Source organism: Strix uralensis, chromosome 1 (genome assembly GCF_047716275.1).
Source record: "Strix uralensis isolate ZFMK-TIS-50842 chromosome 1, bStrUra1, whole genome shotgun sequence".
Taxonomy (NCBI): Eukaryota; Metazoa; Chordata; class Aves; order Strigiformes; family Strigidae; genus Strix; species Strix uralensis.
This window is the reverse complement of record NC_133972.1, coordinates 126973272-127261629: the sequence shown is the minus strand read 5'-3', so window position 1 is coordinate 127261629 and position 288358 is coordinate 126973272. Positions and strand designations below refer to the sequence as shown.

General features: G+C 41.4%; 3 protein-coding genes and 2 long non-coding RNA genes across 12 annotated transcripts; 3 read left to right on the top strand and 2 right to left on the bottom strand.

Annotated features, from left to right (window-relative positions):
• Nucleotides 1–27150: 27150 nt before the first annotated feature.
• Nucleotides 27151–29596, bottom strand: LOC141948200 (uncharacterized). Its single transcript, XR_012630390.1, has 2 exons — nt 28812–29596; nt 27151–27285 (listed from the first exon to the last, which is right to left on the bottom strand). It is a non-coding gene; the product is annotated as an uncharacterized LOC141948200 (long non-coding RNA).
• On the top strand, nt 28466–92658 carry KLHL14 (kelch like family member 14). Of its 2 annotated transcripts, none has more exons than XM_074880304.1 (9): nt 28466–28608; nt 29648–30630; nt 46999–47120; nt 75826–75915; nt 80401–80479; nt 86877–87067; nt 87219–87377; nt 89309–89466; nt 89920–92658. In XM_074880304.1, the coding sequence occupies exons 2-9, from the start codon at nt 29693–29695 to the stop codon at nt 90058–90060; spliced, it is 1878 nt and encodes a 625-aa protein (XP_074736405.1). In that variant the 5' UTR covers nt 28466–28608; nt 29648–29692; the 3' UTR covers nt 90061–92658. The 2 variants fall into 2 exon arrangements, with proteins under 2 accessions (XP_074736405.1, XP_074736395.1); XM_074880294.1 differs by lacking the exon at nt 28466–28608 and adding an exon at nt 29135–29172.
• A 31149-nt stretch (nt 92659–123807) lies between these two features.
• Nucleotides 123808–162797, top strand: LOC141948171 (ras-related protein Rab-10-like). 6 transcript variants are annotated; one of them, XM_074880330.1, is made up of 7 exons: nt 123808–124002; nt 130030–130090; nt 131178–131316; nt 141338–141427; nt 147333–147434; nt 156464–156509; nt 161647–162797. In XM_074880330.1, the coding sequence occupies exons 1-7, from the start codon at nt 123840–123842 to the stop codon at nt 161745–161747; spliced, it is 702 nt and encodes a 233-aa protein (XP_074736431.1). In that variant the 5' UTR covers nt 123808–123839; the 3' UTR covers nt 161748–162797. The 6 variants fall into 6 exon arrangements, with proteins under 6 accessions (XP_074736431.1, XP_074736435.1, XP_074736451.1 ...); XM_074880334.1 differs by lacking the exon at nt 161647–162797 and adding an exon at nt 157510–157854; XM_074880358.1 differs by lacking the exons at nt 156464–156509; nt 161647–162797 and adding exons at nt 125745–125863; nt 147784–148262 and having other exon boundaries at nt 123815–124002.
• A 689-nt stretch (nt 162798–163486) lies between these two features.
• On the top strand, nt 163487–268087 carry GAREM1 (GRB2 associated regulator of MAPK1 subtype 1). 2 transcript variants are annotated; one of them, XM_074880281.1, is made up of 6 exons: nt 163487–164055; nt 187205–187345; nt 242266–242396; nt 252406–253584; nt 258629–258795; nt 262033–268087. In XM_074880281.1, the coding sequence occupies exons 1-6, from the start codon at nt 163935–163937 to the stop codon at nt 262940–262942; spliced, it is 2649 nt and encodes an 882-aa protein (XP_074736382.1). In that variant the 5' UTR covers nt 163487–163934; the 3' UTR covers nt 262943–268087. The 2 variants fall into 2 exon arrangements, with proteins under 2 accessions (XP_074736382.1, XP_074736373.1); XM_074880272.1 differs by having other exon boundaries at nt 262030–268087.
• Nucleotides 235964–242188, bottom strand: LOC141948207 (uncharacterized). Its single transcript, XR_012630391.1, has 2 exons — nt 242076–242188; nt 235964–236174 (listed from the first exon to the last, which is right to left on the bottom strand). It is a non-coding gene; the product is annotated as an uncharacterized LOC141948207 (long non-coding RNA).
• Nucleotides 268088–288358: the final 20271 nt, after the last annotated feature.

The window sequence follows — 288358 nt, the reverse complement described above, 5'->3', positions numbered from 1 at the left end:
TTTTAAGGCCAGTCCTGGTTACGGAGAGTCAGCCCAACAGGCAGCATTGAAAGATCACAGGAGTACTGAATGCAGAATAATTCCTGAAGGAGTCTTTTGTATTTCACATGTCATAGTAGTCTTCAGAATTTCATAGTGCTTTACACCCAGTAATAGTATGTTATATATGTGTGGCATTCTACATTTTTCGCTTGTTTCTTAGAAAGTCCTCTCTGTCCCTCTCCACTTGTTTACTCGAGGGCAAGAAACTGCAATTACATATCCCTTGCACTCATCAATCAAGAGAACAAATTATTGCCTGCACCTCTTTCTGGTTACCTATGGAGCAAGGAGAACAAAACAAGTATAGTGCCAGGCATGGCTTGAGAGGAGAATCCCCCTCTTTAGAGTCATGGCCAAGTTACTTGTCATGAGAGACAATAATAATGCTAAAGATGAAACAGACAATGTGATGACAACTTTGGTTCCTTACAAAGGGATAATGGATTTTAAAAGATTCTAAAATAATTTCCAAATAAAACACTTTGCCCATGACAGAAATATGGTAATTGGTGTGGCAGGACACCACAGCTGGGGAATAACACCTCACCACTTCACTCCAGTGTCTGGAAAGGACCTGTGACCATCCGATCCCATTTCAGCAAATCATCTTCTATGCAAAACTTGTGTCTATTTGTTTTTTTCTTTTTTAACAGCAGAAGAGAAGCTTCTGAATATGCACATCTGCCCCACACTAATATTTTTTAAAGACTTTAAGGTTTCTGCCCGACATCTTCTCTGCATGAAGTCCCTTTCTTCAGACAACTCAAGAATACTTTGCAAATATTTTTATTGTAATTCTGGTGGCCACAGCATAGGGAGCATTCAGAATGACGCAGCTCACTGGACTGAAGCGATGGGGAGGATGGAATTCAGCCCCCCGCATGCTTCACCAGGCTGTGCCCTGCCAAGCTTTCTTCTGCCTTGCATCCTTGGAGCTGCCCTGCACTTGTGAATTAAAAGAAAACTGCAGCCACATTACAGAGGCCAGCAGCATGAAAGTACAGTGTGAGAAGCACTTGTCACCATGAATAAACAGTGAAATGCATTTTTTTTAAAGTTGCTAATTCCACTTGGCATTTCTGAGCCCAGCATTGGAAACATCCATCTTGTTAAAAAGTGATGTCATTTGTGACACTAGTAGTATTAGAAGAGACTGCAAACGAGTTTTCAACCTGCTTTAATAATGATTTAACAACCAGGAAAGTAATCAATATTTTAGGGATAAATTTTCCACTGTGCCTTTAGCAGACTCCATTTCTGCCCATACAGAACTGTGTCTACAGATCTGCAGGTGAAAATACCTGAGTGCACGTGTCAAAAATGTACATGTGAAATATTACACCTGCAACACTTACTGCCCAACACCGAGTTTATATTGTGAATGTATAAAGTGAATTAAAAATCCCTTTGTCTTTCCCCAGTCTCTGATAAAACCAATCCCACCTATCTCTCTGACGAATCTATAAATAAATCTTTATGCTTGTTTTCTCTTACATATTTTTGTGTTTAAAAACAACAAAAAATGCTGGGGAGTTTTTGATATAGTGCAATATCTAGCACAGGGCACTATAATGTCATTTACTGATAGAATTGGATGACATTTGGATTTCACATCCTGGTCACAAAATGAGATTATGGCATTCTAAACTGCTTGGGTAATTGATGTGCAGATGTTTTTTCAAAAAAGTGGATAATCCAAACTGATCGGTTTACAAAGGAAAAAAAAAAAAAAAAAAAAGGAAAGGAGCTCAGGTTTCTTCCTTTTTTTAATGCTGATTCATTCCATGGCTATGCTATTGAAAATAGAAGTCTTTCAAATGGCTTTGGGGTTTTGGTTTTTTGTATGTTTTTGCTGAGTGAATTGTTCTTATGCAATTTCACTTCTACATAAGAAATATTCTTATAAGATTTTTTAATCATAGGCAAAGTTCCTGAAAATATCACAGGTAAGTGTGAAATCTATGTCCTCCCTCCTTGGGAGAAATAGACACTGAACTTTCCAAACCTGAGTCACTCAGAAGCACTACTACCCTGAAAAAATCTTGGTCCTGCAGCAAAATGCTATATATGACCTCATTTCCCTAAAGGTCTTTTTAATATATCACCAAGTTAGATAACTTGACTTTAGGCTCCAAAATACTCATGATAGTAAGTCATACTAATGCTAATAGTAATATAATGAACTTTGGTTGCTTTATGAGAAGTTTAAAAAAAAAAAAAAAAAAAGATTATATTAGATAATCTTTTAGATAATTAGAGAATAATTAGACAAAGTATATCCAAAGGGCCAATTTCTGAGGGCCTTGAATGTACGTTCAATTCATTAAGTCACATTCCCAGTTTGAAGTTAATGGCAGTCTCTTTACCTATAGCAGTGTAGGACTTGACCCAAGATTGTGGACACCACAATATTGATGAATAATTTTGCCAGCTCTTTTCTCACAATTAAAATCCTTCTGGGTATTATGCCAGCAAATGTCTCATGGTGGTAATGTTAAAAATGTCATTTATGTCTAGTGAGAATAATAGCTACATTTTCATTTTAGAGCACATGTGATAAACATGCCTTCAGAAACTGATGCTTAGCTCACCCAGAGCTGGATTAGTGACTATTATTAGTGGCAAGACAATTGGCTTATATCACTCAGGAGCTGCTCTGAACTTTAGCTCAAAACTTGATGTCATATACAATAAAGTGTAAAAAGAACCAATTGACCTTTTGCTTCTCTTTTACTTCAGACCTTCTCAGTATGGAGGTGGACCAGGTGTCATAAAACAGCCAAGACTGCACAGATGAGTTTATGATGGGGAAGCTGGGAGGGAAGGGAGGGGATGGCAGAGCTGCTGGGGAGCTGCTGGAGTGCCCACCTTGGGACACTGGGCAGAAAGGTTGGTCCAGACCGCAAGCCACAGGTGGGCACTGCTGGGCCAGGTGTGGTGGAAAGCTTCATGCATGACAGGAAAGAGATGTGCACTCGGGGTGGGCACTGTGTGCCTCTCTGTCACTGCGTGGCAGTCAGCTTTGTGAGGTTAGGTGGAAGGAGAAGGGGTCCCTCGCCAACAGGACACGCATCAGGTGGAGTAGCATTTCCTAGCAAGTGGCAGAAATGAATAGGGAGGTGGTGACCAGCTGTGGATAAAGCACAACACGAAATGGAGTCAGACTGCAAGTGACAAGCGAAAACTAGGAAATCCTGACACTGGGATTTTGCTTAAATGGTATGCTACGGTAAAAGCTAGCTCGGGTGGGGATCTGAGGTGGAAGTTGACAGTAGGAGTCCCAGAAAGCTAAATGTATTTTTTTCTCTAGTCTATACTCTAAATTTATCTCAGATTTCATTTGAAACCAGAACAGTATGGAAAGTAATATCCTTTTTCTGACTATCTTTCACTAACTCTTAGAAAAAAACAGCTATGACCCTACTAGTCATTCAAGATATTGTTGACTTGGAGGATTCGTGTGCCCATATATCTGTGTGCATGTGTGTAAGCAGGTATGTGAGATAGTCTGTACTCCCATCCCTATCACAAAACAAGAGCCTGATATTTCTAACCTGACAAATTTGGAAATCTGTGAAGTAGAGAAAATGTTTTCTTGTGCGTGGTACAGAGACCCTTTTGGGAAGTAGAAAGGTTTTAGCAGGATGTCATAGGTATGAAGACAAATGTTTCAGTCATCCTTCTGAGCCTATTTCCAGTTATTTAAGTGTCTACTTGTACTCTTGCAAAGAAAAACCTTCAAAACTTGAAGCAGGCAATGGCACTTGCTCCTGGCAGAGAGGCTGATGCAGCTGCTAGGAGGTACAAATGGTCCATGGTGCAGGCTGCAGCATGGTGCCAATTTGTCCTACCACTATTCCAGGCCCAGCAGCCAAACAGAAGGGCCCAGTCCACACTTGGATGGGAGATGACTTTGGAATCCTTGGTGCCCTGTGATGCTGAGGAAGCTCCAGCTTCCCACTGAATGGGAGACCAATGCCAGGCGCAGGGTGCCCTGCTGATCTATGCAAGTCACACACTAAAAGGGAATTAAAACATATCTTGTATCTCCACACTGGGTTGGCGGGACTGTCCAGTCAACCTGACACTGCAGTATGATGTTGCAGTTCGATGGCAATGGTGGAGTCTTATTTGTCCCCTGAAGAGCCCTGGAAGAAGTTATATTGAAATGAACCTGATCAGAACATCTGCCAGAACAGGTTTCCACTGGAATATATTACTTCCATGACTCGGTACCTTCCTTCAAAGAATGCCTCAGAGGTCTTCACTAGCTTTCCCACTTTATTTTCTGAAAGTGTGAACCCACAGCCTCTGAAAGCCCATGTTCTCTCAGTCTACCAAGAAAAACATCTGCAAAGCACTTTGCTAAATTAGAACTTTTAAAATTTTTTTCTTCTGTAAGAAATGAAACAATGCAATCCTACAGCCCAGCAAGCACCCCAGTTTGGAAATTTTCATTTTTATTTGGAAGAAGAACTATTTTGAATATGTAAGTAATCCCAACATGACTGTTGCCAACTTGGAGACAAATAAGGATATTTCAGATGTCACTATTCTTAATATTCCTATCATGCGTCTGTCGTAGAAGGGAGGAGTGGGTATGACGAGGGGTATCATGTCACAGGTCTAGGGGTTCACTGAAGGGCAGAGAACACTGCAGAGAGGAGACAGCCATGGGACTATACAAACATAGACCATCAGTTACAGGCTGCAAGGTTCATGATGGGCTTCCTGTCATCTGATTTTGTTGAAGGTGTGCTTGGCCTTTGAAAGCCTGAGAAGTACAGGAGCAAGGGGTGACAAATGGTTTAATGATTACAGGATGGTACACCACATCATATGTTCTTGGTCCTTGGCCTGACCCAACTCCTGACCTGTTACACAACTGTAAGCAAATTCTTTTACTGTTCCAGTCCAAATCCTGCAGTCTGCATCCAGGCAAAACAGTCACTGCAATAAAAGTCTGTCTTGCTGAATGTTTTATGGCTAACCACAATAACACTGTTGCCTTCCTCTTGCCCACAGCAAGATCTTCTGGTTCCATAGTCCCCTGAGGGACAAGGCTAAATGTGGCACGATTTGGCGACAGGCTGTGATCAAATCTGAATGCCAGTGTATAGCAGTAGTGACCCACTTTCACTCTTTATTTCCTACTCTCATCTGTGGTTCTCGAAAATCACTTGCCTCTAGCACTGTCACTTCTTTAACTCCCAGCCTAGAAGATCTGCTGTGCCAGAGCACCCCATGACTCAGAGAGATCCAAAAAGCCTGAGCTTAGCAGCATGCCTACTGAACTGAGACAAATAAGATGAGCAGGTCAGTCTGACGAGCTAATCAGAACTCTCCTCTAGGAAAGATTATGCTTCCAGGACATACTCCACATATTGCAGAAAGCATGTGGAATAGAGCCAAGGCAGAGAGATACCAACTCCAGCATAACCCATGTTCCCTCAGTCTTGCACATCCTCAAGGGCAGTTTGTCTTTTGACCTAATGCTCAGAACCTTTATAAGTACAAAATCTCTTCCCTTCCTTCTCAGTGGGGGAGTGTTTCTTATGCCACCCCTTTCTCTGGTCCCAATACTGGGATTCTGCAGCTACTGAAAAAATGTCTCCAAGTGCCCAAGACAGAGTAGGTACAAGACAGACCCTCTGATATTCCTTATGTGAGGAATCCTGTGATGTGAGACCTTAAGGCCTGTATTTGTGACCCTAGTAAGTCTTGGAAGATTATTTAGCTATGGCAATAGGACTGAAGTTATAACTTTACTTTTCTGTCTCAGGCAGGAAGAGCACATGCTGTGACAGAAGAGCTGTAGACGGTACCTGTTGAGTCTACACAGCTTCATGAATGCCACTTCAGCTTCAATTCCAGTAATGCTGCTGAAGCAAACATCCTCAAGTCTGAAACTCATCATCCCTCTAATATTTTTTTTTCTTAGACACCCTACAGCATATTTCTCAGTCTTGAAAGCACTCTGTTGAAGAAACAAATAAGCTTTTGACTTACATTCCCATATTTTCTAACCTGATCTCCTCTTACCTGGGCAGCCATACCAACACTTACTGTTTATCAGTAGTCTTGTTCAAATATAAAAAATATAGTATATTGGCTAAATGGCACTCTGGGACTGACGCACCGTTCAGACCTAGCAGCACTCATATCCATTGTACTGTTTGGCCTTCCATGGCTTTGGAAGAATGACAGATAACTGATGAACAGCAGCCCCTCTCTGCCACGGTGCATACTGGCCCACATAGGTCCAGCTAACACGTTTGTGAACCCCTTTGGAAAACAAAAATCACACAGCCCTTCTAAGAAAAGCCATTAAATGAAGTGGCAAGATTTTGTTTTGCTTTGTTTCCCTTATGTTTTACTTTGGAGAATTAGTGCTAAGTCTCCGTTTCAGAATTTCAAAGATTGCTATTTTGCTTTGGGTCACAAATGAAACTGCCTTTTTTAGTTCCATTCTTCTTTACAATTTTTGCATTGGACAGGAATAGTAAGACTTTGCAGATCGATACACACATGCTAAGGAAAGATCTGTATGAAAAATAATGCCGTTCTTATCTGCAATATGCCTTTTTAATAAGACTCACCTACCACTGTTCTTCAGTCGTTGTAGCACCAAATTCATATGCAGGTCTAACACTGAAAATAAATAAGCAGTGACTTGTGTGTGTGTGTGGTGTGTACAGTATAGCAGATACTGGGGCAGATCGTCAGCTGGTGTAAATCAGCCTAGGTCCATTGACTTTAATGGAAACTTGCCAACTTACCCCAGCTGAGAATCTGATTATTGTTTTGCAAGTTCTTGCATTAAAGATAAGCATTCACATTCTGCTCTGTTACACTGGTGTAAGTGGGAGTAACTTCACTGAAGTCTCTGGATTCTTGCTAGATGTACCTTACCTGGAAAGCAGAATTCAGTTCAAAATCTTAATGACAGTTAAAGCAGTTTTTACCTCTACTATATTTCATCTTTTCCCCTTTCCTTAAAAAAAAAAAAAACCAAACAAAAAACAAAAAACCAAAACCCAAACAAACATGAAAAAGGAAGAAATATCAGGCTGTCATGGAAATTCTCAACTAAATCTTTTTTCTCTGACTCTCATTTCCAGGCTTTGTGCAAATAGTTTATTTGATTTGACACCTACTGCACAAAAGGTTGCCCCTTCTGTTCTATCAAGGCTGGTATCAAGAAAAGAGAGAGAAAAATCGCACAGCTGGTAATACAGAGAACCCAAAAATATACAAAGACGTACCAGAGGGAATAGTCATCAACATAAAGTGAACAAGCACCCAGACTATTGATTACATGCTGCTCACAGAACACTAGGCATTTCTGCCAACTTCCTTCCACTCTTACACTGAGCTGCAGACAGCATGTTGTACTTTGCATCATCAGTTTTGATGAATAATGCACTGATAAACACTGCAGCCAATATTCTGGAGGAGCTGAGAAGCCAGATGTCATCTGGACCTCCAATAGTTTTAACCCTGGGTCTCTGACAGACACTGAAATAAACACTAGACATGCACCGCAGAATGGGTGATGCCCAAATGCAAGGTTAGGTACAATATTAAGCTGGCAGGCATATGAAAAATGAAGGGGCATTGTAATCCTTTCATGAACAATTTCCAGAGGTGCTGAGATAGTGAGAAAGCAGCATCCTGGCATGAGCTGCTCACTGGAAACACCTGCCAGGTGCAGCATCCTTGTGTAAGTGGGGTGCCCAGAGAAAAGAAACACTGTTAGCTGTGTCAGCTTGGCCCTGCAAGCTGCTGCCCGGCTCCATTTGAAGGGAGCGAGTGAAGGGCTCAGCGAACTCAGCCCCTTGGGGAGGTGGGATCCCCATTCAGGGGAGTGGATGCGTTCTTCTCAAGGCTGTGGGCTGGACATGTTAGGATGGCAATCAGGTGGGCATCTTAGCGATACACCAGAACCTTTCTGCTCATGGGCAGCAATGTGTAGCAAGGTTTCTCAAGCCCTTAAACCTCACTTGGTATTTATCCTACATGTATCCTCACCAGTTATACATGAGGCCCGTTACTTTTAAGCAACCTCTGGGCTCCCTCAGTCTACCCACTGATAAAGTCAGTGCTCAGGGGACCTCAAGGCCTGTGAAGGTTTCATTTCAATGAGTCTCAGCAGCACGAGGTACCCTTTAAAATCTCACATGGTTTAGCAATATAATCAGTGAGATTATGCCGTTTTGGAAGCAACTATTCTACCCACCCATCTCAATAATCCAAGATCTCAGCATGCCATGTAAGAGTAAAACTTACTTTTTTTAATAAACGAGGGGAAAGGCTCTACCTTTCCCAGAATTACAGTGTAAAGGGCTCATTGCTAACTCAAAATTCTGTTTAAGGAAGATCTGCTTATATAAAAAGCCAAATTAGGCTCTCAAAGGCTGAGCGTATGCCTAAGCAATGGAAGAGTAGTTTCTCTCTGCTGGCACTGCAACACTGCTAGGGTCAGGAAGCCCCCTCATGGTTTGCTCACCAGGAGGAGGGTTGTATTATTTGAAGCATCCTAAATGTTCTGCTTTATTTTACACCAGAATTTCCCAAGAAAAACTGCACATAGAAAAGAATATATATGGTTTAAACTTGGAGGGGGAGTGTTTTCCCTCTATTTACTGTCTCCACTTTCTTTTGCACCCAAGTAACCATTCCTGGCATAGTTGGCAAATGCTCTAAGACATGCCCTACTCCCACATCAAGGGGAAATCCAAAAATAAGTAACATGGTCCTTATAATGCTATTTCTTTTCCATTCAGCTTGTCAAATAGCTGACAAATGTGAAGCATGAATAAGGACCTCTTAAAGGTATGAAACAATCCAAGAAGAAAACTGGCATGCACCTGGGAAGTGGTTAAAACAAAGTAGTAGATCAGGAAACGCTTACATAGATAAGGGGTAAGCTGTAAAAAGGCAGAGGCAGTGACTATAGTGGAATTTCAATTATACTGACATTGATGGGCATAGCAGTAGTGGAGTCATTAAGGATGGATGCGTGTTTCTGAGTGCGGTACCAAACTGTTTTTTCGGTTTGAGGAGCAATCAACAAGACCAGGGGCTATTTTGGACTTAGTCCAAGGAAATGAAACTAGGTGAAATGAATAATATAGAAGATAATAAACCCTTAGGGCTAGGTTATAATATCATCAAATTGGAAACACTTTTGAAAATATTTGTGAATGGTTATAAAAGTACAATAATTTTGAGGACGGAATGAGTTGAAGAAAGTTGATTGGAATCAACTGTTTGTGGACAATAATGGAAAAGCATACAGTATTTAAGAAATGGAGAGACTGCTATTTCTATTCAGTTTATTAGAATCAAAGTCAAAATGATAGCAAAAACAAGCAAATGTGGCCTCAAAAAATGTAATAAAGGTATCAAAATGCTTTCCTTATTTAAAAGGCCAGGCATCCTTGAAAAATGGGAAGGTTTGGCTGTTTTAAAATGAATGAGAACAACATCGAGAGAATACCAACAATGAATAATATCCATTAAATATTTCAATCAAGACTGAAGCCAAGTTGCTCAAGTGTATGCATGCAATGTAAATGGTAAAAAAGAAGAAGAAAAAAAAAAAGAAAGATGATAATGAAACATGGAGCACTTGTTCGTATCTATTTCCACAAATAAAAGGACCAGTGCTCAGTCTTTCATCCAGAGCACAGTTTCCGTGGCTGCAGCAGAGTGAGAATACTAGTTAGGGCTAGTCAGGGAGTGGGCCCTTAAGGAAGCTGACGGCAGCTGGAAACCATGATAACAACTCCCATGCAGAAGGGTCTGATGCCACTCTTGCGGTGCTGAAGACCAGTTAGAAGTGGCTGCATAAGAGTTGGTGCAGGGTCTACCCTTGCGACACTGGTTATTCTCACTTGCTATGACAACCTGGAAGATTCAAGAGGAAGGAGTACATCTTGATCCATACAAATTACTCCAAGGGCATGTCAAATGATCATAAAGGTTGTTCAAGCACACATATTTCATTTCGCAGAGATGCAGTCGGGTACTCTGCCTCTCCTGGAACGGCCACAGCTTCCATGTGAGGGGGACAGTAACCTCTCCCAGTAAGCTAACTCAGTCCTTCCCAGTTTACCTATGTTTTCAGCTGTCATTTCTAAGCAAACTGTCTGCATATTCTCCCAAATGCTACAGTATGTCACACCAGAGAGGTCCCCTTTCATTCTGCTCAACTAGCAATGCGAGGGCCAGTCTCACCTGGCTAAATCTTACTCTGGGAAGGAACCTGAAGACATTGCCTAGTAAGAGTTTCAGCAGAGAGACAGACAGATGGCAGAAGCTTGTGAAAACAAGAGGCTGTGCGGTGGGTAAGGGGAATGTGCTGAGGGAGGTACTTTGCCTCTTCCTGGGGAGAAACAGGATGTCCTTGGTGAGAGCGTGCTGCAGTCAGCAGAGAGCCTGGCCAGGCAGACACGGGGCTGGCCATGCCTGACTGAGCAGCACTTCATGCCCCTGTAGGGTTGTGTTGTTCAGCTGGCAGCATCTCCTGCTGCTGTACAGAGACTGTGACAGGGATTGCTTCTTCTCCCAGGGAAAGAGGTGTCAGAGGCTTCCTCCTTCCTTCCCCACAGCCATGTATTTCTCAGCCCTCATCACCAGCCAGTCACGCCATGAAGTTGAATGCCAACCTTCTCCAGTATCCATAAAGGCTGGAATTACTTATTTCAGTTCAACCTCACAAAGTGGAGAGCTCAAGATGCCAGAATGCTTTTATATCCCAGATTTCAAAGCAGGCCTCATGTCTAACACCCAAGCTCCAAGACAACTCTTCTGATTTTCCAGCGTGCTTAAGCTGAGGCCAAAATGGTGACTTTTCCTGTGCTGAACTGATGACTCACAAACAGCCTCAGAATCTAGAAGAGGACCAATTTAAGTGGTTTTTAATTCAGTTACAAATTTTGTACTTCATTCTCACCAGGTACCTTCAGAACACAAGACCGTTGATAACAGAAAAAGGGCTTTTGGGGAGACACCAGATCTCTCATGAGTGAACTTCCTTGTAAAATGCTGAAACCATGTGCGGATGAATCCTGAAGACAGATAGTTTCTGGTTTTCATGGTTTGAAGGACCCCCATGGCTGAATCGCACAGTAAGCCCCATGCCCAGATTTCCATGATGAAAGCCAAAGGTGAAAACGGACTGAGGAGGATCATGAATGGTTTCTGGACCATGCTGCAATGGTTCAGTGGGAATTAGGAACAATATTATATCTGACAGAGTTTTACACAGAAGCAGATGAGGTACAGGAGAGAGAGGAATCAGGCACTTAACCCACAGACTGACAGAAATTGTGGTTTTGACTTCAAAGATAAAGATGAAAAGCAGTTGATTTTGTCTGGTTACATCTCGTGGAAATGAACCCAGCCCAAATTAAGCTTACCAAGTCCCCAAGATGGTGACCTTGCAGTTTTGGGTTGGGGTGTGAAGGTGTCCAAATATGAGCAAGACCAATCCTTTATGTGGCACCCTTCACCCATCAGTGAGATTCCTTGGAGAGAGAGGATGGCCCTGAGTGAAACTGGAGTTTATTGCATGAATCCTCTCCCCTCAAACACTTTGGTATCTATCAAGAACTGAGCGTCCTCCATCTCTCCCAGCAGCCTCCTCTCCCTGCGGCTGCTGCACCACTGATTCATATGCCCCACCAGAGCTTGCAGGACCCCTACTAGCCTCTACTGTAAGCTGGCCTGAGGAGATGGCTCACATTGTGCTCACAGAACCCACAAAACTCGGTGGAAATTTCAGCCCTGCGATAATGATCCAAATTTCCATGAGCCCATAAAGTGCTCTAAAAAATTAGCAAGGAGAGTGCAAGATCATGCATACCTGTGCAGAATTACTTGTCGCCTAGGCAGGGAAGCAGAGAGGAGGATGTAAAAGGAGCAGAAGCAAGTCCAACAGCAGGGCTACATCTTTCTCTCTCAAAAATTCAGAACGGCAGAGGTGCAAACAACTGTTCCCAAAGAAAATGGATACTTTTTTTTAAAGCAAAGTCTGGAGAAAACAAGACTGATGGTGATCCATAAAACCCTGAGAAACTCAAATCAGGGTGTCGTCCTTTTCTCCAAGCATCCATATAAAGTGAGGAACAAAGAAAGGATTGCACAAGTGTAGAAACCAGAGTAAATTTTTATTTTATTTTTTTTAAATCCTACCACACATCCTGGCCGCAAAGAAGAGCAAGCCCCAGCCTTTGTGGCGGTAGAACCTGCCACATATTTGCCCTGGGTAATGAGCTCAGAGGAGGAGATTTGAAAGAAGACTTTGCATTGTTCGAGGAGGCTCTGGAGCAGAGGGAGGGTGGAATTCCATCTGTTCACTTCCGCGCGGTTCAGTGAGCTGCTTCACTTTTAATGGTTCACTAGGCTGTGACACTTAGCAGAAATTACGGTAAATGTTTTTTAAAACCTTTACATTATCATTTAAGAAGCCACATGACAAGATCACTGAAAAGCTAACCCTTTGATCTCTGTCTCTTGTGAGGTTTTTTTGTTTGATAATGGAGACAATGTACCATGTGCCATTGAGGCTGGATAATGTGTTGGTGTGCTTACGTTCACTTTTCTCCCTGTCTTAATGGCATTCTCTATGGTGTTCTTTTCACACCATCACAAAAAAAAAGCAGATTATTGCCCTTAAAATCTATAGTCACCTCAGCAGTTCCAATAGCTCTTCGGAGAGCTGACAAACAGCTTGCACTCCAGCTCAGATAGGAAGTACCCTATGTTACCGATCAGGTGGAATTCCACTTTACCTGCTTGAGTGACCCTGTGAACAATGTAAATCATTAAGTAAGTCTTTGCAATGGTGCAGAAAGGTGATGGGGGAAGGGAGCTCTGTATCTGGTGCTCGTTCAATGCAATTTGACAGGAAGACTCTTTATTTTCCATAAAACTTTGAAGAAGACCAAGTCATAGTCAACAAGTTCAGTTTGACTTGAAGACAGGGACGGGAAGTCATTGTAAACTGTTGTGCACTTCTGTGTTTAATCAGCATTTAGGACATTTTTTTCCTCTCTACATTTTCTCCTTTCCATCAGTTTTCATCCCTTTCTTGTATAAATCGGTCTTTTCCATCTGGAGAAAAGTCTATGAAGTATCTGGAAGATCTGGAGCAAGCATTTGGATGCCTTCACTGCTGTAGAAATTGGCCATTTAAGTACCAAGAGAAAATCTTTATCTTTTTGCAATCATTATCTTTTTTGCAAAGAACAGAAACACATACAGATGAAGTCAGACTCCCCATAGATCCATGGTTCGCAAAGCTTTCTGCTGCCTTTTCTCTAGTCAGAAGAAATGGTTTACAGCTTCTTTAGACAGACCACACTCCCCCATCAACTACACTGCACAGGTGGCATGTCTTAGAAAAAAAACAAATGGAGGCTACAGATTCCAGACCCTAAAGATCATTCTTACCTTCTCTGACCTTCAAGAATTAAATACTAAAGCCTGTTTTGGTGTTAGGGGACAACAATGTGCAGAGTCAGAACCATTTTTTTCCTTTTACCAGTCATGTCTGATCCAGGCCATGGGCACGAGTTCACAGCATGAGTTCAAGCCCTCCGCTATGTGAAGACATGCCATAGGAAACAGATATCTCAAAGATATAGATTCTGAACTGGAATGGTGTCCATAGCACTGGCTTCATTGTGCTCACATTTTACCAAGGACCATGGTCAGCATGCTTTACAAATAGGATTTTAGCCATCATGAAGGAAAATTCTGAAGTAAAATGTAGTTAAATAAATCTGGTGAGTTCTTGCTATAGCTCTGCCACTGTGTTGGCCCTCTTGATGAAAAATGTCCATTTTCCTCCTACAAGGTGGAATCTACCAGAAGACCAAAATGACGCTCAGACCATTTATGAGAAGGCTGATAAATAGTCGCTGAGAATAGACGGAGAGAGGTCACCAGAGAGGGAGAGACAGAAGGAAGCAAGGACTGCAGCTGAATTTCAGGTGGAAGAATATGATACTTTGGACAAGCCAGTAGTAATCAAAAGGAGGGAAGTAGATGGCCTGGTTGGGATTTCAGCTGCGAGTAGCTTCATATTTTCCCCTCTAGCTGCTGATTTGAGTAAGGCACTACTGACTTTGAAAATTTGTCTGACATCTAAACCAGCACAAATAAATTAAACAAAAGCAAGCAGCTAAATATTGACACCAGAGGTCTGTTTTGTACTGCTCTCTGAGTCATCTTCATGCTGCGCTTTGCCCATGATCCCAGATCACCCACACAGCTCAGGAGCATCCAGGCTGGGGAAGCCCTCACATCACACTGCTTATATGCTGGTTGCCTCTGGCTGTCTCGGATTTGTCTCAAACAGGTACAGAGACAAAAAGACACCCTCCTCTTCCTGCCCTCAACTCTGCTGAAATGTAAGTCCAAATATTTCTTTTCAAGTAGTGCCCAAGTCTTTTTCTTCTTCCCCTCTTGGGTGTTTGCAAAAGCTCATTTGAACTCAAGTGTCCCTGTACTGGTGCAGCGGCCAGTGAATGCTTTATGTTAGAGGGACATGCTACCTCTCAATCTAAAAGTGGAATCCTTCCTCCAGAAATATCCATATCTCATGAAGCTGGAAAAGCATGGCCAATATAGAGCAAATAAATCTATCTGCATGTGGACTTTGACTGGTATCAAACTGGCTCATTTATTGCCACAACTCTTTGCTGGGAGATTTTTGTTCTGCTGTAGAGCTGCTAAATTCCCCTTGAGTACTATTAGTGTTGCTGCTTTTTATGTCTCTCTCCATGACACTACTCAATGCAAGTTATAATTAACTCAGAGGAAGTAGAAGGGGATGGACTCTGCCTGTTTAGGGGGAGACGGGTACAAACATGAAAAAGCACCAAATAACCTTTGGGCTTTCTAGTATTCCCTGAACACTTGGGCCTTGGTTATTTTTAGACCTCACCTTTCTACTGAGAGGCAGCCCAAAGCCTGTTGTCAGCCACAAACTTCAGCAATCAGGACTAATTTTTCAGGGCTGAGGGAGGACTTGAATAACTTGACTTGTAAGACCTTTGTACTGGCCTTTTGTACAAGACTGGTTTTTAGCCTTGGAGAGCTACAGAAGCCACCCCTGGCTGAGATCCTAGTATCAGAGATGAAAATGTGTCTGCGTCCCAGCAACACTGGACAAGCCAGAGAACAATTTATTGCTTAACTATTAAAGATTTAAATGTCAAACAGAGAACCTATCCTGCCTCCCATAGATCCCCCCCCACATTTGTGCATGCACACACAAGCTGGATGGCTGGTATGCAGCTGAGGCATACAAAGGCAGGCTGAGAGAGGGTAGCACAGCACTTCTGAAGGTACGTGCACTTAAACAGGATCCTGGCGAGGTTTCTTACATTTTTTAAAAAGTACTGCATTGTGGAAGAAGAAAAGGGCAGAAAAACTAGCAAACTAGTGATCATGTTGCATGTGCTTTGGACACAGAAATTATTCCCCTAGCAGCAAACAGTGAATGCTAATAGGATCTTAGCGATCAGCTCACAGAAACCTTGGAAGTTGACAAGAAAAAATAAAGTGTCCTTACTGACTTTGACAACTCTCCTGCAGGTACATACAGCCATAAGTATACAACTGAGTAAACCTACCGAGTTCAGCAGGACCACTCTTATATGCACATTACTCACCTGGGTCTCAGTAATGTATGTTCACAGTCTAAATAGTTCATACTTTTGAACTATTCAAAAAGTGAGTTTCTGAACCAAGAAGCTATTTGAATAACTAGTGTGCTATTTTGATCTGCATTCTAATTTGAAAACTCATCATTATTTACATGATAAACATAAATGGTGCATTTGGAGTTGTTATAGTCCATCATGTAAATCCGTATTTAAGCATTATGAAAAAGAGGATTTGTGACTCAGTAGATCATATTAGCTGTAGAGCAGATATTCCTGTTGATCAAATCTATTTTCTTACTGCCCAATGTGCATCAAGTCCATGCGATAAAAAATCCTTATGACATATTTACTGCTGTGTGAAATGATGTGGTCATTTTTAATTTCTTTGTATTTTTCCTATAATATTCTAAGCAGTTTGGCATTCTCTGAGGAGAACAGCAGTCTTATTCTAGGTGGCCCTGCTTTGATCTCAGCTAGATGACTGTGAGTGATGAGCTCCTACAAGTTTAACAAAGGTTCCCAGAAATATTTTCCCCCTCTCTCAGTGATGCCTGTGATGTTCTGTGGACATGTCCTCAACAAAAAAACATGCCAACTCCATATACTCCTTTCCCAGCCAGAAAACATCAGCTCCATACTCCCATTTCCCCTGTTTTGAGCCATTATCCCACTGATGCATCTCACTTGCTCATCCCAATAACCTGGTAGTATTTAGAGCTGGTCTCCTTCCCCGGCAACTGTTTCGCAAAGCCGATTCAGTAGGAATGAGCTTGACGGTCTCTTGTCACCCCTGCTCCCTGGGGCACTTAGTTTCTCCTGCCATCACTAACCCTACAGTGGTGGTTCAGATAACCACTGGGTCTGCCCTGCCACAGGAATAGATAGTCAAGAGGCAGACTAATTTTTCCTTCCGTTCCTCAGGTTGACAGTCCAATGCAGACAGAAGAGGTATCTCCCAAATGCCAGAAAGATCTCTACAGCTGGTGCTGAAGGGGAGAGGCAATAGGTCTTCTGTCTTGTGCATGGCAGTACACGCTTTTCTTGCCTCATACTGGGCCAAAAAGACCAATTTCAATCTTCTTGCTGCTGCTGTCAATGCTGCATCAAATACATGTGCATTCAGACAGGGCTTTAAATGTAAACTAGAGAGACCAGCCGTAGCATTTGGCCATGAGCTGGAAATTCTCCTTCTTATTTCCACCCCAGGTGCAACCAGAAGATATCTTCAATTACTGTGACTTTATTTATATGGCACAAAAATATTAGGGACTGTTAATGAGCTAATGTTTTTAGGGTACTCTTAATGCCACCACTTTGTGTACATTGTCCATGTGTGCTTGGAGGTGAGACAGAGGCAGATTTTTGTCCCCTCAGCCTCCTGTAGCAGAAGTATTCTCTATTCTTTCCACTCTCTCCACTTAGGTCACATTTTGAAGGCTTGTTTGGCCAACTAAGGGGAAACAAACTTCAGTTCAAATCAACAAAGATTTCTAGAAACCAATGTATTTAAGAAAGCCAGTGCTTTCTTATTAAACCTGAGATTGTCTTTACAAAGCCCCAACGGTTGTTGCCACTAGCCAAAGCTTGTAGAAGACCCCCACAAATCCTGTTTCCAACTCCAATGAGGACAGCAAACAGCAGGGTCCCACCCCATAGGCTGCTGTGCTTTTTGACCTTCTTGGGTGAAATCTATCAGAGTCTGAAACTGGAAGATGACTCAGAGAGAACTGAATGAACAAGGAAAAGGTAAGACAAATGAAATGGCAAAATAAGGGCAACATTCTGCCTAGCAGATGTTCTGTATTCCTACAGTCTCGTTACCTTTGTTTAAATGTTTGAATCAATGCTCTTAGTTTAATAAACAAAACAGATGCAAAATTTGCAGCTAAGTGTTAGGAGTGAATGTCAAGGCACAGCGAGCAGTCTGCATGTCCCCTGGGACTGTGCTTTTTGGTCCAGGATGGGAAACCTGTTGTTAGAATTGTTCCCAGATTATATCCCACTGGCCCTGATTACCTTGATGTTGGGGAAATGTCTCGAGGGACGTAAATTGCCTAGAATCATTTGCAACAGCTGCCAGCAACTGCGATTCTATGTTATTACAAAAGCAATCTCCCTTTCTGGGAATTTGATTTGCAAAAATAGAAGAATTAATAGAAATAGAAAGCAAGGTTTTAAAATAAGATCTGTTTCCAAAAACCAGGCACCCTTTTTGACACAAGGATCCCTTATGCTCTCAAATGGGAATAATTACAGAAGTGACTGTCACAAGATGGTACCTGCTTATGAAAAATAAATCTCTCCCTTGAATTTAGGCAGGCTCAAGTCAATATTTCTTGCAGAAGAAATCTCTCCTTTAAGCTCAGTATATTTTCTGGAACAATGGATATTGAATTGTGTCTGTTAATATAATCACTTGACATCTACCGTTTTGTATATTTCGTGTTCCAGTGAAACCTTCTCTGTATTGCTAATGAAATAATTTTTTTATGTTCTCAATAATCATTATTCTCTTTAATGAAAAGTTAGGGCAGATCTTTCAGTCCTTACATGTGGGAATAATTTCTACCCTCACATTACTTTCTTGAGTAACTTAAGCTGACTTGAGTGAATTAAAGTTTTGTAGGGATGGCTTGTTCATAACTTAAGTGCTAATTGACATCTATTTCAGAACATGACATTCCGGAATAAACCCTACTTTAAGACATTAATGCAATTACAGTTTTTATAACAATGAGTATAATTATGTTTTGGGTAATAACTAATAAGTCATTGTAGTGGAATGTAAGATAATGTCTCCTGCCAGCTGCCTTCAAAAATCCTGTCAGAGACAGTGAGAAAGATCTGTCCTGAGTCACATAATGCATCTCCCACAAACATGATGAAATAAAAGAATAGGAGACACAATACTCCTGTCTTTTAATTTTGAGGCATGACTAATTCTAGTGCTTGGAAATTTTTGAGTTCTAGTATGATGAATGAAACAAATTGTTTCATTTCAATGCCTTTTCACCAGAAAAAGAGTCAGGTCCAGATACAGTGGTCAGTCTAATAAGTGATTAATAGCTAAAGTGAGCCGCTGGTACTTTATTTCCTATCCCCTGCTCTGCCTCCTCTTTAACACTCAGGTAACTGTCAGAAAGGGACCTGGCTATTACAGATGACAAGGGGTAAATGCCTTCATGTTGTCCTCCAAAGGTTAAGGTTTACCAACCTCAGTTGGAAGCCACAATCTCCAATAACCATTAATCCACTAAACTCCAGTACGAGTGAACATATTTATGGCTGCAGTCACTAAAGGGTGAAATAAAGATTAGTTTTTAGTTAGGAACGCAAAGCTTTTTAGATCAATACAGACTCAGTGCTGAAATCAATCTAAAGTTTGGAATTTTTAAGTAAAGATTTACTGGGCTTCCTTGTACAGTTAATTTTCCAAAGGGGGAATAGTCTCAGCAATGTTACATAGTAATCAAATTGAGTAAACACTAGTCAGTTCGTAAACTGACCTCAGTTATGCGCATAGCAAATGAGTGTACAGCTATAAAAATACCCATAATGTGGATAGTAAATTTGCCAATAAACAGGTAAAGCCAAAATGCACATATAGACTAACATGGTAAAATATTAGTAGCTACATTTGCCTATTTGAAAACATAAATAATCAATAGACATTAATAATGAAGTTGTTCGTGCGTTTCTTTATTACTGTGCATATTAAGTGTTTCAATTATTTCTACTTAGTTTGATAGATAAATGTATATGCACATTTTATGCCTTGAAAAGAATATAGGATTACTCTTCAAAACAAAAGCTACTGTTTAGATGAAAGAACAAGTGGACTGGAAATACACAGCTTGTTATACCCCTCTGCTGTTCATGTTTGATGCATGTATACAATTTATTATGCAATTTCTTGAGATTTGACAAAGTAATTGTCTGGCAAACCATAGCTTTAATGATGGTTTTTCTGCTTCATACAAAAGGTCTGAAGGTAGTGTAGGAAAATGACTTAATAGATCAGTGTCTATAAATGCTGTTAATGCGTATTATATATGTGTGTGTGTGATGGTAACCCAAGTTATTTTCTGAGTTACCGCACAATATGTTGTGAGATTCCATGTGGTAAATTCGTTTTTTGTCATCAGAGCTACTGCGTGAAATCTTATATGTTGAGCTGTAACTTCCAAAATAACTCGGGTCACTGCCCCACCTTTAGTCTTGGTGTCTGTCACTGGGAGTTCTTGACGGTGGACCAAGGGCTGTGAAGAAGCCTGGATGTTATAATATCACCATGGTAGCTGGAAAAAGCCAGAATTTCCATTGTTAATCCCGTTTTAAAGGGCTTGTCGCTTGGCAGTTAAAATCCATTCAGGTCTGAAACCAAAGTCAAGGTGCAATATATAAATTTCCTTTTAATCATATTCGTTTTAAATCATTGCGGCTATTCTTGAGATAAGGAGCGCAAAAATCCTAAAGTTTTATTATTTTGAACATTTTTGCAGTCTTTTGTAACTAAAATATGTCTAATTTTAAAAAATGAAATTTCTCAGCAGAGGGATGTTCTTCATTTTGCCTGTCTCCCTGTTTTATCATCGGTAAAAGACTATTGGCCAGATTCATAGCTTGTGTGAGCGAGTACTGGGTCCACCAGGACTGTCCCTTTACATCAGCAATGAACCTTTGTCTGCTGATGAGCTGTACTTGAATGAAGTTAAAACGGAAACCTTTTTCATTTTTCTCTGGTGTCATTTCTCAGACCTAGGGTATCTGGGATGTTTATGTTTATTTATATCTTGGTGTAAATGAATATGAGGCATTGGGCAGACAGGAAGATTTTATCTTGTGAGCAATAGGTACCTGAAAATCACGCAGGCAACTTGAGCCAAAGAAGAAAAAAAAGAGATGAAGTTCTGGTGACTGGGCTTTGACATTAAGTATTGCTTTATTCTATTTCATCTCCATTTTTTAGAATTAATGGTATCTACCCTCATACCTGCTTTTTGCCTCCCATATACTGCTTGTGAATGAGTTTGTTGAGAAGAGGGAAGACTAAAGTCTCCTCTTAAACCTCTGGTACAACAGAAATAGAGCTACTATTGATTTTCTCACATTCCCCATTTGGCACCATGGAAATATTCAAAAAGGTGAGGGGGAACAATTTCCAGGTTGGCATACCCTTCACACCAAAGCAGACCACAGATGATGTGTTCGTATTCCAAGGCAATGTCACTCAGAGCCAAATACAAGGACATTTTTATTATGTGAACTAGATGCTGGCCTGAAACAGCTGGCTGGTGACACATAGAGCCCTGCCAGCCATTCGGTGATGACTTTTTTTTGGATTCTACTGTCTGGGCCAGATTCGAACCAGGAAGTTGGACACAACTGTCCACTTTGCTGAAAAGCAGAGAAACACTTCAGCAAAGCAAAGGGACTATTTTCCTGTTCTCATTTTCTCCCCATTCGGAGTATCTGCTACCAAAGTTATATTTTCCCTGATGAAAAAGTGTATTTTTTACAATTCTACACCAACCTCAGGTTGCTATTTTGCAGTTGGACCTAATGGAGAAAAAACAGAGGTCCTTGTTTATCTGGGTAGCTATTTGGGCTGTCAAAGCCAGTACTGGGTTTCACCAAAATCACCCTCACCAACTAGTGTGGGTCAACATCAGTTAGGGGAATAATGCTTGACCTTCACTGCCTGCATAAAGTTAAAGATTACCTGGTTTTAATCTAATGAAACCCTGTCTCCATGCTTTGTGTTTGGGTTTTTTTCTCTCAGCAAACTAGCTAACTTGAGCTAGCAGGTTCTGACTTTAAAAATACAGTTTGGAATATGGGGGAGAAGCAGCACATTGACTATTTCACAATGGTGAATAGGTCTGGTTACTGAGAAAGTGATGATACATGATCTCTGTAGAGAGATCACCTTCTTCCCCTCTGCAACAGAACAAGATTGTACTAGGTAAGCACAGCCCGACTATTTAAGCAGCCAGGTCAGAAGGTGCTCTGTGTTATCACAGAAAGATGGAGTAAAGCAAGGGGAGACCATGAACCTTAACTTGCACTTCTTTTGCTCTTCTATACTATACTTCTATACTATATATGTTTAACTTATGCCCCCAAAATTATGTTAATGAATAAGTATCTTGGTAGTCAATGTTAGCGCCACATTTTATTTTAAATCATTATTTCCTTATGAGGGAGTCAACATCTGATGAGTCCTCTCTGCTACATCCAAAGGAGGAGACAGTCTTGGGGCTGTTGAAATGGAGCACTACAGGAAATAATTCTGTCCCCAAAGCATTTAGATGTGATGGAGAACAAAAGTCTTTGTCAGCAGACTTTGCTTGAAAGAGAATTAAAAAAATTTTCGCAACTGTTCTCTCCCTTAAAAACTGTTAGTGCTCCCTTGGGGCTTGTGAGAGCCACGTTAAACCTATGGATTATGTATTACTTCAGTACAGAAATGTACTCTAAATCTAGCCACTGCAATCCAGCTCGTTCCTGTTGCTCTGAAGTTTGCCCTTTCCCCTGTGTGTCTCAAAATGCTGCCTCAAGAAACCAAGCAACTGGGATGGAGCCCTCTCCCACTTGGGGATGGCTCCTTACAAAGCTTGACCATGACTTTAGAGCAATCGTAGTGTCACTTGCCCACCAACATATCCTCCTCCTAGTTTTGCAATGAATCCTGTGTGCACCAGGCTGGGAAAATTCAGCCAAACTGAATGGCGAATGCAAACATGTCTCACGTCAGGAAAGCATTCCCTTTCAAGAGAGCACTTAAGAATATGCTTTAAGAAATGCTTAAATGCTTTCCTGAACAGAAATGGACTTAAGCACAAGAAAGTATCCCTTAATTGGGAGTACAGTGCAGACACAATCACTAAAGCTCGTATTATGTGCCTGAAAACCGAGTCCCAGAGCGTAAGCTTTTCCGAGTGATGGTTAGAAGGTTCCTAGGTTGTAGCATGGTTCTGTACAGAAGGATTTGCTTAATCCACCTTGCTTTTAGATTGCAATTTCCCCAAGCTTAGCTGCTTCTTTTAACAGTTCTGAGTTCTGCCCCCCCAAAGTTATTTTAATAACTCTTTCAGAGGCAATACCTTATATTTTGATTTTTCAGAAGCTACTGGTTTTCTACAAACTTTATTCATGTCACCTTCATTGCACAGCATTGCATTGAATGACTTTTTTATTTTTTATGTAGTTTACCCTATTGCCTTTTTGGGGACTGCAAGAGGAGGAAGAACAGTTTGTCTTTTGGCGCTCTTAGGATCACTCATTTAGGGTCCTGTTTAGCAGCTCCCAGTCCACCCCCACCAGAGCTTTGGGTAAGCAGGGCAAAAGTCTGAATACTTAATGATATTATGACTCTTTGTTACAGAAAAATTTCTGTTCTGTATACAGTCAGACACAGAAAAAATACTTCATGATAAGTCTGTGTGTTTAAATAAAATCATTCAGTATTCCTGAAGGAATCTCAAAGCATTAGGCAAGCATGGATTAACCAGGACAGAACACAGGTGATCAGGATGCCTGTGACACCTCTGGGGCCAGTTGTGCCAGTCTCTAGAGTCACACAGCTGTGGCAGCCCCTAGCATAGCAATCATAATAGTAAACTTTCAGAAATACCCAGCTGGGGCTGGAGCTGGGCAGATGTGCTCAGCAGGGCCAATGGACCACAAGCTGGGAGAGCCTTGGACTGCACTAATGAAAACCCTTTTTAGCATTTGTTAACTGAAGCAGAGAGACATTAAAGGATGCACCTGGGTCAAGGTTGTTACATCTATATTATTAGACCCAAGAAAACTTTTGATTTCAGATCTCTCTCCCTCCCAGCTCCTTGCAATGGCTCACATCTCCTCAGTTTCCAGGGTAAAGGCCTCCTCAGGGAACAACAAGGCACCTGTGAGCTTTGGATGGTTCCCAGGCCCTAACCCCAAAGAGTGCAAGCCAGTGTAGGTACAGTCACTGTGTGCCAGTGGTGGGAATCCAGACGTCCAGCCTCGTGGGCCCTGGTTCTAACAACCACCACCGCAATCTCCTGAAATCTTCCACTCCTGCCCTACTTCTAAACTGACACTACCTGTCAATGGATGAAGTAGTTCATCTGTACTCCAGGAAGAGTGCGGCTGTGATGCCAGGTCTACCTTCAGAAGTGTGAGCTTACAAACTTCCACATCAAAAACTTCAGGGTGGATTATACAACAATGTTCAGCATGAGTAGCAATGTTATTGGTAACAGCCAATACTGTTGTTGCTCATCTATTTGTATAGTGCTTGTACTACAAAAAGGACCTGTGTGCTCAGATCTGTCCAAACAAGTAGTACGGCATGTTGCCCAACAAAAACGATCCAGCTTACCTATAGCCTTTACCTCTCTGGAAGGCCTCCGAGAGATCTTTCTTTTCCTGAGGTGAGAGATCCCATGCACATACAGGTGGCTCTGGTGAGTGCTATCATCTCTGTTCTACCATTTGAAATGCAACAATGGCAGAAATGCAAACTGTTGAGAGAGTTCAGCAGGCCAGATGACATGCTCAAAAGGCAATTTATGTGCCCCAAACAGGAGGGCCAGCTGAAGATAAGTTTCTGACTGCAGTCTCAATGACAAATGTGTTTAGTATTCATACTTATTTTTGTTGTTAATAATTAAGACACTGTGCATGTAACTTGATTTCTGAGCTGTGCCAGGATATCAGTGTATATTGCAACAACAAAATCTGTAAAAAATCCCCCATAAAACATCAGCTGTTCACAGGTATGTTTCATGTTACAAGCACACATAATAAAGGAGTTCTAAATTTCTCTTTTTTATATAATTACCCCTACTGAAAAGTATTTACCTTGCCTGTTTACCAAGTTGGTTCCCTCGGATTTTAATGACAACACCTTATACTGTCATGATGAAGGCCTCCTCTGCATGAGGAATTCTTCCTTTAATTGCAAGATGTGATTTGGTTCCTTGTGCAGTATTGACCTCCCTACTACAAGCCTCTGCAATGAGGCTTCAGTAAGCTGAGGAGTCTGCATGGATGGAAAGAGATGAGCTAAAGGAAGACAAGTATAAGCACAACATCTACGAACCTCTGGCTTTGAAAAGATAAAAGCATGGGGCACTACCCACTGTTCTTTGGACATTCTGCTTAGGGATAGAGCCCTATGATAGGGAAGGCTCTGGAGTTAGTATGTGTTCAGTGCCTCGGGGGAGATGCTCTTTGCTCCTAGAGGTTTCCCTGAAGTATGTGATGGTTTTAGGCTTATAAACTAGAGTCATGAAGTCCCTGCTTCAACCAAGTGGCAAGTACATCTAGTTTTAATCCAAAGGAAAAAATGGATAATTTTACATGGTGCAGGTCTGGGAGTAACTGCGGAAGAAAGGAAACACACGGTATTTTCTGCAGACAGATGCCATCTGTAAAAGATGAACTCTAATTTTCTACTTTGCAGATAAAATGTGTAAAATTTTGAAAAGCATCCAAGTGAGTTAGAAACTTTGAAGTCTCCCTTCAAAAGCATTGAAGCCCATTTAGAAAATACCATACCCAGGACTTTTGGAAATGTTTGTCCAATGTAATTCATAAGTGACCACAAATCAGGTACATAAGTAAGACTAAACTTTATTTCAACTTGAGTTAGTGTAACAAAGTTAAATAAAAATTAACCAGGTCTTTTCACTAATGAGCAAAACATAGCCGTATGCTAGTCCCAGAAACTTGCTGCACATTGGCATAGACGTATTTTGGCTGCTTACAATGGTATAAGAGTGTGTGACACATCAGTCGGTGAAAACTGATACAAAACCCCATGGGGATTATTTACAGCCATTACAGCAGTAAAGTTCAGCAGCACGAGCATGATGTAAAAATTGTTCTTCCCATCTACTACAGTTGGGAGACAACTCGCATCACTGAAGACACCAGCTACTATCGAAATGAAGGCGTCTTACAATTCGTGTTTCTCTTCGCCTAAACAGGGTCAAAATCTGGGTGGCCAACAGGGTACAGCTGAGAGGAAGGGGAGGCACAATGGGAGCAAAGCAATGAAAATTGGTTCAGAAGCAGCATATGATGGTGTCATTATTCTTTTGGGAAGAATACCATGCCCTAAAACACCAGCTGCCTAATTTCTCTTGGAAATTTCTTGCAGAAATAATTGATGTCCAAGGGAGAAGGAAGGGAGCTATCTGGTGAGGAAAAATAGAAAGGTATGGCAGAACTTCTTTTTTAAGGTCACCAGAAAATAAATAAAGGCAAAAACTGCCTTGATGCCTTTCAGTTCCAGTCCTTTGCATTCCTGAGCAATCTGACTCCAGCTCTGTAAATGCATTGGCATCCTTAGTCAAAGAGAAAGACCATGAGACCCGGCATTCAAAGTCTCACTCCTGGTGTGTATTTTAATTAACGGGAGCCTAGGTATTATCTGGGAAAGGGGATGGGGCTCGTGGCTTTCACACCAGGTAAAACTTTCTGTAAGTGCTCGCTCCAGTCTCCTTTCATGCGCATTTCATTCAAGGGCATACATTCCACCTTTTTTTCTTTTTTTTCTTTTTTTTTTTTTTTTTGACAATTGGAGGTTTGACAACAGAAGAACAGAGCTATAAATGTGAGGGTGCAATATATCATGAGATAAAGTGTGGAGAACATGTCCTCTACCAAAATGCCCCTTGGTGGAAAGGAAAAGCCCAAAATGCCTACAAGAATTCCCTCTGCTTCTTACAACAATAAAGGAGCAAAAACCAAAACAAAGCCCCAACCCATGGGCTGTGCTGTGCATGTTTCTAGGGTATCAGCTCTGGCAGAAAGTTGAAAGGTTACATTTGTGAAATAGCAGCTGCTTTCCTGCCATTTGATTCAGGCTTCTGCATTGCAAAGTCTAGAAACCGAAAGACAAATCTGACAATATGCTAATCTTACAATAAAAAAAAAAAATGTGACTTCTGAACCCTTATCTGTTGAAGAGCTGACAGTGAAGTTCAGAGACGGTTGTCTAACCAGACAAAACGATAGAGAAAATATGCCTTCAAACAAGATCATAAATCTTGAACAGTGCAGGGGAACAAATGTAAAGGGAACGTTTTACCACTAACACCATTTAGTAGCCTCACTTTCTTTCTCTCCCCTCCACCCCTCCAGCCTCATCATACTTGCAAGGAAGGAGGATGTATCCTATCAAAGCAATAAGATAAATATAAGGGGGGTGGGGTGGGGGTGACAATATATGGGGTACTGAAATCAGACATTATTTCCATCAGATCCAGAGTGCGGGGGGAGAGCAGAGACACAAAACAAATGCTGTGCAACCTGAATACAACAGACTTATACCCCCCCCCCCGGCAACACACACACACTCACACACACAAAAAGTTTGCATATTGCACAGGGCGCTTGAAGATCATAAATCTATGCATGAGAAAGATGTAGTGGAAATTTTTGGGGGGATTAGAGTTTATTTTTGTCATCTCTGTGAGACAGCTACTCATTCATCCAGATCACAGCTAAGAAAAAAGCTGGTCACAGAAATTAGCAGTTTCAGCTCAGCAGCAAAGTCGCCAGCCTGTGAAGGCAGAGAGAAATTGACTAATTAGCAATGCGCACTAAAACTTGACGGTTCTTTATAGAGAGAGAGAAGAGAGAGGGAGAGCGAGAGGGAGGGAGGCAGAGGGGGGGGGCCCTCGCTTTTTCCCCTTCTTTCTTCCAAAGATGTTTGAAATCGCAGTCATTTACGCTCGACAATTTTTACAATAGCCTTGAGCCATAATTTTGCGAGTCTCTCCAGCATCCATCCCCCTGTATGGTCTCTCTCCACTGGCCATGCACGACCGTTTCTCTCCCCAACCGTGGATTTCCTATTACTCTCGTTACGACTCACTGAGCCCCAGGCCCAAGGATAATGATGTGTTGTTTCTTGGTAGCATAATTTGTCACACGTACATTTTTTCTTCTTCTTCTCTTGCAGAAAGCTCTGCGCTCTCTCTCTCTCCCTCTCTTTCTCTCTCTCTCCTTCTCTCTCTCGTACATTTTCTTGCTGTTGCTAATTCATGGTGATCAAATGATGTACGACAAAATAAATTGTAAAGAGTGACTGCTCCGAGTTGGGAACCAGAAGGTTTTTTTTTTTCTTTCTTTCTTTTCTCTCCCTCTTTTTTTTTTTTTTTTTTTTTGGAAGGAGCAAGCAAACCTTTAAAAAGGAAGGACAATTGATTTTTTGGGGGGGGAGCTTAAGTGAACCTTTACTTTGGCAGCTGGTTGTGGAGCAGGTAAGTTTCTGGCCTTGTGTCTAACCGTCTCTGTGCATTTTCTTGTGTCTCCTGATTTGTTTGTTGTTGGGGGAGAGGAAAGGGGTGTCTGTGTGTGCGGGTGTGTGTGCTGGAAGTGTGTGCGGGGGGGCGGGGGGGGGGCAGTTGTGTAACGAACGCGTTTGCAGAATAAACTCCGATTGCAAGAAATGGGCAAAACGAGGAAGAAAGAAGGGGAGGGAGAAAGAGGAGGAGTGTGTGTGTGTGTATGTGTGTGTGTGCATGTATGTATGTGTGTGTGTGCGGTGGGGAGGGGGGGGATTGACCGGGTCCACTTAAAGGGAGAGGCTCCGGGAGGTTTCTGTAGCCGGCGGCGGGGCGCGGAGCGGGGCTGAGCGGCGGCGGGGCAGGGGAAGCGGCTGGAGGGAGCCCCTCGCTGTGCCGATAAATGGGGCGGGGGGGAGGGGGGTGAAGGGAGGTAGAGGAAGCCCAGCGCTGCCGAGGAGCGACTGAGCGCGCTGCAATGGCAGGAGCAGGTCTCGGCGGGATCCCGCTGAGGAGGAGGAGGAGGAAGAGCGGCGGCGGTGCTCCGCGGGGCGGGATGCGGCCAGCGCGGGTCGGTGACTGCGCAGCCCCCGCAGGTGCGGGCGCAGCTCGGGGGGGGGGGCTGACCCCCCGACACCTCCCCCCCCCTCCCCAGCTTGCCGGGCCGGGTCGGTGTGGGGGGGGCGCGGAAGGGCCCGGCCGGTCCGAAGGGCCGCCGGGCAGGGCCCTGCTCCCCGCCGCCCCCCCCCCCCCCCGCCCCCGCCGCGTCCTTCCCCCAACTTGAACTTCACGTAGTTACCGGAGTTACGGCAGCGGCGCCGTCTGCTGCGAGGAGAAGCGAGCCGGGCAGGACAGCAGCGGGCGGCCCCTCGCCGGGCCCGGGGCTGCCGCCTCCCCCCCCCCTGCTCTTCCTCCGGGGTGCGAAGTATTGCAAACCCTCCCCCCACCCACCGCTGGAGCGGAGAAAGGGCAGGGGGGGCTCAACTTCAGTGCCGGCCGGCGCCGGGGCCACCGCCCCGGGCACGCCGCCGCCCCGGCCCCGGGGACGACGCGGGTCCCGGCGCCGCCGAGTTACCAAAGCGGACGGGGGGGGGGGCGGGGGCTGGCGGCGGGCAGGGCGGCAGGGCTGCTCGCCTTCCCGGCAGAGTTTCAGACACTTGGTAGTTTCTCTCGGCATCGCGGAGTTGCGGGGGGGGGGGGGGGGGGGAGCTTATATTGTGTGTGATTGATTGCTTGGGTGGTTGTTTTTTATTTTTTTGGGGGGGGGGGGCTCAGCTTTGAAAACGTCCCCGGCTTCCTCGCTCCTCCCCTAGAGAGCAGCCTGGTTTGCACCGAGGAGGAAGGGGTGGTGGGTGTGCGTGTGTATGAGGGGGGGGAAGAGGAGAGGGGGGAGGCCAAAAAAATCAACCTCCTCCAGCCCTCCCAAGTTGCGGCCCCTCCGAGCGAGCCGGTCCGTGGCCGGGGCGGGGGGGCGGCTCGGCGGGCAGAGGGGAGCCCGTCCCCCGGCTGCTCCCCCCGCCAGCCGTGCGCACACGGCCGGGATGCGCCCTCCGGGCCTCTAAAGCTCTGTGTTTATTGTTGTGTCGTCCCGTGTGTCCCCCCCCACCCCGCTCTCCTCCCCACCCCTCTGCCCAGGTTGGAGGAGGGTTTAAAAGGCAGGTGTGTCGGAGGCCGCTCGCCATGTCCAGATCCGGGGACAGGACCTCCACCTTCGACCCCAGCCACAGCGACAACCTGCTGCACGGCCTCAACCTGCTGTGGAGGAAGCAGCTCTTCTGCGACGTGACCCTGACGGCTCAGGGCCAGCAGTTCCACTGCCACAAGGCCGTGCTGGCCTCCTGCTCCCAGTACTTCCGATCCCTCTTCTCCAGCGGCGGCGGGAGCGGCGGGCACCCCCACGCCCTGGGGCTGGGGCCCGGCGCCCAGGACGGGCTGGGGGGGCCGCCGAAGGAGCCGCCGCCACCGCAGCCGCAGGAGGAGCCCGGCACCCCGTCTTCCTCCCCGGAGGACAAGCTGCTGGCCAGCCCGCGGGCCATCAACAACCTGGTGCTGCAGGGCTGCTCGTCCATCGGGCTGCGGCTGGTGCTGGAGTACCTGTACACGGCCAACGTGACCCTCTCGCTGGACACGGTGGAGGAGGTGCTGTCGGTCAGCAAGATCCTGCACATCCCGCAGGTCACCAAGCTGTGCGTGCAGTTCCTCAACGACCAGATCTCGGTGCAGAACTACAAGCAGGTGTGCAAGATCGCCGCCCTGCACGGCCTGGAGGAGACCAAGAAGCTGGCCAACAAGTACCTGGTGGAGGACGTGCTGCTGCTCAACTTCGAGGAGATGCGCGCCCTGCTCGACTCGCTGCCCCCCCCCGTCGAGTCGGAGCTGGCGCTCTTCCAGATGTCCGTGCTCTGGCTGGAGCACGACCGGGAGACCCGCATGCAGTACGCCCCGGACCTGATGAAGCGCCTCCGCTTCGCCCTCATCCCGGCGCCGGAGCTGGTGGAGCGGGTCCAGTCGGTGGATTTCATGCGCACCGACCCCGTCTGCCAGAAGCTGCTGCTGGACGCCATGAACTACCACCTGATGCCCTTCAGGCAGCACTGCCGGCAGAGCCTGGCCAGCAGGTGAGGGAGGCGGAGGGGGGGGGGTGCTGCCCTTACGGTCGGCCCCTCGGCCGAGGCAGCGGGCAGACCCCGCGGGGCGCGGGGCCGAGGCGGCGGGCGGGGACCCCGCGGGGGCCGGGCCGGGCTCCCTCCGGCGGGGCGGGGGGCGGCGCGGCGGCCGCGGCCCGGGCGGCGGCTGAAGGGCGGCGGCGGGGCCGAGCCGCCCGCCCCCGGCACCGCCAAACTTTCCGTCCCCTCCCCTCCCCTCCCCTCGGCCCGGCCGCTGCGGCCGGGGGCGGGCGGTTGGCGCCCGGCAGCGCCCCTCCGGCCGGAGCCCCGGCGGGGCGGCGGCGGGGCGGAGGCCGCGGCCGAGGGCGGGAGGCCTCCCCGGGGCGGTCGGCGGGGCGAGCGGCCGCGGGTCCCGCCCGCGGCAGGCGTCGGTCCCGCGGCCGTGGCCCTGCGCGGAGACGGTGCCCGCCCCGCTCCCGGCCTCCCCGGCGTGTCGGCGGCGGTCGCGGCTCCCGCAGCCGTCGTACGCGGTCCGTGGGGCCGGCGGGTGAACGTGAGGCTTCGCCGTGCGAGTGGGAGCCCGCGCCTCGGGAACCTGTTGTAATTATTTATTACAGGCCATCTTTATTTATTCCACACCCCCCCCTCCCCCCCGACATGTTACTCCTTAACGAGGAGTTGCATCTTCGGGGCGTTTTAAGCTCTAATAGCCAAGTCCTAAGGCTAATCAATTATTTTCATAAATAACCGCATTATTCCTGTGCACCCTGGTATTGCTGGTGTCCAGGCGGTGTCCGTGTTGTGCGTGGAAACTTGTGACTTCATAGTCCTTACGTCTATGACATGTCAGTTATTTTCATTTAATAAGGTAATGAATCATGATGTCAGAGATTGACAATATGAGGTTGGTGTTAGGAACTGAAGGCACAGCATGTAGTTTAATGAGCAGTAAATATACCCAAAATGAAGGAGTTGTTTATCCTTCTAAAATATGTTTATACTTGATCTCACTCAAAAATGGAAAGATAATACCATCTTTTAAGTACAGTGGCACAGTAGCGCAGAAATCAAAGCACACTTTGTATTATTCGGCTTTTTAACTAATAGGTGAATATCATTAATGACTTAGCAGCAAGAAAAACTAGTACATTGTTAAATATTTTAGATAATACACTCCGTTAGCATTAACGCAGAGGATTCTTTATATCTTCATGTAATAGGTACCCCAATGATTTAACTTTGGAAATGCTGTGCCTTCTTTTATTATTTCTGGCTAGCTTGCTCTGTTAGTGTTTTGTCGTGCTTATCACCTTGCTGTCTAACTGATTCTCACTCCGAAATCCTACAGTAAAAAACAAATACCAGCATTTTGCAGCGTAAAGTACTTTTGAGACGCCGCTGTTGTTGCTGGTGCATACCCTTTGCATTTCAATATTCAAAACTGTTGACTTTCAAAAATGCAAAACCCACCACCTCCTCCTCAGTCGAGATTCTGCACGCCGCCTGGGGCATGCCAGGGCTCGTGTCCTGGTGGATTGCTGAGATACCAGCCGGCTTGGTTCAGTGAAGATACCTTCCAGCTTCACTGGTCCATGTCATTTGAAGGATATGTAGCGGTGTTCTGACCACTGAATGCTTACAAGTGTCATGGATGCTGCAAGAATCTGATACTCCTGGTGCTGGAAGCTGGCTTTCCCTGTAAACAGGAGCGTACACAAAAGGATCGCACTTTAAGTAGACCTAGATTAGATTCTAAATTGCGCTTAGTTAATGACTTGTGGGGGACTCCAAATATGACAAATACCATGTGTTTTGTTTGTAGTAGGTCTGCACGTCTGTGCAGACAGTGGTATTTCAGAGACCCTTAACCGTAGCGGGTGGAAACGTACCGTCACCTTCTCAACTTTATCGTGTGTTTAATGACAGCATTTGGGTTCTTTGGTGGCGGTGAAATCGGAGCAAAAGCATTTAGATTTCTCTTATTTGTAAACAGGCATTAGAACTTACTCAAAACATTATAATGCTGGAGATGTTGAAACGCTCTGTGATACAGAATGCAATTGGTATATTTTCATTTTTGGTCTTGGATAATATTCCTGGGAATTCATAAAGGTCACGAAGGCCCATCTTTGAATCTTAATCACTTTAAGATTTCATCAGTCTGCCTAAGTGTACAAATGCCATCTTAAACATGAATGAAGAAACAAAAGAAACGTGCCCAAGACTATAGACATTTCCAGATTTGTCCTTCCTGTTAGTCACAGTTTCTCTAAAGTTGCAATTTTAACAGGTCTGGCATTCATTCAGTAGAATTTTTTTAAAGGAGAAAATCTGCAAAGTGTTCCTTAAGTTACTAATTTGCAGAAGGGAATCTTAAAAGTAACTAGCAGTGAAGTATGTGTGCAAATAGATAAAAATTATTACACAGAAAAGGACTTTAAAACTTTGATTACCTTTTCTGTGAGCAGTGGTGACCTCAGTAATTTGGAATTTAAAGTTTAATGAAAGGTCATTCACAACAGGTTCATACGTCTTTAGAAAGAGATTAACTGTTCCTCTTGTGCAATATAATACAAACTGCACAGTACTGTATGGGTTGGTGAGAAATACAAGCAGCACAGTGCCATAGCCACCTTCTTACTGCATACTGAAGAAGCTAGGAGAATTGCACTCAGAATTAGCACTTGCCAATAACTTTTCTGCATTTTTAAAAGAACATATTTTTTTTGTAACACGCTACTTAAAAAAAAAAAGGTGTGTACACATATGTACGTACATATCCATATGCACACTAGCACTTTGGAATTGGGGATACTTATATTTCTTAAACAAAGCGATTCTAATGGGATGCTCGAAATGTGGTGATTCTCCTGTGAAATGTAACTGTTAAAATAACACCGGTTGTTTCTTTAAGCTTGTTCTTTATGTGGTAAGTCACAGGTGCTCGCTTTTTGGACAAATGTAAGTTTTTGCTGTTGTCAGGGCTGGAGGAAAGCATTTTTGGATCATGAGAGCCAGTCTGTGCACTATGAGCAGAGTTATTTATAAAGTTTGTGCTACAAATGCAGATCCTGCAGCACAGGTGATTCTTGGGCTAGTAGGTACCTGGCTTGTCTTTTGTGCTGCAGTAAAAAACACTGCTTACCTGCAGGGAGAGCAAACTTTTTTTTTTCATGAAATTTCCTGAGAGAAGGTAACACTTGAATGCCCTCATGCATTTTTGTAAAATGATTTTTCAAAGTATAGCAACTAAATGATCATCATTTAAAAAATGGAGGAATGACGTTCCTGACTTGTAAACCTGCTGTGCACTCTGAGGCTTAGGACTTTACCACAGGGGGTGGGTGTTTTGGCTCTGATCTGGCATTTAATCAGGCGCTCAACTAAGCAAAGTTAATAATTCTGTTGACTTCGATCTCCCTTTTCCAGGTTAATGCTGGAGCTTTCTGGCCTCTGTGATCCCCACCTACAGTTGGGCTTCAGCACACAAGCCGCTATTAAAGACTCTTGAGGCACAGTCAGTTTTGACATCAGTAGGAAAAATCCAAGTTGATTTCAGCATGGAGCGGGTTGAGCCTGTTATGGTGACCCGGAATGTTAGGCTTAAATGATGTTTGTTTGTCCCTGAGAGACACAGGTAAATCTGTGCTGTGTCATGTTTTCTGTAGTTCTGGGAAGAAAATGCATTTGGATAGAGGAATGTTTGTCTTCCCATTATTTATTTGACTCTCAGGACTTCACTTAAAATATTGAATTGACTAAAATGTCTCTGTGCTTTATTATGTGATACAATATATTTTATAATACACAGTGTGTGTTTTCAATTTTTAAAAAGTTCTGGGTTAGAGCATTTCCATGTTGCTGGCAAGAATTTCGCTTTTAAAGATGAGTGAGCTAGTGAGAATTACTATTGCTTCCATGTTTACTTGCAACAATGAAAATGGTTAAAAACACATCACAGCTATGAAACACCTAGCTTTTAACTTTAATTTTGCTCATGCACAATATAGCTGTAGATAGAGAATGGAGCATTATAGAAAAAACATTTAAATATTTAAATTATGGGGCTTATTATTAAATGTTTTATCAAAATATTGTCGCCTTTTTATAGAAGATTGCCATGATTTTGTGGTCTCACTTGCCTGTAACTATTTACAGTGACTTCTGTTCCAGACAGACGTGAGAAGGTAGGCTGGGTGGGAAACGGCCTGAGAGTTGTTTGTCGGCTGCAGGACACACGCAGCTTCTCTCGACATCAGTGGGCGTTTGGGCTGGTCAGCTCCTTCCCAGATTTGCAGGCAGAGTAGTGGTTAGATGTCTCTGCAGCTACATCAGGTACCTGAAGGCAGAGGGGAGTGAGGAGAGTAAAGCTGGGAAAGAGGGCAAAAAACACAGAAAAAGAAGGGAATTGAGATACCCCAGGGGAGAAACAGGACATAGGCAGCGGAAGCAAGGAAGTACAAATGAGTGAAAAGGGGACAGAACAACAGTTTTGGAGGGAGAAAAGTGAAAGAGTAGGATACCAGACAGAAAAGGAGACAAGCAAAACAAAAAAGACCCCGACAGATAAAAAGAAGAGAGGGAATGAAACAAAAGGAAAAAATCTAATTCTTGGCAGAAACAGCATCTGTTGTCAATAACAACTGAGTATTTCAGTTTCTGGAAAAGCTATTTCAGATGTGGGGGAGGAAAAATGGACAGGGATCAACCAACTGACCTGAGATGGGAAAAGTCATCGGCAGGAAATACGGAACTGAAGAGTAAAAGAGAAAGGAGGAAAATAAAAAGACAAAGAGATAAGAAGGCTAAGCCTGACTGTGCTGTTTTCTGGGCTCAACAAAGTCCCAGCATGTACAGACCCAGCTGTTTTTCTATACTTTTGTTCCCTGGACTGTTAGACCTTGGGGAGATTAGAAGTGCTAATTCTGGTCCTGCTGAAGCTAATTGTAGAGGTTTTTATTTATGTTTAATTTCAGCAGGGAGAGGGTGTCATCCACACTGTTTGGTGTTAGTTAATACTAGTGAAAGTGACAGCAAATTAAACAGTGACAGGTGATGAAGATTATATGACCAGTTTCACTCAGTAGGAAGGTGGTGACTGTTGATGAAGAAGGAAAATGAGATGCTAGTATTTATGTGGAAGACATACATACCTCGTCTGTTTTACTTTCTACAGAGGAGATTAAAAACTTGATGAAACTGCTTGCATCCCTTGGCAATTAAATAATTTCCTTCTTGAATACACTATTTGTCTACAAGTCTCACAGACTGTAGTTCAATTTGACTTCTTTTTCTACTAAGATTTTTGTAGGATCTCAGTAGGGCATGCTTGGTGGTTGTAAAAAAATTGCTTGTTTTTTCACTGAAATACCTTGTTGTGTGTTCTAGTAACAGCCACCTGCCTGTCCCTTTGTGATCCTGACACCAGTATTTGGATTTTTAACTAACATTCATACTCATGGTTAATGATAAACAAGAAATATTTCAGACCCCAAATTAATGTCCAGATAAAAAACATACCTTAGAATGTATGTGAATTACTAACATTTGCATTACAGTGTGGGTGAAGTGAATGTGAGGCTCCGGTTTATTTTAGTGGGTTTTGGATCAGGTCTTATGTGCCTGAATTAATATCAGGAAATTGTGCTTGTGCCAGGACTCTCTCAGCTGAGCTGCAGAAGGGAGACTGACACATTAGAGGCTGTGGGGAAGTGAACCAGAGACCTGTAGTCAGTTTAATCCTAGTTAGTCTCACCTACTTGCCTTACTTGCCTTATGTGCGTTCATTTGCCTTTGGAGACAGGCTAGTGCTGAAGCATAAGTGGAGAGATGTCGAGTGTGCAAGAGGGAGGGAGGCCTGGAGCTCACTTTACAGTCAGAGGCAACACCCTTGTCCTAAAAGGACTGCTGTGGGTCAGGACCGTCCTTGGGAGCTTTCCTAAAGACACGTATGTCCTGGCTGGTAAAATCCTTGAAAGCTGTGGTGGCATAGGTAGTAGCCAGTTTCTTGGCCCAGGTATAGTACTCATTAGGAGAAACATGATTTATGAAGAGCATTTAATGGCCTTTCTTATGGGTAACTGTCCTTCCAACAGCTGTAGATGAGGAAAGGCTGCCAAATACCATGTGCAGGTATTGCCCCCCCTGCCAGCCAGTGTCCTGGTCAGAGGATACCAGTGTTGGGATAGTCTCCTTTGTGAACTGCCAGCCCCTCCTGATTTATGTCCTTAGGTGACACGTAGTCCCAATACCTCCAGCTCCTTCCCCACCTCCTACCCTCTCTTGTTTCAGAACTTCATTTTCTCAAAATCCCCTACTTCAAAGCCTTTTGAACATCCAAACTACTCATTCTCCCTTACCAGTCTGCCTCATAGGCTCCTCCTTGCTCCCAGGCCACAGCCAAATAGGGCTCTTCCCCAGATCCAACCTACCTGGAGCTTCACTTCCGCCTGTCCCTTCTCTTGGATCCTCTGCTGCCATGGCCCCTGTCCCCTCAGTGCCCTTTCCACCAGACTCCCTGCCGCTCACACACCAGTGCCAACTGCTCCAGACCTCTCAGCTTGGATCTCCAGGGCTGCTGCAGCTGGTTGGGCTGTGCTGCTCCTTGGCTTTCCATCACCCTGCCCCTTTTAACACTTGAAGCAGCTTCAAGTATCTGCATCTTCAAACTCTTTTTCCAAGGGGGGAAATCCTCCCCTGGATTTCAAGCCATCTTGTTCTAGAGGGAAAATTAAGTTAAAAAACCCAACCTTACTAAGCCACTCACACTGAGGGCAAGGTGCCTGGGGAAATAGGAATTTCTTCCTCAAATGCTGTACTTGAGAGAAAATGCCCCTTTCTACCACCTGCAACAGTCTTTACAAATCCAACAGGATTTTCGAATCCTGTAGGTCCCTAAAAGAATGGACCTGTCTCCCATGAGGTCCTGTGCTGTTCTTGTCCATGCTTTGGCAACACAATCCAGGACTGTCCTGTCAGGGACAATCTAAGTCACAGGTGGTGCAGAGCCTCCTACATCAGGAAGTTCCCTCTCAAACAAAGTCCTCCTGGTGTGATTGCTACTTCGGGTCTACCTGGAGTGCTGTAGGATCATGGTGAGCATCAAACACACCTGTCCTGACTGCTTGTGTGTCCTATCCAAGGCTTTTCTCTTCACTCTTTACCTGATGTGCATCCTCTTCACATGGAGAGAGGAGATAGAAAGGAGAGGGTCTTTGAAGGCACATTGTGGCCTGGGGACACTATAGTTTTTTCCTTATAGCAGAAGAATAAGGAGGTTCTGAGTCTGTAACTGCTGAGCAGTAAATGGAACAGAGCTGCGACGGTGTAATTGCTTGGATTTGTACTTGAAGAGAAAGTACAGTGAGCCTTGGGGGCAAGGGGAGCGAGAAGAGCAAGTGTAGAACACAAAATAAACAGAAAATAGTTTGCCAGGAAAAAAGCTTTGGTTCTGTTAAACACCCGTTACGGAAAAAATCCTCATAATCTGTAAAAACACTGTTTTATCTTTTCAAACAACTCCTGTGTTTCAAAAATCAGAGCAGTTTTATAAATCAGAGCAAGTTTGTTATTATCCTTTGCAAAGTATGGCCTGAAAAGATTGAACAGGGAAGTTAATAGGAATCCTGAATGAAAGTTTTGAGACGGACTTCACTGCTCTGTAAACATCTCTGATGTTGATTTTGTTGAAGCGGATCCTGTCTGGTATTACAGGTTTACCAAAGGACCATCTAAAGAAATTAAAGAATATGGGAAGTTGAAATCCATTACTAGATACTTCCTGGCATAATTTTTCATATTTGCTGCCTCCCTGAAATTTTCTTTAAAGACTGTCATGCCTTGTACTTAGTAGTCAACACTTCTTGCTGTGTTCTTGGAAAGCAGACAATAAACTTTGAGCAAATATTATCAGCTGCCAAGTTCAATGGAAGCAGACAGTTTGCAATGAAGCTGGAAGTAAATAGAAGTTGATGCCACAGTTGCTTCTTCCTGCCTTCCCTGACTGCCACCTCCTTTCAGAAAAAAAAAAAAAAAAAACCAAAACAGTGGAAAAGGTAACCAGTCATAGCTTCGGTGAAACAACAGCATGTTGTGTTTCTTCTTCTTGGCTTCCTAAGGAAAAGGAGCCTCAGCTGGGGAGAACACAGCCTCTGATGCAGAGACCTCCTGTCAGCATGGACATCTGATATAGAATCAAACAAAAAAAGGACCTTCTTGACTTTTCAGTCTGAAAATCAAAAAGAAGAGTTGATTGACATTTCCTAGGGGAAAAAGGAGGATTTGACCACTCTGAAGCATTCTATAGCATTCTATAAACATTTCCATTTTACCACCTCCGTCTAAAACAACAACAAGAAAAAATGAGGTGGGGGAGGGAAAGCAAATTGCAAAAGCATCTAATCTTGACATTTTCTTTAATTTTATTTTTAAAAGTGTTCAGGATCAAGATATTTCTTTAAGGCTTTTCAGAACAGTATGGAAAACCAGTTATTTGCATAGTTTTGCCAATAAGATTCATGACATGAGGTTTTGTGATTCATTGATCAATATAAACTGCCTAGTAAAATTCCTTTGATTCACATCCCTTACAGTGCTTCAGATAAACACTGTGTGGCTTGTAAGGATATCTTTAGCATGCAGATCTCACTGAATGTGAAGACTTGTATTCAAATTATCTATTTTTGTAGATATTGTCACTATAGAAGTACTGTTTATGATCTCGCATAGGCAACACATCTACTAAAGCCTGTGTCAAGTTATAAGGAACAACAGTGTTGTGTACGAATACAGCAACCTTGGCAGGACTCTGTATGGGAAAGCTACTGAGCGTCTTTCTGGGGAACTGTACCAGTCTTGTGTCAACATGAAGAATAAGCTGGTAATACAGGGAGACAAAGATGAGAAGGACATTCCTGTGTGTTCCTCCCAGAGGAACACTGGTGGTAGATGTCACTCTTTCAGGATAGTTGCCCACACCTAAGCTACATATTAGTTCAGAGCCCCTTATCCCAAAATGAGGGGACATTCACTTTAAAAATCTTCCAGCTAAAAAAATACTCTAGCTCTTCAAGATTTACTTAGAGACCATTCTAAACTGGTAATGGCAGTGGGATTGGATTCATAAAGAAAAATTGGGTATTCAGAGCTCCAAACAGACTCTTAAGTTATTTTAATACAGAGGATGGAAAATTATCTGGCAACTGTAGAAATAAAGGAAACTTTAACTTGTCAGGTAACTTTGCAACAGCTAAGTGTAGACTGTCAGACAAGAGATTCACTTACAGTTCGACTTCTGCTTTTTAGATAGACACAAAAAGAAAAGATTGTTGTTGGAGCAAACAGTGACTCTCCTTTCTTCTATGCATTTATTTTTAAAAAATGCATTGAACAAAAATAAAAATAAATTCTAGTAGATTCAGCGGACAACACCAACAATCAGTGTCTGCAGCAAATCATTCCCAACTTAGTATTTATGTTCCTAAACTTCAGTCTGTCAGTGGTCAGCAACATGTATTAAATGAGCAGGAGGCCAGGTGTCTCTTGGGCATCACCAAACCTCTTCAGTGAATGGTGAGCTCTGCTGCAATGAGGACTTGTACTCAGGGCCTTCTGCTAAGCATGCCCACATTGAGAATGAAAAGATGAAAACAAAAATCTTCATGGTGCTAAAGTGAGTGATAAGGCTGGTGTTCAGGTACAGTATTAACAGAAAGTTTTTTACGTTCTTTCAAGTGTGCCTTGGAAGAGTCAGAAAAATCCATTAATAAAGCAACATTCATGCATTCAGCATAATTTTGAACATATTTTGAACCTAAGAACTAAATAATTTCTTGGTTTTAATTTGCAAGAGACCTCAGCATGCTTTAGGTTTTGATAAAATTGAGATACTCTTTTAGGTCTGTACTTTGGCCATAAGGAGAAAGATATTCATGGTGGGTCAGAGGTCCAGCAGAAGTCTGATCTGCAGGACTTGGTCTGGCAGCTGTGAGAGCTCAGGTCCTTCCCCTGGCAGTGCCATAGGGTTAGGAAGAGATTCTGGATACCTAGGTTGTGATGGTCATTAATTCATCTTATGTGATAACAAAACGTCACAAAATTTCTCCATCCAAAATAAATTTTACATTGTATCTTATGTTTTTAGGAAATAAAGATATTAGGAGTTTCTTCACAGATTTGACTCACAGAATCATCTAGGTTGGAAAAAACCTTGAAGATCATCCAGTTCAACCATTAACCTAACACTGACAGTTCCCAACTACACCATATCCCTCAGCGCCATGTCAACCCGACTCTTAAACACCTCCAGGGATGGGGACTCCACCACCTCCCTGGGCAGCCCATTGCAACGCCTAACAACCCATTCTGTAACGAAATGCTTCCTAATATCCAGTCTAAACCTTCCCTGGTGCAACTTGAGGCCATTACCTCTTGTCCTATCACTTGTTACTTCGTTAAAGAGGCTCATCCCCATCTCTCTGCAACCTCCTTTCAGGTAGTTGTAGAGGGCGATGAGGTCTCCCCTCAGCCTCCTTTTCTCCAGACTAAACAACCCCAGTTCCCTCAGCCGCTCCTCATACGACATGTGCTCCAGACCCTTCACCAGCTTCGTTGCCCTTCTCTGGACACGCTTGAGTAATTCAATGTCCTTTTTGTAGTGAGGGGCCCAAAACTGAACACAGTAATCAAGGTGTGGCCTCACCAGTGCTGAGTACAAGGGTAAGATCACTTCCCTGTCCCTGCTGGCCATGCTATTTCTGATACAAGCCAGGATGCCATTGGCCTTCTTGGCCACCTGGGCACACTGCTGGCTCATGTTCAGCCGGCTATCAGTCAACACCCCCAGGTCCCTCTCTGACTGGCAGCTCTCCAGCCACTCCTCCCCAAGCCTGTAGCGCTGCTGGGGGTTGTTGTGGCCCAAGTGCAGCACCGGCATTTGGCCTTATTGAAGCTCATACAGTTGGCCGTAGCCCATCGCTCCAGCCTGTCCAGATCCCTCTCTGCAGAGCCTCCCTGCCCTCGAGCAGATCAACACTCCCACCCAACTTGGTGTCATCTGCAAACTTACTGAGGGTGCACTTGATCCCCTCGTCTAGAACATCAATAAAGATGTTAAACAGATGTTAAACATCAATAAAGATGTTAAACTTTTCATCAAGTTCATAGTTGAACTCCTGGATAATGATATTTTCTCTCTGTTAAACGTGTTGCTAATCATGGCTATCTTTGCAGTCAACCGCGGAAGCCAAAATTCATTGAAATAAGCAGTTTTCATATGACACTTTTGTTGCACTGAAACACCTATTCCAGGAGCCGGGAAGGTAATTGTCAAAGATGTCATCACATGTTCTATGATGGCAAAACAGTTTCTTCAGTCACAGGCAAATGGATGCCTGCAGCATCAGTTCAGATTTGCAGACTGCAACTAGATTCTCCATTACATTTTTGTTGGACACAACACTCCTTCAGATGCCTTCTTAGAAGAAAAAGGTTGCTAAGGACCGTCCTGGTTTCTAAAGATTAAAGTAAGTCTTTAGTGTTAACAGACAAAAGGTCTGCAACTGAAATGCTGATTGGGACAGTGTCTTTATCTTTGTCTATTACCTTGAGGTTGGTATTTAAACCTCACTGCAGTATGTTGTTTCTGCTGCATGTTAATACAGCCACTTTTTCTGAGATTCTTGCTACTTGGTGTTTTGACAGTACCACCATGTGTTGGCGTCCAGTTTCTCAAATCTTTTAATGTAATGAGATTTGTGGATGTCAGTAAAATTCACCACCCATTCACCTGCTCTTGCTGGATCTGGGCTGGTCTTCTGGCTGTTTTTGTTTGCACCTGAGTTCAGTGAGTGAAAACCTGAAGTTCAGATTGGCTCTGCTGTGTTTAAGGTCAGCACTCAAGCAGGAGTGAGGCATCCCATGTCTGTGAGGTCCCTGGTCTGAAGAGCCACCTGGCTCGCTCCATACTCAAAGCCACGGTGATAGCCTATATTAAAAGAGAATTAATGATCCAGGGTTTTTGTTTTTTTATAGTCCTGAGTTAAGAGCAAAGTATAGTTGGATAGTCTTTTTTTTTTTTTTTTCATTGATTACCATGATCACTTGTATGTCTAAGATGCAGTTTTCTTTCTGATGTGCAACACTACACCAAATGCATGAAGAACCACAGGATTGCTGCTTCATCGTTGTATTCTTTCCCTTTCTTTGCATTCACTAATGTAGAGAGGGGAGCCTTACTGCATTGTTTAAAAACTGGAAGAGTCTGGAGCAAACCTGTTGTTGTTGTTGGGGCTTGTTTTCTTGCCAGCCTTGGTAGAATGAACTTCTAACTGCCCAGATAAGGAAAACCCATCAGTGCAAGATTGATGGATATGCTAATAAAGAAAAACAATGTACAGAAGAGTATTTCCCATTCATGTGTTTTCCATTAACATGAGGCTATCAAGGTTGCAGAAGAACTTTGTGTGGGAGTGGTTGTCAGGAATATTGAGATCTGTTACTGTCTTTACTGATTCCTTCTGAGTTGATGAACTTGGGCTCAGCATTTTGCCCTGTGTATTCACGGTTAGTTTGGACTATGGGCTAGTGACCTGAGTTTCAGAGCTGATGCACATCTGCTGCTACCTTTGAAGTGAGTAGGATTTAGGTATGTTGATGGGTTTTCAACATCCCTGAAAATGAAGGCACATGAGTTCTCAAATTCCTATGTTTGTGTGCCTGAAAGGATGCAAGTTTGGAAATGTTGACTTTAAAATATACTTTCGTTTTCAGTCTTGTAAGTAGACAAAATAAATTTCACACCACGTGGGGTACCCAGGAACTTAATTAAGGTGAATTAAGTGTTTTAAAATCCTTGCAGAACAGAAGCTGCAAAGTGTGTGCGGAATAATAACAATATGTGTATATTCATCAATGAGAGCTAGAGTTTTGGATTCTATATATAAGAAATGCTTTCAGGATAAGATACGGGTAAGTTTTATCTCAGCTCTTTGCCATGACATCAGCCTGCCTGGTCACATTATTTTAGCCTTCTCTGACCAGGACTCGCTACTGTTAATTGAACACAAGATGATCATAATAGCCTTGCTAGGGACACTGTAAACCCCAGTATGTAATGGAATAGTATATTACACTGTGAAATGAGGACTAGGAAGAGAGAGTGTTTTGGATACAATGCAGAGCATTTCACATGGTAATCTTGAGTTATCCAAATAGCAAACATGTAATATTGCAAGAAAGGGAGAAACTTTATCTTGCTAAGGTATTACACATTTTTTTAAATCCTGCCATCATCATAGTGTTTCACTGAATTACATTTTTATTAATATTTGGAAAAGTCTCCTGCACATAAGCAATGATCATTTCTATGTCTTTCATGTTTTAGAATGTATTTTAAGATTTTAACAGTACTGCTCAGTGCAATAGGAAACACAAATATAATGTAAGAAGGGTTTTTTTTCAAAACCTAAAATACAGTGATTCACACCAAAACTTAAAAAGCAGAATTGGCTCCATGAAAACACATCAGTTTAAAACATGCATATCTTTAGTCACTGCATTATCTTTACTTGCTTCACTGGAAGAGCTCTCAATCTAGATGAATTAGATACTTTTGAGTAAAAGAACCATCTTTTCTTTGCCACGTGAGAGTTCCCTGTGCTTTTAGTAGAGACTGTGCTGGCTATTAAGTTCTTATTAAACTTTTATTAAGGGCTTCTGTTCATGCTACTTCCCGTTTTAAATATGTAAAAATACTAAATATTTTCTAAACATTCCCATGTAGCAGTACTGCTCTTTCTCAAGAAACAGTAGCTGCTCAGGTTGTTTAGCTGAAAAAGTAATGTTAAGGATAGTTGCAGCTGCCAAAGTCTGGAAACTCAGAGTTATATCTGACATTTCATTCTTCACCTTAACTATTGAGCCTTGGCCATTCGTTGGTTTTTCACAGTGCTTTGGAGTTAGAAGGGAGTTTTACAGATGAAAGATGAAAATCAAAATAAACTCCTTTATCAAGTAAACCTTGCAAGGGCATTCTGAATTTTACAATACACAGGGAGTTGATTGTGATATAACATACAACACAAGAGGGTTGGAATAAACAATTTATTCTCTATCGTTAGGGATGGCCATGCATAACTGACTTATGGCTCTGGTTTGCTCTGCCACTTGTTACGTGTGCAGTCATCCCTAACTCATACCAAAAATAGTTTATCATAGTCCTTTGTTGCATAGTTTTTATCAAATGTTCTCTCATTAAAAACTTTACTGGGGAGATTGAACGTTTCAAGACTCTGGCAATGCTTATGAAAGCTTTGCCCAGAGCTTGGTCTCACTGAGTGGAGTCTGTGCTGACAGTGATCATGAGATGGTTCCTGATACTCTACATAGATCAGTTTAACAGTCATATTTTGACAGTATATAGCATGTTCCGTTGCAGAGGTCGAAGGCTGGCTTGTCAGAAAGACTGAAGGAGAGTGGGGGCTCCCCCCAAGTTGGGAGCGAAGCAAGGGGGTAGGACAGCATGGGACAGTGTCACTGTCCCTGTGTTGTAGCTCCTGCCCCTGGAGTGTGAGGGTTTTGTTTTCTCCACTGTCAATTCAGGACCTTCCCTGAGCCCTAAATCCATTTAAAAACAAACAAGGCCATCTGCCAGATAGTTCCCTGGCCATCCTTGTGATAGATGTTTCTGCAGTCTGTAGTTGTCTTTTGGGTAGCCATTTGAAAGGTTTTATTCCTCAGCATCATGTGGATCAAGCCTGCAGCTGTGTGCTCCCTTCCTGAAGGAGGTTTCTTTCAGGTAGAGTGTGTCTACAGCACAGCCTAGTTCATTTTGCCCAGTCTTCTCAAGAGAGGATGCTGTCCTGATACAAACATAAATTGGTGGGCCTCCACAACACTCATTCTAGGTTGTAGTTGGAACTAAGCCACTGGTATGCCTCAGTAGTAAAGCCCCCGCTGCCGGAGTGCACGGCTGAGATTGGAGCTCCTGGGTGTCAGTTTGACACCGCCATGTGCAGTTGTGGTGGTGGGCTTTGGTTCGTGCCATTCTGTACCCTTCTTGGCCAGGAGTGTTTGCTGCAGACTGACACACAGATTGCTACAGTGATGTTGTCGTGCTTGGAAAAATGTTGATGTTTGGCAAGGGTGCTTTCCATCAATGGCATGGACCCCCTGCACATTCATTCGTATGATGCATTTTTTCCAGGCTACGTCACCTTCCATACTTCACAGGAACGTTTTGAGTGTGGACCTTTATTTCAGCGTTATCACACCCAAGCTTAGTATAACTGATGAAAGTTCAATTATATGCGAAGTGACTATTAAAGCATCAGGGCTCATCTGGGGGTCTGGGCCTCCCCTCCCCTTTTCACTTACAATTGTGCTAAATCCCTTAATGTTGCAAAGAAATCGTGCATTCATCAGGTGGAGCATTGGAGGCCAGGGTGCAGATAACCGCTTTTACTGCATATGAGACATTGCAGTCCTGTTCTTAAGAACTGCCAGGCAGATTGGGAATCACGGTCACGGTTAATAGCAGCGAATTGCCAGCTCTTGATGGGTGGGTAGTCACTCCTTTCAGTGGTTGCCCCCTGGGGGAGAAGGTAGAAAAACAGAGGGAGGGAATTAGAGTGACTTTGCACAGTTGAGCAGGTTCATGCCGCTGGATCAGTGGCAAGCATTGGCAGGGCTCCACTCTGGGGAGGCTCACAACAACATCACAGTCTCATTTTTACCAATTGGTGTTGCTATAGCCAGTGGTGCACAGGGGGAGAGCAAAGAGAAGGGGGGCAGCCGGGGGGGAGAGTGAAAGCAAGAGTCTGGACTAAATTAAACAAACAAAAGTGCTTGTAAGTAGCATTTAACCCATAACCATTAGCCCAGTGCTGCTAATTGTACTAAACTATATATCTGAAGTTCAGTGTGTGATTAAAGAGTTGGCTCACAAACTCTCTGCATAACCTTAATTTTTTCAAGGTTCTTTGAGTGTAGAATGGCTTATAATAATGATTTTGACTAATACGATTTTTGACATGCAACTTTAATGCTTAACCTTAGTACAACTCCAGAGCATTTCATGTGTATTCAGCTGTAAAGAGTGATGATTTAAAGGGATAATATAAGAAAAAGGTCGTTCTAGAATGAACCTCTAACAAATTGCATAAAGGAAGCTTATTATTCCATGAGTAGAGAGATATGCAGCTTTTCTGATCATTTTTCTGCTTGGTTCAAAAAATTGTTGAGACATGATTGGGAAAAGAAACACAAAAAATGAAATAGAAAACTGCAAGCAGTGAACATTCTTTTGATGGTTATGATTTTGTTGCCACTAAAAATACTCCTCAGTAATGTGGTTGTTCATCTTTCCTCTTGTTTTGGGTGAAGAATTCGTTCCAATAAGAAAATGCTGTTATTGGTTGGAGGATTGCCTCCCGGACCTGACCGGCTACCCAGCAATTTGGTTCAGTATTATGATGATGAAAAGAAGACATGGAAAATACTGACAAGTAAGTGGTTTACTTTTGTACAGTTGTCTTGATGAATTTAAAAACATGGTTAATCAAATTAGACACTTTATTGATTTGTTTCTCTTCAGAGATTTGTTTATGTATCACAAGGGGCTTCACAATGGAGCAATAAATTGAGATTGCAGAAGATGCTAATTTTATAATAGGATAGGCCTAAATTAACATTGGCTTAAAATCATTCCAGTAAGTTTTTTAAGTAAACTTGCAAGTCTCTCATACTGCAACATGAATACATGCATATTTTTATACATATGAATAAAATCTGGTTTAGGGAAAAAAAAGGCAACGTTCAAGACAGTTTTCTCAGAGTCAGATCCCTGGTAAGCCATAGTATTAGAGCACACCTTTGATTCTCTTTTGCATTTTCATTTCCTTCTTCCAGCTTTATCTGTTGTCCACAATCATTAAAGAAAGGTTTCCTCTGTACTGCTCTGCGTCCATTGCTGACAGAAGCATTGGTGGAATATATCAGCTACAATAAACAGTGCACGGAGGCTCCTATCACAAAATTCTTTCCCACCTTCTTTTAAAGGTTGATTGTGTTTTAGAGTAAGTATTTTGCCTCGAGCATCGAGATTTGGAACTTATTGTTATGTTGGTTGCGATTCCCAGTCTGACTTGGTCATGGAATCAAATCATAGCTTCTTGAGTGCAGCAGGCTGTGTGTGCATTAGTCCCCTTGTGGCTAAACTGGCTGCATTGGTCAATAAAACTAAATTTTAACTGTCAAAATTGCCCAAAGCAGTATAGATAAAATAATAAATGAGCAATTTTGATCCATAAATCAAAGCCATACTTCTAAAACTGGACAACTGGTAAAACCTGGATTTCCTAATAGACCTGCTTTTTTTCCCCAGTAAAACAGTTTTTACAGGATTCTGTTCTTCATCCCTTATCCAAAGTCCAGGATACATCCACGTTAATATTACATTCACAGGTTAGGATGAAAAAGAATTAAAAAGGCTTCTATGATGCAGGAGTTGAAATTATGCCTTTACAAATTGTTTTCTTCCATTGAAAATTTAGGCATCTTTGTCAAAATGCTGCAACATAAAGACTGCTTAAGATATAGATGCCCTGGACTAATAGTTGAGGGTCTTCTATAAGAATGGCAATTACAAAAGGTTGTGTGAACTGTACATTACAGAAGTCTACAGCATCCATATTAGGGAACATACTATGCTTCACATTTTTCAGAATAATGAGATATGATGCTCACCTCTGTACACTACTTTTAAGAAAATTCTGAAGATGGTAAGTCAGTGAAAAATCAATGATATTACATAAGGCAGAAGAGTTCAGATTTCTTGAAATTGTTGTGTCTAATCCAGTGACTCACCAGGAGAGGCAGAAGAACTGGATTTCTTGCTTCAAGGTCTGAACTCTTCACTGAATTAAAGTAAAAAACTTTATTCTGAATCTTACCTATCTGTAGATATGTCAGATTTTGTAAGAATAAAATTTACGCAGTTCTTGGTTACTTACATTGTGATGCTGTCTCCAAGACTGTGGGAAACTGGATCCAGAGGCATGATACCTAAATGCTCTGGTTAAAAGTCCATCGCTAGTATTTGAATAGCAACACCATCTATGTTGGTGTTGAGAGACGTTTCTGAATAATTTTATGTAATTTTATCAGAAGAATGTAGTCTTTTCTGTGCTACCTCTAACAAACAGTGAACAAAAAATCACTTTCCATTCTGGTTAATGCACCTAGACTTCTGTGCTGTGATTAAAAGATAATACAGTCCTAATACAGTTTTCTCATGTTCAAGCACTTGGTGCTCAGTACTGGAAGTCCTGAAGGTCCCAGGATCTGTCTCAGTGTCGGCTGAGACAATAGCTGTCAAATACACAACCCTCTCATGACACAAGTAATCCTGTTCTTACAAAACCTGCTAGAAAAGGATGCCCTCTTGGCCCAGACTACTGTTTGAGGAACACAGAGGAGAATGCTTGTCTTTTCACACTGAAAAAGACTAAATGTTAACAAGCATGATTTCTTAGCAAATATTATTACTACTCATCAAATGGTAGCAATATTTTTTTTATAAGAGTTGAAATAAGAGTTTCAAGTATCCCCTGCTTTATTTTCTAACTTAATATAAGACAGGATGGGATCTGGAGACAAATTGGAGTAGAACTTTTGTCGTGTCATTTCTGTACAACGTTGAAGGATTCTACAGCATAGGTGTGCAGGGACTTGAAGAACTGTGAGCAGTTTCAGGGAAGACCACAAACTAACCACCTTATAACATGGTGGTAGTTCAGTGCAGTCATGGTGTTGTATCAATGTACTGTGACATTTACAGTGTGTGGGAATTTAATGACATTGTTCTATCTTTATTTTTCATGTACTTTTTGCAACTTAGGAATTACATTTATTCCCTTCCTTTACTCTTTTACCTTTCTCCCAGGTCACAGTTTTGGAAAATAATTGGTCTGTTTATTCTTATCAGAGATGTGTAACCAGCAGCAGAGGAGGAAGTGTTTTTTTCTGTTTCTTTTTCACCTGTTTAGACAGTGCTGTCAGTCCTGAGGTTGCAGTTCACCCCCAACTCATCAGTGCAAATGAGGATTTTCCTCCCTAGAGAATGGGGACAGACCAAAAGCCATGTCCTGCTCATGAGGTTCTGTGATATGAAGAATCTCAGTCCTTGTAGTCTGGTATTTAAGGGTATTCTATCTTATTATTGCCTTACGTGTATTTGATTTCTTCCTGTATTAGCAAATGTTTGCAAAGTCTTTTTTTTAACCTTCTACCCTCCAGTAGTCTCACACACACACCAACAAAAAGGCAGTTTTTTCACTTAGAGGCTTACTGATCCAATGTAAATGCACACAGAGATTTCCCTTTCCCTCCATCATCCCATCTACATTACTCATTTTTTTGCTGTCTCTGCCAGTGGCATTTGGAGGTAGGGAGGGTGGGAAAGAAGCTTGCAAACACTGGGTGCAGTGGCAGGGCCATTGAGAAGGAGATGGATGGGAGGAGACCGAACCTCCGTTTGTCATCCTCCACTGAGAGGAGAAAAGTTACTCAGCAGGGCCTGCAAACCTGTTTGAGAGGGAGCTACTTTCCTATTGCCTTTTTGCTTCTCAGCATGGAGAGTGGCTGTTGCAACCACTCAGTTGTTTAGGGCTCTGTGTCCTGCCTTGTGTGATGCATAAGGAACACGAGAAGATCAACCATCAGAAACTACAGACTACATGTAAGCTGTGGCACTGCAGTTGGAGCTATGAAGACAGTTGCAGGTGGAACAGCACAAGCTATCGAGTATGACAGCTCAGCAGAGTAGCAATCTCATTTTGTTCCCGCGACAAGACTAGATCTATTGGCAGGGGATACTGCCCACCTCTCTCTGCCTGGCTACCCAAAGCACCAAATGCATCAGTACTAATGGGAGTAATTCTAAAGGTATCAGGAAAACAACTTGCCTTGTTCATAGATCCAGAAGAGGAGGGGAAGCATGCACTCATTTCCAATTTTTAATGTCATCATCTATAGGCAAGAATGCTATGGCTCAAGGGATCGGTAGATTTTTCACAGTCTGGTATTACTGTGTATTTTTCCTGTCTGGTATTTCTTGGAGAGTTATTTTTTCTATGTTGGCAACAAAGAATAGAGACAAAATAAGGAAAAAAAGGGAGAAAGTAAGTGGCATTTTACAAACATTTTCAGCCACCTAATTTTACTTGATGCGGGCACAATCCTAATCTGAGATTCATAATGTGCATGTTACTGTTTAATTTGAAACACTACTTATTACATGGTTGTGCCTGAGCAAAGTAGAGGTTTTTATAGACTGTATGGCAAAGTACAGCAAATGGATCTTCGCTGCGTGGTTTCTTTTCAGGCTTGCCTACATGTGCACAAACACCAGTTCATTTTTTAACTGGGTACTACCTATGTCACGTAGCAGCAACAGGCTACCCCTGGCCAGTGACACAAACTGAACAGCTGATGGGTGTTTGACAGTCCTTAATAACAGCAAAAGTTCTGCTCTATTATTGGGGTTTCATTATTCCATGACATTTCGCAGTCTTCATAACTACTTACTGGATGTGGGGCAGCGGGGGGGGTCTCTGTGTCACCACCTCATGCCTCACTGCTCAGAACCAGCCACTGCTACTTCAGTTTTAATTACCAGCTACAGTCCTGCCAGGAGTCCCTGTTTAATTGTAGAACTCCTTTGCTTGTTTGTTTTAACTGCAGCATTTAAGATTAATTAAACTTTAAGGAAGTGACACAGTGTTTTGTTTGTTAGAATTATTCTATAATAATTGCAAGTTTCAAAATCCAGAGCCTATAAAGATTTTTTGTGTTCAGAATTGCATAGCTCTCCCAAAAACCCTACTGCTAAGGCAATGATGTATTACTTTCACTTTCATTATATGTTTTTAATCAGAGCGTGACTTCACACTAGACAAAGCGATGCTTTATGCATGGTCTCCCTTGTTTTTTGCTAAAATCTTTTGACATGATTAATTTTACTTTAATGCTTTTGTCTTGTTGTAATGGTAAGGATGATGGGTATAAACCAGGGCAAAAAATACATGCTTTGCTGTCATAATGCCTCTAAGCATTTAAAAAATATATTAAATGAAGGAAAAAAATATCACAAGAGACTGATCCAACTGGAATTAAATTTCCTGCTACGTGAACAGAGAATGCAAGAAATAAATAAAAATGATGCAGTCATTGTTTTAGTTTTATTTTTTGTATTTTTTCCATAGCAATGTATCCATCTGTCTGATTAAAAGCGATGAGTAGGAGAGAAACTGTGTCTTACAGAATTCTAGGTGTACAGCAAATCCTCCTTTTAATGCAAAATTCCTTTTTCTTTAAAGCACAAAAGGGTAAAATGTTGGAAGCGTTACTGAACTTTTACATGACACATGTGAAGCTGCAGCTGCAGCAGATCTTTCTTTCCTATGGTACTTTGTTTTTCAATAAGTTTCTAATTGTAACATTCCTTAACCTCCCTAGTTAACCACATCATCTGGGTAAAGCACAGAGAGGATTCAGTGTGCATCAAAGTAGTGGCAAATACGCATATGGGCAATAAAGCATTTATGCTTAAGGATTGTACTAGGTTTGGATTTTAATCCAATGTAAAAGCCAACGTCATTGTTCAATGAGAAGTATGACACAGGTGATATATTTGGGTAGGAAAGAGAGGGAAATGTCCAGAAGGTTGCCAGACTGGTGAATTTAGTCAGGATGACCATCACCTCATTTCTGGTTACTTCTTCTCCTAGTTACCCCTTAGTCTTATTTTAGTTATCTTGACCTTCCTACACTTTGCTAGGTATATTTAAGTCTGCTGTGTTTGGTCAACGTGTAAGGACAAACAATGAATCAGGCACTTCGATTTACTTCTCCATCCCTCTCCTTCATGTCAGCAGCAATCACACAATATCAAGGAGTTGTCATTTATTTGTCTTCCTCTTACTCACTGATCGTAACAAGCAGACGGTAATCTTTTCATCCTCGATGCTCTGATAAAGGCGGTCCGCCTTCTCCTTCCTTCCCCAGGTTGGCTGTGCTTCCATTTTTACATGAGGCAATGTCCACTGCAGGTAGTCTGGTCTGACTACAACATCTTTTTATTTCTGTCATTTTGACTTTTTAAATTTCGCTTGAATATGTTCTGTGACAGTACAGCCTCCTGTACATCAGCCCTCCATCTTCAGTAACAACATTTTGAATGTCAGCCAACACTTAGGCATACTGGTGGTTCTCAAACCCTTTCAGCATCATTATTTATGCATCTAATTCATAGGAAAGTCAAGTAAAAGGAAGGTAGAATGTTTTGCTTCACGCTGTAGTCAGCATCAGAGAACCTGGGTCACTCCACTCCCCAGCCTACATAATTTCTGCTGGAATAGGTTATATTTCTTTCTTGTCCGTTTTCTTTGGCAATTCTGTGGTGCTCAGTTGTATCAGCCTTTCCTATACAGAATGATGCTTTGTCCTTCCTGGGCAAATTAATAACAAAACTGTTCCTCTGTTTTTCTGAAATGGCTTTGGAGTCACTAAGAGCTTCTCAGTCCTTCATGTGGTGGAGTGCTTTATCCAGTTTTCTCTTTTCCAAGTTGGTTACTTACAAGACAAGCAGTATGATTTATATGCTCACGTCAGAGGTTCTTGGGAGAAATTTTCAAAGGCATAAATGTCGGTTTAAGGACCACTAGATGCCTAGCACATATTGTGCCTTTGGAAATGTTACATCTTTTAAGTAAATAAATTTATCCACTGTAGAGCTTTTACATTTTAGAAGAGTGATAGTGTGTTAGAAGTAAAGGTTTCCTCCCTCAGTTTGCCACCAATGAATTGGTAAATGAATAAGAAGTGGTGTTTGCAAAAAGTGAGTCGAGTCAGATGGGCAGGTTAAATCTCTTGACATATGCCAGTTATAATTTCTTCCCCCTTTTTTTGTCACTTGTGAGAATAGTGCACACTTATGTTAATCAAAAATCTGTCTTGATGAACACTTCTTGGCAGCCCTGATAAATTTCATCTCTCTTACTCCATTTATCCAGCAGTCGGGGATGCTGCAGCTACTGCTTCAGTGCTGTGTCGAGGATGGTTTCAGCACTGCATTGAAAAGCTTGAGCAAGCATTAGCATATTGCTAAGGAAGAAGTCTTGATATTATCCACTAGACAGATTTAATAAATGTGGTAGGTGGATGCAGAAGTTGTACAAGTACGTGTACACATATGTGCATGCTCATATGTATCCTCCTTCTTAAATAAACACTCTGATTGCATTAAAAGCTAATTTTAAACAGAAATTCCATCTATATTTTCCATTCTTACATTTAGCCCCTTTTAAAAGGTTCAAAACCAGGAAAATACAGTCACAAAATAAAAGAGATTCATACACAGAAAAGTTGACAGATCAGTACAACTATCCAACTTTAAGCCTGGATTTAGGAGATTTATTCAATGTGGTCAGACACATTGCCAGTAAGCCACATGCTTTACACATACGGTGAAGTGAGAATATAGAAGTGAGAAACAGAAATACAGTGAAGAGTATTTTTTAACATGTGACATACTAGAGGTTAGCCACAACTCCCATTCTGAGGATGATGCATGGGAATTCAACCATGCAGGTGCCATTAATGGTGCACGCCTGCGCAAAGAGCAAGAGCTCTAAGAATGAGTGAAAATGTGGCGTGTTCTCACAATGAATGCTGTATATGTGCCTTAAATATTGTTTGCTTCTGCACTACCATTTGAGATAACTTTCAAGAAATGTCAGCTCTCTTTCTGTGCATTTTTCTTTTTCATTACAATATTGTTAGTTTCTGCTTTTACACAGGTGTTACTTGACTGTGTGTATCTTTTGTGATAACCTCTGTACTCTGTGCCTGGCTTGACCAAGCAACCTGTTCACTTCACTTCAGAGAATGAAGGGCTAGTGTAAGTAAATGATTCACTACTTTTTTTTTTTCATTTCAGTTGAGACTTTCTGCTTATTTATAAAGCAGACTCTTCTGCATATTCCCCTCTTACTTATAAGTGCAATGTATTATAGATTCTGGATAGCTTTCTCTTCCTTTACTCCTAGTCACTTTATATCTTGCTATGCTGTGTCTTTGAAATGGCCAATCTTATCACTGCATTCAGTCTGTTTGTGCTGAAGCCCTCAATAGTCTTTCAGCTTCTCTTGGATACTTTCTGCCCTTTGTTATGAATTTGTGAACACCCACCTCTCTGGAAACCAGGCTGTTCATTTTCTTCCACATATGCAAAGATGCCTGAATCTACTCAGCTTCATCCTCAGAAACTCCACTGGCAAAGGTAGAGTCCAGAAGTGTTACCCAAATGTCCTGTTCCTTGCCTGTGCTCAGCCAGGACTGTTGGTGGTTGAAAACTGGAGTGGGACAAGAGAACAAGGCACAGCTCTGTTCTAAGACATCCTTAGACAGGGCACTGAGACAGTGCCGAGCTGAGCTGTGGGTGGCCCCAAGTAAGAAGGTATCAGGTGTAAGACAGGTGAGTTATTGGGTGATATGTGCCATTTCCACAGCAGATGCTGATGTCAGGCTTCTGCGGAGACGTCTTAAAAGAAAGCTGCTGGTTCCTGGAGATGCCACGCACTGCTATATCCTTGAAAGTACATCAAAACCTTTGACTCAAAAACCTCCTCCTGGATCACAGAACTTACCTTTTTCTACCTCATCTTTCAACTTGAGTTACGCATCTTTACAGATGGCTTGAGGATGACTGTTCCATTTTGCAGCAACCTCTACAGCTTTATTTCAAGGCAAAATGAGAACAAATTCCTTCAAATGTTTTTGGAAAACCAGTGTTGCATCAGAATGTCCCTTCTCATCTCAACAACTCTTGTGGGGTGTGGAAGAGGCAGGCAGCTGAGGTTCGAGTCCCTGCTTTGCTCAAATCAGAGTACAATTTTTAAACTTATGAATCCCTCATGTGTATCCCAAGGGGTATTTCACAGCCCCACCAAAGACAGTTTTGTCCAGTGTTGCAAAGCTAACTGCAAACCAGAAACTGTGTAGCTACAAATAGCAAGTTGCCATGACTTCAAGGGTAAACCCCGGTGAGCAACAGAGCATAGATACTTGGGCTTAATGCAGTCCTAAAGGATCTGCAACATTTCGAGTCATCTCAGTCTGTGGGCATTGTGTGTCTGCTATGAACACATATATCCTGGTGCTGTAGGAACTGGGAGCTGCATTGTCCTGTTTTTTGTCCAAAGCAAGTGTCTCACCTGGCTAGATACGGATTTCAGTAAAGTCACATAATTTCTAGTGAAAGGAAATATTGTCAAAAATGTTCTCACAGGATCTGTTTGTGTAGGTCCCTCAATACTGTTTGGTCACTGTCTCTAAAATAACTTCCACACAAAATTATGTGGCATTGTGTGAATTTAGTGCTTGCTGCAAACATGGCTTTCTGTTTCTTAGGTGATTTCAGGTAAAATTTATGTGTTTATTCTTATCTGGTTGCTCCGGGATTTATGTAGCATTAATGGGAGCTAGGCATGTATGGAGATAAAAATGAACTCTGGTGTGTTTCTAGTTGCTTACTTTAGAAAGCATTCCCTTTTTTCAGTTTCTAATGTGACATTTTATTTATGTACAAATGGGTTGCAAACAGGATGGCAAAGCACTGGTAGCTGGGCAAAATGTAATCATAAAAAATTCTCATAGAAATCCTCAGACTTTTTTGATAAATTGATACATGGTTTATAAATTTTCTCCTCTCAAATGTTGCTAAAACAAAAGGCAGTTTCCTTCCAAGAAGTGTTTTGTACACAATTATTTGCAACACAGATTTCAGAAGCCTGCCTTCACTTTCTCAGTTTTGTAAGTGCTATTAATGGCAAGATGTGCACATTTTGCATACTCAACTTTATTTGCTATTGTATGTCCTTACTGTGTTGTGGTGGCTCATTGTTTGTAGTTAAGTCCTTCTCTGTTCAATTCTCCTCTGTTTTCTCACAGCTTGATTAAGTTCCTTTCTCTCTTTCTTTCCCCATCCCTTCCCCCTTTCCTACCCACCCCCCTACTTCTGTACCTTCCCTCTGTTTAAGACAGAAATAAAATTTATTATGGACTTGAGAGGGGTTTTTTTTCTAAGCTTTCTGTCTAATACCAGGTGTTGAAAGCTACTGCTTTCAACATGAAAATGAAAGCTACTGCTTTCATTTAACTGAACGCTGGAGTAAGTATCTGCAGAAACAGACTAACAGATCTTTACGGGGATGGTTTTTGGTATGTTGTTTTGTCATATTTATCTATTGTGATTCTACTCCCAAATGGGGACTGTGCTACTATAGGGTATGCAACTGCAGAATGACTGTTCACACCGAGAAAAAAAGTGTTAACAAATTGAATAGTAATGAATTAACCTGCAGAAAAAGCATTTTGCCCTAGTACACAGAAACCCTGCATAACTAGAGCATATAATTTTAAATGAAGCAGACTCTAGGAATGCCTCAATGGGTGTGATGTCGACAGTAGCTCATAATTCATGGATATGAATTATGGCTGAATATCAGGAAAAAACTTCCTGACATTGAGATCTATTAGGTTGTGGAATAATCTCCCATGGGAAATGGTGGAAATCCCATTGCTTAAGATCAGACTGAGCACTAGGAAAGGTACAAATCCTGGCCTGGCCTCAATCTTTTAGGGCAAATGAATTAATTGCTTTAACATATGCCTTCCCATCTATCTAGATGAGTGATGTCCTCTAGTATCTGCTGGGCAGGAGCAACAAAGGCAGCTGTAGTACAAGCTACCCTGTCTTGCCCCATGACTCTGCCCTCTCTGCTTGTGAGTAGATCACCCTCAATGGCAAAAAAAAAGTGGGTGACTTTGAGCCCCTCGAGAGCTGCCCTGGAGAATCACTGTGCTAGCTTCATGGGGGCCTTGGCTTGGGACCTGGGGCTCCCAGCTCAGCTTGCAGCTCTGCTGTCAGGGGCCTGATCCCCACCCTCCACACGTGGTGCGGGATGTCTCCGGTCCTCCCTCTGGGTCTCCTCCAGTGCTGCTCTAAGACTCCTACTGCTCATGAGTGACCTTAAGTTAAGGTTTATGAAGGGGTGGGAGGTGCTGTCACAGTCTCCCAGAGCAGTCTCTTTATAACAGGAGACCAAGGCAGGGTGTCCAATGCAATAAGTCATGTCACAAGAGTGTTTGAGGGTGCAAGGCCTAAGCAGGTGGTGTCGGTGGACTGGGGCGAGTGGCTGTAGCCCAGTATGGGATTGTCTTATCTGTAGTGCCTGCAGGGAGTGGTGTGTGAAATAATCCAGGCTGTATTTTTGGCACGGAGAGGGCAACTGGTTTCTAGCTGAGGTGCCCTGAGCTAACCTGTGTCCATGGGCTGAGGCGTGGGCGCCTGGCACCCCAGCCATTTATCATGACAGACCCCCACTCGGGCTTCTTGGGAGCTGGTGAGAGGGTCAGTGAAAGAGAATTGGGATCTTTTCCACTCTCTCTTATCCATGAACCCGGGTAAACCTACCCGGATGCTCACTGAGCTCAGCAAACACCCAGAGCTTCTAGCAGCTGATATGAGCCTGTCGTTTTCAGTAACAAATTATCTGTGACTGAATCATTTTAAAATTTCCCATTTTATTACAAGTAGATAACGTATTTAATGCACACGATTTAGCTTTAATTTAGGGGGAAAAAAGTCTTCAACTCTGAGGTGGCTACAGCTACAACTATTAAATCGTACTTGTTTCCTTGTGAGTAAAAACTAGATAAATGCAAATGGAGTAGCAGTTTTGCAGTGATGGCAATAACCAACACCTTAATGTATATGGGTAGGCCAATGCTTTGAGTTCTAATTACTTAAAAAAAATAAAATAAAAAAAAAAGTTTGACTCCAAAATTTGAAACTAGGAGATGGTAAACACTCCTCCCTGGGTTAAGCAGGAAAGAAAAATTGAGAGATGTACTTTCATCACTTTCAGGTGTGGAGGCTTGGCAAATTGTGTTATTAGAAATCATTAAAATAGATTTAAGTAGAATTATGATGATAAGTGATGCAAGAGCCATGTTTCTTCTCTTCCCTTCTCCCCCCTCCCCCCCCTTCCCCCCAAGTTTTACATGCAGGAGAGCAGAGTGTATGGCTCTGATCTGTACTCACCAGCGGCTGCTTGCTTGCTGGTCAAGAATTACAGCTGCTGTATGTGCACAGCCTTAACAAACATACATACCATATGTAAAAGATACTTTTTTGATTGAAATGACATGAAAGGAATGTCAAGGAGCTGCCAGATGAGAAAGAAAGAACCAGATGATTTTTTTTTTCCTTGACGAATCATTAAAGACTAACAAAAAAGAAGTCCAATTAAAGGTCATGGAACAGTCTTCTGCCCTCATGCATGTGAAAGGCATTGTGCAGGCATAACTAAGGCAGAATTTGACTCCCAAATTAACTCATTTGCTGAATGCAAAACTGAAAGAAAATCCTTATGACCAGCTTGTAAGTGTATATAATGAAAAATTACAACAGCAGAAAAATGTATTCATATCATATCTCTAATTCAGCATAGTATTAATCACACTGATGTTCAGCAGTGTGTTTAAATACATGCTTAAGTACTTTACTAAGTACTGCCTGTAAACAACTCTATATGACGGTGCATTAACATAGGACAGAGTTTATCTATATACTCTCTCCAGAGAACTACAATTATTTTAAGCACTTTTAAGTACTGTGGCAGCCAGTAGCACAGAGCTGGCTGATCTGTGGTGTCCAAATCCCAGCCTTCTGGCTAGTCCCCATGCAGTCCTTGTCTCCCAGCTGCATTACCACTAATGTCTGCACAAGCTCGTTTAAGCTTTGTTTTATTCAGCAGAATCACAACTGCTGGAATCAGCTGGGCATTTACTGGCTCCCATTAACTTCAGCTCCAGGAAAGAAAGATGCATCCAGGGCAGAGGTGTCCCATGTAAAGGCTTATGCAGAGCTCAAGCCTCCAACTTAACATGGAGGGTGTTTCAGGGGCTTTCTGCACTGGGGCACATTTCACCCAGCAAGGTTTGAGCCACTGTCCTCCTGTCAGCTCTCAGGCTGTCTCCAGTGCAGCTCCAAGAAATGATCATTTCAGCGCTCAGAAGTTTGATTTTTCTTAACTGCAAAGATTTACAACAGCAATAAAGCCTTGACATAGCATCTCTTTTCATGAAGCCATGATTTGGCCTCATTCCAGCTGCTTGATTTTAACAGCCTGGCCTCCTCCCAGAGATGCTGTGGAAAGGGGTTTCCCCCCAGGTAAAGCAGTGCTGGTAGCCACCTGAAGCAGTTGCAGTCACTTGAGGGCTTTCCTTTGAAACTTCCAATATTGGAAAATAATTCATTGTCCTCAGAGAAAATAACTGATTCTTTAGAGAAAAGTCCTCTGGCTTTACATGGCACAAAACAGTAGTGTTCAACAGGAATGAAGATACATCTTTAAATAATAGAAAAATTTGTTTGAGTAATGATAAACTCGCTGTTTCAGGAGAAAATTATTTTATACAGAAAACTTCTATTGATCTATCACCTTCTATTGATTTTCACAAAAAAATAAATTTTCTAAGGCTAGCAATTTAACCATACGATACCACAGTTATTTGCCTCTGCTTCTGAAGTCACTAATTACCTTTTTGCAGTATGCAAAAAGTGTTCTTGAGAGCTCCGTGTTTCCCCTGACGCTCAGAGGCTTTGTGCAGTGCTGCAGGGTTACATAGCAGAGGGGTGCTGGAGCTGCCCGCGGGTGCAGAGCCGGGGACGGAAAGCCTCTTTGTCTTCACAGAAGCAAGGCTGTAGAGGTAGCACCAAAGTACTGGGAGACTAACAATTCTGGGTGTGAGGAACCCCATGGAGGGTGCAGGCAGAGTGAAGGAGTGGCTGGTTTTGGTTGGTTGGGTTTGCTGGTGATTGCATAGCTGGACAAGGAGGGCTGCCCACTGGGTCCACAGCAGGAATTTGTCCTGGATGGGCTCCAGAGGCTGGTACAAACATGTCATGCAAGTGTCATGGGAAAAAACCACAAGCAAAGAAGAGTCTGAGCTGTTAGAGGTAATAAAAGTGAACTATGTGGACCAAATTCATACCATTCCATAAAATCTATGGATGAAATCTACTACAAATTTAATGTCCGTTCTACTTAAAAATGATTTGCAGTTGTCCACTGGAGCAACCTACAGACAGATACTAAAAATCTGAAAAGAAGTATTTGATTTACCCATTTGCTGATCATTTCTATATGCCTTTTTAATGTCTTGTTTCCTGCCACCAGTAGATACAGCACCTGCTGAGCTCTGGCCCCGGAACAACTGGGACCTTCAAAACAAAAAGAGAACCTGAGAGTACACCAGTTGGGGCTAAGTCAGTAGCATGAAGTTAGTTCAGGTATCGCTATACCATACTGTAACAATTTCGGTACTCACAGTTCTATCCTGGGGCTGTCCCCTTAGAGCGCGACAACAATACTGCCCTTTGTCATGTGTCTAAATAAAGCCTGAGTACCTAATTCTGATTACTTCAGGGAAGTTGCTGCAGAGTTACATTAGCAGTGTTGCCAACAATTTTATCTCTGATGTTGCACATTTAGTATATTAAGACAAAGCTTTGTGATTCAACTGATTATTTTTTAAATGGGAGGTTTTGATCTTATGGTTGAAAATTAAAAGTAAATTGAAAGTAAATTGAAGAAAGTAAATTGAAGGGGCATCAAGCATATGTAGTGTCTTGGATTTAGTGTACTAGATTGTAATTTTTGAAAATGTTTTGGGTTATCAGCACTTGTACTATAGAGTAGGGAGCAAATAACTAAGCCCACAAGATTTGTAATGTGATTTGAAGACAAGATTTTTGCAAAAATGCTTAGTATTTATGTTTATCAAAACTATGTTTATGCACCCTGGTACTGCAATAGGAATGAACATATTTGTGAACCTCCAGTGACACGGATCTCAGCAAGTGTCCCAAACAGGTTTTTATAATCTCTCAGAAGTTCTACATACTTCAGAACACCAAAAAGTACTTTTTTATGCCAGAAAACAAAGTAAGTCAGAGGACTTATCATTTGAAAGCCTGCATACAGCTGATTACATGGAGCTGTCTTTGCAGACTCAATGTCTAAAGTTTGTCTTTAAGTACTCTACAGAATTTTAACAAAGGTATTTCTCTAATAAAAACACCGCACTGCTTCTTGGATTATGTATAGACAGTGCAAGATTTCAGTGGGTTTGTACTGTGTAAATAGGGTACACTGGCATAAGGAGTAGGCTGATTTCACCAGCTCATTTTGCAGTTAGTTGCTATTGTTTGTCACCTGTGGAAGTTTTTTGAGTCTAAATCTTTTGTAATTTTGTTATGGTCAAAGGATAGCAAGAGATCCAGCTCATCTACTTTTCTCCAAGGTAGCACCCACTACCTTGGAGTCACAATGCCTGCTAGTGCTCAGGTTCCTAGGTGGTTACAAGTGCGAGGTAAAATGTGCTCTTTTAAACAATGTAATCAGTGCTTTAAGGTAATTTAAACTAGTGGCTTTTTCTAATTGTAAGAGACTAGAAGCAATTACTGCAGCCCAGCTGGTAAGTGGTGACTTTCACAAGCACAGTGCTAAACAAAGTGATTTGCATTGATCATCTGTTTGTATGAATCAAAACTGTATCAAGTGGTAACCTAATTGGTGTAAAAACACATTTATTTTAGCCAGATGTGGATCAGCAGTGTCCATATAAATATATATGATCAAATGCACTGCATTTGGGATTATATTCTGTCTTTATTAATTTATAGGAAGACTGCAAACTGTTCAGACAGGATCAGTCTGTATTAATGTCTGGTAATGATGCACACTGCATTTTGTCAATGTTTTTGCAGTGAATTAAAAAAAGGATTCAAGTGCACTTCTAAATTTCATTTCCTTTGTGTTTCTTTTTCTGCCACAGTTTTTTCATGTTTCTCTTTGTGAAAATCCAAATTCATCGTGAATGAAGGTTGAGTTGAGTTTCCACCTGCAGGGTATGTGACAGGACATACTGATGGGCAGAACAAGTCTGTCTACCTGTGCTCATCTCCCGGTTCACAGATGAGATGTAATCCTGCTTGATCAAGTGCTGCATTGCCACTTGGGTGTACCCCTGTATGTGGCTCTTTCAAGATGACTTTTGAGACACTAGCAGGGATATAAGCCTGTGCAGCGCTGGCTGTGACAGGCTGCAAAATGCAAGTTATCCCATTGCTGGGATAAAGAGGAGAACTGAGGGTGTGCTTACCCCTGTCAGTACTGCTGCCCTGTGTTAGGAGCGTCCCCAGCAGCTGCCCTCAGGTAGTCTTCCTCTGCAGAGTGGGAGGACTTTCTCTACCCACACCAGGAAGGAAAAATAAAAGACTGACCTCAAAACAATCCTGGCTTTTTGCTCTCCTTCTCTTGGCCATGAAGAAGAAGAGGAGTCTGCAGGAGCTTGCAGGGCCGGGCTAGGTCATGAGAAGGTGCTGTATAGAGGATCCAGGACATCTGTGCTTTTGTAGGAGGCTGGAAGGAGCTGGATGTTGGGAAGGAGTGCTCGGCTGTATTTTATATACAGGTTTAATAATAAGTAGTGTTATGAGATGGATGATGCCTTGAGAGGGACAGTTCTTGTAAGCAGTTGGGAAAGAGTGAGAGAACATATAATTCAGCAGCAGTGCATATGCAGGTAAATACCAGTCGCTTCCCACATTCCCGATGGAATAGGCACATTTCAACTTCTGCATGCCTTCCCAAAAAAATTGTTCTTTAGGGAGGTAAGAAGAGAGCTGTAATCTGGCCACCTTTCGTGCAGTTCAGTTTGGGATTAACCTTGAGTAAAGCACTGTGTTTCCAGTGGAAAGGAGTGACTATTTTAGAAAGGATTCTTTTTTTTTTCCTTTAATTCTGTAGGTCATTTTTTTGCATCATGGTTTCCTCATGTCTTCTTTCCCCTTCCTTACCCCTGTAATGAGGGAGCACGCTCTTTGTCAAAAGCAAGCATGTTGTTTTACCCAGCTTCCAGATCATTATTAGAGAGAGGGAGAGAGATTTGGCGGCGTATTGGTGGGGAAGGGAACTGTGCCTGCTATATTTCACTGGGACTGGCGCGTGGAGTAGAAAAGCAGATGTGTGTGGACTGCCAGAGAAATCGCTGACTGATCCTCGTGCAGTCTGGGTTCGGGGAGCTGAGACAAGACGAGGCAAAGCAGGTATGACTGATAACTGTGCCAAAGCCTGAGCACCCGCCGTGCCCATTGCAGGCAGTGGGAGCGGGGGGGGCTCCGCATCCACCAGGATTGATGCGCCGAGCGTTCGCTGGTGTTTGCGTACTCCGTTTGATTTCTTCCCTTTCACGCCGAACACGAGGAACAAGCAGAAGTTAACTGCTTGGGAGGAAGCTGGCTGTGTCTTTTTTTGTGCTGCGTTTCACCTCTTTGTTTTTTGGTTGGCTGCAAAACCTGAAGCCAAAAGATGATTGAAATGCCTCTGCCGAGGGAGGGGGGAGCCGAGCACACCGCACCCCATCTAGTGGCTTTGCCTCAAACTGCCAGGGAGAAGGAAATGCGGCAGCAGCAGGAGGAGGAGGAGGAGGAGGGCTCCTCCAAGTCCTGCCATGGGCTCGGTAGACTTCGGACTCCAGAGCACCTACGTGGGTGATTCAGAGATGCTGAAGCAGCTGCAGGCTAAGGAAGGCGTTAGCTGTCTGGCATACCTGGGGTGGATCACACACAAGGGACTTGAACCAAGCTTGAAAAGAGCGTTAGACAGACGGCAATACCAAGCCCTCCGGAGTTAGGAAATGTGAGAATTAAGCTGCTTCTGCAACCTTAATTCGGCCTCTGTTTGCATAAGCATTAAGATACAATCTCTAACGATATCACACACTATTCTTTGTCACATGTCAGTGCACAGGAGGGGCCGTGCTGAATTTCTGCTCACAGTATTTCTTCTCTGTTGTTCAGCAAGTAGATCCTGTCTGTCACACGCTACTGAAATCTTCTTCTGAAGACAGAATTTTTTCACAAGGTTTTCTTCACAGACTTCACAACAACAGGGGCCAACTGCTTCACTGGCATTCGCTGTGGTATTTTTGCACCATCCTCTTTATGAGGAGCATGGTCTGTCATTGTTCCCATTCTGCAGATGAGGAACAGAGGTGCAATGAGGTTAAAGTCAAAGGTATCCTTCATTTTGGGGTGCCCATTTCAAGACCCCTCAGGCCATGCTTTCCAGACTGCCTCTCCCACCTGCTTAAGTTACAGCAGTGAGCACAGAGCGCTCCTGCATATCAGACACAGGGATCAGATCAGGCTCTCTGAAAATGAAGCACACATAATTAGTGTTCTCAGAAGAGGGGACACAGGTAGCTGTGAAAAAAATTAGCTTAAGGCACTTGTCTAGCACCACAGTAAAATCGTGCAGCAAAGGCAGGGACAGAATCCCAGCCTCCAGGTCAGGGCACAGGTGCCTTAAGTGTGAGAAATTCCATCTGCTCCTGCAGCTCCCAGCATCTCCCTACACACCTTCCATAAGTGAAGCAACATCTTGCGCTCAGGTGTCTTGTTCACTGTTACATGCTTCATTCATAGGGTGGCTTCATCCCCTCCATGGAGGCTGTGGCCATATGGTAGGTGAAGCTGTTGTTGTTTCAAGATCCTTTCCATTCAAACCCCATCCCATGGTCTTGTCTCCTCCTTCATGTCAGCGCTGGAACTCAATTGACTCCTGGGTAAGCCCCATTTCAGCTCAGGCCTCTTGTTTTCTGGGTTATTTTTCCACCAGATTATTGCTTTGAAATGGCTCACTGAGGGGTGCCGAGGAGAGAATGTGCTGGCACGAATAGGGACCTAGGTTGCCTGGGCTGTGATAGGGACAGGGCCAGAGCAACGCTGAGTTAGACCCATTTAAATGGTTTGGTACTGTGTGCTGAGGTTGTAGTTTCACAACCATGATAAGCTGATGCAAGCTGGCACTGCTGCTGATACATCAGTCCTTCCCTTCTTCTCATGGCCTCGCTCTCCTGCTCATTCCAATTTGTGAGGCCAAGCAGGGAAGCTTAATGGGGAACAGATCTGGGGTAAATTCAATGCACCTTAAAAAAAAGTGTAGTTTCTTGCTTGTTTTTTGCTTGACTGCATACATGCATCAGCCATCACATGGAGTGATGGGACCTGGGACAAGAAAGGGCAGAAGTGTGTCTTGCAATGGCAGCTTCTGCAGGTCTCTGGTGTTCATGGACTGAACCTTCAGCAAGATGAGCAGTTGGGAAGTATCACGGTCAGCTGTTTAAGGACCATACCAGCATAAATAAACAGAGGTGCCAGAGGAGACGTGCACTGCAGCCTCCTCATAATGGCAGTCCATAACTTCTGAATGCCCCACATCTCCTCAGCATTTTCATAGACTTTGAGGTGAAACTGCCTTTCCAGGGTATGTTGAGAAACAGTGCATCATGTAGGCTGGCTTTGTAGATCTGCTGTACACATCTCTGCTTTATGAATTCAGGCGGTTGCTGGTGACAGTGGAGGATATGCATCCTGGGAACTAGGGGGTGTGAACTGCGCAGGTTTCCACCCAGATGTGCTGACAACAGAGGCGTGTGAAGAGTGCAGGACTTGGGGCTCTGGATCAGTATGTGCTGCTGTGTTTGCAGATTTTGCCATCTCTTCCTCCAGTCCTGGTCCTTTCTGCCACGTCCACCCTGACCTGACCCATCCCTGTCTTTTCATTTCAGTTTCATTCCCTTCTTGAATTCAGCCTCTACCCAGAACCTGGTCCAAGCCACGGTTACTAGCACAGCGAGGCCCAGTTTTGTTCATGCAGACTATGTCTCAGTTCTCTCTTCCATTCATCTGACTAACTGAAAATGATACTTTAATGAACAATACTGTTTGCAAAATCAACTTCTTCAACACAAAATGCAGGCCAGTTGAGGATATTTAGTTATGTATATTTTAAGTATTTGAGATTGATGACAGCTTTCATTTACTCTACTGTACATGTCGAATCCTGCAGTCCCAGCATGGTCACTGATTTAAATTAACCTGACCTTTTCATCCTGTTTGTCAGCAGTCCATGTCCATGCACTAGTGTGTGATTTGTGAATTATTTGCAATTCTTTGTGAACATCGTTCAGCCCATGAATTTTTGACACCGCTTGATTTAAATAGCAGCTGCTTGTGCTATGATACTCAGCTCGGTATTCAGCTTTGAGAAACGTGGTTTTGCTTCTATTTCCTGATGGGATGCTTGCTAAATCCACAGAAAGTTTTTGAGTAGACAGAACAAAATTTCTGGTATAAGCGCTTATACGGAGTGAATTTTTCTGATCATTATGATTAGGCATCACAACACAGTCTTCATAGCAGTTTTTCTGCAAATATTAAACAGTACTGTTATTATAGAAAGCAGAAGAAAATTCACATAAATTTAGTCCAAGTTTATTAATGGATTTTTTTTCAGATGTACATTCTCATTTCACCTTCTGTGTATAGATATACAAAGTAAGTGATGTGTGCCAATTTTACATAAGTATGTGGTTTTGCTGCCCAGGTGAAATTTCCTTCCCTAAATTTGAAAATTGTCGTGGGTCTGCCATTTCCCTTCCCTGGGAGCCCATCTCTGGGGAGAGGTCTAGGAGAGCAACATTTCTGCCTGGTTTCTCTTGGAGAAACCAGTCTTTTGTTTTACCTAATTTATGTAGATTGATTCCTGTGTTTCCTGCTGTATTTGTTTGCCTAGTGGTTAGTACATTTTAGAGTGGGCTTTTATTGTCCTTCCCGAGCAGAGAGAATATTATAAATTATGTTTAATTCTGTCCATCATGGAAGAAGTGTCAACACTTTTTGCGTTGTATTGATATTCACTAAATAATACATAAGACACTTGTTTCCTGGTACTTGGAATGACCATTTTGGTGGTGATAAGAACGTTAAGCTGTTGGGGCACCCCCAAATGCCTTTTTTCTCAGGGTGCTGGTAGGGATGTGCAGAGTGGGGGTAAAGTCTGGGCTTCAGTACTTGCTCAGACAGCCAATGGGTATGTGTCAGGGCATGGTGGGGCTGGTGGCTCCATGAGAACAGGCCTCAACATGGGTCCAAAGTCCATTCAGGAGACAAGCCCAAAGACAGGACTGGAGATGCACTATAGTGTACCTACCTGGGGTCCATCCGGGCCAGGTCTGAGTGCCTAGGCCCATGCGCAAGTGGTGTTGGAGAAGACCCCAGGCTGGTCAGGGCCACTGGGTCCTGTTGGTGCCCCCAGCACCCTGACAGTATGTTGTCTGAGTGGCTGGTCCATTAAAGATTAAGTCAGAGCCTTCTTGGGGACCCTGGCAGGGACTTCTGAGCTTTCTTTAGGCAGCCTAGGTAGATTAACGTAATACTACATGGATATTCCTGCTTCTGCATGCTGTACTTGGGCATGCTGGAAGTTAGGCATGTTGGGGTTTCAGAATTTTTTTCAGATACGCATACAAAGTATATGTCTTCTGGGAAAGAAATAATTTTTTAAGCTTTTCTCCTGGTGGTATGCACTGGACAGATTCTTTCACCCTCTTCTGTTTTATGTCTAATGCTTCAGGTATGTGCTGGACTCTCTGTAAACAAAGCCTTTTGTTTGCGAATACTGAAGTATTTAAAAGGAAAAGTCAAAAAATCCATAGCAGTGAAGGTTTCAATTTATCTATTATGAGTGAACTTAAGTGTATTGAAACCGCTGGTTTAATGTGGTGACGTATGGGCACATCCCTCCTCCATTTAGTTTTCCAAATGGAAAATCGTATTTTTCTTCTTCTTCTGGAATGACTTCAAGACTTAGTAGGAAGAAAAAAGCTTTTGGTTGCTCTAAAATAACATTAGTCAAGAGTGGAGAGCAGGATAGGGAGTACTGAGACTGAGAGATAAAACAGTGAAAGATTCAACTTTTGGGGCTGTGGGGGCCAAGTAAGATCTTGCTGCATGTGATGAATTCTTCTAAAGACATGGGTCCCTGAGCAGCACACCAGAATCCAGCCAGAAAAATGCAAGGAGTGGTTGTGATTGTCCTGGGCTTGAAAGGTTACCTTCACAGGAGATCAGGAGAATGTGTGAACCTCAAGGTCAGGTAGAAATTGAGCCACAAATGGATGCAACTGGTCAGAAGCAGTTGGGCACCACGCCTGGTCGGGGTCTTCTGTCCAGTGGCACCATTAGAAAAGGGAATGCACGTCCTTGAGCTGACATCTTGGAGGATCTGAAAGCCTCTAGTGGGACAAAACAGTATTTATTTCTGGAGCTTTCTGGCAACTCTGCTGTGGTTTTCTCCCATCAGGGACTATTTCTTCAATGAGGAGATTTTGTTGTGCAAAATGTCACACATGAATGTTTCATCATGAGACTGTTACAATGTGAGATGTCATTCCTCAGTAATATATGTTGGGCTCTACTATAGAGACCATAAATCCAGGCCTGAGTAGGTACACAGCATATTCTACTGGGAAGCAACCATCACTGAGGTAACATTGCATAACTCACGGTGGTGGACAACAAGTGTCTCCTGATAAACAATCTGTGGGAATTGGTGGGGCATCTGGGTGGCTGGGGGCAGCCTTCAGCAGGTTGGTGAGTAAGTAGGGGATAACAAGTGGAATTGTCGCTTTGAACCTTCCCACAGGACTGTGCATTACATCCCCCTGCTCCGCATCATGCCAAGACATTTGGTGTATTCACTGACACGTGCTTCTCAGAAGCTGTATCGGCAGTTCAGCAGCACGGCGGCATTTCCATGGGGAAGGCGGCAGGGGTACACAGCAGAGTGTGCATAGGTTTGCTATACACTGCACGGGGAGTATTGTGTCAGGATTTTGGTACAGGAACATCAGTTTTTAAGGTGGGAATGCAGTATTTTCCTACTTTATTCAGACACTGTTGATCCAAATAGGCAGCTTTATTTTATTATTCAAATGAAATCCAAGTGGGTGCTTGCAGTTTTGAAAATATATGTGAGTAAAATTTGTTCTTGCAAACAGCCAAATGTATGTGTTGCTGAAAACCCAATAGAACAGCCTGCCATGGGGTGAATTTCACCCATGGAAGCAGACAGGTCTGTACTCAGAACTTGCATCCAAATAACTTCAAAACAATTTATTTAAGGGGGGGAGCTGAGCATGGCAGCTATTTCTGATGTTATGTTTGCCTGATCTGGTGCGTCAGCATGAATTTAAGTGTCTTATTTTAGATGCTTACATATGAAAAATTTAGCCCATTAAAACAATTAAACTGAGAACCCCTCTGAAAAAGCCTGGCTGATGTTATTCCAGAGAATGTATCAAAAGAGTAATTCCTGACATTTGAATGAAAAAATTGATATTTTCATTAATAAGAAATATCTTCATAATGTGAAATAATTAATGTGAAATAATTATATGAAATACCATTCACTATGTTGCGAATGATTCCAAGGACTTTATTCTGCTTGGATTGAATTGAGGGTAGGTTTGGGGCATTTTGCCTTTGCTTACTTGCAGCCTCAGTTGAAGTAGGGGCTGTGTCCTAGATGAGCTCAGCTGCCCTGTGCCCATCCTACCTGTGATGGCTTGAACAGAGTTGCCACAAAACTGGCACAGAGATGAAGAGGCTGTGAAGTTTCAAGATGAGCTGATGGACTTCTCTGCGGTGCAGCTGGACCAGAGCTATACCCGCTATTTGTTCTCAAAGGTGACTTTGAGGCACAGTGCTTCATCTGAGGATTTTCTGCTTATGGTGACTGCTGTTGAATTGTCCCAGGCTTCCCCCACTGGGTTGAGCTCAGACTCACGATTAGCATTGGTGTGTTACTAGAAAAATTACTTCACATGTATTTGCTTGAATTTGAGGTGTCAGGGTGCAGTTTGGCCATAGGAATGTTAACAGAGATACTTTACATCTTCTGTTGATTATTCTCCTCTTTTAACTTTGTTTCATTATATTTTGAGCAGAAAATACCAGTGGTTGAAAACCTGATGCCTTTAAAGTCAATGGCAAAACTCCCACCATGTTCACCGAGGCTAGAATTTCATACTTATTGTGGTCAGTTTTTCCCCACAGTTATTAAATAGCAAACAATTGAAGTGAACAATTCACAGAGGAATCCTAGCGTTTATTTATATAACCTCCTTGGTGAGAAATAACAAGTAACATTCAGTAATAAATGCATAGTCTTCCTGCAAATGATGTATGAACCCAAGAAAGGTGAACAGTATCTGATATTCTGTTCTCAAGAAATAATTGGACCAGTTGTGGTCTGGCCAGCATTTTGCGGAAAGGGTTGGGAATGAAATTAATATTGTGTCTCTGCCGTAAGCAAATCACAGCCCCTAAAGTGAGTTTGTAGGTGCCTTCTGTACTGGAAAGAGACATCTTTTCAGGTTACTCTGTCCTCTGGAGAGCCATGGAAATAACCAGTTTTCAAGTAGCAGTACTTGAATATTATGTAGCTAACAGGTTAGGCTATTTAATATTGTGGGAGGTCATTATTGACTCCATATGTCCTCTGGTAATGACATCCTGGTTCTGGAAACAGTCTTCTCTTGTGTCATCTGCACAGGTCATTAGAGATGATAAGCATGACTTCTTGGTGTGTACTGAGTCTTGAAGGGGCTATGCTCAAGCTGTGCAGTAGCTGAGGAAGAGATTTCTTGGCTTTCTTCATGGTACCTCCTGTATCCCAAGCAGCTGAACGGTTCAGGGCAGTGAAAAAATCTATGGATTTTTTTTTTTTTTCCTTAAACTTTGAGTAGAAGAATCAAGTGCAGTTTCTGAAAGGAGTTTTTAGCAGAGCAGGGGAATGCCTATGGGCTCTATCACAGTTTTCAGATCTCCTGGGACCAGAGGTCATCCCTTCTCTTGAGAAATGCCATTTCTGTTCTCCTTTCTTCCCTGCTAGTTAGTGTTGAAGTGATGATAGACAGGGGATGGTATAAAGAGAAGGAGGAACTGATGACCCTTTGATTAATGTATGGAGAACAACCAGATGCTGTTTCCTAAATGTGCAATTGTTGGCAGAAGCTAAGTAAAACTGGGTAAGATGAACAGCACACATTATTGTTTGTTAGGTGAGTGAGGTTCATCACTGTCACCCCCCATACAAAAATTGGAGGTACTTTTGGAGCATCATTGCACCCGGCTGACCTCATAGGCATTATGGTTGAGAGTGTGTGGTTTCATGAGTGTTCAGTTATAAGCTGTAGACTCTGTTTCTGAAAGTAGGTCGCAGAACATTATCTGGTGCCTTTCATTAACTGAAGTTTGGCATATGTGAGGAGTTTTTGCCTGGGACAGCTATCTTTATGTGCAGAGTGCTGCTGTGTCTTCCACCTGGGTCTGTGTCCAGAGAATGTCCATGAGTGTCACCTCCTGCACAATGACACTGATGTCTGTGAAGTATTTCTTAGCAAACACCACTGCAGTCTTGGACTCCACTGCCTTCCAGATCATTCTCAAGTATAAATCACACATTTGGTTTGGGTGAAAAATCACCTAGAAAGCTCTGCATGTTACATATATGTGCCTGAGAAATTGCCTCCCACCTTACCAATCATACATAAATTGCATGGGAAGGGGGCTGGTAGGGGTGTTGTCTTCTGTACGGCTGCTTGGACTCGTTTGTGCTCTTGTTCCAGGAAAGCACAAGTTTCCAAGCTTTGGGAAGTATATGTGAGGGGCACGGGCTTCGAAGAGGTGGATTCTGCCTGCTCCGACTAATCTGTTATTATCTGTCCATCTCACATAATTCTCTGGCACCTATCGCCTTGGTAGCTAAACATGTTTCTCAGATGACCATGGCTTTTTTTCATCTTCTCCTCTTTTTAATAGTTTTTTCTCCTTCCTTTTAAATCGGTCTTTAATAAAGTTGAGAATTCTTGCACAGGGTTTTATAAACATGTGTTATTAAATTTTAAATCTGTTTTGAAAGTGCCTCTATCCTACTCCCTCCTAGTAAAGTGACCTTTTTAAATGGAGGGAAGTGGGTTTAGATGACAGTCATGATAAATGCGGTCATGTTCACTCAATAAAATAAGGCCCAGTGCATTTGAGGATAAATCAGTGAAATGTACAGCCCCACCTGTCTGTCTCCATCATTCATTTCCACTGTCACTTTCACAGTGGCTGATGGATCACAGTTGCTGTAAAATTAGACAGCCTTTAATCTCATTTCATCCTGATTAGCTTCTCCTTACCCTTTCCCTCTAACTCACTGACTGACACGCTAAAAACTCACACCGGGCTGTGTTTGAGCGTGGCATACAAACTTCTCTTCAAATACCCTTTTTGTGGGGCAGGCAGGTGTTCCACTGAGTTGAAATCGAAAAATGAGAAGATGGGATTTTCACATTATTAAAGCAAAACAGCAGACAAAGGCTCATATAAAATTAATGAAAGCAGCAGCCTGGCCAGACTGTGTGATGGGCCAAATTCTTCTTGTTACACCCTGGCAAGCCCAGTGAGTTTGAGAAGATTGTTCCTACTAGAGGCTGAATTTAGCATGCTCATTGCCATCTAATTTTGACTGTATCTATGAAAAGTTAGGTCCTATATGGTTGTGTCCTCGTAAGGAATTATGGTTTACAGCACAAGTTTTCTGGTGCTTTCAAGGAGCATTTTATTGTGGTAAAAAAAAAAAAAAAAAAAAATATTCATTCCCATAGGTTTGATTTCTGTGTATAACTCATGATTCTGAGGGACCCTGAAAATGGTCAGGGAGAAAGACTGCGATGTTGGCAATTTCACAATTTCAGTGCTAAAACTCCCTCCCTCTTAGATGTCCACAGTGTTGCTCCATCCTCCCTGTTTTGTTCAGACCCCTCCAGCCCCATGGACAGATTCGTGAGACCAAGAACAGAGTTCTCCCTAAAGCTCTGTGACAAACAAAGGTCATAGTAAAGGTCTGCAGTGTTGTATTGTAGTCACCTTTCCTTCTGAAGCCCAAATACTACCCTTCTTTCTAAGGCAAGCTTCCCTTTAGCTTTCTCGTGAGTTACGGATGGTAGTTTGGGTCATTTGGGCCCAATCCCGTATCAGTGGGAATGTTGCCATCAAGTTAAGTAGGAGCCAGGATTAAGCCCTTAGTTTTCAAGGTTTAATTATCATCATAAGTGTGGGAGTCTTATTGCATAGTTTATATGCATGGGAACAGCAGAAAAGCTTAAAATATAATTTCTTCCTCTACTGGCCCTGTTTGTGTCAATATGGAGGATAAATAAACAGAAGTGTTTGCAAAAATGAAAACAACATGTGAAAAATGTGCATGTGTGCTGCCTGCAGACAGTTCTTTTGATAAATGCTAGATCTCTCTAGATGACCAACGCAAGAGCCTGGTTGAGGGTACAACCACTGGCTTGGCCCTAATTGGAAACCGTAATAGAGCATTGGATTAGGTAAGAATTGAAGCCCCTGCAGACTCATCCTGGGGAGTGTCTTCTTGAGAGGAGGGATCCCTAAAAGCATCTAAAGAAGACGGCAAATTTCCTGTGGGAGACCCAAATTCATTATGTAGTACAAGCATCCACAAAATCAAGGAAAATGCTGGGGTTTTGAGAAAGAAGATTTTAAAATAGGAAAATGCCTGAGATTAAAGAGTGAGATAAATATGATATGAGAGCTAAGGAGATAACAAAAATCTTTTTCATTCTTTCATCCCACTGTAGGAATTTCTAGGTAGTATAAAATCTTATGCAGTGCCTAGTATAGGATTACTTCCCAGTTATGTAAAGCATACTAGTAACAAATAACCTTAATTAATGAACTTTCACTGTACCTGGCTGCCCAATTTAAGAACTGCTTCACTTATATGACTTGTAAGAGCACAGACTATGAAAATGATATTCGACCTTTACTAGAAACTAAAAACATACCTTACTTATTCATCATTGCCTTGGCAAAAACTTCAGTAAGAAGCTTAAATGAGCCCACTTGATCTTTAAGAAAATGTGTCCTAAATAACAAAGCTGTGCGTATTTCTTCTTATTATTATTTGCATATGCTATACTGCACAACTGCATTCTGAGAAAAATAAAAGATAATAAAACAAATGAAATGAGAGATATATCACCCAAAATAATCCAAGTGTGAGATAAGCTGCCTCTTTTTTTTTTTTTTTGGCATTGGCAAAAGAGCACAAAGTAAGAGCTGGCCCTGAGTCATATTGATTTCCCACTGCACTGGTTTCCTAAGTGCTCTGTTGATCCGTGTCAAGCAATAAGTTCCCTGCCTGTACATGCACATCACCTCCCCATTTGTCCTCACCTAGATTTAAGGTGCCCATATGATGAGCTGAACAAGGACATCATTTTTCCTACTGGTGTCACTGGGCCAAAACTACTCTATGTGGTATGATAACTAATGCTGTGTAAGTTTACATTTACCATATAATATCACAATAGTGCTGTATGGCACACATCAATAATATGTGCATATTATAAGTTCTTATTTTTGTGTCTTAGACTTTGCAGTGGAAAATGTAAATTTTAAAAAAGATTCTTGTGACTGTGGTTGGTCCATAGTAATCACGACACCTCCAAAAAAAAGGGATATTGCCAACCTAATGCCACAGTTTTGATCTTTGTTAACAAAGGGCTTCCTGATTAGATGAATGGAAAATGTGTGATTGTGCTGCTAATGACATTGTACAGGAAATTAAGCGTATACATTTGGAAAAGGCATTAAATCAGCAGGACCTTAATTTAAAAACTTAAAACTGTATGGAAATGCAGCTTGTTCATTGCTGTGTAATAGAAAGCTACTGAACACACTGACTCTTCTTGTGGAAACATTACCAGCAGAACAAAGCTGGGCTGAGGTTTTTTTAATGTTTCCTAGCATACAAGGATTCCTAGCATCTGCTTGTTTTCAAGGAAATATCAGGCAACTTCCCCCCTTTTTACAAGTTGTTTTTAGAGCAGCATATATGGCACTTGGGCAGGTGGGGGAGTGCTGAGAGACCAGAATTCCAGCTTTTTTTTCTCAATTATTTGCAAGCTTGAATAGCATACAGTTACTAATAAGTGGCTTAATCTGCTGCTAAGTCAGTGGACATACATGCTTGGGGTGATGTATTCCTTTATTACTTCATACAGATATAATCTCAGTGTTGTATTTTGTACCTTTGGAAATATTTGATGGAATCAGTATCCTGAGCTGACAAAGAATTCTTGCTTTACTTGCAGTTATGCCATATAACAGTGCCCATCACTGTGTCGTGGAAGTGGAAAACTTCTTGTTTGTTCTGGGAGGAGAAGACCAATGGAACCCTAATGGTATGTATAGAATATTAAAAGGCACAGGCAGCATCTGCCTTCCTGTGTCTGTCTGTCTATCTGTCAGGTCAGCTGATGTAGTCATTAGCAAGGGATTCTGAGGACCCTCAGCCTAATTGTTGAACCTAGTAAAGGCTACTTTTAGATATTGATGTAATAAATATCTCATACTTTAGCATTAGCATCTCTGTCATTCATCAGCTCCCACATCCCTTGAGAAATGCCACAGGCAGCAGAACAGACTCTTTCAAGTGCATGCACCAGGCAGCAGCTGTTAAGAATTTTAACCTTCATTTCCAGTCTCCTTCCAGTCATAATATAATAATGCAATTGCAGTAGATGAATGCTTCTTTTCTATTGTCAAACAAGATACTCGCAGCTAAAGTTGTTAATGTGTTAATTATCTAGACTCTGAGATTCTTAAACTGGTCCTTTTTTTAGTCTTGTGCAAGAGCTTCTCATATAGATTATCTGCTGCTACCTTCTTTGATTTGATTACTTCATAAATTTACCGCAAAGAGAAATTAAACAATTTAACAGGCTTCTGAGCAAAGCAAAAGGAGAATACCATGCCTTGCAAAATTCACAAAATTGTCAAGACATTGTTAAAAAGCTTGCACACGAAGAAAGAGTTGTAGTTGTAGCAGTCTGTGTAACAGAGATAATTATGACTGAGAAACCATAAAACAGCTTGCAGGTACACATTTTTACTTTAAAACACCAGAGGATCCAGCTGAAATTACATATACTGCATATATTTTATTGTGAATGCCCCATTTCAGCATCTGCACTAAACCAAATTATAGAAAATTGTTACATCTGTTCACTTCCTAAAACCTGAGACAAACAATCTAGTCCACCCTGTAAGTATATTTCCGGTGTAGTTAAAAATACCACTAAATGTCTTAGGAGAAGAGCGCTTTAGTTCTGTTGTTGAATCTCCTTTATATTAAATAGGAGATAGCATAGTATCATTAATGACAATTATTATTAGGACCATCAGCCACGTCCAACAACTGAGGGCCCCTGTTGTGCTTGGTAGCAGGCATATGGATAATAAGAGGCAGACCTTGTTCCAGACAGTTTGTAATTAAATGGCCATGTCACATGAAGGATAAAAGAAAAGATGTATAATTACCCACAATTTAAAGATGTGGAAACTGAGTCGAAAGGTGATGGAGAGATGTTAGAAGGGGTACATACCCTGTATCTGAGGTGGGCGTCAAGCACAACTGTCGTGAGATGGATAGTACCTTAGGTCTAAGGTCACCTAGATCAACTCCTGAGCTGAAGATGGTGTTGAAGACATCTAACAGCTTCCTCGTTCTGTGAATACCAGTGCTGTGATTTCTGTATAGAGAATATAAGAATAAAGGAGGTAGGAGCATTGCTGAAACTGATCTCTTTACAAATTTACCCCTAGAGAAGTGGATCTGACTTGTCACAAAAAGTAGACCTGAAATCATAAACTACATCCTGTGCTGTGCTTTGACTAGTTCTTTCTTGGAACTGATTTGCTCTAAATGTGCAGCTGTGTGGGAACTGCCCACCCGTACCCACTTGAATTTATGTAACGGCCATTGTCTGCTATACTCATAGCACAGATTGGGCTTAAGATGGGCCTAGCTGAAACTGTCTTGCCAGAGCATTACAGGACTTTCAATTTGAATGAGAATGTGTTTTTCCAGTGGAAACAATTACCCTTGAGATAGGGGCAATGGAAGGAGCACCATACATTTCTTTAGCCATCAGACGAGGAGATTCTTGAGAAGCTGGGTGGACCGTGAGGAGCGCCCATGCCTCCACCATGCTGCTCCTGTGACTTTCTGACAACCTAGAGAGCATGAGAAACGTTTTTTCTCACTTTTTTACATCCTCCTATGGCTATGCCTTTCCAGTTACAAGGGATCCCTGCACAAATAAATGCTGATGAGAGCACATTGCAGAACACAGGCATGGATTTAAGACCAACTTTCATAACCTTCAGAGCCCTTCACTTTTTAGCGTGCCTACAGAGACCTTCCTGTAGAGAGCAGAGAGCAGCATCTGCCTCCTTTTGTCCCATCATCCTGATTTGCTAATCCTGATTTCTGGTCACTTGACACAGTTTCTATGTTCTGACAGGTGCTTCCTAATGTGTAGCCTCCTGACTGATGAGCTAATAGATAGAGTTCTCTTTCAAACTGAAGTCCAAAATTAAACTGGAGTCAAACCAGTTACACCCGGCAGCTTAAGTAGGTCATCAAGTCCTTTTCCTGCTGTCACAGGCACCATATAGTCCCATTTTGTAAATTTTCTAAGCAACATTCAAAAAGCAGTTGGATTTTTAGCCCCCACTACTCCTGTTGGAAAGCTGTTATAGAATCCAGTTGCTCTAAATGACTAGGAGCCTTATTCTAATTTCCAGTAAAATGTATTCTTTGACTGTCTAAATCACCTTGTTCTCATGCCAAAGCTGGCCTTTAGCTTAATAGTTTTTCCCCTCCTGGAGATTTGTTCCTCTGATGTATTACAGGCAGCGCTCCTATCCCCTTTCAGCTTTTGTTTTCTGAGGTGCAACAAGCCAAGTTCTTTGTCTCCTTTCATAAGGTAAACTTTCTGTTCCTCCTGTCACCATAGTAGCTCTCTGTGCCTGTTCTAGCTAGATTTCATCTCTCTTCCTGTGAAGTGACCAGATTTGTATCCTGTATTCACACTCTAGGCTCAGTAAACGCTTCTCCTTCTACCCTGCACTATACAATCTTCTACATACATGGTATTTGTTATGAATATGTGTATGACTCGTTATGTTAGGAAGCCAGGAAATATACCCACGTCATAGGTTTATATGACAATTAAAAAGCTGCTATATAACCAGTGACCACTGAAGTCCCCAGTAACTCTGAATACAGCAGCATTAAAACCTGCTATGAGAAGTTCAAATTTAGGATCAACACTTGTATTGTTTTGAAATCCTGCTTTTTGAAATAGAAATAAATTAATAGATGTCCTAAATAGTGAGACCTAGATCCAGTTAGATGCCTGCTGTTACTGTTTTACTGTTTGTTGAATCTATAACTCTCAAGACCTCTTTTTCTAAATTGTCTGTACAGACTAAAGGAATTCAGGTAGGGACCAAGAGCAAAGCTTCACTTCTCTAAACACAGTGACAAAATGTCCAGTTGCCCTGGGCGTATGGGTATCTCCCCTATGTCTTGAGATGTGTTTGAGTGGTGCTCAGCATAAAGGGCTTTGGTCCTCATTAGGCACCACACTGGATTGGAAGGGAAATGCTGCATTATTCACCAGTCTTCCGCTTTACTCTTATCATATAGAACATGGTTATAACATAGCGAGGGAATGAGTTTGCTTCCAGATGAAGTGGTCAACATGGTTTCTTTCTCTGTTTTCTTGTAGAACATGATCTTAAATTATTACGAACATAAATTCTAGCTTCTCTACAATCTTGATGGTCTATTTACACATGCTGAAGTAAGTGTGGAATGAAACAAGCAAAGCGAGCCAATCCTACAGAGGCTTGTCCGATGCAAAAATATTCATCTTGTAGAATACCCAGTGACCATTTATAGAACTGTGACATGTGCAGTGGGGTTATTCTGCTGGCCTGTGAAGCCTCTAATTCAATTTTTTAGTCACACATACATAAACAAAGGTTTCTGTTTCTGAGATCCTCATCTGTTGAAGTCTCAGGTGTTACGGGAAATTGCCATACACTCTCTTGCTTCAGTTTTCTTGCTTTGATGTCAATCTGCATGTAAAATAAGGTGAAATCTTAATATCGTGAAGACATGAATACAGCTTTTGGGCTTGACAGCAGGGATAAGCTAGTTAGCTGGTGTCTGTTGCTCATGTTTCATATTTTAGCTAACACACTTGGAATAAAACTCTAAGAGTGTATTCCCCCTTCGATGCACATGTGTAATTCCTTCTAACTTACACTGAAAGTACATGGTACAATAAACTATCTAGTGCAAACACTGCATACCCCATGCTGATGGCTTATGCAGCTCCTGGTTATTTGCACAAGGGTTTTTTTACCATGTTCCTCATAGAGATGATGTGAGGAGAAAGAAAAGCACATATTCTCCATTTGATTTTTTTACCTGACACAAAATACTCTAGTCATAAAAATACAATGTGGATGCCCTCTTTTGGGCAGTAATTTTGTTTAGTGCTGTGATATATTGTGGCTGTGAAAGTACCACAGCATCTATAAGTAAATTTAAATACACATTTTCAAGATCTTATTACAGAGAGCAAGAATAATCTCTATCTGCTTTTACTGCTAGCAATTGCTAATTCAAACCTTGCAGTGCCCCATTTGTTGAATTATTACTGTACACATAGTGTAATCATACATTGTTGTAAAAGGGGGAACCCTTCATAAAAGCTGTCAACTTGTGAAGTATATGTAATATATATTACAATCATGATGTTAAATACATGAAACAAACAGCTGAGTGTCAAAATAATCTATCTTTACAGGGAAACACAGTACAAACTTTGTTAGCCGATACGATCCCAGGTTTAACAGCTGGATACAACTTCCACCCATGCAAGAGAGGTAAAAACCTGCTATGTGTTTTTCAGTGTATGTTTTATCATCCTAGGAGCAGTTGGCTTAGTTCTGGGAGTAAGGAGGCCTGCAGAAGCATTGAAAATATTGAGATAAAACTGCAGCATGCAGTTGCATCCCATTTGTCTCCTAATTTTTTTAAACTTTCCAAATTCAGAACTCCAGATGCCAAATCCTGCAGTGCTAACTCATGCAAAATAACCATGGACTTTGTGCAATTACTGATTGCCTGAGCAGGCAGAAAGATCTGAAGGATTTTTCTGAAGTCTCCATAGTGTCCTGTCATGTTCCCTGACTGAAGTGTCATGATGAGTTTGCAGTAAACAAGCATTAATTATAGTCAGATACCTTGTAGGGAAATTAAACCTTCACATGTTGACTCCATCCTGTTTCACCATGCCAGCCATGAGAAGCTCTTCTGAAAATGTCTGCCCTTGTTCAGAGGACTCTTAATCCTAGGTGTTCTTTGAGCGAGGTTGCTGTCAGCTAATGAGTATTAGAGTAGCATGTTTTAATCTTACTGTGTACCAAAGAGCACAGCTGCATGTGGACTTGGAGCAATCACCCGTAAAGATGACGTAAACTTAATTCTGGATCCCAAATCTTACCCTGGCAGGAAAAAAGTCCCCCAAACCTGAACTGAATGATATATGTTTTCTAAGAATAATCTCAAAGGCAGAAGATCCAAAGTTGTGTTTTATGAAAAAGCATTCAATGTCCATCCTTCAGTTTAACACCCGTCTTCTCATGCATCCTATGTACAAGAGACCTCACAGTGTCTTCCTAAGACACTTTCCTTATTCCATGTGCTGTCAGTATTATAGCTCTTTTTCTGTTGGTTGTTCACAGTGTTCAGATGTCTGGCAGTCATAAATACATTGAACTCAGTGTAAGTTTGTGATTCAAAGCATGTATTATGAGATGCATGGAAATATGGCTGTCTTTTCAAATTTCCAGAGGTAAAATGTCAGTCTGTAGAGTTTCTGAAGGGCCCTTCTTCAGAATTCAGTTTGACTGACCTAAGTCCATATGCAGACACATGTGCGATGCTTGTCACCAAAAAAAGACTGCATTATACCAGTGCATGAAAAAGCACAAGTGGAACAAATCTGAGTAGGTTCCCTGTTGGAGTTGAGTGAACTGATAAAATTAGCCATATAAATAAAGATAAAGAAGAGCATCACAGTTCATTATAGTTTCTGGCTTTATTAATAACATCATCCTTTACCTTAAAAGCCCTTTACTAAAATTCCTTTTTCATTTTTAGTTGTTAATAGACCTAATTCAGCAGCAGGCTTTAGCTAAAGAGGTGACCCTGATTTAGCAGCCCCCAATCTTCTCCTCACTCCTGGCAGCACTGTGGAAGAACCCCACAACTGGGTTATTAACCTTAAAACAAAGGGATGCTTTCCCCTCTGGTTCAGCTCCCCAGACTGAGTCACCCACCGCCAGCTCAGGTGTCGGTGTGGAGGAGACAGAAGGTGTCTGTGAGATTGCACATGGCCGTGCAGGTCATCCTCAGTGAACCAGGAGGCTGACTAGTGTTTGTACAGAGCCTGAAGCTCTTCTGTGGAGCCTAATCGGTGTCCTAATTAGGCCCTCTGGGTATCTGCAAGCAAAACTCCGGAGGGGCACATGCAGCTGGCTGAATTGGTTTATTTCAGTTGGGTTTATTTGGCTGACAAAGCTCATAAGGCAGAAGTAGGTATTTGAGTGTTGGAGAAAGCAGACAGTAGGACTTTTTCCACCTCCACAGTGGCCAGTTATGTTTCGCTAGAAAACCAGTTTATAATCACAGGTGCAGAGTATGTCTTGCCCTGTGCTCTGGTGGAAGCTGCTGCCTTCAACCAAGAGTCAGAAACTCTGCTGTGCATTGTGATTGCTCAGCAGCTGCCCCTTAATAAACTGTAATGTGTTAGCATCTCAGCTTCTTACAGTGTTATTTAAATGTAATGGTCCACTCATACATAGTTCCTTCTGCAAGGGGCTTTACTATGACAACAGTAATTGTCACCTCTTTTGTTCAGGATACATTAATTTATAGGCTTGCCCATTATTTTTCTTTTAAAGGCTCCTAAGCATTTCGGCTATTGCTGGAAAACAGGGATTTTCAAACCACTTTCTAAAATGTTTTTAATGGTTTGTTTGCTCATCCCTAATGACTTCCTCAGAGTTGTTGCAGCCTTTAGAGGTAGGGTCTGGCCCAGTTTTTAGAAGATCATACAAACAAGAGAGAGCTTTTATGCAGTTTCCTTTCCCAGCTCCTTTAGTCAGATAAAGTTCCCATTAAAGTCAACAGGCTATTTTTTCCCCCCTAGGAGTACAGGGTCACGCCCTGTCTCTGCTGGCATAATGCAGGCACCATTGACAAGACAGACTGTTTAATGGGTTTTTCTGAGTCATTATGGTCCATCAAGTCAAAACCTACTTAGGAATTTTAGTCTGAGAATAATTGGCTGGATAGACTATAATAGCTCCTTTGAAATGACTGCCAGGTAAATGTGGGTCTCATTCACAGGCAGTATATTCTCAAGTTGAAAATCTGTATGAAATATTTGATGAGTGAAGTTTTATCTCATATGCTAAAATCTATATCTGATTGATTTTACTGTATGAGCTATAAAGAAAAGTCTAACCCTGTTATGGATTCAGGGCCGTCAGTGTATTTTCTTTAAAGCCAAGTTTGGTTTCTTTTCATTTGAAGAACTTCTCAAAAATACATGCTTTTGAGAAGTATGTACTATTTTCAGGCATGTGTTGTTGAGAGAAGCAGCAAATGACTCAAGCTTTTGAAATACACATCTGCCTGATGATGCAGTAACAACGGGATGCTTTTTGGAGAGCAGTTCCGTCAGACTAACATGCCTACTGAAGGAGTGGTCTTTGTAGCAGACATATCTGAACTTGTATCGTGAGCCTCAGCTGGACACCTCAGTCAGTACTGTTGCATCTTGCCAGCTCAGCCTAGAGCTGGAGAAGGTGCGTGGAACATAGTAACATTTAAAACATCTTTTTTCTTACATTTGGAGTAAAAAGTTTTTGTTTAAAGACCAGCAAAAAGCACAGCACTGTGCCAGGGCCTGAAGAAGCACAAGTGGAAGTGAGCAGGTCAGTGTCCTCACTGGGGCCAAGCGAACTGAGAAAAGAAGCTGCAGAAAAAGAGATAAAACAATTTCACATTTTGTGTTAGTCTTTGACTTTAATAGTAGTAATGTTAACCCTTACTAAGATTACTTCAGTTTTAAAAACCAAAGCATACACTCTAAAAGTGACTCTGAAATCAGGTCCAGATATTGTGATGATCAGTAATAGCATTGGTAGTTTTAAACCTCAAACTGGTAGTTGTATTTCTTGTTTCAGGGCATAAATTCATCATCTGTGTAAATCAGAAATAAATTCTTCCCTTTTATGTGTGTGTACTTAGGAGAAGTTAGTTGAGTTGATTATTGAGTGAAGGGTGTGAAGGAAAAGCATTTCAGAGACCAGTGTATGTCAAGTGCTTGCAAGTCCTGAAGACAACCACAAAATAATTGTCTTATTGTCCATATTCAGATCTTGATGCGCATTCCAGTTATCTGATTAGAATGGATAATGTCTTCCCAGTTTTGTGGGGAGAGTTGTCATGCAAAGATTGCTGTATTATATTTTAATCTGAATCATATTTTACAGCAGTTTAAAAAGTCATCACTTACCATCATGCTCCTTACACACTGTATCATTGAAAAGTAAAAAGCCAAAAAGCTTAAAATATTTGTGACAGGAGCTAGTGAGTGAATATTCACATCCAAGCAGAAGAGTGAAGCGTGCTGACGCTTTCATTTTTGCTCCTTATAGTGACACTGTGTGGATGAAACCAGGAGTACACGTACAGAATAATGTCACTGAAATCCTAGTTAAGAGAATAAAGCCTGCCAGTTGTACCTACCTCTGTTTATTAAACCCGAACTAAAAAAAAACACGCTGAGAGCAGTTCGTTAACAGCTTCATCAGAGCAGGTATGTGAGGATGGATGAGCAGATGCGTGAGCACCCTGAGCATCGATGACAGGCACCCTGTGGGTTTGTGCCTTGTAGCTGCCGGACACAGGAGGGTTGGAGAACACGTGCCTGCACATGCAGACTCTCTGATGTCTAATAGGATGTGACCTCTGCAGCTTTTCCTACTTTTGGGGGCTCTATGGGCTGTCTTGCCTCTGGCCTGTCACATACTGTCAGGAAGCGTATAGGCAGTTGATTGCCTGTAACACCTATACCCTCTGTCAAATTAGAGTAAAATCAGCCAGCAGGATTTTGTTGAGGAGACAATACTCAGGCAGACATGGGTACACGTACAGTGTAATCAAATAAGCTTTGTTTCCATAGAAAATCAGGCTAAAAACATAGATGCACAATTTGCTGCCCGACCATGCAGAGCAATATATGCCATCAGCTTCTATCTGCCCATTGACAGATAAATTAAATGGTCTTATTTAATTCCTCAGTTGAGCTGGAGACACTTAGCAGTATTCCTGTCCTCCTGTTTGCATCTTTTTTTTCAGTAGCCTTATCCCGATGGTGGTGTTCCCACTCAACAAGGGGTGCTGTCCCGCACCATCCAAGTTGCCCATGTACAAGCAAGGTGAAAGCAAAGAGGTAGACAGGAGGTGCTCAGTGACCCTCACTGGTGAGGAGCCCTGTCAGGTGTGCACCAAATCCAAAAAGTAAGGCCAGAAACAGACAGCGTTGCATCAGATCTGCTCCCTGAATGCTCGGTCACCCCTGCTGTTTCCATGGCTGTACCTTTGTGTCTGCCTGACCTCTCCTCCAACTTGCAAACTACCAGCCAGTCTCAGCCACATTTAACAAAGAGGGAAATTTCTCCAAAATGTTAAAGCATACTGCAAATTTTGTGAAAATAGGCAGGTGTGTAAAGGAGAGAGATCTTATTCCTGCCTTCACTGAAGGAAATACTCCTGAATGCGTGCCTGGCTAGATGGCAGGTTGGAGACATGGCACACCAGGCTTTGCTAGCTCACCTGGTCATGGGATGACTATAGGGAAGCCTGGGGAGGAGTTGGGACATGCAAGAGCGGTTCACTGCAGGGTGTTGTGCTCTGTATGTGGACCACCACTCATCCCGAATGCTTCGCAGCAGTCTGCAGGATCGAGCCCTTGATGGTGCAGGTGACCATCAAGCACCCAAGATTGACCATGTGCAATATGCAGCTGCTCCCAGTTTCAAATTCAGGTGCCTGGTCAGGAACCGAAGCGCATTGTGTCAGCCACGGAGCAGGGTTTGGCAAGCTGTGGCCACGCTCCAGTGTGCCTGCTTTGCAAGACCTGTCAGAGCTAGACCTTGTTGTGCCTGACTTGCCTCCTTGCCTCTGGGCTCCCATGCCACTCCAGTTTCACCCAGGAGAAAATTTTAGGTTTGGGACTGACAATTCTTCATTCAGTATTTTGTACAGGTCTTCATCCTAGCTTAGCTGTGCTCTCTTGCAGTTTTCTTTCTTATATCATTGCAGCTTAAAATTAAAAGGCCTCTACCCTAGCCAGCCTTCCCACTGCTGAATAATCCAGGGAGCTTTCCCTGAAAGTGGATTACACCAAACAGGATCTCTCAAAGTCGTCTACTGTTCTATTTTCACTTCAGCAACAGACACTCACTGTTAATTTTGGAGGCACGAGGAAGATGAACCAATATACGCCTAGCAGTCCTGGCCAGAAAAATTAATTATTTTCCTACATAGCTGAGTTGCATGTGAAAGCAGACAGGTGGCTAAAACTTTTCTCAGAGTTAGTTGGATGGAGACAGCCCTCTTTCGAGTTAAAGGGTGAAAATGTAATACTGTGTCTAGTGTAAGGAAAGTTGTTCTATTTGCAGTACTGCAGAAAGAAGAAAAAAATGATAATTGAAGAAAAATTTTGATGATGTGGTTCTCTTAGTAAATTGGGAACAATGACCCTTGAAGGACCATAAAGAAAGTGAATGTCAAGATAATTCATTATTGTTACATTATCTACCTCATTTTTCACTTTGTCTTACTGAGTTGTTATATCCCTTACAAGGTAATGCCCCAAACATTAATGAGCACCTTTTTATCTTTCACGGGTGTGAAAAAGCAACAAACAGCTTTGAAAAGGGGTATTTTCTGACAGGTTTCTGTGTGCTTAATTGTTTTGACACCAAAATGAAGTATTTATTTGATGTGGAGCATGTATTTGGTTAGCAAAGCAGCCACAGCTGTAAGCGTGTGAAGCTCCTGGACACTTCTCTCTGAAGTAGCATTTGAAGAAGCAGCTATCTTAGTGCAGGGAGTCAGCTGGAGAGGAGAAAAAAAAAAAGGTTGACGTGGCTAATTGGTTTGTTGTTGGCTTGTTTTGTTTTGTTCTGCCCTGTCCTCCAGGAGAGCCAGTTTCTATGCCTGTCGCCTTGACAAGAACTTGTACGTAATCGGTGGAAGAAACGAAACTGGCTACTTGTCCAGTGTGGAGTGCTACAATCTGGAGACAAATGAGTGGCGTTACGTGTCTTCACTACCACAACCTTTGGCAGCCCATGCAGGAGCCGTTCACAATGGCAAGATATATATTTCAGGCCAGTGTCTTTTATAATTACTGCGATATGACAAAAAAACAACCCCAAACTACCATCAGCAACAAAAACTCAGAACCCCAAAACAGAGCTAACCTGCTGCAGCACAATGTCTTTATTTATATTAATTAACAGAAGTATGTTTACTTTGCAGGAGGTGTTCACAACGGAGAATATGTCCCCTGGCTGTACTGCTATGACCCTGTGATGGACGTCTGGGCCCGAAAACAGGACATGAACACAAAGCGAGCAATCCACACTTTGGCTGTAATGAATGATCGACTGTATGCAATTGGAGGAAACCATTTGAAAGGTCACATTTTTAATAGCAAAAAAGCATTCCAGTGTCCCCCATCTCCTGATAAAGAATATTTTTGTTAGACAGTCATTGTTAAATACATTAAAAACCAGGCAACACAATTTAACAGGACACTTGAGCCAGCAATTTTAAAAACATTTTATGCAAATTATTTTAAAATTATAACAGTACATTAAATATATGAGTAATGAATGCTTTAGATAATAAAAATGGGAGCTTCCATTACTCAAAGGCATGGACAATTTGTCATTACCAAGAATTCAATGAAACAAACAGATTATTCTTTGACCCGAAAGTACTAGCAATATTTTCCTCTGTAAATCATTTTCCAAAATGTGCAGTTAGGGAGAGCTTTATTCAGAGCAACACACAAAAACAAGCTCCTGATTTAATGAAGAGGAAAAAAAAACCCAAACAAAACTCCAGCCATTAAATATTAGGACTAGGCTCTTTAGATCCCTTTTTTAGTATTAAATGTAGCTTGTTAATTATAAATCTTTTTAGAGGTCTCTTGTTTTCATCTTTGAAAAGGTCTCATATTAAAATAACTACTGCTTAGGCATCTGGTATTTTTGTCTTAATACCTACATGCCTCTGCTTTTACTGCTAAAGAGATTCTGCTTAATCCAGCCACTTAGACAAAAAGCACAGCTCCTGCTCCTTTGTCCCGTGACAATATTTGACAGTTTATGTTCACATTTTTTCTTCTTTCTCCTTTCTTGCCTAAAAAAAAAATAAAAGCCTCACAACAACAAAAGAGAAAATTGTAATGCAAAAGAAAGAGTGATATTAACTGCCAGTAACACCAGGCCATGTGCCTGGATGGCTCTGGCACCAGAGTCCCCATGAGACTCTGAAGCCACGTGCTGCTTTTGAAGATCTGAGTGTCTGTGGAGCATGTAGGGGACAGAGTCTCAGATGTAAATTTTCCCTGGTAACTAGTACTCGTGCATAAACCCCTGCAGTCCGGTGTAAGGCTGCTGTGCCTCTACTCCCCACCCTCAGTGTGATGGGTGTTCCTGATCTGGACCTTACAGGGTGAAGGAGGTAAAAGCTGCCTGCACACATGCACTTGAAAATTTTGTAGAGGTTGCAGAGGTCCACAGTGTTGGCTTTTTCTCCTATGAAAGTGAAAGTTAACATGTCACAGCTCTTCTATAGCTAAAGCATGTGCTTTGGTTAGCATAGGCCTGAATTGCTTCCATCCTGCCTTCTTTTTTTTCACCCAGTTTCACCTACCATCCTCTGGGAAAGAAGGAACTTCTAATAAACATTGCATTTTTGGCTCTACAACTGTTGCCCTAGGTGTCTTTGTTATGTATGAATCACTCGCTGTTGTGTGAGGTATTTACCATTCAGGCTTCTGGAAAGCCAGCTGCCTGGTAGAAAGGCTTTTTGGAAAACTGGTTTCTTCTGTACAGTGAAACAAAAGGAGGAACTGAAAGGAAAGGGGGGAGGTAAGAGACTGAAGTGTGGATGAAATGGTACAAATTCTCGACCGGAGGGGACTAGCAGGGCTCCATGGCAAAGTCCTCTTTTGTGAGCCTGCCAGGACAGTCTTTTCCTGCATGTTCAAACTCATGTTAGCACTGGTAGATGAGGAGGAATATTGCTTGAATCTGCTTCCATCATTGATAGGTTATTACTGAGTGTTCAGGTTTTATATGTACTTGTGATTTGTAGAAGGACTGTAGAACTAATGGTAAAAGCTTTCAACAGATTTATTTGAACTGAAATAATGAGACATTAACGTTACAGAAGATGGCTTAAATGTATATGGTAGTATTTTCTAGAAGAAAGTTTAATAATGATGTTATAATTGTAATGATATAATTGAAACTGTAATTTAATAAATTTAACAGTAAAACAGATAATAAAGCCATATGTCATAACGCACGTTCTTTTTTCTAAATGCCCTCATCCAGGTTTCTCCCATCTTGATGTAATGCTTGTGGAATGCTACGATCCAAAAGGTGACCAGTGGAATATCCTCCAGACTCCTATTCTGGAGGGTCGCAGTGGCCCTGGCTGCGCAGTCCTTGACGACAGCATTTACCTTGTAGGAGGCTACAGCTGGAGTATGGTGTGTACCTGCTTTCTGCAATGCCCCTTCCATTCCTTCTGAGTTCCTGTGGCCAGTCTGTATGTTACGCAGATGGGACAGAGAGGATATGAGGGATGAAGTAGCTGCAGGGGCAGTTTTTGGTTTGGTTTTCAACTTGTGGAGAACATGGAGTATTTTTTCACCTTCATGCTTTTCTATTTAGATGAATTATTACCAGACTGTATTCACTGATATGGAGTAATATAGAAATCAGATTCACGGGACTATATCCTTATAGCTCTGCTTATAAGGCACTTGTAAAGGAGCCTAATTTGTAGAGTCTCAGCCCATATGAAAACCAGACCTCTGGAAGGACTCCTAAATTAGAGCTCAAAACCACTTTTGAACTCACTTTTGAAGATCTTTAAAGCTGATGTGTGACTTGCATTTTACCAAACCCACATTTAATAATGACTTTCTTTTCTACTACAGGGAGCCTACAAATCTTCTACTATTTGCTATAGTCCTGAGAAAGGGACTTGGACAGAACTAGAAGGAGATGTTGCTGAGCCACTTGCAGGACCTGCTTGTTCAACTGTCATATTGCCAGCCTGCGTGCCATACAACAAATGATAGTCAAGGAGCACTGACATGAACACTGATTGCATTGGGGAAAAATAATGATGGGTGACGTAAATATTTTATTAGAACAGAATTCCTGTTAAAACAAAGCTACCATAATTGACCCCTTATTCCATATTTATGCTTTAGGAGCAACCTAAAAGAAAAAAAAGGAGTGTTGTCCCATCTCAGATAGATGCCGGTGTCTTATGAAGCAAGTAGCTAAAACACACCGAACATTACATGCTGACAGACTGCCATTTCAGACTGATTTTAACTTTTTCCTGCTGCAGAGATATTCCTCACGTCAAATTTAACTTTAAAAAAAATGAAGGCTAACTGTTCAAATACAGCCTGAAGAGACAAGATCAGTATTGTGCATTGTATCTACCTGCATGTGATCTGTGTTGAAGTCATGAGGATGTTGTTTTCATGAATGCTTCAGAATTCAGATAGTGAAAAGCTCACACTGCATTGCAGGATTGTCTCCTCCTCTGTAATCCTAACCTACAGCTACTTCACATGCTCTGCAAGCAACACAGCATCAGAAGATTATAAAAGGTAAAGAAATATCATTCAGTTTTTGCACAGCTTGGCAAGTAATACACTCTGCCTTCAAAGTCTCCATGTGTAAGTGCAGTGGAAAGCAGACTACAATGAAGGCCATGCTTTACAGAGCACTTCTTGCAATAGCAGTTTAGGGATTAGGATCAAATTCTTCTAATCACACTTGTGTAAAGTCAGAGTCATCTCACTGAAATTGCATGGAATGACTGTTTTTACATTAGTATAATAGAAATTTGGTCCTACACCTTAAATTCTGGGTTTGTGAAGTAAGTTATTTTTATGACCATTTAGCAAAGCACCAGAACCCTTACTTACATTTTCAGTAACCTGTTAGATAGGAGCATCCATGCTAGTTGCTTCCAAAGACAAGAAGACTGCATTTAACTATAAAAGTATTACTTTGGACTCTTAAATGATTATGCATGATTTTGGAGAGACACTGGTAAGTAGTTGAAATACTCCTGTGTGGGTTGATCTAAACATCTGAAACTCTGAAAGATTTTTACTATTGATCCAAAGTAATATGAGGCTGGACTTTCCACTGCCTTATAGCCTGTGTAATTATTTACACATTGCAAAACGAGTTCAGAATGCTACCACATGGGACCAGCAGCATTTAGGACTCGCTTCATGAACTCATAGTTGCTTGCACAAATCAGGCTGTCTATGTTTTAAGCTTATGTCTTTCTGTCCTGGCTTTGCAAAAGCAGTGACAAAATCTGAGCCTGATTCTTTACCATCTTGCAGTTAACATAATCATCTACACCTCAAGTAAAGTGTATGCATAATTCTTCCATTGTGGTTTACTGGTGCTGCATCCATTACCCTCAGGACCATCCTCTTTGCTGGTATAAACTGACATTGCTCCATCGAAGCCAATGGAAGTACTTTTTTATATCAGCTAAGAATCTGACCTTTAATTTGCCTAGTTGTAACTGGCTGCGCCAGATAACGGGCAAAGTAAACTCAGATCCTGTGTTTTCAAGCCTGCATATATCTTTCACGATAGGTCTTAATGCTAGTGCATTAAGCAAGGAGCAGACAACTACTGGAGGTTGGTTGCTGCTGCAGAGGCAATAGATGGGAGAAAGAATTCATTATTTGCTTAGCAAAATAGAAAGAGGGCAAATGTACACAGAAATTACACTATATATTGATGCTTGAGAACAATATAAATAATGGAGAGCAAATATCATGGGACTGTTTCTCTCTGGCATCAGTCCAGTTTTATTGCAGTGCAACTCCCTTGCTTGCAGCAGAATTACACAGTTGTAAAATTGGAGTAATGCAGTAAAAACTGATACCATACAAATGCAATAACCCAATTGATGAGGTAGCTGCACGCTTGGAAAAAAAATGTTTAAACAAAATAATTATCTGAAGATGCTAATATTTGAATGTGCCGTTGGGGAGTTTTCCAGTGAGCATCACTAAGGAACTCATAAAGGTGGAGTGTATATCCTGAAATCTTAATCCATTTCTACTATATAGTGCAATCTTAGTTGGTTTTGTATTTATTTATATTGTTCAGATCCAAGGGATCCCTTGTAAAATACATTTGGTGCAATCATGACTTTTTTTTTTCCTTTCCTGTTGAAAGTATATAAATATAAATATATATAAAAAGGAAGCTGTTAAGATACTAAATGAGGAAACCTTGAATGACATTTAAGATCAGGATAAGGTCTGCCATTAAACACTGACTGTCACCTGTCTCTACTAAAATGTACCATTTTTAAAGGATATTTGTTGTCCTTTTAAGTGGTTCTTTTTTTTACTAAGATAATTTAAAGATTTATGAGGACTGTATGTAAATCTTTCTATCTTTCAGGAAGGCATGACCAAGGAAAGTGCTAACTGAATAAGTCACACAAAGAATGTAAATTTTGTACAGTACTAGACTGTGTAAATGAAGCTTGCTTGTAGGGGGGAAACTTTAAATAAAACTTTATGTACTAATTCAACTGTCTGCCATATTCCTACTTATAAAGTGTATGTATAAATAATATCTACATTAAATTCTTTGGAACTTTTTTTATCATGTAGATGCGTAAACTTCTTTTTATTTTGTGGCCGACATAACAGCCTCATTGTTCTCCAAGTGTCATTACTCAGTGCTTGTAAGTGCAACGACGCAGGAAAATGTAGCGAGTCAGAGTCTTCCCCTGAGCACACGTGCCTGGCCTGCGCTTCCAGCAGGAAACGCCCCTCCTGTGTGCCCACGTGCAGGGTCTCTCCCCAGAAGCCTACGGGTGCGATCGGACACCTGTGAAGTGCCTCTGCCTTGGTGCTGCTCTGCCTGTCCCTCTGTCCCATGGTAAGCTAAGTGAGAAGGACAACACTCCGTTAAATGCTTTGGGGAGTTTAATGCTACTTGTGGCAATTTCTTCCCTCTTCAAAATGTCCCTCCTGTGGGTATTTCCGTTCTTGGAGGGGAAGTGCTGGCATGGATGAGCAGTAGAGCTGTTGGGACAAGAGGTATTGCCAGGCTGGGAAGACAAGGTAAAGCTGGGGGTTTTACCAGGAAGCAGAATCATTATCAATACCAGTTACTATACTATAGGTATTATTTATTCATGCCTACCAACCTTTGTCATGGACCAGAACCTTCCTATGCAAACCAAGTGGGTGCACTGAGCACACAAAAAGGCAGTTCCTGACCCCCATGCTTATAGTAAGTGTGAGCTGTGCTGGGGGTGGCTGAGGGTGCAATGAAAGAGTCTGCTGTAACGAGAGGGGATTGGTCCTGTTCAGATCTTTTATCAGGAAGGGAAAGGCGAGCCAGCAGCAACTATGGTCAGATAGCACAATGAATAGGACTGTTTCATTTATGAGTTTATTTCAGAAGAGAAAGGAAGGAAGAGAGATTTATGCATATTTTTGTAAAGTAATGTAGGAGAAGAAGCAAGAAGAGAAGCTGGAAGCAGTGGGCAGATATATGATTTAGAAGCGAAGGGAACAAAGTGAGAAAGAAGGGGTAATGAAAGGAAAAAATAGAAAACGAGAGCCCGCAAGAGGAGAAAGTGGGAAGTTCTTGTGGATCAAGGGCACAGAGAAAGTAAGGGCCAGCGTAATGAGGAAGGTAAAGATGGTTTCTGAGAAGCACTCATCAGAGCAAGCCTGGAAAGACATGACAGGAGAGGCAATATAAAGTGCAGAAGAGAAACAGGAGAAATTGCAATAAAACAGAACATGAAATAAACATGAAACTAAATAAGCACTTGGTGATGGTGCTGCTCCTGTTTTCTTCAGCTAATAATTTACAGTGGTCTAGCTGTCAAGCAAAAGGATCAAATCTGAAGAGTACTTCAGTGTTGCAGTGTTCACGCTTTCAATGCATGGACTTCAGCACAACAAAAATCATGAGAGAGATGCCGAGCCATGCAGCTCTGCGGTGCCTGGGCTGTGGCAAGCACCCAGCTACAGCCAGCGCCTGTGGCAAGGGAGGAGACCTGCCGCTGGTGGTGAGGAGCAGATGTATAGCCAGTCCCGGCCGCGCTGGGCTGGAGGGAAGCATTCTTTCCATTTCTGATCCTCAGACGAGAGTCGTCTTTGGGAGTTGGATGCCTGGACTGCTCCTCCCTTCTCTGCTGTCCCTCCCACCAAACATTAATCTTCTCCTCTTTGCCCTCAGCATGACAAATTTGTCTAGATACTTTTGCAGAGCTGGGCCTGGAAAAAAACAGAGCAATGAATGGAGCTATTTCCCTGGCCCTGTGCTATGGTCCTGTCCGCTGCCCAGGTAGCGTGAGAAGGCTGGGTTGCTGCAGACCTGCAACCCATACACATGCCCTTGAGGGGGGGCAAAGATGGCATTTCAGAAATACGCTTTTTACTGATTATAGCACTGTCTTCAAAGGTACTGTGCACCTACCTCCCAAAAGCTGGTATTGCTTTCCTTCATGTGTTTTTCCCCCTTCCCACTTTTAATACAAAGATTTACTCTGCTAGCTGCACCTGTGAGCCAATTTCTGAGAAAAATCCATGCCAAACCTCATTATATATACCAGTTTGTATTGTATTGTAATCACTCACCAATATAGTACTCTAGCTCTCTTGCTCTTAAGGGACAGACCATGTTTCAATTTAAATGGAGCTTTTCAGGTACAGACAAAGGAGACAGAAATCCCAAACAGTGCTAAAGAGGCCAAGGCACTAATTGCTAACACACAGACTCCTGAGCAGTTCAAGATACACATTCTCAATTCTGTTGTTAGTGCGGCAGTGGAAAAGAGTCAGTGTTTGAGCCTCTCGGGTCCAGACGAAGGAAGCAGCAATGGCAGTGCTGGAGGTCAGAGTGGTTAGCGGGAAGGGAAAGTACGCTAATGAATTCTGGAGGGCTTGTAATGCCATAAAAGATTCAGTTAATCTGCAGCATAGATGTTGATCAGCGAAACTGAACCTAACTCTCTGGACCTTGTCAGATGTATTCTGTGCATGTCAGTGTTCCACACCAATTACAGATTTTAGAAGATGCTCTCATGCAAAACTATGTGCCCTAATATATAAGCCAGCTCAGATGTAACTAAAATTAAAATCTGACTGTGGCAAATCTCTGTGATCCTGATATATGAAAATCCAAATAAATGATTTGTTTCCAGAAATGAAAAATAACTTCAGCAGGAAATTTCAAAATTACTTATGCAGGATTAATCCAGTTCAATGAATGCATCTTGCGTTGATTAATAAAGCAATCCTGAATTGCAAAGTAAAACGAGAGGAGACTTTTGGTGTTGATATATTTGTGTATTTCTGAAGCTAGAGAGAAATGTGCACTTGCAAGAGATGTGGTCAACCAGTGTAAACAGATATTGAATACAAATGGTGATTTTCTAATTGTCCATTTTCTCCCTGCAGCAGAAAACTACCTTTGTGTCATTGATCCTTTCTTGAAGAACACAGGTACTATGTTACCTGCCACAATACTGAATGAGAACAGGGCATCTAACACGACTGTACAATGACTCCAGTTAGCATCCAGATGACATCTGCAGTCTTACCTAGCAAAGAAAAGCAAAACTTGAGCTACTTTCTGCTGATTTTCTTACCACACAGTGTAGAAATTTTGGTCAAGTAGCATCAGCTTTTGTGATCTGCTGCCCTTGAATTTAATTGGGCTTAGAGGTGAACAGATACAGGGAACCTATTTAGAAAGCAAGAACAAAGGAAAGAGATTTAAACAAATGTAGCATTTCCCCAAATTTTTCTTCAGCATCCACACACACAAAAAAATCAATTGAATTTATTCAAAGTGGTCTCATCACTTAATCTAAAAACTTCTCGTTCAGCTTGGAGAACTACCTTCAATCATTGCAGTGTTTTCAAAGGGAATATTTCTTGAGGTATTTTGCAAAATATTGGTTGAGGTATTTTGCAAAATACTTTTAAAATCCTTATGATTTTATCTTTAAAAAATGGTTTCTATATAACCCTTAAACATCTTCCAGAAAAACATACTGGAAGGATGGTATTTGTAAAGCTTGCTTAGGAACTATCTTGGTATCTTGTGTGGTATTCAGTTCCTGATTCTTTGCAAACTTGTTTCCATTTTTGTAACCATTTATGAAAAACAATTAAATTTTCAGAAAACTTCGACTGATCAAGAATATTTTGTATAACTGGAGTAAGTTCATACTTCACTGTGAATAGGGAATACCAAGACTGATGATCCACTGCATAAACAGTAACAGAAAAATTGTTGCTTCCTGTGTATTTAGGGGTTTTGAGAAAGGTGTACAAATACACACATACACAGTTGCACCCAAAATATGTCAAGTTCATAGGCCGTAACAAGGACTGCTGTGCCGTTGTTTTTGCTAAAACTGTAAACTCGGTAACAGCACTGAAACTCGGATGTTTTTCTTTAAAAACCACCTCTTTAACTGCAAAGATGCCATTAGTCACAGCAGGGAGCATAACAGAAGGAGGATGTCTGTAACTATAGCAAGAGAGCACATTAAACTGTAGGTCAAAATCACGACTGACTGATTACCTTCAGGGTGAGAGTAAATCTTCAGACTTTGCCAGAGTGATAGGAAACAGGACTGACTGGGGTTTGCCGAGGTCATCTCCTGGCTCCCCCACGCCACGGCGGGGTCAGCGATGCCCAGCGCACTCCCAGCAGACGTTTGCTGACTCGCCTAACCTTTGTAGCCATGTGTGACGGGATGCAGTCATCGTCATCATTAGAAAATGTTTCCTAATGTCTAACTTAAATGTCTCATTAGTTTAAAGACATAGCTCCAGGAAGAACCTAAAAGAGAAAACAAATATTTTCCAAAAATTTAAGTCCACAATTAAATCATCTAAAACTGTCGCAAATGACAGAACTTTCAAAGCTGCTTTTCCTTCTACCCTCAGTGAATAAGGAGAACTGGTTTTTGCCACACCTTTTGCAGCAGCTTTTTTTTTTTGCAAACCCAGAGACTACTAGTCTTCACTTTTCTCTAGGCCTGTGACTCAGTCTCTTCTCTCTGACTGTGGATTTTGCATCTACCAGCAGTCTGATTTTTCCCTTTTTATCTGATCTTCAGCTGGCTCACATCTTCAGCTTGCGCATTGACCAGTGCAGAGAAGACCAGAAGATTTCCGTCTAACTTGCAGTAATGCAGTCCAAGATTGCAATGAACTGAAGCTTTGCAATGAGGTCTTTCTATACCTAGCAAGCCTGCCTATAACTTGCCTAGATTGGAGTTGATCAGGCTGGTATTTTGGCACTATTCAAGATGAAACATCCTCTTTTTAACAGTACTTCCACTGAAGGTGAAGATGAAAGCCATAATCTGGCTGTGCAGGGTTCAGGTACAGAGTCCAATCCAACAAGCTTTAGTGAATGGAGTTTACATACAGGACTGCATAAAGATTAATTAACCCGCTGTAGGAAAGTGTGGCACTTTTATCTGTGGCTGGGCACTCAAAAAAAATTACTGTTGTCTTTTAAGCTCTTTTGCTTCTTTTAGTGGAATAAAATGAAAGACATTTGTGAAGAATTATGTCTGGCACACCACCACCTCTTGTGAATTATTCTCCAAGCATTCACTTTTGCCATGATATATTCCACTGCTACTGAGCACTGCTAGTACCTGAAATGAAAAGATACAATATTTGTCCAGCGGTCTATTTTGACTAGCACGAGGGTGTCACGCTCTGGATTCCCTCCTCTTCTTCTTAGATGGTGGCTCGAGGCAGAACAATTTTCATAGCTATATGTATTCATGATTCCGATCGCAAAAACACCAGCTCTCCTGTTTCTCCTGTGAAAAATGTCATTTGACATCAACTTCAGATGATTCCAGTATGGTTACTTATTCTGAGCATATTTACCATTTCCATGTCTGTCCCTGGCCCTGTAGTTCAGAGTTTAATTAGAATACATTTTGTTGCAATCCTTAGCAATACTGGAGGTGGTTACTGAGTCTTTGCATTCAGGGTTGCAATAACACTGGCCATTCTTCTTACAGTGGGGGAAAAAAAAAAAAAAAAAGGAAAAAGTTATAGCCTTGGCCTGCAAAGTGAACTGTAGATTAGATTCCATGTCTAGTCCAGCCTGAAACATTGATGAGTGAAACCTCAGACTAGCCTACACCCGGTCAGTATAGACCTTGCATTTCTATGCTAGCCCATCAGGCAGGCCATGGGCTGTGTGGCTTCACTCCCTGCTCTCTCCTTCATTCCCTGGAAACATGCAACGACTCATCCAAGTGCCCCCCGAGGTGCCTTCCCTGGCACAAGGTATTCCCTGGGCTATGCCCAGCCCTTGCCTTCCCAGGGGCCCATTGTTCACGGCTGGGCAGCAGCACTGCCACTGGCCATGTGGCAGGGACTATCACTGTGCCCTGACACTGGCCTTGTTTCAGATGAAGTGATTAAACTACGCTGTTTTAGGGAATTAACAGTACACATATTTTAGGACCCAGCCTCAGAACAGAACCAACACCCTCATACTCCACCAGAGGATACTTATTGATAGCTATCGGGAAGACTCACAAAATCATTTTTTAGACCTGGAACAATGCTTAATAGATGAGAAAAAGAGTCTTCATTCTGTACTCATTGGTTCCAATTAGAGGATGAACTGTCCTCTATTTTCCAAAGCATGTTTAATTTTGAATGGGTTTCTCATGGACGGTGGGCTACCATAGGCGAATCTCATTTTGACAAGTACTAATTATGGACAACGCAGTGGCAGACTGTAATCTCTGTCATGAGAGCTATCAACAGGGATGCAGCGAAGGCTTTAACAGTGGGTGGCAGTACTCTGGGTCAAATTAATCACCACCATAATGACAATGAAATCAGTAGAGCTTTGGGATGTTAAGTTTGATAAAAGAAGCCATTCTGTTCTCTGTCTGGCTATTTACACTGCAGCCTGGCCTCAGCTTGAGCTAATCCTTTGTCACAGCATTCAGGACTGGCTTTTTTTGGCAGGGGGAGAGAGAACAAAGAGCAGCCCCCCCCTTGCAGAAGCAATGTTTTCATGTCCAGATCTGAGTTGCTGCAAGTGGATTACCTAAGTGTGAAGCAGACGGCCCCAGATTTGCATGGGCTGCTGTTTTGAGGCACATGAAAGGCCTCAAAAAGGTAAGTGGAATTTTTGGGGGATGCAACCTCAGAAGTGCTGATGTGCATGAAGTCACCTCTGTTTGGCTCTGGGTTTTGTCAAAGAGCTTTAGGAAAGCCTGTTCTGCTTCCTTTGCCTCCTTTCGCCATGGCCACAGGGCTTGAGGTCTGAGCAAGTACCCCATTAGAGCATGATGTAGGCAACTGCCAGAGAAGAGACATGTAGTGCATGCAGACACAGCTAAAAAAAAGAAGTTTCTAGGAATAACCAGGTGAGCTGATTCTGCATGTAATGATGCTACACTAAAGTGTTAAATTTTAGCCTAAGTCAGCCTTGCCCTACAGCTATGGGCTTGCTCACCAAGATGCTTCATACTGCTTTATTCTGCTTTAGCTACATTTTTCATGCGCTGTTGCTAATGGTTGTTTCTATAATACTGATCCTTGGAACATTTCTCAGCACCCATACCAATGTGCAAGCCCCCTCTGGACCCCCAGAAAGGACATGTGTAGGGGTGGGACAGGAGCTGCCACCTTCCTAACAGCTCTTCAGGCTGCACACCCAAGGCAGCAGGGCCCAAGGCATCATCCAGCGCAATCCAACAGGTTCATGTGGACACAGACACAGCAATAGGCTGTGCAGCTTGTGTACCACTGTGGAACAAACACGAAACGTCTCCTCATTTTGCCACGCAGGCCTCCCCCACCCCCTGTCCTACCCCACTCGGGTTTATGTCCCCATGTCCTCTGCATCTTCTGACAACTTATCAAATGCTGCTTTGATGAGAGTGATGTAGACTGGCTTTTTGTCTGGGGCTACAATGGAGAATTTTCATTCCTACATCCACAGTCCCATATAACAGGAAGAATAAAATGTAAAACAATGTCTTTCCATTCACCTGTTTAGTACCAGACTGGTCACAAAATTATATAACTACCCTATAAAATCCAAATAAACTGCCAACCGTCTGTTTTGGATCCATTTTGTAACTATGCAGAATAATCTATTCTTTTATTAGAGCGGTTAAAGGAGATTTAGAGGGAGGAAAGAGCATGGTGACTTCCAAGGGAAGAGTGAGTGATTCAGTGCAAAAAGGGTAAATTTCATCTGCACATTCTTAACTACGAGGACATTCTGCACATCTCAGGAGTGCACTAAGTGGTGCAGTAAACCAGTAAATTAGAAGAATGTAAATTCTTTAGTAGGAATTGCACGCAAGGGAAAAATGCTTCCTCATGCTCATATTTGTTTTCATGAAAATAATGTACACTCTTCCTAAAATCATACTGGTACAGAACTGAGTAAGACATCAAAACCAGTAATAGATATTACACTGGACTAAGAAATGGCAATGACACAATTATCTTCTGTGTTTCTGATGATCACTGCGATAAAGTGAGGAGCTGGCGTATTTAGAGCCTGGCACCAAGTAGGGAGCCTTGTAGCTCCCTTCCCCTCTCACTCTGTCTGTCTTATTTATCTCTCATTAAACTAAATTGTATTCTTATTGGCTGACTGACCTCTGATATTGTTATTAATTGATTTATATAGTGCCTTTTGCAAGCCTCAAGGCACTTGAGAGAATAGCAAATATATATATATATTGGGATCACTTCACCAGTCATGTAAGTGCAGCCACCTTTGGGGTGGAAACTGGTGGCCATCACAGTGGCACTGGAAAGACTTTGGGTTAGAAAAGAAGGCAGACTAGTGGAGCCAGAACTTCTAGCAGTTCTACTGCCAAGCAGCTGCCTTGAAATCAGACTGGAAGGGTCGGAAATTTTGAAGAAAAAAGACTAGTTCTGGCAAATGATGAGTTGACAGAGCATGTCGAAAAACCAAGCATGAGGCAGAATATTTTCATGGTAAATTCAGTGCCCAAGTGTAGTCATGGTAAGGCCTGTATTTTTACACAAGGTCCTGATGACCACAGAACCCACCCTGGGCATCATTCCCTTGAAGTTTCTGCCCAGCGCTCACTCGCCTCACAGCGCTGCCTGACCTCCCCACTGGGTTTTGTCCCCAGCAGCATCCATCTGCAAGCCCCACAGTTTCCAAAGGACTGCTGGAAGAGCTGGCACAAGCAAACACCATGCACAGGTGTGATCACTGAACAGTTACGAGGAGCCAGTAATGATGGTCCTACTCTCACCCATGGCACTTGGAAAGCTGACAGGGATTTCAGACTGGAGACTGGGGTCTGAGCCGTGTTTATCTCAGGACCCAAAGTATCCCAGACAGTGCGTGATGGCTGCTAGCGCCACTTTTTCATTTCCTTAATGACTACGCCGTTATGAGTGATGAAGAGAAAAAGGTTAAAAATAGGCTAACACGCACATAGCAGGTCACCACCAAGAAAGGAAGGGATCACACACACCAAAAAATGGTGTAGATCTCCACAGAAGGGCACCTGGCCTTCCTTTCCTTACCCTCGGAGGTGACTCCCAGCACCACAGCAGGACCACATATGTGGTCCCTGTGAGCGTTGATGCTGACTTCTCAAATATGGGGAGACTGTAGCTTTTCAGTATAAGAGTTTGAACATTCACAATAAACATTTTTAATACTTTCCCATCAATTATAGATGAGAGGGCTTTGTGTTTTTTCAGAATATTATAGTTTTGTCTTCATTTGAAACATCTGAATGCCTCTAATTAAAAAAAAAAAAAGTCTTTCTGAAGGTGCAAACGTAGCAGAGAATATCAGAAATATCTTTGTTATGTTAGGTCATTAAAGATACTTAGACCTCAGTGAAATGCATTGTATAGATCTGAAGGTTTTGAACCCTTCCCCATTAAAACGAACCCTGAATATGAAAAAGTGCACCCCTTTCCAAAGTAGAATTCATTTCACTGGCTCCATTAACAAGCAGGTCTGCTCTCGTCTTATCTTTCAAGAATTCTATGCCTGATTGCATTTATGTTCTCATTTAGCATCTCAAAATGGGCACTTTCTTTCAAGAAGGGTTAGTGCATGACTCACCCGCTTAGTTAATCTGACTAATTAGCATACTGTCGCCCATTAACAGCATTAGAACAACAACTGTAGCTCTCACTCCCTCGCTGTCTGGAAAACAGACCTCTTCTAGTTTGCAAGGACATTGGTTGCTCCCCGTCTTTTGGTAACCGTGGGGTTATTTATCACACTAGCACAGGATTTGCAGATATCTCTGGAAGGGGCGATATAATTCTTAATATCCTGCAAAAACCTTCAGCCCATAATCTTTCCTGGTGACTTATTAGAAATTATTCTAAAATTAAGTCCTTAACTCTGCAAGAAACCTCTCTGGCATCCGAGCTGCTCCCGTGCACCTCTTCAAACTTCATTGAAAGAAACTGATGGTGGAAATTAAAGAAGTTTTTCTTACATATGATAAGTCATAATAAGTGTATTGGTATTAAAATCTTTCATACTTCAACCAGCCATGGCGGACTTGGTCTTATTTCTCACAGCTACTCTAGGTGTATCAAGCTATGCTCAGACAGATGTAAGATTTGTGGATCCTTAGAAGAGTAATTTTCTGGAAAGCATCCCTTGCAAACCAGGAACATTTTTATTCATGGAGGTGATGCTGGGAACAGCAGGTTAAAAGACTGAAGTAGGGAGGCCAAGCCAGTGACTGCCAGAGCTCCTTAAGTCAGCTGCAGAGTGCCCAAGGTGCTCAAGGAGATTTACACACCTCATTTCAGCCTGCCCCAAATAGGCTGAAAAGCTGTAGGACCCAGATAGGTGTGAATTTCTATTATTTATCTCAAAAGGCTGTTCACAGGAAGCCTAATTATGGTCACTTAAATGCCAGGACAGTTAATCATTTCACCGCTGCTCACCATACCAGAAATACCTATCATCTAACAGGCTTCCTCTGTGTCACCAGCCTGCAGGTGAAAGCCACCAGTGCCATGCACCTTCACACTGCACTCCTGAGGAATAAACCTGCAGCCTGCGGAGGCCAGCGCTGCCTGCACAGCCCTCAGACGGTCCTTAAAGCAGGATGAGAAGTATCTCATCTCCCTTGCTGTTAGCACAGAGCTGTTGGACGCTGGTGTTTGGCTGGGTTGTTCAAGTGGCACTGGCTTCGTTGGGTGCCTTGGTGCCAGCGCTGGTGCCTGCACGGTGTGCCTGGAGGTTTTGTAAGTAGGGCTCCTCACCTCCCTCAGCCGGCAGTGAGAATCAGCAGATGTAATAGTTAAAAACATGGGTTTTCAGCAGATGTAACAATTGAAAACATGAGTTTTCAACATAATATCACAGGTATTAGAAATCTGAAATGTTTAGTGGACCTGCAGGTTTTACCTCATGGGAATGTCACTGTTTGATGACAGCAAATCCATTCACTAGGGAGGCTCACGTTGGACAATGCCAGAGCTCATGGTGAGTGAAGTTTCCATCTGCTTTGAGTAAAAGCTGATCAACAGATCCCCTACCCAAGAATCCCTCACAGAGCGCTGGTCGCTGCAGGAGGTGATGGTGCTCATACACCCCTCCCGCTGCGCAGTCATGCCACCGCCACTTGTAATGACTGTCCCTGCTACAGCTGACGCTGAAAAGCGAGAGTTCGTCGCACAGATGGAACAACACCAACACGTCTCAGGAATCTGAGTCTTGGACTCAAAGTGCCCCTGATGGTACCGACAATGATTTTGTCCAACTCACATTAGCAGCTAAACTAGTTTCAGGACCAGTGGAGGGCAATATTGCTTTGGCTTCCTAGAATAAAGGGACCTAGGCACCAGCTAGGGCACAGAGCTGGTGTGCACAAGGCAAAGCCCTTAGTCTGGGCACAGGATGACTCTTTTTGCTCCACAAAAAACAGTCCCCAGGGCATATGGCCACTGGAGCACCGTCATTGCCTCGTGAAATGCCTCATTCCCTGAACACCAGCTTGCAGTAGAAATCAATGCTTTTGTACAGACACCGTGACCCCAGACCAGTGCACAGGGAAAGACAGAAACAGCTCCAGGGTGAAACAGATTGTCTGCATGCACCAGTCCTCTTATGACTTTTGCTATCTTCCTCATTATGAGCTTGACTCAGCATTTAAAAATTTCCCAGTTCCTCATTTAGCACAAGTCTAAGTAAATATATAAAGGAGATCAAAAAAGGGGTACTTAGGCCATATTTACTGGAAATACTGTCTAGTTAATGCAGGACCTGAAGTACTTCTGGACTTGAGCAAACTGTTCAGAAGGTGAAGTCACCAAGTGTGTAAAAGTAGCAGGTGACTTAAAATCTTTGCCCTTTTTTAAATAGTTCTTTAGACTCCTTTCATAATATTACATTCCTTATTTTAACATTAAGAAGGAATGTTCACATTTTGTGTTGCCTCTCAGCACTTTTGAACTGATCTTGCAGTGATATGATTTATTCTGCTATACTTTGTCTCTCCTGTTTGAGACTGATTCATTAAGCATTTCTCTGGAAAGAAGAGCTTTGTACTTGGGCTCAGTGAAGAGCTGTGGCACTTCTCCTTTTCTATCTTTGGCTTCTGTGGCAAAAGATGGCTGCTAATCAATATCCATGGAGCAGGTGGCTGCTGGGTGACCCGCTGCTGCCGGGGTGGTGAGTGGGCTTGACAGAAAGATGCAAGAAAAAGAACGGGATTGAAGGCTGGTTGGACAGAGATGTCAGGGACGTTGTCTGAACTAGGGCCAAAGTTGGGGTGCATGAGGGCTGAGGGAAAATTAAAGCCGATGAGGGTTGCAGGGTACAGGTGGGCTTTGTGGGGGCAAATGGTGAGGTTTTTCCCCTCCTCATCACACTCACCTCCTGCTGCCACATCCCTGCTTTGTCCTGATTCCGCCACGTCTGGGGGAACCGCAGTCTCCATGAAGGCTTCCACAGCAGGCGCCGGTGCAGCCCCAGCACACACCACCAGCAAGCACTGATGAGTCCTGCCATACAGGCTGCAGTGGGGCAAATCTGTCAGGAGAGATGGTATCTTTGGTTAAACCCGCTGATGTGGCTGTAAAAACACAGACAAGCTTTCTAGCTTTTTCTATCTGCAGAGAAGCTTGTGCCTGAAAACTTGGCTATTTTTCCAACTGTATCAGTTGCTCCAAGAAAAAAATAAAAGGTATCATTTCTTCCTGCAGTCTGTGTCTGTCATATCTGTAGACCATCACAGCTACAACACGATTAGGAATTTAGCACATGCCTTTCAGTGTGGGCTGCAGATCTGTGCCTGCTGAAATGCTGTCCAAGAGCCAGAAGCGTGCACCACAGACCATTTTTGAATTGCGACCTGTATGTGTTCAACCTTGCCTTTACAGGGAGCAGAATTTATTTACACAGCACAGAAAGTGATAGAAGATTGGAACTGAAGCCTGGAGAGCCTTAACATGCCATTGGGGTTCCTTTTTGCATGAGAGAAGCATCTATATTATTTATATATAATTATTACTGATAGGATAACAGCAAAGATAAGTGACTCAGTGAAGGCTAAGTCATTTCTCAAAAGCCATGGATTGACAGAAAATATGTCCACTTCATCTTTAACATGTGAGTGAAAAGAACACGTTGTCAATGCAAAAATTATTCCTCTTATTGATCCATTGTACATCCATCTTTCTGAGAGAGTTTTGATGCTAGAAATATTATCGAAAGCTTTAGTGAAGACCTGAAATCTTTAATCACCAAATAGGTCCTTCAAAAACCTGAAATCACTTTGGGCTTTGAATTTTTTATCTTGTGATTCCACCATGGGCCCAGTGGAACCATGAAGGTTCAGATGCTTTTTTACCCCTTGCTGTGATAATTCTGTCCCAAGCAGTCCTATATTATTGCATTATATGTATCATGTTTCTGGCTCCAGAAGCAGGAGGGAACTCTGTTGAAAAGCCTCCACTTTTAATGACAAGAGGTGCTCAATGCCCAATGATCCTAGACTTCAAGAAAGAAGTTTACTGTACTTACAAAGACTTGCACCTCTGCATATCCACAACTCTGATCAACATGGGGGAATGCAAAGAGACTGTACTGTTATATGACTATTGGCACATCACATGGCATGAGAACGTGTTGGTTTTACTGTACTGATGATACCAGTTAGTGTCTGTTGTAAATCCATGTCTGTCCATCTGCTTAAATTCACATGCTTGCCAACAGCCCTGCTGAAGTCAGGCTAAGCATGCAGGCAGGAGTTTGCAGGGTTAGTCTAACTTGTCTGTGAAAAGATGAGAAAGAATACATTCTTCTCTTCTATTACATTTAGTGTTACATTACCAAAAATATTGAATTAGAACTTTATTTAGATAGAATTATTAATTGTCACACGGGTCTTTAGCTCATTATATCAGTGCATCCAATTATCTTCAATTCACAATCCAGTTGGCTTATAACACATGATTACAGGGAAGGACTTCAGACATCCTCAGATTCTCTTCTGAGATGTCTGTATTCCCCAGACAAAGATGACTTTAGTGAAAGAATTGCTAAAATTTTGGCTGTTGAGAAAATCACAGAGTGAAAGTTTATTAGGAATGGTATCTCCCACTTCTGCAAGGCTGGCACAGGCTTCTCAACAGGGTGAGAAACATCAAAGCATATTTCTACTTCTGCCTTGGGAAAAGCAAAAGGAAAGGACAGTGCCGGATTGGAGCCAAGGTGTTGGTACACCCTCTTCTTTCAGAGGATAGAGATGATGCTCCTGGGAAGGGTCCTTCACCCCAGCATGAGCTCAGTCTATCTACCTGGCCCTCCCCAGAATGACTTCCTGGGCTCTGGAATAAGCAGCAAAAAGAGCAGGACTGTGCTGCTTTGCTGGGCTCAGTGATCTGATAGTTTACACTGCCTATGTAAAGGGTCAGTTCCCACTCTACTTTGCTGAGGACAGGAAATTACAACATTGATGTTTTGATACTGAAATCCTATTATCACGTCCAGTGGCTGAAGACTGTTTTGAGTTTCTTTTATTATGCTGATATTTAATCCATCACATGCATAGAGTCATCATAAACAGGAAGGGACTTGGAAGGACCATCTATGCACTCATCAGCTACACCTAATCTTTCCTGAGCAATGTTTGCTAACCAGATACTAAGCCTAACAATGAAGATGCCAGCATCTGCCTAAATAACCCATAATAGTGCCTCATTGCTGTTGCTTTTAGACATTTCCTGATACCTAAATTAAATTTCTCCTGGTACAATGTAGACTCCTTACTGCTGGTTGACAGGTTATAGTTGTCCTCTTTCAGGTTATTCCTGCCCTCTTTGCCATTTATGTTTTTGAAGATGGTTAATCTGTCTGCTTTGATTTCCCTCTTCTTTAGATCAAACAAGCCTGGTTCCTTTAATGTTGCCAAAGAGTTTAGAGAAGAATAAAGAAAATGGCCAGATCCACCTTACTTCACCTGCATTTTTCTTTAAGTGCTCCAAGTGTTCAAAACTGGACACTGTTGTACAGCTGAACACTACACCTGCACTGAGAAGAGGAAGAAAACTTCATATATGTTGCAGACAAAGTGCCTTTTTTCATACAGCCCAGTACAATGTGTACCTTTTTGCCATATCATTAACTCATATTCACTACAACTTTCAGATCTTCTCCAGCATGTTTATGCTGTTTCAGCTATTCCCAGTTTAGTGGGTTTTGGAGTGCAGATTTTCCTTGCTGAGTGTAGGGTTTTCCTTATGAACTCACACACTATTTTGTTCTCATTGCCTTCTCCAAGATACCAGGTATAGTCTGGATCCTAATTATGACTTTCAAAGTGTTTGCAGCTCTCTCATCTTGGTGTCTTCTGCAAATTTAACAAATATGCTCCTTGTTTCATCAGCAATGTTGTTACTGAAATTTACTCTGAATGAATATTCAACAGTCAGTATTACCAGGTCCATGACAGATCTCTGGGACATTCCCTCTTGAAACATGCTCCAGTGTGACAGTGATCTACTAATTATTCCCTTTAGTTTTTGACGTGGTTTTGGACTCATGTATCCAGACTGTATTTCCCTTACTTGCTCACGGGGATTCCACATGTAACCGTGACAAAAGTCTCCCCAAAGTCATGATTTATTAACTCTTATTCATTCTTCCCTAATGCACAAGGCCTGTTATCCTGTCATAGAAGAAAATTAGGCTGGTTTAATACAATTTGTACTTGACAAATCCAATTTGTTCTTGCAGCTAGTTTGATTATTTGTTCCATGAGTCTCTGGCTCTTCCTTTCCCTGCTTTCTGAAGATAAGCATTAGGTTTATCATTTTCCAAGCTTGTCCCATTTAACTTATCTGCCACACATTTCATTACTTGTTTTCATCTCTAGCTTCTTCTGAAGGTGAGATTTGGTCAACTTCACTGGTCATCAAGCAGCACTCTTTTAAGCTGACACACTCCTATGCGTTTTGTAATGTGCGTGATCAATGGCTCCAGAAGAGCTTTGGAGCACTCCCTCAGTGTTAACTATCCTTATTTCAGAGAAAATATCAATGCTTACACTTGTGGATAAACTACAGCCACAGTTGCCTCAGTCTCCACAACCACAGCACCACCGTTGGCTTGTCAGCTCTGCTTTGGTTAGCCACAGCCTGCAGTAGTCTGAAGTAATTTTGTTCCTCAACCTAAACAACCACAAACTCCAAATTTCAACAAAGTCATCTTTGAGGCAGGTCACTTCTCAGATCCTTATTTAATTTAAGAAAAGTCATGCCCCAAGTATAGCAAACAGTTGTAGTCTGTAAAGGACAGAAGAGTCAAGTTTCAGTCTGCTTCAATCTTCTCTCTAACAACTCATCAACCCTCGTGTCCCCTATACCGGCTTCTCTCACCACTTTGGTGCTCCCATTACACCAGGTCCTACCTATACCTCATGAAGCACAATGTTGGAGAGATAAGCAAGGTGGAAACCCTAGGAAGGGTGTAGGAGATGACAGATGAGGCAGCTGTGAAAACAGGGTAAGCAGAGTTGTACAGAGTATCCTATGGGGAAAATGGGAGCTGTGCATGTGACTGGGCAGCACATCATCAGCTCTCTCAGCCATACTCCTTTAAAAAGTCCTAGCAGTGACTTCAAAATTTCTGGTACAAAATTTCTGGTAGATATAACCAGAGAATGTTAACAAAAATAATATTGAGTAGAATGGTGTTCCCTTAGAAAGCGCCAATTTCACACTGTTGGATTGTTCTGTGGCAATATTAAAAGTTTCCAGGCAAACTGCAAAAAGACATATTTTAGAAATGCAAAATTAATTATTTACTTTCTGTTGGAAGGGGAAGCAAGTTTGTCACACAGGCATACAACCTGTGTGTCCCTCTTCAGGAGTCTGTTTCACTAAACAAGGCACGTGGGCCTTCCTCAACATTTTTTTACCATCTCTCCAAATGACATTCAATTGCTTGATCAATATTTCAAATGATGTGCCCAATCCCTCTTTCACCTTTGTATATATGTGTGGACCTGGATGGAAATTTGATTTGTTTTAACTGTAAATCAAAGAAAATGTTCTTGATTTAAAACAGAGCTTTTATTTAAGGGAGGCATGTCTTCAAGAGGATTAGGCTTAGAACTGAGCATTGATCATTTCATACCTTTGAGGCACAACTGCATCCTCTGTTACGTCCCTCTTCAGTGGGTACTAAACATTCATGTTCATATAGCTTTCCTCCCCTCCACACTGCCCCCAAGATTTCTTTACTTTTTTTTTAGAGGGGAAGGGAAAGATATCATCCATGTTGCTTGGGAAGTTGTTGAGGCCAAAAGACAGTTTATGTATTCCTGCTTGTTCTACAGTTACTGTTCTAATAGCTCATCAGAGGGTGTGATCTACTGGCCGGAGCGATGGGCTAAGGCCAACTGTAGGAGCTTCAATAAGGCCAAATGCTGGGTGCTGCACTTGGGTCACAACAACCCCCAGCAGCGCTACAGGCTTGGGGAGGAGTGGCTGGAGAGCTGCCAGTCAGAGAGGGACCTGGGGGTGTTGATTGACAGCCGGCTGAACATGAGCCAGCAGTGTGCCCAGGTGGCCAAGAAGGCCAATGGCATCCTGGCTTGTATCAGAAATAGCATGGCCAGCAGGGACAGGGAAGTGATCTTACCCCTGTACTCAGCACTGGTGAGGCTGCACCTCGACTACATGTTCAGTTTTGGGCCCCTCACTACAAAAAGGACATTGAATTACTCGAGCGTGTCCAAAGAAGGGCAACGAAGCTGGTGAAGGGTCTGGAGGACAGGTCTTATGAGGAGCAGCTGAGGGAACTGGGGTTGTTTAGTCTGGAGAAGAGGAGGCTGAGGGGAGACCTCATCGCCCTCTACAACTACCTGAAAGGAGGTTGCAGAGAGATGGGGATGAGTCTCTTTAACAAGTGATAGGACAAGAGGTAATGGCCTCAAGTTTCACCAGGGAAGGTTTAGACTGGATATTAGGAAGTATTTCTTTACAGAACCGGTTGTTAGGCATTGGAATGGGCTGCCCAGGGCAGTGGTGGAGTCCCCATCCCTGGAGGTGTTTAAGAGTCGGGTTGACATAGCGCTGAGGGATATGGTGTAGTTGGGAACTGTCAATGTTAGGTTAATGGTTGGACTAGATGATCTTCAAGGTCTTTTCCAACCTAGATGATTCTGTGATTCCGTAATTATATTTCACCTTCATAAAGTGTTTTATTTCAAAGAATAATATGAGAATGCTAATCCCCGAAGTAAGGTCAACCAGCCTGTGAATCAATGATGTCAGCAAAAATTAAAACATGGGATAAACTATCAAATTTTCTCAGGTATATTCTACCCTAAAGGCACATTTCAGGCACTCTTGCTCCAGATTCCCAAGGAGCAGTAACCAAACTGATGGCAGGTATGAGACGCTTTGCCTCAACGGGCAGCCTGCCAGTGCTGAGGGCCAGGGCTCGTCTGTGCTCTCCCTCTCCAGTGTCCAGACCACTTGTGCAAGCTGCCTTAGTTCATGTTAAACATCTTAACCTGTATCCAAATTAGCTTGGAAAAACAATCAAAATGAAAATGTTTTCTGTGGATGCATGTGGGCAAAAATATTTTCTTTCACCAGGGCAAGATGGAAGCCATCTACCATTCCAGGCTCCAACACCAGTTAACCTACAGCTGCATAAGTGGGAGCAAGCAGAAAAGGTGCTGTGACAACAGTGACCCTCTCAGCCCTTACAGGACCACCATATGGGCTCAGCAGTTTGTGACCAGATCCGGGTCCCAAGGCCTTTGATCCTCACAGAAATCCCAAACACAAGGAAACCCCCTACACTTTCATTGCTCACTTGAGGCAGTACATCACTATCCAAGACACAGAAAGCTACACTAAATTGTTTTAAACTCTCAGTTTATTTAAATTACTTTTAAAAACTTGTAACCTTAAGCAATATCATAAATTTTAAAAGTTCTAAAGCAATAGCTTAACACTTTGAAATTATTATTAAACATTTTACAACTTTGAAAAGCTTGAATACTGTGATTTAGTGAATAGTTTTATCTGCTTTCAAAGGTAGCCTTAAATAAAAACTACATAAGAACTGAACAATAACTTAAAAATCACTAATGTCTCCTTGACAAATACTTATGACTCAAAGTTGTTTCAGTGGAAATATTATTATATAAGAAATAAATAGATTGCATTTGTTCAAACTAACAAGACATTGTCTCAGAAACACTAGTCCAAATGGTGCAGGCAGTGATAACAGGAAAAAGAGAACTTCCAACAGTCAGACTAAGCCAAAAGCAACTAGGAAGGAAAGGAGACAATAGCAAAATGAAAACTAGAGAAAGAGATAAGGAATGAAATATAACCCACAAAAATCCTGTGTTTCAAGGGCTGAAGTTCTCATATCTAGAATCTCTGCTTCAGAGCAGTGAGGAACAACTGAGGGATATAAGAGGGGGGCTGCAGCAGAGTTAATTTCTGTCTTTCTAGCAGATTATAATTTCATTTTTACAGAACTGTCAAGTTCTTCAACTTCTTCTGTGTTGACAAAATACATCTCCGTTCAGCTGAATCATGCAGTACAATCCCGATATGTCTTCTTCCCAGGGCTGCTTTCTGCAGCCAGTGCTTTTATGGGACTTAGATGAGTTTTTGGTGATTCATAGTACTTAAACTACTCAAGAGCACTTTTTCAATTGGAAAATTCACTTGAAGTAAATGCATCATCAGCATGATTGTCCATGCATGAAAGAGCTACAAGCAAAACAATGAGCACCATTTTTTAAAACCTACACTTAAGCCAAGAAAAACAGTTATCATGAACTATTAAAAGACCTTATTTTTCAGTTTCCATGAATCTCTCATGGAAAACATGGGTTATCCTTGTCTCTTCATCTCTTATTCTGAGAATCCCAAATTGCAAATGAAAAAAAATATAATGTGCACATTGTTTTAGGGTCATTAACATGATATATAGCAACATAAATTATATTATCTACAACAGATTAAGCTACTACAGATTTAGCCTTATTCTTGTAGCAGTCTTTTTCAGAAAGAAGCCTATAAGATCTAGGCATCAAATACTCCTATTATTCTCTTTTGTGCTTTCAGAATGCTAAATATAAATAAATTGCTATTTAAATCTTTTAAGGATTAATGGAAGATGCTCTGGTGTCTGCCAAGCGCACTGTGGATTTGAAGAATATGTCAGATACTTAAATGAAAATGGATGCCTGCATTTTTGACATTTATCTGAAGGAAAACATACTATCCATGGGTTACGTGTGCATGTGCCTATATGGCATTTTCACAGATGATTTGATAGTGGTACTTCCAAAATATTTCTACTCCTAATAGCATCAATGCAATCTTTCACTCTTACTGCACTGTGGCAGTGTTTATTTATTTATTCACTTAAATAGATTTATATGATACTTAAAAAAGGTCTATCCACAACTCTGCATGGTTTTGATATATAGGAAAATATAGTCAGACTGGTGAAAACAAGTATAAAACCAGCAACCTCCATTAAATCAGAAAACAGTCACTGTAAAATAAATTTAAAAGTACTCCTTGCTCCAGACAGTCATTCAGATAACCTGCACTAACCAAGACCATGAGGGCAATTTGGGAAAGTGACTTCAAATTGTAAGAGCCTTTGAAAACAGGGGCCCACCAAGTCCCCAGCTCTGAGTGCACACAGCCCAGTCCCGGCTTTGTGCCCCATGAGCAGCGGGGACTGGAGATGAGTACAGCAAATCTGAAGGTCAGAGGAACCAGGTGATTTCACAGTGGAATGGTACAGTCCAAATGGGAGAGATCCTCACCAGGAGCTCCCTGTCAGCATTGTTTGTTCCTGATGAAAAACAAGAGGATGCATGCTCCTGTTACCCTTTGTGTAGGGTTTAGGTGCTCTTGGACATGTAAGAAGAGTCCTGCCCTGGAAAGTTCACCTGCCTGGGGAGTTGCCAGATGCTACAGTTTGCTAATCAAGGCTGAGAGGATTAAATGCCACCACCAGCAGATACCGGTGTCTCTCCTCCAAAAACAATGCTCCACTTCAAGCAGCAGGGCTATGGCCTCGACTCCACCTGTGATGGGGTGACAGCCACCTCGAGGTTGGAGTGGCAATTCCAGATGTGGAGAAGAAGCATCTGGCATGGGAGCTAGCAGAACTGGCTGCAGCAGGACACATGGAGACGGGAGCAAGACAGTGACAGCCAGGTGAGGTGAGCTAACATTACAGGGTAGATAGAGCATCTCCACTGGCTTACTTCTCCAGCAGCTTTGCTTGGTGAACTTGAATTGAAATATGAGTATTTCTACTAAAGATGATACAGATGTAGCTTGGGTGTTCTCAGGCTCATCTACAAGCAGACTGCTTGCATGGTTTCCTCTTTATTTCCATTACTAGGTAAAAAAGTAGTGTGAAGAGTATGTAAAAGCTTCCCATCAAAGCTGTCTGTCCTGGCCACTAGGCCTTTAGTATGTGACCTCTCTAAGCTACATACTGCATTCTGATCTTCTGAAAGTGCTGTAGGAAATCATTCCCATAAACTGTGCCTACAGGCCCTGGTGAGGATGAATTTAGTTCTTCATCTCTATTATCTGCTCTAATTTTCTACTCCCTGTCCCCCTGATTTGGAGATCAATCAGCCCCCTTAGTCTACACTGCTCCTGACATTACAGGTGCTAAGAAAAATCAGAATAAGCATGGGTACTTAGTATCCTTCTCATAGTTCTTATATCTTGTTGATAATGTATCTTTCCACCTTCTCTTCCTATTCCAGGGTTCTTTTTGTGATGTGAAGATGCTTCCCAATTGGGTTTTTTTTTCAAATAATATAGATTCCTGCAATGAAGTCCCCTGCAGACGTGTTTTCCACAAGAAAATAACAGGGTAGGCAATTAGATGGCTGCTGTTTTTCAGGTGCACGAGTAAGGGCATTTTCAGATTTTGCTTCTCATAGATAGTGTTACCTGCAAGTCACACATATGACACTTGGCTCTAAAAACAGGGGAGCGAACAGCAAGATAGGCAGGGATGTCGTTTACCAGGATACCTTCTGTATTGTGTTTGTGTGGCCAGGTTTTGGTAGTGGGGGGCTACAGGGGTGGCTTCTGTGAGAAGCTGCTAGAAGCTTCCCCCATGTCTGATAGAGCCAATGCCAGTTGGATCCAAGATGGACTTGCCAGAAGGCTGAGCCCATCAGCGACGGTGGTAGTGCCTCTGTGATAACATATTTAAGAAGGGGGAAAAGAAAACTGCAGAACTCCAGCTGGAGAGAGGAGTGAGAATATGTGAGAGGAACAACTCTGCAGACACCAAGGTCAGTGAAGAAGGAGGGGGAGGAGGTGCTCCAGGCGCTGGAGCAGAGATTCCCCTGCAGCCCCTGGTGCAGACCATGGTGGGACAGGCTGTGCCCCTGCACCCATGGAGGTGAACGGTGGAGCAGAATCCACCTGCAGCCCATGGAGGATCTCACGCCGGAGCAGGTGGATGTGCCCAAAGGAGGCTGTGACCCTGTGGGAAGCCCATGCTGGAGCAGGCTCCTGGCAGGACCTGTGGACCCATGGAGAGAGGAGCCCACACTGGAGCAGGTTTGCTGGCAGGATTTGTGACCCCATGGGGGACCCACGTTGGAGCAGCCTGTTCCTGAAGGACTACAGCCTGTGGGAAGGACCCATGCTGGAGCAGTGCATGAAGAACTGAAGCCCATGGGAAGGACTCATGTTGGAGAAGTTCATGGATGACTGTCTCCTGTGGGAGGGACCCCACACTTGAGCAGGGGAAGAGTGTGAGGAGTCCTCCCCCTGAGGAGGAAGGAGCAGTAGAGACAACATGTGATGAACTGACCAAAACCTCCATTCCCTGTCCCCCTGTGCCACTCAGGGGGAGGAGACAGAGAAATGGGGAGTGAAGTTGTGCTCATGAAAGGAGGGGTCGACGGAAGGTGTTTTGAGATTTGGTTTTATTTCTCATTAACCTACTCTGATTTGATTGGCAATAAATTAAATTTATTTCCCTAAGCTGAGTCTGTTTTATCATGACGGTAATTGCTGAGTGATCCCCCTGTCCTTATCTCAACCCACAAGCCTTTCATTATATTTCTTCTGCCCTGTCCAGCTGAGGAGGGAAAGTGATAGAGCGGCTTTGGTGGGCACCTGGCATCCAGCCAGAGTCAACCCACCACACATTCACTTCAGGAGATATGGGAGGTACACATGGGAGATAACTTGCATTGTTATGAAAAAAAAACCCACCATGATTTTAACTGTAAATTATCTTTTATAATACACACACATCAGCATAAACTCTACTAGAAAAAAAGTTGAATTCTGCCATAGTTGTCTGAGTCCATGGCTATGGATGACTCATACTATACCTTAAGCTCACTTTGAAATGCCCATGAAGCCCAACTAGAGCAACCTAAGGCCATAAAAATCTCAGTACAGAGATGAATGTCATGATGTGTATAACAAATGTATAAAACGACTTTTTTCCCACTTTTTTTTTCTGTGTCTGATGATGCTGCAAATGCAATACCTTTTTAACTCCTGTGATGTAGTACCTTTATTGGTGCAGAAGAAGCCAAGGCAGGCAAAGAAGGAAAGAGGAGAGGGAAGGAAGAGTGAAGAAGATCAGGAAGTCACTGAAAAGTCTGGTTTGCATGAATATTGGCTGCCTCTCCCTTTTGTACATCTGTCTTCTCAAACTATCAATATATCTGAGAAATAAACAAATGATAGTTCTTTCTCTGTAACGTATCAGAATCAATCTTTCCTAGTTGTCTTTGTAACTAAAATATTTCTGCCTTAAATGCCTTTCACTCTGGTTACGGAAATCCTCCCATCTTTCATTTACCCATCTTCTGTTCAATCAGCTGAAATTACCTGTTACTGTGACCACTGAGCTGCTTCTTTCAAACATATTAAGAACTTGCTTTCCCCAGTTTATCAGCTTTGATTTCTTGACTTTGCTATGGCAGACCCAGTTGGTGTCTCTCACCTACCCTGTTCTCACAGCCCTTCCCACCACCTCTAGTACTACTTTCTGCATAAAATATTCTCCTTTCTTCAGGTCATTAAGCCGCCGACCTACCAAACCTCCCCTAAAATAATCACTGCTTTCGCTATGGCCAAAGAGGCACGTTAATAGCACATGGATCTTTTAATACCACTTGCCGGTCCCTCTGAACTAACCCAGGGCAAACAGCCCTCACTTCCTCCTGCCCTGCTGAGTTCCCCTCTCCCAGCATCCTTCCCGCTGCTGTGGGCCAGGATGCAGCCACTGTGCTTTGCTGGGTGCTGACCTGCACCGCTCTCCCGCACCATGTGCAGTGTGCATACACACCATGCGGTTGTGTCTCCTGTACACCATGGCCCCTTGACTCTGCCTCTCAGCCTGTAAACTAAATCCCAAGAAGTGTTTATTTATTTTTCTTGTCGAGCTGAGAGCATTCCCAACACAAAGGAAATAATATCAATGTGCACTGTGTGCCTTTTGCAGAGCCAGCTTGAATTCCCTGCACTAAACTGTTTTATCTACTCAGATGCATTTGCCTTCAAAATAAATAATATTTTTTAAAGTCTTGCAGCAATGTTTCTGCTAGGAATATAGTGCCTGGTCTTTCCCTAGTTTTGAGCCAATATAATTTATTTAACCATCTAATAAAATCGGTATAATAAAGAAGCAGGACTCTGACACTCCCATACATGTTCAGTTAAAACCTTAATCCCTTTTTTCTCAATTTATCATGGTAACACACAGTTTTATCAGTAATAGTTAAATAATTGTCTTTCAGCTTTCTCTTACAGTAGTTTCCTTATTTGAATAATAACATTCAAGATGAATATAATCCTGGAAATACACATAAAAGCCTTGCATCAAAAATATCATTTTAGCATTTTTCCTCTGAAAAGATGCTTTCTCCCACCAAACTAACACTCATGTAATTTTTAAGGTCTGGTTGTTCCAAATGAATCCTATTCTTATTATAATATGTTTCAAGTATTGTTGCAGAGAGTCACAAAATGCTTATTTGGTAATTCATAACAAAAGAATTTTTTAAAAATTTAGAGAAGAGGCTGCAGGCCATAGGAGGGACAACCAGATGAACTTCCTGGAAACCTATTAAAAACAGAAGCTGCTCACTTGTATCCCACAGATGGGCAAAGCATTTATCTAAAAAAGGCTAAGAGTCAAATTACGAAATTATAGACAAGTGGACTGCTGTCAACACTCAGAAGAACTGGGATAAGTACTTTTTTAGTAAACTCACAGAGGTGAAAACCTAGTCTTGATGAAGATGAATCATATCAAACATAATCTCCTCTTCTCCCAGATCAACTGCCTGCTTAGATGGGAGGCACCTTAGATTACGCTATCTGCATTTTTTGTGTTTTTATGTGCATTCTGATGATTTTTGAATGGTAAAAAATGCAAATATAATATAAATAAGAGTTACACGTACTGCTTGAGACACCTGAAACACTTCTGAGTGGTGTGGAAACTCCCAAGCGTGCAGTTGGAGGTGTTCACCTGGGCTGCACCGCGCCTGCTGCAGGAGTTCACTCCCCATGGTCCGTAACTGACTGCCCAAAAACATCCTCTCGGTGCTCCCCTCCACACAGATAATTACTGGCAATCTAGTGCGTAGAATATTTCAAACATTTCTATCTGATAAAAACACATTAGAGTAATCTTTATGAAATATCTGGAGGGTAAACACATCTTTTAAAGAATTAGCTTCTAATATCTTATTTTCTAAAGCTGTATGTAGGCAACAAAATTAATTACTAAATTTCTGAGGGTCCAGCAGTTTCCATTTAGCATTCGTGCAGCTAGATAACTTTTTAAATTCCTGTATATTAATTTAGAAATGTAAAACTGAATAACGATTTTGAAAATCTTGACCAGATAATTAAGCAGCAACCCGAAGAAAGCACAGTTTTGAGTAATGGGGAAGTCAAAACAACTCTGGGAGGAGTGTATGCATTTAAAGCTCGTACTTCTCAGGCTGTTCAGTGAGCAAAGCTGACAGTGGCTAACTGACAGCAGTAGATCACTCAGATACTAGAACTGGTCAAAAGTTTGGTTTTACAGAAGTTTCAGTTTTCATTTACAGTGTACTGGTACTTCAGTAGTAGAGATGAGGCAGGCTCAGGCTAAGGGAAAAAATGACATTTGTGACCATGCCATTGATGTTGTGAATTTTTCTGAGCAAACTTCAGGTATAATCAGGATTTTATTAACTATGCAGATGACAATTAGTATGGTTTCTTAAAACAGCTATTTCTTCTGCTGCTCCAGATTCAGAAAAAAAATAATACTTTGCAAAAAGAGCTGCAGAAGAAAGGCTACCTTTTCTGATATGGGAACTTTAATATTAACAAAGTGTTCTTAAAGTTGTTGAGTGACAATTTTACTAGCAAATTATTAAATATTCATAGTTAGCAACTTCTGTGGATCCAAGAGTAATGATGTTGAGACAGGGCTGAGGGTAACACTTGCTTGGTCTCCTTGTTGGTCTTGATTCTAAGTTTTTGAAGGGGTCAGTACCCCTGATGTAAGGCTTGGATTACTTAATTTTGTTCTGCTAATATTTGTCTTCCTAATCAGTAGGTCAAAAATGTGACTTTGAATCCAGAGGCATCAAGGAATACTCTAACTGAAGATAATAAACTAATCCAGTAAGTAATGATGACCTCTGTTATTAAAGCAAATAAAATTAAAAGCCCCTACAACTCCAAACCAGGTCATGAGCAGCTATAAACAATAGGTACCTCATTGCAATATCTTTTCAACAGTTTTCATCAGTAAACCCAAATTTGATTCATTCTGACACAGAGAGGTGCCCTGTTCGCTGATGAAAACTTAAAAATTACATTCCAATTTAACAGTGAATCCTGTCTCTTAAATAACTAAAATACTAAAATACTTTACAGTTGCCCCAGAAATTTAATTTAAGGATTAGTGAACCCTGTTTTGCCTATCATGAGTAATTTAACTCACTTTTGTCCACTCAGAAGTAGTTTTATCTTAACACTAATGAAAGCAAAGAGTTTCACTTAGGTCACTTAACAGAATCTATTCAGTGAGCAATCTTGACATGAGCAGTGCGTTAGTACTGAGGATTTTAAAGCCAAATTAAACCTCGTTCTTTCTGCTCATTAACATTTTTAGCTTATACCTTCAGCTCAGGAAAACTTGCATGAATATGCTGCTAATGTTTGTAATTGCATTAGTATTCTAATATTCCATCAAAATAATTTCAAATGGAAATACATTGAACCTCTTTCCAACATTCTGCAAGCTTTATTTCGTTAAGGAGGCTGTGGCATCTGTAACGGTATCATTATGTTTCAGAAACAGGGCTGTACTTGAACGTTATTACTTTATCCTTTGTCTCCTTAACTGTTTTTTTTTTATAATGATTGCTTGCAAGAATGTCCAAAGCAGGCTTAGTGACAAGATTATGCTGGATGTTTTGCATGAAATATGCTGCTGAAGAATCTCTCTGGTTCCTTCCTGCATTCAGAGTAATTTACGGTCCTTTCTGTAACTGTGGTGAAGAGTTAGCCCACCTTTTGCAGGGGTTTGGCTATATGAAAAATCAGCTGCTGTAAAAATTCACTGACTCATCAGGAGACATTGGAGTAATACACCACACTAAAGCAAACTAGAAGGTGAATCCCCAAACTTGTGTGAACGTTTTAGGAATTAAAAAATATGGCATTATCTTCTTTGCCCAAAGTTCTCCAGTACTCTGAGTAAACTGAGCAGTTATTCCTAAACTGAACAATTCAGATAAGAAGCAAGAATGTATCATATCTATAAAAGTGACACTAATCATTTACAAGTATTCAATGAAAATGAATGTGATGTTGTAATAAACCAATATTTTATAAAATTAAATCCTAATAATTCTAGTTATTTTCTGTGTGAAAATGAAAAGGTGTCCCGCTAAAATGCTATTAAAAATCATGTTGTTATTATTATTACTATTTATCACATTATTGGAAACATAGAGTCAAAGAAATGGAAGTGAGCAAAAAAGCTAAATGAGAGGCAAAGACATCCTTTTCCAAGGATATTTCAATGAACATCATGGAAACTTTGTTTTGTGCTTTGCACTGATTGTCTCGTAGCCACACAGTCATTATTTTCAAGCCATTAGCTTCATTAAACTAACTTTACTTATGATCAACTCTGTAAATACAGTAATATCATATAGTTTACAAAGATCCGGAACTTTTTTATAAAGCATGAAACGTGTATTTTAAAGAAAAATTAAATTTCATTCATTGAATGGTAGTTTTTCAAGGAGCTAACTTTTAAATGGTTGTAGTCAGTGGTAAGAGATGGAAAGACTGTCCCCTTGTGGATAGGAATATGAGGAAAGTGATACTGTAACACTGATAGCAGCCGTAACCCTGGGCATTTGGAGTTTCATTAAGAAATTAGCTAGAAACCTGCCTTGCACATTGCTCATAAATCAACACTTGAATGTACAAGATACTATGAAGAGCCTTTTAATTTAAATTGGTTGGCCTGACAAACAACAGAGGGTAAAGACTGAGTTAATGTAGCATCATTGTTAACACCATCAGTCCAGGCTACCACCTAAATCTAACTGCTGCAGGCAGCTGCAGCGTTGCCAGCATTTGAAGAAAGCTATTCCGTGAAGAACAGCTTCAGCACAGAGAGCAGGAGAAGGCTCCACAATAAACACAAAGTCTTATGGCATATCTATCAACCAACGTGCTGCCCACATGCATGCGTCTGCCAAACCCACGCTAGAGCATCCATCTACAGGACAAAGCACCAGCCTTGTCCTCGCTCCTGCAGTCACACTGACGGAGGGACCAGAGCAGGATTGATGCACAGCTGGCTGCAGACACCTGTCTGTTGCTGCAGATGTTAGATTATCCGCAAGTGTTACAGATTCCCCATACACATCGTCACCTCTGATTCACAAGAACTACCAGAAGATGCTAGCACCCAGTCATCACTCCAATCTCGGATGATCAATGGGAGCTTCAAATTTCTGCACGGGGAAGCAGAACTTCACGGGGCTGCTGAATAGCAGGGGATGTTTCTCATAGGAAGTGTTCTGGTTCATGAAGTCCAGTCCTTCCCTATTGCAGGTGGTTACAGCCTCCCTAACAAAAGCATCTTGTTCTGTCTTTATTAAGATTTTTCTCCTGATAACCTAAATGGCGAGAATTTTCTGAAATATTAGAAAACTCACAATTTTTAGCTCAGCCATATTAATGATCAGTGTTTACCTATTCACTCTATTATCCTTTTGTTGAAGCAGCTTTTTTTACCTCCTTATCATTTAATCCCTGTCAGAGAGCAATCATATCCTCTCCTAGCCTTTGTTTTGTTAAACTAAGCAAGTCACATGCCTGCAGCTTTATTGTACAGGACAGGCTTCCCAAATGCTTTCATAATATGATGTGTCAGCTGAAAGTGTCTTGTAGGGCCAGCTTCTTCCACCAACAGTCATTCAAGAATGTATTCAGTCTCATCAATACACAGACTTTCTCTGTCCCTACTGGAAATGTTTTGACTGATGCCTTCTTTGGCAATATTGGGTTTTTTACGCAGTCACATCTCAGAGGTCACTCCCATAAAGACCAGCTAAGTCAGTAGTTGATTTTATCAGTCATTTTGTACTGATTATTTCCCAGCTTGTAGCAGAAATTCTCATTCTTCCAGCAATGAAGGAAACTGCACTTATCGAGAAACAAGTTGCTGCCACTCTTTGAAGATCTCCTGCCACAAAGTCCTAAAGGTTTGTTGCTAACCAGTGTGATACTGGCAAGTTGAGGTGCAGGTTGGTGTGTGGTTCTGAGTGGGGTGATGGGGAAATTAGCCTGAAATAATACTTGGCCTTTGATAAGAGGACGCCCCCAACTGTGCTAGGTGGAACTCACCAAATCATAATTTGTCCCCCACAAAAAGCAAGTATGTTGCATCTACTGCTCTGTGATACCTGAATTGGTTGGGGAGTTTCCTCAAGGGTTGATGAAAATGCCAAAACCTGTGAGGAGTCATTACAGGCCTAGATAGAAGCAAATATTTGTAAATATCTATTAGCACTTTATAAATATAAATGGGATATAAATATATCCCATTCCTAAATTTATGACACTGGACGAGTTTGGTGTGCACATCAGCAAATGGCCAAGGGCCTTATAATTTGGACAGTGTGGGATTCTGATAAAAACATCCAGACACACATGCAGCAAGTCTACACTGTAGATACACATTTTTGGTATATTGCAAGTCACTTTGACTGTCAGATGAGAACAAACCAAAAGTGAAAAATGGGAAATTCTTAAAACCTATTTCCTCTGTCTCTAACGCTAGGAAGTAATGAGAAACCAGACTATTTATTTCTGTACTTCACGGGGGAAGTGTTATGGGGGTTATGAAAGTTCCGTTTCCTCCCTGGTGACAAATCTTCATGAAAAAAGCACATCTTTGCATAATTTCATAATCCTAATTCACGGCAGCGGTTGAAGCGCAGCATCTAGAAGTCCGCACAGGATCCCTAAGAGGCCTCGCATGGCCCGGCTGCACAGCCCAGCGTGACGATGGGCGCAAGCATGTGGCTGTCACCTGAAGTGGCTGTCACCGAAGTGGCTGTCACCCCAGCGCGGTCGGTCGGTCGGTGGCCACTGAGGGAGTCTGCAGACGGTGGGCGAGCGAAGTCCCGGTGCAGCCGCACAACGGACCCGGCCGCGGTGACAGCTCTGGGGCCCCTGCGGGCCGCAGCATCGCCTTACAGCCCGGCGTTACCTCGCCTCAACCATTTTGGTCTCAGTTTCTATCATTCTAGCAGTCATAGGAACTAATCTAGAGCTTGCCCGGTTTAGTATTTTCTATAGCACGTGCGCAGAATTTTGGCTGGTGTAACGACGGCAACGTTCAGTCAGATTGCAAAAAAAAAAAAAAAAAAAAAAAAAAAAAAAGATAAAAGCCAGGTTGTTGCTTTATTCTTCAAAACCGTTTTAAAAAAGCCCACCTGGGTCCCGCGCAGCCCCTCGCCGCGCTCCCCCGCCCGCCACAGCAGCATCCGGGGCTCCCCCCGGCCCGGCCCGGCCCAGCCCACCTATGCGGGGCGGCGGGCGGCGGCCCCGCGGCGGAGATGGCGCCCGGCCCCGGCCCCGGCCCCGCCGCCGGGCCTCCCCACCCGGAGGGCGGGGGCGGCCCCCGCCCCGCCCCGCCCCGGCCTGCCCCGGCCCGGCCCGGCCGGCACTGGGCGCCCGCCATGGCGGGGCTGGGGCAGGGTGGTGCGGGGAAGCCGCCACTGCTGGTGAAAATCGTGATGGCCGGGGAGTCCTGCGTGGGGAAGACCTCCATCGTGCGGAGGTACACGGAACCCGGCTCGCCGCCCGCCGGCGCTCCCACCTCCTCCTACTTGGCCACGATCGGTGAGTGACAGCGGGCCGGGGGCGGCCCCAGGCAGCCGGTCCGCTCCCGCAGCCGCCGGGCTGGCAGCAGCCCGCGTGCCCCGGGTGCCCCCGCCGGCCTGCCGTCCCTCAGGGCCCCGAGGCCCCGCGCACGCCCCGAGGGACGGCGGCCGGGGCGCCCGCTGCCCCCCCTCTGCTCATCCTCTCCCGCCCGGTCGCGCCTCACGCCCGCAGGCCGCGGGTGCAGGGCCGCGTCGGGCAGAGGACAGGCACTGCCGGCCGCGGCGATGTCGCAGCTCCCTCTCTTTCACTGATGCGAGTGTCCAGCCACCTCTGGCAACTTGAACCTTAGCAGAGGTTTGCCAGGGTGTCCGGAAACATGTCAGCCTGGCTCCAGAGCCACTTGCTGCCGGCTCCTACACTGGTCTTGCTATTTGTCTGTGGCACTCGGAACCTAGTCCTTTGTTAAATTTATGACGGCAACTTGTTTCTTACTGTTTCTTATTGCCCACGACTCCAGGCAGAGGCCCTGTTGCTGTGCACCACCGTGGGTGCAGAGAAAAAGATGCCTACCTCAAAGAGTTGTCAGACATCAGTAAAATGCCCAGTTCCTCCATCTTCCATGCTAGAAAGGGATTTGACTTCATGCTAATAATTTTAACGGAATAAAGTCAAGATATGATAGGTAGCTGCGTGTGCGATTATTGAAGCAGAGCCATTGCTGCGATGGAAATAATCAGCGCTGCCAGACCAAGGCAGTTTTGTTGCTGCGCTGCCATGCTGCCTTCCCCGACACCTCTGCAGGTGCAGGGTGATGGGGAACCCCCCGCTGCCTGGCAGGACAGCCCCTCGGAGTCCCGGGGAATGGCAAGTTGCCTGGCCACATGCTGATAGCTGCGTCATCAGCATGAAATCGTGTAATGTGGGTGTGGTGGTTTGGCTTGCTGTGGAGATTTTCCCAATTTCTGATTGGGAAATTTTCAGTTTTAAAAGTTTGAGTGTGTGTAAGATTTTTTTCTTGTTTTCTGTGCTCTTGAAGAGAAAGTATGCACAAGAAGTTGTGTGTTCCTGCATTTGGAATACGCATAGCTCTTTTATACATTTTTCAGTGTGGGAGGGGTTGGCTTAGGTGAATAAATAACAGGTAGTAGGTGTGGTAGCAGTTGGTCCAGGGAATGCTTAATGTACGTGAGGTAACTTGACCTGCCAGCATGAGAACAGCTGAACTGAAAACAGTTTTTATTTTCTTGACCATTCTTGCAAAGCAGCTTCTGAAACCCACATGAACAGAAAGGGAAGAATGCAACTAGCAGTAAAGTCATAAAATTGATCCTTGTAACAGGAAACTTGTTACCAGGCTTAGCAAGCAGTCCAAAGAAAATAAACATCAGCTTTATTGATGTGTGTTATATTGGAACATAGGTTCCTGACTGAGGTTATTATTTTGAGACACAATTTCTTTTAATTCAGTCCACTGCAGAGTCAAAAACTCTTGTGTGGTGATGATATTAAGAAAATATTTTCTAAGTTGTGGGTTGAAATGTTTAAGGAATAGTTAAGATAAAAGAGTTTTGTGACAGTCATGGGCTGAGGTTAAGCTTATTAGTTTTATTATTGTGAAACCTATTCTTAAGAGATTTAAAAACTTTTAAAACACATGTTTATCTGAAATGTAAGTGAATCATCCAGATGTGGTATTTGTTACCTGAATGTGATTTTAAAGTTATTTCTAAAATACTGTGTTCCATTTAATTCCATTTTAGGAGGTGTGTTAGAGTTTAGACTTTTAAAACAAATGGCACTGTGAGTGATGGCTTCTCAAAGAGTAATGTTGGAGGTGGAGGTTTCTTCATGAAGACAGCTACAACCAAGAGCATGGCCTGTAAGTCGTAGCCTGTAACGGTGTAAGGGAAGAAGACACAACGCAGTGGTTTTTCTGTTCATGATGTCTTCTCCCTCTTTGTTGACACCATCAAAAGAAATAACTGTTTTCATCCAGATATGCCTGTTTCATACAAGCTCAGTCAAATGATCCCTACCTGTCATGCAGCCTATTGAATGCCCATCTGATGTTAATTGATTTTTCACCCGACCTGTCCACCTGGAATGGTGATTCAAGTAGTGGGAAGATTATCCAGGCTGTGCAGTCTCTCAGCCATCCGAGTTCCCTGACAAAATCATGTGCCACCACCTTCATTAGTGGCAAAGGGTCATAGGCACAGAATTAAAAGGTTGTTGAAAGTCCCATTTTTGTGTCATCATGAATCACAGGTTTGTGTTACTAGGAAAAATTCTAGTGTTACTGCAGGGGAAGAAGAAACCAAATGAAACATTCTGTAGTAGGCTCCAGTAATAGTGAACTTTTCTAAAACTATGTATTTTATGAAAAAAAAAAAATTATATCCACAGTAAGTTTTCATTGAAAGCTTTTTATGTAGCACTTAAACACTCAAGGCTGTGTGCCCTTCCTCCTCTTCAGTTATGCAGTTTGGGTAAATTATAAGCAGTTATAGTTTTCTAATTAAACTTATACGCATCATAAGACAGACGCATTGTATTATGAATAGACTATAAAGAATAAATGTTTTTGTTTAAACAATGGCATTGCATATAAAGCCATAGAGAAAGTTTATGAACAAAAAAACCCCCTTGTATACAAGTTAACAGGATTGTGATCTCACAGGCTGTGAGGTTGTTATTTTGCTGTATTATGGTGGCTGTGGTCCTGCAGCACACGTTTTCTGTGAGAAACGTTTCTGTAGAGGTCTGAGTCCTCCCAAATCTGTCATAGTTGAAAGTGGCACAACTCCTACTTCAGGGTTAAACAAAAAAAGATAATTTTATTTTGACTTTTTCCTCAAAAGGAAACTTTTGCTTTCTAATGCTTATATTTAAGAAAAAAAAAGATTTATTAAGAGCGAAGTTGCAAATTCAAGTGATTTGCACATTTCTTTCTAATGTGCAATGAATAAGAGAACCAGGTCTGAAGTCTCTGTAGATTCCTTGATAATCACTTTTAGGAGAAAATAGAGCTAATCAACAAAAATGAACCATACTGAAGGTAAACATGTCCTGTGTTAACAACACTAGTAGTAATCTGCACCTTAATTATTTTTTCTTTTTTTTTGTCACTCTCCTTTTCCTAAAATAAAATCTTATCCCATGCGTTGCTTTTCTTACCCAAACAGTAATTATCAGTACTTGTGAGCACTCAGATACCACTCTGCTTCAGATATTCTTTGACATGTACAGGAAAAGAGTCTGATTCAAGTAATGGATCAACAGGTAGTAAGGATTAAGCGTGTGTAGGAGTAACATGGTGGAAACTCAACCCACAACATCTCGCTGGGCGCTTGCCCAGCTTGGGCACCAGAGTTGATACCAACTGCTTCCCTGTTTCCAGAGTTGAAGATGCTGTATGACAGTAAGTGGGATAGGTAGAACCTGCACCTGGGCATGTACCACCTTCTGTCTGTGCTGTCACTGTTGCGTCCTGCTAAGCTACTCAAACTCACATTTCCTCTGGATAGACCTGGTTTTTTGAGCCTTTTCTATTGGGAACATGCCAGCTCTACTGGGGTGAAAAGTGTGTTGTAATTTTCTAGGCCAGCTGCAAAAGACCTCTTTGAAGAGGACTTTTGCAGATGGCCAAAGACTATTTTATAAGTACTGAGGGAAGAGAGTACTGAAGGAAGTGGCTGACTATTCTGATGCTTTTTAGACCTAAGGTACCTCAGTCCTAACATGGGCATATTTGGAATATAAAGAAAATAAATTAATCTCATGGTTATAAAACTTGGAAATATCAAGTAGAATTTGAACTTGTACTCAGCATACCCCTTCTTGGTTTTATTTGACAACTTAAAAGAAGCAAGTACAAGCTGTTGCATTCAAATAACATTTATCTCAAGAGTGGTAATCAATGCTCACTTTGTTATGTTGATCATGTTGTATAATACATGGGCCTAAAAGCATTTGAAATCTGTGAGCTGTCTTTGGCATTGTATTTCTCATTTTTCTTTTCTGTCTTTCCAATTTGCTAAGTTTGCTGGAAATTTCATATAAAGACATGAGCAATTCATGCATACAGAACATATTGACTTCTGTTTTTCACTAACATTCATTGACCTTTTAGGTCAATAAATTTTGAAGTTGATTTAAGAAGTCAATAAGGCTTATTTTAATTTAGATTAAGTTTTAGTCTGATTCAGCACTCTGCTTCCCTTTTTATAAAAAAAAAAAAAAGCTCATAGCAATTTATTATTAAAATGGATGTCATCTAAGAACTGTTTCCTATAGGTCTGGGAATCCCTGGCTGGATTATAATTTTCTGCTGTATTCCCAATGCACCATGTGAAAGTGACATTCCAGCCTCCCAGTGTGTACTCTGTCCCTCTCAACTGCTTTAACATCAATTGTAGAAAGTGATACAGATAATTAAACAAAACCATGTGAATTTCAGGAGCAAATGTTTTCCATCACATTGGAATTTCACCTTACATGAGCAAATTTGACTTAAATTATATTTCCACCTGACATTATTAATTCCATCAAGGAAGCTTTGTGTAATATTAATTACAGATACCAATTATATTATTTCATCTTTCCTTTCCATTGGAGCTTCAATAAAAATTCATCAAGTGAAGGACATGATTATCATAATAATTTTAAAAATCCACCTAAACTCTTTTACCACATACACACAAAAATGTTAATAGCATTGGAATCATGCATGTGAGAGTGTACTTGTCAAAGTTTTGTGCACAATACATCTGTCAGTAAAAAGGAAGGGAGCAGTTTCTCTACTGCATTTTTGGTTTATTGCCATGAGTGCTTTCCTTTGATAAAGTAATTTGGCAGACAGGTTCTTACAGAAATCAGTGCAACGGTATTAACTTAAAATTTTTGTGCTTTTTCAATCTGTTTAGTTCTTTCAAATGACATTTCTACTTGTGAAAAGCCACTCTGAATTTAAGTAGCCATATTTTGACTTTACGGAATTTTGATCATGCAGTATGGCCAGCTATCACAATGTCACCTTAACTTCACTCTATATAATTGACAAAAATAGCCTTACTGTTTTTCAGTGGAAAAAAAAAAATGAGCAGAGAAACTATCAAACGGTGTTTCAAATCTCAGCAATAAAGTACTTGGAAAAAAAATGGTTAACTGTGAGGAAGTGCATTACTCTAAAGTAGCAGCTGATAGCTGGCAGATTCTAATATTAATAGATTGGAGCTTCAACAATGCATAAATCCAGGTATTATCTACCACATTTGGAGTACTAAATTGATAATATAATAAAGGAAAACACTAGAAATTATAGGGAAAGTATCTCTGAGGAAAGATCTGTAGTGTGCGTAGAGACAACATTCTGCACTGATTTCAAGTGCTAATGCTTGATTTTGCATTAGCGCTATGGATCTGGGATGCACAGTGATTAAGGCTATAGAGACAATCCTCTTCATTTTGAAGGAAATCCAGTGTATGTTTGTGTTTAACTATTACAGCTAATTCTTATTCCTGTTCATGTAACCCTGGATATTTTTTTCTAGGGGTTTGGAAGCAAAGACAGAAAAATGGCAGTGTGCACGTAACAGCTTTGTAAGCATTTCTACCTCCCCATTCATAGCTGCCACACTGTTGTGATGAAACCGGAAACAACTGAAATCACCAATAAATTTGCCAAGTATTATTGTGCATAGGCCATGAAACTGCTGTCATGTCACTTGCCTATTCATGGAAATACCTACATGTAGTTTCAGAGTATGCACGCCTTTTCTTTGACCTGCCCCTCCATTGCTTCATATTGGCATTGCTTTGTATTGTATTTGTGTAATGTATTGGCACATAGCTGTGTTCACCACTGAATAATTCCCTTTTACAACTTCCATTTTGAATATATGTGGTTGGCTAGTTATTCTTTGTTTGATATAGTTCCTTTTCACTTTCTGTTCAAAATTGCATGATAACTAGAGCTAAGAAACAATCTTCAAAAGGAATCCATGTTATTATGAGAAATGTTACAGACTTTCTTCTTTCTTCTAGGCATTGATTTTAAAGTGAAGCCAGTAACATTTAACGGTACAAGAGTTAAACTTCAAATATGGTAAGTTTTAATTTATATCACAAAGGAGAGCCAACTAAATTACATTACAGCATGAAAAATCTCATCTGTTTTTAATTGCCTGTCTTCCTACAGTGCAATTGTTCCTACTAGGTCATTTTAAAATGTGAATTTGGCCTAGGGGAGCGTATTTTTTGCAGCAACTAATGGAAGTTAAGAAGAGGGTTGTCACTAGGTTGCTTTAACAATAAAACTTTGCTATTGCAGCATACAAACAATGCAGCTCTACCATCCATATTAAGTATATTTAATTCTGCAGGAACATTGAGGGAAGTGACAAAGCAAGAAAATTTTACATTTCATTACCCATCAAATGCATGTTCAAAAGGGTCACCAAGAGAAAGCTAGTGGGGTGAATCTTCGGGAACGTACACTCTGTTTTTTGTTTTTTGAGGTTTTTCTAAAGGCTCTGTAGGGCTACTGACAGCCATCTCTCCAGGCATCTAGTATATTTACCAGTATTTAACTTCTCAAAAAGTAACTCTGTATATGATATATCCAGTATTAGACCTGCAGTTACTCCAACTCAGGTTTTAGTACAGAAGTCTTGGAGGCTTGTTTACAGCTTTCTTAAGGCACAATTATGTGTAGAAGTCTCTGCATCCCTGTATTTTATGGCTTTTTCCCAAAACCTACATTCAATCTAAACCAGCTTACTGACTGTGTCACAGTTTACAAAGGGCTTGTCAGAATATGGGATGTCATCTGACTCCTGCAGTACTTGTATTCCAGATTTTTTTTTTTTTTAATTGCCTAAGCTGTACTGATCTTAACGATTATTTATAAAGAAGCAGTGGTCAGCTTGAAGTTACACTCAAACTTCAGCCACTGGTTTAGTTTCCCTAGTAGGGCTGTCTTATTCAGAATAAATTTCCAGTGTATTTCTTTCACTGCTCTATCTGGCATCCAGATTTTCTCTTATCTTTTCTTGTTCCTTTCATGTTAAGAGTACACCATTCAAAATTTGGACAATACTTTTTAAAATAAAGTGATTTTTTTCTTGGGGGTTCTGCAGTTTGATCATCTTCTGTTTGTTTGTGTGTGTGTGATTGCTTATCATCTTTTTTAGGGATACTGCTGGCCAGGAACGATTCCATACACTCAGTACTAGCTATTTTCGTGGTGCACAAGGCTTTATTCTTGTATATGACATCACAAATCTGGACAGTTTTCAAAGTATAACAACCTGGATGAAAGACATACATGAGGTAAATATATCCAACAGTGGTTGATCTCTTAAGGAAGGTAGCTAATGAGTTACTGCAGTTAATGTTTTAAATGACTACATGAGATTTCTTCTTGTTCCTTGAGCTGTATGTTTCTAACCAGAATTTCTTAAATTTAACTCAGGACACAGTATGATAGTTGGATTACTGTTATCTGAAACTGGAATACAGTGTAGATTATCCAGGACAAGCCCATGGTGATGCAGGAGTATTTTCTGAAGTACTTCTAAAACATAGCTTCCAATCTAGTTTTGCACATGCTGAGTTATGATGCTTTTGTGACTGGTGTGGCTGCGCACAAGCCAGTCTCCATGAGCTCATCCCAGAATTTTAATTGGCTTCCATGTCAAAATTCCTTATCACAACCAGGGATATTCCCTTCCTAATTTCATTACTTTAGTGAGTTACCTCATCCCAAGAATCCAAAGAAACAAATCAAATGAAACATCTTCTTCGTCCTTGCTGGATATTCCCTTTGAGAGATTGGTTTCAAGAATCACAGAATCATTTAGATTGGAAAAGACCCTTAAGATCATGAAGTCCAACCGTAAACCTAACTGCCAAGTCCACCGCTAAACCCTGTCCTTAAGTGCCACATCTACATGCCTTTTAAATACCTCCAGGGGTGGTGACTCAACCACTTCCCCGGGCAGCCTGTTCCAATGCTTGACAACCATTTCCGTGAAGAAATTTTTCCTAATATCCAATCTAAACCTCCCCTGGCACAACTTGAGGCCATTTCCTCTCATCCTGTAACTTGTTACATGGGAAAAGAGACCAAGACCCATCTCACTACAATCTCCTTTCAGGTAGTAGTGATAAGGGCTCCCCTCAGCCTCCTTTTCTCCAGGCTAAACGACCCCAGTTCCCTCGGCTGCTCCTCATAAGACTTGTTCTCTAGACCCTTCACCAGCTTCGTTGCCCTTCTTTGGACATACTCCAGCACCTCAATGTCTTTCCTGTAGTGAGGGGCCGAAAACAGTATTTATTCAAGGTGTGGCCTCGCTAGTGCTGAGTACAGGGGGACGATTGCTTCCCTAATCCTGCTGGCCACATTATTTCTGACATGAGCCAGGATGCCACTGGCCTTCTTGGCCACCTGGGCACACTGCTGGCTCATGTTCAGCCAGCTGTTGACCAACACCCCCTGGTCCTTCTCTGCTGGGCAGCTTTCCAGCCACTCTTCCCCAAGCCTGTAGCATTGCATGGGGTTGTGTCCTGGTTTAGCTAGGATAGGGTTAAGTTTCCCCAGCAGTGGGGGGAAGCTCTAGCTGGGTTATTCAGTACCACGCTGATGTCACCTCCGGGCGCCCAAGCGCGGGAGAATCGGTGAATGCGCGTGTTGGGCAGTCGCTCTCCTCACTGCTGTATCGGTACATTTTTTGTTCTGTTTATTGTTATTACTGTTATTTCTATTGTTACTGTTCTTCTTGTTGTCGGTTTGTTGCTGTTGCACTGTTGTATTAAACCTCTCCTTATCTCAGCCCCGGGGTTTGTATTTAACTCTGCCCCATCCAATCAGAGGGTGGGGGAGGGGCAGCGGCAGCGTGGTCTCGGACCCTGGCAGGGCCTAAACCACCACAGGTTGTTGTGACCCAAGTGCAGGACCCATCACTTAGCTTTCTTGAACCTCCCATAATTGGCCTCAGCTCATCAATCCAGCCTGTCTAGATCCCTCTGCAGAGCCTCCCTACCCTCGAGCAGATCAACACTCCCTCCCAGCTCGGTGTCATCTGCAAACTTACTGAGGGTGCACTCGATCCCCTCGTCCAGATCACTGATAAAGATATTGAAGAGAACTGGCCCAGTACTGAGCCCTGGGGAACACCACTTGTGACTGGTTGCCATCTGGATTGAGCTCCATTCACCACAACTCTTTGGGCCTGGCCATCCAGACAGTTTTTTACCCAGCAAAAAGTATGCCCATCCAAGCCATAAGCAGCCAATTTCTCCAGTAGAATACTGTAGGAGGAACTGGGGGAGGAAAGGAGAATCCCTTTTTGGTGGCAGTGAGCTGTCAGTCAGCTCAGCTGCTTGTGGTACTGCAGCCAGAAGCATGTGTTTTCATGGGACCTAGGAAGTGATTCAACAGCACATGGCTGCCAGGCAAGGAGTGTGTTCCCACCTCCCTTCCTGCTTCTGAATGCTGGCTCCCACTGCTGCTTCAGGAGCTTGTCAGAGCTCTCTGAGGTTCACTCTGACTTTCTAACATGATAGAAAACCAACAGAGCAAAAACAGCTGTATGGTTTTCTGCTGCATCAGTGAGTCTTAAGAGGTGCATAGAAAAGTGTGACAGTTATTGGAGTTGGCACAAGATAAACGGGTAGAAGTAAGAAAGCCAGGAGAAGACCATGTGGGAACAATGTGAGGGAGGAGCCAGGGAGGGAGGTGTGGGCAAGCCCTCAGACATCAGATCATTCAGCTGCCTGTAACCCTGTACCCTGAGTCTTTATTGCTGAATCTGTCTTGATGTGTTCTCTGTTAGGTAGAGGCAAGTCAGTTTTAGAATAGAAAAGTTCAGCTGGAAGGGACCTACAGCGATCATCTAGTCCAACTGCCTGACCACTTCTGGGCTGACCAAAAGTTAAAGCATGTTATTAAGGGCATTGTCCAAATGCCTCTTAAACACTTACATGCTTGGGACATTGACCACTTCTCTAGGAAGCCTGTGCTGATGTTTGAACAACTTCTTCATAAAGAAATGCTTACTAATGTCCAGTCTGAACCTCCTGTGGTGCAGGTTTGAACCATTCCCACACATCCTATCACTGGATACCAGAGAGAAGAGCTCAGCACCTCCCTCTCCTCTTCCCCTCCCCAGGAAGCTGTAGAGAGCAATGAGGTTGCCCAGAGCAGTAACATGGAAGTTTGTGGTTAGCGTGCTTGTATAAGCTAGTATGCTTGTGTAAGAATCCAAGCAAGATAGCGCTCTTTATTGATTAAAATCAAGTAGATATTCAGGCAGTTTTTGTAATGCTCTGTGAATTGGTAGGAATACGACATGATAGATGGGAGAGTTCATCTTGGGAAAGCGGGCTCAAAATAAAACCATCAACACGTCCTTTTCTCTCTTCACAGCTTCAGTCTACAGATGAATTAATGAATTACACATGGTCATATATCCAATAATATATACATAGGGTATCTTATATTGTTGGTAAAACATTACATTTACATTACCTCGGTATTAAGAACATTACTATGGTCACTATCCTTGACCTTAGAGCCATCTTAAAAGTCTTTGTGGCAACAGAGCCTAACTTAAGTAATGTGTTACAAAGGAGGTTTGATGATACAATATTCTTACCGGCTTGTCTGCACACACTTCAAACTGCTACATGTGTTTTATTACTTTGTTAAGAAAAGCGTGTTCCCTTCGCCTGTTAGGTAAACCAACAAAAGTTACAGCTAGATTTGTCACTGGTGGTACAGTAGATAAAATTTACTCAGAGCACAGTATGTTAGTAGTTTTACTGTTACCTGAAGCTGAAAATGTAAATTATCCATATATATCAATTTATAGATATATAAATACATATATATACACATGGGCATCTTATCTATTGATCAATTGATCGATCTATGTGTATCTGCCTTTATATATATAAAAAATACTGACCTACCTTCATACTACCTTCAAAGGGGACATTTTGTCCTGTCATCTTTAATTAGATCAACAGGGTGGTTGATTCAGTGGGCTACAACACACAACCACAAATGCAAAGAGAAAGTATCAGGACCATGTGGCTGGAAGTGGAGGGAAGGATGGGACTAGCTCTTGTAGCCACTGTGCAGGCTTGGAGCTGCTTAAGTCAATCAAGAAATCACACCTGCACGAGTCTGTCTGTGACGCTTAAAAGCTTTTGTGTAAACGTACTCAAGCTATTAATACTTAGATTGTTTAATCTTAACCCCTGAAGGTACTTTGTTAGTTTAGAATTTAAAAAATGGAAAAAAACTCAATTTAAAACAATTTCTGGGAATGTAAATTGCATAATTGATTGTACCAATCTCAAAACTAGCAATTAGTGAGTGTTGTAATAGAGCTAGATAATAATAAAAAATTTAATTTAGTCCTAGTGGGATATCAATTTCTTAAGTGTCTTGGTGAAAATATATGGGGCCATTCATTGCAAAAGAAGTGGTTTTAAGCAATAACTGTTAAAACACGGGGCATTTCCTGAAAATTAATTACTCACTTGTATGTTGGTGACATTCCCTGCATTTCCTTTGGTCTGTGAATGCAAACCAGTATTTAATTTCCCACAAATGCCTAGTATCAAAGTGGCTGGTGCTACAGCACCCTTAAAAATGTGCAAGGGTAGACATTTTAAAAAAAATTAAAAAGAGAAACAGATACAGGTTTCATTAAACACCAGACTAATAGGTAATGTAAAGCTTGCACCTGAACAAATCAAACCGGATTTTTTTGAGACACTTCAGTTATTACATTACGCTTTAATTTTTGAATTCTATGTACATAGAGATATTAAACAGAAAGTTTTTTAAAAATCTGTTCAGTGTGCCAAGCCATTTTTACAACAGTTGAAAATAACAATCTAAACAATTTAGCATTCCTAAAAACTCCATTGGTTTTATAAAAACTAGCCAGTCAGTGCTATTACAATCAGATTACCAGTAATGTTCTCATTGTATTTCAATTATTTTAAGTGTGGAACACAGCAACTTTCCTATTAAAAATGAATTATTGTTCAAGGAAATTCAAGACATAAATATGCTGCCGTATCTGTATTGTTGTAATATTTGTATTCAGAACTAGAGGAAATAAATACATGACTCAAAAAAGCTTACTAGAAAAATATGCTCACAGATTAATATTTTAGAACATTATTGGCAAATCCAATACAGGTGTATTGGATTTGTAATGCACTCATTAGGAGCATGATAATTGCAGGAAAATTACTTTAGAACCTGAAACCATTCTTTATTCATAGGATTGTGGGTGATGTCCAGTTTATTAAGGTGTTCCTCTTGTCTGCTGACATGGCTTTTGGCTACTGTATGCAGCTGTTCTGAAAGGGTGATTGTCCTTTGAAAATGAAATACAAGTTAACTATGTACCAAATCAATTTGCAGAAAACAGTTTTTTCTAGGATGTTTTGAACAAGATTCCAACTAACTTACAAGCAAAAAGTTCCTAAAAATAGGTCAAATGCTCAAACAGGTGGCCAGAGAGGATCTGGAAATACTTAAAACTCAAATCAACAGGGTCTTGAGCAACCTGACCAGAGTTCAAAGTTGGCCCTTTTGTGAACAGGGTGTTAGACCAGATGACTTCCAGAAGTCCTTGCCAACATAAATGACTCTGTGATTCATGCATGGCATCTGGGTCTCTAAAAACTTTTGACATACATGGTTGGCCCTAGTTTTCTTTTAAGTACATTGGAGTGGTTTTCTTTGTGCTAGTCTCCTGGCGTGGCATGAAGATGGCATTACCAGGTCAGAACGATTATCTGCTGGAAATTCTCTGCTAGCTCAGGATTTTCTTCATGGGGAAGATAGATTCGTTTTCTCATGCAGTAACTAGTCTTGGTGATGTAATTTAATGTTCTTGGAATATATTAGCTTTCTGTTTATGCTATCTGAAAGAAGCGACTCCTCAACCAGGGTATGAAATATATGGCTGTGTTGGGTTACTGCTGTTTTTTCGTAGTGCCCTCTTCTGGTTCTATGGATTAGATGCATCTGAGAGTTGGGAACCTGAACTGTTGAGTGTTTCTGCATCATACTTAAATAAATGCACCACAGCAAAATGCTTTACAAATGTAAAATAGCTTTCTTTCAAACTCTTCTGAGTTTTTGGTTTTTTTAGATGGGAGAGCTTGGTGCCAAAAGGGTTGAATTGTTTCACTTCATATATGGGTCTGTTGTAACAGCTGTGATTAGAACTGAAAATTCTTGTTCTTGTCACTCTGCTGAATTGGTTTATCTCTAATCCTAGACTAGTTTGAGGATACATTGGTTTATATCTAATCAAGTCTAAGTTTGCTAATAGACAAATTCTGTCATTTGTACAATTCCACTGAAGTCCTGGAAACTAGTAATTTATAACTGAGGTCATCATGTGGCACCTAGAAAAATCTATGGAAAGAGACATGTATAGGAATCCAAATATGAATACTGCCCCTGTAATCCTTTCAAAGAGATTGTGGGGGCAGTGTATTCTGAACAAATTATTCTTTTTTAATACAAAGGATCAATTTCCAGTGTCATTGTCTGGTGAGTAGGAGGAAGAAATTTCCCAGCTTTACGGCCTTCCTGAGCTCCACCTTCATCTTGCTGCATGACCATGTGTATTTCCATCTCCTCTTCAAATCTGAAAAATTATATTAATACAATGTTTCTTCCTCAAATACAAACTAATTAAGCATTAAGCATAATTAAGCATAGTGTATTTATCAGATCTGGGTTCTCTATTTCACTGTTTTGACTTGCAAACCAACTTCTGTTCCCTTTCAAACTGTAATCAGTGAGTATCAAAATCATGCAGCCCTGCACAGTTATGCACTGGAAATGTGATGGAGGGACAGGATGGTGATTCTGGATAGTTATTTATACAACAAGGAGTCTGGATGAGCTTTGGGTAATCACGCTGAATTTGCTGCAAGGAGGGGTTGAGGCCAGCCATTCATGGTAGGGTCTGTGCTTACTGTTTAAAAAGTGAAGAGATAGTTTCTCCCAGTAACCTGCAAGTACAAATGTGACATGGTTCTCTTTCTGTAAAGGTGTCCATGCTACTTTTGACACATAAATTCACAACACTTCTGTGAAATAGCTTTCCTCTGCAAAATGAGAACGAGGGCAGAAAAAAAGACCTAACATTGGGGAAGAAAAAAGAGTTATGTACGAAAGGGATGAGCAAGATATTTTCCCTTTTGCATTCTTGATTTCTGTTAATAGCCGCATAGTCAAGCAGTTGGGTATTTACCTGGTTGGGTGCACAGGCTAGGTGAAAGTTGAGCGGTACTGGAGTTAGTTCAGGGCGTGGCTGGCTGGCTGCTATCACGGCAGGCTGCTGAAGCGCACCGTGGCATTACAGTGTGCGAGTCCGGTGTGTCTAGTCCGGGCCCTGGCACCGCTGCGTTTGAGGCTCTGGCGCTGCTCCCTCCTGTGGCCACCGGTCACCGCAGCCTGGCTCCTGCCACCACCCGCTCCAGCTGCCAGGGAATCCAGCGGGGAAAAAAATCCTTGTACTGAAACCTGATGACTCCACACTCTTCAAAAAAACTGGTTCAGTCTCAACTTCAATTTTTGGAGAGAAATACAGTGCTGATATTTCCTCTTTGGATGTTTAAAAAAAAGTAGGCTAGGTTTTCTCCAAGTTCAGATTATTTTTATTTTAAGTTTCAGTAAAATGTGAACTTCGAATCACAGAATCACAGAATCATCTAGGTTGGAAAGGACCTTGAAGATCATCTAGTCCAACTGTTAACCTAGCACTGACAGTTCCCAACTACACCATATCCCTCAGCGCTAAGTCGACCCGACTCTTAAACACCTCCAGGGATGGGGACTCCACCACCTCCCTGGGCAGCCCATTGCAACGCCTAACAACCCGTTCTGTAAAGAAATACTTCCTAATATCTAATCTAAACCTTCCCTGGCGCAACTGAAATGTTAAAACCAGAAGAAAAACTTAAGAGATTGAACCAAAACTCTGGATGTATTTTTGAGATACCAAAGCAAACTACTTTTTTTTTACTTCTCAAACAAAAAAAATTTTCTTTTTGCCTTGCAATTGATGAAATTTTTAATAGTATTTTTCCATGACATGGGAAACAAATGTTTCCTGACTCTATTAGCTTAGTCAGTGCTGACTTGCATAATAGCATCTTAACAACTGTAAAATAACTATCCTCTTTTTAGCTATAGATTTTGCATTTGGAAATCTTATTCCTAAGCTATAAATAAAAGATGATGAAAATAAACAGTGAGCTTTTGGAAGCACTGAGGAGACGTATTTTTGGCAAATTCAAATCAGTGTACCTCTGCAGTTTTTATGCCAAGTGAGCACATGGTCAAACTTCTGCCTAGTCATATTGACTTCATCTACATATCAGGTTTTGAAACTTAAAATGGACATAATTTGGTGTATATTCTTTAGTTTTCTAAAAGCAAGAAACTGCAAGATACCATCTTTAAAAAAAAAGTACTTGCAGTCCTTTGGTGGAGGATCCAGTCAAAGTGAAAATACATTATTACATTGTATTAATGTAGAAATAATAGTTATTTGCTGAAATAAATACTTTCTGGCTTGGTATCCCTAACCTCCTTTAAATTTTGTTACTATTTGAAGTTGTTTAGAAAGAACACTCCTACTGCAAAAATTTGTGTTGTCCGGTACAGCTACAGGATGGATTTCATGGTTTTGCACAGAAAGCATGCTAGCATTTCCCTTTGACCTTTTACTTCAGAGTAAAGTCAAATGTTACTTGCAATAAAAAGTTGGTTATGTGATGAGATTAAATTGTCTATTTACCCTATTTTAGGGATTTATGTATGTAATTTTATGTAGGAGAGCCATTGACCTTAATGACTAAAACTTCAGTGCATTCTGAAACAGCCAACATTTTGGTCTATTAATCCAGGTTAGATTGATTCATTATTTTAGGCCTGTACTTTGTACTCTGATGATGAACTTACTTCATTTTAATACTACATTATCTTGAACATCAGATGTGGGTATGAAATGAGATTAGGTGACTCTAAAATGAGAGTGGATTAAAAAAAGTGAAATAGTGTTCCTTAATAAAGTGTGCCTACTGCTGTACTCTTCAGATGAAGCAATTTAGTTGTAAAAGTGCGAATAGACTAAAAACAATGATTCTCTCATCCTTTAATGAATAGAGATTCTTCTTTGCATTTTTCTGAAGCGTAGGATGTGTGTCTGTATGCATGTGTGTGAGCTCTGGGGAAGACGATTGTCTGTGCCTGGTTTTGTTTTATGGCAAAGTTATAAAAATTAAGACTTTGACAGAGATCAGAGATTTCATCAATGTCCTTGTAGCGAGGCCTGCAGCCTGTGACCAGGCTTGCTGAATCATCAGAGAAACTCTGTGAGCATGTACTTTCACAATATAAGCCATGGGAACTGACCATGTTAGCTTTAATTGTCTCTAGATTGAGGCCCTTGGGTTCCTCCATTTTAGCATCAAAAGTGGTTTTAAATATTATGATTTTCACAACAAATGTCAGTTTACAGATTCCACGTGCTGTTGCAGAACTATTCTCTTTCTTTGTCATTATTCCAGTCATGTATAGTTACAATGGCTTATCTTAAAATAACACTGATGTGAGGCACCCAGTGCATTTCTCAGTCACCATGTACATAACTGGATTAGTGGAACAAAGGATGGAGACAAGGTCAGAAAGCTAGATTTTTCTTCCTTTTGAAATCAGTGAGATTTTTAAATTTTACTTCATTAAAAATCTATTGCCTTCTTCCAAGTGTCTTGGAATAATCAAACTTTTATGTTTAGTTTGAACACTTTGAATGCAATTTTACTGTCTGTGTGCAAAAGTGAAGCACAGAGAGGTGCTCTTTCAGGTGCAGCAAATTCCTTCCTTTTTACTTGTGAGTGCTGGATGTAGACCAGACTAATATGCCAATCTATGAACCCATTACTTTAGGGAGAGTAGCATCTGTGAATTTGGGGCATTTCCAGTCACTTTAGAGCCTCAAGATGGAGCATTCATCAGAAGATGGTGCCCATGCACCAGATACTTATATCTTATGAAAGGGGTTGCACATTAAGCCCTGCACTTGTAAACTGCTTTTTTCCGCTCTTTGCAATCCTGCTGTTTTCTTCTGAATCCCAGTAACTGATGGAAAATATTTCCACAGATGAAAAGGTCAGGACAGAATTTAGCCTTTACTTTCAAGGAAATAAAGTGTTGAAGGTTAGTGTGAGCTGAAGGTGAAGGGCTTTTGTTGTTTGCTTTCTTCTTACTTGACACTTACTAATGCTGGTTCTCTTTTAGAAAGCAGGTGACGAAGTGGACGTAATACTGTTGGGCAACAAGTGTGATAAGGAGTCAGAACGTGTAGTTCCAAAGCAGAAAGGAGAAAAGGTATCATTGATCACTGGTACTTTCCTTGGGTTCTTCTGAGTATCTCAGTATGTGACTGTGAGCTGTTACACTGAAAATAATAAAAAGCTCCTGAATTCCAAAAATTCTATTAGAAATTGCTCTAGAAGAACTAGAAGAATTGCTCTAGTTATGGAGTTCTGGAGTGGTTGGGTTTTTTTAACATGCGAGCAGAAATGCATTAAGTAACTCCTAGCTGATCTCTTTAGAATACCTATTTTAAAGATTAAAATGTACTTTAAAAGTTTTAGGTGTTACGATAGAAGTCTTATATTCTGAATTAAAACTAAAAATATTTTAGGGTCTCCATCTTCAGAGTATTGTTTTAATGTGAATTCTAAAATACAGTGCATAATACATTCTGCATAATTTTTCTGGTACCTGATGCATCCATCAATGATTTTTTTGCTATAGCCTGGCTGTAAAGAAGTATTTTGGCAGCCTGTGCACTGTGATCTGCATTGTCTTTGAATAGCCCTAAATAATAGTGGACAGATACATTTAGGGAACATTCAGCAACCCTAGTTCTAACTGAGTATGTGTCATACAGCTGAGACTACAGTATACTTTATACTTGCTAACCATGTGTAGGGGAAGAACTGGTGTTAAGTGGGGAGTGCCGTTTTAAAGGCGATGGCAAATTACTCCCACTGAGAACCAAATAGGAAATCCAGAAGCCATGCTATGGCAGAAGAAATTGTGATAATGACTACATGTTGCAGGAGAGCATGTCCTATATACCAGTACATTTTGCAACTGTAAACTGTGTGCACCTGTTGTCTGGAACTTGGAATGAGCCCTTCTATTATGCTTTCAGGCATGGTAAATCAGGCAGGCTGTCTCCTGCGTTTAAAGAAGAGAACACTGATAATTTCTTGCCCATTATATAATCCCAGATTAGGGAATTTTAAAAAAATAGCATCACCTTTTCAACAACATTATAGATAGAAACTTTCGAAAGTTCCTTGTTTGTATGCAAGACATTTTCAATGTTAATGTACTATATCTGTGTACAAGGAATAATGTTGCTGAAAAAGACACGTATACTCTCACTCAAAGAATGCAGTGTCGGAAATCTAGAGTCACTGGATGCATGTGCACAAGAGGGCAGTAGTAGGGTCTAGCATATAGTATTAACCGTGACATTTTCTGACTTAGGTGTACTTAACTATGCAATCAAAATATCTCTTAACATAGTATTTTTTTCAGAAACAAATCATTACCTCCTCACCAATGAGTCTGCTTTCTAGATTTCTCCTGTGCTTTGAGGCAAGGCAACTCTTCAGTTAAACTATATCTTCTTTTAATGTGATTTACAAATGCTAAAGAATCTGACTGAACCAGCTGGAGAAATATTTCATTAGCAGAGAGAGAGCTAATAATTGTCCTCTCACTCCAAAGAAGAAAATATCCTTATTAAGAGGGGAAAAATAGTCTGATACTAACTCTGCCACATAACAGTTCATGCTACATATTCCGTATTACCCTGTGAGTATGAGCTGTAAGTATTGTATGGTTTAGAGTTTTGCAGAGAAGACCCCTAGATTCCCTGAGGATCTTACGATCTGTGTTGGCATTTCTATAACAATCTGTTGTAACTGAGTGGCCATCATATGCCACTTTATAGACTAATATAATGCTGAGAAATTTTTTGTTTGTTTTCTTTTGTATTTATATAATTTTGATCACTCAGAAATTGATATATTTAATTTTAACACTATGAAGTATTTTCTTGTATTTATAGCTTTTTATTCACTTTGACAAAAGTTTGAACTCTGCCTTCTTGGGCCCCTCCATTCCTCCCCAATAATATTATCTTTTTCTCTGGAAAATAAATAAAAATGTTGAAGATTTTATGACCTGGTAGAATGTGGCCATTTCTCTTGTATGAAATCTTTCTAACAGAAAGAGCCAAGTAAAATATTCTTCCTTTTTTTTTGCTTTCGCTGTCTTCATGTGCGTGACTTCAAAGCTGTTTTACAGGTACAATACAAATGAAAAAAAAAGTCTGCACAATTCTAGGAATATTTCAGACACATCCCTCTGATTCAACACTAAGATATCACAGCAGCACTTCGCTAGGAAGTAGTATATTTTGAGTTAAAAGAAATGAGCAATTGGAATTAAATATCACCTTGGAAGAGATATTGGCATTACTTTGTTATTGTAAGATATGACCTTATTTCACTCAAGATCTCCAAACTGTTCTCAAGGATAATATAAAATAACATTTCCCAGTAGCATAATTCCCATAGGTTTGTAAATGTATTTAGGTATTTTATTTATGGATCTATTCAAGATGCTCCCAAAGGCAAAAGAAAGAAATCCTTTGAACGTGCCTTTCCAGTTTCTTTTTGTGAGTGAGCAGCCAAAGCTGTGTTCATACTTCCAACTGCTATGACACTGGACTGTTTGTTTTTCCCAACTAGCTGCATTTTTAGACGACTTGTTTGCCACAGTACTTATAAGTATGTAAGGTGAATTGGAATAATACATACATTAATCTTCTTTGACCAGTATTGTGCACATACAGAGAAAATGGGAATGCATTGATAGGTGTAGTAGGCAATGTACTAACATGCTAGAGAGAAGGCTGAAGTATTCAAGGTTTATTTTATTTTATTTTATTTTATTTTATTTTATTTTATTTTATTTTATTTTATTTTATTTTATTTTATTTTATTTTATTTTATTTTATATTTTATTTTATATTTTATTTTACATTATATTTTATTTTACATTAAATTTTATTTTACATTATATTTTATTTTACATTATATTTTATTTTACATTATTTTATTTTTCTTTTGCATTGGTCTTCACAGATGGAGCTTGCTCCCAGACCTCTGCATGTACTGGCATTGTTTGGGAAGGAGCAGGTCAGCCAGCAGTGGGAAAGCATTAGATTAGAAACTGCTTGGGAAAGTTGGATGCATCCATAGACGTGATGAAGTACACCCAATTGTGCTGAAGGAGCTGGTCAATGTGATTGGGGTCACTGTCAGTCAGCTCTGAAAAATCATGGTGGCTGAGAGAGATCCTTGTTGACTAGAAGGATGCCAGCATGACACCTGTCTTTAAATAGGGCAACAAAGAGGGTTCAGGGAACTGTAGTCAGCCTTGCTTCAGTCAGTGGAAAAATCATGGAACATGTTGTCATGAGATCCTCTGCCAAGGACATAAAGGACACAAAGATAATCTGTAATAGTCAACAGAAATCAAATTGTGCTTCACCACCCTGGTTGCCTCCTCTAATGCCAGGAAATGACTGTGTGGACAGGGGAATAACGGTGGTTGTGATATATCTTGAATTTTATAAGGTTTTTGTCACCCTCTCCCATGGCATCCTCACTTGGGAGCTAGGAAATGTGGGCTAGACAAGTGGACCATTAGGTGGACTGAAAATTGGCTGGACTACCAGAGGCAAAGGGTAGTTATGGAAGGCTGTGTGTCTGGTTGGTAGCTAGCAATGAGCAGAGTACGTCAGGGGTGTGTAGTGGGGCTCATGTTGTTCAACATCTTCATCAGTGATCTGGCTGATGCCACAAGGAGATTTGCATGTAACATGAGGTTAAGGGGTGTGACTGGCATACCAAATGGGAGAACAACGATTCTGTAGGACCTTGATAAGCTTGAGAACTAGGCCAACAGAAACATGATGAAATTCAGTAAGAAGTGCAGAGATTGACACCTGGGATGGAATAATCCTAGGGATGAGTCACTGCCCTGCTGCAAAGGACTGGTGGGTTACAGTGAACACCAGCTTGAATATTAAGTCAACAGTGCTCTCTCATTGCTTAATAATGTAGCCCATGCTGGGCTACATTAGAAGGATAATGGATGGTAGATCTGGAGAGATTATTACTCCCCCTACTTAGTGCTGGCAAGGCAACATGGAATATTGTGTCCATCTTTGGCTTTCCCGTTCCGAGAAGGGTGTTTAGAAACTGCAGATGGTGCAGCAGACAGCCACAAAGATGATTGGGGTCTAGTACCAGTAATCCATGAGGAGAACTGAGGGAGCTGGGTAAAGAGGAGGCTAAAGAGCAGTTCTTGGTCTACAGCAGTTGAAGTGTAGTGAAAGCAATGAGATAAATAAGACTTTTCTCAGTAGAGACAGGCAATAAAGCAAGGGGCAGCAGACACAAGTCCTGGCTTAGGAGGTTCAGGTTGGAGATAAAGAGAACTGTTTGCACTAGAAGGGTGGTATAGCCATAGAAGAGCGTCCCTTAAAGGCTGTAGAATCTCTATTGCTGGTGGATTTCAAGGCTCAGGCAAAGCCATGGCTGACCCCATATCGTATGGGCAGTAGTCCCATTTCAATTGGGGTTATCTTTCAAAATGATTTCTGTGATTCCATGATTAAAATGGTTCATCAGTGTTTGTACACAGGTAGCCTCTAGGAATCTGTTACATGACACAGGAAAGAAAAAAGGAATGTTTAATAGTAGATTCTGTGTACTCTATAAGCTGCAAACCAGTGTTCTCCACTTTATTAGCCCAGCATTTTTTATTGCCTGTGTTTTTCTTTACAAATCGTTACGCATCATTGTTTTGCATTGACACTTACCAGTAGTCAAATGATGTTAACTTTCCTTGGCAAGTTGCTGCAGTACTGAAAACAGTTCATAGCAGTCAGCTGGAGTTTTAGAATCCCTTATGAAGCAGTCTGTCTTAAGAAACAGTCCAGATCTCATCTTTATTTTAAAAATTTCATTTTCTTATAGCATTTTGGAAAAGAAACCATTTTGCTTACTTTTTCCCCTACCTTTAATAAAAATTTTATTATAATGTGACTAAAACTTTGAAGTCCAATTCTTGCACCTTCATGCCTGCTAGTGGATTTTTTGTAAAGCATTGCTTTGTTACTTCTAGAGTTCATTGAAAGCAAACGTAACTGCCAACATTAGACTTTTTATCCTAATGGAGAACCTTCCAAATAAATCATTAAGTGGTCAGTAATTACAGGGTTTTCTATATATTATAAGCAGTAGGGTATTTTCTTTGCCTGAGATTGTCTTCTCCAGATATGTACCAAGAGGGATCCATTGCAAAGGGAATAAACAGACTCTCCCGCTGTGTTTTTCTGGCAGATGTTATTCCCACCTTGGCCCCATCCCTTGGGAAGCAACAATGAAACTGTTTTTCTCCATGTATTTAACTGTATAAAATAGAAAAAATTTAGGAACTTAAAAAGCTATGAATTTTGTTGTGTTTTTTTTTTTTTTTTTCCCCATCATACCAACATATCTCTAAGCTATCTGTAAGGGAAATACACTAGAAATGAGAGGACATGAGTAAATTAAATAAAATCAACCAATGTAAAGTCTATGCTGCCCTTTTCTTCTAAGTATTTTCTCTCTTACCATATAACCATAATATATTTTTGCATACATATCTGTTCTTTGCTTGCCTATTATCTCTGTGCTTCTCTCTCTCTGGTAAAAAGAAGCATCTCTTTTTTATGTTTCATATAAGATTCTTTTTCTACAGATTTTGTCACATTTTTATATATACTTTTGTGCAGGCACTCCATTAGTTTCCTCTAAATAATTGCCTAGGAGACAGTTCATTTTCCAAATAAATCAAAACATTGAGAACAGACCTACTAGAGTTTATTATTCTTATTTACAAGTAAAGATAGGTTAAAAAAGCTCTTCTGAAAATGCAAAAATTTAAGAAGAATGTTTTAAGAGATATCTAAAATTTATAAACTGGGGATGAATATAGAGTACTTTACTGATTTGACATTTACTCACTCAGTGTTTATATAGCATGTTAGAAGCTGTCAGAACACTTCCATATCTCTTGTTATTAGTATTAGGAAGTGGTTTTGGGGTTTTTTTTATAAAGACTGTTCATCCCATTGCCTACATTTGTTTTTCAGCTTGCTTGGGAACATGGAATACCCTTTTTTGAAACCAGTGCTAAAGATAATGTAAACATTGAGGATGCATTCTCAGTCTTGACTAACGAAATACTGGAAAAGGTAGGCTCCTTTTCTGAGTAGAAAGAAGATGGGAGATTTTTCTTGACAGATTGGGTGAACAAGGATGTAAATACAGAAGGGTTTAAGAAAGCACAGCCAGTACTGTTTTTGCATTATGGAGTTAATATTTTGGGGGGATCCTGTAGCTGTAGACATACAGAGGCTGAACATGGGGGAGAAGAATTGTGGGAGAAGAGAACAGAAGCAGGTAAAATACAGTTCAGAGAGAAGGTGAAAATTCAGGAAAACTGCATTTGTGGCTTTCCTTCCCATGCTTTTCTTCAAGGGGGAGGTTAACAGCTCTAGTGTAGTTTCACTTCTATGCCTGAAAGGATCCTTTTTCCTGTAGGTTTCTGTAGAATATGCACACTGTGAAGATGCTTCATGCGGATGGAATGAGTGGACCTTTTGTGTTCAGCAATCAAATGTTTTATCCAAAGTTTATAGCTGTTTGTTTGGATCATTTACACTAGTGCTTTTGAAGTTATTAGGACCTAAAGATTTGAGTTAATTAGTGATAAAATCAGTATTGTAGCTGTCAGAATCAGAATCTCTAACTACCTTGAGTGTGTTGGCTTAAAGGTCCTTAAGAGTTTCAATACTTTTGTAGGACTGAATTATTGTTAATTAGCTCTGAAAATGTTTTGCATTGCAATTTATTTTTAGACAGTAGAGTATTATTTTAGACATAATGGATGTTCTTCATGCAGCGCATTATCATTGTCATTCATCACCAACATTAGTTATACAAAACTAACCTTCCATTCCGAATACTCTTGAAGTCATAATAAAGATAAATGAGCAAAATTACTGACAAAGTCACAAGTTGCAGTGTTTTGATTAAGTAGCCATAGGGGATGGTCAGAATAATAGCTCAGGGTTGGACTGCTTCTAAATCAAGGTCCTGTCGTATTATAGAATAACACAAGCTGTAGCTGGTTATTTTGGGGGAGGAAAAAAAAGAAAAAAAGAGTGCTTTTGATTCCTTTAGCATGAAGATGAAGCTCAGCAACTCAACAGTCAAATATCGTTTAGAACAGGAAGATAATGGCAGGTCCTTGGATAGTTGGCAAAAAGTCTCAAATAAGATAACTCTGATTTTCTTGTAAATGAAAAAAACATTGTCTACTGTAAATAGAGAATATATTTGTTAGTGCGAAGCATGAAAACTACAAAACAGTAGCTATGATCATAACTGCTGCAAAGACAAATATGTCTGAATCGAGCATTTCTGCACAGTGTGTTTGAGTAAGGTCTGAGAGAATTCTCTGCAATGTGCAGAAATGATGTTTGGATATTTCTCACATTAAGATTACCTGCACTTATTTTTCTTTAAGTGGAACTTTAGTATATGTACTCATCTTCATGAAAATTCATGGGTTTTGTAGTGTGGACATGCAAACAAATTCAGACCATGTTGAAAATGTTATACTGCTGCATAGCTTTAATTAGAACTGCTTGAGAATACAGTTATACACTCTGTGTACATGTATGTGTGTTTGGAAAATATGTCCATGAGGCTTTGTCAAGTTTGTCTCAAACTTTTTTCATCTTATCTGGAAATGTTTGCAATCCCAGATGGGGCATCACATACCATTACTTTGGTGTATAATTTGCCATTTTTAGTGAAATGCATCTGTTGATTTAAACAAGGACTCCTTTAGCCCAACTGGTTTTGCCACTGGCCTGATAAGAAAGAGTTCACAGTAAAAAAAATAAATCTACCATACAGTTTCATCATGGTTTTCAGGTTCGACAAAATAATTTGCTTGTTCACAAAACTGTGAAATCTGAATGTAGTACTTGAATTTTAACTTCCTCTAACTGATGAAATTTTGGAGAAGGGAAAATGCAGTGGGAAGTGTGACCAGTAGCTGTGAAAAATGACACGATAGATGCCAGTCTGAGATCACTTCAGTTGTACATTCATTCTGTAGTGGTAAAATACGTACTTGCTGATTGTAAAAAGGAGATACAGCTTTGCACATTGTTTTGGCCAAAGACACCTGTGTCTGAGGTAGCAGGATATTGGGCCTCCCTTACTTCTGCAGTAGGACCACCTGTCCCAGACTGATGAGATGATTCAGTGGAAGCATGTCATTGCTTTACCAGTCCCACAGAGGAAACTCCTTTTAAGGAACTCCCTAGAAAAGTCTATTATGGCCGTGCTTTTGATGTGGAGGTCATTCAGAATTAAGATAGATAGGCAGGGCAGGCTGGCAGGCAGTAGACCATTTTCAGATACATTGCAGTAGGCTGTATTAATCTGAGGAAATCTAGGATTTTTTATATACACTCTTGTTCACCATCTACCATGGGCATTTCTTTATTAACTAAACCTACAGAAAACACTCCTGTAGAGGGGGAAGATCAATGTCCAGAGTTATAGAGCTCATACAGAAGTAATGAGCTTCTTGATTCTCTTGAAATTTAGAATAAGTTGTGGTTATTTAGAATAGAAATTTAGAATAAATTGGAGGATTGGCAAAAAAACACATTAAAATGTGTCAGACATAACAAAAAGAAAAGAAAGGCAAGTTTTGTGCTGCATTTTCCTGTCTCTTCTTTTGTGGTTTTACATGTAATGGGTTTAAGGGAGAGAGAGACTTCTGTATCCCAGCGATTCAGATAACTAAAGCACTGCTTGACCTGTCTGATGTTTTATCATCTCGGCCATTCTATGCTGGGTCTCGATCCTACAGCTCTAATTTTACACGGGTAGTGTCATTAAAACAATCTGTCGTTATTTGTCAGCTTACATGGGTAACAGCTAAGGAGTCATGCCATATTTTTGAGAACTCAAGATTTTCAAACCAATCAGTTAATAATAACTGATTTAATTGTATTCGAAAGGCTGCAGTGGAAATTAATGACACAGCTTATTCCAGAGGTTTGCTTAGGCATGTTGACAAATAACAACAGTATTTTATTTATTCACAATTCTTAGGAGTCTCAGATATGCCTAAACCTGTTCATTAATAGATGGCAGCTGTTCCTTAACGATGCTTCTGGTTGCCAGTGAACTATTTGTACTTGTGAGTCTGTCCTCAAAAAATAACCAAAACCAAAAAAAGTACCACCGAGAATGCAGTTAGTATTTGCAATTTTGTGTTGTTTGGTTTCATGGCTGACGAGCAGTACTCTTCTCAACTAGCTTTTTAAAACAATACTACAAGCCTTTGCATTTCTGTCTTTGTGGGTGTGGTGGTTGGTATTTTTCTGAACTAAGAGCAGGAGGAGGGAAACTGTATTCAAAAAAATTGAAGTTTTTGCCCTTTTCTGAAGACTGCTATATAACTAACTAAAACTTATGTTTTGCCCACCTCCCAAGAGTGATTGACTGCTAAGATTATTTTAATGTAACATTAAATAAACATATATCTGCTGAACAGAGAAGAGTCAAAATCCATTTAATAACATTTAATATTTAACAGCTGGATGTCATTTGAGATGAACATTCAGAAGTAGCAGGCCTCTGTTCTGTCCTTCCTTCATCTCTGTCTTCCCTTCCTATGGCAACAACATTTTTGAGATTACACTGTGTGTCCCATTCCTTTGCTCCTAAAGTACCTTTGAAACTTGCTAGCTGATTTTAAACAAATTTGACAGGTCGAACTAAAAGATAATTAAGCTCCTGATGAGTTCCTTGAAAGTAAGGTGCTGGTTGCAGGAGAGGCAGAGTATTCTGCAGAAGGAGAGTCTCCAGTGTTAGTTCATACAGTATTAGACAGAGGTGGCTACACAGAGAGACTGAAAAATGCTTCAACCAGCCACTCCAGCTGGAGATTGCATCGCGGATATCAAATTTAATTCACTGCAAGACCCAAATCCATAGGAAATCGGATTTCATTGTTGCCAAGGTTCATGGAATTGTTAGTTTGTCCAAAAGATCCCTGTGTCTCCAGCAGTGCACATTCAGTGTTTCTTTATTATTCTCAGTCATGCATGGAGCCCCAGGCTTTATTTGCCCTTTATTTATCTTTTACTGACCACAGAATATTAATCTCTGCATGAGGTTTTTCATAATGCTTGTAATGCTGTATTTTAGATCTATTTTAGATTTTTATCTTTAAAACCTTCTTAGTAACATTAGGTAGTATTCTCAGCATTGCACACATGGGAACCGAGGTACAGAGATCAAAGCAAAGAGGATAAATGGTACCAACTCACCTAGTGCTGGTGCAATGTAGGGCATAATTTTACTACACTATCTTGTTTAATTGAAAAAAAGAAAAGTCTGTTCTGGACTTCGAATGAGCCAGATGTACCTCTGGAAACAGTAGCATATAATTAGGTCATGTAAATCAAAACTTAGTCATAACGTTTGAGTGTAGAGGATGAGATTCATCTTAGCATGCAGCCTTAGCTGAAATTTCTGTGACTGATCTGGTTGACTGGAATCATCTCTATTCAGTGGAAAGAGATGCATCTTTTTAGGATAAAATAGTGTTCTGGAGGTGCTTTTCTCTCTCTCCATTGATTATAGAGAACTCCATATCTCAGCCTGTATGGTTTCATAAAGTTAAATAAATTAAACTCCAGGAGACCAAAGGAATGTTACACACTTGACTTCTGGCATTTGCTGCTTCTGCAGGATCTTGACTTTGAAGCCTGATTGCTCTCTTAAATAGCGGTTTTGAGGTGGAACTAGATTAATCCTTACATAGATGATCTGTAGGGTTGAGGAACCTTAGAGTAACAGCACAGCTGTCTTCTCAAGTTTGTGGAATAACTAATTGCAGTACAACATTGTTACAGTCTACATGGTATTAACAGAAGAGGGAGATAGAGACCCGCACTTTGCCAGTGGGTTAGGTGTTTTAGGCATTGTGGAACAGCAGGCTTTGGGAGCAAAGACTTCATCCCCATTTCTCAAGGAAAGTGTTCTGCAGCAGTTAGATCCTGCTGTGCCTGACCCCATACCCTTTCCTGGTGCTCTTCCTGTCCCCCCAGTGATTGCTTTCCCTGCTAATATATCCCTAGCTCTTGCTTGATACTGCTTGTGCCCTGTCCTGCCCCTTCCTGTTGGGAAAGGACTGGCTTGCATGTTGAACAAGTGATTTGAATTACAGAATGCAGGGAAAATACATGTCAAGAAAATGTCAGGACTGATTTTAGTAACAGCTCTATCTACTGGCAAGCAGTTCAGGCATAGAAGTCACATGAACTTGGTTGCATGTTCTGTGCCATGCTTTGCCACTCATTGTCAGCTATCACTGTTAAGTATAAACAAAATGATTGCAGTGATTAAGTATGATCATTTTGTCATTAGAGAGAATAAAAATCCCCAGAATTTAAAGAAGTTATAAATAATAGTAACTTTGGTTACAGTCCCTTCTGCTCGTTTCTCTAAAGCTGTTAGTTCTCCAGTAAGCACTCCAAGTCTGCCTTTGACTGGGGACATTGAAATGCATTGAGTAAAATCCTGTCATTCTTCCAAACCCATAGTGAACCCCACCTTCAGAATAACTAGAACAGTATCAAAATACCAAGAACTGGTGCTAGAGTTAGTCTGACTTGGTATGGCACTGCTAATCTGAGCAGTTTATAGCAAGGAATGGGCAGCAGACCTTAATGAAGATTTATAAATTTACTCCATTAGAAGCCTTTCTCTTATTTTTTGATGATATTTCCCTTTGTATACCAGCTTAGCTTTCTTTTCCTGATTAAAAAGAAAAAGCTCAAAACATTTGGGATCGCAGCCATCTCATCACAATTCCTGTCTCTAGAAGTTAGGTATCTATTGCATGCCAGTGATACAAACTCTGCTTAGAGCTGGGGAGGAGGGACAGCCGGGAGGGGAGACAGCAGGAAGCTTGAAACTGGCTTGAACAGATGCCTGCCTGTTAGGTGAGACATGTCTGCTGTGCTATTTAACAAGAAAAACTAGTATTTGATAGCAGGAAGTTTCAACTAAAATCACTGCAGGGTATAGTGGCATCTGTGTCTGTGGCGGTATTTTCAAAACCCCATTTTGCCCAAGATGCTGAAGTGGAAACTCAAGCTTCTTGGTACCATTTTAGTTCTTCTCACCTTTTCACAGTTTTCTGCTGTTTGTTGGCTGGCTTGTTGGGGAGTGAGTTGCAACAGGCTGAGCTGAAATGTGAGCTGGAAGTGTTAGTGTTCACGGAGCCCTGAAGAAGGAATGCTGCCTGCCTTGTTCTTACAGGTGGGAGAGATTTGCATACCTCCCTGCTGTAATTTCAGGAGAGGAGGGTGCCCCACCTTTTCCAAGGCTCGACTGAAGTTGATCACTACATGGGATTGCCCAGTCATTGCTTTGGTGCTTTATGCAGGACTCGTAGTATCTCTTCAGGTTATGAATGTGCACTTTTTAAATGTGTGTATAGCACATTTGCTTAAATGAATTCCAGGCCCTTATTTGCTTGATGAAGATCCTGCATGGAATAGTCTTATCAAACTGAAGTGATTCTTAAAGTCCTCAACTTCTAAATGGCTTTTAAAACAATTACCTCTTCTTTATTTGTGGAGAGGTGGTTCTTGTTATTCTGTCCTGCCTAATTTGTTGATGAACTACTCTCAGATAATGATTTTACAGATTATATGAACCATTTCATTGTCAAATAGGTTTCACCATTCTTAATCACTTACAGTATTGACAGTCCTTGCTAAGGATACATGAACAGCTTACTCGCCACCCAAAAGTACTGTTAAGTAGTAAAATCTTTGCAAATAAGCATCTTCAGTGTTTAAGGAATATGCAAGTTTCTTCCCTTTAACTGGAAAGCAACACCTTCAAATTACCTGTTTCCTCTAATGTTAAGTAAGCAAAACCTGAATTCTGAAATTGTTCAAACAGGGTGTTTTCTAGAACTCTCTTACTCCTTAAACTGAATTTTTTCCTTCTGAAGAAAAAGCAGGGGTGAAACAAAACCTACTTAAGTTTATGTCCACACTAATCAGTGCTCAGTGTTATTTCTTGGTCTCAGTAGAGTGAAGTTAAATCTCTTACTGTACCATTATCTTCCAAAGCTTCCCCCCCCTAGAATCTTATGTCTAAACCAGAGTGGTGTCTTGTTACTTGAGATGACAAGGTTATGGTTGTGTACTTTTGATTCTGCCTTTCTCCCTCTTTTTAAAAGGTCTTCATACCTTACATTTACTGTCTATGCTTGAAGACTATGAAATAATGTCTCCACCTAGCACAGATCATAATGGCTAATGCCTGTACTCAAGCACCTTACACAACTGTGTAAAAAATTAAAACGAGAAGTTAGGAAGCTGCATGTTGAAATTTGTGTGAATTCTGAAGGGTAATAATAATGTTATGTCTGTTGGTACTTGTTCCTCCAACAAAAGAACAAGTAAAAGTGCTCATGCTGTATTTTTTCATACGTGATTTATATGTGACTAATGACAAGTAATTCCTAAAATCAGTAAGTCACGGTCTTCTAGTACCCTAGAGTCAGAACAGTAAGTGTTAATAATTTTATTGATGACAGCTTCAGCATCCGTCCTGAGGTTTAGACTGCGATACCTTTCCTGCCCTCTGCTCCTGACTCAGTCCATCACTTCTGATCCCTTCCCAGGTGTTTCATCTTCTCCCCCAGCAGTGTGCACTGTGGAAGCCTCCCTGCAGCCCCAGGGACGAGTGGGCTCAGCCACTCTCTTCATGGGGATGGCCCTGGCACAGGGCAGCCAGCACACTGGGAGAGCTAAAACTGTGGCTACGGAAGGAAAAAGGAAACAAATTTCATGCATCTTCTCCAGAATTTTAGGTAGCCTTAAATTTTCTCAGCCAAAGAGGCATAAGGATTATTGTAACATGGGGGAACCTTTTATTTTCCCCTCATTTTGATTCATCTGAGTAATTTTAGGTGAACCTTTCTGGATGTAGTCAGTGTTCAGCTACCCTGTGACATTGTATGTGTAAGTTCTCGATTCTGATGTCATGATTGGCATTGTACTACATGATGCCTTTTTTTCCCCTCTCCTTTTTTTCTTTTTCTATGCTTTGAATTTCATGACATGATTGCTGTCCTCTCTGGAAGCTTGTCTTTATTGTCAGAAATGGCTGGTTATGGCTGTTGGATTTGGGTTGAGAGGAATGTGGTGAATCCAGTGGTTGCGCTTTATTCTCTGTGTATCATTATATACTTGGTAAACCTGCCAAGAAGCAGGCAGGACAATGGCAAGTAGAGAAGTTAGGACATTTTTTCTCCTAGGCATGTGACATTATTCTCTATGTCTTTGTGCCTGAGTTCAGGGTTCAGTGTTCATAGTTCTAGAGTACAAGATTGCGACATGTACTTATTGCACAACTGAGTTTGATTGTGTCTCTGTTCAGCACTAATTATCTAGTTGAGTTTATTGCTGAAAGGAAGAGTCCTGGTTTTGCTGATTTTTTTTTTTAATTGTTTTTGCAATCAGGACATAAATGTTTTACAAGGGCGGAGTGCTATTTTCATAGTTTATCTTGATAAAGACTGAGTTGTTTCCATTTGGGGTATTCCTGGTTAATAAATAGAGGCAAGAAAATAGAGAGTTTTAGTGAATTTCACAAAACGAGTTAACGTCCTTTATAACAATTAATACCCTGTGCCTTTTTTATGGGTACTGATGTTCTGTATTTCCCTATTCCTTTCCACTGGATTTTTGCACCCCATGCTCAGTACTTCAAAGATTAGTGTACTTAACTGCAAATCAGTGAAAATTGGTGTAGTCAGCAGAATAACCTGTATATCTAGAACAATTCATGTGAGTAAAGATTTACATTCATATGTTCTGTAGTGTCTCCTCAAAAGACACTTTCTATCATCTGTCATGTTCAGAGGTAGGAGAGGTGTTTGAGGCAGCTAAAGAATGTAAATATACCAAGCTGGGACTTGCATGGGCATCAGTCTCCATCTAATTTATTAGAAAACTGCAATCTTTTAATTAAATATTCAAAGGAAAAATATATCTAGTGACTCCACCAAATCTTTTACATATTAAAATATGTGAAAATTTAAGCTTTTCAAATGTTGTGTTCTAGTTATCTTAATTGTTTGCTTTTGTTTGTTTTACAGAAAACCTGTGTATTATATGACTTAGATGTTGTGGCTCTAAATGAAAGTAAGAAGAGAACCTGCTGTGCATTCTGAAATATTGTTTCTTATTTCATTTTCTTTTCAGAAAATATTAACTGTTGCAAAGGAACATACAAGATTTCAAAAGTGAGCCTGTAATCCCAAAACACAGTATTACACAGACTTTGTTGCCAAATGTTTTGATATGTTTATATTATATTTTCATATTTTTAATGTGAAGTTAAAACAATTATCTGACTTTGGAATTATTAGATGCATCACAGGATGACTGCATTTGCATACAAATGTTTGCAGAAATGAAATCTAAGTGATAATTTTCTAAGTCTAATTTTCTCTTATTAAAAAAAAATTACCTTGACTTTTTTTTTCTGTGTTATTTCTGCAAGATTTGTAATGTAATGAACATTGACACCATCACACGGGCACCTTTCTTATATATGAAATCACTTATGCTATCCCCTAGATAACATCTCTTCAAGTGGCTGATATTTACTGCAGTACGCTAAGATGATTTTCTGGGAATTCTTGGCTTTGTTTCCTTTATAGCCATTTCAGAAACATAGGTGTTACTTGAATACCCTTGAACAGGGAGGCTGCAAAGGTGAGGGCTGAGAGGAAAGAATAAGAATAAGCTATATACGAGATCAGTATGTTGCTGAACCTTCCTTAGAAGGCAGGAAACATGGAATAACAGAATGCATCCAGAAATAGTTATCTTGCTAATGTAAAGTTTTATCATTCTATGAAATAATTCATGCAGGTGTTAGCAGCATACCTGCATTTTCAAATGTTCCTTTTCTCATAAATGATCACAATTTTAAAAGGATATGCAGTTCTTGTTTGATATTGTGAGATATTTATGTTATTTTCTTAATGTATAAATACATCAGGTATCTGATTCTGCTCACTTAGATCTATTTTATACTGGTATGTAATATCTTTAATTTCATTGGAGGATATATGATTTTATTTAAATTTAAATGAGGGCAGAATCAGGATACCAGTTTCTTTTTCTTTATTCAAAGGCAAAGAAAACACAAATCTAACCTGCTGGACAGGCACAAAGCAAACACAAGTTGGGAAATCTGAAGAATTGTGGTGATCATATTGTCTTTTTATTAATTATTTTTGCCTGGGAGTTGTGGTTCTTGATTATTAAATTTAATTGTTTTATCACCATTTGTGAATGAATAATACTACTGTGCAAAACTGTGTTGTGAGCCACCCCAGCACATCCAGAATAACTAACTTCACTGGCTTATTGTTGTGGAATGTCACTACCCTCCTGAAATATGCCTACTTCTTTTTGAGGGCTGTTTGCAGATTGTAATAATAATAAAATATTATTAAATTTGGTATTGAGACAGTGAGCTCAACTGGAAAATGCTTTCTGAAGCATATGGGACCTAATGTGCCTGCACATACTGCCGGGTTACTGTCCCACCAGGCCATTTAGTATGCTTGCAGACGGGGTGCGAAAGGATGGGAAGGGCTACGTATTTACAGCTGCTCCTGACTACTCATCATGGTCAGTCACTTAAACTAGCGTTTAGAGCAAAATCTGAAAACAAGGAACAAAGGGTAATCCCTGCTTTAGTTACAACCGTAGCAGAGGAAGAAACCAGTGCTGGAAGGGATTTTGAGAGGCTGTCTAGGTCCTTGTCTTGTGGTCTCTCTGAGTGGCATACAGTCCATCTTTAACTGGTTTGGCAAGCAGGAAGTTTCCTAATACCTAACCTAACTGATACATGTGGAAAGCAGGTTCTCCCTTTCCTCTTGATGTAGGTGAACACCTCTGCCTGCCCTCTCTCTTCTCTTTAGGCCAGAGAGCCCCTGTCCCTTCTACCTTCCCTTGTAATTTTGGTTTTCGGAATCCTTTGCCATTTTTGTCTCTTTCCTCTCAATATTTTTGAGTTCTCAGCTATCCTGGAGTTTAGACCTGAAAACTGAGCAGACTATTCTGTAAAATGATTTTTTCATTATCTTATGATACTCCTATTTATGCATTCCAGCATCAGCATAATACAAGATAGCCTAGCACTGCTCATGATCCCTAATCTCTTTCCTGAAGAACTGCTTTTTTATCCTGGTACGTACTTGTGCAGCTGATTATTCCTTTGTATGTGTAGAACCTTCTGTTTCTCCGTATTCGGTGGCATTTCAGTTTCTCCAATCTGCCAAGATCCTTATGAATCGTAATGCTGTGCTCCAGCATAGTTGGAGCCTCTTCCTGTAGATGCGATCTCCAAGTGTGAGTAAGTGTACTCTGCTCAGTCATCAAAGATACTGATGAAAGTACTGAATAGTTCTGGATCCAAGACAGATCTCAGCGAAATCCCATTCTGTATATCCTTTCAGCTTGGGAGTATTAATTATTTCCAAACAATTTTGCACTCATATGCTTGTCTAGACGGTTTTTTTTTGGTTAAGAGCACATTATGTGAAACCCTGTGATCCTCACTCTTTCTACCCTATCCATGAAGCCTGTTACCATCTGATAGAAGGAGACTAGATTGATCTGGTATTATTTGTTACTGACAAACTCATGCTGTTACTTCTTCTATCTTTACTTTCTACACTCTTGCAAATGGTTGGATTACCTGTTAATTTCTTTATATTTTTTTCGAGTAGAAATTCAGCTAACCAGTTTGTAGAGCTCTTTCCCTCCACCCTTTGAGAGACAGGCAATCCTTTTCGAGTTTTCTGGAACCTCACTCATTCTCTATTGATTCTTGGAGGTAATCAGTAGCAGCTCTAACATTGCTTGAACCCTAAAGGAGTTTCATCAGGTCCAGTCTGTCCAAAAATCTTTAACTTATCAAAGTATTTTCCAGTCTATGTCTTCATTTTTCTAGCCTAAGCTCTTCGACCTTTGTCAGTACTGCTAGTAGTGAAATCACATCTGCCTTCTTAAACTGAAGACTGAGGTTGGAAAAGGCATTAAGGATACTGGAGTCTCAGCATCACAGTCATTAGGTGATGATTAAATACATTTCCCCCTCTGTGGAATGACAGAACAGTTTTTTCCTTCCTCTTCTCACTATGCATCTTTCCAATATCCTTGCTATCTTTTAAATCCAATTTTCTAACATTTTGGGACCTTATCTTTCTGGTTTTGTCCATACATAGTCTATACATTTATTTGTAATTTAGTAATTTGACCTACTTTCTACTTTCTTTCAGGTCATTGAAGATCTTATGATTCAACCCAGTTAGTCTTTATTTCACTTCCTCTCCTTCCTCCGCGTAGATCAAATTCTGCAGTTTTGCCTTCAGCAGTGGATCTCCAATAAACTTCAATCTGTCCTGAACTCACAGAAGTTTAGCTACTAGTTCTTTGAGTTTTAGTCTCCATTTAGTTCCTCCTTCTCTTCCTAACAATGAAAATAGATAAAAGAGGGTCAGATTATTTGTAATTTTAATTTCGTCTCTGTATAGCTAATGAGCATTTCAAATACAGGAGTTTCTTCTATACATTTTTCCTTCTCGCAGTGTTTTCTTCTAGTTGTGGCTTAGGTATGATCCACTCGCTGGCTCACCTTAGGGAGATGCAGACACTTAGGTTCCCATGCAGTGTTTGCTGCATGCCTCACCCCTGCTACCTGATGCAGTGTGCTTCACCTAACACTCCAAGTAGCGTGAGTGCTCTCCTCTTTGCATCTTTTGCTCTCCTGGAGCAAAACAACTGCCTTTTTCTGAGCATATGCATTGTTGGCTACATTCACAGGAGTGTGCCACTGGGGAAAACCCACCACTCTCACTAGAAAGGACCAAAAGATCTCCCACCAAACTGGAACACTGTGCTTGGAGGCATTTTCCCACATAGAAAATAGGATGCAAGTTGAGAGCATTATCTTCATTTAGTTCTCTCCGAAGCTGGATGATAGTATCGCACAAATTCCCACAGATGGAATTTTTAGAATAAATAAAGGTTAAGTAAGGGATTTGACTGGAAAAAGGAGGACACCTCTTATAGTGAAATAGAAGATAAAAGGTGAACATTCACACCAGACCATCAGATCTCTTTAGAATACCCTGCATGAGCAAAGATTGCTTGGATTTTGCCAGTAAGACAGGAATAATGTTCTCTTTCAAAACATGAGATGTACAGACATCAACTATATCAAATGTGTTGTTCTCTTTCCCCCTTGCCTCAGAGAAAGGCAGGTATTTAGGATCTGATTCTGAAGCGATCACTGTATCGCCTGTTGTTTCCCACTGGACTTGTAAATACTTATTATGAAAAACGGGCCTTTGATATAAAGGCAAATCACATGTAGGAAGAAGAAATGCAAATTCATGGGAGGTTTTAAAGAAATACTGACTATGATGGCTTCACATGAAACTTAGTGTATAAGGCTCAGAGTCTTATTTGGTGTGTGTATACTAAGGTGTAAAGCATGTTACCAGATTCATACTAAAATCAGTTTGTTGTGAACAGCTCCATTTCAAATGTTAACATAGATACGAGCTGATGGTGATCCAAAATGCTTTAAAAAATCATTTTACTGGCAATGGGATAAATATATACTAGAGATTTTGCAGCCTGCTGCATAAATGTGTTGTGAAATCAACATGAAAGTCAATTTAAAATGCATTTAAGAATCATTTCAGGAATTATTCTGAGTCCCCGTGCCACCGCTTATGGTTTTATGGTGACAATTTGCTGTTGATACATAAAGACTGTCTCTAAATGCCACCTAAAAGGCACATACAGAAAAACTAAGATTTGTGTAACTGAGGCCCTGGTCCTGAGCTGGATCTGCTCACAGGGATTCCTCTTGAGATCTGATGGCTTCGTTAGCATTTTGCACCAGTAGGAGACTCTGGTAAGAGATCACACTAAGGGACTAAGGCATTGCTAGACATCACAGAAATCATTATATCTAAAGTGTTAATTATACATAAGGTGCAGTTAAAGCAAGAAATTGTCTGAGATTCATATGTGCTGGTGATTTGAATACTGGGTATGTAATATTAAAATATATTTCAAGGAGGTTGAGCTATAGTACAGTTAGGACACATAACAAAGTCACTCTAAGAGCTCCAGCGAGACATTTAAATACCAGTAAGCTTTATGATGTCTCTTTGCCTGGAAATAACTGAATGAAATGTATATAATATCTAGAAGTTACATTTTTAAAAAACACATCTTGTTCCAGCAGGATGGGTAAGAATGGATTGGGTTTCCACCGGTCGGAGAGAACACAAACACGGTTGCGTGAAGATGGCTGTAGGCCATCTAAAACCATCTGAAGAATGAAAAAATCTTTAAAGAAAAAGCGGCAGTAACTATTTCTGTGTGAAGATGCATTCTTCCCAGACAGCAGAAGTGCATGATGTCTGAGAGGAGCATACGCTGTGAGACAGTTATCTATCCTGGAATTAATAGTACCCAAGATGGTGTTTAAAAACAATTGTTGACAGACTAGCACTTCAAGTCCTGGTGAATCCCAGTCTGACCTCATTTGCTTTGCCTTATACACTGCCCCCAATAACCTCGTCAAACCTGAACCAGTTAAGACCATGCTTTTGCTTTCCATATTTCAACAATAATGCTCTTTGCTATTATATTACTTTGCACTTCAATAGCTTAATTCACTTGAGTTGTTCAAAGCATTTGGTGAACTCTGTAAAAGGGAAGCTACTTGGAAAAAAACCTGTCGTATTTTTAAAGCTAACTATTCTGGTAGGCAGGATCTAACGGCAGCATGACTGAGTGTAGAGAACGAAGGTTTTCCATAGTGCTGGGAAATCCTGGTGCCAAACGGTGTAGCTAAAGCATGGACCCACATCAGGATGAGGCTCAAACCAACCCCGATCCATTTGAAACGAGATAACTTGGGTTTTCTGTAACCCTCTGTGCCGACTGGCTTCCATGGTCTTTGTTTCATCTTGGAGAGCATGGCTGAAGTCCCAGGCTCTGTTTGCAGCGGAGCAGAACAAGAGCGTGTCTGTCTTGGCCCTCCTCGTGCTCGCGGTGCTGCTGGCACCAGCAGTCGCAAAGGCACGCAGCAGCGGCTGGCCCGTCACCAGGCGCATGAGGAAGGGCGAGCGGCAGGAGAGCTCGTCGTACAACAGCTCTTCCCCCAGCTCTGCCAGCCCCAGCAGTCTCCAAGACAGACACCGTGGAAGATGGAGCCTGGAGAGGGATGTTAGCTGTGGATGTTTTCAGTCGTTTTACAAATCACTGAAAGGCACTTTTATGTTTCTAGTCAACAGCACAGCCTTAAATGTAGCCAAGTTTACTGCAATAAAATAAACAGCTTTGACACAAAAGCAAACAAAATAAACTTAAGCACAGCACAATGCAACCACCCAGGAGTTAGTTTTTCTGGTTTAATTTCCCAGAGTTTCTGCAGTCTAGCAGTCTGGAGATGCATGAAAATGCATAAAAAGTGGTATCATTAAATAAAATATCTTACGAAGTCATAGAAGACTTCATCGCATAAGCCACTTTGAAAAGAGAACTCATAGTTGATTTTAAATATTCCCGTGGTCTGAAGACCCTTGAATACACAATATAGGTAATATATGTAATGCTTGCATGTGCCGTAACAATAGCGAATTGAAGATTTACCTCTAACTTCCATGCACTACTCTTCATGTGTTAAATACCCATCTATGGTTCACAGGTGAAAACTAAAAAAATAAGAGATATAATCAAAGTCGCCATCTAATTGGACTTTTTTAAAATGTAGGCTGTATTTCACAGGCAAAGTTCCTACGCTAAATTAAGCGGTGAGAAGCTGCAACGCAACCCTCTTGCTCAAAATTGCTTTGATAAATGAAGCGAGAGTGAACCCACGTCCTCCAAGAGACCCCCGAGTGCCCGCCCTGCGCCCCGACCCCCGGCCCGTCGCACCCCGCCCCACCGGCCGCGCTGCCCGCAGCCCCCCCCCCCGACGGGATGGGACGGGACGGGACGGGACGGGACGGGACGGGACGACACCTGCGGGGCCGCCCTCCGGCTCCCCCCGGCGGGACGGGCGGGCGGGCTGCAGGGCGGGCGAGCGGTCGGAGGGTGGAGTGAGAGGGACGGGCTGGGCTTGGCGGCGGCGCTCCCCGCCGGGCGGGCAGCCCGGCACTTTCCTTTTCGGCGCGGGGAGGAGCGGCAGCTGCGCAGGCGTTGCTCGCACCCTGTTGATTAGTCAGTGCTGGGATGGCGCTTCCTGGGCCAGGCGCGGCGGCGGGCGGCCCCAGCCGGTCCCGGGGGGCGGCGGGAGCAGCAGCAGTAGCAGCCGCCGCCGCAGCAGCCGCCCGACGGGCCTCCCCTTCTGCCTAGCGCGGCATGTCCCGGGGCGGCCGGCGCTGAGCGGGGCGGGCTCCGTCCCTCCGCTCCCCTCCCCGCTGGCTGCAGCCCCGCCGGGTGGGAGCACCCCGCCGGCGCTGCCTGTCTGGCTCCTCTCCCTTCCCCTTCCCTCCCTCCCTCCTTCCCCGGGCCGGGAAGATGGACCCCGGCCCGCCGCTGGGCTGCAGCCTCAAGGACGTGAAGTGGAGCTCGGTGGCCGTTCCCCTGGACCAGCTCGTCAGCACCTACCGGCTCCCCCAGATCGCCCGGCTGGACAGCGGTGCGTGGGGCGGCGGGCGGGCGGCTCTGCCCGGCGTGGAGCGGGGCGCGGAGCGGGGCCGGGCGGACGGCTCTGCCCAGCGGGGAGCGGGGCCGGGCGAGCGGTGGGGGGCCGCTCCTGGGGCGGGCTGCCGGAGCCCCGGGTGCACCCCCCTTTCCTCCCGCGGCTGGAGGGAGCCGGAGAGCGCCGCGGCTCCCCGGAGCGCTTTCCGTGCGGTCCTCGCACCGACATCTGCCGTTACCGGGTGCCGGTGCAAGGCTTCGACTCGCACGGGAGCCCGTGCGTTGCTTTGCATCAAAATATCTGGGTAATACCCGCCCCCTGCCCCCTTACCGTGCGTGGCCAGGGGAGCTCGGCGCAGCCTGTCTGCCAGCAGCTGCCTGCCCCCGAGGAGCGTCCTCGCAGCCCCAGATTAAAACGTGGAAGGGCATTTTCCGTACTGGAGACCCGTTGTTGTGATGAAGTGATGCTACACCAAGGCCAAATAAGGAGGGACATTAAATAGCCAAGTGGGCTAAATCCCAAATGTTACACTTCACTAAAAAAGCCGCGGACCTGTAAAAAGAGGAGCAACGTAAGAAGCCTTTCCAGTCTCCAGATAACTTTTTATTACTGTTCACTAGGGTGCTCGCCTGCAGTTTCCAAGTCTGCAGCGTTTTGTTTACACCAGGAAATAAGAAAGGAGTCTGACAGAATAGCTATGGCAGCGGCGTTTTACCTTTCCTGGATATGTGTCTTAGAAAGTAATGTGTCGGCACAGAGAACTGGGGAAATAGGGGGAATTTTTCAGAAAGGCTCAGACTTTATAATATATATATAGTAATACTATATTTAATAAAGACTCGGCTGCTGTATAGTAGTGTGTATGTGCATTGCATGGTAGCTCCAGGAAAACTGTCCAACTCTTCCATCTCTAAGGGAATGCAGAATATAACTCGTAAATCAGGAAAAATTTCCAGGCTTTTTAATTTATTAGCTTTTGAAGTCACCTTGTACTTACACAATGTAATAGAACAGGTCTCTTATAAAGTTTTGTATTGATTTGAAAAGTTAAAAATGAGCATAGGCATCGGCCTCTGTTACTCCCCAGGATTAGTTTATTACTTAACTGCAGTTCCCGTAATCCAGGGATAATTCAAACGAGGGCTTTTTTGACTTTGTCCCTTGATTATGCAGTACTTTTCTTATCCCTTGCAGTACTTTCTCAGAGCTGGCACTCAGGAACAGGTTAAAGAAAAGCTTCTTTGCCTTTTTACCTGCAGCTGGCTAGTTTTCATACTGTCTAATGTTCCTCGTGGTAACACCTTCTGTCACTAGAAGCAGCTAAGATGGCCTCCAGTCACTGCACTTAAGGCTGTCAATTTACTTGAGATTCCTGGCAGTGATTCAGGCTTTAACAGGATGTATGTATTGATGATTTACTAATTTCCCTTTCTGCATGTCATACTTCCCTATCTCCCTGCTCCTCTTGTCTTGCCTCATTGGAAGGGACCTGCAAAAGCTTTGTGGGTAGAGAAAGTTTATGGGTTTTGAAGCAAGAAATTTTTTGTTTTGGTTTGGTTTTGTGTCAGACCTAGTGATAGAAATATCCCATAATTGTCAGGGAGACGAAGATGTTGTGGATTTTCTGCAAAGGCTTTTTTGTCCCATGTGCCACACTTAGACCATGTGGACAGGCAAGTGGATGTAAACAGACCTGAGGTCTTTTGCTCATGCCGAGATGGCCAGACATGAGGCAGCTGTTGGTGTAGGTGTCCTGCGAGTAATGGTTCAACCCCACACTAGACCCTGCTGAGAGGCAGGCTCAGGTATAGCACTGTGCTAAGGGCTTTGGGTTGGAGCTGGTTGAGGTCTGGCCAGTTCAGCGTGCAGGCAGAGGCTCTTGGGTCTGCTTTTACCTACTCATACAGACATACCTTTTAACTTCTGGGACTACAGATGGCAGACGAATCAATATTTTACAAAGAGCACTGACGCCATGGTCTTGGTGGTACGAAGAGAACACTTTTTCTATTTCCAAAGGAGGTTGTCTTGCAGTAAGAGAAAGCAACCATGAATCATCGCGTAGTGTCCTAAAGGAGGAAGGTTGGGTTGTTTGCGGAAACGACTGGGGCACCTGCTGTCCTGGGATGGTTGCTCTGCATCCCTGTCCTTGTCTTGCAAACAAATGGAGCTCTGTCAGAGAATTTCTTGATGCAATACTGAAGAAGAGAAATGCAGAGTCCAATCCAAGTGTGTGTCATCCAATGCTCCGGAAGTTTAAGGCTACTTCTGTTAACAAAGTAGCATCTTGTGCAGTTTTAGCAGGATGCAGTTCTTGTCTCCTCCGCACCACCGCAGGTACAACCTGCAGGTACTCATCGACAGGTCAGGGTTCTGTTGCACAGAAATGGCTTCGTCTCCTCTTTAGGTGCTGAATTCCTCTCCAGATCAGTGGAAGCTGCACGTGTTCCATGCTGTTGGAAATCAAACCACCTGTAGATGTCTGTCTTCAGTCACCATTTGATTTTGTGGTTGGCTTCTGTCTGTAGCAGTGAGTTGTTTCTAGGCTTGTTGTTTCAGTCATCATGAGGTTTTGCGAAAGCCAGAGTTCGTTTCTTCTGGAAGACCAGGATGTAGAAGAGGATTGAAAAGCTAGAGATGCATTTTGTTCAGAAGATGTGTTGTTTCTACATTTCTTAATGGAGTTCAGCACTTGGTGGTTAATGTTCTTAGATGATACACACACAAGATCTCCAGTTTCTCACTGTTGCTTCACCTTCAGGGCTTTCAGTTTGAAGGGGGAGAATGGGTATGATGAATGCAGTTTTATTCTTCGAGTTTGGATGTGCAGCTCCTGGAAAAATGCCCTTAAGTAGTTCAGTTTGATTTCTTGACAGGGTGAAGTTATGAAATATTTATGCACACTAAATTTGGTCCTCTGCTAAGAAGGGAGGGTTTTTCTTGATGGTATGGGCTGAGGGAGGAATGAGAGGAAGTAGTCTGTCGTTACATCAAGATATAGTTGGAAGTAGTTAGGCATCAGTGCCAGCCTTATCCATCTAGAAATGATAAATATGTCAAATATGTTTTTTCAGATGAAATTTTAAGACTCTGTAGTTGTGTTCCAGGTTATGCTTTTGGACGCTGTTAAGTCATAAGTTTTGTTTGTTTTAATCTGTTCATGTGTTTTAATATTTTTCTGGTGACTATTGTTGTATTAATTGAACAGATAGACTGCAGAAAAAAAAAAACTGTTGCTCTTGAGAGGAAGCAAATGGAGTTTTTATGGTTTTTTTTCCAACATATATAATGGCTTAAATATTTCTAGAGGATAACTCAAATACAAAATTGCTAAAAGAGTGCTAAACATACTAAAGAAAATGAATGGACTTTATCTCATGCTGTGGAATTCACTGAGTGGGCTGTTTCAGATGAAAAGAAGCAAGACTTGAAGAGCAAGAGAGGGGTGAGCTTTGTGCTGTGTTTTTCCTGTCCTTGCCCCCCTGCCATCCCGATCTGCATTGTCACAGCTGAATCCCACCCCAGTGACACTGAGAGGCTCGTGAGTGGGTGCAGTGGGGAAAAGATTTCTCTCTGGGAACCCGCAGCAGAAAGATTGTATCAGAGTGTAGTTGTTGCAACAGGGCAAAAGGTGAGCGTTGCTGGTTCTCTGAAGACACGCGGGTGTGCATGAGGCATGCGTTGACTGTCTTCAGATCACAGGTGGAAAAGGCTAACAGTGAATCTGTGACTGTATCTTGTTGCTAATGCTGAAATGATGTTGTGTGTGATTATCTCAGGGCTTTAAATGTCTGGTAATTATTTTTCTAAGGATAATTTTGGAGGGTAAAAGAGAAATGCTATCAAGGTTAAGATCTGGAAAATACTGCTCTGCACAGAGCTGAGTTTCAGGCCAAGTTGTTGTGTTTTTTTTTTTTTTTGTAGGGTCACTGCTCCCTGCGGACTCTAGGAGTTTGTCAGTCTCTTTCTTAGTGGAACTCCCTTTCCCTCAACCACTGTTGCTGTGTTTCCACAAATAAAGAGCAGCCTTTGCTAGTAGGTAGTTTTCACCCATGGATTGGGTATGAACTGGAAGAGTTCACAGAAATTCACAGCTTGTGTACAAAGACTAAAGTTTCTGTGATTAAGAGGGTATGTGGTCCTCTGATATTTATTTTTTTTTTCACAAAGGGTAAGCATATTTATACATACAAGAAAAAAAATGTTATGAAAACTGATACTCTTGGTCCCCAACTCAGAGAAGTGATTTCCTACTGTGCATATTGGGGAAACCACGCTGAACTTTTCTGGAAGGGAGACCATAAATCATGATGAGCCACTGAGACTCCAGAGGAAATTCTCTCTGCGTTGTAACTGTGTGGTTGCTGTAAGATGAAATGACAGAATTAGTGGCTCTAAAGAAAGGAAGAAAACATCAAATAGGTAACAATTAAAGAGTGAGTTCTTTTATTTTTTACCCCTGAGTGAACTCTTGTGAGTATCAGCAGTGGGTGAACAGTGAGTTTGTGCCACTATTGCTCCTGGGGCTGAAGAGATTTTATTGACTTATTTTATTTCAGGTTCTCTTTTTCTCTTCCATTTCAAAACTTTTCATGGTGACGTCAGTGTACCCCAGTCACGTTCAGGAGACTATTGTTCCCTGTAACACATTACCGTAGGGCTTATTCCGGTTCCAAATATCTGGAAACTGAGCACCCTTGCAGCTTATCAAAGAACATCACACTCAATAGAACAGCATGGCAGTGTACATAATGAAAATTAGGTATTGCGTCACTCTACAAATGCAGGTTATCTGTGCAGCTGAACAATACTTTGAAACCACAAAGAGACTTATTCTTTTAAGGTCTGAATGCTGCTATCCGTGCTTTAATTGTCTTGAATGACCTCCTTCTTTTGAGAAGCTAGTGCAGGGTGTCTCAGTAGTCTGCTATTGAATAAAACTTTAAAAGGAATCATGTGGGGGTAGGGCAGAGCTTTTGAGCGGACCAGGAAAGAGGTTTCAAATATGCTCAGACCCTGGGCAGTGGCCGTGATCTGATTTCCCACTCTAGGTGTGGCCGTCTATTGTGTACTGTGGTGTAGTAGGTGACAGTTCTCCTATATTGAGCACGCAGACAACTGTCTCCAATTCAAAGGCAAAAATCCTCAAGATACCCTGTATCCACATGCCTCTATGTCTTCCTTATGTGCTGAGCAGCTTTGAAACTCCAACTGTTCTGCCATTAAAGTACAATTTCAAAAGCGTCTCCCCCTTGCTTCCTCTTCTTTCCTCTTTTACCTTGTGGTCTGCTGTTTCCATCAAGACAATTGAATAAAAAAGCAGTTGTCAGGTTGCCACTAACCACTGCTTCTGGGTTTTTGTTTTGGTTGATTTTTTTTTTTTCTTTTCCCCTGTTGGAAGAGATGTGTTCCAGAAACATTATAGTGAAAAAGCTTTTAATTCATTTAATATCTGCAGCTACTGGATGGTGTCTGAAGATTACAGTGCCTTCCTGGAGATGGAGGCCAGTAACTTGCAACACCTATTCCCAGGTGTACGAAAGGCTTCCAGTGAGACAGATCAAGAGTTCAGCAGCATACCCATTTTACACCATTTCTTTGAGCTGTTTTCATGTTTGGCAATCATTTAATGTACAATAATGTCTACTCCATGATCTTTAACCTGTATGCCGTTTGCACTACACTGGACCCTTGGTAGCGTGGTACAGTTGCTAAGATGCAAAATAGTCGTCTTGCTCTTATTTCTTACATACTTAATAAATGTTCATGTTCTTTTCTGCCATACAAGGTGTGAAACTTACAGCTCTTTGTTTCAATTTCTAAAGTTTTGACTCTGTTAGGTGAAGCCTTTGTGTATGTACCTGAACAAACTCTTCCTGGATAATTCTGTAGTTCAGGTATTGGAAGGTGAAACACCATTAGTCTTAACTGAAATTCAAGTGCTATAACTTTAAATCCATGGCTAAAGTCGTAGAGGAAGCTTAGTGCCTGGGCTTTTTTTTCTCCCCCCCTCCCCCCCAATTTAAATTACATGTAGCTTTCAGATAATGCACAAAGTATACATAAAATCAAAGGAATTAAGGTGTCTTGAACAGTTAGTAAAACCCTTAATCTTAAAACAAATGTGGTGTGATGAATCATATGCTGCTGTTGCAAGATATGGTGGTAAGGAATGGTACAAGTCTAGCATAGGAAAGAAGGGTTTTGTTGTTTTATGCTTTGTCTGTAAGTGCTGTTCTGGAACTAGGTGTTCCTGGCTTTGGTGATTACGTGAATTGGCACTCCCTGTAATAGCCCGGCAAAGGCAACTCCAGGGAGTATGCCAAGACGAAGTGCTGGAGGATATTGGACAGCATGCTCCAGTGCTCCAGGATTTGATGGAAGTTGTGGGAAGAGCTACAGCATGTTCCAGTTATTCAGTGGTGGTTTGTCAGCAGTGAAGGGCATGGGTGTTGCTGTGTTTCCTTTTGGCATAAGGAGTAACAAGTTGGTTGGATTAGGGAAGCTTAAGTCTCTCCCCTATAGGAAAATATTCATCATCTTAATGTGGATTGCATATGACTCAAAACCAACCTTCATAAAACCCAGTGAACCAATATTTCAAGTCTGAAATTTTTGCTTTTAATGATGCTTCCTTTTGGAACGAGTTCTATGTAGCATTTGTGGTCTGTGATTTTCATACCATTTACAGTATGAAAAGCTCGTGGAGCTAACTTCACTGCACCTCTACCTGTAAGACAGATCTGCTAATCTGAAGGCCTAGCATAGAAACATAAAATTGAGGTGTATAAGCAAATTGAAGAGTGTGTCTTAGAGGATCGGGGCCAAGTCTGCTTTGCAGTCTCTGTGGCAGTGTGCATGTCAGCATAAAACTGCTAATATTACAGCTTTGCCAGGGCACCTGCACACTTGGCTGAGGTATTGCATCAGCAGGAATAGCTGCTCTGCCTCGGTATCTCCTGTACTGCTGCTGCATGGTGCATCTCCCTGTCAGGCTTGTTGCTGTGTGCTGGGGAGTAGAAATGTCTTTCTGGGGATGGGGGGAGTGGGGTGGGGGTGGGTTTGGAATTCAGCCTCCTTGTTCTGTAGTTTGCTTTGGCTTTCAGTTTGTGCAAAGGAATGATCAGAAACTTGGCCTTCAGAAAGAGGTTGGTGGAGTGTCTGTCGGGGAGGGTGGGAGGAGGTAACTGCATTTAGCTCATACAAGGCATTAACACCAACTGCTACTGCACTGGCTGACTACACGTGGGAGAAACGAGCACAGAGAGGTAGTAGAGGTTGCAGATGGGGGCCAAGAATTGCCAAATCCTACAGGCATTCACAGGCCAAGTCTGTTGTGTGGAGAGAGATGCTCCTGAGCCTGCAAAATGTAGACTGAGTGTCTGGATCAAGCCATGATGCAGACCCAAAGTGACTAGCGAGAGCGGCTGGAGCAGTGGGTTCGGGGGACTGGGGAGCCCCATGCCAGGGACCACAGCACAGGCATGCTCAGGCAGGAGCAGGTGTGCTCTCAGCAGAGGAGTGGATGGTGATTTTACCAGGAAAAGTAGCAAATCTTGTTGCAGGAGGAAGATCACCTGGAGCTGCCTGGAGGGGCAAACCTTCAGGAAATGCAAAATTGTTTGAAAAGTGCCCCTTTGGTTTGTTGGCTTGTTCTTTACAAGTGTTATAGCTGGTGCAGATTGTAATCAGGGATGTCACTGGGCTCCTAAAGAGAACCAAGAACAGAGGTTTAAATGTAGTCTTGGAGCCTGGAAGATGCCTGAGAGCTCAACCTGATGAAGTAGATATTGGAATTGCCTCATGCCAGGGCTGAACCTTAGTGACTCAAATGTAAATATTATGTGAAACACAACATGCTGCAGTTGTATTTGTGAAACGAACAGGGGAAACCTTTCTGGCAAAGTGGTGGTGGTGAGGAAGTTGGGGAGTTTCTCCTTACAGTCAGGGCTGGGAGAGTGGGAAGAAAAGCTGAGTAAGGGACTAAAAGCTCTCTTTGACAGACCAGTGTGTGCCATGCGCTGCTCTGCTTGCTGTCTCTGTGCCTTCATGGCAAAATGTGTACCTGGAGTGGGTGAGGACATAGCTCAGTGGCCAGCAGGTTTCCATTGAAAGGTGGGGAGGCTGTGGCCACTAGCTGGTGTGCAGCATAGGGGTGTGCATGCTCCAAGGGTGAGGTGTTGGACGCGAGGCTGTTGCAAGAAGGGTATGGGCTAGTTGGAGAGAGTATAGGGATTAACTACCCTAAACTGCTTATCCACTCTGTGCTGAAGGGACAGTGTGTGTGTACCCTAAGCACTCATTTCAAAATTGTTCCCACTGGCCTTACCTGAGCATTCCCTCCTCGTTGTGCTGCTGCTGAGCGCTGAAGCGAGCTGGGCTGCCGGAGTCAAACAGAGCATGCTTGCCTTGCAGCTGGGTTTGTAAGTCATACAGTCTAAATAGTTACTAAATTACTTCCAGGAACTATTTCAAAGTAATCCACAAATGCTCAGATACCCCCTCTCATGTGTTTGTTTTTCTGTTTGCAGCTTTTTGTTGTTCTTGTTCCAACTGGCAATTTTACTTATTTGCCCCGCTAAAAGCAAGCACTGACTATTCTTGTTGCTTCCTGGCACCTCACCATTTTGGAGATGAAAGAGGGAAGAGTGGGGTGGGAAGGTGAAGGAAACGTTTTATCTAAGAAGAGAAGAAAAAAGGCACATGCATAGATCTTTTCTTTTTGTCCAGCTTTCCTGTTGCATCTTCCACTGGGTTCCTTTGGGGTATGGTTGGATTCAAGGAGCCCTTGGGTCCTTGCAAGGTGTTGCAAATTATCTGCAGTCATTTCCAAAGTTGCTGTGAGGTAAAACAGCCAGTAGTGTCTAACAGTAGCAGAATGGAGCAGTGCAAGGAGCTTCTTCCATCCTTCTGTTATCCTTTCTTGCCTTCAGATAGGATAGCCCTTCCTTTCACCTCTTCCAGCATTACTGGCACGTTGATGTTGTGTTCTTGTCCTGTCCTCCAGCTTCTTACAGCTCCCTTGCAAACTCTGCTTCTCCATCCTGCCATGCCCTCGTCATTTCCCACCGTGCCCTTGTCTTTTCCCTCAGCTTGGAGGAAAATGGGGTGTTTCTTGGGCCAGACAGCAGCATGATGTTTGACTGTGCATGTGCCAGGAGTGATAGCTCTGTGTGTGCTACCAGTGGTGAGAAAGCAAGCAGGGAACGTTATTGCAGACGCTTCTAGAGACTCGAAAATTTCTGATCACTCAGACTCGAAACTGGAACTGCAGCTCATTGCAGTTGGAAGGAGACAGGTGTTCTGGGCTTTACTGCAGAGAGGTGGTTTATATCAGTGCAGATAACATGGGATCTCCCTCTGTGGAGTCTTATGCTTTGCTGTTGACGTGCTGTTTGGTTTAACTTCAGTAAAGGAGTTTTGCTGTCAGGACTCAAACGTGAATTGGGAGGCTTTGCATGTAATGCTTCCTTTTGTCAGCCAGCACTGATGGCTTGCTTAACTTACAGAAAGTGAGTGGAGATGCTGTGTATTTGTAGGAATAATAGTAATCCTTGTCCATTTGTTATATGATGTGACTAGCCAGAAGGAGAATCTTATGTGTATATCCTTGTTGGAAGGCTGATTTTCAAATCATTAAATTATTCCTGCTTCTTTCTTAACAGTTTTGTTCAGGCTTCTATTTATTAAGAGGTCAAAATGCCCATTTTTCTTTTTGAAGGGGGCCATAATCACACACATTAGGTAATATCTAAGATTTTATCTGAGTCACATTTACGTAATTTCATTATGGTCAGACTTTTTTTCTGTCTTAGTCTCCGAAAGTGAAGCTACATTATACTCACAGCAGGAAAATATAGAAAGCACTGGTGCGTATGTGACTCAGAGAGATGATAGGGTTCCATGTGAAAATACAAAATGTGACTCGTTACACATGCATGTTATTGAAGTCACCAAACCCAGGATGTGGCTGTAGACAAACAGCAAATCTGCAACACCACTGCAGCTGGATGTAGGGCAAGCTGGAGGAAAAGATCATTTCTGTTGCATGTTTTATGGGTTGCACTGTCAAATATCATTTGGGTTCCTGTGAATATGTATCAAAATATCTTAAGACCAAATGGCCTGTGGGCAAAGTTAAATGTGCCCTCAAGGGGAAAGTGAAGCATGATGGGCTTTTCCTTGCTGTGTGTTCTGCATGCTGCTTGCCAAAAGTAGAAGCTTTCCTCTGCACAGGAGGGGTTTTATTTTTTCTTTTTGTGCATTCTTAAGATGATAAAAATCTTATCAAAGGGATGTTATTCACTTATTCCTTATGTTTTATTAAAAACAAAGTCATTCTTTTTATACCTTACCGTTTAAGTGTAGATTTCTCAGAAACAATGGAAATAAATTGCATTCAGGATTAGGGTTGTTCTTGATCAGAAAAGAATTAGGTGCAGCTTTGATTGCATTCCTCTTGTTAGTATTCCCGTATTCCTCAGATACTCTTACTGTAACAGGATGTAACCAAACAGGTACCTAATTACAGTTGAACATCCACAATTCCCGTGTGTGTACACTGTCAGCCTGTGTTTGAAGAGGCACTGCCCTCTTATTAGTGATACTTGAATTTTTCCAGGCTGAGACAAAGGGGTAGGATGGACATAGCTAAAAGGCAAAGGCAGCCCCAACAAGCAGGTGCCATGTTCGCACAATCAATCAGTGCCTGCCCGGTCTCTGAGGGCATGGGGAGATGGGCCGGGCCACTGGGCAAGCAGCCAGGTGGCAACCTGACTTCAGAGCAGAGCTGAACTTTTGCTCACTTCCAGCTGTTTTTACTCCATCCTTAACACAACCTACAAAAAAAGCAGAGACAAATTAAAGTGTAATGATGAGTTCTTTCAAAGCCAAAGAAAACTATGCTTGAGCAGTTCCTGCATTTGGGCTACTTTATTTTTAATTGGGAGCTTGTCCAAGATGCCCCAAGTTCAAACAGGGATCACTGCTGTGCAACACAAAGCAGCGTAGTGTCTCTTTAGAACTTGGGATATATAATGAGAGGACTGAGCATGTTTACTTGGATGCTATTTTAAAATATCATCTAATTATAAATAACTGTCAATGAGAGCTCCCCAGCTCTCATGCTGTGCCCAGGAAAAGTCTGAATGAATAGACTGCTTTTCTGTCTGCCAGGGCAATCTATAATCAAATTCTAGGTCTTAAATCCATGAGTTCGGTAGGGTTAAAATTTTCATCATTGGCATCCTGAATCTAGGGAGCTTTAGCCAGACTTCCCTGACCAGACTCCCAACCATTGCATGTGGACAGAGGTGACTTCTGCAGCAGCTAAGGTATGCAGCTGCCTTCAGTTTTATCAATTAAAGTAACCATTCTGTATCTGTGCTTGGAAATAAATAGGAAGCCAATAAAAGCATGTGGTTCAATGCTAAATACTGACCTTCCACCTCCTAAGTATTAAGCTTCTCCAACTAGGCACCTGATGCTAAACAGGCACTTGGAAGTGTATCTTCCAGTGGACCTCATAATATTTATAGATGCATCTGAGCAGGAACTCTTCAGGATGAGGAATGTTTGCCTCTAATGAAAGAAAACTTCATCTCTCTTAATGAGATATTTAAAGGAGCTGATTTGGATGGCAGCAGGCTGCTCAGAAGTCTCATTACATGTTTTTCTTTTTGTCAGGTAGTGCTGGCATTCTCTTTATCTGTACCTACCAGACTTCTTATGAAAGCTACTCTTTGGATTCCCCATTTCTAAACCTTGTGTCTTGATTGCAAAGAGCAAATAAATATTTTTAAATCTTTTATTTTTTTCCCCCTGACTTTGGCCATGAGAATTCAAAATGGAAAATAAACTAGAGACCAACATAAAAATTCCCTTCCCTCTCTATGGTAACACTAAACTAGGCTGGAACCTCTCTTGCATGCAATGAAAAGTTACTTAGCTTTCTGCTTCTCAATATTTCTAACCTGTGATCATTTTAAGTATAGTTAAACTTGCCATTCTTTGCTCTTATTCTTAACATTTCAGATTTGTGATCTTAGGTGACTTCAAAACCCGAAAACTTTCTTCCATAAGAGTCTCAGTTTTCAACTGAGTGAATCTAAGATTTTTAGATATTTTTTTTCCCTTCAGATAAGATACCATGATAAATAGTTGGCACTATTCAGCATGTTGCAGGGTATCGGAGTAGTTTAAAGAATTGGTGAGACTTTCTAGGGTGGCTTGTAAGTAACCATGGTGATTTACTGTTCTGTTGGATCAGTCTTACAGCTAAATCTGTCGTGAGGATACAGCAAATCTGCAGTTACATCTGATGATGCTCAGCATTAATAAGAAGAGTAACTGTGATAGCAGAAGAAAGTTACTGTGTTTTGGAATGCAAATGTTAAGATGTTGTTGTACTGAGTGTTTTTTTCCCCCCTGTGTGGGGATGGAGAGCAGTCTGTGTTGAAAAGATGTGTTTTGGCTTGTTTGGCTTGAGTTCATAAAAAGTAAGGTTTCTCATGCTGGGATGTTTGTTCTGAAGGCTTGAAACAAACACAAACAAAGCTCAATGAAATCTGTGTTGTTAACTCTTCTATTTTTTTTTTCCCACTAGTTTTCTTATGTACACAAAGAAAGCAAGATGCCAAGGTTCAAACTGTGAGATTGCTAAAGTCAGCAGAGCGTTTACCATCAGTGGCAGTGGCACCAGAATTCCACTTAGTGTTTATTTAAAATATTTGTGCTCCTCTTCCTTGCAGTAGGTCAAACAGGTTTTTTTGAAGACTCGCTGAGATGCTGTCTCTGTATTTGCAGCTAGAGAAAAGCTTGCCTTGGAACAAACTGGATTTTTCAGTGGATTAATCTGTCCCATAGCCTTGTAACAAGATTATGGTTTATGTTGATTTGTTGCAACAGCACTGGTATATCCAGTCATTCCAATAGCAAAATGCTAATCCTAAAGAAATAAATCTGTCTTCTTGCTGGCAGGCATAGAAAAGAATAGGGGGATGGGAGTCCCTTGCTTTCTTGTTAGGTATTAGTGGGTGATAGCTTGAGTTCAGCATCAGTTGGATTGAAGCAATTTGATTGTATCAGGCTTTTGCAGAGGGATTGGAAATCGCAGAAATAAAGCCTTATCTCCTCTTGGTTATGAAATATTTAATGTTCACCCAGAGCAAAGTTTGATCACACTGCTGTGAGGCTGAAGGATTACATCAATGCACAAAGTGCCACAGGTAGTGATATTAGGGAGTCTGAGGGTGATGCTGTCCTTGCCTCTTCCTTGCGAAGCAGGTAGGGTCACTGAAGCAAACTGGATGCCCTGTTGTTCAGAAACGACTGAAAATTTTTGCAGCGTGGCCAACCATAGCCAACAACAATTGTTTCGTCCAAGGAAAAAGATGTACAGTGGCTTAATCTCGGACAAACTATCTCTTGGGTAGATGCATTTTGCCCAGCTCTTCCTGAAGCTGCAAGAAGATTCAGTGTCTCTCCCTCCACCATCCAAGGTTGAGACCAGTGTAAATGCTGGTAACAGACCTTGCTGCAGACAAACAGTTTCAGGCAGCTGAGTGTCTCAGTCTGAGCTGAATGGGGTTGGCTGATTCTCCTGGGTATTTCCTACATGGTCTCCGCAGAGAAGTACCAAAGAGGTGGTATGAAACTCTTGGTAAGTTTGTATGCCACAACCTGAGCTGACTTCAATGCCTGGGCTCTCCTGTGGCTCAAATAAAAATATTTACTTAAAAAAAAAAAAAAAGTGCTTTCTAGCTTTTGTAATGTAAAAAACAACTCTGAAGACCAGCTGATTGAATCTTAATTTGAGAGCCAGCACACAAGATTTTTCAAGTAATCTTGCCTGATCTTCCCTGCTTTAGTTGTGACTTTTTTCCCTTTTCTTGCTTTTTACAAAGGAAGGAAGAATATAAGTCATTTTAAAATCAAAATGAGTATGAATCCTTATGCTGTCAGGGGAAGCCTTTCATCCAGTGAAAGATGTGGAGTCTATGTGCTTGATGGAAGGTCAAGTCAATATCACTTTGGGTTTCTTTGGAGAGAGGGGTGTTTGATTGCAGTTTGAATCATGACAGAAATACTGGGTGATCCAGATAATACGAACCAGCACAAATGAATGTGCTGCAGAAATGGAACAATTAAACAGAAGCACATATTTAAAACTACTCAGGAAATTGTTTGAGAAGGAAGAAGGGAAACTGAAAAGTGAAGTTGGTTAGCAGTAGTCCTAGATATAACTGCAATTTTTATTGCAGACCTTTTTGTTGCAAGCTCAAAAGGTTGTGTAGCTGGGGACAGAGCCCTCTGCTTTCATCTTTTCCACTATGGTCAGACAGACAGTCAGATGAGACCAGTGTCAGGCTTTCCTACGGAATCTGCCCACTTTAAATTAAAAATTTAGTACACTACATTTTATAGCCCTGAGATGTTTAAATTTTAACGTGGGTTGGGTTTGTTTTGGTTTGGTGTTTTTTTTCATCTACAATATTTGCTCCTAGAAATTACAATATTTACCCTTTTAACTCACTGGCAGTCTGTATTTAGACTTTTCATGATACACCCCCATGCAAGTTGTTTTGCTTTTCTTTAAACAAGGAAGTTTGATCAGCTAGATAATTATTTTTTTAAAACAGCCTTTTTTTTGTCTGTATGGAATGACATAGTGAGACTGATAACATGGAGAGACTTTCAAAGCAGGTTTTTCTTCTGTAGTAGTAGTGTTTTCTACAATTATATGCTCTTTTTACTTCTCTCCCATTAGGCATTTTATGCAAGAGTAACTCTTCCAAGCAGCTGTTCAGTCATAGTGACAAAAAAACCCGTAAAATGTTCACTCCTTATATATAGATCCAGTGTTCGTTAATGTTACTACAAGTGGGGCTCTTTATGTAATAAAATATTTCTGGGGTTTTCTTTTCCTTTGTTAAGGAACATTACAAGGATGTGAATTTTTTCCATACAAATTCTCATTACTACTTCAAACTGGAAAATTCAGATGATGTTCTCCTCCTAATTAACTTTTTCCTCTGACCTAGATCATAAGCCAGTGCAAGTTTTATTTTTGTGGAAGAAATAGCACTGGCAGGCTGAACAGCTCATTGAGATTTGACTCGGTAGCCAAGCGTAATGCCAAATCTTAAGCAAGCAAACCACCCTAATGTAATATTTATTATTCTTTGACATTCATTGAGGTATGTCTCCATAGAAAAATACTCAACAGATACTCTGGAGTATGATGCAGCATGCAGAAAACAAAAGGTTTGACTTCCTCCTTCCCTCAGAGTTCAGATAGAAGTTATTTGTCATAAGGTTGCATGACCTGCTAAATAATAATAAAATAAAATTAAATGTCCTAATCTGAATATTCAGGCTTCACAAGAACTTTGTGTTTCTTCCCCCAAAATGTTAATTCCAAACTCAGCAGTATAAAAGAAGAAAACTTGTAAGTATTAGTGAAATGATCTGTAGCAGAAGAGACATCTGTTCTGACAGCGAGGTGTTGCTGTGGTAATACAAGTGAGTTGTGAAGGTGAAGGATTGTATGTTGATAGCATTGTGGTAGATGGGAAGTCGGATGGAAGCTGTCCTCTGCCCTGTTGCAGTTTCAGTCTGCCTGAAACAGCAAAACCACTCAATGACTTTAGATAAATCTGTGCTTCTAAGGGGAAAAGGGCATTTGCTCACTTGTTTCTTTCCTCCCTCTGACAGCTGTTTTCAGATGGTCATGTATGACAGCACAGCAGGTATTTGATTAAAAAGTAGAATATAGTAGGTTCATCTTCTGCTTAGTTGTCACATACTCATTTCTTTTGCTTCTCCTCCATTGCATGTATTAAAACCAGAGAGGGTTATTTAGGAGCACAGTCTTGTCCCCTAAGTGAAAGAATTCATGCTGCTCTTTGAATTCAGACTCCAATAAAAATAGATGCTAAGCCTCAAAGATACTGGAAAATTGACTACTTGGAGTTCTCTTCCAGTAGCCTATTGCTCATGCTAACAATTTGGGGTTTTTTTGTATATGTTTCTCAAAGAACTTGTACTCTTACTAACATAAAAGCAGCATATTCAGTGCAGCGCTTCTTGATCGCTAGCAATGCTTCTGTGTGTCCCTGCGTCAAATGAGACCAAATAGAAGTTAACAGTGAAAAATGTTTGTGATGCAGCCTGACATACACCTTGATCTTTTTTGGCTTACTTGTTTTGTATGGAACAAGGAGTTCCTGTCTGCTGTTTTTTTGTGGGCGGTTAGGCCTTGTTTTTTGTTGTTTTGTATTTCAAGAGATCAGAAGCCCAAACAACCAGCTGGCTGAACAAGAACCAAAGTGTTGGGAACTGTTTGAAGATTGTGTAAAGGATGAGTCCACCAGTGAAGGGAAACACAGACCCCCAGATGAGAATGGCCCCGAGTTAATGATTTTTTTTTTTTTTTTTTTTTTTTTTTTGAAAAGGCAAAAGGATGCTGTGGTACCCAGCCTGGTTTTAACACCTGGTGATACCACAAAGCCTATTTTGGAAAGGCTGCAGGTACCTGTGATGCCGACAGACCCTCACCGCCAAGGAGGCTGAAGTTGGTGTGTGCAGTGTCCGCAGTTAGTAGGTGCTTGTTGTGCACAGCTGAGTGCTTGACCTGTGCGTGGTCTCTTCAGATATGCTGTCTCATCAGTGGGAGGCCCTGGGCTCCCCACTTTTATCTGGGGGACCTCTGAGCTTTGTGCTGACAGGAGGCCTTGGCTTCAGCTTTTAGCTGCTGTGAATCTTCCAATGAGATGAAAAGAAATTGAATTCATCTTAAGGTGTTATCTGTGTGGGAACTATGTCACTAGCAAATGTTTGCAGAAGCACAAGTTTGCCTTTCCAAAGACAAGAGAGCTTTTATTAGTTGACTGGTGTATGGTGTTGTAGATTCCTTCTTTTGGAGTGGAAAAGCAGCGCTGGCATTTATATTTGTGCTAGCACTGTGACCTCCCTCTGACCTGAAACATCTCTTTGCACAGAGCCATGAAGTCCATAATGCTGTCTTTTTTTGTCCTTTTTTTTTTTTTTCTGTTTTTAACAATAGATTGTAACTTCATTTCATACTGGCTGAGGCTTTGCTTTGTTTTTCATGATGTGGTAAGATAATGTTAAGGTATATCTTAATGCATGGCTTGTTTGGTCCTCAGCCAGGGAAGGTCCAGTGAAGCTGCATGCCCAGTGAAGCAGATACTGTGTAAGTAAGGCTCCTTAGTGCAATGATAGCATGATAAATAAATAAGAACCTCATTTCTTTCTTTTTTCCGGCTTCTAATCGTTCTGCTTTCTCTTTGCTTCCAGTTGTTGCAAAATAAACCTTGGTTGCTAGTCTTCATTGTAACACTAGCCACATGCTGACAGTTCTTCATAGTTATTTCACAGAAGAATTGCTCACCTGATCAGACAGCCACTTCTTTTTCGCTGTTCCACAAATTAACCCTTCAATCCTAGCTAATGTTAGTGCAAGCTCGAGTGGGGATAAAGTTGAAGTTATTAATTCATGTGGTTTTGTAGGTACCTGGCTGAGCACCCACTGAAATGATTTTTAATGTTGCTAAGATCTTCCTATGTAATGATATGTTATGCAATTGTGGAACATTAGATGGAATAATTAAACTCACCACCTACTTAACTGACCAAGGCAGGCTGGGTGATGCACTTAATTGTACAGCATCTGTTACCTTGCATGCAGATGGTGTTCAGGCTTAATGAAAACACATGGCCCAAAGTCTTGATGAGTTTTCCCTGGGGTTTTGCAGGCATCTTCTTCACCAACTATTTCACAAAAGCTATCTTAATTTTTTTGTGAGCTCCTAGCTCTTTTCTGTAAGCCTTTTTGTTCCAGGAAGAGCAAATTCTGCATGCTTGAACTGATGTGCAAGGGACAGCATTAAGCTCACTTTACAGTCTTCTGTGATGAATGAGATGAGAGGAATGTCTCCGTAACCATCTTCCTGGCAGAAGGAGATGGTATCTAGTTCATCTGGCGTGTGTACATGGTAACTGTTACGTTGCTGGAACCTTGCATGCGACTTCTCTTTCTCTGAATTGCCTGTTACCTACTATTTTAATGTCTCCAGACGCAAAGCTTATGCTTTAAGGCAGTGATGCAAACTCTTAGCCAAGATGACAAAGTGTGTGGCATTATAAAGAGTTTATATTCCTGTAGATCACTGCTTATTTTTAGCAGTGTAGTTTCTGTGAGTGAATGAGTCATGTTGGTCTGCACATTTTGCAGTGACTTGAATGTTAGTTCCTCAATTCTAGGAGGAGAACCTTAAAAGTTCGTGGCTTTTTTACTTCATTTCTTTCATGATTTTTCTTTAGTGCTTCCTGTTGAAAAGTCATTGCTGTCTTTGGCAAACCAGAATATGTGGAACCTGCGTGAATTTTTTTTCATGGACTGTAGTGGGCCAAGCTTTAATTGTTGATCCGGAAGGAAGCGAAGAGAAGGTGGGAGTCCTCAGACCCTTCAAAACTGGAGTGGTCTTCAGTTCTTCTCCTGAGATTTTACCCCAGACATCTGGTAATTGTGAAAGACTAAACTAAATAAAAGTGTGTGTCTCTAGAATGTAAGTGGTGGCAACAACCTGCAGGGAGGTCAGTGCTTGCTTCAAAAGAAATGAACTTCCGTCTGTGTTGCAGCATTGCCATATATAAACTTGGTCCCTGCATGCAGCCAACCTCTGTCTTCTCACCTGGTTCTTAAAAACTGCAAGTGAAAACAGAAATTCATCTCTGAACTTGCAGATCGAGGTATCCTGCTCCCAGTCTTGTTACAGTTGTTAACTGTTAATTTGAAACTGGAGTGTTTACAGTGACAGAGCCAAGATTTGCCAAATGTGGATGATCCAGTTTTGGAGCTGGAAAGAATTATTAAAGAAGTATTGGCATTTAATGTAGGTGGTATTTAATAAACATGCAACTCTTGGTTAAGCAATTACCTATTTTTTTTTAAACTGTATCAACATGTGAACGGTTTTCCTTTCATGGTCAGTGTTCCCTCTGCAATTGCTCTTCAACAAGAGTGGGCTCTGCAGTATTTGTAGTTTTTAGGGATTGTATGGAAATGAATTATGTAATTAAAAAATGGTAATACATCTTATTTGCAATGAACACATGAATAGCTGTTGCAGTGCTGCTTTGGTGATGCATGATGAAGTAGCCCAAATACTGGTTGTGGTCAGAGTGCTTATAGGAGGACAGTTTGTGTAGGAACATACCAGCTAAGTTTTCAGTTCAGAGGTGTGAGGCTTTTATTGTCAGGCAAGGATGGGTGTTGACGCTTTATTTAGGGTTTAGGCGCTGTTAGCAAATCATGGGTTTCTTAGTCTTGGGCATTATTATGAATAAACTTGACTCATATTTTGGAAAGAGGTAGGCAACTTGGGGAAGGGTGGGGAATTGCATGTGATAGTTCATTGCTTCTCTGACTTTTATTTGGGGGAGAAAAGCCAACACAAGTGTTTGCCTGTAGATTCTTTGTAGTGGTTTAATTATATTGCAGGCATGTGGGGTGGGGAGGAGAGGGTGAGAAGATAGAGCTAATCCATATTTGATCATAAGAGACAAAACTGTTACTAAAGATGAGTGGCCTGTGTTCTCTGTTTTCTCATGGCGTCTGATTTTTGTGTAAGCAGCAGCGTAGGAGTATGTTGAATAGGTGAGAACCAAGTTGCATAGTTGGTAGATGTGAGGACTGCTGAGTTCTCTCCCACATAGTTAAAATGTGATTAATGAAAGGCTTGCATAACTTGTGTTACTGAGGCAAGGAAAAAAATCAGATTGGATATGTGTGGCTGTTTTGCAATGTGTGGCTGAGAAAAGTGTAAAGGGCTAAGTCTGGGCTGTGGTTGGGGTGGGAGCTGAGTTGTGTAGCTAGGGTCAGAGGTGTCTCCTGCCTGAAAGATCCTCCTCTCCAGGAGGAAACCACTTTAAAGAGAGTGAGCAAGTCTTACAGGGGTAGACAGACTAGGAGAAAGTGGAAGAAAGAAGAGAGTATGTATCACCATGTTCTGTTGTCTTCAGTCACGTTTGAGTCTTCATTGTATTTCCTCCCATAGCATGGAAGCCATCATTAGCCAGGTGTTTTTACGAGTCCATTAATCTCTTTAGTGACAAGGAGCCTCTTCCTATAAAGCAACCCCAGGAACCCAGCTTGCCAACGGTTAGGAAAGACCAGGGCTTGGTAAGGACAGACCCGGCTGTTGTGAGGGAGCTGGAGGGACCGTGAACTCCCAATTGCATCCGCTCTACCTTCTCTCCTCGGCTCAATCTCCCGTGGCAAAGCACGAAATTTGTTTCCAATGTAGTCAGTTGGAGTAAATAATTGGTGTAACAAGAATTGTGGTTTCCAAGGTTCTGTTTAAAAAATACAGCTACTTCCAGCTGCAGACTTAATTACGTAGCCACTCTTGGGCCTGCCTGAGTAATCTCTTCTTACACTCACCTGTCCCACCCAGTTTTAGTGGAGTAACCACTTAAACAGATCGTGGCATGTGAGCCGTGGCTGGAAGCACCTTTTTATAATGGGTGTCTCTATTTTCCTGAGAATATCTTTCTCAGACTCTTTGAGGGTGACCCATACTGTAATTATTTCCCTTCAATCCTGCATGTAGAATCCAGCCTTCCTTTAGGTAATGTTCTGAAATCATACCTACAGATTGTAAGGCAGAGAAAAAGCATACCAGAGATGCTTTGTATTTTCTTCAAAATTTGTTTAGCACTGTCAGTGAAAGTAGTAAAATACTAGTTCTTCCTTTAGGTGTCATTGGTTTTATTTTGTTGTAGGATGGAATAATTACTTGTTGCCATGGATTATAGAAAGCATGAGTGTGACTCTCTGAACTGAAACATGAGTTTCAAATAATGCCATATATTATTATTATTATTGTTTTTCCCCAAAAATTGTAAACCTCTGTTGCAGCAAGCTGAAGGTAATTTTTATACGTATTAGGTGTTTCCCTGTGAGCGGAAAACAGGAGATGCTCAAGGTCAGATGGTTTGGTAAAATTTAGTGGGTGCATGACTCCTCTAGCAAATATATCTGAATTTCCTTCAAGATGTGGATGGGACCAAAGAGTTCTCTGGTGCTGCATGGCAGTTTTGCCACTCTTTCCTAGGCTTTCTGAGGTCCCTTCTCCCAGCACACTGTGGGTAGACTGGTGGTGTTTCCCAGGGAACAGGAATTGGTGTTAAGCAGCCCATCTGCCTGGCTGCACTGCCATGGGACATGGGCCAAGGAGCACTTGGAAACCAGATCTTGAAATGTTCTGCTTACCTGGTAGCTACTTTCTGTGTTGTGAAAAAGAAGGAAACCTGGATATGATACCTTCATAGGAGCAAGAATAACTGGTACTAAGGAGCTCTGTATACCTCTTTATTATTTTTTTTTTTGTTCCCCCTCCACACCCCCACAACAGCAGTTTATCTGTTACAAGTAAAAGCCCCAAATATGCAAAACAGGAACTTTTTTTAAGGTTTGACAGGCCATGGGACAGCATGGGACCCAGGGAAGTCCATCACTTGGGCTCTGCAGATTGGCAAGGGTCTCTTCCTTGTTTAGCCAAATCCAAGTTTCTGGAGGGAACAGGCAGAATCCTGTGGTTGGAGAGTGTCGGAGCAGATGGTTGTAATGGTCTCTTCTGATTTAAAATCTAACAATTCTCACACACACCAGTTGCTGCATTTTGAATCGTGTAGGAGGGTGCTTTCTGATAGAATGGGAGCATGAAATCAGGCAGGAGTGGGGTGTGTAGTAGCCGCTGCCTACGGTAGAAAAGATTGCCTGGTGTGGGCAAAAACTCAATGGGAAGTATCTCTCCTCTACAGAGATTGAACAGGGGAAATGTCCGCTGCCCCAGGCTGAAAGTTTCATTCTTCCACTGACTTTTAAGAATATCAGAGGCAGTGAAGAGAAAGTGCAGTTTGTTGTAGTAGCTGAAGGGGATGGGTTTTGTCCAGACTTGATTCCAGGGCTAAACTACTTGCTTTATTTTTGGCTGTAACTGCAGAAGGCTGGTGGGAGAGAAGGAAAATGAAATTTAAAGCTTCATTATTCTTGGCCCATGTTTAGTGTCTACTAAGTGTTCCTGAAAGTTCATGTGGCTGCTTTAAAGACACCTTGAGAAAGGCTGTTTTCTGTGTGTTTAATGCAGAAGCGTACTGAGCAAGACTGCAGGTATGTAAGAGCAGTCTGCCATGATGTGCCCTGCTCTATGAAATTTTGTTTGTATATCATGCTTGAGATGTATAGCTGGCACTTGGAGTAGTCTATTTAATGTGGCTCTCATAATTGCCAGGCAAAGCACTCTTTCCTCATTGGGCACTGCAACTGGTGGAGGAGGGGAGAGTACTTGGCAGAAATGCAGAGGATTTGGTAGGGACAGGCAAAGAAAGGAGAGCTGGATCTCTGGCTGTGTTTGGGATGGATTTGACAAACACCAGAGCAGAAGACTACAAGAGAGGGCATTACAGAGATGAGCTGGACATTATCTGGTGGGGCTTCTTGGTGAATTTATCTCTGAGAGAGGTGTTTGTTTATTTTTTTAAATTTTTTTTCTCACCAGTAAGTGACAGGATTAAGTTTACAGACAGAAATGGCTAGTTAAGCAGTGACTTGCAAAGGGATAGAATGACAAAGCTGAAATCTCTGTATCTGCAAGTGTGATACCCAGTTACTTCATGGTGATGAACAAGATTTGGCTTCAGGTGGCTGTAGGGTAGTGTGATGCTGATCTTTCAACATCTGCGAATATACTTTTTTTTTCTTAAAAATTAAAAGAGCTCCCAAGTATTCATACTAGGTGAGATAGGCAAACATAAAGAGAGATATGAAAGGTCTGTTTATGCAGAAAGCTGAAAAAGGTGCCCCAGAGCCACTGCTGTGTAATCTGGATTACATCTCTGTGGTATTGTATTCATGCACTGAGTTGTTTTGCTTTGTGTTTGTTTTCTGTAAGGTAAAGTGCTTAGCTGCAAAAATGTATACTGTGTAGAATTGAAATTTACTTAATTGGATTTTTAAATAAACAGCAATAACAACAAAATGATTGTTTTGAAGTTTTCCTAATTCTTCATGCAATAAGTGTGACTTTTTTTAAAAAAAATCCCTACATCTGTTTTGCAGGAGAAACTGTAGAAGGCCTTCGGGAGAGCGATTATCTTCTGATTCATTCATGTCGGCAGTGGACAACAATTACAGCTCACAGTCTGGAGGAGGGTCACTACGTCATAGGGCCAAAGATAGAAATCCCTGTACATTATGCAGGTAAAACTATTGTTGACCTGAAGTACCAATTCAAAGAGAATGCATTGCCTACCACTTACACTAATTACTTTATTTGACAGAGTGAAGCCTCTGATACCGGTGTTTATGACTTAACTTTTTAATAAAGTTACAGAGTGCAAGAGATACTCCTAGGGCTATAAATAGATGTATTTCATTGGGCAGCACATTGACAGAACACATACCTACACAGAATAATTGGTTTCAATTTGAATGTAATGAATTGCCAGTGCTTTTCATCTCTGAATGTGGTGACAAAAGTGTGAAGGTTTGAAAATGCCCCAAAATGTTCGGTCAAAGATGGAATGGGTTTTATGTTTCATTGCATACTCAAGCTGGAGGGGATTTCTTTAATTTCATGTTGAAAGCCAGGGACCCTTCATAATAATACTGAAGTTTTAGCCTAATGTTCCTCAGTAGTTCCTTGTTGCTGTCTGCCTTTTTGGATGATGCAGTAATACTGTTGTTCCAAGTAGATATGATGCAACTAATCTGTATTTATTTTACGATTTCAAATTCTTTTTACTTCCCTAGGAAATTATTTTTAATAGTGTTTCCTACTGCTTAATGTCCTTATTCACAAGCTGAATAGAACAATACTATATGAGTGGGAAGTGCTTATTTTACTGCGGTAGATAAAAAAATTCAAAAAACTGGAAAGTGTGAACTAAAAGAGCCATGGCTACAAAGCAAAGGTGTGGGCTTAGTGTTTTACTTGATCTTCTGTATACCCAGTTGTCAACTGAGTAATCTACTCGTCTGTCTTACGGTCTCCTTTAAAATGTTGGTGCAGTGAGGGTGTGCTGAGTTGTACAAGAGCTGGTTGAAATGTTTTATTTCAGTCACACCAGTGCTGCAACTGCAGTGGTGCAGCCTGTTTCAGTGATGAAACTTACACTAGTTGCCTTCTTACATACTGTTTCTCCTTGGACTTCACTTCTAGAAGGTTAGTTTTTTCAAGAGATGTTTGAAAGCTTTGATCTGATGGCGTATAGTTTCATAAGTGGCTTTAAAACTCTGAATTTAACTTTCTTAGTATAAACAGTTTCTAGTGTCTGTGCTTAGTAATGTCGATTTTTTTTTTCTTTTTTTTTTTTTTTTTTTACACCTCCTGGCTGGATAAGCTTCAGTGCTGTGGCCAGATAAACACTTCACTTCCTTCAAACTGAATGCCATATTTCAATCCTCACTGTGATTCCTGGAAGAAGGAAAACAGAAAATAAAATGGTTATTGGCATGAAAGAAAATTGGATTTTAAGGGATTTACTAAAGCTTGGTTCTTAATTTTTAAAGAAATTAACAAAGATCTGCTAAGCACGGTTTCCTGACTCTTCATACTTCCATTCATTCATAGCTTAAATTTACATAGATACCAGAAAAATCAAAATCTGTCCCCTAAGATACTGCAAAGATATCAATGTGCTTTTCTTCCTGGTTTGTGTTAATGCAGGAAAAGAGTGCATTTAGTTGGCAGAATACGTTTTGCTGTCAAACAATCTCCAGAAGGTTCTGTGCCATAAACCCCTCATTAGTGGGATGAAAATATATGAAAGTTCAGAAACTGCCATGTAGCGAGGGCACTTACTGAATGTGTGATGGGCTCCGATGCTGTCAAAGGAACTTCACAAAAATGGTCAGTGCTAACTTGCAGTACCATAGCATGTCTGATGGGCTTGCCTACAAGAAAGGAGAGATGAGTCTAAGCACATGAAGGTTTAGTTAGCAAAGCACTGCAGTCTGGTGCTTGGGTGCTAACATCTAAATGCATTTAGAGACCTCTTTCATACCCTAAAGATTAATTTATGTTGCTGTAGAGTACCGTACAGAGATCTATAAGCTAACACTGAGCATGCTTTCAGTGCTGCATTGTGCAGTGCCTTGCCATTTACTGCTTTTGGGATCCAGAACCCGGCACTAAAGAGGCAAGTTTAATGTAGCTGCCTAAGAAGACTTGCTGGGCTGGGTACTGGCCTGACACAGTTATGCTGCTTGCTCTGGAGCTAGCTGGGGTGTCTGCTCTGCAGCGAGCTCTGGGAAGGCTGGGAGGTGGGAGCGCTCCAGTACCTTTCTGGGGAGGACATGCTGCTACCAAAAGGTAGTGTGGTCATGTTGCGATTGCTGTCTGAGCTGGCTGGCACAGCCCTCTGTTTGCATGCGAGAGCTTTCCATCTTTGCAGAAAGCACAACTAAAACAGTTGGCAGAATGTTTATATGGGGCTCAGCCATTAGGTTTTGGTTTTAGAGGAGGGATTTTTATGTCCTCATAGGCAAATGTTTGTATTACTGTATAAATTTTGGATTATAGGACTGACTTTTTGCATGCTTTAACTTTAAACTTCTGTCAAGCAAGATGTAATGCCTACCAGAATGACCATTAGAGATGGAACGTAAAAGTTCGTTTTAATGACTTTTTTTTTTTTTCTTAAACCCCTAGCAGAATTTTAACATAGCAAATTGCAAGATGATTTGGTTGCAACAGTTGAGCAGGAAGGGAAGTTGAAACTGATGTTACTCTCCTGAGATTATGGGCTTAAGTACCACAAAGTCATCACTCTCATATATATATAAAAGTATAAAGTAAATCTTATTTTGCTACTTGCTAATTCAGATTTTGATACACTTATTAAGCCTAAATACGATAAAGCCTTATTAAAGAAGGAAAATGCTGTGTTTTACATTTAAGTGAAATCTCATTAACGGAACCTGAGTTCTGCAGTCCTGCTGATGGTCCTTTCCCTACTGGGAAACTGCTACCCTGGTTGTTTCTGTGGGGATGGCTGACATGGTTAATTTTTGCTGTTGCTGTCAAAGAACAGTCATATATGACAGCTGTTAGTCTAACCATTCCCTCCTGAATACTCTTTCCAGTCTGCTTCTCTTTAAAGTTAAAGTTAATGTAGCAGCGAGTTCAATTTTCATATAATTAAAACCAAATGGCTAATGTGTTTCTGGCTTCTAAAACAAAAGAGGTCTTCATGTGCATATAGAATGGAGAACAGATCAAAATTACTATCCTGATAGTGCTGTGTCTTGGCATGAGTGGACTGCACAAGAACCTAAGGTAAACCATCACAACAGATGGGCATTGCTTTGGTGTCCCTTTCTTTCCTCAGGTACTCAATTCACACCTGATACTTAAAGGAAGGTCTTACCAACTTTGTCTGAACTCCTTTTATATTGTTCCTGGCACTATAATATCCTTAATACTAAATTTCTACTCTAAAAGCGAGTGGGTATCTTCCATACCCTCCAGCTGGTGTCAAATGTTACTGCTAGTTTTGGCTTAGGCAGCACTGTAATGTTTGTCCTGATAAATGTATCCCTTAGTAGACTCTGGAAAACTGTGTTTTGTGATCTGAATTGGGAAGATACAGGGTATCTTGTAGAATTAGACTTCACTATGCTGCTGCTCATCAAGAGGAAGGCTCCTCATTCCTCTGCAGAGGTACCTGCATGGAAAGGTGTGTCCCACAGTGCTGATGACTGCGTCTCAAATGTATTCTGTGTTAACTGAAAGGCTTTGAAAACATTGTCTCGGTGTTTGGATACTGTGGCTGTCGGGTGTTGTCTGACCCTTCTTGTGTTACCTTCCAGGGCTATATAGCTCAAAACTATCAAAAGTGTTTTTGAGGATTTGTCAGCTCAAGTTGCAGAGGTCTTCTGCTCTGACTCTAAATGGCCCAGGTTCAGTCTGTTGTAAATGCCTGTGCTATGCAACCACAATTCCTTACGTGTGCAAACTACTGATTTGAGAGTTGGTGGAGTTGGATGTGGTTGCTTAAACTTGCTGTACAGGAAAAGTGGCACAGAAGGCTGTGGAGTGACCCACGTGTGTGTGAGTACCCCCATGTACACAGCATAGTCTTTTCTTTCAGAGGCTGTGGTAGTATTGGTGAGTGTATGCAATGAAAGAAAAAGTACTTTTGGATGGGTTGACAGCTTCTAGGTTATTTTGCCCCAAATACTCACTCCCACTTTTAATCAAATTATAACAGGATCTTTACTGTTGTTTTTCAGGGCCTTATCTCTGTTGTTGCAACTGATGATTCATTTGCTCTCCTGTCCATTTGAGGGTTTTTTTCCATTCTGAGAGCAAAGTTGCTCCTTTGAGATGATGTTTAAAAAAAAAAAACAACAACAACAACAAAAAAAAACCCCAAAAAACCAGAAAAAACCCAGCCCTTACCTCTTCTTATTCTTTAAGCTTCTACTCAGCTTTGCCCAGGGTTTGGAGGGAATACTTATGTCACTGATGCCATCTGGATGCTCATAGGAGGCAACTAATAAAGCAGAAACTTTTATGAAGACATTAGAAAGTAACACCCTATTCCAGGGTGTGCCACACTGTAACACATCCGGGGCGTTGGAAATACTCTTCCTGTGAACTCACACGTCCCCACCATGTAGTGAAGGTGTGCAATTGCTAATACAGAGTAATTGCTGGTGCCCTGTCCAGTTGCTTACGTAAGTGTGCTGATAGCTTTCTTAATGTCTTTTAAATAAGGAAATATAAAACCTTGTCATGTGAACCTTCCCCAGGTGGGGTGCTGGGTGGGAATGAGTCAGAAGTCCCTTCTCTGGTGTTAGAACTGGTGTACGAGGAACGTCCTACTGAAACCTGTTTCTACTGGTTTGATTTGTTATTCGTGGAGCAGTGCCTGATGGGCCTGTTCCTCACTTTGTCCTTCTAACACGGAGGAAGATGCTCTCTGCAGGTCTTCTCAAGAATGAACTTGCCTTGGTAGTGGTGAAGCAGAAGAGCTCCCTGAGATTCTGCAGCGTGCAGCCGCAGAAGTGTCCCATGTCCAAAGGCATGCCTGCCTCTAAGATACAATTTTGCACTCCCAACAGGCCTCCTGCTGCACGCTCTGGGATAGTCAGACTTTGGTCACTGAGGGAGGAAAGGACTGAAGTATGGTGTGAGTTAGGTATCTCCTAGTTGTCTTGAGATGGTGACAGCAGCTGCTGTTGCTCAGTACCCACCCTCAATCTGATACATCCGAGATCTGGAAGAGCTTGGATTTTTGCTTTGGTGAAACCGAGCAGTCTTAGATGTTTATAGTATGTTGGGTCTTCCGTAAGTACACTGTGCAGCTCTCTTCATGGCCCTGGAGAGAAGAGTAAACATTAGACTGGCAAACGTCCTTTGTTTGACACCTTTATGGTATCTGCTGCCAGCTTGTGTTAATTTGGGTGTAGAGGGGGTGCTGCCTTGTCTTATGTTCAATTTAGACTCTTCACTCCCTCAAGTGCAATTTCATGCTGTCAAGGAAGGTGGTGTTGGACAAAGAGCCCTTTGTCCGGGGCTTTGCCTCCCTGGGAACAGTGGGTGGTGTCAGGGAGAGCTACGCCTGTTGTTCTGTGTAAGTGGAACAGTACAACTCTGATGGTGTAATTTTTAAGTTCAAAGAGGTGGGTGAGATCTAAGACAGGGAGGGACACTGCTCTGGAGTAGGGAACTTAGTTAGGTGAGTCCTTTCCAGGCAACAGGTACACCACTCCCTGATATGAAATGTGTTTTGCATTTTAATTTGTGTTTTGCTTTGAACTTAACCTGGCACCCAACTATCACATAGTTCTCCTGGGGCTTTTGTGCCGTACAGCTGAATATAACTTCTAGAGAGCAGGGCTTAAACACAGTGCTTCTGACAGAGACAGGCTGCCATGTGTCTATGGGCTGGTAGACAATTAATGACTGTATGTCCTCAGAAGAAGACCAAGAAAAAAGCCAACTCACATGTTTAATCCCTCAGTATCCAAGTTTTGTTTTGTTTTTTTTCCTTGAAAAAAGTTGTATGATCTGAAAAGCAGTTGGAGGTTTGAAAGCTTTTCTTTACAGGTACTGCTAATAAAAGCATTGCCACCAGCATATAGTTTTCATGCTTTTAAAAGAGGAATATGATTTCTATAGCTCTGAATATTTGACTGTGTGAAGTTTCCTGAGAATTGCAACTCTTTTCTCCCCATAAACAAATAGAAGAAAGTCTATTCGGTATTCATTTAAAAGTCTGATTGTAGAGCAGTGCCTGGGTATTGCAGAGTGAGAGGGCACTTGTTTTTGTGAGCAGTGTGTGCCTCTTCAGCTGTAAGCCTGAGATCAGTAATGTCTGAAGCATTTGTAATTGCATCATTCCATGCTTTTCTGTCAGGGAAATGTTTATGCGTTAAAATATATTTATCTACTTGTTTTTAGTTTAATTGCTACCTCCTTTTTGTTTTTAGTTTAATTGCTACCTCCTTTTTGCTCACCAAAGACTGAGTTTTTCTTATTGTAAGCAAACGTGGCTTTGTGGCCTGGAAACTGTCTTCATATTCCTGGATTTTGCAAACCTGTCACCCTGAAATAATGGATTAACTGTTTGTCCATACATCAGCAAATATCTATATTCTTAACTTTTCTTTTGGTGTGTTTTCCCCAGAGAATTACCTTCAACAAGTTTAGCTGCTGTCAGACTTCCCCATGGGCCTATCTGTTTGTTATTCCACTTTTCTGTGCCTATTTAAATTTTGGCAAATGCCTCTCCATTAATCTACAGTGCAATATCAAATCACAGAATCAAAAGGCATGCACTGAAGTTGCTGGCAAGAATTGCTTATTTCTTCTGCACCTGTGGGTGCACATGTTTTTCCTGTTCCTTCATCTCCCCCCATTAGCCTGTCTGGTGAAATAGCAGCTTTTTACCTAAGTTTAATGAAATATACCCCTTTTGTCTGACCACCTGTATTGGAGAATCATTTCTACTTTGCATTTGCTTTTATAACTATTAAGGAATGTATATATACATCTTCCCTTTTTTTTTTTGTTTGTTTGCTTGCTTGATTACTTGATTTTTGATTCAGCAGTTTGTCCTGAGCCCAAGGAGTTTGGTCTGAGTGTATACGATACTTGATTTCTAGTATTGTGCGCCAGCAGCTTCCCAGAATGCAAGCTATGGATCAGAAATACCTTTTCAGTGTGGGGAGATGGTTCAAATTTAGCTTCTAGTGAAATGGCAGCGTGCAATTCTTCATCAGGTTGCACTGCTGAGAATCTTTCACTCTCAACTTCATCTCTCTGGAGTCAGCCAGATTTTTTTGCAGTGTCTAGTTTCCTTAAAGTTATCGTCCTCATAAATGAAAATCAGCTGACTGAAATGACTGCTTCTCTCTTTTGTATATATACAACCTCATGTCTATGAGAGATTTCTGGAGTCACCTACCGAATTTGTAGAATTTGCTTGGTGTTTAGTTTGGTGGCTGGATATATCAAAGTTTATATTTAGCCTTCTGGTGAAACCCCATTCAACTCTGTTTTAGTTCCCATCCACCTTCCAGTTTTGCTGCCTGGCCCATCTGAAATGTCTGAAACTGCTGTAGAGTCTGCAGCTCTCAAAAGCTGCTGCTTTTTGATGTAGTGAGAACAGTAGGGTTAGTTCACAGGGTAGAATTATTCCAAGTCATGGAGGAAGAGTCTGATTACATCCCAGAAGTTCATGGAAAGAAAATAACTGCATTTTCTCACTTGCTTTCCAAGCTGGGATAAGAGTTTGTGGTTTGTAGACACTAGTTTGTACTATAAAATTTGGTTGATTTCATGGGATTTGGTTGGTGCCAAAACCTTGTGATGATAGTGATATTTTTCAATATTATCTCAGTGAGGTACTAGGTGGAAAGTGGCGTATGCTTTTAGATGCAGCTGTCTTGCTCTCCTCTACTTTGACTTCAGCATGAGTATAATCTTACCCGTGTTTAAAAAGAACTAAGATTTGCATCAGCATTGAACTTTCTGTGTTTTATTTGTGAGAAGGGAAAGGGAGTAGGAGGAGAGAGGGAAGACTTGCAGCTTTTACAACTGATGATTTGAAGTATCACACATTCCTCTCAGGCTTCCACAGTCCTTGGTTGTTACTCTAAGTCTGCAAACTTGCAACTTGCTGAAATTCAGATGTGACCTTACAAGCATTCACCATAAGGTGGTTTGGTTTTTTTTGTTTGTTTGCTTGTTTCAGATCTCTGTGGGCAACAAAGAAGCTGATTGGAGTTGCATCAATTAGGAAAGAACTCAAGAGGCTTGTACAAAAGAAATTAACTGGGGAGGATGACTTTTTGAAAGATTGCAGTTGAGGGAAGGGTAGAATAGCAGCCAGGAAACTGGTTCCCAGAAGACTGGGAGATGGGCTAAATTACACAGGATTTGCTTGGCATTGCTTGAATTACTTTGCCTTAGCTCTCGGCTGGTACAGGGGAGTGCTGGGCTTGTTTGCATCATGCTAGAAAGACTTAAGTGCTTGAGAGAAGGGTCTTAAAAGCTACCTAACTTAACCACTAGGAAGCTGAGAGGAAAAGGCTGATCCCCACTGGGAATTTGAGGTGTATTTAGGGCTGCACTCAAGGTTCTGGTCTGATCCCACATTTCCGACCATTTGAGGCTGCCCTAAGTACTAGCTACAAGGAAATTGGGAATGTGGCTCCTGAGTTCCCGAGAGGAAGCAGCTCTCCTCTTTCATGAGGTATAGCTTGAGGATTTAAAAGGGAGGAGATTCATGAACACTACAGCCTACCCAGTTGGTAAGCTCCTGCCAGCAAGGTTGGGGTAGGGATGAGCTGCCTGTTCCTAGGCACTGAACAAGGCATGAATTAAGTGTGAAACTGCTTCACCCTTTTCTGCACTGAAGTAGATGTTCAGGCACATAGAAAACCATACAGTTAAAAACCTTTAAGGGTAGTTAGAAGCTCAAAGAGAGTCTGTTAGCCTGTAGTCTGTTACTGCAATTCTGGAACTTCACACCTGTTTTCCTAAAGTAGGAAATTTACAGATTTAATGCCACTGATATGGCCTCAAAGTTGACCCTTGATAGGAGAAGAGAATAAAGAGAAAGCAGTTGTAAAGGCCATGGTCATGTTTAATTGGTAAAAAAAAAATATGCTTTCCCTTCTGTGCAAACCTTACGGGAGAATTCTTATAAAATCTGGTTCAGCTGAGAAGTGGTATGTTTTGAGTTGATAGTTCCTATGGATAATGATGCCTTTTATTAATCACTTAACTCTGGATGAAATTGGGGTTTGTGTTTTCATATGAACAAAGTAGCAGGTACAGAAGAAAGCGAGCACATGTCACTGCTGTGAAATCTTTACAAAGAATGATGCAGTCACCAATGCATCTATCCCACGACTCCTACTCTTGCCTGGGTCATAGTGCATGCTAGTAGCAGATAAAGACTTTTGCAGAGTACAATCCTTAATGCTTAGGGTATTTGGGTATGGTTTACTGCATACTTCTTTTTTTTTTTTTTTCTACCTTCATCTGGCTGTCTCTTTTGCCTTTGATTTCACTTTGTCTCAAGTTTGTCCCCTCTTTTTCTTTTGCTGATATTCTGTCTTGTTACATGGTCTAAATCTGCATGGGAATTTGGGAGGGAAGAAATTGCCATGAGCTTCCTATGATTAGTCTAAGAAATCTCTCTTTGACTGTGCCTTCTGCTTCTTGGGGCTGGAGGGGGAACTGTTACAACTGAGCTAACATGGCAAACAAGCAAGGGAAAAATTATGAATGTCTTTCCTTTCTGTAAATACAGAACCCAGCTGGCAGGAATGTAGAGCAGGGTTTTTGATAGGTCGTGTGTGTTTGGGGAGAGAGCTGCAGAGAAATCTGTCACACAGGATGATGTCATCTTGTGAATTTTTGGATGCCCAAACAGACTTTCCCCCCTCCCGCCCCCCAGAGCCAGTGTTCACTGTTCAAAACAACTGATAGGAAGTGTGGTAGGAATTCTTTGGTCAGCATCCTCCCCATGGAAACCAGCACACTTCACGTCTGGGAACGAGCGCCGGTCACGTCAGTGCTGCCTATTAAAGCAACTGACATCACAGATGTCTTAAGCTTTGACTGAACTACTGTACAAATTGGTGCCAATGGGAAAATAAAACCATGCTATTTAAGCCATGTATACTCTGTTTATATGGAGAATGTAATTTGTGTGTTTAATTTAGCCTGTGATCCAAGACAGTAATTCTGCTGTGTCAGGGAAAGGCACTTCTGTGAATTTGAAACTTCGAGGAGTGGAAAAACTGGCTTTTTTTCTCTGTCATGAGCTGTTGTGCAGAGATTTTATGTTCTCACTTGGCAGAGATTGACTCGTTTCAGTGTGTGGCGGGGGAAGCTATTAACACTAATAGCAAAGGTGACCATTATTAACTGGATAGGATAAACATGGGTATTTAGCTTCTCATTCTGAAGGACCTATGCATTAGAGGGAAACTGAAGCCTGTACTTACTGTCCTCACAGCTTTATGCAAAAACGTGAAGCTCTGTTTATTCCGCTCATTCCCTTTACTGCAGGTGAGACTCTTCTTTTGAACCAGAGCACACAGTTTGATCACAAAGGCAGGCAGAGCAGGAGCAAAGAAGGAAGTACAGTGTATATGTGTGTACTGTACGGGGGCTTTCATGAGTGTCCTCAAAGTAGGAGCACCTGGTTGGTGAGCCACCCATCACAAAATCTACAACTCTAACAGATGCTACTGTTATCTTGGATGGTTGGTAGCCTATGTAGAGTAAGACCCTTTAAATCTAAATGCTAAGAAGGTTATGTTTTTCGGGGGAGTCACCTTCACAGCACACTCTTTAAATATTTGTCACCAGTTCAACCTTTTCCAGTTCACATGAATTCTGTATTGCAGTAGACTGGGAATAGCCAGCCAAGGCTGGCTGGCTGGCTGCATTTGGGTGGCTGAAATAATTAAAGCTGGCTGTGTCTGTTCCTTGTTGCCTTGTTTCATTGTGCTCACCTGACCCCTCTTTTAGTGTGTTTGTGGACCAGTTCATCATATGAAAGGTCCCATTTTTGTCATGATGGCTGCACATGTGCATGAAAAAGGAAGAGGGACATATGATTGGGATGCACAATCACATCTTAAGGTTTCTGAAGGTCTTCATCAAAATGATGGGAAGTGCATTTGTTGTCTTCTGCCAGAAGAATAGCTTGTTTGTTTGGGGTTTTTTCTTTTTTACCATAAACAAATGTGAGATGTGTATCTATGGAGGAGAAAGTGTTCATCAGGAAGTACTGATTGGGGAAACCTGTCTTTGATGAAATACTGCATGGGCCTCTGTGTTTCCGAACTCAAAAAAAATAAAGGCTCTGTAGGCCAAGTGGGACTACTGTGAAACTTGATGGGAAAAGTGAAACCTTGGTGAGATGGATGGACAGGGTGGCTTGCATAATCCAGTTCCTTAGCTCTTGTGTCCCTGCGAATTTAATTACTAGGATTCAAAGTATGGGTGAGGAATTAAGACATTTGCAATGCAAAAAAAAGAAGAAAAACAAAGTGGTGTTGTGTTCAAGATTTGTGAGTCTGAGTTGAGAGATTCTTATGAGTGTGACGTGGAAACCCAGAACCAGCTGCTGGGAAGGATGTGTCTCTCAGAGTTGGTATAGGGGAAGGGCTGCAGCGTATCCTGGGTTGTGGGATGAGAAATACTCTGGGTAGGAATGAAAGTTGCAGTGTGATAGTAAATCAGACATTGTTGAGATGTTGGCTGGGGGAAATGGTCATTAGTTGTAACTGTTTGTGGTATCCATTTTTTCCTGTGAAGTGCTTTTGGATCCTGCAGGAGGACAGTTGCTATAGAAACATAATGTGAATTTAGACAAACTTTCTAACTAAAATTAATGAAGAACCTGAGTTTGACTTCATACTGGTAGCGTCTTAAAACAGCATGTAAATAGAAGGGACTGACACTTATACTAAGATCTAGTATGCATATGTTCCTATCTGAAAAACTGCTTTATCTGATTCTAAAAAAAGAGGCTGAGAGATGCGCTTAAACCTAAGGGGTTGGGGTTGATTGGTTGTTTTCCTTCTTGTCGATTTGATTCCTGCTGACTGACTACTACCCTGTTGCAGGAAGCCTGTGGATGCCTGTGGGTTACCTGTGTTTGTCTGCGGGTGTGGTAGTACCCACACTGCTAAAGATACACAGCATGGACCCAAAGATCTGCAAGAGCAGTTCTAGATAGATGGTTGGGAGCAGATGTGCTTGTGCTGCCTTCCCAAGCTGGGAACATAGTGCGCAGACTTCTCAATGGCAGACAAGCTTGCCTGATCTGGTCAGCTTATACTCCAGTAGTCATCCTGCTGCGTGTGGGAATGAGCAGGGGAAATGTTATGGCAGTAGTAGGGAGGGAGAGGAATGAGGGGGGAAGCAGGAGACAATAGCAGCAGCAGCCTGGGTGGCAGTGGAGGGTAGGAGCAGGAAGAGGTGGTGGAACTGGGGCTCTCCTACAGGAGGTTGGGAAATGCCAGCCTTGCAAGGATGAGGCGCTCTGCCAACCCTGCTTTGGGATCAGGGCTGTTGTTTTTAACTGGTAACTCACTCTGAGCATCGAGTGGTTCTCAATACTCTGCTTAGGAAAATTTCTGGTACCATTTTAACAAAAAGTTGCTTTGCTAATCTGCATTTCTGGTTAAAACTCTAATGACTAGAATTAGTCTGTCTAGAAGAAAGAGACATATGGCAAGCAAATGGCCCTTTTTAATGAGCCTCCCACTCAGCAGTTGGCTGCTCATCCAGTTTGTGTGTGGCACAGTCTTAGAGAAGCATCTTATTGCCAGGGGAAAAAAAAAAAAAAAAACAAAACACCAAAAAAACCAACCAACAAACGAAAAACCAAACTCTGCAACCTTTTGGTGGGTTTTCTTTCAGGGAGCGGGGGAACAGATCATAATGTAAGTATTAGACAAAGCCTCACGTTAACTTCTTCAATGATTTTTTTACAAAAACTATAAGAAAATGTTACAGTACCTAGTTTAGAAAGCTGGAAAGCACCCAGTTCTTTACCTCTTAATGGTGGTTGGGTACCATATGTACCTTTTCACAGCATGTGGGGTTTTCTAATGATAAATAAAATAAGTAATGTAATGAAACTTCTGAAAGTCACGGTAGTCTGGAAGGCCACAGTAAGTGATTGCAGCTGGTCTATAAAAGTCTATTAAAATTAATTTCATTAAATACTTGATGGAAAATACTGTATTTGGTAACCAGTAGTGGGTCTGGAGGATTGATGAGACCATTCTTTCTAAACTGTAGGTGCCACCAGTTGGGAGCATAAAATTTATGATGACCAGTCTCTGCTGTACCAGTTGCATGATTGATACAAGAAAGCTCCATTGCAGAGGTGTAGTAAGGAGTCATGAAAGTAGAAACATTTATTTATGCACAACTTCCTTATTCAGCCTTATGGCTTCAAATAAACTTGTAGCAAGGTCAGGCTGTCCTTCAACACTTAACCTTGCCTGCTAAAGAATATTCTGTGCTGTGGCAATGACTTTTAATACTGCATCTGACATTGATGTTTGTTCTTATATTGGAGTTAGTTTATGTATAACAAATGGAGAATACCTGGCTCTCTGTCATCCTGCTACTGACTCCTTCTGATGCTCTGCCTCATCTGATGTGCAGTAGTGCCACTTTTCCTTCTTGCTGTTATTTCTAACTCTTCTCTTGGCCTCTCAGTCAGTGATGGCTTTGAAAGTGCAAAGTGCTTTGCCACGCTCTGTGTGCAGTTGGGGCTCCCCAGCCCTCAGCTAAAGAGAGGGGGCTGCTTGGATAGACTTTGGCTTTGAGCACTGCCACCACATGATGGTTCAGCTGGATCGTTTGTCACTGTAAGAAAGAGGCTGGTTAAGTCTTTTTACAAGAAAAAAAGAGATGCGGTTCAATCCTGTTTCAGTGGGATTGCCTGCAAGAAGAGTGGAGGTACTGGAGTTCACTGGGGTGGTTGCAGCAGCAGAGTTCACCTAACTCTTCACCTGGTACTACTTACTCTATCTATAGTTGCCATGAATAAAATTCTTGTTGCTCTTCCAGAAGAGGAAGGGAAGCTATTAGCAGCAATGATTGTGTGCATCCAGCTCTTTTGATAAGATATGAACTAGTAATTGCAACTTAAAAGAACTTCTCCGAGTCCATCGTGCTAGCTGTGCCGTTGTTATCTAAGCAGCCTGGAAACAGAGCTGTGCCCCTAGCCTCAGATGCTACCAGGTCTAGTGTCTGACAAACTGGTTCGAAATCTGGGGACGAGCTTCTTAGCTGGCCAACACAGTCTGGGTGTTTTTCTTGTAGAATGTTAATCTGCAGTCTCATAGGCTTTCTTCCAACTGTGCATGTCTAGCAGTGGCTCTTGTGACGTTCTCCCTCCCTAGACATTGTCTGGACATATGCCAGCCAAGCTCATATGTGCAGACCTTTTCTATGTCAATTTGCTGGTGACCAATTATAGCAGTACAATATGCAGGGGAGGAGAGAGAAGGCATTTGACTCTTCTTGTATTTGCCAAGTGATATTATTGTAGCAAGGTGTGAGTAATAGCCTCTCTCTCTCTCTCTATATATATATATATATATATATATAAAAAACATACATGCACAAATGCCAGATCTCACTTTGATTTGATTTCAAAGGTATCTGCATGCCAGAACTTAGACTACTTCCAGATACCTTTTCTTTGTGCACGAGCAGTAAAAACCATTCAATGTGAGTGGGTTGAACTTTTTTGGGGGGAAAATGTAAGTATATTTTAAGGAAGTTATGCTCTGATGGGCAAGTAGCTAAATGCAGCAAAAATGTCTACTTAATTTTACCAGTGTGGCTGAGCTAAACTGTTCTTTGCTGTTGGGATGCATGTAGGGGGATTTTTTTTTTTTTTTTTTTTTTTTTTTTAAATCTAGTTTCTTCCATTGTAAAGCATAAAGGGAGTGTGCACTTTTATAGCATGGTGAATTAAATAGGATCAATTAGGAGTTGGTAGGTCCTGCTGACTGTACAGTAAGTGGTAGAAACTTTTTGTACTGACCCTTTCCTATCCCGGAAGTGTCTAGTTCATTTCCATTGTCTTAAATTCCTCTGAAAAAGGGTAGGGTAAATTTAATGCAATGGAGAAGCAGGCTTTTGAATTTTCTGTATCTCTTGTTTACCCAAAAAATAGCCAAAAGAATCCTATTTCATATGCAGTTTTCAACAAAACTGTGGTGCTTTAGACACTTGGAGCTAAATGAAATACTGAAATACATTATTCTATGTTCTTAAAATTGGTGAATTTAAAGTTAACTAGTGTGCTTGAGGGAGATGAGGAAAGAAATCTGGGATGCAGTGAAATTCCTGTATGACAAATTGCCACAGCTTGTATACATCTGAGTGGGTGTGCAAGGAAGCTGGTGTTTCCATTAGACAGTTTCTGTGAAAGAAGGTTGCAGCCGGTCCTTTTCATTTTGAAAAAGCTCTAAAGGGAGTGGGGAAGGAGGTTGTCCTAGAATTAGAAACCTAATAAGTGTTTAAGGCCTATGAAAATCAAATTTCTCTTCCTCAAGTTTTGAAAACAAAACCCGTATATGAATACTTCTGAGAGGATTGCTCTGCCCAAATCGATAGCAGGAACTATTGGCTGCCTTGTTTAGTACAAGGCTGTTTTTTCAGGCTAAGAACATTCTCAGCTTTAATGCCTGTTGTGTTCCTAAGCTGCTATGATGGGTAGGAGCTGTACTGTGTACTTCAAAGTAAGAGACCCTCACTTTGAAGGGCCTATATCATAGGAACCATATGTATGCTTTATGTGCATATTTCTAATGTTTGCTGTTGTGTATGGTGATGATGGGTATTGATTGTTTTTCATAGTTACTGGTCCAGTCACGGTGATCTTTAGATGCATTTATAAAATAAAGTGGAGGAGAAAATAAGCATTACTGCTTGGGGCCTCACCATGAGCAACAGTAAGTGTTGCTCTTCCAAATCTGAATCGAAAGTTTCAGCTGTTGCACTTTGAAAGCAGCACTTGAGTAATACTTGATCATGTTCATAGTTTAGTTGGATCACTTTAAAACATCACTCTTTTTAAAGGCTTAGTTGTTTGTAAAGCTCAAAACCTTGTGTGGATAGCTATTTAGAAAACTGAAATGCGGGACCTGGTTGGCTAGCATTTGCCCTAGGCTTCAGTATCATTGACTTCAAAAGAAATCAATGATAGAAACACCTTGGGCTGGTTGGGGCAGATGAGGCTTTTTGTTTTTTGCTTTGCTTAGTTGGAGGGATGATCTTGAGAATGGAGACAGAATACTTTGACTAGCATTGCTGTAAATATTAGCCTCCCCTCCAGGAATTCTCTGTACTAAACAAATAAACAAACAAAGCTGTTTAAGAAATTTGTCCTTTTATGTGAGGAACCATTAAAACAAATACAAACACCCTCTTACCTATGTCCTCAAAGAGTTTCTCTGAAATGGATTTAAAAATAACTTCGTATGTTGTTTTCTTACGTTTGGGGTCTATTTGTGGTATGCAGGCACAACTCCATGTTGTTGCGTGCTAGAGCACGTTTTCAAGCTTTTTAGGCCGGATGAGTTTCACAAGTCAATTGCACTTAAAATTAACAAATGCTGTAACTCCAAAATTTGTCTGGAATGATTGGTTTTGTAGTTCCAGGGCTTAGTAACCCTCATCAGGTAATTCTTGACCAAATATAGTCTTCATTTGAAAAGCTCATCAGTTGTTCATCTTGGTAATTCCCTCACTGAAGGAAAAAATTCTTCCTTCTCGGCCATGGGAGGAAAGTCGTTATGGCATGTGGGTGATGTCGAACTTTTGGGTTACATTTGGAGTAAGCAAAAAACCAAACAGCATCAGGGAGGGATTAGATGCTCTTCTTAACTGGCCTCTCAGGTCAGAGGAAAACTCTGTACTCTCTCTGTTGTAAGTAATTTTGCAGAAGTACATAACATTTCCTGAGTTGAGCCATGGGTTATTTTAATTTTTTTTCCAATAGAGTAATAGAAGTCCCACTAATTTCAATGGGAGCAAAGCTAGATTACTGATAAGGGCTCTTGAGAAGAGCCTACTTCTGAGTATTTGAAGACACTTGTATTCTCTGGTATTCTGCTGATACTGCCATGGTTCAAAAGGTGAGAAATACAAAGAAGCAGTGGGTGACTTGTGGTTATTTGAACACAATGCCCTGGATCTAGGGGCTCATTTTCATGAAAGGAGGTGGACCCTATGGATGGCAAGGTTTTCAAATCTTATTCAGAAACAATTAAGATTCAAAAGCATGTTGCCTTAAACTTTGAAGCTTAATCTAGTGGCTATAAAAGAATGTCCATCTAAATTTGTACAGAAATAAACTATAGCAAAATCAGTTTAATGCCCAAGGGTGAATGGAGCTAATGCAAGTATGAGGATGCTTATATTTGTTTACCTGATTTCGTCTTAAATATAGTTCAGATGTAATGACAGCAACAATAGAAAAAATGTGATTCCATATTAAATGTAGTTTGATTGTAATAGCAACAACAACAAAAATGTGTACTTACAAACTCAGAACATGTAAGTACAATTCTTAATTTTAAATGGGCTGAATTAGTCACTGCCAGCCGCCCACAGCAATGGATTTATGGGTGTTGTGCTTTGGAGCACCAAATCTGGGTTCCTTACCCTTAGCTGCTATGGCTGAGAAACATTGTAGGAGTGAAGAACAGTATAAATGTGGTTTCCACTGAAAAGAGCAGGTGCAAGACCATACACAAAGGGCTTGTATTATTTAATAAGAGCACCTCTTTTTGTAAGAGTTGGGCTGCAGACTGTTTGAACCATATCCAATCAAATATTTGGAAACAGATGCACTTGACTGTTGTATCCACTGGAAGGGAAGAGAGGAGAAACAATTGCACATACTAAAAGTAGCTGATAAATTTAATTCTGTATAATAACTTTAGTTTAAAAAAAAAAAAGAGGGGGGAAAAAAAAACCAACAAAACAAGCAACCAAAAAGAAACCACATCCAAACTCATGCTTTCCATAAGTAGTCAAATCTACTTGTTTTTGCGGCCATGAAAATGTATGGAATTTTTCATCATTAATGGAACATATACACTGCAGGAGTCAATAGCACAGTAAATGTAAAATCCCACAGTACTGTTTCCATGGATGTCTTTCAGTCTGGTGGTAGATGTTTTGGTGGAATTTTTGGTTTTACCTTTTCAACTTCTTGTACAGACTCTTCTATATGGGTGTTATCAGTTATGAATTGTGGAGACCTAATAACTGTAGTGTTTGACTATTCCAGGACGTCCGACTGATAGAGATGACAAAATTTTGTCTGCAAACAGTTACAGATGCAAAAGTTCAGACCAACATGGAAATCAAACTTTGGGTGTCGACACCAGTATTCTTTTAAATAGTGTAAACAACCAGACAGATTATTCTTAGCAACGATTTACAAATCCACCAGAGATTTGATTGCCTCCAGATTATAATGCAGCATTTTCCTCTGAGCTGCAGTTCTTTTGTCAGTAGAGATTGTTAAGTTGCCACTATTTTTTTTTGCTGTCATTTTCAGTGTGTGTGTGGTATCACCTGAATGTTTTTGACTGCTCAACAACCTCATGTTAACTAACACAAAAGTATGTGAAGAAACACAAAAACATGTAAAGAGCTAAGAGATTGCTAAACTTGTAGAGAGATTTGGTGAGTTCCCCCAAAAGAAAGAAAGCATTTCTTCTCTGCTTGGCGCATCCTTTTATTGGAATTTTTTCCCCTTATGCTATCAGACTGGTTTATCTATTTATTTATTTACTTCTTTTTTTCCCCTGCAGATGTATTGGCTTCAGGCATTGGCGACTGACCCAAGTTATATTTGTGGAGTTGATGTCTGTATTGTATTGATTGTGCTATTCCTAAATATAGCAAAGTCACTTTTAGACTGTTCTCTCCCTCTTGTTTTGCAATCATTCAGAGATGCATGTTCTTCTATGAGCTATTAAGCACCACTATCCTGCAAGTTCAATACCTCAGTGCTTAGGTTTTGAGTAAAAGCTTTCTGCTTTTGAGAACTGTGAAAAGTAGTAGTCCAAAAAATATCTTTATGCTGAAATTGACTAGCAAAAAATTTTAATGATCTTTTTGAATAGCTATTAACTGTGAGAGTAGATTTTAGGCCATTTTAAAAACCTAAAAACTTCCCTCTTTCATTGTGCGATTAACAAGACCTATATATTTTTTGGCAAGAATCATTATTACTTTTCTAAAAAGTTACTGGTATATGGTCTTAAAGGCTGCTTTGTGCTAGAGTAAATCTTGTTCAGGTCCAAAATCTCGGCAATAGATTTTCTATGGTTTGTTCAGTTCTGTAAAACTTTCCAGTAAGAGACTACTTACTGTTGTAGTCTTGCAAGGACAAGACAGTGGGGCCATCCTGGTGGTTCTTTGTGGGATGAATTGCTTTCCTGCTGATGAACATGCTGTTGAGGATCTTGTTCTACATGGATCTCAATGATTAGGCCCAGCCAGGAAAAAAAGGAGAACTTCCCAGCTGAAGCAGGAGGGTGGATGAGACTGAAGTTCCCCTGGCTGGACATGTAGCAAGAGAGAGTGATAACCTTTGTCTAGATACGCTGCTCCTCTAAGATGAGAGGATCTATATCTTTGTATATGAGATGGTGCAGGCTGAGACTATAGAAGATGAGGAGGAATTCCTGACTCTGGACTGAAGTGTTCATGTGGGCTTGTGCTAGAGAGACCCTGAATTAAAGATAGTAACTAAACTACCCTTATCGTGAACAGATATCAGCTTTAAAAGTGCTTGGTATCTGACTAGAGAGGAATATTTGTGCGAACAGTTGTAATTTGGTACTGAAATGCAGTGTATTCATGAACACAGACATAAAACTAGCTGCAATGGAAAAAGTCTGTCCAGCCACTAACATCTCAAAAGTAGCAGCAGCAGCTTTTGGTTGCGTAGTGCTGGAGTCTGAATCTGAGTTCCGTTCATGTGCCTCAGCTGTGCCTTAACTCCATAGTTGTCTTATGGGCTGGAGCATTGTCTCCGTGGAGGTGCCCCACTGCTGGCACATGGTCGACGGTGGCCGAGTGGGACACTGCTGCTGCAAAGTGGGACACCTGCTACAAATTCCTTGCATGCTATTTCTGTTTGGTAAACAGAATGTAAAGTACTAGAGGAAGTAGTAAAGACAATTTATAATCCTGAATTCATGATGTAATCAGGACGCTTACAAGAGGAGATTTTGTAACCATCTTTCCTGTTTTATTAGTATTATTTTGCAGAGCTCTTCCTATTACCAGATCTGTTTGTAGGTGTGTTTATTCTTAGGGGATGAGACTTTTCTTTCATCCACAAATTGAACTGTTAATGCCTGGTGTATTTACATTACATGCATTTTGCCGTTTTTGAGTTCTTGAAAGATTCCAGTCTGCAGTTCAGCATTCTCCACTGGCTATATAATATTGGAACTGATTTGAGTCTGATTTATATGACCTTCTTTTTTCAAAAGAACAACCGACCTGGGTAGTCCATTTCCTCTAAATAATATGCCTAATTCCATACAGTTTTCTAGTGCTTTCTTCATCCTGCTGAAGCTAACTGATAAAAATCCTTTCATTTGGTCTGGGTGTTAACTGTTTGAACATAAATGTGGATATGACAAAACAGTTGCAGTCTGCTTTGTGACTAACATATTGACAAAGGTTTTAAGCAGGACTGAAATCTATCTAACAAGGGCTTTAAATCATACAGCTAAAGGATATGAATGCAACTTTGTCAAGTGTTACAGCCATATCATCTAAATGGTCCTTTAAAAAAAACAGTTGCTGATTTGTTGCCAAGATTTTCTTGGGGAGTTTTTTGTGTCTTTCTTTAACAGAGGTGGGAAAGGTGCTTGGACTGGACTTTTTTGCCTCATCCTGGAACCTAATACACTCAGAAGTACAGAAGTGTAATTCCAACAACTTGTCTTCAGAAATGTAGCGTTTAAAAAAATTCTGATCTTGTGCTGCAGAACATTATAGACACCAGAAAAAAATGCTTATGTAAATTCAGAAACCTCTTACTTGAATTGAGCTGTGACTGGTCTTAAGCTGTATTTAGTGGCTACTTCCAAATTAAAATAATACTTGCACAAGCTGGACAGAACATGGAGCTAAGAAGCCATTTTTTATTACGTGCCCAGGTTATGCATGGCTGACATGAATGCAAGAAATGTGCTTCCACGTGTTTGTATGTGTGTACACGCACAGTGATATCTGTGATCAATCAGGAGACTACAGCTCATTTTCTTATGTCTAATTCTTTTTAAAGAAAAGTGAGTATATGCATGACATGTTTGATTTCAAACTTTGTTTAACTAGTTAGAGAGTTTGACAATCCTTTATTATTTGTCTTTGTAGAGCAGCCATAATATCTTAAGCACCATTCAGATACATAGGCAAATAGTCCTTGCAGTGAGAAACTTTCATCCTGCTGAAGGCAAGCTATGGAGGAGAGGGGAAGAGGAGATGGCAACAGAATATATACATTTAGGGTATATCCAGGCAACTCTTTAGAGCTGCATGGATCTTATTCGAATGGCTGTATGATTTTTTTTTTTAAAAAAAAAAAACAAAACTTTTTTTTTTTTTTTAAGCTGGCAACCTCTTCCACAACTGAGTGATGCTTCCTGCCTTCCTTTCTTGGTAGGGAGCCTGCGTGTTCTGCCAGAAAGCAGCTGTCACTTGACACAATCTGTTCTGTGCTCTGGCGTAGGCTGGCTTCTCAAAGGGGAGCTCTGTTGATTCTTACACATTAGGAGATTAGAGAGTGACTTCAACCTCCCTTGGTTATTAGGGCTTAAAGACCAGCTGCAGAATGAAATATTTGGAGTCTGTTTCACTAGCTTTCCGCAGTGAAGTGGGTCAGGGTTATGTGTTGAAGGAGGGAGGGTATGCTATTCCAACATCTACAGATGCTTTAAGTGTATCGGGTCAATGTGGAGAGGGGGGAAATTGGAGGGAAAAATTTTTTAAGAGTTTATGAAGTGGAATTTTTGGTTTTGTTTGTTTCTTTACAGGGGTTGAAAGGTAAGGTCCAAGTTTTTAAAATTGATATGTATATATCTATTATATATGTGTATATGCATGTGCATATATAAAAGTATATACACACATGTGTATATATATATGAAACTGTGATTACTAATTACTGCCACCTTTTTCAGTGACTGTTAGCAATTCAGGGTTGTATGATGCTGCTCCTGAAGGCCAATTTCTTATTCCAAAGAACAGAAAAATAACAGGGTAATAATACCAAGCTTCCTTAACAGTAAAAAGTGAAGAAAAAAAAATATTTCTGCAGAACAATTAAGCCTGTTTGGAAGGTAATGAGCCCCAGAATCACATGCCAAAGCCTAGTTTCAAGGGCTTTCTGAGTTACAACAGACACTTCTATGCGAGCTTAATTCTCTAAAATAAGCCTTAATTAATAAATGGCAGTACAGTGAATTTTGCCACATACTAAGTCATCTCAGAGTCCTGTCTAAAATGTTTCCTCAGGACAACTTTGAGAGAGCCAATAGTGCTTACCCTATTTGTATATAATTATTTTACTTAATGCTCTGTTTCAGTGATTATTTTACAGTTAGTCTGATATGAAAGTAAAACCTTTTGCGGTATATTAATTAAATTTAACTGAAAAGCAACGTAGCTGAAGGATGTAAGAAGAACTGATTACCCTTTGGCATTTTTCCTGTTCCTAAAGCTGAATCAAGAAAGACTATTCCTGTGTAATCTTAAGGCATCCTTACATTTGCAGTGTGTATATTTAGGAGAATTTGTGATAAAGACATCTTTTTTTATGCTTAACACTTACGTTTCCATGCAGAGAGAGCATGCTTTAAGTCTACTAGTTAAACTATGGTGGTTTGAGAAGGTAATGTTAAAAATCAAACTTTAGTATATATTCAGGGTTCTCCAGTGATCTCATAGGAAAGGCACTCGTATAAAATTAGACCCATTTATTCTACTAGAAGAGCTGTTAGAGACAATGTGTGAATGACTCTCGTCGTGGAAAAAGATGGAAAATTTATCAAAATGTAAATGGCTCAACAAAAAACAAGTAGTCTGTTTAATCACAGCCTCATGTTTAATTGACAAACCGTGACAATTGGTTTCTTAAAGAAGTGATCTTCATTTCCTTCAAGTTGTGAAATTCAAGTTTGTCACAATAATTCAGAAAATTCATGATTTCCACAGTCAACGTCCATGAAAATTTCAGCTGTTCAATTTTGTTAGAGATCATGAGACTAAATCTTTCTTGCTTCTTTCCTGCCCTGTTCCCTCTCTTCTGTCTGTAAAGACTGTTTTGTTTGTATAGTTTCTTGGAACAAAATCCACTGACAGCAGTCTGTGCAGTAGATTTATTAAGCAAATACAGTAGCTCCTTCTGTAGCTTCCCTTCCTGTATCATGCCTGTGACCCTTGGAGTTTTTCCAAGATAATGTCAGTCTTAGGCTTGATAGTTTGATACATTAATTATGTTTATGTGGAACTGAGCATCTTAGGCTTCATTCATTCATTTCTACTCTTCACAAATCTTGCCAAGTTAACTAGTTCCTAGAGGTGTTTGGTTCCAAAGCTGAAGGGTTTTAGGTTATGGCCTGTGGGACCACCTACTAGTTGGTCTTTGGAGAAGACCCTAGCAGGGTGGTGACACTGTGCTGCTCCTTCTTTACAACTTTTACCTAACAGTTTGAAGTTAAAAATCAGGACTACCCTGGAGGCTGTCTCAGTGCAGCAAACTTGTTATTTTGGTGGACAGACTTGTGGAGTTGGAGACGATCATTGTAACTTCACTGGAGTGGTTGGATCACTTAGCTGCTATTGAAGTTGTACAGGGTTCTCGTTTTAATGTTATGTCTTTGACCCATCTGAATATTTTTTTTTCAGTAGAGATCCTGATACTTCTATGGCCGGCATAAGCCTAATAACAAAAAAATCTTGCTTTTCACAGTTGCATTACATGTAGTTGGTGGACCAGTAAAAATCTATTACTGCAGAGGGAACAAACTTGGAAATCTTCGTTTTCCCTCAGAACTCTCTTGTGTACTGAACTGTGCTTGTGTACTGAACATATCTCCTCTAAGCCCCTGCAGGAAAATATAAGGCAATTGGTAGAAAACAAAATGCAAAGCAAAAATTAAGGGTCATGCCTCACTGATTAAACATACTTGAAGACATAGGTGTGGTACTTCTCACCCTGTTCTGCTGTTGTAGGTGTGAGCTACTTGGTGCTAGACGGTCCTGAAAATTTTCCCCAAAAGTGTCCATTGGGTGCATTTTCACTTAGGGGCTGTATCAAACTAAGAACATAAATGAAAGTAGAGTTGAAACAGTGATGTTGATGGAGGAAACCTGGCAATACTAAATGGTGACATCTTTAATGTGATGGTGGGAATAGGAAGCATGGCAGCGTAGGAGGACAGAACCGGGTTTCAGTTACTAAATATGTTGACTGCTGTCAGTTCTCTGCTAGTCTGATTCTTCCCTAGTGGGTGAGTAGGACGTATAGGGTTCGCTCTTTTTTAGATTATTTCATATGTAAAAACTGTAGCTGCTGTGCAGGCTGAAGTGTGCTTACATCAAGCAAAGGACTGTGCTGGTCTAACTTAATGATGAAACTTCTGTTTATGAGGATTCTTGATTGCATATTGACTCAGTTATGCCTAGCTGATTGAGATGACACTGTACTGAATTAAAATGCATTAATTTGCATATTTCTTCCGGACTAATCAAGAATAGCTAGAACTACCAAGTACTTGATTTCATCATGTCATTACTCTGAAGCACAAACTTTCTGTAGTGTGTGTGTTACCTTTTACTTAACAAGAAATGGAGGAGGATACATTTCCTAGCTCAGTTTTTCTGGAAACTTGATTTGAATAGAGTTTTTGCTTAAGGTGGTGTTTGGGGCTAATGGATTGGCCTTGTGATTTTGAAAGTAGTAGCTGACAAATCAGAGTTTGTGGTGGATGTTGATTGCTACCAGTAAAAGGAATTGTTGGGGGCCTGCCAAAACATTGTTATCTAGCTTTTTCCAGGTGTGTTTTTGTTTGTGAATTCTCTTACTTTACTAAATGGTTCCTAAGGGCTTTCCTGGAGATTCAGATGCTGTCTGTAATCTTATAAGTCAGTTTATAAACACATTCAATTAAAATCTGTATAAGGACCTAAGGTTTATAGATAATTATGACTGTCCTGCAGTGAATGAGAAAGATGCCTGACAATTTTGCATGGGTTGATAAATGCAAGTAGACTTGTTAAAGCATCCGTATGAATCTTAAACTCACTGCTTGTTCTCTGAACTGAAACTAGAAGCTCATGGCTCATATGTGATGCATCAGTTCACGTTCTGAGGCTGGAAATACTGCACAAATGAGCCAAACTAAGGAATATGCCCCATAGTGTATATTAACAGGAAAACTAGCTTTTGATGGGTGGCCACTATTTCCTTGGAAGAGGTGAGGTGTTCTTGATCTTCAGAAAACTCCAGCCCTAGGCCAGGGCTGAGACTTCCAGATGGTGACAGATTATTAGCACTTGACCTAATTGTAGAGGGGATGGCAGTTCAGTATGAAAATCTTATTGGAGTGAATCTTGCCTGCTAGCAGTGGTAGAGACCTTACTCAGAGCTACAACTGCTACCTGCCTCTTCCAAAAGGCAGTACAGGAAGATGAGAAGCCAGCCAGGCTCTGCAGGGAGGGTGCTCTTCTCTCTGGGAAGTGAAAGGATTGCTTGGGAGAAGATGGAGTGCATAAACTTGAGCCACTTCCCTGCTGACATCATCGGAGAACTAAATCTTCCCATTTTGTCTATGGAAAACAAAGGTTGGTAATGCTTTCCGATTAAATGAACACTTTTGTAGAAGAATCACTTTGGTCTTTCTATAAACTATAGGGTAGTCCTCCTTTGCTGGTCACAGAGGCGCCAATGCAAAATCCTGTGGTGCCTGTGTCCAAATTGAGACAATCGGTGGGAGTTGGTTATCCTGGAAATCTTGGTGGACTACAAAGCTGTTACTATGATGGTCAGTGGTTGATCAAAAACCCGAACTTAATGGCCCAGGTGACTCTTTCCTGTCTCATGTTTCTGTGGATGCTACATCTAGCTGGTGCCAAAATGCTAGTGCATGTTTGAGGTTATCGGAGAGCAGAAGGCCTTTGGCTAGCACTCTGAGCAGTTTCAGTCCTTTCTCTGTAAATCAAATAAATGACAGCCTTGACTTTAAATCTTAGCTAAAGGTTTAAAACCCAGATACTCTGGAATGGCTTATTTCTTCCTTCTCTGTGGAAAAAGTGAGAAAGAAGGAAAAAAGCAGGCAGAGAGGGACAGTAGTTGTGGTGTTTGTAGATATGTTGTTTCCCTGTGACAACACATCATATAGGAAGACAATATTTATTTCTTTTTTTTAGACCAGCTGGAATTTCACAAGATACAGTTGGGAAAGGCAGGCAGACTTCTGGGCACGTGGCCCTTAGGGAGGAACAGCTATTTTTGCACTGCACGGGAGGGATGAGACACATGGAGTCCTTGGCGGGAATTAAAAAATAGAGGACATGAGTACTGAAGTAGGAGGGCAAAACAGTCTGATGTACAGCAGAAAATGATCTCAGCCCTACAGGGTGAGCCTTTACACTTTGTTTTCTGTGTGACTGGGCATTGTTGTTACCCAATGGATAGTAGCGTGGAAAGAACCTGGTTTAGTCCTCTGTGGGCACCACATTGTTCTTGGAGTGGTGCGTTCAGCTAAGACCTCTTCTGATTCTTGTTGCTTCAACACCTGGGAAATTTGTCTCCTGTGGGAAAGAGCAAGTGAGAAGACAAGGCTTTCTTCTTACACAAGGAAGAGAAAAAGCCATGTTAGAGATATTCTTACAGAGTAGCTAGCAGTGCTCACCTGAACACGTGTCATCTCCACTTCAGTCCCTGGTATAGCAGGCTGGAAAGCTGGACCTCTTGTGTTGCAGGTGAGCCTACTGACTGCCTAGTTTTTGAGACATGAGAGATACTACCTGAGGTCCCAAATCTAAGAAGTGAACTGTGGTGAAGAATGTTGTAGGATCAGAAATCTAGTGGTTGTAGTAGAAAAATCCAGTGAAAATTTCTTAGAAATAACCATTTTTTTGTTGTTGTTTATGCAGTTAAAATTGAGATTTTTTTTTAAAAGGATTCTAATAATATTTTAATAAAACAAAACACAAAACCATTAATGTGTATCTGTACTGTACTGTGTCACTGTCTAACTGCGTGTGCCTTCCTAACCTCTAATCTCAACCAGTTCTCCTTTAGAAGATTGAAGATAGTTGTTTACTGTGTAATTTTACACTTACCTGATTGAGAATGGATTAAAGGGGACTTTTGTTCTCGAAGTCCTTCTCAAAGGCATTTATTTACTAGCTACCAATAGAAGAAGGGTTCAGAGAGTGAGCTAGGTGCATGATCTTAGACTACATGTGTTCACCATCTGTGATTAATCTGGATTAAAGAGGCTACATATGTAAGAATTTAATTTAGGCACTTTAACCATCTGAAAAGACCCTATTGGTGTTTTCTAATAGGTCTGAACTCAGCTATAATAAGAAAATTTTGATTCTCTAAATAACATCCTAGCATTGTTTTACTTCTGATGTAATTCAGATCCTCAACATTACAGTCACTATAAGCATCAGGTGGAAAGCTGTGAAGGCAAATATATACTAGGCATGTAGTAGAAATTCAGTGTGTAAAGGTGCCTTACACACATATAGAGCTGCTTAATCTGTCTATATATTGAAAAGTACAGCATTGTATCTATGTAAGAAGGCAAGTGATTGACCTTTCTAGATTTCTTTCATTAATCTTTATTGGGAGTAGTGGGTTTAGTAGTATTTAAGTTTAGGCAGCATCCTGAAAAATCAGATGAGTCAAGAGGTTCTTAAAGATGCTTGTTGATGATTAGGGGGCAGAGGGAGCTAATCACTTGATTTAAAAGAATATTGGCTGGTCATCTAGAAATATTTCTAGAGCTCAAAACACTTTCATACGTTGTTATCAGACAAGACTATTATTGAAATTTATATAGTGTTTATCTTGGTATACTTAGTAGAATAACATTGCTTCCATAAAAGACTCGGAAATCTTTGCTAAAGTTAGGTCACTTTCATCCTACAGCTGAGAAAGGGAGCACACCAGGCAAACTGGAAAAATTATGTTTGTACCACAAAACACTGTTTAGTAAAATGTGGAAAAATATATTTGAAGGAAAGAATAAACTATGTTCATTGACAGAAAATGCAATTCATGTCTGTTGGTCTCATGTGAGACAGTAGCATCTTTCATTATGAATGAGGATGGTTTTAATGGTATTTACTACAGTTTAAAAGTACTTCCCTCCCCTGTCAGATTTGAATGTTGTTATAAAATGCTGTATTTGGACATATTCAATAGATTCTACCTTAATTAGCAATTCAGAAATCAGCTAGGCAGAACTGTTTCTTAATTGGTGTCCCTTTCCAGAATCCAGAGGACTAGCACTATGTAACTGCTAATACTTGAAAGCAGCTTTCAAGATTCAAGCTGGTTTAAGGATGGCCTCTGCACTCAGTGTACAAAGTACAGGAGTTGGCTCACTTAAACCAGAGTGGCATGAAGGAGTTTACAGCTTCTGAAAGAGAAATCCAGAGATTTTTATTTCTTTCAGGAAAGAATACTGTAGCTTGGCATACACCAGTTTCCAGAACTTGTACAGATATATGAGGCAAGGAAAATATTAATCATTACTTGGGAGGCATCATCGAGATGTCACATTTTGTAGTTTTTAATTTTATGGCTCATTTCTGCCTTTTATGGTATTACTTCAGTGTTTATTTCTGTAAACTCTTACGTATTTTTAATGCTTCTTGTGACTTCTTTCCTTAGGAGGGGAAAAAATATGTTTGCCTGACACCTTTCAGAAGGAGGATATTTAACAGAAGCTTCTCTGTTTTCTTGGTTTCTTGGACTAATTTACTTTGAGGAATTCAAAGCACATGTCAGAACTTTTTAGCATATTTTAGGAGGTGACGAGTAAAGACAAACTTAGTTGCTTCAAGCAACAGACTGTTTTGTTCACTACCAGTCTGTCTGTCCAACAGCATTTAGAAAAAAATAGGAATCTTTTTTATTGAAGTTAAGACTTCTACAGTTGCTTCATAATGTTTGTTCATCTCTGTTCATTACGAACTGCTGGAACTTAAGACACTCACGCTAACATATGCATAACATCTCTCCTACCCATTACTCCACATATTTAAAATGCTTCAACTCTTCCTCAACTCACTGCCTATTTTGTACTGCCCTCACTGCTCTTGCACATCAGCATCCCATTTGGAAAACTATTGTAGTGATATTTGATACAAACATCATCTATTCTATCAAATGTTCTAATGCAATACAGTTTTGGAGTGCATGTTATTTACAAGCATTTCTAAAACATGCCGAGTATATGTGTGATGAAAACAGTTGGTTTTATATATAAGAAACAGAAGCTGTCTAAACTCAGCAATGTTTTAGAGGGTTGTAGCCTGAGTGCTCCCTTGCTGGGTTATTTCTGTATTGCTAAAGACACAAATCTCTGTGTGCAACTGAACACTTTGCTTGTTTATCTTAGTGATCATTGCAGGTGGCTCTTTTTCCTAATTGTGGTCCAGTTCTGTAAGATGTTCTATCTCACTGAAACTTTAAAGAATAGGGCAAATAAAGAACGTTTCTTTACCTGTTTCATGTGACACTTGAGTTTCTTTTTAAAAATGCTATATTTGCCATCAGTAGCTCTTTGATTTGGTTTGCTTGGGGTTTTTTATGATTTTCTTTTTCCAGAAGAAACAGCAAAGATACTGTCCATGCTGAGTTGGTACATTGGAGGGTGGTTGGTGATAACCAACCCTTTCACCCACACAGGGACTTGAGATTCGAGCAAGTAGTATTTATGGTCTTCATCTACCACTCTGATATGCTTTTATTTATTTATTAAGAAAGTGTCCTTCTGATATGTCTGAAAATCAACCATCCAAGCTTCTGATGGTTGCAGTTTAAATATTGTTGACAGCTGAAAATGAATCCACTTTAGAATGAGAGCATGAAAAAAGGTTAAAAGGCATGCATCAAGCACTTTGCTGGCAGCAGACATCAAAGATCTTATTTTCAGCTGGATATTTAGATATGAAAAACAAATTTAGCAATAGCTTCTGTTTATAAATCTGAACATGAGTCAACAATGTCATAATGTTGCCTCAAGGAAAGAGGAGGATTAAGTGTCTGAGATGAAACTTAGTTTGTAGGATGATATTGTTCTGCTCTCTCGGCTGTTGGTAAGGCATCAGCTGAGCAGCATGTTCACTTTTGACACTGAACTTCAAGAAAGATGCAGACAACTGAAATCCAAATTACAGCAGGAAGAATAATCAAGAGCTAGAAGATGCAGCCTCTGAAGGAAACAGTTCTAGCGAGGGAGTTTTAAATGAGTTACTCCAAGTATCCCAGAAAACTTTTCTGAGTGTGAGGATGCTATATATTGGCATGAATTGCCTCGATAGTTTGAGAAACCTCCTGTGTTGGAAGTTTTTAACAACAGGTCAGACATTTGCCAGAATTGGTTTAGAGACAACAAATTCTGTATTGGAAGCGAGAAAAGGGAGTGAAGAGGCAACCTTTGGACATCTGCTCTTGCTTTCTGTGATTTAAGAACTGAGGTTGTATAAAGATGCATTCATATCCATTCTTTCTCATATGTGTGTGTTAGTGTTTTTGTTAATGAACTCAAGGTTTTGGAAACAGAAGGTCAGATGTTAGTAGTAAATGAAACCAGGTTACATACTGATCTACATTAAAACATTATTTCAGTACAGACAGATATAAAAATTATATATGTAGGAACAAAGGAATATGTTACATATACAGGGTAGTGAAACACTATTTTAAGAAGTACCATTTCTGAAAAAGGGCTTGGTTATCCGCTGTGAGATTTTTTTCGTCTTATTTCTGTGGTAAATGGGCCTAATGTAACCAGTGGGTATATAAAACAGAGGCATATACAAATCTCTCTTTGGGACTGATATGACTGTAGCCAGAATACAATTTATGGCTGGTTTTCACAGTGGAAGAGATACTGGCGGAAAAGCAGGGTTCCTAGAAGAGGCATATAAAGCATGATAGGCTAGAAAATAATATTGCTTGCAAACTCTGGGGATTTGGAAGGGAAGTTAGTTTTATTCAGCTGTAGTCTCCAAGAGCTTTGCCTTATCAAAGTGGTGAAGTTAAACTATGTAATGTTAAAGCTGAAAGAGCCTGCCAGACCAAATCACAGCAGAACTGGAATCAAAAACAAACAAAATGGTAGCAATGAGCATGAGGAAAACATAGGAATTTGAGGATAGAACCTCCTTCCCTGGAAACATTTCAATCAAGATTGATGAAGGAATTTTTTTCTCTCCTTTGGAAAAAGCATAAGCCTTAACCTAAAAGAAATAATGCATTGCAATCCTCTGGCTTGTGCTATCAAAGAGATAAGACTTAGAAGATTACATTGGCTCCTTCTGCCTTCATAATTTATTTTGCAAAATGATGGGGGGGTAGATGAGAGATTAGCAACTCTCATGGGAGTAGAAGGAGGATTTTCCCATGACTGGCACTTTGTCATCTCTCTGAAAGTGACTTTTTCAGTCTTTGTGCCTGTTCTTTTTAGGTCATTAATATTTTTATTGATTTTGATGTCAGAGGAGCATCTTTTAGGTCTTCTCATAGCAGGGAGGGGACTGTTCAATTACCATCAAGAGAATTGCTCTCAACTCTTGATTTTAAATTTTTTTTACTTCCATAATTGTTTCACTTGTTATTTTGTCTAGCACGACAGTTTCTGGAGTCACATTATTACTGACACAAGTTTCTTCCATTCTTAGTAAAGGAAAGCTATAAACTAGTATAAAAATGTATCCTGAAAGCTGCAAAATCTCAGGAAAAAGTGGAACCAAGCAGTTGGTGGTGTGGATATTTTTCATATTAAATATATTATGAATTTATTTTGAGGTAGAGGAGGCCTGACTTACATTTCCAGTATTTGTTAACCCTTTATAGATGGAATTATGAAACAATACATATTTCATGTTGAGGGAAATGGCAACAACATACTACATAAACGGAAGTAGGTGATGTCAAAGAAGGAAGATTGCTGACTTCAAAATGATCTTGCTGGCAAGCTTATTTAGCCACAAAGAGCTCTCTGCAAATTTTAGTGCATCTGTATTTAGTAATCAACAGCAAAAAGTCACTGGGATAGTTGGGGGCTGTAGCACATGGTGTATAAGAAAGGCCAGAGGAAGTTAAGCTTGTTCAGCCTGCAGAAGAGAAACATGGGGGTGGCAGTCTTCCACCAGCCACAGGGGGTTTGTAGAGAAGACAAGTGAGAATCTTCTTAGAGGTGCACAATGAAAGGGCAATGCATGCAATGTCCAATAGGGAAAATTCTACTTGGATGTAAGGAAAAGCTTTGTCATCACAATTGTGGTTAAAGCTGGGAAGTGACCACCTAGAGGTGCCGTGGAGTCTCCATTGTGGACAACTTCAAACCTTGATGGAACGGGGTGCTGGGATCCACCTTTCAGGTTAGTCTAGCTTTGAGCAGGAGATTAGACTTCATGACCTCCAGAGGTCCCTTCCACATTAAATTGTATGACTCGTTAAAGACATTGCAGATTTGTCCTTCTCTTTATTTCCTGCTTATTACTAAAAGCTGAATCTGTAGTACTGAAATCTTAGTTTGAAATGGACAATTTTATTCTGATGCTTATCTCAATTTATGAGGTGCTGTTAAGAGTTGGGCAGCAAGATGAGGAAAGGAATGAACCTGTCTTTATCACCTACAGTACACTGGTGAAATTTCATTTCTTTTCCTTGGGAAGGAAGATGAATGGGCTACTACAAGGTGTAGTGGTAAGGGTTACAGCCATCTAGTTTCTCGTGTTTCTCTTGTTCCCTACTCTCTGAATTATAGTATGAAAATTGGAGCTGATGTTCAGATTCACTTTTTTTCTCCCTTTCTGCTAGGACCTGGGGATATGTGTGGGAGGTTTTTAATCCCCCTCCCTTTTCTTCCTTGTATCCCTCCAAAATAGTTCTTTCTAAACTTTACAAATGCTGCCAGGAGAAAATCTGGAATATGCATATAATTTAACTGTTCACTTATTCCTAACTGATGAAAATATGCCTTCAAAAATACTAAGAATATTCTCATTTTGCAGTTTGTTATAAGGTTTATTTTTGTATCTAAGTTGTGAGTAATTGGCTATAACCATACGCTAACAGTATTTTGAAATAAGATATCTCTCTTTTCCATTTTTGTTGATTTAAAGGAATTTTTCTGCTTAACTGTTGGTGTTTTCTAGACACTTTTATTGGTGTTTTAGCCTAGTAAGGGCAAGTCTTGAGTTCATAGCTGAGGTTCACTTAACAGATGGCCTTCCTTGGCTAACTTTCTGGTTCTCCTCCCCCTCTCTTCCCTTCTCTTGAGAGAGAAGGTCTCAGTGCTCATGGCTGTTAACTTGTGAAAACTGGATCCTACTGGTTTAAGCCCTTATGCATCCAAGTTGGGAATACTCATGCTCATCTGAGCAGTTGTCTTGATGCACACAGTTTTCTTACTTCTTCAACCTCCTTGTTTTCTTCCTTCCAGCAAATTTTCCCCACCCCTCTAGGTTGCCTCTTAGGCTAGTCAAACAACCATGCAGTTTTTCAAGGTGACCAGATAAGAGCAGAAACCAAGCTCTGCATTTTAAGATTTTTTTGAAGAATAAACAGCCTTTCGCCTATTTTTCATATCACCTCCCCAGAATTATCTGCCTCAAACTTTATTGCCATCAGATGTAATGACCGTGATATACTTCAGCCTCACTGTTTCCTTTTCTGTATATGTGGTTCCAGATTTTTCATAAACCAGAGCATAAGTTAGTACCTTGGAAGCTCTTCTTTGTGGTCTGGTGGATGAGGACTTAGTGGTTCTCTGGGATAGATGCCAAATAGCTTCCTCTGAATCCTCACCTTTCTCTTCCCCCATTCCTTGGGGTACAGTAGATATACTGCCACTATGCTAACTAGGGTAGATTTTTCTTTTTGTAGCTAAAGGACCATGATTTCTAAGCTTCATAGTTTTATAATTTTATGTGAATTTAGTTCCTTGCTAGGTATAACCATTAATATCACCAATCTTTTTCTCTTTTTAATTTTTCTTTTTTTTCCTCTTTTTCCTCCTTTCCTCTTTTTCTCATGTTATTTTTCTTTCCCTCTGTCTCTTTCTCTTTTCCGCTCCTTTTTCCACTTCTTTTTCCACTCTGTTTTTCTCTTTCTCCTCTTTTGCCCTTTCCTTGCTCTCTTTTCTTGCTCTTTTCTCTTTTTTTTTTTTTTTTTTCCATCTTCCACAATTTCTTTGTTGCAGTGCTGGTAGTGACACTTGACAACAATTACTTATAGAATAAAATCCCTCTCAGTGCAGGGTTTCCCACAAGAATGAATCCTGAAGTCCTGACCTGTGTCTCAGCACAGCATAGGTACCCTTAAAAGGTAAGTTAAACATACATTCCCCTCGGGGGCAAGTGTGTGAAGTGCTGATACTGTGCCTGAGCACATTTAGGTTCAGAAACCTAAAGCTGACAAGTACCACTTTAAGACAACAAACTTTTAAAATAAATTCTTAGTGTTCTGGAAGAGTTCACAGGACGTGCTTGCTTTAGCATGCTTGAACAACTCTTTGCTCTGTCACACCTGCTTCTCACACCAACGTTCAGCTTTCCAGCAAATGGCAAAAATCTGACATCCCGAACTTTCTTACTGAGCAATAAATTCCATCCTTTTTAATGAAGTACAGAGATCTCCTGCTGATCATGGTTTTCTTTGCTTGAAATTAAAGGGTTTTTTCTGTTTATTGTACAATACTTGAAAGCAGTGTTATTTTAGTGAGCCAACAATCTAAATACTTTATCCTTTACCAGTCTGAAGTGCTCTGAGTTATTTAATATTAACCAAACCATTTTACAAAAAGTGCTATCTCAAAACAAACTCAAGTAGAGCTTTACCCAGGAAAGCCATGGAAACCCATTTATGTTTTTTGTTCTTCAGCTGGAAACAAATGTTCTGTTCTCATACCATGTGAAACTGGAATAGATTCAGGTCAGGCAATGCATATTCATTCCTTGAGACTCCTTGACAGTTTTAACTACAGTCACTTCCCTCTCCAGCCCACTCCTTTCACTTCTAACTATGAGAATGGGAATTCCTTCATCCTTTGGGAATTGTACTTGCATTTCTCTGAGCCTTGATGGATAAAAATCTGTTAAAACTTTATGTAAGTAAAACACATTTAGTATGTGAATTGTATTCTTGGGTGTTGCAAAATAAAAATATCAGCATTCACCAAAAGTGGCTTTTGGTGGGAAATTTTTTTTCTGGGTTATTGTGGGCATTTTTATACTTCTTTCTGTATTACTAAATTTGTTATGGGAAATATTAATCTGGGTGAGTCATGGTAGATCAGCGAGCCTTCCTTGGCTATGATCTAAAATGTCACTGATAAAGCCTAAAACCTTTTCCTTAGACAAATGTAGCTATCTGCTAGTCTGCAGTGGATGCTAATTAGTCACATGCAAGCAGACACATAACACCTTCCTCTCTGACCTTCACCAGACATCTGATTGGAAATCTGTTTAGTACGTTAGCAACTGTCTCTTTTCCTGGAAAGCCAAGAAATACCCATAGGGGGTATTTGTATAAACCAGCAGACATGGAAAATATTACATAAAAGTTTTTACTAGCCCTTGAGCTGGGATGTGGCATTACACCCAAATGAGACTAAAATCAGTTATTTGCTTTATTCATTTCAAAATTTCTTTCTCTTGCCTGTGTACAATTTGAGGGTTCAAGTGGCAGTGTAAGAGTTGAGAAGGCTGTATTGTACTGAACAAAATGAGGGCTGTTCTCTAAAACCCTGTTCCCCGCTACACAGGGTCCATCTATACTGAAGGAAAAAGAATAAGTAACAACAGATTAGTTGTGCAGAGAACCACAAAATCATTGACTATATGGAAGATTTAGGCCTCTACTCAACACTGAATTTGTCTGCTGCTGAAAAGGTCTCCCCACCCCGCCCTGTTGTGTGAACCAACACCTTATTTTTTTTCCCTTTATGTCTGTTACAGAGGTTTAATGTGCTGGAGGTGGTTGGATCTTTTTCTCATTAAAATGCATGTTTTGAATAGTTACCAGGTCAGCAAACTGGCTAAATAAAAAGGAAGAGGTTTTAGCAGAGTTTGAGCCAGCCAATTACAAATAAATCTCTTCGGGTCTCTAATCACTAGCAAACCTAGCCATCACTTTGATTTGAAGGGAGATTAAGGATTACAAATATTTTATAAATCTATTTTTAACTTCAGTGCTGTTACATAAAAGTGAAGGATTCGGTGCTACTTTTTCACCCTTTCTTACCTCCAAGCAACAATCTGGAATTATTTAGTTGGATAGATTGAAAAACATTAAGTGTTTCTACTCTGTCCATCCCCAGTGCATGAAAAAGCTGTCAGTGGTGTGGCCGGTAACCCACTGGTACAGAAGTAAATAAATTTTGGTATCACAAAATGGGGCCATGGAAACAAAGGGTTTGCCAGGTAAACTTTTAATTCATACAGATCACGGGTGGATATTTTCAGCTTTCATGGCTTTTTGTCTTAAAACAAGTCTGAATAGTTGTGTCCTGATTCTCACTGAGGAGAGTGGCCTCCACAGGATACTGCAAGTCCTTGACACATCACTCCTGACTTGCTCTTGTATCTGGTAGGGAAACATCCCATGCTGTGGTTTGTCATCATCCTCCTAGACACAGGGATTTCAAATGACAACAGAAATTGCCAGGGTGAGTCTATGTAGGAAGAATTAAGTGTTTGGATACAAGGTGATGGACCTGCCTTCCGCTGTAATGTGTTTTGCCTTTTCCAAACTTCTGGGTAGCCTGTTCTGGCAGTGAGTAACTTTGCAGGAACTCTGTGAAACTGTCATGGAAAAGCCCTGTGGATGCACAAGCAGCATCCTTTAGTTCCCCAGTGCATTACACGTCTTCCTCCATTTCCCTCTTTGTCACCTGCCCCAGTTGCTTGAACCATTTTGTTCTGCCAGGTAAATTCAATTCAGTCACAAAGCAAAGTTGGAGGCAGGGCGAGCATGGTGACTCCCATTTCTCTTCATAATTCGGTGCTTTTTAGGTATTGGAAATAAAATCCTGAAATGATATGTAAATGTTAATGAAACTTAGCTGGGCTAAAGGCATTGAGGTTTGCCTACAAATGCCATCTGGATATCTGTCAGCGCAGTGTTTGTTCTTTGTATTATTCTTTCAACCTGCTGTAAACAATTTCAATGGTTTCTGGATTTCGCCTTGATATACAAATGAATCTTCAGTGCTGATTCTCCCTTTGATTCTCTGTATCAGTTCTGATGCCAAATGAAAACAAAACTCCTTTCTGTGTAATAGCTTGACTGTGTTTCTGCTCCTGTGGGACTAGTCCTGACAGGGAGGAAAACGCAGTCCCAACCCTCTCTTTGCCACCAGCCTTCAGGAGAGTTTGTTGTCAAGTCATAGGAGTGCAGAAAGTCAAGGTGAAGACCTGATCCTTGAAACCTGTCTCTAAGGCATCAGCTCTGGCACCCCGGGCAAGGCGAAAAAGCAGAGTAGAGGATGAATTGCAGCTTGCCCCTTCCACTGCTTTGTATAAAGCCTTTGAACCCTTGCCCTAAGGGGAGCCAGGGTGCCCCTGCAAGGCAGGGGGTTTCTAACAATGCACTCCTTGTGCTGGTTGGCTTCTCCGAACACTGCAGCATCTGGGATTATCCTGTAAATTGCCTGGTGAGAAGGAATCCCCTTCTGGTATAAGAATGATTTCCTACTCTTGGTGATGGATAAAGCTGAAATAAAGCAGTTTAATTTTTAGAAAACTGTCGACCCTGAAAGGATTGAGCTATTATTTTAATTAATGTAATGAACAAAAACTACTTGGAAATCATGAAAAGAACATATACACAGCTCCAGATCCTGCTGTCTGATGTGTATTGATGAAAGTTTTCTTGAACTAGAGGGATGCAGGTTAATTTTTTTTTTTTCTGCTAAATTGATGGCAGTGTGGGCAAGACGTTTTGCTGTTGCTTTGTATTGCATTTCCGTCACCAGGAAATTTGTAGTCAAATACAGGCTATTAGTATAAGTGTGGGTGAATGTTGTGAGTGAACATTCATAATGATCTCTTCATAGTGGTTTGAAATTAGAGTTCGCAGAATTAATTTTCAGCTATACCATTTTTCCTTGGGAATGCTGACCTGATGAAACTGTTGCAGGACCACGCTGAGTTCAATCTGAAGGTTGGGGCCTGTTTTTATTGGAAGGCTTCTCAGATCCACAATGGAAATAGAGAAGAAAATTGTACTATACAGTAACTGGTGATTTAAAACTTAAGCATATAACATGTAAGATGCGTATGCTTATGCATTTCCTGCCCTGCTGGATTTGAAGCAGTGGCTTGAAATTTGCTTCCTACATTCACAGTTCCCTGAGCATAAGGGTATATAACCAGCTGCTCTGCCCCAAGGATTATAGTTGGAGCAGTTCATTTTTTTTCATGTATATACAGAAAGATTGATTTTGTAGCAGGGATGTGAGAGACTGGATTCAAATCACTAGCTCAGATAAAACAGAAGAGGGGTAGCATGAACTCAAGTTGCTCACCAAGATGTACAGTTTTCCAGCCCTAGTTGGTGGCACTGAGTAAGCACGCATGCAGGCATCCCTTCTGTGGGCATCAGAGTGCTGGGAGAGTGTCTCAGAATAGTTCTGCAGCAGAAAAGAAAGAAATAACTGTGTGAGGGGCAGAAAAATTTAACCAAGTTTCTGAATACAGAACTATTCTGTGCCCTCAGTGAAATAAAGTTTTCATGGAAAGCTTTAAATCCTTTGGAAAGAGGCTACTGAAAAATGGGCAAGCAAATTGATAGCATAAGGTAAAATACAGATGGAATATGCAGACTTGCATTCTTCCTTCAGCAAAGCACATTTTATTGGTGTTACAACTTTGTAAAATAAGTTTCAGCAAGGATTTTTTGGGTTAAATTCTTACTCATATGGTTCTCCTTAGTATAGATGTTGTTCAGCTGATAGGAGCTGGAGCATAGTGCCTTGCCCAGATCCTCATGATGGGCAGGTTTCTAAAGCTCACTGTGCTTCACATTGCTCAGTGACAGCAGGTGGCAGGAGATGAAGATGGCAGATGAGCTGATCCAGCAGAAGCACTGTATCATTTCTTTGTCTTTAAACTGCACATGTGCAGTCCTTCTACATGGGTTTCTCAAGGAGACAGCCAAAACTAGTGAGATAGCACTACAGTGTCAGAGGAGTTTTTTAATGAGGACTGAGACCCTCACTAATTGTGTACCTGAAGAAAAAAAATGAAGAAAATCTACAATATATTTTTTCAGGTAAAAAATTCTGCTTATTCCTGCATTGCCTTATTGCCTTCACCTATAAAGAGTTGTCATATTCTAACATTTTTACTATTTAGAGGTTGAACTCTGCTATAAGTCTAACTCAGATGACCCAACACTTGCTCTTTTTCTCCTCACTTTCCATCAATGCTGCTTGAGTTTGGCCATGGAGATGGAATCAGATTTCATAAGGAAAATCATTTTCAGACAGATGTTAGATATCAAAAGCAGAAACATGTTAGAAAGCTTGATCTGATGAACTATACATATGGTTTAATTTTTCAGTAGAAAATGTAATTAAATTGTCTGGCATTCCTGGATTAGCCCATAGTGCTTCGTGCTATAATCTTGGACAAAGATCTTAAGGTTTTGATATTTCTGGTATATGTAAGCTGTTAATATTGTAGCTTTTCTGTTGTGAAGGATTGGTATCTGGCTCAATTTATTTACTAATTAACCTTCCTTTTTTTGCTGATCATTAGAGTGGTGTGCTATGTGGTCACAGATAAACTCATTCTCTATTACTACTACAGAAAGAATGTTTTATAACTTTGATGTCTCTCAATATCAACACTAACTCTAAAGCTTTTTTTTTAACGATAGAAGAAAAAAAATAATTTGGGTAGCATAGATTTCTTTACTTGTACTTTTCATACCTTTACTATGAAATTTGGGTCATACAGATTCCTGGTTATACTACTTCCTAAAGGAGAATCACGGAAGATATTTTTAACATACTTGTTTGCTTGCTTTTCCTTTTCTTCAGAGGGAAATAATTCTGAGCGAGAGAGAAGGGTTGCAGGGATAAATTGGCACACATGATGTTTGCCAGGGAAGAAGCAAGTAAGTAAGATATAAAGAGCCACGCTAAGCCTTCAGCTCTGTGTGAAGATGTGGGCAGGCTTCATGGGTCAGCTGTCTGCCATGGCCTTAGACTTCCCCTAGAAAACCTGGAAGTGAGGCATGTAGGGTCTGCCCACACAGCACCGCGGACATGTAGGATCACAGCATGTACTGCCTTGCCCGGTTAACAGTAGCGAGGAAGGAGCAGCAGCCCAGCATGTGATAGCAATCAAGGCCTGGGAGTCCCTGGAAGAAGTTCTGCGCTGCTGAGGATGAAACCCAGCGCTGCCATATCTGCCTTACTGCTGTCAGGCGTGCTGGTTCAGGGAAGCAGATGTGTGTGATAATGTATGTGATGCTTGTATGCTTTCGTTCTGTTTGGATGTACCGTTCGTCTTCTTTACTGTGGAAAATGAAAAATAGCCACCTTTTCATCATATTGCAGACGTTTGTCGCTTCATGGTGTTTGGCTATCATAAGGCTCATTTAATGTGAATCAGATGGAAAGTGTGCAAAGTGGTTTTCTGACTCCTGCCCAAGAAAAATCTTGGGTCAGCTGGCATACAGCTTTCTGAGAGTTGGCTCAGCTGAGTCTTCCCAGAGCTGGCAACTGAGCTGCCTGGTCAGCCATGAGGAGCCTGTATCAGGGCAGGAGTGCAACACTAGGGTAGGGTGAAGGGTAACCTGCAGGTAAGACATTAAGTAACTGTTGTGTAGGTATTCAGACTCCTAGTCAATTGGGCAATTCAGACTAAAGAGTGGCTGTGAAGGCCTGCAATGTGTGCTCAAAGCGAGCAGAGTGATTCCAGGCAACAAAGGTGAGGACCCTGGGATTGCCCACTTTGACATCCCTGCATCAGAGAACCCCCAGCAGATAAAATGACACAGGTTGTAAACCAGAGTGTATCTGGCTTGGTTTAGCTGGTCACAGTCTTTCAGTGGTTTAACTAAACATGTTTTGTACTAATTTAGTTAAGCAGGCATTGAAACTGTGTGTAGATAAGCCTGTTAGCTGTGGTGCCATATGTCCGGTCCGAGTAAGCCATGCCTGTGGCGCTTTCTATAAACCCAGCATGTACCGTTGGCCAACTTCACTGGTGGTAAAAACCATCACTTTCAGTGGCAGGGTTTTGGTGGGATAGACACTCAGTCCCCTCAAGGCAACTCAGCATAGTTAGAAGGAGGTGGCAGACTGAAGGGTTGAGAGGAGTGTTGGGGTGCTTCCTCGGAGCAGGTGACCCTCCTCCAAGTGATCTTCTGCAGCATGGTAGTAACTGTGCTGCTGCATGTCTGTGAAGGCTTGCTATGTGGGAGGCCATGTATGCTGCTGGGTTTTGCTCTTGCTGGGTATGTAGCAGTGCAGTTGAAAAAGGAAGGAAAGGACTTTTTTAGGAAGATACTGCTTCAAGGAGCGTAATTTGTGTCATTTCAAAGGCAGGGTTTCTTGACTGTGTCTTTGCCTTTCTGCTCCTTATGTTCAGAAATTTCAACTGAAATAGTAGTTTTCCTGACAGGAACATTTAAGCTGTTGAGAGAACTTTTTCAATACTTTGTGATAATTCTAGCGAAGACTGATCTTTTTGACAGGTTTTGGTTTTGAGTTGCTTTTAGCTTGGGATGTCCCAGTTTTTCTGGTCTCTAAGCATCATCTATGTCTCTTTCTAAATATTTACAGTAACCAGTTCTAAGTGTCTGAAACCCTCATATCTGGTTTTTTTCCATCTAAGGCATCTTCACAACCTTAAATCTGTGTGCTAACACAAACTGCTTGGTATTGATTTAGTTTCATTATTCAAGGAATAACTTTTTTTTTTAACCAAAAATATTAATAGTATTTCTCTTAATCCCAGAGGTAGATTTAAGATCACCTTGTTTTAAAACTAAAGTTCTTTCACAGAAACTTAAAGCACAGAATTTCTCTGGAGCATTTGCAGCTGCTAACATTAACTTGTGTATTTAGAAATCTGTATGTAATAACGTATCTTGTAATAATCTAGCAGCTGGGGAAGTTCATGTGCGTTCAAGGACAAATAGGCGGCCAGCCACTTTGATAATTACCACTTCACAGCCCTTTCTATGAAAGGCTACAAAATGGAATTGGTGCAAAAATGGCTTTCAACTGGAGATGCCCCAAACCAATATTAGTGAGAAGATTTCACTAGAAATGCATATAGGATAAAATATTCAATAGCATTTCAGAAAGCATTAGCAAGGCATAGTACAACTCTTTAAATCATGAATTATCTTTTACATGGAGAAAACAAAATCCCCTAAGTGGTCTTCTGAAAACACTTTTGAAAATAAACTACCCCATGTGTAGTCTGCAGCATTTATTTTCTGTCAAGCTGTTTTAGGCTAGGTTGCCTCTACTAACTGGTTTCATTTGGCTCTCAGCAAGCTGGCAGATATCTTACAAGAGGGAAAAATTGGCTGGGCATTCTGTTTCTTTATACCTTTTGGATTCAGCTATGATATTTTGAACTGCCAGAGAGGGTTTTAAATGGTACCCACCTTATTTAAGGTAATGAAACAAAATATGTGTGATGGAATGCATTCAAGAGAATTGAGGCAGATGCGTATCTTGCTTACATCTGCATTTTAGATTCATCATCTTTGCCTTCTTGAGTAACAGTGAAAATTAAATGAAGTGGCAGTGCTGAAGCAGTGTGCTCTTACCCACCATCTTCATTCACCCACCTTTTCAGCTCATCTCCTCTTTTTTTTTCTTTTTTTTTTTTGGTGACACTTTAGCACATGCTGTGAACATATGCCAAAATGCTCATTCTTAAAAGCTGCCTTCGTTCATCTTGAGCTGTTATCGAGAGCTTTGTCTGCTTCACAGATAAATTGCACTACGCTGAATCAATGTCCTCTTGTACTGGAAACCAGACAATTCTGACAAAGTCTGTTGCATTCATACAGAGTGAGTGAAGAAGTGGCTTACCTCATGCAGAATATGGGTATCAAAACACCTTCTGCTTCTCAACTGAGGCAATGATATAAATGTGGCTGCTGATCCTAAACCAAAAAAATCAGAAATGTTTGCTTGCTGCAAGTTACTTTGCATGCTTGATAGATATTCCAATGTTATGGGTGATGATTTTTGAAATATAAGCTACTACATGTATTTCATTAAGGTGATCTTCAGAAAGTGTATTATTTTGGCTCTACACTTGTTTTAAATTCTCTTTAATGTAGTTTTAGCTGTAGCATAAATGTACTTAACACTGAATACTCTCCTTGACAGGAGACTTTAGCTGAATAAACCAGATCTATTGTGTAATTAAGGAGTTTCTTTGTAAATTGGCTTCATTTCAGTTTTAAATATGTTGTCTAATCTGTTCCAGAAGTAAAGTGAACTTGTTTTTCAGAACTTGCTTATGATTGCTGGTAATCAGAGCTGTAATAAATTGAATTCCTTTGTAATTTAAACACGGTAAAGACATAAACTAATGTACAGTCTGCACTGGGTATTGACGATACAAAGTGATGGTACCTTTCCCAAGAAAATTGCCTTTTAATCACATAGAAGAACAGCTTTCCATTGCTGATACAGAAATGTTGGCAACATTTGAGCGACAGGTTCTCCAGTAATTTGAGTAGATTGAGTAGATTTAAGTTGAGGAAGAGAAGAGGAGGAAAAAAATACAGACTCTGCTAGAGATTGTAAACCGTATATGTATTCAGCAAGCAAATGAGATACAAGCTTTGAAACAATAAGCTGCTCTATAATGCACAGACGGTCTTTTAGGATACCAAGCCCAAGCTCTGAAGTCTCTCTACACATTGATAAAAATGTCTAACTCTGAATGAAATACGTTTATTCTGTTTCATGTAAAGCCCTGTAAGCTACTAAGAACTGACTGAGCTGCTGACTCAGTCATTGTTCCTAGTTTTTACAACTCCTCCCATTCAGTTAATTAAAAAACCTGTTCCTGAACAGGAAACAAAAGCACTTTTTATACAGAATTGATCTGTGTACATTTTCAAGATTTCTGCTCCGTGAATGCACTTTTTCTTTAGCTTTGTTTTTTGCAGTGCAAGTGCCTGCCAGAGGCAGTACTGCCGACATGACTATCCTTCTGGGGTGGAATATTTCACTACACACCGTCCTACACTCATGCCGGGGCCCGTTGAGCATGGGACGGGGTCAGAACCTGAAAGGCACAAAAGGCTGCTCAACGAGCAAGAAAGCAATGAATGGCACTAAAGTCAGGCCATAGAAATGGGGATACTCATGTGGGAGTAGCAGGAGGAAAAAGATCTGTCAGCAAAAGAGCAGAAAGCATAAAGGGTGTTGGGTTTACGATTGAAGAACATGTCTTTGCACTGTGGCAGAAACACTAAGAGCTTGAGTTTTGGTGAGTGTGGACTTTGAAGCTTTTGCAAAATAAATAAAAGCTGCTACTCAGTAAGGCGAAGTTAACGATTAAGCTCAGCAGTTGCTTCTGTTATTTTAGCAAAAGCTTCAACTTGCCAAGAAGTAGAAGAATGTATATGAAGTTGTTTGGAAAAGCCACTTCCATTCTGTCAAATTTATTTTTTAAGAGATGGCTACCAAATCCAAACAGTTGTGTCTGGTGTAAAGCCACAAGTCAGTCGTGGTTAGAATCTCTGCAATCCATGTTATGACCAAAAATACACTTCTGCACATCTTAAATTCCTCCCTATAATTGGAACTCTCTCCATTTTTTTTTTTAATCAACAAAGTGAAGTAATATGATTCGGAGCACGCCTGACACAGAGGTTGGAACCTGGTAGTTTCTAAATTGCTAAAGTTTGCTTTCTTCAGTGCAGATTTTGGTGCCCTGAAATGACTAGCCCTCTTCCCAAACTCAGCTGTTCCTCTAAGAATGAAGCTTCTTTCATCTGTCAGTGTAAGATTTCTCTGTGGCCACTGGTGGACAGGATTTCTTTTTGAATGCTGCCTGGTTTTTATCTTAACCTCAAATAAATATCATCATTTACTTGCATCCACAGGTAATGAGGAGATAGATTGAACTACTCTCTGTAAGTACAGTCTACGTTAAAAATACTTCTTATCACTGCAAAAATCCTCTTCACCTTTTTGAACAAATTTAGACACTGGAATTAGAAGAATCTGTTCAATTAGAGCTGCACTGAACTCAGGTCCTGAAATATTGCTGTCCTTAGAAAATACTCGAGTTTCTTTTATTGACACTTCAGTTGCACAAGAAACTGAAGTTCACTATTTAGCAGTCATAATGGGGAGAGTGAAAGGGAAGAAAGGTTTCTTCTGGTGTGGATTTCCCATGAAGAGGCATCAGCTGAAGCAGGGGAAGGATGGAATTGGGTTTCTGTGCTCACTTGGTACTTGGTCACACAGATTATGAGCTACAGCTGCACCATTGCTGGTGGGGCATCAGCTGAAATGGAACAAATTTGTGTTACTGTGTTTTCTTCAAACTAATAATCACAAATTTTGTTTTGATAAAAAATGAGATTTTTGCTCTTTCTGCATTAAAGAGGAAATCTTACACATTAGTAATTTCTACTGAAATCAGTGTTAATGAGGTGAGGGCATCCATGGTGTAAAGGCAGAATTTTTTTTTATGCAGCTGTGATACAAAATCCCAGTATGTTTGGCTAACCTTTAACAGGTAAACATGGTCTGTTTGAGCCTGCTTGAAACTAGTAATATTAATTTCAAATGTTAACCAGGAGTTTATTCTGTTACTCTCAACTTTCTTCTGTGCTTTAATTAAATGTTAATCTACCATAGACAACCCTGTTCTTTTAATGTATGTTATGTCTCGGGACAAGTGTATACTGATGATTTGGGAGATCACCTAGTTAAGAATAGAACCAAAGGCAGATTAAGTCTGTGCTGCTTCTTAATTTTAAAGATATGTGATGTCTCTCACTAACATAGGAAAATCTACTTGGGCAGAACAATGTAAGATGCTGTTAAGGGACTTGTCTGTCATCCAGTGCAAGATTTGATGTTCAGTTTGTGTTGACATGTCTAAGCTGGGTCTCCACTTCTTAGGATTGAGTTTTAGCCCTGAATCAGTGTTAATGTATAAATGAAAGCAATGTATTTGCTTATTAAGACAAATAATTCAAAGTACAGTAAGAATTGTAACCATGTACTTTTTTGCCTTTGTACCTCATTTTCTTTTCCAGCTGTTCATATAGAGGACAGAAGTTTTTGCTAGAGGCTTCTTTTAATTGAGGGATAAGTTGGCTTTACCTTCTTATCAGGTCTTTCTCTTCTTCTTCCTCTTATGGATGGAGCCATAAGCTTTCAGTGACTCTTACCATTTCCATTAACTGAGGTCTAAGTGGGTATCCACTCTGGTACCAAGGAAACAGTGCTAGGAGTCACGTAAGAAAAGATTTTTGTTGTTGGGCAGCTGCTGTTAAACGTAGTCATCTTAACACTCTGGATTGATTTAGTTGGGCTTTCTGTAACTTTTCTCTCTCTTGATGCCTCTTTGTGTTGTGAGCTGAATAAGCTATGGTATTCACCGGGTGAGCATGTCATCTTCATATGCATGTCTTTATACTCCTACTGTCCAACAGGAAACTAGCAACAGCTTTTATTAGTAGTAACTAGGAAAGTCAGACGGTGTGGTGGTCATAGTCCTTTGCATGGTCACTTGAGCATGTGAACTAACATGCTGCCTGTGGACTATTCTTGGTGTCTGTTGGCAGCCCATGGGAAAGGAATAGAATGATGTTAATTACAAGTTAGATCAATGATAATCCAGTGAGTAAGTTAAATCTAGTTAATTTACAGTCCAGACACTCAACATGTGACCCAGTAAAACAGAACATTTCATTGTGGTAATCTTGTATTTGTGATGGTAATAACTTATGAAACAAAGGTTAGAGGTTAGGCTTGTTTTCCTTGTCTTTTTATATCATCTGTAACCTAAAATTCCCTCTCATGCAATATCTCTGAGTAAATCTGCTTTAAGCTATCATCAGTCACCATTTGAACTGATTTTTCTTTGTTATGCTGCCAACAGAATATAATATATTTTTTTTGTTATGCTAAGAGTCATAAAAGTAAGATAAGAGAAAAGAGGACGCTAGGCTGTACCATCTCCTTTGCTTTGCCAGCATAGGATTAGAGGTTTTGATTAACAAGCATTGCGTTGCTGTGTGGGAAACTTGGTTGAATTCCCTTCCTTGATCTCTCAAATGGTGTCTGTGGATGCGCACAGGTGATGTGTCAGCGTGCTATTGCTCTGCTTCGACATGTCTCACCAGGTTGTGATGCCTGACTCATTCTCTCTTGGTTGAATGGGTATTTGTCCCGCAGACATAACACAGAGAGGAATAAAGGCGTTTAAGGCTTCAAAATCTTCATTATACTTCCGAGAAGTAAAACTATTCATTCTGAAGGGCTCCTTCCCCATGAAATGTTGCACAATCTCTGCTGACTGAATGTGCCTTTGTGCCTTGCCCTCTGCTTTGCAGTGCCATAAGTTTAGCTCCAGTACACTTGATGAATTCTACTTGTATTGTGTTTACTTAGATATGTCTCTAGTTCATGTTTCTTCTGGGGTTTTTTTAATACATTCACAAAATTTCCAGAAGATTGGGTACAGATGGGGACACAGGAGGTCGTCTTCTTCACCCCTCTCCCTCCCCTCAAGAAAAAGTACTGACAGCCAGCTTTTAAAGAAACAGAAACAGTATTTCAGAGTCTGTTTAATAGCTATTTCACAGTGATTGCAGTATAAGGATTAATCATAACTTTTCTAGTTTGTGGCCCAGTTGTTATCCTTTGGAAGCTGTTTACCTAAGGTTCTTGTGTATTTTCCTGCTCTATTCTCCACCCTTTTATAGTTTCCTGTATTCTTTCAGCAAGCTACAATATGAAAATAAAGAAAGAAATACTTATGAATAACTCAGGAAAACTTCCCTCTCTGCCCCCCAAACCTTTTTTTGCATAGCTCTCAGAAGCTATCTGTGGCAGATAAGGGTGAGCCTGTACCATTGAGTTGTCTTGCTCTTTTCTTTGAGGGGGTGAAATTACCATAGCATTGCCTCCATGTTACTTTTCTGTCAGGTCACAGCCTGAGGTGAAATCAACACCTCTTTCAATGAGGAACCCAGAGGTGACGGAGCAGGTGATTCCCTTTCCCATCCTCTCGGTGGGCAGCTGGGCTGTGAGCCTGTCTGCACTTGTTCATTTGTGGACTACTGTCTACTCCCGCTGTTGAAAATGGCATTCTGTAATCCCATTTATACTTGCAGTTTCTCTCTGCAATGAGTGTTTTTTTCCCCCTGCACTGTCCCCTCTGCAGTGGGGACCCAGCAGCTCTGCTGCTCCAGAGGACCTGAGCATGCAGACACTCTGCTTTCCTCTGGAGAACTGCGAACAAACACTAAGTTTCAACAAGCAGGAGGATGACAGAAGTGAAGCAAGGCATTTCTTTCCCACTCGTCATTACTTTTGCGTGTCTACCAAACCTTTTGACATTTACTTAGTGGTAGGTCCTCAAAAGAGCTGCAGTATTAACTTTACACCGTGGTTCCAGTTAGTCATGTAATAGCTCTATCAAAGATGTGATGGATTCTCTTTTGTTCTTCCTTTTTTCAGGTCTAGTCAGCTGCAGCCACTGCCATGACGAAAGCAAAATGCAAAAAACATATTGGCAAATGTCAACTTAAATAATTACATTATTTATATTATTTACATAATTTTAAAAATTGTATGTAGGCTGGAGTGTTAGGATTATGTCTTAAGCTATTATTTTAGAGTCTTTGGTTTGCCATGCTCACTCTTGACTGGCTGCTTTGTCTAAGGATTAGGTAGGGATGAAATAGCTCTACCATATGATCTAGTTGATGGGGTAACAATTGAGACCATAAACTGAGATTTCCTTCCATCATCCACCACTGAGACAAATTTATTTTTGCATCAGGTGTTGAGGGCAGTTGTATACACTGTCAGCTGAAGACTGTACAGGTCCATCTAAGAACCGAGTGTGCTGAAGTGTACTTTCCAATTCATGCAACTATATTCTCGCTGATATCTAGCAAGCCACTTGTCTGTGCCCTTTGTTATTATGTCTTATTTATGCTTTAGGCTTATGCTTTTCAACTCTGCCTAGTTATAGCAAGGATCATCTTTTTAGGGAGGAAAGCAAAGTTATTTCCTATCAGCTTGATGCACGGGAATGCTGAAATATATATAGGCAAAAATTGTCTTTTTCCAAAGTGGTGATATTCTGGCAGGTAGAGAGCCTTTTCTTTTTGAGTCAGTTCTGCTGTTTTTTGAAATACTGAAATGCAGTCAGCAGTCAACAAATAATATGAAACATAAACCTCTGCAGTACTTTTGCTACCCTGCTGTGCTGTCTGCACATTCTTGAGAAGCGCTGGGCTTTGCATAGTCTCACATAGAGAGATGTGAGACTTACTAAATAATCAAAGCTGCTGAAAGACAATACAACTCCTGCCTCCTTGGAGAAACATTTAACAGCTAACGCAATTGAGCAGATGTTTCAGTGACCTTCCATGTTTCCTACTGATGACATGCAGCTACTTTTTTTTTTTTTTTACAGAATTTCTTTCTTCAGATTTTCTTTTTGGTATATGAGCACATACGTGCTCTCATCATTTTATATTGATGAAAACTTCACTGTTTGGTCTGTGAACCCTTGCCACAGATAAGGACTCCCTTGATCTAGGCACAGTACAGAGAAAGTACAAAATGTACTTTCTGTCTTGGAAACATTCTGGACTGTTGGAAATGGCTGGACTATTTGATGGTGAGGGGTAAGTCACTGTGAAAACTAGGGGATCTTACGTTAACAGAAATAATGAGGTGGGTTAGAGTTGTGAACATATGTAAGCCTGCAAGAACCTAAGCAGTGGAAGCAGCAGAAGCAACCCGAAGGCTGGGACAGAAAGGGCTGGTTAATGCCCCTGCTCGCAGACGTTGCAGGGCCAACTTCTGGCAAGAAGGAAGATGGACTGATCTTCCTGCTCCTACTGGGTTTTAATAAATGCCTGCATAAACTGGAGGATAAGCCCTGGTTTAGATCTTCCCCTGCCTTTTTATCTTTCCAGACTCGTTTCCAGCAATAGTGGATTTACTGTCTTTGCTGTAAGTACCTTCACAGGGAAATAAGAATTCATAATCTGCAGAGATAATATATACTAGAATGAAACTGTTCCAATACTGTGCCTGTCAGAGGCCAGACTGAAAGATAGAGATATAAAGCTTACAGTAGTTGTTCGTTACTCCCTTGTATTTGGCTGTAAAGGAGTAGCCACACCAGCTCAGTGGACCATGTAGGTATTAGAAATCTTTGATCTTTCTGAACCTGCACTGATTTACTAGAGAAACATTTCATTATTCTTTTTGTCCTAGTAAGAGAGAGAGGGGTGAACTTCTATAAAAGTACAGTTTTAGCTTTAGATTTGCTTTAATTTTTTGTTAAATTCCTAATTAACACACGGTTAAATTGCCTTGTGATTTAAACTTGCTGTCAGTTTTGTAAAGTCTCCCAACAAAATCGTGCCTCTCGAAGTGTAATAAAATTCCACTTTAGCTTGCAGTCAAGCCAGACTTATGTCCGTTTAACTTGTATTTCAGCCATGCTGTCTTTTTTATGGCAGCTTGAATAGAGATCAGGGAGAAACATAGTAAGAAATTGTCTCCTTCCTCCCCATTAGTTAGTTACTCACATCTGGCTCAAATGTGTATTGCAGGCCCCTCTTCAGTCCTTCTTTCTCTCCTTCCAATAAAAAAGTCTGCCTCTTTTAGTGAGGAAATAAATTTTTAAAAACTGTCTATAGAAGATCTCAAGTTACGAGCCATCTTTTCCAAAGGAGAGGCGTTTTAACATCTAGTCCTGACATCTTCCATGCACAGCATACTTCTTGATTTCGTAACAGGAGGAGATTAATGCTGCCCTTCTATTATATGCTTTGGGATCTGTGTGTACTCCTCTGTAGTCAACCTCCTCATGAACTGCTGCTTATTAGCAGTGAAGGCACAGACGGCTTTGTGTTTGCATGGGTCAGCTGAAGGAAAGGGAGGATGGCACAGATAGCGACATAGACAGTTCTGAGCATCTCTTTGTACCAAAGCAAAGCTCCAGCTGATTATTTTTTTTTACAAGAACATGTGTAATTCTACAATGGATAGCAGACCCTGCTCCCAGTTGCAGACAGCCTAAAGCGTTTGTTCTGTGCTCAGGAATTTGGGACTTTTTTGTAGAAGTTTGGATTGCAGTGGGTAACTGGCCTTTTCTTGCCACCAGACTATCTGTTGTTTAATACGTAACAGTCACCGCAAAATAGTAGTATTATGCTTCCAGAGTAACTAGAGAACCTAGAATAAGGACCACTGTCTCATTTGAAGTGCTGGATGAGTATTGTTCATATGGATGAGTATTGTTCATATAATGTATTATTATGTTGTTTTCCTTCCTTGTTCATGTGAATTCATGCTTTGCTACTGTGCCCAACTCAATTACCACTCTGCAGCGTGTTCTCAATTTCTTTCCGAACTAGCAAAATTTTATCACTGCAGTATCTCACAGTTTCAAAGTAGTATGTTGTTTCCATGCAGTATTGTATTCAACTCTGTTCTGTACATAATGGGGGAGAGTTAAATCAGAAGTAACCCCACTGGATTTAGATCTGTCTGAAGTGACTCAAACTTGCTGTGGCTTTGGGGTTTTTTTTCTTCGGGGAACTAAAAGTATGAAATGCCATTATAAATTGTAATCACAGCTTGCCTTGAATAGTAACCACAGCTGAGAATCCTGCAAATCAGACCCCTGGATTCCAAACTGGGCAATCAATTAGGGTTACATCCAGGTGGCTATGTCGGTAGTTGAAGACAACAGCAACTGAGAAGTAAGCAGGAGAGCGCAACAGCATCAGGTCAGCCCATGGTGAACAAACACTGTGTGGCAACTTCAGTAAAATTTAAGAACGTGTTGCCTTTAGTGACAATCTGTGAAATATGGTCATTGGCTCTATGTTCTAGAGTAGTAGTATTTGTGTGCTGTCAGGTGCTCCCTGTGGCTGCGTGATGTCCTGGTATGTCCTGACTCCACACAGAAGGAGGTCTGACTTTGCTCAGCTCTCCCCCCCACTCCTGAATTTCCTTTGCAGGAAAACGGGGAGCCTGCAGGGGGAAGGATCCGCAATGCGGGGAAATGCATCTTCCTCTTTGTTAGGCTGTGGCTGACAGGGAAATCCTGAAACAAGATTTACATGGTCTGTATGGCAGTCTGGGGATTAAAAAATACAGTTCTCTCTACTTTATCACTTCCTGTTTGTGCCTCGGGCATCAGTCACAACATGGTTTCTAGCTTCAGTTAACTGAGCATCTCCCTACTAATTGTCCAGATTCCCTGAGCCCAGAGGTGCTGACTGCCTGGTGCTGATTGCACTGAAAGGGGCTCAGGGTGGACAGGCTGAGGAGTTCAGCTTTAGGATGCTAGCGTGTTTCTATTGAATATGTGAAGCGTTTTTCCACATTCTTGTCTGCTGTCAGGTTTCCTGTTGCTTCCCATAGTGTCTGCCAGGTGTAGCTTTGTCACCCCTAAAATTTCTACTCTTCATCCTGGAGGTACTGTAAAGTCTGTGGAAGAAGAGGTTGCAAGAATTTTTCAAGATAGAGGGTGTGTCTATACTGAAAGTTTTAGATACCTTCAGTAAGCAATTAAACAAGTTTACAGGGAAGAAAACCTCTGGAGCTACTAAGCCCAAAGATACCTCTTCCCTGCCTCTGGGCAATGTGTTCCTCCTAGAGGTGTGGAGGTGGTATTGCTAATTGTATTTGAAGTCCTCCTTACACCGCTGTCATTTACTCCTGTCTAAGACAGAATGCTGCACGAGGCAGACCTTCGGTCTGACTTGGAGAAACCATTCCTGTAGCCAACTATGTTGCTGTAATATACTACAGGAATGGCTTCAGCAGGTCAGACCAAAGGTCCTGCTGCTTCTACCCCAGTGTTGGTCTTCAAAGTGCATTAATTGTCTTGGCTGGACTTCAAATAATAGCGTGTGCTGAAGCAGGCATGAAGTTAGAAAAACTCCAAGGCAACTGATTTTTTGAAGTGTGTTGAAAGTTATTAAACATTTGCAAAATACAGTCTTGCAGTGGGAAGTACCAGCATCTTTAGTTACCCTGCTGATAATACTTCAAAGTTACTGTGGTCACTTTAGAAAGACAAAACGTATGGAAGGAAATAAAAGTCTTCTGTCTTGTAAGCTGATATTGAGGCTTGTAACCACAGTACTCGAGCATACTGATTAAAAGTGTGCTTCTGTCAGCAGTGTGCTGGGGTTGAGTGGAGGAGCTGAGCCTCTTGGTCTCACACCTCACTTGGTGTGTGAGTGTGTGTACACATGTGTGCACACACCTGGCAGGGTGGCGGGACAGGTCTTTCTCATGGAGCGTCAGGACTTGCTGAGCTTGCATTCGTTTCCTTCTCTGCTGCTAGATGGCCTGAAATAGTTTAGTGTGGGTGAATTCTCCAAACGTGTCTCAAAAGTCTGATGGGATGTATAGGGGCAGCAGGGTGTTGTACGCAAAAATGCTGAAGGAGTGAGGAAATATTTCTGTAGGTGGCTGACATCCTAATGTATTGGATGTATTTTAATGAAGTTGAGCACTGTTTGGGAACAGTAATCCAGTGGCTGTGCGCATTACTAATTTAAAAATATGATTTACAGGAGATGCACTAAGTTGATTTTACTCAGCCTTTTTCTCGTTTCCTGGAGTTGTTTCTTACATCGAGTCTTGCAGTGCTATTCTCTTGCTGAGACCAGCCATTAACTTAGTAGTAGTTAACGTTTCTAAATTTGAGAAGATTGCTCCACTGATCTTAAGTCATACAAGCAGCAAATGTGTCCATCTAAGCTTTCGTTTTCGCTGCATTTATAAAAGAAAGCTTTTAAACTTTGTGTTTGTAATGCATAGAGATGATTGATGTGCCTGGCTGTCCCCTGCAGGTCTGCCCAGGGCGACTGCCTCCATGTTAGTTCTTGCCTTTTACAAGACTTAGAAAATAGCCAAGGTTTGCATGCTGGGGGGAGGTAAAGTCAGCAAGAAACACTTCTTTCTGATGTTCTTCTGAAGGCAACCACCTTCAAAAGAGTTCTAAATGTGTATGGTTTAATTTCTTATGTTAGCTAAAGTTCTCAAAGGGCTTAGTTTACGATTAAGGAAAGTTAGGTGCTATTCTACTCTAGGGGAGCCTAGGGGGAAGAGGGTTTAGCCTAGCATTTTTTAATAGCTGTTTGATGCTAAAAACAAAACAAACCCCCTATGTTTATTGTCTTGGAGTTTCAAAGTAATGGGTGTGTTTTCTTTCTGTAAAGCTTTTAATACTAAGGGCCAAAAAATGCTATCTGTACAGATACTGTTATACCAAATTAAGTACACAAACACAAATGCCTCCATAGTTATTTACTATTTCTAGAGAGTATGTGATAAAAGGATCTTTTTTAATTTAACTTCAGCTCCCACACATTCTTTTCATTCTGACCTGGTAAAACTGGGTGTCTTTCACGGCAGGTTCAGGAGACCCTCTGCAATCTTTTGTCATCTTCTTTGGCTGCTAATAACAGGAAAAATTGACTGAGCGAAATGGTGAAGTTGTTGAGCCAGCAGTTGCCACAGTGACAGTTGTCCAGTATAAATATCTTACAACTCTTCTGTTTATCATCTGTTTTCAGGGCAGTTTAAGCTGCTGGAACAAGACCGAGATATTAAGGAGCCAGTGCAGTATTTTAACAGTGTGGAGGAGGTGGCTAAAGCATTTCCTGAACGAGTTTACGTCATGGAGGAAATAACATTCAACGTTAAGGTAGTCCCTGAATAAATATTTATCCCTGTCTAAATGATTAACTGTTACAACCTTTATATACATGGCAAGTGAGCAACGGTGCTGTGTGGGAAGTGTGATTTTTTTTTTTTTTTTTTTTTTTTTTTATTTGAGACAAACGAACCTTTAGTGTTCTGCATTCAGTGATGGTGCTCTTTGGGATCTTTTTGCAGTGTTAAATCAACACATTCTCTAAGGGCTCTCCTGTCCTATGGCACTTTGGGGAGCAGTTCTGATGATCCATCCAATAATTAATTTCATTAGGATGCTTCTGCCAGATTTTAAACAAATGTTGTTTGTTGCCCCCTTTCTCCTCCCCCTCCAGCAGTCTGAATTTTGTTGTCTGCTAAGCAGCAGCTGCTCAAATCCCTGTCCAGAAAGCCTTATTCTCAGAGAGCACGCAGGGCGAAATGATGGGGTTGCTTGTCTCAAAATTACAGCAGCTAAATGGCATTGTGAATTAAAAAAAAAAAAAAAAAACCAACCCAAAAACCAGAAGACACATTTTCCTCTGTGTGCATGTGTGTGTGTTTGCATGTGCATGCCTCTTGGGCTCATCAAAGGGTCAGCAATCCCATGGGTGTAAGAGGGCTTGCTATCACCAAACACACTGCAGTGCAGTGGCATGAAACAATGAAGACAGAACTTGTTCTTCCTTGTCCTACCTATGTGTGTGACACTATGCAAGGTAGGTCAGCTCTGCCAACAGAGAAGAGTGGTCTTTTGTTCATCTGGTTTGCTTCAGTTGATACGCCACTTAAGACTGGTAGAAGAGCATCCTAGACCTGGGATGCAATGGCACAGATCCATGTGATGTACTCTACAGGGGAAACTGGTTGATACTGCTGGTGCAAAACCGGTATAGAGTTTCCTGGTCCCGTGTGCAATGATGTGGAGTTTTTATAACAACCTTTTAATGGCTTTTTCTCTTTCTTGCACTATAAAGTTGTGGGATACCAGCTAGTCCACAGTTTTATAGGTGTGAAACAAGATTGCTGTAAGTGCAAGAGCTTATCAGTTAATTCATTTAGCAACACAGACTCATGCCTCGCAAGACAGTGAGTTGTTTTCATTTATGCTCTCTATTAACCTGAACCTATAAAACATGAATGAAGGCTACATGAGAAAGTTGGAACACTTTTGTATGTTTAGGATGTAGTTGGGCAAATCAAGGCAACAAGAAAATTTCATTTCTACCCCAGGAAAATCTATCTTACCTTGGGACTGCCAGCCTTATCCAGTGTTGTGCCATTATTTCTCAGCTGATCAATGACCAGATCAAGAGAGTGGCATAGTAAAATGTGCAGCTTTAATTTTATAGGGAGAAAAGTATTCGTCTGCAGGCTTGTTTAAATGTAAAATGTGTCTTGAGTTTAGTATGAGTGTTCTTAAAACTCTTTGTCATATTTAGCAAACTGAGAAATAAGCATAGCTTACTGTTAGAGATCAAGTCCATTTTGAAAAGGTATTCTAGTGATACTCCTTAATGTAAATAATAGTAATAATAATCCAGGTTTAACCTAGTTACACAGTTATCTTGGCAGTATTTCTCTTGGCAGTTTTTCCAGTTTCGTAGAAGTCTATTCCAAGGTTATCATCTTCCAAAAAATAAATGAACTTAACAGGATTTATTAAAGTGTTTAATAACCCTTTGCATGCAAGAGAATTATGTATGCTAAAATTTTAATATAGGGGAGATCCTGTCAAACTGATTAGAGCAAAGGGAGGAATACTAAGTACAGTTGATTTCTGTCCAATGCAGTGTGCCTGTTTAAATTCAGAAGAGAGTATCAGAAGGTAGCTTATCTGATACAAAAAGAAAAAAAAGATCGTGTGAAGCATTTAAGATGAAAAGGAACTCTGAATTCTGGGAATTCTTTCTTGTTCCAAACACTCAAGTTTTTCATAGATAATTTTTGAAAGAAAGACCCTGTAGAGTTACAAGGTGCCACCAGACAGTTACTGCGTGGTTTTGTCTGTGCTCGTTGAGGTCTGCCTGCATGTGCCATGGTTATGGTTCGACTTGGTGCAAACCTTGCTCCTCCATGTAAATCCTAAGCTGCTCCAGCAGGATTTTACAGCTAGGACTGCCATTCAGCGATTTGCCTTCTTGCTGTGAGAGGCCTTGGGATCTTCTCCAAGGGGGTTACTTTATTTTTACTTTGTATATTAGTTGTTAAAGGGAAAAATAAGCCACCTTATTCTGGGGGAGGCAGGGGATTCCCTTACTTCCTTCCTTCCCCGCAGTTTTGCAGCTAGCTAGGCTTTCTGGGCAGCACACTGAGGCAGGGGGTTTGGGACCTGTGGGATATTTGGAGGAGGGCTGTAACATATGCCATCAAGCAGAGCCAGGAGTGGAAGGTGGAGTCACTTTTCACAGAATGGCAAACAACAATTTTAGATTAAACCAAACTTTTGTAATGACTAAAACTACTTCTGGTAATTTCTATGGATGTACATATGTATCAGTACCATGCTTGTATACCCAGTCAGTTCCCTTAGGTACCCAGTGGCCAGCAGCATCTACAGGAGTAGCAATTTAGAGTGTTCTGGGGAGAAGCTAATTTCACTTGGTCGATAGGTATTTAATCTGTTCCTAATTTAAAATTAGAGGCATTCTGTCTTTTCTTCACTGACCAGTTTTTTTTTGTATTAATACTCGGTGCATAATGGCAGAGAATTTTGTTTAGGTTACACTACATTACACTACAAAGATAACGATTTTTTTTATTGTCTATGCCAGGAAGAAAAATACTAAGTTGAGCTACCCCAGGGCCCTAGGTTTTGCTGAACCAACAGCAGTAGGTTTGTGCAGTGGGATACTCTGGTCCCATACAGATGGCAGTCCGTACAAATACCTAGGAAGCTATTTACATTAGACTTAAAAACAAAACCAGGAACAAAAACCCCACATCATACCAAGGGCAATTCACAAAAAGTTGTTTTAAAAAACAACAATATTGTCTGATAGATTGGACAAGCCATGAATTCCTGCACTCTCATAAACGGCCCAGTTAGTGTTGTAGGACCTTTCAGATCTTCCAGGATATCATTTTTGTCCTGACAATATCACTTTGTCTCCCAGGAGAGGTTGTGAAGTTGTTTGCAGAGCCTTGCCAGGATGGAGAGGTAGGTTAGGTAACTAACCCTGTGATGAGTCTTTTCTTTCCTATCAAAGACATTTGGCTGATGTGAACTTTTGATACCCGGTTTGATTATCTTTTTAATGTAATCTTTTTTTCACAGTGGTTTAACTGTGTTGGCCCATAGAGTGTGCATTTTGTCAGAAACAAATATATAGTGACAACTGTACGGGGGGTTTTTTGACAAATGTTAATGCAGCACATAGAAGCCAAATTGATCTCCTGATTTGGTTCCAATTGTGTTGTGTCCTGGTTTTGGCTGGGACAGAGTCAATTTTTCTTCTTAGTAGCTAGAATAGTGCTGTGTTTTGGATTCAGTATGGGATGTGGTATGAGAAGAATGCTGATAATACACTGATGTTTTCAGTTGTTGCTAAGACATCACAGACTCTTCAACTCCCCATGTCCTGCCCGCGCACAGGTGTACAAGAAGCTGGGAGGGACCAGAGCCAGAGCACCAGACCCAGATTAACCAATGAAATATTCCCTATCATGTAACATCATGCTCAGTATATAAAGGAGGGTTGACCGGGAAGGGGGAGTTCTCTCTCACTTCCAGGCTTGCAGTTGCGGGATCTTGGTATTTCGGGATCACTAGCTGGGAGCGTGCTGAGTGTCAGTTGGCGGGTGGTGAGCAGTTGCATTGTTCATTACCCATTTGTACTTTCTATTATTTTTATTGTTTTGTTCTATTTCAATTATTAAACTGTTTTTATCTCAACCTACAAGTCTCCGTTTACCGCTCCAATCCTGTTCCCAATCCCCTAGATGGGGGAGGGTGAGCAAGCGGCTGTGTGGCGTTTGGCTGCCGCCCAGGTTTATGCCACGACATGTTGGCTCTGATGAACTTGTCCTGAGCTTCCAAAAAGCACATATTTAGGACACTGTAATCTACACTGGCATTTTTAAATGCTGCAATAGTGACTTTCTTAAAATCAGTCTGTGTGCAGCTTTTAACTCCATAGTTGCAGGCAATTCAGTACCTCACCTTGAGAGAATCAGTGCTTCAGTCCCCTCATCACCCCTGTGGCTTGATGCCAGCTCTATGATTGAGCACCATTGCCTCACAGTGGCTTCATGTGCTGGTCTTCCTGACATCCGATGTGAAGAGATGCTTCATGTTAGAGCTTTGTGGTATTACCTGTCACATTTAGAATCATTTTTTGAACACTTTTGTTTCTTTGAGATGTCCTTAAATAACACTGAAGCCAGTTTTTAATGCAGTAATCAGGGCAAAGTCCCTCTTAGCTGAGAGGGAAACGTGTATACCAACATGAAGAGTTGTACTTACTGGTTCTCTGTCTTAGGAGACAGACATTTATAAAATAAAAAATGGGATGCTGTCTTACTGAATTTAATTGACTTCTTTGAAAAAGTTTCTTATTTTTTCTGCTAATAGCTCTTCTGAAGACTGCTTGTTCTATATTAAAATAATCTTTATTCATTTTTGGGGACCTGTAAAAAATAAAATAAAATTTTTAAAAAGTGCTCTGATTGGTCCCTTGGCTTTAATAATAAAAACTGTATGCGGTGACTATGAATCAGAGACATCACAGTTGAAAAGAGCTCTACCAAAAGAAATCCTAACTGTGAATTTTTACTGTGAATGCAATGCTTGCATAAAGACCTAGAAAGTATAACAAGCAATATGAAGCCACAAATCATTTTTATAAGGAGTTCATATGTGTCCAAGTGATTAAAGACTTCTACTTCAAACTATAAAAAATTAGAACAGTTGGAGTCCAAGACAGGATATTGACTCAGGTGTTATCAAAATCTGTTTTTCTGAGTTAACCTTTCCTTAAGCAAAAGGAACAATATACTTGAGCTTTCCCGAAAGAATATGTTTCCTAAATAATCGTTCATCACTTTCCTGATGCCTGTCTTCTGCAGTAGATGTAACTGGCTTCTGAATTATTATTGAACTGCAGGAGTCTTAAAACTTAAAACATTACAGTGATTTAACCCATTGCTGTTTTGTCATGTGTTTGACAAGATGTATGTAAGCCTGTAACCTTTCTGGTCAGCATCCTGGCATCAGTAGTGAATGGTCAATATGGATCAACATCTGACAGTCGGGAGGTGAAAGGTAAGTACAGCATGGAGTAGGTTCTGGTTCCGTGGGTCCTCTGCATTAGGAATTTGAATATGTACTAGTGATTTCTAGATGGCTTTGGAGTATAGTGTGACAAGCACTGCCTCTTCCACAGGGCTAGGAGCACTGATTATTCTCATTTATTAACAGAAAGTGAAAACTGGTTGGGAAGGGCAAAAGAGGGACGAGGGAGAAGTAAAACTGCAGGAGTCATTGTTATAATGCATAAAGCATCATTACTATAATGTGTAAAACTGAGAAGGCAACCATGAAGATAAACGCGTTTGGGGAAGAAGTTATTTCAGAATACTCCCAAGGCTAGTAGTTTAATAACTGGAGGAGGCTTTGTGATTATCAGGTAATGACAGCAACTGGAGGTATGATGGTTACTGCTGCATATTGTTGCACTGGAATTGTCTAGTGAAGAATTCCTCATTTAAATAGAAGATGTGAGGAGAGGGCACACACAAAAAATTAAAACATGAGGCCACAGTCCCAATATGGAGATGTTTGAGGAAAATGTATTGTCCCGCCTTCCTTTCCCCTATCCTTCAACTGGTCTCAGCTTCCTACCAGTTGCAAGGTCTTCACACCTGAAGGTTCAAAACCGAAACTGGCAGAAGTCCCAAAGGAGGCAAGAGCATTGCTCGAGTGCGGACAAAGCAGGAGGAGGGAAGTGAGCTGAAAGTGTGGGGCAGAGTAGAGCCACACTGGGACTCGAGTCCGCCCTCCCGGGTATGTTATGAAGCTGAATGAAGGCTTCTCGGGTGCTTTCTGCCATCTGCAGCATTACCTGTTTTCCAGAATTACAAGGAGATACTAAGAGCTTCCCATAAAAATATATCACTATTTCTCCATCAGTCTGTGTTCTGGACTAGCTTAACTCTGGCCCTCTGAGATAGTGCATTGCTGTCTTCTCTCTGTCATATACCAGTGATATGCCATGTCACGTGCATGGGCTGGGACATGTCAGTGGCAGATCCAAGTGTCTGAAATAGCAAAAGGCTCTGCTACACCTCACCAGTGATTTTGTAGTGGGAAGCAGAGGGTGCACAGGGCACACTCAGAGCAGGGGTGTGAAGGAGCACAGGGGTGCTTGCAGGTGCAGATCCTGTTGGGTCAGTGCTGGAAGCTTAGAGGGTAGAGGGAGTTGAGTCTGGTGTGGTGTTACCCATTCTGCCTTTTAGGAATAATTTATGATATGCGCTTTCTCCCAGATCATGTTGTCTTTAAGCATACTATTTGGTGTGAATCAAATCTGCTCTGAGGGGCTGCTGTGATTGACTGATTCCCTGTGAAGTTCACCAAAGGCAAGCACCTGGGATGCCGTAAGCCCTGCAACAAGCAGATGAGCTAGAAAGTGGCTCTGTGGAAAGAGTCTGAGGGGTGCCTGGTGGACGGTAGTGGTGGTGTGGCAAAGGTGGCCAGCAGCATATTGGGCTGAATTAGCAAAAGTGTAGCCAGCTGGTTGAGGTTGGTGATTATTCCTCACCCTTTGGCACTTGTGATGCTACAGCTGTAGTATTGCTTCCAGTTTTGGAAAAGACTGTTTTCCAATAGCACACTAATCAAGAAAGACACTGACATGTGGGAGTGAGTGCAGTATACCAAGATGGTCAGGGGGCTGTAGCAAACTCCATATTAAGAGAGGCAGGGAGCACTGGGTTTGTCCAGCCTTAAGAGGGCTGATGGGACCTAGTGGGGGGATATAACAAAGACTGACAGACTCATCTGAGGTGTCCGGGGGGAGGACAAGAGGCAACAGGCACGAGTTAGAACACGAGATTTCTGCTCTAATATAAGAAAAAAAAAATTTAATGAGATTGGCTGAACACAAAAAGAGGTTGTCCAGAGAAAATGTGGATTCTCCATCTTCAGAGAGACTAAAAATTTAACTGGACGTGACCTTGAGCAAGCTGCTGAGCTGCACCTGCTTTGAGGACCAGGTTGGACTTGATGACTCTAAGGGTCCTGCCCAGCCTGGAGGATTCTACAGGCCTCACATGATGTCCTGTGCTAAAGTCCATGGCCCTATTTGCTGATGTTTTTGTAAGTTTTGTGGCCACTGATAAAGTGAAATATTTGAGTGAACAAGACAGCAAGTTTGATTTTCATAGGTCATTGCTACAGGGACAAAGTAAAGGTCATTTAGCTATGTAATCTGAAAAACAAAAACTTAGAGATATCTGTGCTTGAGTTTCTAGATTATTTTAGAGTGATTGGTCTGTATTGTATTTGTTGCTAATGTCCTGAAACACATATTTACCTACGACGTATGCTTCATAGATGTTAACTACCATGTGGTAATGAATGAATTAACCTAACACAAGAAGAGAGGAGTTCCCTTTCTTGACTTTCAGAATTTAAATATTAAAATATACTTAGCTTGCTGAGGTGTACCAGCAGCCTTAACTCCACCATAGGAGGGTTTAATGGATACGGATAAAGTTGTGCAGTCTTGGACTTTCAATTTTACTTTCTGATATTTTTTTTTTATTACAGTTTTGGACAGCAGCTGTTACCTTATATTTTTGTTCAGAAGGAAGAGTGCAGAAGAGTAGTTTTCTCGGAGTGCCAAACTAGAACTGCAGCATGACTTTTCTTTTGTTCTAGCACAGTAAAATTCAGCCTTATTTCACCTATTATTATCCTGTGACTGTATGTAAAAAAAAAAAGAGAACATTTTTCAAATTTTTGAATTGAGAATAATTTTGTCTTCAAATATGCCTGTTGAATCTAAAAATCCATTGTTATCTGGCTGGTTGAAATGGATGCCATTAATAAGCAGCTGCTTTGTGAGACCTTAGTTGTGAAGCTTGGCCAGTTACCTCTGTGGTTTCACATCTGACCCACCGTTTCCTTGTACAGTGGCTTGTTTGTTTGTGAATCACCAGGGAACTGTGAGTTGGCCGAGCAGCAGCTCCCACAGCCGTAGGTTGTGACACCTCCCTCGCTCCGGCTGGTGTCCCGCAGGAAGCAAGAAAAAGCTGTAACTGTACCATCTCAAGTTAAAATATCTGACAGTGTAGCTGATGTTGTCAAAAGAAGCCATTTGTGGGGACTTGTCGAAGCTAGAAACTGATATTCTTACAGAATGTGTCCTCTCAGAAAGAGAAGTGGGGATTGAACGGTACATGCACAGAACCTTGTGTGTCCTCAGCCCTTATCAGCTCCACTGAAGGTAGGGCTACATGGCTGCAGCCCAAAAGCAGTGCTCTGTGGTGGTTTTGAGGAGAAACCAGCAATGAGTGTCACACTGGTGTTACCAGCAAAAAAGATGAGTGCTTTCCTTTCATGTCATGGTGTTTCAAAATGCTGTCTGGCCAGTGGTGTGAACTGTGAATGGGTATTGCGTACCATAAATCCTAGTAGCTTCCTGGATTAGACCAATTAGTGTTTGTTTAGATAATTCAGGGCTTGAATGACTTCCTCTCCGGAAACCCAGAGACTGAAGTGCTAAGGCGGCACAGCTCGGCTGACCTGCCCTTGCGTTTGCTCTGACAGGTTTGCAGAATATAATCACAACTTTACAAATACAGGTGAATTACAGATCACGTTTTACAAGAGGAAGTGTTATTCACAGCACTTCTCAGTTATTAACTGATTGGAATTACAGCCTTGATTTCATGCAGTGGCTATTCTGTGATGATACCCAAGTTTGAAGCCTGAAATTTGAGCTTCACACAGCTCCATGATGTCTTTAGGTGTTGTGGAGGTGGGGAAGTGATACACAATATGTTTTCATTTGCAATTTTTTTAGTACGCTCAATATTTCCAGATAAAATGGTCTATAATGAGTCAGTAGTGTTTATTTGATGCACTTTCCTTTATGAGTAAGTATCTGCTGCTGCTGAGGAGGAGCTGGATAGGTTCTGTTAGGTCCCTGAAAAGGGCTTTTCACATTAAACCACTCAAATACGGAGCAGAGTGATCTTGTCTATAAAGAGTTATTCCAGTCTTAAGGAAATAACTTCAGGAACAAATGAGCCTTGGACATCTGGTTTGCCTTTTTTTTTTTTCTTTCCAGTCCAATTTCCATACTAGAAAAGCACACACATGGCTGTGCATATGTTGTTTAATCTCTTAAATTGCAATTATGATCAAAAAATGAGGAAGGAAGTCTATGACTAGGAGAGCAAAGCAGAAGGGGAGTTAGGCATATAGAATAGACCAATATTCTTAACTTCTCCTTCAGGGAGTAGATATCATCTGTCATTCCTCCTAGCCTGGAAGAGATTATATCAAAGGGATATGCTTCATCCATAATGATGAGATCACCTTTTCTGCTCCACAGGGAGCTGAAAATGGTGAAAGAAGAAGTTTGCATCCCTCGAGACCCTGGCAAATAAGTTTTAGCAAACAGCAAAAACAAGGGGGTGGGGAAGAAGATACCCAAGGGAATCCAGACATGCTCTGTCATAGCTGTATGACACAAGTGACTGTTTGAATTGCTGGGATACGTGGATTTGTCCTTTCTTTAAAAATGGGTTATGTTTGTTCTCATGACTTCTTTGACAGTTTCAGGTGGCTGTTTCCACTCAAGTAAGATGCAGGAATGTGCAGAACAATAAAAAAAGATTACTTGGCGAGCTTCAGGTTAAACACCTTGTGCTTGACTGCTCAGCTGTTCAAATAAAGTTAGTTAAGTTTCTCCCAATATATAGTCTTGTAAGTTTAGTCTCAATAGGGTTGTTATGTTTTGAAGTATTATCTTCAGTGGGGGAAAAACATATTTTTTATTATTATTTTTCAGGTGGCTTCAGGTGAATGCAATGAAGACACTGAGGTTTACAACATTACCCTTAGTACGGGGGATGAGCTCACTTTAATGGGGCAAGCAGAAATTCTTTATGCAAAATCTTCTAAGGAGAAGTCACGACTCAACACCATCTTCAAAAAAATCGGGAAACTTAATTCAATTAGTAAGCTAGGCAGAGGCAAAATGCCCTGCCTCATCTGCATGAACCACAGGACCAACGAAAGCATCAGTCTCCCATTCCAGTGTAAGGGCAAGTTCAGCACCCGCAGCCCACTGGAGGTGCAGATGCAAGAAGGTGAGCACACGATTCGCAATATAGTAGAAAAAACCAGGCTGCCCGTTAATGTGACTGTTCCGAGTCCTACACCAAGAAACCCTTATGACCTGCATTTTATCCGTGAAGGGCACAGGTACAAGTTCGTCAACATTCAAACCAAGACTGTGGTGGTTTGTTGTGTGCTTCGTGGCAACAAAATTATTCCCATGCATTTTCCTTTGCACTTGACGCTTCCGAAATTTACTCTACCTGACAGTTTGGTGAAGGGGGAGCTGTGGCACGAATCCCTCATCCAGCATTGGTTTAATATATGCCAGGAACAGTTTGACATAGATGAGTATTCCCGTGCCGTGAGAGATGTGAAAACTGACTGGAACGAAGACTGCAAGAGCCCAAAGAAGAGCCGATGCACAGGGCATAGCCATGTGCCCAACTCCCTCAGCTACGCGCGGGACGAGCTTACACAGTCCTTCCACCGGCTTTCGGTGTGTGTCTATGGGAACAACTTGCATGGGAATAGCGAAGTGAACCTCCATGGCTGCAGGGACTTGTGTAATGAGTGGGCCCTGTTCTCTCATGATGCTCTTCAGTACCAGGAGTCTGGTGACAGTAGCAGCGATTATCTTTTTCCTGAAGTTAGTGAAGAATCGATGTTTCTGCCTACAAAGCCAGAACTTCCTTACGAAGAGCTGTGGTTGGACCAAGGGTCTGGAAAGGCTGGCGACCAGCCTCTCACTCGCTCACTAAGTGAGAAGAACAAATGTGACAACTACAGAGGGTCTTTCCGATCAAAGTGTGGTACCACATCTCTTCCTGTGCCTGCGACTGTCGGAGCAACCACAAAGTCTTCAGATGTTTCCCTACCTCCACCTCCAGTGCCTCCCAAATCAGAAGCAGTAAGTCTAGGTTATTTATCTTGGTTTGTTTCTTTTTTTAGCTGGTAAAGAGTGTGCTTTTTTTAGGAAGACTTGGGGAGAGCGGGGGGGTGTCACATGGAGGGCAAGGAAATGGTGAGACATTGTGAGATGTGTAACTTCAACTAGTTTCCTACCCAAGTGTAAGTCACGTTCTAAAAATCACCAGAGTATATTTAATATAACTGATCTAGTAGCTTAATCCTGATACTTTCAGGTGATATTTATTGGGTGCTGTTGCTCCCACAAACGAAGTCTAAATTGCTAGGTCACTTCCTCCCCTGGATTTTCACATGTCTCCTCCACGTGGCCTCCATGTTTTCTCATATTTTCTGTGGCCAAAGCATGTGGGGCATGACCCCACTTTGGAACTGCATCAGATCACCTGAGCGTGTGCATCTTCAATAAACAGGCCCTGATAATGAGAACAGCTAGAATTTTTATGGATTTGAAATGTTTGTTCATGAGAGATTGTCTTCTCTGTTACGAGTCTATGGCAGATTTTGAAGAATATTAAATGTCATTGACCTCAAGGAAACTTTATCAAACTAGACCTGAACTAATAGCTCTGTACTGCTTAATGAAAGAAAACACGTTTAAACAGGAACTCTGCAGAGTTGATAAATGAGCCTTCTAGAGGACACCATTTTAAACAGAACATGTTTCCTATCCTAGGGTTTCTGATGAAAACTCATGGGAGAAATCACTTCTCCAAACCATGAAATATTATGGAGACTTCAGAGGCAAAAAATACAAATATGTTTTATCAGCAGGAGTTTATGTGGACTGTGTGGAAAATCCAACCATTACATGGTCTCTTGACATAGTCCTGAACATTTTTTTTAAAAAAAAAAAACATGAAAGAAAAAAGAAAACTTCCCCAGGAAAGAGTGTCTAGGAATCTTTGGCAAAATCTAAATGATACATACTTATGTCACATGAATCTTGACAGATATTATAATTTAACAAACTAGTTTTGCAGGGTTTTTTCTGGAATTTAAATAAAGTATTGTTCCATTTTCAAGTCCAATTATATTTTCAACAGCATGGCTGCACTGTAAGCTGCAACTAATCTGAGACCAAACCATGGTGATCCCATCCCTTTCCTTTTACCATCTAACAGTCCAGCAGTGTTGGCCATAGCCTTTCCATCATGAGCCAGGTCACAATCTGGTTGAAAGCTAAGTTGTACTTATTTGTGCTGGGTTAGCCTGCAGTGGATTGCCATGGGCATCCCCCTGGCCAAGCTGCTCGGCTGCTGGGGTGTGCAATGAGGAGAGGGGGAGGAGAAAGCCTGTGCAGGCACGAAATCACAACTGCAGCCCTTTGATCGTGCCGCCAGAACTTCCCCAAAAAACATCTTCAGCAGCTTCAGCAAGGAGAGGAAGGTCAGGGCATTAAGTCGCCTTAGCTAAGAGTGTTTACATGTAATATCTAAGTGCAGGAACCTGGGAGCACTTGCCTTCGAGGTCAGGTATGCACCGACGCTTTGTCCAGACGCCTTTGGACAAGTGCCCAGCAGCACCATATCGGGATGAGGTTCCCTGGCAGCCTACGCTGATGTAAACCGGCATGGGGCTGGTCCCACCCTCCTCCTCCTCCTCCTCCTTTCCCAGCCACATGGTCCTGGCTCCTCTTTTGTGCTGGCTCTGGCACTCCTGCGCCTGGGCAGGCAGCCAGGTCTGGATCTGGAAAATGATTAGTTTCCTGCTGATTTCTGTGAGCTGAACTGTTTCAGCACAGGGTCAAAGGAGCGCCAGAACCAGCGCCGGGGAGCGGGTGGGAGGGCAGCTGCCCCTGCAGCGGGGTGAGGGCAGCCCTCCTGGCAGGGGGATGCCAGCCCCCCGGGTCATGGGATACTGGGAGAGCTGTGGAGCACCTGCACAGCATCACTGTGGACACTGACACTTGAGGAGGCCTCATGGCACAGCGACTCCCTTCTGGGGACAGCAGGGTGGTGTTTGGAATAGATACGTATGTTGCCTTTTAAGGTAATTTTGAAAAGTGTGTGATTTTTGTCACGTGTGTCTTACGTTACTGAGGTAATGTGTGAGTGCTGTCCGCAATTCTGGTATTGCTTTCTAGCCATGTAGGAGAAATAACTTCTGCTACGGATACTGACTTGAATTTAGAAGTGGACAGGGGGTGTAACCCTGTAAAAAGTAAAACAAAATAAAAAACCTACATCTTCATAGATTATAACAATTTAGACTCTGTTTTGTGGCTTCTTGGAACAGCTTTGAAATGAGTATCAGTGACCTACTGAATTCGTCAGTGGGCTGGGGCCAAGATGTTTGCATGGTTTCCACGTAGGGTATTTATAGAATAAGTAGATCTCAGGAGCTGCTTATGAACATGCGGTTTAGTCATCACTCCCTCTAGAATGGTATTCCATAGAGTTTCTGTATAATGGTTGGCTGGCAATTGTATTTTTGCATGCACTAAATTTAAAGTGTGTGTACAGGAGCTCTTTGCAGGAGAGAAAAGGACATTTGGGGATTTCAGAAGCTGTTCTGGTTTTCTTCTCTCAGACAGGATGAAGCATTATGATATATCATGTGTATTTTCTGAATACCTTTCAGAAATCAAAGTAGCATGAAGACAGAAGGGGAGGCAAATGACCTCTGAATTAAGGCCTGTAAATTAGAAATTGCTTCAGTCCCCAAACACTAATTTTCCTAAAATCAGAGGCTGTTTTCCTGATTGATTTAAAGCATGTCCCCGACGGAGTGTGCTGGAAGTTCAGGCTCCTGTCAGCAAGGAGGGTTGAACTGCTTTGTATTACTCTTGCGATCACGCCAGTGACTGGGTGGGTTTTATCCAGGCGGCCTCGGAAGCGGTCACTGTGACAGGCACCTGTGATGCCCAGGTTCAGGAGTGACACCCCAGGGCCCAGGGGGTGCTGGCAGGTCTTGGGCTGGCACCAAGGAAAAGGAGCAGAGGTCTTAAAATACACCTCACACCATCAGAAGGGGGTCACCATCCCTGGGTCACAGGTAAGAGTGTTGGAGCATGGGAGGGCTCAGACAGTAACAACTAGAAGTCCCGGGATGTGCAGTGCAAATGCACTTTATCTGTATCTGGCAGTCACGTGGCCTCTAGTGCTTTTGGGCAAAAGAGTATTTCCTACTAACAGCAGCAGCCATCGAGGTGACTGTCATGTCTCACCATGGATGTTCCCCTCCTCTCACGCATTTATTTCATTGCTATTCACTTGAACCAAGTGAGGGTAGCTTTCCTCTGAAGTTTCCCCTTGCTCTTGTCACTTTAATCTGCAAAATATCTCCTTTTTATTCCTCTGCTGGGTTTCCCAAGGGCTGTGTCTGGCAGCGGTAATTGCCGTCTTGTGACAGGGACCAACTGGGACTGCAAACCAGTATTATTTACGTCCTTGTTCTGATCTGCAATCTAGGTCAGCAAGGGAGCCTGGCATAGTTTGTTATGCCAGCACCACTGAATGCCAGAAGTCTTCCCAGGAAAGAGTCCCTTTAACCCCTTGACCATTGCTGTGCTCCAAGAGCTCCCCTGAATGGTCTCTCTAACCCCACGGGTGTATATTCAATAGCATGCAGTATTAACTTTGCCTAGTCTGACTTGGAGAGAAAAAAAAAATGAAGTCCATAGGCATCCTTGGGGCACAGCACTAAAATGCTTGAGGAGTTTTAGGCCTGAATTCAATAACAAACATGAATAAAATTGATTCTTTTTTTTTTCTTGAAAGAGCAAATAAGAACCCTTAGAGCAAGATTTATTTCAGTGTTTTGTGCTGTCGGGCATTTCCTGTAATTTTGACTTGTTTTGAATTAGGGAAAAAATGTACTACAGTGTCCTAGTCCCCAATTTTCCATTTCACAAAAGTACTAAATGGGTTGTTGCATTTTGAAAGCACAAAGTGGATTGCAAAAGGTTCCACATTTATTTTGTTTTTAAATAAATGAAATCATTTTAATTGCTAATTATGTGTTGTGGAACTGCTAAGATAACTTTTAGTTCTGCAGTGTTGTTAAATTTAAAAATAAACTATAACTTTCAAACACAGAATTTCCTTTTTCTGGTGCATCTAAGACAGTTTCAAGACAAGGAGAATGTAGAAGTCTCCTCCTGCCCAGGGGGAGGTGGTGAGTCCTTAAAAAATCCTGCCTGGCAGCCTAATTCTCAGTAGCCTTGCTCACCTCTAGCCATACTAAATAAAGTTGCTCTCCCAAATATGTACTGATGAGATTAAGGTCTTAATTCCATTTTTTCAGTGGGGATGGATCCAGGTACTTTGCTCCTACCTAGGCAGACCAAACTAATTTTTAGATAACCAGTGCTACAGTCATATGTTTTAAGCTGCAGAGTTGGCTGGCTGCAAAAAGTAGACCTGTTGGCTGGGTGCATTATTTGAACTGGCTCTTCTGCCCACACTTTCAACCTGTAGGTATTGTAGTTAACCTTATCCTGGACTGCTTTGGCAGCTACAGAAAGACTGAAGTTTCAGATTTGAATCCCAGCATCTGGTAAATATGAGATACATGTACTATTCCTGGGGGAGGAAGGCTGGGAATTATCCTCGAGCTGGATGGCTGAGTAGTAAGTCAGGAAACATCAAAGTCTGTTGAGATCTTTTCATTACGTAAGCTCGGTTTATTGCATCTAAATAAACAACACTAATGAAGTTTAAGCCTAATGAATTGCTCCTTACAAAATGTAAAATATCTGGAACAGTCTGATTTTGTGTGTTACTGGAAGGTTCTTTTACATTGTTTCATTGCTGTTACTTTGTTAATGAGTAGATATCAAACTACTGAAAAGCACCCTAAAAAAGGTTGCTAGCAGCTCTACTGGTAGCAAGGCGTTCTTTTGGACTGCTTTGACAGCCACATATTGTTGCAAATGTATATACTTAGCATCATTTTTCTCTTCTCCTCCCTTTTTAATTATTTCCTTTCACAGAATAAGGCAGAACCAGATGTGTTTCATCTGGCTGAGAGTGCTGTTGCCCAGACTTTCTCGCTGTTTACTTACATGTTCTTCTTTTGTACAGGTAAAAGAGGAATGCAGACTCCTGAATGCTCCCCCGGTCCCACCACGGAGTTCAAAACCGTCGTCCACCAGTCCTTCCATCCCTCCTCGTACAGTCAAATCCGCACGACAGCAGACCCGCTCTCCTAGCCCTACTCTGTCCTACTACTCTTCGGGACTTCACAACATGTATGTGTTTGAGCTGTGAGAGCTCCATGCTAGAACTTTTTGAGGAAGTTAAATTTAGCAGTATTTTTTTTTGAAGGCACTTGTTTGTAAAGGCATGTGTGTCAGAGTTGCTGACTTTTTGTGAAATGGGCTAACCTGTCAAGTTATTTTTAAAAACTCAAGGGCAGGCAAAGCTCCAGCAGAAACTATGTTTTACTAGATAGGACATAGCAGTATAAATTAAATATGTGTGCACATTTCTATAGGTAATCTAACTGTAAGGTGGCACTGGCTATCTAAATGGAAAATCCCGTACAGTTCTGTATAATTCTTGAAAGACTTGAATCTTCAAACCAGAACATCTCAAAAGCTAGCTTTCAGGTGGGATTTCAGTGCTACATGCGTGCAGTGCAGCCAGCTCTGGTAAGTGGGTGCACAAAAGGGGTGTGCTAATCTAGAAATATGTTGTACCAATTATATGGGAACCTACGGGGTGGGTGTGATGGAGAGCAGAGAGGCCAGCAGACACCACCGAGTGCAAAGCGAGGTGTAGCGGAAGGAAGCCAGACAGCTTCCAGATCGAACCCACTTCAGCACAAACCTAACCCACAAACTGGAAAATCCACTCAGCCTAGTCGAAAGTTGACAGTGAATTTTGAATTATGTAGCTGCATACCTTTTCCTAACAATGCAGTGTTCTTCCTTTGGCTTTAGAAAGTGTATACACCTTTTGAATTCTCACCTCCTTTTTGCCTTGAATGTCTTGTTGCCATTATTTTTGGTGTCTCTTCAATGACAAGATACTACCTGTCTGGGTATTACAAATTGATCTGAAACGCCACTGAAATCATTTCAGCCTAGATGCAATTGGTATAATAACTTATGCTGGAAGTGCCTTTCTAAGCCATACTGCACATTTGCAGCTTAGTGTTGTGTATCTGGCAATGATCACTCTAGATCAAGGCTGCTCGTTTGTTTTTATGAAAGCCTGTTGGGTAGTTCTGTTAAGGTCTTCTCCACAGGAGGCTGAGCACAAGACCTCCCAGCATTTGGGGCCCACCAAATGCTGCTTTCTTTCTTTATAGCTAAGAGTACATCTGCCTCCCAAGAAATCAGGAAAACAGTGAAAAGTGAAGTTTCTCAGGAATGCAAGTTTTTGCCTTGAACCTCACAATATTTGCATGAAATTCATCTCCAGCTTGGGTCCAGACCAGATATCTCTATTTTGGTAGAACTGACCTAGTGCTGCAGAGGAAGCTGCTAGAAAATTGGCAATGTGTGGAGTAGCCAGATTGCTAGTGAAGTTGCTTTTCAAGTCTTGCCATTTTTATCAATGATCTTACCTTCTGGATCGTGAATGGTTGCAACCAATATTTTAAACACAAACAAAACCAATGTGATTTGTTCTTATCTGCCTATAAAAATGCCTGATTTGAGGTGTATTTGAGATTTCTCTTGCATCCTTTGGCACTGTGTCCCAGTGAGTTAATTTTGGTGGAGGATGAATAAGGAAGCACTTGGAAAATGTTACTTTATCAGTTTTCATTAATTCCGTTAACCTTTTAAATCATTAAATGTTCCCATTTCTAATATTGAATTAGAGAACAGAAACAGGATCAATCAATTTTAATTCCTCTGTATGGTTAGTTGTTGACAATGACTCACTGACTGTCTTCTCTGAATTGAGCAGCCCCATGTCTTGGTTTGTGAAAAATGTTTTGCACCATGTATTTTACACAAGTTGGCCTTTAAGCAGCCAGAAATGACCAGTTGACAGTGTATCCTTGTTGAGGGGCAGAAAAGCATTTCTGCTATTGTAAACATCCAACTGCTTTAACTGGCAGGCTTGTATTAGTGACATAAACAGGAGAAAAGAAGAGTTTGGAGGGCATGGAGTGGAGACCAAGGGATGGTTAGATAGAGGGGGAACTGCATCTGTTGGGGATGAGTTTTATAACTAATTTTCCAGTGATATAGATTAGAGCTGCTTTTAGGCATCTGTACTTTGTGTTTGAGCTGGGCAAGTCCAGGTTGGCTTCCTCTCTGACTCATGGGGAACTAATTTTGTGTCAGTCCATTCAAAACTATACTGGTTTTTTGAAAGCCGCTGCCCTCCTCAAGCAGTTTTCGCTGAGCTGTCACAGAATGGCTACTGAGTGTCTTTCTTGAGTAGGTAGTTTCCAGGAGAGAGAGGTAAATAATTAAAACAATTTTTCAACTGTTTGTTTCTGTCTGTTGTGTTAAGTAAGGATTTTATAAATCTGCTAAGTGTTTTTTTCCAGTGTTCTGGCTTAATCGACCAGAATTCCAAAGATCAACCCAATCCTCGGACTTTCTTTTAGAAAGTTGCATAAAAGCAGCAAACATTTGCTTTTGATAAGAGATTGCATGCTTTTGTTGGCATCTCTGTCTCTAGGGAGCCCCTGGATATAAACCACCAGTTTGCTCAGGCTGAGCTTAGTTTACCACCTGGAAGTAGGTCAGGGTAACTTTCTTTAGGTGCCTTTGAAAAACAAGTGTTTCTCGCCATAGGTTTTTAAGGATATGAACACACAAGTTACCGTGGGGTAAGCTTAAAACCTGATACTTCAACGCATACAGCTAGGTCTGTTTAACCTTCCAAGTAAAACTCTTCCTTTGGCCATAAGCAGTAACTTATTCAGTGTTACTGTGCTGTGCACTGGTCCAGCTTTTGCACCGGTGACCAGTGGGGAAGGATCCTGTGCACATCCAAGTAGTGCTGTAATGTTGGCTCCGAAAGGGGTTTTTGTCATCTCTTATGTCAGTCAAGCTTGGGTCTAGTGCAGTGGTGACCTGCCACTGTTATGAGCTTTTGCATATCATGATGCATCTGTGGTATATAAATATAAAATACAGGATTAGAACATCTTCTGGTATATGTGAGGCTGTTACTTTTCCATGGTGGTGTCCCTCAGGAATTTGACGGTGGAAAAACTGAGTATTTGGGAGATGACACAGAACTGAATTGAGACACTTACCTTTTTATGAGCTTGAAAAACCGAGACATGAGGCTTTTGGGTGTATCAGCATCTTGTCAGGCTTGTAGAAGGAGTAAGAGAAGTTTCAATGCATTATTCAAACGTGTTGTTAATTCGAATCTTAAAAGTTCTGCCAGAAGAAAGAAGATCCTTTCCTTGTGACAGCCACCCTCTGACTCTATCAGATAATTTATGAATTTATTCAAATACCACGTTTTTTTGTACTAACGTCATCCTTTCTGCTTTGTTCCTTAAGCAGTGTCACAGAGAGCGACACCACCAACCCAACCGAGAGCACACCTGTTTCCTGCTACCCTTGTAACATGATGAAAACTGAATCCAAAGAGTCTGAGAGCATGATGCCTTTGGGAAGCCCCTCAACTGAAGCTCTGCCTTCAAGGTTATCTTGGCCAAACCATTTTTCAGGAACTGCTGAAGGCCTGAATAGGAGTGATTTCCTGCTCGATCCAAGCAGGAGCTACAGTTACCCCAGACAGAAGACTCCAGGTACGCCAAAGAGAAACTGTCCAGCACCTTTGACTTTTGACTTCGATGGGTGTGAGCTCCCAGCGGGGTACTCCCCGCTGACCCCAGCAGAGTTCACAAACACCATCTCTAGCTGTCCAAAGTCGGCAAGTTACTCTCTAGACTGCACTGATGAGAAAACGCTGGGAGTCAGCAATGCAAAGCAGAGCCATTCGTGTCCTGCCTTACCTCCTCGGGCGCCGAAGTCAAGTGAAGACAAAACAGTTACAGACATGTGTCCCTTGCCACTGAAAATAGATGGTGCCGAAGAGGAGTCGAAAACTGGTTCTCCAGACCTCTTGGAAGATCAGTATCTTGTTAAAAAGGGCGTGCAGGATACGTTCTCTGTGTCTTATCCCTTCTCATCTCCCCTCCACCTGCAGTTAGCACCAAGATCTTGTGGGGATGGCTCTCCCTGGCAGCCACCCACAGACCTTTCTGGACTCTCCATAGAGGAAGTGTCTAAATCGCTGAGGTTTATTGGTCTGTCAGAAGATGTCATATCGTTTTTTGTTACAGAGAAGATTGATGGTAATTTACTGGTTCAGCTTACGGAAGAAATCCTGTCAGAAGACTTTAAGCTAAGCAAATTGCAGGTTAAGAAAATACTACAGTTCATTAATGGCTGGCGGCCCAAGATGTGATGCTGACTAGTTATTAGTGAAACTGTAGGAGATGTGCTCAGTGCACTTCAGCTAATACATCACTTCCTGTTTTTTGCACTAAAAAGTCCTTCCTGTAAATAGTAGTAGAAAAATTCTTACTATGCAGATAAACATTTTTGAGTGGTGAATGGAATTTTTTTTTTAATGTCAATAATAAAGGTAGAGAATCTGCAGAGGTGTGCCTTGTGCATCCCTGAACATTCAACAGCTGCTAAAAACTGGACACTAAGGGAACTTTTACTCTGTAGTCTGTTAAGACTTAGCCGTATTTATTACTGAACAATTTGATGCTGAAAGACACACACCAATCCAGTTTACAGTTTTGTGTTAACTGCAAAAAAAATGTATTTCTTATGGGATTATTTCTGTTCAAATAATATTTGGCAACATGCTGTGACTTTTCTTCCATTTCTGTTAACGAAAAGCATGTTCAGATACAAAAACATTGTTTTGACACTACATCTGAAAATGTTAAGAACTGCTGTGAAGTGCCACTAATACACTATTCTTGCAGCGTGTTTTTATTAACAATATCTTCCTGACTACCTGTAATGTGGATACATTTTCCATGTTACTTTGAGCAAAAAGAGTTAAATGTTTTTAAAACAAGAGTCTTGCTTAGCTCATTGCCCAGAGGGAAGGGAGAAGGGGGTTTTTCCTACTGAGCCACTCTGCCCTCGCCAATTAAAAGTTTATGACCTGCAGATTTCAAAAGTTGCTTTTGTAGTCAGATGGCTGGAGTAAGTAGCATGGCTTCTGGTTGTGCAGCTTTCTCATGGGAAAGGCAGTTCAGTGCACAGACTTCCCTCGGCAGACCCTGCCTGCCACAGTAGCCTGCTAGCACAGCCCCTGCTGTAGCCTTGCTTTGGCGAAAGACAACCCCTGATGTTTCCTCTGCTGCTGTTAACAATCATCTGAAAATGCGCTCTATGCGCTATCCTATTCCTGTGGTCGGATCTGTGTGGGAAGGTGATAGTACTCCTGTAGGATGCCTTTGAAATAAAGCATTAGCGAGGTGGGAAGGAACAGCAGCAGCACATGGCATGCTGGTAAGAAGGGGCCAAGTGAGGGTTTGGGCCATGCCTTGGGAAATGCTTGTGATGTTTAAGTTCACCTGTCTTGTTTGCAGTGGGCTAGGAGGGTGTGGGTGTCAGAGTGGGAGAGACTGTAGCATCATAAGATGTGTTATTTCAGTTACCCAGCTGCAAAAACTCACTGCAATAGATGTCATACAGAAGTAGCAGTCAAAAGGGAGCATAGAGATGGAAAGGGGGTGTTAGGCTGCCTCTGGAGACCTTTCAAATTTAACTGCACAGAAGGCCAGAAATAGGATTAACTTCTGATAGTCTGTTGCTGATTTCCAGTGCTTGGCAGAACTCCGAAATGTGTCCAAATAACCCTGGGATCTCTTGCCTTTGTAGTACTGAATGCAAGGATTTGCAGAGATCCTCAGAAAACAAGTCTGTAGTTTCCATCCTCAGCAAGAGTGTGTGCCTGGGATCCTCAGGTGGTCAGAGCCAGGGATGCTGGAGCAGCTTCACTTTAACCTGCTGCTGAGCAGAGCCCTGACCATCACCTGTTTTTCTTACCATTTTGAAGGGTAAAGAATCTCTCTCTCCATTGTAGGGCACATAGTGGGAACATCAAGAGAAAACTGAGAGGAGAGACAAAAATGGGAGACTGGTTTTGCCTGTTTTTTCAACCCTATTGAGTCATTAAAAAGAATTTATTTGCAAATGGAGTTTCTGTTGCCTGGGCAAATTTCATGTGATGTCTCCATGCCAAGCATCATTTGTCTTGCAGTAATGCAAACCACCAGTTTCCAACCAGAGAGCAAAGCCCAACTGATGTGGGTATTAGAAAGCAGTGAGCCAAAAAATATCCCAGTAGAAAAACCCCAAGAGTTCGTAATCCTACTCTTTTTCTTAATGTATTGACTTTTAGCAACAGATCAATAGCTTTTTAATTAGCGTCCTAAAATATTTTAGCTGCAAGTAAGACTAAATCAAATTCAAGTACTGTTCAGATGTGTATGCTTGTTGGTAGGCACATGCAAGTAGAAGTCAACTGCATTTTAACCCTCACTATGTCAAATGAGTGTTCAAATTTGAAAGGGCCAAATTTTAAATGTCAGGTACCTGTCTTTGATTTCCTTGGCTTATTAATTCCAGGTAAAAAAAGTAAAATATACCTCTGTTAAAAAAGAGGAGATTGCAGTCTTGGTAATATTAACATTAAATATTTTGAATGCCCCTAGGATATTAACATCCCTGAGAAAATAGTGTTCTTTGACTGTGGATGGATATGTATTTTGTTATCTGTGCTTACCTGCTTGGAATGTTTTTTCTTGCAAGCAGCCTGGTGGAATTTGCATTAACATCACATGAGCATAGACCAAAATACAACTGGCCTGTTGAAAGTCACAGAAACGTGCAATGATTTCAGAATCAGATCCTGTGTGCGAAAGCACAGCTAAAACCTCTAATTGCAAACCTTGCTATTGATATCCTTCCAGTCACCTTGTTCTGGTTTGACACTTCTTATTTTTGTGCATAATGTGTTAGCATTTGACCTTTTCTTTAGCCCTTAGCTGCTCATCACCTTAATTTTCCAAGCCTTTTATAGTGATTTAGATGTTCCTAACCTTTGTGTTGTGTTGTTGTGTGAATTACATGACTGTGGCGTTGAGCCACCTGCTGTGATGCCCAAGCTGAACTGAAGTGTCTGTGCTGGTGAAAGCAGCAGAGACATGAGCAAACTGGGCAGCTGGAGTGTGGTGGCTTGGCCCCACCACCACCGTGTAGTGTAGGTGGCCAGGCTATGGCAGCACTGATGCCTGGGGATCTAACTTATTTGCTTTCCTCTTGAGCTTAGCTGCTGTAGAGTTAGAGGGTCAGGACTGTCCTCAGTGCTGCAGAAGGCAGTCTGAACAGGGCAGACCGATATGAACATGTCAGTCTCACAGGAAGTCCCTGGCAATAAAGGGATGGTGGCATCTTTGAAATGCGGCAGGAACAGAGGAGTCCTTCAGGCCTTAGCAGAGAACCACGCAGTCTCTTTAGAAGGATAGGATGTAAAACCTGGTGACTTAAATCTGTAAAAGGTTACAAAATGCTGCACTGCTTACTGTAATTTGAGATGGAGAGTTACTTTAATGTTCCCACTGTGATTAGGAAGTAGCTGAAAGCTCTGGGGAATATCCCCATGATACAAACTTTTTACTATCTGGTGTGAATAGGAGAAGACAGCACTCAGCATTTGATAGGACTCGTAAATGGAGCAGCACCAGGGCATGGGCACTCTCTCATGGGAGTCCCTTGCAGCTGAACTGTTGATGTGGACTCTTGCCTGGTTTGGTGCAACCCAACCAGCCTGTGCAATGAGTGATCCCAGACAGCTCCCAAGGATGTTAGCAACAAGTGAAACCAGCCTGGTTTGGGAGGGTAGTGGAGTTCAACCATGTTGATGAAAGTTGTGTCAGCTGTCCTTGGGGCCTGAGAGCAGGCTCTGGGCAATTTTGTCTACTAACAGAGATGTAGCCATTGACTTCAGACAACACACATCATGCCAGAGTGGCCCTAAAATCTCTTACTTTTTGGAGGCAGCCTACTAAAATAGGTCAGTCCTAACCTTGGCTTTCTTTCCTCAGTTTAAATAAATGTAAAACCTCTGGTGCTTATTATTGGTGTCTGAAGTTGTGTGTTATCCTCAGTGGTTTTGTTTGTCTGGGGGTTTTGGTGGCAAAAAAACTGGCATGTCATTCTGCATGGAGCTGTCTCTTTGTCCTGCACTAGGAAACACATCCTTTCTATGCAACAGTCTCATGGCGGTGCTAGGACTGATGCTGTCTTTAGCGGTGAAAGCTGGATTCTGGCATGGGGTCTTTTCTGGAGGTGGACACAGAATTGGCCATGGGAGGGACAGGGAGGAAACTCGAGGGGAAATGCTGGTTTCCTTTAAACATTGTGCCTAGGATTAGGATTCTTTGTATTACTGCCTGGCTGGCTAACCAAAGCTGTATTGAAATCAACTCAAAGTGCATATTTGCATTCATATTCTTGCCATATTGTAAAAATTGCCTACAGCTAGAAACTTAGAAAACATTTGGTCCATCCAAAATTAGAAGGAAAATGTATTTTGAAGTGTTCTTTGCAGCTAGAAGCAAGGGTTTGAAGTAACTGTATTACACATGTTTTTTTCCAATACAACAGTTTTACTTGCCACTTTAATGGACTTTATTCCACAACAACAGCTTCAAGAGAAACAGCGTAAATAGCAATGCTGTCTCAAAACCTACCATGTTTCAAATCTGTCTATAAATACTTGAAGTGTTTTCTTCTATGTTTTCTTCTTGAATCAACTCCTTGATTGTCTCCCCACTAAATAAAGTGTGCTGGCACCAGCTACTTGCGTGATGCACAGTGGAGTGCCTGCCTGCAAACAGGTCAGCAAAGTCCTGCCTGCAGGCCAGGGAGGGGTTACACCACGCTACTTAAATGCTGAACACCGGCCCTACCTGAAAGCTCTCCTGGCTCTTCTTTTTGATGCTCTGAAGTTGCAACATTCCCATGTACAGGCTAGAAGGTACGAATGAAATCTTAATTGAAGTGAGGGATCATCCTTTTTATTTGCAGTACTAGGGATGGCAGGGCAGTAGGGAGATACAGACCCCTTGTTGAGATCTAGCAATAAATGACTCTTCCTTTGTTATGTCTTAAACTCCTGATAGTCCAGGAGTTGTTCAGACTTTACCATTTCTGTGCGTAATAACCAAATTTTCAGTGTGAAAATATGCAGAGTGATTCTCTTGACTTGGACAATCTTCTGAATTATATTAAGAATATCTGTTAGTTCTTAGCTCTTTAGATTCACTTTGGGTAGGTCAAAAAGTAACACTTGGGAAAAAAAAAAGAGAAAGCCCCAAAACTTTGGCTTAGTATATTTCCGTTATAAAACGAAGCATGGTTTTTGTGGAATTCTGTGCTGTTTTGGGCTTTTGTGTGAAAGGCTGAAGGCGGATTATTATTTAAACCAGGTGCAAATAAATATCCCTGTAATGTATATGAACAAATTTAAACTGTGTAAGTATATAAACTGTATATTAAAGACACTATTTTCATGATATTTCAAATGTGTACAGAATTTGTTGTACTAAATCAGTTGGGTTGCATGTATTATATAAAATGGTTGGTTTTCATTTTGTAATTTCACTGATTTATCCTCTTGCTCATCTCAGTATAATTCAGAAATAAGCACTTCTCAAATAGTGAATTCACAAAGTAAGATTGGGATAATTGAGAGGAGCAATCAGTCTTTTGCATTTAACCTCTCAAGACACATTACTTTTCCCTGTCTTGTAATTTCACTTGATCCTCTTCAGCAAGAGTATCAAGCTGTGTGTTCCCCAAAGAATTTGTTGCCAGACAGCTTTTCTGTCTCCAGCAGACATTCACCTAAAACGTTATTTCCCAAGCCCTCAGCCTATTATCTTTGCTTTAGAGAAATGTATTCTATTATAATTTGGATATGCTTTTAAGTGCAAGACCATGCATGAGTATTTCTACTCTGCAAAAAGTCTCTGAAGCATTTATTGAGTAGGGAGAAAATTAGAGACAAAACAATGCTGTGCTCTAGGTTGCCTGTATGCCTTTCCTCTGATATTGGCAATAGGGGGAAATATCAGCTCTGTAACCATTCATGTCATGCAGGTAAGTTGCTGTTGTGCCAAATTCCCCTTGGGCTGAAGCTTCGTTTGCTGATACTAGGCCAAAGGAAAGTTTACTGCAACACAGCAGTAGTTGTGGAGTGTTTTATGAAGGGGCTCATTAATATATGTTTATGAGAAATAAAGCAGGGCAGAATTTGCCGAAGTGGCTGCCATTGGATTTGAGACAGATGGGGTTTACTTGCCTCCAACCCTCACATCCGAGAGAGGGAAGAAGCATGTCTGGAGGCAGGATGTGCATCGTGGCGTCGGGGAACAGGGAGAAGCAGAATTGCATTCACAAGTGAAGAACAATCTCATTCACCATGAGGAGGACTGTCTAGGGCACATCTCTGCTCTGTGCTCCAAAGAGGGGAAAGGAAAGTATTTAATTTTTTGAATACTCCAGTTGGTTGTCTCCAGGCTGAGCAAAAGGGTCTGTGGGAAAGCATTTGATGCATGAAGGGGAAGGGAAGGGCTGTAGCCCAAGTCAAAATGTGACTATCTCCCTATCAGGGAAGTGCTGTTCTCAGGCAGGTGTTTTCTCTTTATGTGTATTATAGTAGTCATTGAGCCTGACATTGAGTCTGACTCTAGTCACCATGGCTACCTATAAATACGAGTAAGGAATACAAGCAGGGGAGGGAACTGAAAACACAGCTCTTTTGTCTTTGGGAAGTGCAAGCTTAATGCTCGTAGACTTGATGCTTCTCTTGGTGTGATACATTCACTAATTAGAGCTCCCTTAGACCTATTAGGTGTGCATATACTCTCTTCTCCTCGCTGGGGCTTCTGTCCTTAAGTCAAGTTGCTATGGGTTTCAGGATATTGAGAGCCTGACATCCTGTCTCATGACGCAGGCGACTAATCACTGAAGTCCTTCATTGCAGTAGACTCTGCTAGCTCGGGTCGTCACTAGCTTGGGGCACTCTACACCACGCTCTGTTGCCCAGGTATAAACATGCTTTATGTCACCAGATACACACGTCATATGCAGCCACTTTCTCCTCTGCACAGGGTGAACAAAAGCTGCAAACCTGGGTGAAGCTCTCCCATTCTCCCTTTGTTCCATGCTGTGAGCAGATGATGGGATTTGCCATCACAGAATGAACAGAAAATCTGGGCTGCTTAGGCAGTTGCCCTAGGTGATTTTGCCCAGGCCCTCAGTGCTGCTGGACCATCTTCCTAGCAGCCTTGCTCCCATGGCAGCATGATTTTTAGGGGTTCCATTGGCACCTCTTGCTAACCACTGTCTCTGCCCCTGTGGGCAGCTGTTGGAATATCAGCTCTGGTAGTTGTGCAAAAACTCAAGATTAATTTTATTCTCTACATAGATTTCTTTTTTTTTTTTTTCTTCTCATGCCCCTGGTTGTCACACTCAGTGAAGATCAATTTCTTTGAAAGTTGACAGTATTTATATTTTTATTCAGTTGCCTGGATCCAGCATTTCTCCTTTCCCAGGATAAAGCATTGCTATTCATTTTCACTCAGCACAATGAAGAGCCAACGTGAAGAGTGGCTTTGAGAAGGGTGGGTCTTCTCCCCATTCTCGCCATCAAATTCCAAAGGTGGAAAAGCTCAAGATGGCTAACCAGGCTGCCACAATGTGAACATAGAAATACGATGCAAATCTTTACTTATTGCTCAACAAGCCCTCAAAATGCTCTTGACTCCTGGGTGGGACAGAAGGAATCTGGTGCCAAACATGCTTGGATTAAATGAAAACCATTTCTCACAGGGAGTCTGGGGTAGGAAGAAAAAGAATAAAAGGAAAGAAAACAGGAAGGAAGGAGACAACATATTTAAGGTGCCAAGTCTAAGGAGCTGGCAGTGAAGCAGAGGGACATGTCCTCTTGCTTTGTGTGGCGGTGGATGCTGTAGTACTTGTACGTGCCACAGAGTGTCAGACTGGCACACAGCCGCTGAAAGTTGAAACCAGCTGTAAGGGTTGCAGAGGGTGATAGATGGGCTCAGGAATCTCATTAGGACTCTCTGCCAATCTCATAAAATCTCTGTCACGAGAAGGAGCTGTTTTAATTGCGCTGCTGCTGTTCCATTACACAGTATCAACAACTATTCTTAATGAATATGGGGGTCAGTGAGGCAGGTCTCTAGGGCTGGGTTTCCAGTAGATTAGTGAAAACAGAAAGCAGGAGGAAACTCTAATGGGTCAGCAGTGTAAGACCTGGCAGAAGGTCTGGCAGAGCCCTGGAGAACTACATATATCTTGGTTAATCTTATTTATTTAATTGCAGCTCTGCAAGTGGCAGAAATGTATGACAGCTAGAAACTAGCCTAAATGCTAGTCCTAGATAGCCTCTGCTCCCAATGAACGAAGCATAGGTCATCCTGGTAACCAGGCCTCCACTTTCCTCCTGAAGAAAATGGGTGTTTTTATCCCTCAAAAAGACTGAAAAAATCACACTGGATTAGTATTTCATAGAATGGTTTGGGTTGGAAGGGACCTTTAAAGATCACCTAGTCCAACCACCCTGCTGTGGGCAGGGACACCTTCCACTAGACCAGGTTGCTCAAAGCCCCATCCGACCTGGCCTTGAACACTTCCAGGGAGGGGGCAGCCACAACTTCTCTGGGCAACCTGTTCCAGTGTCCCACTACCCTCGCTGTAAAAAATTTCTTCCTTATGTCCAAGCTTAATATAGCCTCTTTCAGTTTAAAACCACTACCCCTTGTCCTGTCACTACAGGCCCTGCTAAAAAGCCTCTCTCCATCTTTCTTATAAGCCCCCTTTATATATTGAAATGACGCTAGAATGTCTTCCCGGAACCTTCACTTCTCCAGGCTGAACAATCGCAGCTCTCTCAGACTGTCTTCACAGAAGAGGTGTTCCAGCCCTCTGACCATTTTCATGGCCCTGAAATTTTTCCTTTTACTAACAAATCAGTGAAACTGCAGTAGGTCTTCTGTCTACCTCTGTCCCACATAGGTCTGAGGTTACTCTTTCCTTACTACTGATTTCTCAGAGTTTTTGTCTTCTGCTTCCTGGAATGAAAGGCAATGATAGTTAAGCAGTTTTCTTTTACCTAGTTAGTAAGCTTTCCAATAACCCTTCCTTCCTGACTTTAAAAAAAAAAAAAAAATCTAACAGCACATATTGTTTCTTCTTTTGATTTTTCTCTGCTACAGCTGGTTTACTGAAAAAATAAAGTGTCATTTCACAGGGCCTCCAATGTTCATTTTTTGCTTTACATAATTCAATCTGAGATTCTTGTGCAATGCTAAAAACAAGGACTTGGAAACTTAGCCTCCAGTGGGAGCGTGGCAGGCCAAGGATAAGAAGTGCAATAATTAAAAAAGCAACAAACAGTACAAATCCAGGTTTCCCAGCTTGGCCTAGAAACTCAAACCAGCACATCCATTCATTCTGTCACCCTCCTCTGCTACCCTTTGGCCTCCAGAGACTGATTGGATGCCTCCTGTCAAGGGTGATGGGGCAATTGCAGGACGTGGGTGGCTGCCTCTGGTCCCATGCAGAGCCCTACTTCTATGTCCATGCGAAACAGCCCATCCTTTTCCTGCCCTGCGTCTGCTGTCTGCACCCCTCTTGCTTTGAGAGTTTTATTCCCTGAGCTTCTGTTGCAGATAAACTTGGTCTTGGCTTCAACCATGCCTGCAAACCCTGAAGGAATCAGGTAGGGTGACATCCGCATATAAAAGTGCATAACTAACATTTCTAAAATACCCCACTGCTATTGAGCAGTGAGAACTGTTTTAAGGACCACAAAGCTTTCAGCTGATGGAGTTTCTTTCATTCTTCTTCCCCGGTTCTTTACATGTAAAATGAATCCATCCCCAAGCCCAGTGTATGGCACGATATTGCTGCTCCCACCACCCTGAAAGAGGTTTGGTTATTTTCCCTCTGGGGATTACGGAGACACCTTCAGCTACTGTCTCATCATACAGAGTTCAGTTTCCTAAGCATGTAGCTTATCTAAATGGCTTGCATTCATATTTCCTTAACCCAGTGTTTTTACAAGAAAAGTGAAATATCTACCTAAAGTAAAACTATATAGATGATCCATGAAAATTGGTATCATCTTATTCCTTTTGATGGCTTTAAACAGAAAAAACAGAGAAGGGCAAAGCACAAGTAAAAGGAGTTATATTTAGGCTGCAGGTTCTTACTCTTAAGCTTGAAATCTCAGGGCTGATCATGAACCTGCCTGGAGCCATGAATTTCCATATACAAGATGCAGCTTTGAAATATCTTTCAAAGTCTTACGTTTGAACTGTGGAAAAACAGAGATGAGAAGGCAGTTTCTGAAGGAGAGAGGAGAGGCCTCTCTGTCACACTGCGCCTTTCATCTCCAAACACAAAGGACCAATATACAGAAAAAGAGACAGCGTAAGCCGAGCTGCAGCAGCTCAGCCCAAGGTTGCAGCCCAGTATCGCCTTCCTCGCAGCAGCCTCGAGTGAGGATCATGCCAAGGGAATGGGAACAGGACATACTGGGGTATTTCTTGGGACTGCTTTCCCCATCTCCAAGGGCTTTCAAAGACAGAAGTGGCATTTTGTATTTAAAAGTCACTGTCTTGACTAATGAATTTCAAAGTTTCATGCTAAAATGCAAATTTTTACCTGCAACTTATGTTGGATTTTATTCAGAAGCACTAAGCAAAAATCAAGATTTTGGGAACAGATACATTTAAACCCAGTGCCACCACGAAAACAGTATGAGCGTGATGTGTTTATAAACCATACGTGACTCTGGCTCTGGTATTTTTGTTCTTGCATGCTTTTCCGAGGTGTTACAACTTTCTGTTGGTACTCATGGAGCTTGTGATTCATTCAATAACCTGTGGAGCACCTTGAATTAGGGGATGTTTGGTTCTGACTGAGTAAAAAATAAACCCTCCAATTCTTAAGGGATGCAGTTTGCACCCACTCATTTATGGGGACCTAAAGGAAATGTGCCCAAATACCAAGAAACAAAATAAATGTCTTAGACCGCAAACCTCAGCATTTCTCAAGTTCTGTGTGAAACCAACATTACTGCATGGGTTTCTGCATTTATTTCTCAGCCAAAACTCGCCCTGAAATGAAATAGGGTTTTTTTAGAAGCCAGAGGGGATTCCAGCCAAGAAACTAAGACAATGTTCATCAGCAAAATTTGACCCAAGGCATTATTGAGTCTCTTAGGCTTGTGTTATATATCAGAAAAATTCTTCCCAGAGAGCTATTCTCCATAACAGCCCCTGCTTATTGCTCTCAATTTTGCCATAAGCCAAGCTCATAAATGCGTTTTTAATTGATGTAATGGAAGGCTTGGAATTTTTGGGGAAAAAAGGATTATAATTCCTTCAAATATGCTGAAATATTTGTGAGATAATTTTAAATAGGTGTCTTCTGGAAGGCTTTGCTATTTGTTCATTTTTAATACTTACCATAAGCTATTTCAGGTGGGAGCTCTTTAAAAGTCAGAGCATCAATAAAAGGTCGTTAAAAGCAGGGTAGCCTCTGGTTAGCTGGAGTTTTTGCTGAAGCTGTGTTATATTACTGAATACAGGTGTGTGTATGCACCTGTGTGTGTATATGCACATGTAACTAACAAAAAATGCATGAATAAAAATTCATCTGCTACTTGTCTCCTGATTACTGTACAGCTTAAGTGCTTCTCCAGTACTGAAAACACGAGTTTTTCTGGCATGTGAGAACAAGCAAGTGAACTTGCCGGACAGACAGGAAGCAAAATCTGTTCGTGAAGACCGACTGCCAGTTCAAGTGCAGGGAAATAGGAAAAGGGTAATACAGGTTCCCTTTTACGTTTTCTTAATAATAAGGTGTCCTTCTCTTCTGAGAAAATCAAAGATTACATTCACACAGGTAAAGGGCTTTTTAATTTGATTGTTTTAACCGAGTTTCTTTAGGCAATTTTCCACTTGATTTAATTCTATTTAGCGTGATAAATGCTGCTTAATCTGAAATTCTTTTTTTCATTTTCATGTATAAAAAACAGATGAAAGATTAGCTTCTAGTGACCTGCATCAAAATATAATTTGGCTGAAAATGAAATGAATTTGGATTTAGCTGTGTCTCCTGGATAGTTTTCTTGCAACAACAAATCTTCATAAAGTTAAGCTGCCTCTGCTCAAGGAGTGGAAGAGGTGCATTCAGCTGAGCTGTGAGAAGCTCCCGCGGTCTCTGCCCTGCCTGTGTGTGTCTGACTGGAGTCAATGCCATCAGATCCTCAAAATGTAAAGGAATTTAGGATTTTAAAGTAAGATTACTGCAGCAGCTTTTCATGGTTTAATTATTTTATATTGGAGTCTGCTGAATGATGCATTCGGTGAGCTGATTGCTTTTCAGAAAGCATTAAAAGATTTAGTTGCTCCCTGTTTCAAACATTTGGAAATATTCGCGCTGGGATTGAAGGGAGCTGTGGAGCAAATCGTGTCTCTCCCTGGGTGCTGGCAGCTCGCTTCCTTGGTAGCTTGGGCTGTGTGGAAGGAATTGTGACAAAATGTAATTATTTTGGGTTTAAGCTTTGTTGTAACTTGGTCTGTGTTTTGTCTCTCAGCTGTATAAAAGGCAGTACACACTGGTTGTTGGGTTTTCTTAATCAGCGAGTATTAATGGCAAACATTAATACAGCATTTTCCCCCTTGTCTGCTGGTGGCACTGGTCTCACTGAGTGACCACTGCCTGGGCTGGTCCCAGCTGGCACCCCTCAGTGCAGAGCGGGCATCTCCAGGTAGACATCTCTTCAGATCCTGGTGTCTTTATTTACCTCAGGGTGTTAGCTGCAGCTCAGGGTCACACAGGCACTGGAACAGTAGTACAGGCAACTTAGGTGACACAGTGTCCTCCCTTCCTTGCTGTACCATTGTGTGACCGTAGCTGCTGGAATTGCCATTTCCTCCTTGGTGGGGAAATATCCAAATATTGCATATCCCAAGAGTAAACAGTTCTGTTTACAATATTATAAATATCACCTGAAGGGTATTTACAGAAAAATTAATTTCTTTTGGATAGTGTGCAGGAGGAATAAGCGGTCATAAAAATCTCCTTCCATCAAGGTACCTTTGACTGACACCTCCCCCTCAAGTAACTGCCAGCTGTGCCAGCTGGCCTTGCAGTTGAGCATGGCAGCAAAGCAGGTTGCCTGTCAGGACTGCCTTGTCAGCATGGCTTCATGTGCTATGAATTCTATTGTAATTTTCTCTGTACTGATTACAAAAAAACTTGGGAGCTTTTACCTGAGGATCCACTCAGAATGACCCCATATTTTAGAGCCAGAAATAGGGCTCGCCTGTGACGGCTGCAGTCTTCTGCTCCCTGTGCCCAGCAGGGACATCTGCCGCACTGCTTGTGGAGCTGAGAACAACCATTTCCACCTATCTCCATCTCCTCTTTGCCAAATTTCCTCCCATTACCTGTCCCTGGACCCTCCCCAGTGACAGCTGCACACCCCCCGAACTGCCTCCCTGCCCCTCCGTGAGCCCTCTTTGTGGGCGGCTGTGGTGGACCACAGCTCAGCACTCACCTGGCCAGGGCCAAATTGGGCAGCCAGGAGAGCTCTGCCTGATCATGACGGCTGAGACAGGCTCAGAGGAACACAGAGGCTTGTTAGGAACCTCCAGAGGCAGTCTGAGCTGGAATTGGATTAGTTTTTGATTTAGTTTCCATTCAAGTCATCTTATCTGGAAGACACAACTGTGCCCTGGGGGGCTTGTGTCGCTCACACCCAAATCTTGGGGCTGCATTCATGTTTTTCTTTAGATAGTTTATATGAATTGCAGTCTCCCCTCTCCAAAGCATTTTCTCATGGCCCCTCTGAAGCACCAGCTGTCTTGCCAGAGCTTCCATACAAAGCCCGTAAACTTACGAAAGATTGATAGGTTCATAAAGTAGAAGTTAAGGTGGTGTTTCCCTGCTTTCTGCTTTAAAATTTTGGTTTCTGACGTGATTGCTTTTCCTCACCCTCTGGGGTTTGCAAGGTTTGTCTGTTTGGTGTTTAGAAGAAGCCCAAGCCTTTTGAAAAAAAAGCGAAAAATGAGTTGTCCTCTCTATTGCCCTCAGAATTATTCCTAACACCAGAGCACGTTCTTTGAGCGGATGTCACACCATACTGCTCCGCCCCATACAGATATCCCACCCATTCGTATTGCAGGCTAAGGAAGAAAGTAAATCCCCGGTGCTATAAAGCTATATGACGAGGTTCTAGTTCTTTTGAATTCTGCTGTTGGAACTTCATTGAATCCTCTTTTAGTGTGGATTTCACTCTCCAAGCCATAATAAAATGGATACATCTAGTAGTTTCTTTGAATTTTTGTGTTGTGAAAAAAATGGTCCAGTATGTATTTAATAGTTCATCTATTTAATAGTTAATTTTGTGACATTTCTCTGCATCTGGAGGAAAATACCAGGGACAACAATGCTGGCTAATAATATCAAACTGATGAGCAAAGAAATAGCACCCACATTCTCAGCTGATGATGTGGCAAAGATCAAGAAATTCTGCAAAGCTCAAACTAAAGTAAGTTATAAATTGCACTAATGCCGGCTAATGGATAATGAGATTCCATTCTAATGTTGGTAATGTGCAATGTAAGTGTTTGCTGTTTCTTAAATAGGATATCTTTGACCATTTAAGCAAGTCTTTAGTACCAAACATTCTTGGCCACGAGTATATTAAAAAAGCCATTTTGTGTATGCTGCTGCGGGGTAATGAGAAAGTTCTCAACAATAGGACACGCATTAAAGGAGACATCAATATCTTATTATTAGGTAAGAGCATGTAGAGTTAATAGTGCATTGATAAGTTATTTTATTATCCCCCCTCCTCATCATGCCAGTGTAGTTCTGTTATGCAATATTAGCAAGAAAATAAAAGCCAACCCAGTACAAAGACTCATTTCGTCTTGTACAAGAATGTTTGTTAGTGTCTTAGGATCAATTTATTTTATCCTTGGGCACATTTTTACAATTATTTCTGTTTTGTCCCACACTTCCCTATTTACTTGACATCTGTTCTATGTTTCTAACTAGTGCTGGCATGATGTGCAATCGAGTCTAATCCTGCACTGCTCACTCGGGTGAGACACCCACTGATTTCACGAATGGGCTTCAGTTTATCGCTCAAGTTGATGGAACTATTCTACTTCTGTCAGTTGTAGGCATGGTGGCTGTTCAGTTGTGACTTCATTTCTAAATGCTTTGTTTTCAGTACCCGTAATTAAGTTACATTAGCCTGACAATGCTAACCTGCTACATAACAGCTCCTGGCAGAGGTGTCAGCTTCCTTACATAGATCAAGCTCTTTATTTCTCTACAGAGCTTCAATCAAATATTTGATAACTTGCTTTAAAAATAGATTAACTTAAAACAATAATCCTTTTAAATCTTTCTGTTTGGGAATGTCTTTTCTCTCCTGAAGAGGGCAACTTGCACACTTACTTATTGGCAGTACTGAAACAATGCTTTATCCATACCGCACTACTATGGCATTTTAACCACATCAGTACAGATGGAATCTGTTATCCAACAACCCCTTGTCAAAAGCATTTGCCCAGCACCTGAATTACCTTGCTGTGTATCCAAATATAGCACACATGGAGCCATGAAAATTCAAAGCAGTTGTATAACGGCACTCAAGGACATGCTAACGGATCTGCTGCACTTTGCAATCCAAAGGACTGTCTACTAAAGCTCTAATAAAGCAAAAAATTGGTCCCTTAATAAAATGCAAAGCTAGGTTGGACATAGGCATACTTTGAAATTTGGAATGAGATCTTAAATTAAAAAAAGAAAAAAAATACTCTGGGAGGATTCTGGAGCAAGAACTCTAATAAGCAAAGTATAGTTTGAGCATTTCTGTCTGGTTACTGAAACAGTAGGATTTCTGACGACGTTTTTAGTACCTACCTGTGTTGCAGTAATGTCTGGAGGGGTGTTAGGTATGTAATAATAGCATAGTAATATAAACTTTTCCTTAAGAAAACACTTGTGGTTCCTTTATATATTTTATATATATTTATATATATATATAAATTTACACTCCTGACCTTAGGAATGACAGCTTCTCTTTTTTTTCCTGTTTGAGACTGAACAATTGCAGTCCTTTTTATACAGCAATACTATTGGTGTAACCTTACAACTAGCTAAAGCAATTTAGAAGCTAATCAGTGGTGCAAGATTTCCATGTTTGCTAATACTTAGGAGCATTCTAGAGGGGAAGTGCTGGAAAAAAACCCCTAAAATTCTATAATGTAGAGGATTTCTTACCAGAGCCCTTCAACTTTGTGACCTTTAAGGCTCAAACACTTTGTCTTAAAGAAGACAAAGAAGCTTTGTCTTCTTTAAATTGCCTGAACCTGTGCTTTTGGAGGTGCTGGTGGAGCATGGCAGGCTCCTGTATCTGGAATAATGAAAGGTATTGATTTGCTCACAATTTTCTCCTGTTAAACTGAAGTTGAACATTACACCTCATGACATTTATATGGAAGTTGTGTTTTTGAATAACGTATGAAATAAAAGGCTGAAAGCTTAGGAAAAAAATGTTTCAAGGTACTTACAAGGTTTAAGTGAATGTTTTAAACTTTGGAAGTTTTGATCTTCGTTACTTGAAAAGAGGAAAAACTCTGACACTTCTCACATCCATCTCAACATACTCACAACATACTTGCAACACTGTCAGAGGCATCTTCCTCCTTTTATGGGGAAGGTGCTTGGAAAACACTGAATAAAAAATACTTATTACAAAGATCAAGTGGTAGCTTATAAAAGTTGGCTGTAACCGCTCTTCAGCTGCCTGGCAAACTGCATTTTTTGGAGACCACAGCCCCAGGCTCCTCTGGAGTTAGCAACATGAGGGTTAGCATTCCCTGACCCATCAGCAGGGCCTCCTGGCTCTCCTGCTCCCATCACCTTCATCCAGCTATTGATGTGATGAAGCTGGCAGCTTTGGGTTTTGGGGGCCAAGGGGGAAGAAGTGTCTCGGCAACAATAGTGGCTGTGACAGAGCCACGCTGCCAGAGGTCCTAGGTTTGCTCTCACTGAGTGCTATGTCCCTGCTTGTGACTGCTGGACTAAACAGCACCATCAGGACAGGGAAACATCAGACCAACAAAGAGGTACTGGTGGGTTGCCTTTTCTCAATCTGATTTGACAGCGATTTACTCTGTGCTCTTATTTAAGTCTTCTAATGGTCCTGATTTAACTGTCTTTCCAATAAATTGAGAAAACTAGTTTCCCATTTCCTAGGAGCATTTTGGCAATCAATTGTGAAAATACTTTGTAAGTGCAAGAACATTTATCTCATTCAATTTCATTCCTGCCAGAGTTTGAAGGTACCAAGCATCCAGTTTACTGGAGCAATTAACCCCTGACATCATCAGTAAATATTTAATAACTATCCCTAACACCCAGGTCAGAGGTCTGGGCCTGCACCCTTCAGTCCCTGGATCTGAAGTGGGTGACCATGATGCTTCTCCTACCCTCATTTCTTTTGCACATCTATGGAGAGGAGTTGGTGTTCTGGCTCCTGGGACTCACAACGTTTCTGCTTCTGTAAAAGTTTTGTACTCACATCTGTGTATTTGCATGGGGTTGCCATGTTGTTAAACATAACTGAAGTTTGAGGTTTAATGACAAATAAGCCTTGCTGCAGCTGGGAAAAGATCTTTGGCAAGGGTAATCCTGCTGATGTGTGGCTCCACCTGAGATGATCCAGACCCTTAGGAGTGAATGGCTATGTCTTACGCAGTGACTCTTGGGAGGGATGTACAAAAAATATTCTGACTTCACCAGTAAATACTTAAATTTCAAATACTTTCAGCACCCTTTGTGACAAAAGCCAAAAGTGGTGGGGAGGACAGGATGTTTACTGCACTCCTGTTTAATAAACTAAGGGAAGTCATGCACTTACAGATACTGTACAAGTTATTCAGCACAAATTAATCATTCACATATATGAATAAAATAGTGTATAGAAAGGTCAGGATTCCTCTACTGCTTATTAAGATATTTAATCTTTTACAGTGCTCTAAAACCAGAGTGCAAAAGGCTTTGGCCCTACAGCTGAAAGATGGCGAAATGCTCTGCTTTCCCCTTTAAGAGGTGATCACTGTATTGCAAAATATTCCCTAAACCACTTCCACCATCAGCAGGGGATTGCCAGGAAGGCAGTTGACAGCAGCTGTAACTGCTGATTAAGAAACTGATGCTCAGCCTTGCATTTCCAAAGATATCAAACTTCCTATCTTTTGAGCTCTAAAACCCTCCTGTTGTGCAATGGGCCCCTCGCACCCGGCTGCATGCTGTGTGCCTGTGTGTGCATCAACAAGCATCCGCATACCCAAGCTCCTGCACCCTGGCCTGTTGGGTTTTTCAGCAACAAAGCCTTGATATGGTCTTGATGCCACCTAATAAAAAACAGGAAAGCGTTTTATAGCTGAAGACTATTTGTGGAATGGAAAAGAAAAAAAAATTTTAGCCCTCCCAGTCCTAGTCCCCCAGATCGTTGAGATGCTGTGGGAAACAAGTGAGAAAACAAATGTGCAAGTAACCCAACCACAGCCAATCTGAGAGTGATCTGACACGCCTGCGAAGTGGTTTGTGCAATATGGGTACAAATCAAGGCGAGTGGAGGCCAAGATAACTTGCTCCTAGGCAAGCAAGTGTCACCACCTAATCTAGGCACTCAGGCATGATTATGGCATAAATGAAAGCATTTCTATGACTTTGCCAGCACAAAGGGTGGCATGGCTTGCTCATTTGAACCCCAGGGGAAAATGGGTAAATAAACCTCTGGGGGAAATAGGGTAAATAAACTTTTATGCCTCTTTTCCCGGCTTTTCATTTCAGAAATACCTTTGAGGTTGCTGGGACTGCATTCAAAATGGATGCATCTGTGGATATTTGTATTTCTCAGAAATTCAAATTTGTTCCAAAGCTCAGGATTCACTTGGGGGGTAGGTGGTTGCCAGCCAGGGCTCTGCAGGTCTTTCATGGACAGGGGTGTAGCCAGTGGGGATGTTTGATGTCAACCAAATTGCTATGCAGTCACTCCCACCACATAACCCTGTGGGGACCCGGCCAGGGAAGCCAGTGTGGGGCAGAGCGCCAGGACAGGGCAGCCCTGCTTTTCCTGGCAAAGGGGATTGGGTGCAGGAGGGGGACTTCCCTCCCAAGGGAATAGGACAAATATTTATATCTGGTCTTCAGTGGCTCTCCGAAACAAAACATTGGTCTCTACCAGTTCCTCCAACAAAGCATCCAAGGCAAGAACCACTCATTTACTGCCCCCAGCAGCAGCCTATGCAGGGACAAGTCCTCCATAGGGACAACAGAGCTGGCACCTCCACTGGCTTTGTCCCCGGCAGAGGCCATGGAAGGGGTTATGCTTCCAAGTTTTTCTTCAGTCTTCCAGCAATGAAGCATGTTTTGTGTGATGCTTGTGCCAGCACAGCCTCCACATTACCCTGGCTGCCAGTTTCCCAGACCTTCCCGAAGGAGAGAGCTGCCCAAAGAGGCTCTGCCTCGCTGTGGCTGGGGCAGACAGAGGTCTCACAGTGCTTGTAGGTGAGAGACGTGCATATTGCTATAAGCTAAGGGAAATAAATAGCTTTTAAAAGGACACAGGTAGTGGCAGTTGGTCTTGCTGTGAGCTGGGAACCTATGAAAAGGAGAGCAAACAAATGGGCTGCTGAGCAGGAGGAATTGTTCAGGCTTCGTGTTGCAACAGAGCATCTATCTGCTTGGGAGACATGGCCTGTAGACTGTCATGCACTGGCCCATAGTGGGTAGTCACTATCATCTCAATTTAATTTTCTTTTTTTTCCTTAGAGCTTTTTTTCCCTTAAGAAAATTCATATTTTCTTATGCCAGTGGCTTTTCTTTTTCCATTCCTCCCAATCACACACTCTAAGGCTTAAGCATGATCATTATTCTTTTGGCCAAGGCAAACCTGCAGTTGTCCTGAGTGCCTGCAGAGGTTGTTCCTTAACCAGCTGAGATGATAGATATTTTCATTTTCTGTTTCTCTACTTACCTTCAGCTTACCCTGACAATTCTTTTCTGGTGACGAAGGCATCACAGTAGCAGCTAGAATGAAATCTGACTCTTCTAAGGAGCAAGAGATACTCCTACCACAGTTAATAAACAAAGTTTATTAAACAACTTAATAACTACCAGAGTTAATAAACTAATAGCTTACTTAACAAACTGAAGTTGCAATGTTATTTTATGCCTTTTATAACACCCTGTTCTGAACAAGCAAACATCATTTATGTGAGTGAAAGCTGCCTCAAAACCCAAGTGTTCACATGATGAAAAGTATGAAGAAAAAAAAAAAGCAATCACAGATGAGGAAGGAGATGTGCTGCTGACAAGATTTGATCTGGCTTTTTGTAGCATAGACTGCATGGATCCAGATGGTGTTAAAAAAAAAAAAATCGAGGGCAAATGCACATACATAGAGCTCTAGCAGAACATGATGGTTGGGTCTAGTTACATATTAGTAACCACTAAGCAGAAATGCTATTATTAAGAAGTTAATCAAAATGTTCCCATCAAATTGTTTAAAGAAAAGATTCAAATCTGATAAAGAGCACACAATCTTTTTTTCCCATGAGTATTGCATTGGAAGAGCAATCACGTTTATGTATTATAGGATTAAGCATTTCAACCTTGGGAAACAATGAGGTTTGATTTTGTTAAGATCCAGACATTCAAGTTAAGCTTCTTTGATGCTATTTTGTTTTCATAGTAGGTGAAGTCAAAGTCAGAGATCAAGCATGGACCGTGTCATCTCAAGTGGAAGGCGTTTAGGAATTCGTGAGCAAATGAAAATGAAAACTGGAATGGAAACCTGACTGCAACCTTTATGATACCAGTTATAGTGTACATGTTGTAAGTAATAAACTTTGACTTAGGTGGTGGAAGAAAAAAAGCATTCAATGAAAAATAGAAAAAGGTGGCACTGGTGATGGTTTTGAAGAAATTTAATGCAAAGGAGACTGATCCATATGCACTCCAGAAAATTATTAATTTGGGAGTAGGCGGGGGTGATCAGTCTGAATTGCTGTAGTCATTGGTTTTTTTTATTCTGTTGATGCCCAGAAAGGGGAGAGGACAAGGAAAGCAGCCACATGAAATCTGTCTGCTGCAAAACATTCATAACCTTCTTGAACAATATGGATTATTAAAACTTGACTTTAGAGCTGTCTTTTGTAATAAACTAGTGTATATGTTGTTGAAGGAAGTGGGAAAATGAGACCACTGTATATTTAATTTCTTCATAATTTCATAACACAGAGAAAAATACAGATATTTTACTATCAATGTATCAGATATTACAGAAGTCTTTAAGCAACAACTCTAGTTTTGAGAAACAGCAATTGACTGTTCAGAAAAGGCAGTTTATTTGGTGGTTATCTTCTTCTTTTGAGACATGACTATCTGTACTACTGGCACTGAATATAGCTTGAAAATGTAGTCTGAGTAGACAGGAGAATTAAGATCCTATTTATGAGAATCAAAGGTACTTTAACTGACACGTGGCATCTATGTCTTAGTAAAAGACCCTAAGCTCTAATAACAGTGGGAAAGGAGAACTGTGGGAAAAAAAATGGAGAAATACTCTTCTGTTCTGATCTGCACCTAAAAAAATGACAACTCTGACTCCTGCCCTGCACCCTGGAATCGTGTCTGCCTGGTGGGGGTGATATGAGACACCTGACATGCTTAGCTGAAATAAGAGAGCTAGTGTTTAGGATCAGCCCCTTTTTTGCATTTAGACAATGTAGTGCCAGCCAGACTATTAGACATTATGATTCAGTTATCTGCTACTTGTGCAAAAGCTAGACTGAGCGAGCTGATCCGTGTGATGCAAATAGCAAAGAAATTGGTCTAGTTTGCTTATATCAGGAATATGAGGCTGTGTATACTGTTTAGCATAGATATTAGGTGGCATGCCTAAAAGATTTTCTGCAATGCTGAGATTCTTGAAGAAAGACTGATAAGTAGCTAGACCAACAACTTACCTTTTTTTTTTTTTTCCCAACTCCAAACCTGAGCCACTGCCTTCAGTGTTGGAGTTTTTTAATTTTATTTTTAAGCCCATGCTGTGACTCCTGATAGACTCAGCAGTGGGGAATGAGTCATGCACACAGCTCTAAATACAGTGTGCACATACTCTGCTGGGTCCAGCTGTACAGCTAGTCCAGAGCCCAGAAGAGGAGGAGCAGAGAAGACAACATTCACTTAAGTCCAGGTCTTTCCTGGGGGGTGGGGGGGCAGAGTACCCAGGTACCAGCAGAGACCTGCACTTGAATGAAGGGTGGGAGCAGGGTAGTTGACCAGAGGAGTCAACATCCACAGCTCAAGCCCTTGTTCTGCATGTTGTGGGAACCCAATAATAGGGTTTTTACACTAGTCCTGATCTGTGAAGAGTGGAGTGTGCCTGACCTGCATGGCTCCAGGGGTGTAGGCAGAGCAAATCCTTGTGGCAAATTATAAACTGAATCACCACAAGGTGAGAAGGACGGGAAAGAGAAGTGGAACTTTGTGCAGATTTTACACTGGTGGGCTTTGTTATCATATTAGTATCTCAGTGATTTTATATGGGGAAGCTTACATTAAAGATTTTTATTAAAACTTTCTGTGAATAAATCTGCTTTAGGAAAGTAAAGCAAACACCCAGTCTTTCTGTGAAGGGCTGCAACCTCATGTATGGCTCTCCAACTGACCAATGCAGTATCTGATAAGTGACAAATATCTATATTATCTGTAAATGTGTCAAATATATGTCTCCAAAATTAAACTGTTTCATATAAAAATAATAGATGCTGTCCTAATAACCATGTAGGAAAAGTCTTTGTAAAGCAGGGAAGATTCACCTGGGCTGGTGACCATCGCTGTTTTCACAAGAGGTGACCATAACTGAGACATTGCAACTTTAACAAGTTAAATTACAAATTCAACTAAAGCATCTACTCATAAAGAAGAAAATTCCAGTTGAAATGCTTCATTTCCTAAACCACATATGTATTTTTATCTCTTACCTCCTTTCTTCACAGACAGAGACAATCACTGTAAGACAGTTGCGGTACAGCTTTTGTAAGAAAAATGTGTTTGTTCAGGAACTTGAGCTAGTAGTATAAACTTTGTGATATACAGTAAAGTGCAATATTGAATCTGATGTTGGACTTCCTGAGTAATCTTCCCGCATTGAAAATTAAAAAAAAAAAAAAAAGTATTTTCCTTGTGAGTATTTTTAGATCAGTTAATGACATTAATAAAACCTCAGTCACTTTTGGCTCTGTGGAACCTGCACACCACTGAAAGGTGATTTGTTCTTACTCACTGACTGGGAGAGTCAGTTTTAAATTGTGATCCTCACTGGTTCTCGTTTGAAATGAACAAGCAGAAGCTTAAGGGGTTTTTTTTCCCATGGAAGTTTACCATTTCAGGATATACCCTATGGAATTTATATCTTGCATGATGTAATATATTGTGCTATGCATTAAGCTTTCTTCCAGTGAAAGCACAAAAGAGTCTACAATCCAGGTAGTATTTATGCCATTTCATGTAATCTGGATTTCAAAAAATATAAACGATCTCTGCAGTCACAAATCCAGTAGTTCACATTTGAAATTAAGAAATGCTCTCTGTTTATAATGTTAAGTATTTTAGCCAGGATTGAATTTTTGAAGAGTCTCATTTGTGTCTTCTTAACTCCATGTAAATCTATGTGCATATCTTAATTGAAGGCGCATTTGGAGGATTATTTGCATGAAAACTGCTGATGAAGACATGTCAAAATAGGAAAGTTATTTTAAGACAGCTATAGTAGGGTATCTTCCTATCCAGGATATTTGTTAGCTCTGACAAATCTTTGTTAATTTTGTCCGGCTGTTTTCATGAATCTCTGGGTTCCAACAAAAGCTAATAAAACCAGCTATGAATACTTTAAATATAACCACATTTCAGAGAATATTAATCAGAGGAGGACTACATATGTAGTGTCAGTACAGAGCCATATGCATTTGTTGCTTTGTGTCATGCAGTAGCATTCAGAGGAAAACTAGTTCCCTCATCAAATTTCCATACATTTGAACTGCTCTTGCCCAGAGTTAGGGTAAATTGCATGACAAATGTTATGATCATCAACATCCATTCCAGGGAATCAAAGTAGCTGCTGACCTTTAAATGTGAACATATTCACATACCAGTCTACCAACCATCTGGTGTGACCTGACATTTCTATTACTGGCACTCCTGTCTCTTGCAACCACCCTCCAAAACACTGCAAATGTGATGATCTGTGCCCATGGTGACTGCCATCTTCCTCTGCAAAGTGTCCTCAGGGAGGTACACTTTGCTTCCTCTGGCCTTTTATTTCCATGCCTACTCTGTTCTCCAAAACTTACTGAACTGTAGTCTTGTAGAATATCAAGGTTGTTAAGGGAGACGCCAAATCCAACAGACCCGAGATCCCTCCTCCCCAGCCAATGGTGCCCAGCCAGGAATGGTCCCAGGTGATCTCTCCATCCTAGTCCCAGGAATGCAGCTGCTGCTGTTCCTGCTTGCAAGTCTGTCCTGTAGCAAGGTTGAGTGTGTATCCAAGAGACACACTCACACACACACACACAGAGGTCCCTAATGTGGATGGCTGCACAGACTGCTGCACACACACAGAGCAGTGCGGGTAGCAGCACCCACCTATAATGCTACCCAAACTCACACAAGTGCAGACAGCCCCATCGTCTTCCTCCCCTCCAACTGATCAGAATGGAGATTATCTGGTGAAAACACATGTGCCCTCATTCTCCACATCCATAAGCACACCCACATTCACAGCCCCCTTGAATGTTAGCACAGCCTCTAAACCTGTTTAACATCCATTCCTGGACCTGGGGCCCCTTAGCTGTTATGCAGGTCACCTCCTACTTGCCAGACAGAGCAACATGATGCTCGCTAGTGAAACAGATGCATACGCTCACACACTCATTGCATAAGCATTCCCACAATCACAGATACCTTGAATATTACCACAGGCTCTCAATCTGCCTAATACCCGTGCCTGGACCCTAGTCTCCCTTACCCTAACCACTGGCTCAGACTGAGTCCTCCAGATGTGGAAGTGTTTCCTCCAACTTATTAGCTAGTCCATCTTGAAGTTTGCAAGTGAATTATACATACACACAGAGAGGATTAAATTCATTGAAGAAATACAAACACACCCAAGTTTCTCCAGTTGTCAGCACTTAGACCTCTTACACACCCACGTACAACCTGATCCCTCCAGTTGCTGCCACTCAGACCTACAGCCCTGGTGCCCATGGCCTCTTCTCCAGTTGCTGGCACTTGGACCTTTCAACACACATACAACACACACACCCCAGTCCCTCCAGTCACTGGTGTTTAGACCTACAAGCCCTATGACCCAAGTCCTACAGCCCACAGTCCCTCCAGTTACTGGCACAGAGACTCTTGCATGCCAATCCCTCCATGTGCTAGTGCCTAGACGCACAAGCCCTAAGACCTGCAGTCTCCTGTGGTCATTGGCACACAGATCTCTTTTGCAGGCCAGTGTCTCCAGTTGCTGGCACAATTTTCCTAGATTAGTTCCTCTTTGATCCACCATGATCCTTCCCCTTTTCTTTGGATCCTTTGGCCCTTCCCCTAAACATCCCATAGCCATTTTTACATTAGTCCACAAGACCTT

Coding starts and splice junctions, on each gene's coding strand:
- KLHL14 (XM_074880304.1), top strand. CDS start 29,693: ATGTCCAGATCCGGGGACAGGACCTCCACCTTCGACCCCAGCCACAGC. Junction 75,916..80,400: donor AGACCAATGGAACCCTAATG/GTATGTATAGAA, acceptor CTATCTTTACAG/GGAAACACAGTACAAACTTT. Junction 87,068..87,218: donor TGGCAAGATATATATTTCAG/GCCAGTGTCTTT, acceptor TTTACTTTGCAG/GAGGTGTTCACAACGGAGAA.
- LOC141948171 (XM_074880321.1), top strand. CDS start 123,840: ATGGCGGGGCTGGGGCAGGGTGGTGCGGGGAAGCCGCCACTGCTGGTG. Junction 130,091..131,177: donor AGAGTTAAACTTCAAATATG/GTAAGTTTTAAT, acceptor CATCTTTTTTAG/GGATACTGCTGGCCAGGAAC. Junction 141,428..147,332: donor CAAAGCAGAAAGGAGAAAAG/GTATCATTGATC, acceptor TTTGTTTTTCAG/CTTGCTTGGGAACATGGAAT.
- GAREM1 (XM_074880272.1), top strand. CDS start 163,935: ATGGACCCCGGCCCGCCGCTGGGCTGCAGCCTCAAGGACGTGAAGTGG. Junction 242,397..252,405: donor AAATAACATTCAACGTTAAG/GTAGTCCCTGAA, acceptor ATTATTTTTCAG/GTGGCTTCAGGTGAATGCAA. Junction 258,796..262,029: donor TCTTCGGGACTTCACAACAT/GTATGTGTTTGA, acceptor TTGTTCCTTAAG/CAGTGTCACAGAGAGCGACA.